Source organism: Lutjanus erythropterus, chromosome 13 (assembly GCF_056507025.1).
Source record: "Lutjanus erythropterus isolate fLutEry1 chromosome 13, fLutEry1.hap2, whole genome shotgun sequence".
NCBI lineage: Eukaryota > Metazoa > Chordata > Actinopteri > Lutjaniformes > Lutjanidae > Lutjanus > Lutjanus erythropterus.
This window is the reverse complement of record NC_139329.1, coordinates 27289476-27522264: the sequence shown is the minus strand read 5'-3', so window position 1 is coordinate 27522264 and position 232789 is coordinate 27289476. Positions and strand designations below refer to the sequence as shown.

The 232789-nt window shown below is 38.4% G+C and overlaps 1 protein-coding gene and 2 long non-coding RNA genes across 4 annotated transcripts; 2 read left to right on the top strand and 1 right to left on the bottom strand.

Annotated features, from left to right (window-relative positions):
- The first annotated feature begins 66469 nt into the window (after positions 1–66469).
- LOC146316748 (uncharacterized) lies at positions 66470–190528 on the top strand. The gene is made up of 7 exons (XR_014771754.1): positions 66470–67038; positions 69443–69523; positions 72838–72886; positions 153898–154004; positions 169892–170021; positions 172039–172084; positions 189191–190528. It is a non-coding gene; the product is annotated as an uncharacterized LOC146316748 (long non-coding RNA).
- Positions 190529–216784: 26256 nt separating this feature from the next.
- nr2f2 (nuclear receptor subfamily 2, group F, member 2) lies at positions 216785–224197 on the bottom strand. Of its 2 annotated transcripts, none has more exons than XM_084735154.1 (3): positions 222939–224197; positions 221389–221934; positions 216785–219292 (listed from the first exon to the last, which is right to left on the bottom strand). In XM_084735154.1, exons 1-3 carry the CDS (start codon positions 223387–223389, stop codon positions 219018–219020), a joined length of 1272 nt encoding a protein of 423 aa, XP_084591280.1. In that variant the 5' UTR covers positions 223390–224197; the 3' UTR covers positions 216785–219017. The 2 variants fall into 2 exon arrangements, with proteins under 2 accessions (XP_084591280.1, XP_084591281.1); XM_084735155.1 differs by having other exon boundaries at positions 221389–221916; positions 222939–224193.
- A 1302-nt stretch (positions 224198–225499) lies between these two features.
- On the top strand, positions 225500–230278 carry LOC146316746 (uncharacterized). The gene is made up of 3 exons (XR_014771804.1): positions 225500–225857; positions 225945–226025; positions 229674–230278. It is a non-coding gene; the product is annotated as an uncharacterized LOC146316746 (long non-coding RNA).
- Positions 230279–232789: the final 2511 nt, after the last annotated feature.

Below are 232789 nucleotides of genomic sequence, written 5' to 3'. Positions count from 1 at the left end.
TACTTGTATATTTGATTAAGTTTAATAAGTTTGATAGAAATAAAAAGGGAGGCAAAGATGAAAAGTACAGTATGAGGATGCGGAAATATATTTCAGAATACATTATATGCAAATATTAAATGATTTTGAATTTTAAGGAATATTAGGTTATAAAATACAACATTTTCCCAATTTGACATGACTTCTGGTATAAACGATGCCTACATCTGGTCTGCCATCAGAATACAGATATAGAGACATAATTTTGTTGGATGAATAGATACAAATAATGATGTCTGTGCAACTCTATTCATTATATTTTATGACTTATTATCTGCTTGAGCTTTTTACCACTGTACGATGTTCAGGTTATCCACCACATCACTCAGAATCAAACAAATCAATATACTCATCCAAATCAAAGGTTGTACTCCATGTGGCAGTGGGGTAGGCTAACATCATGTGTGCTAACATACATGACGAATGCCAGCAGAGGAACAAAGCATGAAAAAAAACGAGGGGGTTTAATTGAATCAGAGGGAGAAAGCGGCGGTGCTGGTGACAGCGGGGGGACGAGGAGCTGGAAGAACAATATATAGACCAATGGTAGTGGAAAAAGTGTCTTGGCCTACCACTAACCTTCACATCCATATTAAAAGCAAGGTGTCACTGCATGCAAATTAGAAGTAGCCGGGTAAAGCACTGTTAATGAACCCCAGCCATTGAACTCCATACAACAGGCTTGTCGTCAGATAGGTGCACCATAAATAGTCCATTTGGCCGAGAGCCAGAGGGAGAGGCTAAGGCAGAGTTACCAGCAGTAGGATAGGGCCTTTATTGTGTTATGACAGACAGAGGGGACGATCAGACAGGATAGAGATATGGGCTTTCCTTTCCAGATTAATTAAAGAAAGGATCAATTAACAGTGATGAAAACCATGGCGGCATACTGACTAGCTGATAGGCCAATCAAGCCTTGAAATGCAGAGTAGTTGGCATGTTTTATCTCTCCAAACTTAATTGCAATTTTCCAGAGGGAATGACGTGATCAAAATGGCGGGGTGAAATTAGCTCCACATGAATAAAGTATTTATTTGAGGCATTTGTTCTATGATTTCACCACTAAGTCTGTATTTTTTGTTATATAGGAGACATTTTTTTTCTTTTTTGCCGTGCACACAGAAGTTCCTAATTTCACAATTTATTCTTCCCCCGCTCACCTTTATCATGGTAATTGTGAACACGGTTCCACTCCTCAACATTAGCTTTTGCTGAGTAGCAAAATGCCTTGGCTGAGGACAATTTGTCCCACACTGCCCAATCATGCCAGATGCATGCGGTTATACAATATGGAGCGTTCATGAATTCATTTGCATATTAGGACATGAATTTCATACCCCCTCACTGCTGCTGCTGCTTTACGGCAGATTCCAGGCAATAATGACCTTACAACAGATGAAAAGAACAAAGATTTGACGGCTCACTTGTGGGGCTAAAATGAACACAGTATGTGCAAAGAATTAAAGACGTGCACACAGGAATTTGATGAGGAAGTTTTCTAGAGGAGCAGGAGTTTGTATAAGTGTTGTAGCAATGACCTTACACCCAAGAAAGCAGAGGTTATCAGTAACTTAGTAAAAATTACATTGCAATATTTATTATTAGTTATGTAATCCATAAGTTAACCAAAAATATGATCTAATGACAAAATTCAAAATCTAACACTGAAAATATTGCACCTTATACCAAAAATGAGTTGCTCAAATATTATTTTTCTCTTTAAACATCTCAAAATATTCTCAGTGCAGTATTATGCAGTAGTTTTGTATATTAACAATTACAGTTGGTCGTATCAAGTAACCCGTAGAATAACAGTGCTGCCAGAAACTACGGGTGAGGGCCACTGTATGTATCCTAAAACATGTGGGTTTGTTTTGTGTAAGTTTTCATTGCTGCTGTTTAGACCAAGGACTCTGCTCTTGTAATAGAAGAGGAGCACTATCCATCATGAAAAAATCATCATCAAAAATCAAAGGAAATGTTAATTAATAATATATAATAATAATTATTATTATTGTTAAGTCAACACGAAAAAAACTGGTAACTGGAGAGCAGTGACTTGCTTTGAAATGCAGTAGAACATATTCAGGGTCAAATCAAATTACACTTACAAAAACATGCTTCATAATTGTCAGCTTTCTAAAGAAGTAATCCACAATGTAATTAAGTAATCCTTGACAGTGTAACTACAATCTAATTACACATTTTAAAAATGTAATCTGGGCTGATGACAGGGTTTTTTGTAATCTGATTACATAATCCTGATTCCATGTAACCCAACCCTGGTGTTGTCATCCATCTCATTCCCCCAACACAAGGCTCACATTTGGGCAACATTTAACATAAATGAACCAAATCGATCCAAGATCCCACAATGCTTTACAAAGAAACTCTACTGCACTGTTTAAAAGTTGTAAAACAGTGCAACAAATTCAAGTTGCAGCTGGTGGTCTTTAGGATGTTACCATTTGCTTGTTTTTAATAATTTATCCAGTTATTATAACAATATTAGCTAAGATTAAACACACACACATTGCTCATTACCTTGGGAACACAGCCCACCAAAAGCTCATTTCCTGTCGAGGAAGACTGCCTAACCCCGATTGACCCTCAGATATTCCCATTACCATGGGCCAATGTTTAAGGGAAAGCTTATTGAGCTACCTCAGCTGGAACACCCACCACTGATTTATGAGACTACTCTGCTTTTAATGATTATCTGTTTATTTATTCCCCCACAAATCATATCAGAAAACAAGGAAACAGGAAATATTATTCAAATGTGCCAAAAAAAAAAAAAGGAATCAAAGGAATCTCAGTATTGGAGTCCTCTGTTTGTTGAGAAAAATCTGAAGTGTAAAAATAAAATGCAAGAAAAGAGAACTTGTTCTGAAATTCCCTAAGGGGAAAAAAGAAGTTATTTGGTTTAATTTCTAGTGTTTTTATGTGCAATGAGTCAGTAAAAAAGAGATGTCTCCCTATACAGTCTATGACTAATTAATCTAATTCCTGTCAGTCTTTAAGCAACATCCCAGAGGGATAAATTCAGTCCACCTACGTTCCTTGGACACCTTTCATTACGAGAACAAGGTCTACACTATGGACGCTGTAACCTCTGCTTTTTCCGGCGGTGTACGACCATTATGCACAACAAGAATCCTGAGATCTCTCCATGTCAGTAATACTGCTGGATGGAGGAGAAGCTTAAGTGAGTCTGTCATGGTAATTATGGCGGATAGTTGAGGACTATCAGGTCCTCAGCCTGCTCACTGCCAGTCTGATCTATCCCGAACATAAAGAGTCTCCTGTGAGCTTGGGGGGGGAATTGAAAAGATGCACTTATCTACCTAATGGCAACAGCTGAGGCAAATCACATGCATTTTATGGCGAGGAATAACTGTATTTGAGGCGTAGTGTATCAGTGTGTGCCCTGTGGCCATATTCCGCTGCTGCGTTTGATTATCCATCAGGCTGTGTCAGAATGTGAGTGAATGCTACTGTACCCAGCTGACTGGTTAAGGCAAATGCAGTGTCACAGGATTGTCATTCATTTTATAATTTGCTTACCGTCAATCCAGTCAGTCTTTGACAGGAGGAGTGTGTGAAAGCTCCCAGCACCCATATGAAGCAGGTATGCCTGTTTTTTTCTCGTTTCTGCACGTCTGGTGACAGCTTTCAGAGCTGTGAGATGCCCTCTAAACAGTAAACATTGAAAATTTACTTACAGTTGGAAAGGGATTGACGCATTCTGCATCTTAATTTTAAATGATCAAAAAATGCCTGCTTCCCTGCCACTGCTGTATGTAGTTAAAGGGATAGTTCAGATTATTTGAAGTGGGTTTGTATGAGTTACTTACTGATGGTCAGTGTAGTACCTACAGTAGGTGGTGGCTGACATGCCCACAGCATCGAAACTAAGCAATTAACTGTTGCAGCAAAATGTATTTTAGCAACTTAAAAAGGTCAGCCTAAAAAATTAAAATCATTTTAAGTAGAAGCTATATTTAGAATTACTTTTCCATCAAGCAGACATACCTTTTTTGCAGACTCTGTCCACAGCAATACATTGCTTAAAGTCCATGCTTTTGTCCCTCTCTGCTTCTACAAACTGGGAGCGTGCCGACTGCTGCCTACTGTAGGTAATACAATAAATACCTCATACAAGTCTGCATCAAATAATCCGAACTATCCCTTTAAGAGCTGTTTTTTAATCTGCAGTGATGGTATTGTGGCACATTATCTCAAGTATATGAGTTACTTAAATGAGACAGTGGGACTGTATGAAACCAGAGTAAGCCAGTAAATGTAATGTGTTTGTGCATGGACATCAATGGTGAGGCAGAGCCGTTTTACAGTCATTTATCTGAAAATGGCAACATAATGTAATAACATTTGGGAAGCGACTGTTTTGATTGGGATGGGATAGTCTGCTGAGCTGAAGTTACATGCTGAAAACACAATATTAGCGCCCATCATTTGAGGTAACTAACAGGGTTTCGGTTTCAGGGTTTTTGGGAAATCAAATTAGTCTGCCAGACATCCAATTTGCGTTTTGGTTTAGTCAAATGTAGCTGCTGCATAATATGCTGAAGGCCACAAGACGAGAGGAAAGTGGCTCATTTGTGTTACATAACACAAAAATGTGCTGCTCTCGATGCGAAATGGAAACTTTTATTTTGCAAAGCAAGGAAATGACCTACACTTGATGTACTGAAGACCTTGTAATCAAAAGGTTCACTCACACACAGAGCAAGCTGCACAGAAAATCCAATGTGAATAATACATTTCCATTAAAAAGGCTCATTAAAATAATTGTTGGTCAATAAACTAGCGAGAGTAGAAGTTAGCCTCCACACAGTCGGCGGGATTGTCAAGCTTCTGTGGTGAGCACATAGTTCTTCCACAGCTAAATCATATCAGATGGACTATTGACAGCATCCTGTCAATAGCTGAGCCCTTGGAGGGTTAGCTATTTGCACATTGACTGATTGACTGTTTCTTAATAGACACATAATTGGTGACAAAGACCTTCCAATGAAGTGTCATTTGCCAGAGCATTTGTGATAATTCACAGCCTGTCCCATTTTCTGTTGGACACAGTCCCAAAGTAGGGGCTGTGATGAGAAGCATGAACCACTAGACAGTGTCACACTGACAGGAGAACATGTACAGTATTTGTAGCATGGTGAAAAAGCTCAGCAGTAATCACAATGAATACAAGACAAACAAACCAGAGAGCTGGTATGGAATCCATAGATGGAAACATGGCGGATGCAATATGGAGCATCTCAAACTTTGACCTGATATAACATTATTCATTGGCAGTAATATTACACGCTATTTCCTCTCATTCCAGACTGTGGACAATGTTGATGGATAGTAATTTTCACATGGCACTTTTGTTTACCTTATTTATCTGCACCCCCTGTCTGACATAACCATCATTGGCTTCATCAGGGAGACAAAGCATTTACAGCCGGGCTGCTGTGATTGCATGTAGTGCAGGCATTTAAAGAGGGAGACGAAGAAAGAGAAGAAAAAAAAAAAAAGAAAAAAGAAAAACGCCCCCGTGATCCTGCAGCATTTCATGAAGGCACTGCTTTTCAAACCAGCTGCTTGGAGGATTTTTAACATCTATTAATGCAGAATTACTCCAATTACAAGCCTTCTTTGCACCAAGGCCCCCTTCCGCTGCCTGCGTTAGATAGTGCACACCTCTGGGAGCCAATCACAGCCTTCACAGCCACTGGCAGCAGATGTAAGCAATTTACTTCTGATTTCTTCATATTCAGTGTGAGACAAGCTCCTGGTGACCCGCGACCCTGGAGCCTGCAGGATTCTAACCCTATCAAATTAAAGCTCTCTGCTCACTTATTCCCTAGCGCTCCTCTGGTGCTAAGCAGCCATCTCGCTGCATAGCAACGCCGGTCGGGCGTGCTCGCTCATACGCCCTGCCTCATCAGCTGCTATTAGGGAAAATATACAGTGCTCTAATTGGATGAGATTCAGCTAAGGAAGTGCAGTTAAAGGTCATTTTCCACCGTGTGCCTCCTGCTCTTCAGAATAATTTCTGTGTCCTACGTCTTTGGGAGCTGTTAAACAATAGGGCCAAAGTTACAATCCTTTCTCTCTTTTCCTGACAGAGTGCCACAGGCCGTGATGAGCAGCGAGTCCCGTGAATCATGTAAACAACATGGCCAGGCCCTGACTGATGTGCTCTGTGTCAACTGCACATCTCCTCCACTGTCTCCCTTCAAAGTGTCCTGGTGCCTATGTCGTAACCTTGTCGTTAGCCAATTTTATAAATTTGCAAAAGGTTAGAGAAGACCAGCTACTATTCTAATTAGCAGTCATTCTGCTGTGTTTTCTCTCTTCGTGGTGTCACTTTTAAAGGCTGCTTTGCTGCGTGTTTTCTCTAACAATGCATAACGGAATAGTAAAAGAGATGAACAAACACATAAGGTGTGTTTTTTCAGAGTTAATATGATGCTTTGAGATGGTCAGTTATAGCAGTGGGTTGCAATTGTCACAGATGATGCTGGTATTCACCTGTAGAAGCCATGAACCATTACTAGAGCTGAAACCATCATTCATCATCAAAAACAATGAAACTGTTAAACAATACTTGATATAATTTGTCTTCAAAATATGCAATTAGAACCATCAGAAATCTTGACATTTAGACATCAAAGCGTAAAGGTCTTATTTGTTGTTTAAATGATTAGCGTTAGGCTTCCAATGTCATTCTTGCTTAAAGGCTGAATTAACTTTTCATCTCTATTTTAAAGACATGTTAAAGTCTCAAATGATGTTGAAGGCAGGCTTTGGGAGTGACAGATTTATGGGAATGAATCTGGCTGCTTCACTACGTGAAAATTTCACCATTACTTTGTCTTTAAATGAGAAAAGGGAAAAAATATCACAGTACAGTGCAAGCTATTTAAAGAATGAGTTACAGGTAAGACCAACCATTAACCGTTAACATTAAGCTACACAGAAATCCAGCAAGCTAGCTAAGCTATCAATACTGCAAATACTGCTGCACAATACTGCACTACTGCTAGTACTACTGCTGCTAAAAATGTTTTAGGACTGTAGGTGGTGATGCTGGTGACTGGGATGGGGTGTGGGTAAAAACAGAAGCCCCACAATAAGTAAATGGCAATTTTCTTTAAGTTTGAGAGTGAAGTGTGAATAGCATACCCAATAAAGTGCATTTAAAAGTGCTATGTTGGGTTTGCTATTTCATTTGCACATGGCCAAGGAAGGGATAGCTGGACAAACAATTAATAAACCTAACTAAAACATATTAGGCTAAACAATTTAAGCGTATACAGAAAGTAATGAAGTTACATTACTGTAATATTGTGATACTTGTAATAAGATGACTACATTTTTTAACAGATAATTAGTAACTGTGTCAAATAATATTTTTAAAGTAACCGTCAACCAACCAACATTGGTTAAAGATTGCTGATGCTGGCTTTAAGTTAGTGGTACTTCCTATCACATGGGTTTCACGGGATCTCATGGGATTCCTGAAGCTGTCATAAACAGCTTTATAATGATGACCTCTTACTTTGTTTAAATGCACATCAGTTGTTTTATGTTACAGTGTGTGTAGAAAACCCCTCATAAGATCCATGATCCTCTTAAGTCACGCGCCACTTCATAAATAAATGATAGTCTCCACTGAGGGGCTTTAGTTCAGTTCACTAGCTTGTGATGCAATAATGATGAAGACCTCCAGGTTCACTTAGTGCTCTAATGCATAGAGACTTACAACATGAGGATCACTATACTGGTCATGCAGCAAATGGTGCATGGGCACAATCTGTAATAAACAGAAAGGGATTTTCGCCAAATATTGTTGAGAATCATTTCAAAAAACATAGATTTTTGTGATATTTTGTAGTGTGTGATATGATGATATAAAGCAGAATATTTCAATAAAAACTAACCAAGAAATACTTAAAGCTATGAATGGTTGAACAGTTGTAAAAATCATCCCACTAATCAATGATTAAAGTAATATATATATTTATATATTATATATTATTATTTATGGAAAATAGTCCTCTATAACATTTAGGGCCACAGCTAATGATTATTTTCATTACAGATTAATCTGTCAGTGATTTTCTTGATTAATTCATTTGTTGTTTGGTCCATAAATTGTCAGAAAATAGAGAAAAATTCTGATCCCTGTCTCCCAAAACCTAAGACAACATCCTTAAGTCTTGTTTTGTCCACAACCCAAAGATATTCAGTTTACTGTCATAGAGGGAGAAAAGAAACCAGAAAATATTCACATTTAAGAAGCAGCAATCAGAATTTTTGAATTTTTACTTAAAAAATAATCACAATCCCAATCAATTAGTTGATTATCAAAATAGTTAATCATTAATTTAATAGTTGACACCTACCTTATTTGTGCGAAAATACCTCCTCAAAGATATTTTCACCAATGATAATTCATTTCTTCCCCCATACAGTTTTAACAATAACATCTTCTCTCACAGGTCAGGGTAAAAACCCATTCAGCATAAATATAACTGATGTTGCTGTTACATGGGTGTGGCCATTTTTATTTAAATTTGGCTCATTTCTTTCATGGCTAACAATTATTGCATTATTCAATATTATGGAAACACAGCACAATACACACAACACCATGTACACATGTACCGCACTTGTGCTACTCTCACTCTCAATAACAGCATGGAAAACATGTTGTTTTCAGTCCCTATATGGTCTGACATGGGCTGAGCTAAAGCCTGGTTAGCTCCTTCACAGTAAATGCTGCAGTTTTGTGTGGACTCTCAGTAGTAGGGGATTTTAGAGGCTCCCCGTCTGCCAATTTTACAGCTGGAAGGGCAAAGGCCTTTTGAGCTCCACTGGAAAACTGAGAGACATTCAGCGAAGGAGAGGCCTGGGCCCTGAGTCCCACAGCTTCTCCCACCTTTTGTCCTGCCTGAAAGGCCTCGCTGCCTGAAACGCATCACTTGACGCCCAGTGTTTGCTGTTGGGAAACCTGATTAAAGGAGGCGAGACGTACACATACACAGCCTAAGCCTATCAATGACTCTCACAACCCCCCAAGATACTGTATTTGTCCTTGCAGCTTGGGTGCTCAGAGTGAATGCTGCCGTCCATTGATCTTTGTCTGATAAAGCCGCTGGCGTGGTGTGCATGGTGCCTTATGGGTTTCATTCCACTCAGGCGAGTCCATTTCAGTGAGCTGTGGTTGAGCTAATGTGGGACACGCTGCGCCAGTCACGGCCTTTGGGATTTGGCCTAAGTGCTGTGCGTTGTGATGCTTTGCTCTGAAATTCTCCAGCACAGGCAGCCTTCAAAGTCTTTTACACTTCTTTAACAATTCCATCGAGTTTCTCCCAGACATGCACGTGAGTGAAAACAAGCCTAGTCAATAGATTGATTAGAGGATGTATTATTTTTAACAGCTATTTTATTACTTTGCTCAAATTAAACATTCTTTTAGTTATTGCACAGTATCAAATGGCATTAAATATCTTTCCCTCCACAAAAGTACTTGTGTCTCTTTAAAAGAATGCCGTCTAATTGCTGAGCAAACACTCCTGTCGAAGACATCTGACAGATGCTCTTTGAGTTCTATTGGCTTAGATCCTGCTGCCTGTCACCTTTCACATCTCAATGGGCCCAGAGGTGACCTCTCTGTTGCCTCAGAGCTCCATACGTTATTGGCCCTAACACAATCAAATGCACGTTCAGCATTTGGGGGTCGAAGCAGTGGCAGCCACTAAGGTGCCCTCACGCACAGAGAGGGCCAACTCCTGTGACCTCTAGCACCTGAACTATGACCCTCATTTACAAGCAGGTCACCTCCGCAACAACTGCATTTACGCAGGGTCAGCTAAGATCTCTGTACACCCAAAAAAACTCTAAAAAGCAAGACAGATCTTAATCACGTAGTGTTCCCTGAGAGTGGAGACATGACTGCACATCAGCAGCGTACAAGAAAAGGGTCACAGCTGGGCCCGGTGTCGGCAGAAACACAGCGCTGCAAGTGGAGAGACATCGACACCTTTCCTCTTAGAAAAACAAATTCATACACACCACATGCACACACGTATACATAGGCCTCAGGTCAACTGTCATCACAGGTGTTGAAGTGAATGCTGTTATATTTTAGGTCAGAGGTGTTGCTGTAAACAGAAGCTCAATACTGATTCCTATATAGATTTAAAAAAAAAAAAAAACAAACATTTTAACTCTGATGAAAAGCACAGGAAAAAAGGGGAATGATAATATATGTTTATGTTACAACCAAGACTCTGGGGTGAAAACTTGCACTTTATTTTACAGTAAATAAATAATAATAAGACATATAAGCCATACTTTCTATGAAATTAGATCAAAACAAGAAATAACATGTTCTTTATTAGACAGTGTTAGACCCTTACAAGAATTTATAAGAAGGTAATTAGGGACACATTACATCAGAACTGTCCTGTAAACTTAAGTGAGATCACATATCTGCTATTTCTCCACTAAAAAAAAACAATATGTAAACCAGATATACCAAGTAAAGGCACAGACTTATTCTAATATCATAACCAGATAATGTGATGATAATGCAATCAAAGAAGTAGGCATCGGTCTTGACTACTCTGCCAATTGTATGAAACTGTGATTTCACTTTAGTTTAGAGTAAAGTTCTGTTGTAATGTGTCCCTAATTACCCGCTGATAAAGTCTAATAAGCATCAGTATGAGACCATTTAGTCTAATACTGTCTATTAAAGAACATATTATCTATAGTTTTGTCTAATTTAATACAAAGTACAGCTTGTTACACCTTACTGTAAATAACACTACTGCCACCAGTCAAATTATAATATTCACCTGCACACTATGAACAGATTTTGCAAAAGAAAGCATAAATCTGTTTTGTCAGTAACATGAGCTAACTGCTTTTCAGTCATGAACCAAAACCTCATTCTCTTCTGGACACAGTTAAGTCTGAAATGCGATGGCACAGAGACATTCATTGTTGCTGATCGCCCTGTCTTGGCATACAGCTGTGCTGAAACAGTACCCTTATTGCTGAGACATCTCAATAAAAGTAAAAAAAGGGGTCCTTTAGCGCTGACCTCCTGGCAGCTCTAAATGGCATAAATAGGAATGACATAATGCACCGTTTTATGGTTAATCAAATTCCCACAGAAGAGCGAATCAGGAGAGCAGCTTTACAGTTGACAGATGAAGTCAGATATTGTTCGTCTGCCTCACACTGAGTCATTACTGATGGAAATTAAATTCTGTATTTTGGTTAGATTTAAAACTATCCAGTGACAATCATTATCAACGTATATTAAAGTTATACCTTATGGTTCTTTAAATGAAGATTTGCTTCTCCGCTTTGGTAAATCAGTCTGAATAGAGTAGGAATTTCATTTGCTTCATATTCTGCTTAATACTCCACACACAGAAAGATTCACCTGTCATCTGCTACTCTCTCATAACACATTTATTGAGAGGCAGACAAAAGGGAGCGAAAGAAAAGAGGAGGATATGGAGGGAGAGAGAAAGGAAATAAATTGAGGGAGAGGGAGAGGGAGGTCATAGCGACCGTGTGATGGTCGCTGACACAGGAGTTCAGCCTGCGGTCAAGGGAAGCAGTTGAAGATGAAGCAGACACACAGGCAAGGCTCTGTGTGCAGGTGCCCCCTCGCTGCCCCGCTCGCTTTCATCCCCCATCCACTCCCACATTGCCCCGCCAGCCCCGCCTGCTATCCACCAATCAGGGCACAGGGGGGCGGCGGCACAGTGGGGACACATCAAAGCGTTCTCTCGGTGAGAGGCTCAGGGCTGATGCTGGCACAACACAGAGGAGCACAGAAGAAAGCAGGGACGGCCAGTTAGAAAAAAGGAGTCCAAATGGAATGGAAAAAAGGAGTCTAACCAGAACAAAACATTTCATTCTCTTCACAAACCAGCATTATGCCAGCCGTGCATCCAAAAACCCAGACACATTTTTCTCACTGCCTTGAGCCAATGGCCCCCTTGAGTATGTGAACAAGGGGGATAATTTAATTAAGAAAATCCAATCTTCCAGTTTGAGGGAACAAAGTTAGATTTGAATGAGCGCAATATGTTCCCTCCTTTCTTTTTTCAAATTAAAATTTCATAGCTGAAATCAAAGCGTTGCTGAGGTGCCCCCATCTCTATTGAGTGTATGCTTTCAGAACAGACGTGATGATGAGAAAAACTGCTAGTTTTTCTGTGTCCTCGAATCTAATTAAAAATATTTATAACATTTTGCTTCTTGAAAAAGAATGCATTGGTCTGTAGGTGAATAAAATACCAAAAATGTACTCTCGGTACCAGACGGAAAGAATGCAAGGTTATACCTTATATCTTTGAACTTAAAAAATGAATAAACACCGAACATGACGAAAATTTATAGACATGTCCCGTGTAGAATTGTCAGGCTTAAACTACCAAGACATATTAATGTCTTCTCTCTGATGTATGACCCTTCATGTTCGCTCGAAACTTATAATGACTTTCTTTGTGAAAGCTCTCAGAGTGAGGAGAGCTTTCTAAATGAGAAGCACCCCTACAATAGTGCTGAGCCGCCTGCACAGAAGTACGAGCCTCATAATACGAGTGTGTCAAGTCCCTAAGTGAGTATGATGCACAATCCAGCAAGCTTTTGCATATGTTAAGAAGGATAATAGGTTCCTATGGGAGAAGAGGCTAAGGCCCAAAAGTGAGCATGACTAGAAAAGTGCTGTGAAGGGGATGCACACTACATGAAGAAGTGTAGGAGCCACGGTGAACAAACACCACTTTGAATTATGAACTACATGGTGGAAATAAAGCCACACTTGTACATATTACAATAACAGTTTAAAGGTTCAGGATCAGCTTCCCTAAGGCACTGTCGGTAATTTGAACAAAATGTCACTCAAAATACAAAGAAAGGGAAAAAAGAGAATAAAGCATGTGGTACCCTTGCTTAAAACAACATCTTTTGATTTACTAAATGCTCTCTTTACTCATCTTTTCCCCGATGGAGGCAGAACATGAAGCACAACATTAAGATCAATACTTAACAAAAACAACAGCAACAAAACAACACCCCTGTGACTTTGTTGGATCGAGCTGCAAGGGAGCCCCACTGCTGTTAGCATCCCTGCATTGCTCATGTTCTCAGGCCCGTCAATAAGACGAGCAATTCCAAAATGTTTGAATTCAACCTTTCTCTGCTGGACCATAAGGAAAGAAATAAATACATTACAAGGAATCGGGTCATTGGACACGTTACAGCACCTTGATGACTGGAGGCGCAGGATGAAGACAATGCTTTCATCATCTCCTGCCCTGGGAAGAAACTATCATAGTGTATTGACGGATAGCAACCCCTTGTTGATCATTACAGGAGTGAGGACATACAGGTATGGAAACATGAAGTCTTATTGATGGAAATATCAAAGCCACAGACAGGCGCTGTTGACCCTTTCAGCATGTCAGCGCTCAACTCTTGCTGCTGGGCACTGTTAAAGTGATAATATAGACATGGCATCTCAGCATAATGAAAACTTATTGATGCCCTGTGCTGCGGTAATGATGAAATTGACTGAGTGCACCAAGCTATTATTTGTATTATTCAGAGCATTTGACATGTGTCAATGTCCCAGAATAAAAGGGAGCGTTTTATCTGACTGGTGTCAATCACTTTAAAGCACATTATACGCAGTTTAAAGACAGCAGTGGCATACACGTCTGAACAATGAAAAATGTGGCAGTTGGGACAAATCTCAGGATTTATCACTGAACAATAAAACAGAGCTGCTCAGCAGGAAATGGGACACATTGAACACATGTTCCATGGTGTGTGCAATCTCATGTAAAGACCCAGCTGACATTCTGGCAGCGTCCTCCTTTCTGTTTTCACTTGCCGTTCTCTGCTCCTGTGCCAGCTTATCCTGTGTGTGGTCTTTGCTGTGACTTGGCACTGTACCTCCGCAGCTCAGATTACCACATTCACATTCGTTTCATTGAACGGGCTCTGCAGTAGCTTTTTTGGGTGGAGAGAGGGCAAACATGGCGACACGGACGACACGGGCAAGGTCGGATCTGAAAGTGCAGATTTTAGTAAAGTGAGAGGTGTCGCTGCGGTGCCGCGGGCCACGTGGCTCGCCAGCATGTATTTGGGATGACCTTCCCATTGTTCGTGAGCAGAGGCTGCCCTGCCCCTGGTCTGGGCTGGGTCTGTGCCCATGGCCAACCTCATCAGACGCTCCGCTACTACCTATCCATCTTCCCTCATTGTGCACAGAGGTGACAGCTGGCATTCAGCTGTTTGTAAAAGGCCTTTAAAAAACACGCAGGGCCTCCATACTCGGCTACATTAAAGTAATTAGCTGCCAAGCTAGTAGAAAGCACCCCCCACCAAGTGCCAGCAAGACTGCGGATTGAAGTCGGCATCCTGTTTGACACATCTGGGCAAGGGAGAGTAATGAAAACAGCTGCTTCTGCCCATATGGCATCCAAAGGCTGGCAGCGTGGCGGTGTGCTGTGCCAACCTTAGGCAAATTATCCATCATTAATCCCGGGATCTGACCAGCATACGAGTTGCTGCTAATCAAAACATCTGGGGATGGTGGCAGAAGAAGGGGGGAGGTCTCACTTGAAAGGGACGTATTTTGTGAGCAGAGTCAATGCAAGGCGACTGTTCAACAAAGAGCCCTGGGTGGATTACAGGTGTGATATCGGCAGACACACAGTGGACAAATAAAGCACCAGGGATATTAATAATTTGTAACATGTTTCTATGTATGTATATATCTATCCATCTATCAGTCTATTAGAGCCAGACTGATACATCGGTTTGTCGATATTATTGGCCCAATATTGTTATTCTATTAATAATTAATTATTATTTCTAATTATTAAAAATACCTATGATCTGTCTATCTATATATTAAAGCCAGCCTAGATATATAGCAAATATTCTCGGCCCAGTATTTTCTTATCACAGCTATATTGGCTTTTATCTGTATCAGCATATACTGTATGTTGCAATACACTCCAATATGAAAACTTTTTTTTATAAAACAGAACATAATGAAGATTGTTTTTATTTATTTAGCTTTACTCTACTTTGTGTATAAAAAATGTGGGTGATATATTGGTTAGATGATGTTGTTGGCCCAATACTCGTCTATCATAGCTATATTCGTTTATATTGGTATCAGTATTGTCTGATATGCTTTGCCTTGTTTGTCTATCTATCTATCTATCTATCTATCTATCTATCTATCTATCTATCTATCTATCTATCTATCTATCTATCTATCTATTGACCTATTTCATTTCTGACACATTTTCTCTATAAATAATGAAGTGCAACCATCAATCTTTGGGGTTTAACAAGAATCCAACATGACTTTTAAATGTTGTTGTTTTATGAAATCCCTGCACTACAAACATTCAGCCAGAAAAATCAATTCCCGACCATTCTTTGATTAGCTGCAAATTGCCCTCACATTTGTTTCTGCGTTTGTCTATTGTGTGTCCTTTTCGTTCATAGGCTGGCCTGTTCAAAACCAGCCTTCAAATTCCCTCAGAAAGTCAGTGACATTAAAATGTCCTTTGATGTGCCTTCCCCAAGCAGGGAGCACTAACAGTAATAGTGATTCTGTCACTTAATGCTTTTCCGGGGATCAATAGCTCTTAAATGCTAAAGTGGGACAATTAAAAATAAATAGGAGGTTGCTCTAGTCTAAATCAGATTATACATTGCTGCCCCTAGCAGGTCCTCAAAAGCACAGTATGCCTCCTCAGTGAGTCATCTGCACAGCACCCTGGTTTGTGACTGATGCATATGTAAGTGAGGATGAATTGGAAACACACGGCCCGTTTTTTTCTTTTCCTACCAGAGCCTCTTTCAGTCAGTCAATACAATAATTTCAGTGGAAAAGCACTAATCTAAATTATAACGAGTTAAAAAGGGCATACTATTTCTATACTGTATACAAAATACAACCACTATCTAATAGAGATTAATAAAATGCAATTAAAATCAGAGAAAACCCCCAAATGGCATAATAATGACATGGCTGAGATTTATATTGGCTTTTGAGGATCCATCAGGCTGAGCCATGGCGGCGAGGTCGCAGGTTGGCTCCAGCTCCCCTGTGGCTGCTGCTGTAATGTCAACTCTGGCAGTAATACAGCTGTAACTGGAGGCAGAGCGTGATGGGAACCTGCTCCTGACAGACATGACCAAACCCAACACAATTAGCCAGTGACAGCAGGTGCTGCCTAACTCCGTTGCGTTAACACGTCTCAGGTTTCCTTGTAATGGCCACAAAGTGATCCTAACTTTCAATTAACACATCCCCTGCCTCCATCGCCCTGGCCAGCCACTCATTTCCACATCCCCGCCATTAGCTGCGTGGGAAGCACTGCTTTGGCACAGGCGGCGAGCTCTGTGCATGCTGACTGTGAGAGGCAACAGTTTTCACAAACAAAGACACTCATGTCCTCACAGTTTCTCCCTTTCTCTCTCTCTCTCTCTCACACACACAATGCAAACACACAAATACCACTCCATTCTTCAAAGTTTTAAACAAACACCATTCTTCAGAGTTTTACACCACAGATTTGTAGCTAAGGCTTTAAGAGGGTGTATATCAGTCTCTGTCCAGCACAAAGGGGAAGTACTGATGTTACCACTCCAGACTAAATCAGGATAAATGGCTGGACCCTCTAGGAGAAGATGAGGCGGCGGCACTGCTGAGTGCACAAACACACATAGTGCAGACACCTTCTTCTCAGGCACAGGAAGAGGTTCATCTTCATTGAGCGGTGCACTATCCATCACTTCGTGTGACTCCACAACAAAGGCCCTGAAATCCACACAGCTGTCTGTGAAGCATCTCTGTGACACAGTGCCAGGGGAATTACATGGCACAAATGACTGCTCAGGTAAGGAGCGCTTTGCTGTCGAACAACAGCCTCGTCTTTAACTTGCTCTGCGCTCTCCATCAGAGCTGAATGAAGAAGTGCTCAGCGCTGTCATTTGAGTCTATTGACCTTTAGTGATTCACTGGCAGGCTGTACCTGAAACAACAGACAAGAGGTGAAGGGTTTGGGCCTAACCTACACGCCGGCACACACACATGCAGTCTGATGAGCGACGCAGCTCTATAAAGTGTCATTTACCTTGTCAGGCAGCAGATACACCATCCATATGGATGGACACGCATCCTCTCTAGGTCACACATGCTCTGCCTGCGGACAGAATAGCCAGTGACCATTTGTAATGCAAGTTCACTTTCTGTGATGGATATCCTTGCCTATCATTTTTTCTACAGTATATGTCTTATTTGGAATTAAAGCGGTAATATGCAACATTTCTGCATTAAAATGTCTAAAAATGGTTTTCTATATTCTTTTTATGTTGTTGAGTCATATACTTATGTTATATTAAATGTTTCCACCAACTGTCAAATGCAGAAAAATCTATAAGGTGGCTGCCTGTTCACAATATATCTTGTATTACAGCTAAACAGTACACTAAAATATGTTTGGTGAAAATTAAGCAATGTAGTAAAATAATCTGGATCAGTATTTGATCGGCACTGCCTAGTCTGCCTAGTCACAGTGTCAGGAGTCTCCACTGGCCACCTGGTTGCAATCTTTTTCCTATTGCAGCTCAACTGTGAAGTAAAACATGTCTCCGAAAACATTTTAGGTGAGAAAAAGGCAACACAGTAACAGAATCTTGAACTGTCTTTGATCAACTCTGCCTAGTTTGACAGTTTGACCTGAGATTTGTGAGATTACACTTTTCTCCCCCAACTTTATTGGGTAAATGAAGCGCTTTTGATTTGGTCTGAAATTCCGGTGGTCTACTACAACCTCTAGCGGACAGAAATGTTGCAATGAAAAGTGCTTCACATAATACCTTCAAATCATGTACAGAAGACACCTGTATAGGATAATCTGCCATGCTAATATTGCAAAAAGCATTTTATCTCATACATTAACTGATACACATTTGCCATACACAACAGTGGCGGTATGGTGCACAACACAGTGAGCAAAGCCTGGTCTCAGAGGTACAGTACCCAGTAGCACTTGTCATGCGGGTTCTATCACAGTTTTGACCTTGTTTGAGAGGCAATGAGAGTCGTCGGGAGCTCCCTTAACTTCCCAGGGACTCAGTAAAAATGACAGGTCCCTGCAGAGTCTGAATAAACATGTGCTTTAGTGAAAGTTGTGTGTAATTTGCTCTTTGCCATCTTAACTGTAGTTATTACTATTTTAAATGGATACATCTGTCTATGTGAAGTCTTTCATTACCTCCACTCATTACCAGCACATCACAGTGCTCCCCAAGGACACGCCTTTTACGTGCTCATCCGCCGAAATCCACTTTAATGTTCTGAATGTGACGCTTGTCTCTAAACAAATTTGTCTGAAGCAATTAAAAAGTATCACCTCGCAAACAGCCCCTCCTAAATGGTATGTTTTACATCAGCTTTTCTCCTTCTGTCTGGAAAACATGTGCAGTGCTACATGTTTGACCTCACTTTAAACTGCATATCTGACATGAATAGATTAAAAGTAAAGGCATGCTTTTGATTTCATATGGAAAATGTGTGAAACTCAAAAACATGTGTTGATTAGTATAGATGCATTATTTGTGCATTGCCTTATCTTTTTTATAGTTATATGTGAGCTGTCAGTTTCAACTCTGCAAAAAATACTGTATTTTACAATATACAGCTAGACTCATAAATGGAATATAAAATGATACCAACTTGCATCTTCACAACTTGCAAACTATATGGTATTGAAAACAAAATGACAATGTAAAGATTCCTGGGAATCCTAGGTTTGGGTCCTAGCTTTCATGTTTGCCTTTTTTTTAAACTTTTAAATAAGTGGTTTAAATAAATTAGTGATTTGTTTTTTTTATTTTGAAAAGCTTTGATCAATAAATGTATTATTTGGAAACGATTTTTCTTAAGTTTCTTGAACCTCCGGACACCAGCAACTACTTTCGCCAAGCCAGTGCCGTGTTATATTGTAGGTAAAGATCAGAGGATTTGGAAACACAGACCCGTGAGAACCCAATCTATGAATGTGGATGGACCACATTTAATAGGTTACATTCACAGACACTGAGTAGGTGCAGATCTTAAAGTTCCCCTTTGTGGAGATATCCATACTTTTTGTAATCACAGCTGAAAGTCTTCTAACCTAAGTGCTACACGGCACCATGACATCAGATGTCTAAACAGCGTGCCTCGGACACGCTGCCATGCTCAATAAAATCCAGGTCAACATAATACCAGTTGAAACTAAAAGTAGCGAGAAAGGTCTTGACTTGTGCAAGTGGACAGAAATATGAGCCTCTCAGGAATGTAAGCGTTTCAGAAGTCATGAAAAAATGCAGCTGTTGCTGATGAAATCAGTTGGTTCCAGACCTCATTTAAAGGTCAGAGTTGGCTGAAATGACAATTGCACAGCGTAGTCTTGTGATTCAACATATGCCTGCACTTACCATAATTACATTTTGAAGGTGGCTTTAAGTTTATATTTACTTTTGAGATCATCACCTGAGTACGGTCCAAAGTACCAAATGGCTGCGTTTAAAACTACAGAACGGTGGAAATGATTTAGGTCAGTTGCAAGCAATTCACTCCTTGTATCTTCATCCCCACCTTGCCCTTGATTTTTCTATGAATTACTGGTTTCCTTTTGAAAACATTTTCCCAGTTTGTTTAATATTGTTTGTGCAGCTGTAATAATCAGCTGCACATACCTGCTGGCAGACTGGCTTCCTGTCTCCTCTAATCCAAAGTTTCATGGAAGTCATTGGCTGTGACACAACTTTGATCCACAAAGAAGGTCTGGTAACTGCATCGTTCAGTACTGGGGTTAGTGCAGTACATGGGCGGATGTGTATTGAGTATATACAGTAGCAATTCAGTGGTCGATGTAATTGTTATAGAAAAAGTAAATTCAGAAAATGGTGAGAAGTACAGTCGATGTCTAACTGCAATAGTAATTTACAGTCTAATGAAATACACTCTGATTAGTGCAATGTTGTTGTTTTTTTTATTAAAGGTAATATATACAATATTCAATGACATATAGCAATAGAAACATTCATGATCATGACATCAAAATAGCCAGCTATCACGCCTATGCTAGCTGGTCAAATGAAACAGACATATAATATTATGTGCCCATTAAGTTACTTACGCTTTGAAAAAAAAGCCAGTTCCGAGTCAAGTTGGAAACCTTTAACAGCTCATAGCGCTCATGCACTGACATGCACATGTGGCTGGCCAAGCTACCAAAACAAAGAACAGAGGAGCTCCAATTACAACACACACAGAGGGAGTGTGACAATCTCTGCTCATGGAAGCCTTTATTTAACTATAACTTTACATGGCAAATGGTTGTTTGATGTGCACATGTAGAGCCTTTAAGCTTTTTGTTAAGGTAAATTGTTCTGACAGCAGTGTTGGACAAGAATTAAAAAACATGTTGTCAATTATTTATTGCTTACTACTCATTCAAAAAGTAATTAAATTACTTGTTAGTCACTAATTACTAACAATAGTTATTTAAATTAGTTTTGTTACTCAGCAGAGCGCAACCAAAGAGCCTACCAGACCAGTCTGTCAACTGAATGCAGAAAACCAACTAAAATCAACCCTCCATCAAATACCCAGTAAAACAGTGAGCAAACCAAAGCAGAACATTTAAAAAGACTACATGGTCCCACGCTCCTTCACAACATCATCAAACTATGTCCTCCCAGGACTTACTTACTGCATGTGTACATTTAAGTTATGAGTATACAGTCCACATTGTACGCTTCTTTTCTTTCGTATAAAAAAAGGTATTTAATTTCAAAGATGAACACCAGATGAGGTTTCAGTATGCTGTATCATTTAGACCACAGCAACAATTACAGCACAGATGGACTTAAAAATTTTCCTAATATCTTATTTCCGTACCATTCTTTTGTTTTTTTGGAGTGGTCCACATTTACATTAGAAACACATATTTATGCAGAATGGATATGTGGGTGTTACGACATATCCACCAATAACCTCATGCTGTCAGGCAATTGCACCTCATTGGAAAAAGCCTGATGAAATAAATGCTGGCTGCTGACTCCTCCAATTTCACGGCACTCCTCATTGTCACCCCGAGAGCCTTTCCACAGATTGAGATATTTGCAAACTGTCATCTCTCATAAATAGCTGTCTGCTCTGATGGTGCCGGTGCCCCTCTAACTCTGATTCTGAGGAGCTTTGGTGCACCATTTCCACATCCTCACCGCCGGTTAGTCTATTAAAAGTCAGAACTGCTGCAAAAAAAAAAAGGCAGTGACAGTCGCTGATGAGTGATGAAGCAAAAACCCTTTTAAACAACACACAAGCACTCACATAGCTATGTACATACCCTTCCTCACTTCATACCTAGTGCTGTCACTCACTTCCCATGACTCCTTATCTGACATGCTGCAATCTTTGAACTCCATTAGTGGAAGCAAATCCCTCTCCCTGTCTTTGGGATAAAATGGGCTTTGGCATAGTTCCATGCTGAGATTAAAAGTTGTCATGTCTTGTGTGGCCACAGAGGTAGAGTAAGTTTCCAGGGCTCTGTAGGATGTTATCTGGCAGCTGATTATTCCATGCACATTTCCATCGGCATCAGATATAAAACAGATAAGAATGAACTAATTTTATATTTTCCTGGATTACAATGTCATAAAAACTTGATCATGATAAAATTTGAAAAAGATTTTCACTCCTTATCGCACGTGTCGTTTTGGCTTCCATTCTTCAGATGACAAATGGAAACACAACCCCAATTCTAAAAAAAAAAGTTGGGACATTGTGTAAAATCTAAATGAAAACAGAATGCAGCGATTCACAAATAATCTCGACCTATATTCAACTGACTACAGTAAAAACACCAGATTTTTAATTAAATTTGACGACTAATTGTTGAACTACAGTCCGTTCTCTGTTTTTGTATTTTGTGCTTCATAATACGCCACACGTTTGCAGTCAGAGACAGGTCTGGACTGGCGGGAGGACAGTCTAAGACCTGGATTCTTTTACTACAAAGCCACACTGTTGTATGAAATAAGCAGGAGCGTCCCTGAAATAGATGATGTCTGTATGGAAGCATATGTTGCTCAAAAACCTCTGTGTGCCTTTTTAACGGGGACTTTACAGATGTGACAGTTAGCCGTGCCACAGGCATTAACACACCCCCAAACTATCACGGCTGAACAGCTGAGCCTTTTGAAGATGCTCTTTAAATACCCAATCATGATTAACTTGTTTACCTGGAAATGTTCCAAACAGGTGTTTTTTGAGCATTCCACAACTTTTTTTGCCCCATTTTCTGAAACGTTTTGAAGGCATCACATGAGTGTATATTTACAAAAACACGATGTTGGATTTTGTTGGTTATTTCCTGTTTTATTTTGGTAGTTTCTGTTCCTCCCTCATGTGTTTTAGATTTACTTCCTGTGTTTGTCTGTTTTCCCGCCCCTTGTGATCAGTAATTATTCTCACCTGTCTTTGACTGCCCTCACCTGTGTCTTGCTTTCCTCCCCCCTCCCTAGTGTATTTAATCCTGTGTCTTGTCCTCTTTACTTTGTTGGTTCATTCACTCGTCTGGTCCTGTCTTTGTCAGTGTTTCCTGGAGTTCAGTTTGCTTCTGCCCTTTGATTCCTCCTGTGTATGGATTTTTGTTTTTTTCTCCTTACCTGGATTTTGGATTCCCCTGCACCGTTCATGTAAGCTTTTGTTGGTCTTTAGTTAATTAAATATCCTTTTGAACTCTCCCCTCTGCCTCCTGTTGTCTGCATTTGGGTCCACCTCCTAGTTAAACCGTAACACAAACACAATCACTTTTCTAAGTTTGAACAAATATATCATCTTTGTATTGTATTGAATTGAATACAAGTCAAAAAAGTATGTGCAAATGACGGCATTTTGTTTTCATTTACATTTTCCACAGCATCCCAAGCTAGTTTTTTACTCTACAACATATACACCATTGTTTAACAGCGTGATCTGTAATCATATGCCTGAATAGATGCCATGTTATATTGTACTGTTTATCCTCTGATAGTAACACCTCAGTTTATTGGCAACTGTTCTCTAAACATAATAGCCCGCATGGAGCTAATGAGAAGACCTGGCAAGGTAAATGTACAGCCAATAACAAATGGACTCAATTTGCCAAAGAAGTCTATACGTACAAACAGCGTGAGGCCGATTGAACATTACAAAAGGCTGGAAGAGTGTGAACCCTAAAACATATTTATTTGGCCATGCACTTTTCTGAGGGCCTCATTAGTAATGGCACCATTGAAGCTGAGCAGAAATACAATACTGTATCAAATATGGCAGAGGAAGTTAAAAACAGGGTTAATGAGAGGTTTAACAAAGCACCATAGAGCCATGAAAAATAAACCGTAAAAAGCCGCTTTTGCGACCATTAAAACAGTTGTTCTTTCCTGCTTTTCCAGCCAGTATCTCACTGTTACAACAGGAAATGCAGACAGGCTGTTAGGCAGCAACACAGGGCCTTTATGAGCTTAGTTATTACCACTGCTGGCCCACTTTTAATAGCCATATGATCCACCCAGCACACAATGGGCTGTGCCTGATAATATCATAACCAAGTATTTACCATGGAGCCGTTTAAGATTTCCCAGATAAAACTGAAACACTAGAGCTGCAAATTTGTTAATATCATTAAAAGATGTTACCAGTAACTGAAGCTGAGAGAATATGATCCCTCAAGGCCTCAGTCTGTGGAAATAATTTATAATGTAACAGCTATAAAACATGTACAAGTTATCAGGTTCAAGACCTGTCCCAGTATCTGAAGGCTCCTGTTACACATGGCACTGCCTTTAATACAAGTGGTAAAACAATTAAGGGAAATGGATTTTCCACTGTCTACATGTCAGAAATCGGCCTCCCAAGTCTGTCATAAAAGCTCCAATCAGAGTAAGTAGAGGTGGTCTTAGAGAACAAGTCGTAAAAACTTATTTCACTTTTGTGCGTGTAAGCATTTTTTATACCGTCTGGATCACAGTAGACAAATAATGTTTTATTGTAGATTTGACACGTATTATAAAAAAGTGTACGGCTAAAGGTCATCCATGCAAATGTCATGTAGTGACATTATAAACAACAATAAGAATACGAATTAGATATTATATTTTCTGGGGACATACGGTAATATGTGTTAGATAGGATACACAATTTGTTTGAAACATAAAGACTAGCCATAATAACAATATTTGTCACAATGCAGCAGAAACATGATTGCCTTTGCGACACGTCTAACTAATATGGCTTAAATGGAAAGAAAGATTTCCTCCAATTTTCAATCTATGGATTAGAAAGCTTATGCATCATCTGACCTTAAAACCTTCAGTCCTGAAACAGGTGGAAAAGATGGACGCCTCAGACATTTCATTTAACTATTTCTTTCATTTTACTTTTTCTTTCTTTTTCTCTTTTCTTATATGTGTTCCTTGTGTGCTTTTATAAATCATTAATCATACTGAATTTTATGTTTTGATACATCAACTTAAGCTAAAAATGATTAGAAAAAACAACAACAAAAAAAAATGCAGCATAGTCATTACTGATATGTGGTGAAAAGCAGCATGTTCATTGCAACATTTAACCTATCACACAGTAAGCTAACAGGGAGCTTGTGTCAATAGAAAAAGCTTAAGCCCTGCCATAAATTAACTGACTATCTACACTATCGCCCTATGTATAATACATATCTACTTTGTCTAAGGTGACAGTTGTGTGCAACAAATTAGCTGCAGCAAATGGGGCATAATGGCTCGGTAGAAGAAAGAAGAAATGGACGGTCATTGAAGCTGCCATAGTGTTTAGTATCTCCTTTATTGTATTCACAGTGGTAATGTGATATGTCACACTGTTGCTAATACACTTCTGTACGCTGTCATCTGGCTGTAATGCTTATCAGGCCTGTGTTGATGATTTGCCCTCTTGTCAGGGCCAATTATGCTTGGATGTGTCATGGTGGCAGCAGGCTGTGCGACTGCTATTACTGTTGCAGAGGGATGACGTGAGGCAGTCGCAAACTGCCCGTCCTCTCCGCCCAACCTCAGGTTATAGCAGGTGCTGCACTCGGTCTCCTCTACTGTAGGGCAATGTAGGGCAAGAACCCATTTTCAGGTTAAAGTTAGCATGGGTTGTTGAATAAGAATAAAACTTTTACCTATCATTCATGTCATTCCTCAGTCTCAGACAAGAAAGGTAGACTTGATGGTTCAGATGGCGTTGCACATAAACAGCCAGTAGAAATGTCCTTCAGAGAGGGACTGTGTACTTTTTCAATTTTACTTTGTGAGTAAAGAATGTGCATACATTTGCCACCTGTGCTTAAAAGTAAAAATATGCTATTAAAAAAAACAAATATTTGCATGATAAGAAAACTACTAATAATAATAATTGGTTAATAATTTAGTAATAACAGTGAAATCACATTTGACTTGGCTGAAATATTTTATTTCATGTTTGATTGAAGTTATAGTTACCAGTATGCAATATTTGAAATCACTTGAAACATTTGAAAATATCTAAGTGCATTGCATGTGTTTCAAAAAGCTATTGCACTCTATTAAAATTCTACTGCAAAATGATATTTGCCAGCTCTAATAATTCTTGCCATCAGGGCGAGGATATAGGACATAAGCTGTCAAGCCTGTGTTGGAACTTCGAAGGTGTTGAATTGCCTTTAGACCACGATAGTCAATTCCTGGACCAGGACTTTGTAGTGTTTCCCTTTAAGCTTTGTTTGGTTCAGAAACAAGACAGTTTCCCAAAATAAAACTCCTCTCAGTGACCTTCCCTTTCCACTGAGTAGTGCAAATCCCCATTCTCTCTGCCAACAAGGACTCATTACTCCCTGTTTTAAAGAGAGCTTTCTGGTCCAGGAGGCCTCATTACAGCTGGAAAAGACACCCATGGGACATGCAAGGAAAACAGTGAAGACCCCCCCTTGAGTAATAAGCCGGCAAACTTCTACACAAGATTCAGTGAAGAACTTACAAACTGTAAAGCGAGCAGCCCCCCGCTGTTCCATAGGAAAGGTGTCTTTGAGGTGTGCAGATTGTATGGCTCAGTAGTCAGGAGAAGTTCCAAATGCTCACAAACTGATTAGCGCTGCACAACGGTTCAAGACAGCAAAGCAGATACTTTGACACAACTGATGCCTTCACTGTCAAACACTGCTAAGAAGAACATACTTTGAAGCTTTCTTTTCTGCCAAATGTCACCGTTAATATGCTGTTTCTGTCCTGTGCGATTGTCAGAATAAATTAAGAATCCACTCATTAAATTAGTTTCATTAGTAAAATAATCTCCCTGGTGACGTCTTTGATGACAAAACCTATACGTGAAATAAGCACCGTCTCCGCATCTGAAACTACAACAATTGTTGCAACAAGATATTTTAGAGGCAGTTATTTTTAGTTGGTGTCTATTGAGTGACCCTGTGGGCAGGACTGAAAACACAGCTGCTCATTTCTTTGGACAAAAATGTTATCTGAACTAATAAACTTTGGACGGCAGTTTACTTTAAGAGAAACATTAAGGGACCAAAAAACTCACAATTGAATTTTCCCACAAAGTCTCACAGACGTTTTTGTTTCAATATTGCTGCAAGCTGTGATTCCCACGTGAAAGGCATCAGTGAGCTGCCTCATCCTGTCAGTCACTGCTAAGGACAGAGAGCCTGGTACGTCAGTGTCATGACCCCACGCTGCAGGCAAGTGTATCCACCCACAACCAACTCCGTAGTGTCAGTTACACAGTCTGGACTTGATCACCATACTCAATCCAACTCTTCTACTTTGGGCCACTGAAGAAAATAAACATATAATAAAATCCTCACAGCGTGAGGAAGGAAGTTGACAATTATTCCCATGTTTCTTGCAAATAACTTCATCGTTTCACATGCTGTCACAGAGACATACTGGCAGCATGTTTCACACCTTTTCCATTTGTGTCTACAGAAAAATTAAGATTTCTAAAATTAAAAAAAACAACAAAGGCACTGTCAACCTGTTTAAAAAGCGTAAGTTGGTTAGTCTGCCTCCCAGGATCGGATCAGTTTTGGATGACTTCAGTGTCTGCAGAGGTCAGCATTCCCAGCAGTTAACACAGTGGCAGATGGCATCTCCATAAGATTTAGTAACACATGTCAACTGAGGCTCCCTTAAGGGAGTTACCCGGCCCATTTATAGCATCAACTTCAATCTCTCTTCTCTATAACAACAGAGAGGTGACTAAAGCCTGCGCTCCCCATGCAAATGCAACGTTTCGTTTTTTTTTCTTTAGTCTAATGCAACTGTTATCTTTAGGCTTTTGACATTTTATACTATATTCATTTAGTGATGAATCTTATCTACCATATGGATGGAAATATACATCGTTCATTATATTATACTGTATATCACCATAGCATCATGTTTTGCTTACAGAAGTTAGACGGAGATGAAGTAATGACTTCGGAAATATGTTAGTATGTACCTATGAATGTGTTCTATAACAGCCTTATTGTGAAGCACAGTCCTTTACATGGTGATGTACTGTCGTCTTTGAAATTGTTTAGAGTGAATATATACAGCAGTATTTACATTTCTGGTTATCTGCATCATTCAACAATTTACAGTATATTTAAACAATAGTAAAATGGCTACAAAACACACTTAAAGCTGTTAAAAGGAGTTTTTAACTGCTTGCGAATCCCTCAGCTGGTAGAAAGAAAACATTTCCTACATGAAACTGCTCACAACAAGTTCTGTGGATTGTCTTGTGTAATGATGATGGTCATGATTTTTTGGAAAGACCCATTGCTGTTGAGTTATTCAAAATTTTAGTTTTTATTTTTTGACATTTTAAGGACCACAAGCAGAGTATCATATAGTTCTGATAAATTTGAGAGAAGGCAGACATCTTTACAGGACTCCCTAAAAACTTGGCATTTCACCTGGATGGTGTGGTTTTGCAGGACGTAGCAGTGCGCCCTTCGCAGCAGCCCATGCTCTGAGTACATGCATGCAATATGAGATCACTTTATTTAATGCATGTCAAGTATGAATGTGTACAGAATATACTATTCATGTTTTCTTCTGTAATTTGTGTATTTGTTTGTGTTTGTTTTCACTGGCTAATAATTAGTTGTATTTATGACATTGAGATTCATCGACTGGAGGCAAGTGACTCTGCACATGAGCCAAATCCACACACGTCAACAGGTAGTGTTGAGTCATAGGGGACTGTTTATTGACAGGCCTTTAAATGTTCCAGTCGTTTTAATTGATCAGCCCCGGAGCTCACAGCCTGCTGCTCGTCAGAGGGTGCAGGGGAGCTGTAGGGCAGGGGAACTTAAGAGCCATTAGGCACAAGTGAGTGCACAATCGTTGATGTGAACAGATTATTGTGGCTGGTCAAGCCTTAAAGAACACTGATCGCAGTGATTATCTTTTCACCCGGAGCACTCAAAGTGCACTGACACTGGCAAAACATTTAAGAGATGACCAGGATGAAGTGCAACCGGAGAGGGTTCCTCTCACCAGCGCGGATCAATGTGCCACGGCCTACCAGGGTAAGTGGCTCGCTGTTGACAGGAGGTCATGTTAATTTTGCTAAATTTATTAACCCATGACTTGTGATGCCTACTGTAGGCCAATGGCGTTAGAGCACATGTGCCTAACTACAGCAACAATAATCCTCTGGTTTTATTTCTGCTACCAGGCAAGCCCCAAGAGTTGATAATTCAGTTGCACATTATTTTACAGTACACAAATAAGAGGGTAATTAGGGACACATTAAAACAGAACTTTAAACTAAAGTATGCTATTTGACACACGTCTCCTTTTGCAGTTCTGTTGTAATGTGTCCCTAACTACCCTCTAATAAAGTCAAATAAGGGTCTAATAAATAGTCAAATTCTATAAAATAAATAACATATTATTTCTAGCATTTCCCTAATTTAATATATACAGTACAGCTTGTTAGGTTTTATTAGTGTACTGTAAAATGAATTGTGACCAATAATTCATCCTGTAACTGAAGGTTCACCAGTTCAATCCCTGCAGCATGTATGTCCAATCTGTCATCAGCCTTCAGATATGCTGTATCCTTTATTACAGTAAGATGCCGAATTCATATCTACATTGCAAGGCAGTCTAGATAAGACTGTTACCTAAAGGCAAAAAAAAAAAATTGAGTGAGGATTTCTACAGTTCTTGAAGTGGGATCATTTTTTTAAAGTGTAGGATATCACCACGGTCAAACACACTATTGCAAGACGGATCTTAAATACTATATGTTGATGCATGTTACACATCGCTTTTACTGCACCTATCATTTGAAGTCCCGATGCTGTGATGGAAGACACTGTGAGTTATTTCTGTAATAAAAAGCAGCTTTTTGTTTGCTGTGCTGTCACACTTTTTGTTTATCGATACCCATAGCAAATTCTGTTTGAGTGACAGTACATTGCAAAATGCCAAAGTTGGAGAGAGCTTTCAAGTGGAGGGAAATTGAGTATGCAAGACTGACACTGACTGATTTAGCAAATGTCAAGCAGTTATCTTGAGCAACAAGAGCCACAATCATAATCGGAGAGGCTCACTTTCAAGTAGCTGTTGAAAGAGGAGATATTTTAAAAAAAGATGTTTCATCTACTTTCTCGTTTCTGCTCGCGTCCATAATTCTGAAGATTTCTGCACTTCTGTTTTCATAATGATAGATATAACCTTGATATTCCAGATTCCGTGAATCACATGACTGGGAAAAATATCTGCACAAACTTTGGATGCCACTGAGAAAAATGTGCACAACACCATTCTTAGTGTATTTGAGCTGTCACTGAGTTGTCAGAGTACAGTGATGCTGACAATTGATTCATGTGCAAATGTCTCCGCTCCCCGGATGGCAGTCAGAGTATATAAAACTCACTTTTCCCTCTGTGAGAATGACAGGATGCAGTGAGTCAAGACAACAAAGCTGTCACAAACAGCTGTCTGCGCTGACAATTATCAGATTTATTTATTGACAACGATCGGGCAGAACCACTTCATGAAAAGCATCGTCTGAAGACAGGGACATCCTCTCCTGTTAGACAGGATGGACAACTATGATAATACACCGCACACTTACACTGATAGGATGTTGTCAATCACCTCCGCTTTGAAAGGCTACAGACTGATGGCTGGAAAATTCTTTGAGGCACTCGTTCATTACCTTTCACCATCCTCTTAGAGGAAAAGCCAATGTGAAGCACCACATATTGAACTGGGTCACAGGAAAAATAATGTTCAACTAAGTGAATCCAGTGAAAAACAGCCTCAATAATGAAGATCTACTGTGTTAAGCACATAATGATCAAAAGGCTAACACCATTACACACCCAGACTCACCTCAGTGTCATATCAGCTCTCTGAGGACAGCTATACGTGCATCTCAAGAAACACAGAGTGTAGGCCACCACCCTCGAGTGGCTTATGTACTTCTGGTCACAAATGCAGTGCCCTGCGGTTAATTTAATGATCTCTCTATCCAAAACCCCCTCTGAAAGGTGAGAGTAATAGTACTTGTAACCCTACTTCTTTGGTGGAGAGCAGGGGATGCATGTGACTCGGCTGTGGGAGACATGTTTTAATCCTGGCGGCCCCGATAGCGCTCGCCTCAATCCAGAGGCAATGGCCCTTCATGTCTCATCATTTCTTTGCTGTGCCCCACTGCTACCCATTACATAAAGAGGCTGCACTGTTTGTTCACTGCTGTAAGTGTCAGACCTATCTGAGGAAGTTCATTTGTATTAGTGGATGCACACAGCATGCCCTGGCACTCACTCCTTATGGGATGGATGTATACTGAGGGCCACCAGCTGATTTGGGTAACAAGGTTTTCCAAAGAGCAAATATTTGACTCGAGGTAGCTTCCAAGTGGTGCTGAATAAGAAGTATGTGATGAATAGTATGGTATTGGATTCTGGCTTTGTGTCATGATACTCCTAGTGGCAAATCCTACTTGTCCAGATAATGTCAAACATTGTAATATGTCCGATGATAGCCAGAATATTTGCAGCTAAAGATAGAGGATGTAACTCCTGAATCAAAATATCTGTAAACCATTGCTCCTTATTCTCACTTACTTTCATAATAATAGCTAATATGTTCCTTAATAGACACTATAAGACCCTTTATTAGACACTTGTAAGACGTTAATTGGAGGGTGATTAGGGACACATTACAACATAACTGTACTGTAAACTAAAGTGGACTGTTTCTCACTGTTACACCCTTGTAAGACTTTATTAGTGAGTAATTTGGAGCACATTTCACCAGAACTGTTCAGTAAACCAAAGTGAAATAACGTATCTGCTACTTCCCCATTTAAACACAGTATGTCACCCAGATCTACCAAGTAAAAGACACAATTATAGAGATGCACATAATGTGATTTGATCAAAGAAATATACATTGATCTCAGCTGCTCTGCCAATTGTATGGGACCAGCCAAAAAAAGGTGGGTCTTAAGTAGCAGATGTGTGATGTCACTTTAGTTTGCAGTACAGTAACAGTGTAATAATGGTCTACCCGTGGGAAATAATGCAGTTTAGTTTACATTACACTTATATTGTAATGTGTTCCTAATTACCCTCTAACAACGTATGTCTAGTTTTTGTCCAATTAGTGTAAAATACAGTACGAACCAAATATTTGTAAACTATTGCTCCTTCCTCTTCTTTTATTATAATATATAATAACTGATAATGTGAAGTCTTTTTTTTCTGATCAAGGTATGACTCCTTTGAAAATTTACTCTCATTTGCCATCTGTTCCTTGGAAATGCAGTGCAAATAGTTTCTAAAATTAGAGGTCAAATTATTCAAATTATTATCATCATGTTCTGTCCCTGACTAAACACTAGTCAAACAGTGAGGAACAAAGACAGAGATGTGGGATTTAATTTCGTTATTCAAATCAAAAAGCTGCAGTATGGTTGACATAACCATTCTTCCCCGAAAACTATCTTCTGTCATTATTACTAAGAGAAACACCTGCAGCGTTACAGCCTAAATGCAAAACAACTTTAGTCGGAATATTTCTTCAAAAGCAGAGCAAATTAAGGCATTGAGAGATGTGTCATGACAGACTGAATTGCTCGAGTAAATGTCAAGGATGGATGGTGCTATAATGTAGAACATCTGCCACAGATATGCTGTCTGCCCCATGGATGTCACTTAGCTCTCCAGCCTGTCATACATGCAGTATCTATCTACCAGGTTACATTTTCACTTGTGTCTTGAGGGTGTTATTTTTACTTGGAGTGGCAGATAACTTACCACAGAGCTGATACCGAGAGAAACTTTTGAATGCTATGCTGTATCTCCTGCCCAGCTGAAGTGCGCAAGTAAGGTCTAAATGGCCCGAGAGGATACAGTAATGCTCTGAAGCCCACACAGGAGCAGGAATTACGCCTGTGGTTGGTATATGGGCCATTTTGTGTCTGAATAATCGTGTGTGCTCGGAATGCTAATTTACAGCGTTGAAAGTCTAACTGACATTTTTAATGCATATTCCTAGATCACAAGCAGCTGATCCATCCTTACTGTCAAGCACATATTCATCTCCACACGACTGTTTTGAGTCGTTCTGTTCCGACATTCACATTCTGAGAGGAAAGGAGCTTTTCTTCAACTTTTTAATTTTCATCTCACACATGCATGCTGTCAAGGAAGAATTTGCACTTGTCATTTTCCTTATGACTCTTTAAAAATGTGAGTTTAAAAGAATTAGTATCATAAAATAAATACCACATTTTCTCTCTGAAATCACTTTAAGTACTTCCTGTACAGTAAGAGCCTCAAGGTTGCAGCAATAGCTGGGCACGTAACTACACATTGCACTTTGTCTAGACCTTCTTCTTCTCTTAATGTACTTTTAAAAATAAAAATCTTTTTATGGTGTTCACATCAAACAGGAACATTAAACAGAGGTTTAGTTTTGCTTCTACGATCTTGGTCTTTTAAGATCAGTGTAAAAATGTTTGCTATGTAACTGGTATTACATGAGTCAGACTTTATTTTAGCATGTCACAAATACAGTTTCACAATTTCAGTTTCAAAAGTTTTATCACCAAAGTAATGATAGGATGCAAATGCATTGTACACAGAGAGAGAGAGAGAGCACAATAAAGTCCCACCTACACCGCAGGGTAAAACAATTCAACGCTCGCTATTGACTTTGTATGAAGGTGCCTCCTTGTCACTTTCTGTCTGTTAACAAACAACAGAAATATGTCTAAAAGCTGCTGTGTGGTGGGATGCACCGACATGATAAAGAACCCAGAAATAAGCTTTAATAAATACCAAAACAAAAAATAGAGCCTGAATCCTACAAGCTGTTAGATCCTGATACTCAGTACACCTGATTTACAGTTTCTAATTTTGCCAGAGAAACTGTAGAGGTTAAAGCTAACTGAACTGTGCAGGGGCTGGTTCTGAACTTTGTTATTTATTATTATTATTTATTTATTATTGTAAATTTGAACTAAAAAGAAAATGCAATTTACAATGATGTTTGCTTTTTGACGTGACCACATGATGATTTCTACTGTTCTCTAAAACATTTGCATTTGAGGTTGACTACAGGATGACAGATGAATTGTACAATCTGAAACAACAGTGTTCACTACTTGGATGGAAAATATAACAATAAACACCTCCGGTACATACAGTCTGTATATGGTGCACTTTTTTCACTCCAGACTTTTAATGTCAAACAGCACAGTTGTCCATACACCACTTAAGAAAGTTTGCAGTGGCAGAGAAAGGACTTGGTACATTTAATACATTGCACTTCAGTGACTTTCGTCTACAGCTGTATGGATTGGTAAACAAATCATTCTCAGATTATGCCAGGATGGCTCATTTTCTTATTGAGTCCCAGGTGCCGCTATTTTAATCATTACCTAATTGTCTGGCTACTCGATCGACAGCATAGAGGCCTCCCACTCTGATTCTGCTGACTCTGGCAGGGCCTCCAAGATCTGGGTTAACCTTTCGATGTCCATTGACGCTCCACAGGCTGATGATGATTGATCGAGGTGGCCCTTGCTGTTAGATAATACCTAATCAGCGTTCGGAGTAATTTGTGTAAATGAGACCTCATTATTGATGGTAGGCAACTTTAGGAGCTTTCATGCACGCTGAATCTAAACAGGGATTGGATCAGCAATAAAACTTTGCTTTGTGCCTCCTGCATCTCCTGCTTGAGATTGAGGGCAGGGAGGCTGGTTGAACTGTTGAATGGCAAATAAGTGGGAGAAGATGAGTTGACAGAGTGCACATAGAGAATGACAATAAACCGCATACTATACTGTGCACCTACTACAAGCTATGATATGTTGAATGGGTTATTCTCACTATTTAATTTGGTCAATAAGATTACCATGCAAAACAATAATAGCAATATCCTCATTAGGCAAATAATGCTGCACGGTGCTGCCTGGAGTTTTCTTCCCCATTTACATATTCCTCATAATACGACTTAGATTTGTTCCTTCTTATCTTAATTGAGCTATCTGTGATGAACCAGGGGAAAATAATTTTCCTTTCCATAAGACGACTTACTCTCAGAAACCATTCTGTCAGCACCCTGGTGAAATAAGTCCAAGCAGGGTATTAAAATGATAATAGAGCGTGTGGGTGCTTGACAAGCCGTCCATGGTGGAGATTATGAAAAGTAACTATTATATTCTGCTCTTTACAAATTTTAACTCTGGTGGAAATGACTGCCAAAAGACAGACAAAAGTCAGCATCTGGACAGCGGTGCCCGTGGATAATAAGCCCGGATTGGATATACACCATTATAATCATATACAGTACCAACAATTACCTTTTGATAAAAACATCTGTCCCATCATCTGGCTGATGTAGCTCTAATTTTATCATTAGGTGCCGGTCGTAGCAGTATTTTAAAATCAGAGTGAATGCTTCAGGTGGTGCTGCTGTTTCTGAGATGTTGATGTTGGTGGATGGATGGTTGCCCCAAGGACATGGCCCAGTCCTGGCCCCTATAGATGGAGCTCTGCCCCGCCAGTCACAGCATAAGGCTCGGTGCTCTGACACGACGACACCGGGCCTTGATGATGATTGATCATGTTGTTTTCTTCATTACTTTAAACCCAATCAGTGCTTGCTGTAATTTGAGTAATGATGGCTCATTATTGGCAATTGCAGAGTTTAAGGGCTTCTTTATTTTACCCCACCAGTGGACCCTTTGGGACAGCATTAAAGGATCAATGATTTTCTTCTTTTTTGCATACAAATTGCTGGCTTGGAAATCCTATTTCAACTGTGAAGTTCAAATTAATGGCCTGTAATTCGCCAAGGATGGCTTTGTCATTGCACGACACTTGTAAAAGACAAGTAACTGGTGTTACTGAAAATTAATGAAAATAAAACATCATTTACTGCCTTTAAATGAGAGACCACAGGGCCACCACACTGACTATGATAATCTTCTCCTTGATTTGATCAATACATTATAAATGAAATATAATGGTGCAAACATGCCAGTAGATAAAGATGCATATTTTTAATCTCATTTCAATATAATTAAGGTAAATGGACACTAACTAAATATGAAAATACAAAATTTAAAGTGGTGTGGGGCACTTTATTTCAGAACTCCTAATGAACAACTCATTAAGCATACACCACTTCAATTATACTGATTACTGCAGCAGATTTACTTACTTTTAATAATTCAATTAATTATAGACTTGTGTACTGTCAGATAAAAAAAATCTAATTTCATCATTTTCTTCAAACCTGAGGCAGATGTTCACTGGGTATTTGAACATAAACGTTACATTATTAAAAGCAGGAGTTTTTAAACTTGTTTGTTCAGACACTCATTGTTTTATGCAATTTAGTAAAGACAGACACAATGTATGTCTTATGAATACATACACAAGATATACACATTACAGACAATAATAGTAACTAAAAGTTGAAATATATGTTGCTTTGCTGCAGGCTTGGGCCTCTTCAGTCAGTACTCAGCCATTAAAACATTGTATATAGTAATGCTTGATATTTTAACACTAAAATACAAATTTTTATAGCTGCTGCACTTCACCAAACTATAATACTGTCATCATTATTTCTCATAGTCTGGAGAGAGTCTTTAATATTTGTGCAAAAGCTCAATAACTCCATACTTGGTTTTAGACATGAGAGACACAAGTATAGAGACTATAAATGGATTTATTCAATCACTCTTAAAGAAATAGACATATACGTATGGCCAGGTATTTATATTTTGATAATGAAATAATAAGGCGTAAAAAGTTGTACTTTATCAGACAAAAACTAGATACAATATGTCCTTTTTTAGACATTAAACAAACACAGCTACACCCTAATTAGACAACATACACTTATATCAAATTAGACGAAAATAATATGTTCTTTATTTGACAGTATTAAACCCTTCATTAGACCCTTATTTACTTTATTAGACTGTAATTAAGGACACATTACAACAGAACTGTACAGTAAACAAAACTGAAAAGACAAATCTGCTACTTCCCGATTTAAAAACAATATGTGAACCAGATCTACCAAGTAAAGACCAGAATTATAGAGGTAGAGGAATATTTTCTTTATGGGTGACTGCACAGACTTATTGTCTAATGAAGGCAGATTATGTGATTTCACTTTAGTTTACAGTTCTGATTTAATGTGTCATAAGTACGACTAAGAAAGCCTGCTTAATGTAGTGTCTAATTAGGGTATGGCTGTGTTTGTTTACTGACTAATAAAGAACATTTTATTTCTCTTTTTTGTCTGATTTAATACAAAGAACAGCTTGTGAGTGTACTGTAAAATAAAGACTGACATATAATTATTATATCACTGGATACAGCAAATTAATATAGAATTTTCTGATCAAAGACAAATGTCATACTAATTATATAAATATAAATCTGTGTGTTCTAGCGCAAGGTACACAACTTTCTTATTGTAGGGATTTTCTGAGGGTGGACCGTGGAAATGAAAACGTAATATGTTCACAGAGCTTCATGTGTTTTAAGCTCCAGCTGGATGCTTATAAGCTCTGACACGCATTTTGTGTGGCTGATAATCAGCTATTGATCCCAACCATACAGATGTGGCTGTGAGAGACAAATAATCAAATAGCGCCGTTATTAAAAAGGATATGCAAAATATGAAATATGACAGCTTAATTAAAAGTGTGCTGATTACAAAGGAAAATAACATTGAGCTATGATAGAGACAGACATCTGAACATCACAACAGAAAATAAAAAGATACCAATTCTAAAGCCGCTTGCTGCAGCCGAACACTGTCTATAGTGGCAGTGAAGTATAAAAGTACATCTAAATGAAACTGTTTCTGCGGTAGATTGGGATCATATATTCTTAGATGAGGGAACCAAGGCGATCTGACCTTTGTAATAAATACTGTGCAGGTGTTTAACAAAACAATCACAGCAAAGAGCATTTCCAATTTCACTTGATGCCAACAATCAATCATAGGTCCAAAGATGGGACATAGCAATAAAGGCACCTGCAAAACCATTAATGAGCCTTTCTAGTGCTGAGAGACACAGATGCCGAGAGAGACCCAAGCAAGGGAATTGTAAAGAAAGGTCATGCCACAACTTTACACGGTCTGATCAGAATCAATACAAAATTTGGAGATAGAATATCAGCAGTCCACCAGGAATCAGCGGCACATGGGGTGATTAATCATGCTAACATTTTATTATTACTCCTATTACTCTTAAGGTCACAGCATATGTGCACAGGGCACTTTCACAGCTCTTTGAATAACAAATATTGAAATAAAGTGATGTGTGCATGAAACTATTTTCATATGTTGTTCCTTGAAAGTGTTGCACTTCACTTTGATGCCACCATAATGACCCTACTATCACACACTGTTATGAAATTTACTGCATAAAAGAATGCTGCGAGACACATGAAAGAATCTACAGCAAGTCTATGAAGTCTATAACAATTCTTGTTTGTAGCCTTGACAATGTTGATCCTGTGAGGCACTAATGCCCTGAATTAGAGCAGATGAATGGGCCACTCTCCTGGTCATGACAGGGTTTCACTAGCCATCTAGTCTCTGCCTTTTCATCTTATTCCCTTTGGTGAATCCCTGGTCCAAATGTTGTCCCCTTTCTTCTGGTCTCAATTTCTGTTCATCAAAAGAAAGGTGAACATATGTCCAAATCCTGTGGCCTCAGCCACAACATACTGTATCATTAGAGCTGAAATGGGAGGGTTTTGCTGGAAAAACACACACACATGCACACACATGCACACACACACGCACACGTACTTAGACTCAAACGTATCATAATGGTGGATAAAAACACAAAAATGTACAGCACATATAGAGACACAGGCATCTTTAGACACACCTACACACACACACAGACACACAGAGGTATTTGATGTTCTGCCTGTTTGAAGCCAAATTCTTGTTATCACTGCTAGCTCTGTACAGTGCTCCATTTCCAGGGTTTTTGAGGAGAGTCCAGGGCTTTCATGTGAGAGCCATCGTCTATACACAAGCCAACAGTCTTAGAACCAGTGACATACTGACTGATGGTTAACATTCCCAAACCCTTGCCTTATATTAATACATGACAGGTACAACTGAAATACCAGGTGAGTGGAAGCCACACGCAAGCATGTACATACAGACAGGCTTGGGGAGTAATGGATTACATGTAACAGGAATACTTACAAAAACAAGATGTAATCAGATTACAGGGAGATTATTTGCAGGATTACAATCTTAAAATACATTTTAATCTAATCTAAAATAATCTTACAATCAGGTCATTATTTTGGCCTCTAGTGAAAAAAAAACTTCACTAGTTGGAAATTATTCCATATTTTTTTACAGTGACACTTGTGTTATTATCCAAGAACTCAACATCTGATTTAAGGGCAAGATCAAGCACTAATGTTAGCTACACAGATCAACAGCTACTGCTGGCTACAACGAAAAAACTGCTAACGATAGCTACACAGAAATCCAGTTAGCTAGCTAACCTGTTAAAACTACTAGTGCTGCTGAAAAATGTTTTGTGACTGTTCGTGGTGACTGGGACAGTGTGGGGGAACACAAACCCCAGACCGAATTAAGTTTATGACTACTTCTTGAAGTTTGAGAGTGAGACATGAATGTCACACTTAACAAAGTAGCCATCATTTAAATGAGCGTAATTACCTCTATTAATCTCAATGTGCAATAATGCATAACGAAGAATATCTGAAAAAACAATTAAGAAACGAACAACAAACTTAAACATGATATTAGGCAATATTTAATATCTAATATATTAAACAATTTCACCATATTTCCTATTGAGGTAAACCAAACGTAACATAAAGTAATGATTATTTTGACACTGGGCTTGGGTTACTGACCACATTTTTTAACACTCATAACCTGGATACAGGCACATAAAGACCTGTGCAAATCTGACCACCCTGTCTTCAATTACTAGCTATATTTAGCCTATTCAGCCTTTGGCCTGTCATATATCATCACTTTATTAAGTCTTTCTGCGCCCCACAGCACACCTCAACCAACAGCACCCCTCTCCTTGCTGCACTAACACCCACTCTTTGTAGCTGTGCAAAGAACCACTTACAGACAGAGTAGGTAGACATTAGCCATTAAGCCTTGTTGCAGCCATTTCCTGTCTCATATTAGGAGAAGCTTGGACTTTGAGCAGCAGGGACTTGAAGAGGGCGACGGTTCCACTTGTATAAAACATCTGGGGTGTGGGAGTGGGCTTCACATTCAAGCATGTTCCAGACTCTGAATGTTTTTAATTTTTCACTTCAGTGAGGGGCCCTTTGGAAGTCCTGCATTTAGACAACGTAAAAGGAAAAAAAAAAAAAGAACCACAGAATACTCCAAGAAAGAGTCATTGAGCGAATAAATAAAAATAAAAAAATATATAATGATGTAATCAACAAATGATGTAACGTGACCATTAAATTTTGTTTCCACAGCAAATAAATATAATTACTGTTGTGATAAGAGGACAGATCATATTTTTTAAAGGTCCAGTGTGTAAGATTTATGGGATTATTGGCAGAATTTGAATTTGAATGTAACATTTATTTAAGGGTTATTTATTTAAGTATGTTTTCATCGGTGTGTAATTGTCTGAAAATAAGAACCACTGTGTTTTTGTTACCTTAGAATGAGCTGTTTATATCTACAGAGAGTGCACGTCCTCTTCCATGGAGGCCCCCATGTTTCAGCAGTAGCCCAGTATGTATTAATCTCTAAACATACGGAGACAGAGGGTGAGGCAAGCAGTATTTAGTTGGTTGCAATCTACAACCTCACCATTAGATGCCACTAAATCACACAATGGTTTTGTAAGCTTACAAGCAATTATATGCATTTAGAAAGGCAAAAAACACTTTCAAATACAGCTGATATATTTTGTTTATAACCCTTTTCAGACCGACGGTGAGACTGTTGAGATGTAAGCAGAAATATTTTCTGACACTTAAACTGAATAAAGAATTATATACAAATAAGTGTCTTCTGGTGGCACAGTAAAATTAATTCATCAACTCATGAACAGGCCTCTTTTTGTGGGGCAGTTCGACTCTCGCAGAGGTTTATGTAAAACTGGGTGGTGAGAAACAGCTAACATGATAGCCACCCCCATTTTGGACTCTCTGGCTCTCCATTCCCTTAAATAAGCTCAAATAGCTGTCAAGACGCTGCGCAATTAGTAAACACTGTGAATTTGTGTGAAAAGTTGAACCCTATGCAAATTGACTTCATTTTGGCAAGCTAAACCACTGATTGCAACAATTGTATTGAAATAGATTATTGGTGCGAAATTCTGACAGACCCTAAAGCTAAAGCCAGCAGTTTACACCTCTCAATTTTTTGGCTGTTTGAATTCGGAGAGGCCCATGCCCTCCCTTGAAACCTTTCTAAACACGGTCTCTGCTGTCTTCTGAATGACCTAGTTTACATTAATCCAGTGGGCAGTAGGATTGGGGTCAGATTCATGTTGAAAATCAGCAAAGAGGTGCTTCAAACACCCCTGCTGACCGGTGAACATTATGTGAAGGAAAGAATACAAAGCAAAGAGGTGGCAAGACCCTGAACTGTTCTCAACATTTCTTAATATTCTGCAATAACAGCTATTAATATGGTGCATTTGCATCCTCAACACATAAATTACTCCTACCATTTGTATTCAGCCTATCGATGTGTGTATGAAAGAATGAGAAAATGGCAGAGACAGAAAAATGTGTGGTAAAGGCAAAGCGAGTGAGAGCTACAGAGGACAGGGTGGGGGTTGAGGGTGTACTTAACTCTATTGTTCTAAAAATGTTCACTTCCTTTTTGAACACATATTTGATTTACTATTTGGCAGGATTTCAATGCACTTTTACCCTCCATTTTCAGCAGAGGAGGAGTTAGTTGACACTCTCAATTCAGAACTCCACCAAAAGCTGAGGGGATCCCTGGAGAATCGCTCATTCATTCAGCATTCCCATCAGCCCATTAGACTGGCCATCAGCCAACATAACTGCTTCCTGTTTCTGTAAGACACCTTTTTCATCCTCAGTGTAATTCAGTTGTTTGAGAAACTTCCACCGGGGAAGAGGTAGTAGATTACTTTAGCCCGAGGATTCTCATACATTTAACAAACTGAAACGAAACCAAGTATCAGGAGAACGGTGGTGCATTCATACCCGCAATTCATCGCCTACTCAAAAGCTCCGAAAAAGGATTGGACTGAGATTTGAATCCGTGGCATGAGCCACGCTGGAGTTGTAAAAGTGCCTCAATACGCAGTGTAAGTGAAAAAGTAAAGGGTCAACACGTGTAATTGGATTTCACAGATGCAACCATTTCCACTGACTGTCTCTTTGAAAACCGAACATGGTGTGAGAGCATCACTGACTGAAAGTAGACACCTTCTTTATGATTCCTACAGGAATATTAGTAATTCTCAACTATTTCTGGTGCCTGTGTGTAAAATATCACACATATTAAAATTGTTAGCAAGTCTGATAAACAGGAAAAGTTTTAATTATTTGCATTTGCAAAATAAGAAATGTTGTATTTTTGTTAACCTTAGAATGAGCCATATCTACAGACCACTGTCTTGCAACACCATGTTTCTACTGGAGCCCAGAATGGACAAACCAAACACTGGCTCTAGATGCGGCATGTCACATTTTTTATGAGTCTCACAGCCACCATACTTTCTTGTACACCCTTGGAAGGGGAGAGTGAAAGAAGGTGTTTGCAAGCTCACTACTAGATGCCACTAAATCCTTCTAGAGCCTGACCAATATATCTGCCGACTGATGTTATTGGCTTAATATTGTCCTATCACAGCTATATCGGTCTATGTTGGTATTGGCATATATGTTGTCTAATATCTGTGGATATGAAAGGTTTCTTTTTTTATAGAACGTACCTGAGATTTATTTTTTAGCTTCATAGGCAGATTTTTAATGTATAGTTGATCCTGTTTTCCTATTTACAGTTATTTATTATTATTAAAAAACACAAGCGAAAGTTTTGTGTTTCTACGTCATTTTGTGCAATTAAGTTTGTTGTTCTTCTATTACATATTTTTGTCACAATTGATAACCACATTTGAGGGACCATTGCAAAAAATGTGTGTTTATGTATATATTCTATATTCTGTATAAACAATATCGGACAATTTATTGGTTTTACTCTCCAATACCATTATCAGAATAGGATCCAAAAATCCAGTATCAGTCAGGACATTGATTTTGCAGTAGTGTTACACATCACACACACATTGCTTACATCATATGGAAACCAATAGATGATTGCTATTACATGCATACATGCAGCACATTAGCCAAATTGAAGTACAGAGGGTGAAAACAGAGAAACAAAATAGTGTTTTTTATACATGTAGGGCATAAATTATGTCCGATCGTGCAAGCTTGATGCCACCGTCGAACAGCTAGTCAATGGAGAGGGCAGGGAGAAGCAATGGAGCGAAGTAATGTGTAATCTTACTACTCAATGGGCTGTGCCCAGCAACGGGCCTCTGAATGCTGGAAGTGTCAGAGAGATAAATAGCAGAGTGTCCCCCTCGAAAAACATGATTAATACCCCGCCTGGTGACGCTGCTGAAGATGAAGTGGGAGCAGCTGGCTCAGGCAGCGTAGGCACGCAGGGAGAGGTGGGAGGGGGGACGGGAGCGAGCGCAGCGGAGCAGAGAGGGCAAAGAGTAGGACACACTGGCAGCTAGGGGAAAGGAAGGCAAGGCAAGGGCAATCCGGGCCACCACAGGCACAGGAACCCCTACCTCCCCTCATCTCCACGTGTACGCAGCTTTATTTCCTTTTTTTTCCTCCTTTTTTCGTCATGGTTGAGCACTTAAATAATCTTCAGCTACTCACTTACTGTACATGTTGTTTATATAGGTAAACACATCCACACATGCACCACTTCAGTAACGCCACTTAGAGTAGAAGCCTCTGTCTGTGACAAATAGTTTGTGATGAAGAGTAATTCGTAACTAATTCGTAATTTCATTCTTTTATTATTACAGTTATTACAGTATTCTAGTAGAGTATAGTAGAGTATCGAGTGTATCAGTGTAGGTCACTGTTTAAACATCATGTTTCAGCAGTCAATGATACAAAAGAGAAACAGTCAACAGACACAGATCCTTGCCTGTGTAGGTTGATTATTCGGCAATCTGTTGGCAGTGCCTCTGGGCTCCTGTAGGGGTACTGTGCTCCTCTCTCAGACCCAATACAGATAAGTGAAGGCAATAGCTGCGAGTGGTTGTCTTCTCCCTTACTATTCTCCTTTATTTAAGGTCATTACCGTACACCAAGCACTTTGAAATTATTAACACATTAGTAAGAGTTTCTGCTGTGTTACTGGTTTTACATGGACAAAAAATAGTGTTTTTGCACTGCTGTTGAACTGTTGTTGAAAGAGTTTTTTCCTACTTTTGGATGCCAAGTAAACTAGCTGCCTGGAGACGGAGCCATTTAACCATGGAAATTAGTAAAAAATACATTTCATAATATGATGAATTAAGTTAAAAAGATAAATTATATAACTTAGGAGATGTTAAAAAAAATACCTGTTGGTAACTGTGCTCCTGAAATTATTTTTTGCATTTTTTTGTTTGCATTTTAATGTGACTCAATACAGAGGAGTGAAGGCCCTTTAATCACACAAATCTTACAGGAAATCAAGGCTACTAGGAAATTCATCTCAATTCAATTAAACCGTCCAACAGTTCATAACCTTGCCATTTATGACATCCGGAATATAACGAAATGTCCCACTAATATATGGCACTCAGCCGTTTTCACGAGTGTTATTAACATGAGTGTGCACAGGGGGTGAGAGCTGCATGTGAGCCTGCTGCACTTTCTTAATGCAAATTTCCCCCCAAAAAAGTGCATTTTGCATTGTTAAACACCAAATGTCAGCTTTTTATAGCCACTCATGTGTCAGCCTACACCTCTCAATTGTTATTCAACAGACAAAGTTTTGTCAGTCAGTGAAAATTCCAGTTACTGTTAGAGTACAGTGTCCCCCTGCTGAGTGGGGCCTGTTTCTGTGGAAACAGTTGAAACTCTGAGAACATAGTACAGAACACATGGAGTTATTGGGTCTGTTCTGTTGTGTAAGTAAACATGTCGAGGGGTGGGCTACTTTTTCATGGTTCAGGGGCCCCAACCCTCCCCTCACACAATTAACTTTTCCAGTGTAATGAGATGATTGATATGCTGGAAGTGTGTGCTTTAAGGAGATATTAATCATTCCCTCTGGTAATTTTAATCATGCGTTCCATCATCCCCAGCTGCTGAGGATCACCTTCCTAGCAAACAAAGGGCGGCCACGCCACTTGCATAGTCATTCTGTTCTAGTTTAACTTTATTTTATGCTGGTTCCTCCCATCTGTTCGCACAAGCCTCCACAGCCCACGTTGCACGTTGACAAGCTGGGGAAGCAGTGTGTGGGTGGGTGATTGTATGAGTGTGTGTGTGTGCGCATGTATGTGTGTAAACTTTAGAAACACAGGCATCTTTGAAATGGTAAATCTAATCCTCCAGGTCCGTGACTAGTTGGTACACCGCCACCAGCCACCTCCACTAACACGTACAGTAATGCATACAAACAGTGGGCACGCATACACACATGCACAGCCTCAAACACACACCATCATTGTGACACACATACACGAGCGCATATACAAACACACACATACACCACATGGTGTGGGCAATATGTCAGAGCAAAGCATAATTTGGCATTTGAACCAGTCACTATTATTGGAAGTATGAAGAAATGCTACAGGGAAGATTTGTTTAGATGACAAACAACTTGGAAACTCTTTCTCTCCCCCGACTGCCTTGAAAGTCAAAGAGACTTACATTATTCCCAAAACACTGATTAGTTCATGTTGAGCGCCTCCATTGTGCTGCACTGTACCTCTGCGTTGTTGTTCCGTGTTTTTACCTAAGGCAATGCAAGATTTGGAAGGGTATTCCACAATCAAAGGCGTTTCTCCTATGACTTTTATTCAGCTGCTGTTCTGTCACAGTCAAGGCCAGGGGGAAGCTAGTGGTGACCCAGCGGTGCATTCAAACGCAAAACAGTAGCACTCTGAAAATACAAAAGCAAAAAAATGTGTCTTCTCAGTGGTAAATACAGAATCCATGCATTTCCAGGAGGTGAAATATAAACCATACAGAAAACAAGATGATGTAGTGCAGTTAGCCCACTGTTAAATGATAGCAAATAATACTGAATGTAAGAGTTATCTATGAAAAATCATGCAACGTCTGTCATGTTATTACACTGTAAAACAAACAAACAAACAAACAAACAAACAAACAAACAAACAATTGGGACACCTTAAAAGGCAACTTAAAAAATGAATAAACTTTTAAAAAAGGTTTTGCTGACCTTTAATCTTTATTTGAGATCATTTACTTTTCTCCTTTAGATAAACTTCAATCTTTGAGTTTTAGAAACTCAAAAACATTTGTATTTCAAAGATGGTTCACAGTGAGCTGTGAATGTTATTTGTCATAATTTTGGTTCCTGAAAATTAAATGCCTTTATTTGAAGATATTAAGATATTAACCGTTATTCACTTTCACCTCAACGAGTTTACTCAATAATTTTTTAAATACATTTTTGAGGGATTCTAAAACCAAAGATTCAAGTTTATTTAAAGAAGAACAGTAAATTATCTTAACTAAAGATCAGTAGTTAAAAAATAAATTCTAAACTTAAGAGTTTGAGTTGGGCTCAGAACTCAAAAATCTATTGCAGTAAGTAGCCTTGAACTTTTAAGATTTTTAGGATCTCAAGCTTTTAGTTTTTACAAAGCGTTCCACTGAGGAGCCTCTGTTTTCACTGGAATAAAATCATACAGGAATTAAGGGACATTAACTACCTTTTCTCATTAACTTAATGTAATTATACAAGCTTTTATTATCTGAACACTTCAGAACTTATAAACATAATTTCTCCTAACTTTATGTCTTTTGACTTGAAATGATAAATGCACCAGAGTTCAATCAGCTCTTAAAATTAAGTTTCTGAAAAAAACATTATCAGCATATTATCAGACTTCCCAACATAGGAAGGGCTAAAACTCTCCAGACACCCTTCGTTTTTATAGTCTGAAGAAAACATACAGTATAAGTATTATATATGTATGAGAATAAGTATGTATAAGTATATATCTCAAGTACATCTGAATCATTATCAAGTTTGTTTTCAGTCATTCCAAAATTACCCCAACATGTCCTTTCAAATTAAGTGAATTTAATATTTAGGCAGCTTGGACAAGTTATGACGAAAACGTAGAGGCTAAACAAGGCTGCACAAAAAAAATCTGCCTGTTCTCAAACCAGCGACAGCCCAAAACTTCCACTTGACAAGTGTCGTAAATGCACACTTAATCATGGACAAAATTAATGACAACCAGCTGACAGATATTCCATCATCAATGCAGAAGTTTTTGAAAGTTATTGAAGGGGGCTTGTCTGGTTGTGCACAGATTAGCATTGCTTGCATGCAGTCAGAGGCCAATGCAAAGTAGATAGGTTAATCCCCAGGACGAATTGATAGGACACATCCCTAAATGCTCTGAGCTTCGCTGCTTCTAAAACCCATTAATTGTGCCCAATATGAAAAAAGTAATTTAATTTTACATAAAGTCCAGCCTCATCTGTTATCTGTGGCACACTTCTGCAGAGTACATAAAGGTAATAGAGGTTTTCAGGGGCTATTCCCCACTTATTATCTAATAATGATGAATGAATATGCCGGGAAGTGACAGGTGTTGAGACGCTTTGTCGGTAGAGAGGCATCTATTTGCAACTTTCCTGAAAATCAGTTCTTGTTCACTTTGAGGACGTGCAGCAACTTTAGTGCTCTGGCTGTTTCAGTGAAAATGCAGGTGATGCTGCAGCTTTATATCTACAAGAAAAGCAACCCAAGCATGAAAGCATAAAAAACATCACAAATGGGAAGTAACTATGTACAAATACTTCATTACAGATTTTTCAGATACCTGTACCTCATGTGAGTATTTATTTTTTAGACAACTTTTTATTTTTACTCCCTAAATTATAACACAAACTGTTGCTTGTTCCATTATTTTTTTAATGCATTTGTGGGGAATAATTGATTATTTTTATGTGTACCATTGCTAGCTCTTTTCCCAGCAACAAGACAGATGGACAAGACAATAACACATAGAAAAGACAGTTCTTTGGTGTGTCCATCAGTGCATATCACGCCTGACAAACAAAACAAGATGAAAATGACAAAAACAATGTAACAAGACATAACAAGATGTAAAGAGACAAAACAGACAAAGCAAACAGTTCTGTTCTTTTATTTTTGGTACTTGAATCAGTACCTCTACTTCAGTATAAAATGTGTGCACTTTTGTCCCTTCAGTGATGGTATTCTGAACAAATAGTCACTATTTGCTCACAACATACCAAAGTCTTACTTACAAGTGTCTTTATATAACCACTTTGTCAGGACTAAAAATGCTTCAGGGGCTTAAACTTGGCAAAAATGTACTACTTTTCATGTGTAGATACAAAGTAATTCGAAAGTGTTTTTAGTAAAGCTCATTAACTACAGGCTCACTGGGGAAGTTAACTTGTGTGAAGATCAATTGTGGAGATTTATTGGGCCAAAATGAACAAGAAGCAAATTATGTAACCTAGCAGGTGTGTTTTCATAAGCCACACAGCACCAGTATTATTACCAATGCAGCGTTTTATTTAAAACAAGTGAACGGTTTGTCAGTGCATTTCATAAACTATCCATTCAAAAGCATTTCGCATGTTATTATGACTTCACGCTTATCACTGATCTAAATAGTGTTGATAGAGTGAAGCTCCTTATAGCAACTGTTTTGTGAAGGATGCTTATAAAGAAAAGCGCCCCTCATTATTTCCACCTTGCTTTACCCTGGCACTCCTGCTCCGCTGCATGACTAAAAGACAATTAATCCTAATAATCAGGGCCTTAGCCATCATTCCTCATTCTGGCAGGCCTCTTTTTCCATAGGGGCACAGAGGGAGTGCCCGAGCCATGGATCTCTGCTGCACAGATGAACCTCTTACAGATGTTGAGTGAGCAGCGCGGTTAATCGCTTAGCCATCTTATGGCCTTCACATACGTACAAAAATGGAAAACTGAAGGTGGCATTTTATCATGTCATGTCTGCCACTGAATGCGAGACAGGCTGGACCTGGTTTATATTTAGCCTGGTATTCTAAGCAATGTCATACTTACTAGAAAATAAGAAACTTAATAAAAGAAAGACAGGAATGTGGGCGCCTGTTAAAGCTTGTCGTAAGGCATTGGTCCAACATGTTGGCACTGGTTATTTTAGCCTCAGTTAACAAGATATAAATATATACATGTATATATACTTTATGGAAACATTAACCTTACTGCTGAGGCAACAACTCTTAAAATAAGAAGGATTGCATGCTGGCGCACATCCTTTTGTCAGCAGTGCCAGAGCATAGTGACACCCTTTCGTATCACAGCAGAAAGGCTGTGATGCAATGTTTGACTTATCAGCATGGGGACCTAATCTTCTCAAATTAGAGCCCAAATGTTTGGTGAGTGCTACAGGCCCAGTGTGCGGAAGCAGAGGGAGTGCTATGACCGCCGCAGACAGGAGGCCCAGGCAAACAAGCAGATGCTAAGGGGCTGCTTTAGATGCGGAAGAAGAAAATCACCATCACAATGCAGCAATTATGGCAGTCTCAAATTCACTAGACTGGAGCACAGTGTGTTCTCGCAGCGTCTCAGCAGCACTCACAGCATCCCACACAACAAGCTCATTAGGCCAGCACATCCTCCCTCTGATTTAGGGTGGAGGAATTAATGCAACAGCACCTGGTCTCTTGGAGCCATCCATCCTGCCATGTACAGCCGGCCACGCTCAGGTTATGCATTATCTTCTTTAAAAGCGTGAAATGTGGCCACCCCTGTTCAGTTTTAAGCTACACCTCTCTTTTTCCAGAGTGCTATGTGAGGGGCAGGCATATTAATCACACTCACAGCCACTAATGCTAACAATCAGTCAACACAGTTGGCCAGGCTCTCCATCTCTGGTGACAGGGAGGTTTGTCCTGAGGCCTGCTGATTCGTCCTGCTATGTCTGCCTCTAGGACAAAATACACAGCACAGACAGGGTTTTCCTCCAGCAATACCCAAACATCCTATCATTTTTTAAAAGAGTGAGATGCTGACAGTGTACATTAAACATGATTTTCCACAATGAATGAGAGCGGAGCATCTTATTACACGGGTAAGATGTCATGCTGGTTATATCTCCGATACCAGAGGGTGCTATCAAGAAAAAAATCTAACAGTTGAATGTGCAGTCATTTAGCTCTTGACATGCAATATACTGTACGTCATAGTAATCTGAGTTGAGAGCAAATTTCATATTTTTCAACCATAAAAGTAAAAAACAAAACTAAACTACACTATAAAACTTTGAAGCAACTATGCTCATTTTGATTATTTTTGCACAAAAGAGAGGAAAGAAAAGATGGATTTATGTAAACCAGTGTCCTGTACTCAAACTAAAAGCCAAAAGACGTATTTTGAATATCTTGTCATTGAAAAGAAGTCCCTTGAGGAGCCGGAACAAAAGGGTTCATCTTTTTTGTCTGTCCTCTGAACATCCTGTGTTGACATCTGCGTTAGTGTTATGACTAATTAAGTGCATAAAACTCTCTTGCACTCTCCGTCTATCAACAATAAATATGTTGTTAATAAATTACACCTTTTATTGGCTTGTTATTTGTTGTTGTTATTTATTATCACAAATAAAAAAATATCTTCAATCACAGGTTGATTTCCTTGGTTGATGTCCACAGACATCCAAAAAAAATCCCCTGACCAAACTTGTAAATATTGCACTCCTCGTCAACATCTAACGGAGGTCTTAATCAGATGTCCTGGACCAACTGACACAGTGTGGACACGAGCTGCACATCTGGTAGGCGTCTCATGTTTGCTGGGAAATGCACACGTGTCACTCTGGGACAACTTGTCACAGTGACAATGCAGCCCTGCAGAAGTCGACTTTGCTAGCTGCTAAAGTTGATGGTTACTATGCAACATGTAAACAACAGTGATTGTGTGTGTTGATATACTGCTTCGCACAGTATTAGTAGTGGTAATTAAATTTTTAAAGATGATGTGGCCGCAAAATGGCTGAATACACAGGAAGGTGCATTTTAAGCCCTTAATTAGAACAATGCATAATGATCAATTCTCTTTTTGCAGAAAAAAGCAAAAAGAAATAAAACAATAAAAGACAAAAGAAGAATGAGGGGACGCCTGCTAAAGTTTTCAGCAATAAAAACATCTGTCAAAATACCTGAGACCCAAAAATTATATGGAAAGCCTCTACTGTTATACATGTTCCTATTTGTTGAAAAATATAATATGATAGTAGTGTGACAGCCTACCTGGTGATGAGGCAGCTTGTCACAAATGACACTGACCATTTATAAATTAAGTAAAAATACAAAGATTATATATTAGAATTTCTTACTTAATTTGATATATAATATTAGTCACTGCGATATTCTGAGGCCAAGAAAAAAAAAAAAAGAAGAAAAAAGTGTGACAATATGCCCAGTCTCCCCTAGTCCTAACTGGAGACTAAATTAATTCCAAATAATAATAATAATCCTTTTTAATACTAAAAAGATTTATGAACAAATGAAACACAGCACATTCCAAAGGCTGATACAGTTTGGGGGAAACTAATTTGTTATTGGAGTGATTTTCTACAACATGGATACAACATATGTCAAACAGTCAAGTTTTGATAAACTAACAGCTGGCTAGTTCAACTGAGAGGAAACTGCCTACTGAGCAAGAATGATCTCTCCCTGAGTGTCATCCGCCAGCAGCATGAGGCAGAACCAGCATGTTTGGATTCCTACTGTACAACAAGAATATGGCTCCTCTTGTCAACTTCAAGCTGACAAGTGTAACATTGACACAAATTAATACAAAACCTGCACAATTAATTTCATCCTGAGCTCCAGCTTACAAAAAAACAAAACAAAAACAAAAACAAAAAAAAAGCAAATTAACAGGAAATTCTGAATGTGAATGTGCTGAGTGCAGTTAACTGTGTGTGCATGGCGCGTCCGTGTGTGCGTGTGTGCACAGTTGCTTACGCAAGTCTGGGAGTGCATGTTCTGTTTGATATTTCTCTCCATTGCTCAAAAAGAAATGCTAATTATTGGGCTTCAGGTAGCGTAAAATGTACAGCTGTGGTGACTGTCAGTGCTCGGTGGACTATTGAGCTGGTGTACAACTTGACAGTGGGTGGTGTCTCTCGCTCTCATCCCAAGAATCACCCAGTGGCATTGGCATCTTCTGCCAACGTCAATCATCAGGTTGATTTTAAAGCATATGCGAATCGAGCTATACCTGCCGTCCTGCACTTAAACCCTTTGCTGCTCAGCTAAAATGTCACTTTAACTCTGCCAGTGTCTGTCTCTGTCCCCCAGAAAATGAGAATATTCAGTGTCAAGAATTGGTCAGGCAGTAGTTAGAATCGGTTTGATCCTTAACTTGTTCAAACATTAAGGTTGAGCCTTAATGTTTGCATTTTAGATCGCCTCACCTTCACTGGTAATAGCCAGATGGCAGCGACAGTCCGTGCACAACACTTATAAGTGGGGTCTGCTGGCAACAGCTGCGTGCTATGTTCCGCTGCTCCACATACCACAAGTCACTGCTATTTGTTAATAAAAATGTTTCTTTACACTTCATACTGATGTTGAGCCAGATTGTTGGATCTTTGGGAACAAACTTTATAGACCAGCTTGACGTCAACTTTGATTACTTCATTTCTGAAGAATTCCAGATGTTTGAGACTTCACTCAAGGGGATTGCTGGTACCTGCACTGACAGCATTTAGACCCATGTGCTGTCACAAGGAAGAGTAAATATACACTTAGGGTAACATTAGAAAGATGCTGGTACATGTGTATTTTATCAATTAGTTGCAATGTCATAATAATCACTTGTAAATTTCTTCTTGAGAAAGAAAAATCTGGCTTCCAGTGATTGATGTTTGCCAGGGAATTGTCTTAAAATTCTTCACAGTGAGAGTGTGATCACTGTTAACTGGACTGATTAATATTTCAGAGCCCTAAAGTATTATTTACAAAAACAGAGTCCCTTAAAAAATGGATTGTGATAATAAGATCATAGAATGTGGTAGGCAAAATGACTGTTAATGCTAAATTGCATTTTGTATTCAGAATAGACTGGCACTGTGAAAAGGCAGGGAGAGACAGAGAAAAGCTTGCACATTTATGTGTGTTTAAACATGGTGTCACCAACATTTAAAGGTGGGATAGACAGTTTAGGTCATTAGGCAAAAGTTCCATAATAGCCTTTTAGACTCCTCCTTTTGTTTTCAGGCTTAAGAAAATCTAGCCTGTGACAGGAGTTTTGGCAGGTTGATAAGTTTTTTTTTTTTCTTTCCTGGAGTCTCATTTCCAAAACAGAAGTATTTGGCATCGTGGTAACCTGGTAATGAGACTCAACAATCAACAATCAACCTTCTGGTCTCTATAATCAATCACTGCACATTTCAAACAAATTAGCCACTAAAGATAAAAGTTGTATTCATCACTTTGGAGGAGTTCTACAGGTCACTACACAACTACACATGAACTTGACTGATGATTTCGGTAGCATTGGTTTGGTCACCTGTGCATGCACCATGTACGTGATTCAAGTGCTTTGGTGCAGAGTGAGCTGCTGCTGACATAGAAGGCAAGTGGAAGTGCATCCTGCATGAGACCTTTCACTGTTTTTTTATGATACACATTTGATGCTGTTTGATAGAACTGAAGTCAAGCTGTTTCTTTCACTGCTGAAAAATGTCTTTTTGGCCTCGTCTTTTGAAAAAGGATTTCCTACATGGTGTAGTTTGCCATTGGCCTAGTGTCTGTGCCATTATGTCTCCTGGAGGGATTTCATAAACTGCATACTGTGTAAATTTTCACATCTATTGCCCCTCAGCATTTTTGCAGACATTTTTAGGGGAAAGAGTGATGTGGTGCACCATTTTATTCCCAACGTCAAGCGTCCATTGGCTCAACATTTTGTTCCTGACTTTGCTGGCTAGGGAATCAGCATTATAACAGGGTGGATGAACAAACTTTCTAAGGGAATAACAGTGTCCCAAGGCTATGTCATGCGTCTAGCCACAGTAGGAGTCAGGAGTGTTTGGCTACATGACCACCTGCGAGCGTAGGGACAGGGACAATCTCCTGGGTGCTCTACTGTCTCTAGAGGGAAGCATCAGTGTCGGCAGCACAGTGAATCTCAAGTCCTCAGGACAAGGGAGCTCAGCTGACACATATCTTCCTCTGCTGTTTAGGCTCTTTGCTAGTTTGGCTGAGACTCTTAACTTGCAGCAAACCCTCATCTCAGCCACTGAGGTCTGAAGACTCCAGTCACCGGCTCGCCTGTCTCAGGGGATTATCCCAGGGACGACTTTCAGACATTTAAGTGAATGCCTGGCTCTCGTTGCGCAGTGGTGTGTTAGCACTGATGTGAGATAGATGAGCACAACTATAAGAAGTTGTGTGAAATCTGCTATCAGGTGCAAGCAAAGTAAAGTGGCTGAGATCAGCATCCAAGCTCATAACTTGCTGTGTGTTCCAAAAAAAGACTGCTGCTATGACTTAGAGGTGGTGAGGCTTGCTCTCTGGCTAACCTTTGTGGCTAATGGGTGAGGTGGGAGTTCATTGCGGGGCTATACCACCACCCACCTCATTATGAGGTGGCCCCACCGTTATAGTTGTACTTGATTCAATACTGTACCTGGTTGCAAAGGCTGTGATAGAGGCTGTGGCAACCCAAAAATGCTACTTGTTACCATTGTAAATTACCAATGAGGAACCTGAACCCCTCAAAACCTGATAGTCAGAACCATCATTGAGCAAGTTATTGAAATTACCTGACCATATAATGTATATAAAAGTAATTAGTTACTGGGGAAAGTGTTTTGTGTTACTTTTAAATGTCTGCTTTAATTGTCTAATGAATGCAAACTGTAAATTTTTAATCCATAGCCATTATCGCTGCTAAGTTTTAAATACTCCCAACCACCAGAAGGCATTAGATAATGGATGAGGAATAGGCTGTGTTGTCTGCCACGTCTGCTATCCACCGCAGTTGTTTCCTATTTTCAGGTAAGAAAAGTAACCGGTAATAAGCCCATTTAAATCTCAGTGACTGTAATTGTGTTATTAATTGAAAAAGTAATCAGTGCCATGTCAAGTTACTGCCAAACATTGTCGAATTACAGTAATGTGTTACTCTATAACTTTGCATTACTTTGTAACATGTTACTCCCACTGGGCAGAACTCCATTTGTAGACATTAAGCTACTAACCTCCCAGCTCTGAGATCACTATGAGTTGCACTGCCTTTCCACCCTGAATACTTAGTGGATAAAAAGTTGAACAGGGTTGAAAAGGTTCATCCTGACAGTTAGAGCATGAACATTTTAATATGATATGATGCAAGAGGAGTAAGTCTGTAGAGCCCCATTAGTGGTTTCAGCCAATAATCATAAAAGTACAGTTACAATAGATAACTGTTGTTTCACAACATTAGAATGCATTTGGCCTTCACATAATGTCAGTCAGTCGTCTTATAAATACAGTCAGGTCTTCAATCCTCTCTTTAGCGGTGAGGCTGGAAAGTTCATTCTCTGAATGCTCTCAGCATTATGTCATGGTATTACTGTAAGATGCATTAAGTATTGTGTCACAGTTTTTTTTAACGTTTAGATAGTTCACAGTCCACTGCAGACATTCATGCCATCGATCATGTATAGCTGAGTTACGCTGAGTCACACTTGTAGAGTCAAAGTGCACAACAGGGAGATGTTAGGGGGAAAAATAAGCAGAAAAAAGGGAAAATGGAAAATGTAGCATATGTAGTAGCGGTGTAGCAGGATTGAAACTCAGTTGGCTGATTTCGTCGCCCCAGGGAGAGCTAACACTAAAATGCTCTTTGACCATGAAATGGCCCTGCCCGGTAATGGTGGTTAATGGCTGTATGGTGCAGTGGTGCCGTGGCTAGGCAGGAGGGAGACCTAACAGGGGCATCCTGCCTGCTCCAGTAGGCCCTATCCAATGAAGGAATAGGAGAAGGGATACAGTGGTGATGTTTTGCTTGAAATTATAAATGTCAATGTGCTTCTCTGGAGACCAATGAGCAAATTTAGAACTTCACTAAAACCAAGGGATATTTGTTGGGTTCAAAAGTGCGAAACAAGAAATAGTACTGTATATATTTTTTTTCCATATTTAAAGACTAACAAAAGCATGGAGGAATTGATTCATATAATGGACAAATATTAATTATCTAGAATGCTAATCAGCATGTGAAATTGACAGTGTGCTTTAAAGCACTGGTATAGAATAAAATTTTGCTAAATGACTATTTCTGTGTCAGTGACATTAACAACACAATACCAGATTAACTTAAAGTTTTAAGATTTAAGATTTTTAAGATTAAATAAAGACACATTAGTTATAGTTAAATATTTGTCTGAAACTTGAAAAAAGGAATTATTATTTTTCAACTAAGAGTGACTCTGTGTACCCTTGTATCAGATTGTATTTGATTTAGTTGACCTTCATATTAGAGCATATATTTTACCCTTTGACTGAACTAGAGTTGATGCAACTCATTGCTTGTCTCCAGCAACAGTATGCCATGACTTGAAGTGCCTCTGACTGCTGACATATTGCCCTCATCACTGCAAGGTTTCTCCAATGTGTCCTCCAGCTGAAATCCTGAAAGAGCAAAACCCAGGGGCAAGATGTGGGTATCAAGACCTCAACAAAGAAATGGCATATCATGGGCCAACCAAGGCCAGAAGAGGTTACTATTTCAAAAGCCACCTGGCAATATAGCATGCGACAATGCAGAGGTAATGCATGTAACGTAGCCTAAAATTGTCTGTCTCTAAAGGTCATTAGCAAGAGACAAGACATTACACTACCAGATCTTGTAGGTACCTTTGCCTTTGATAGATGGATGTTTTTCCAAGAACTTAATATTATTACTTAATATTATTATTTTTAATAATTTTAACAAATGTATGGTTGAGGAAAAAGAAACAATGATTTGACTTATTATTGTGATTTTTCAGTAATGACATGATGGGGCCATAAAAAGATATAAACATCTAACATTTATACATTAAAATGTTTAGACATTTGTTGTGTGTTTTTGAGTTGTGCACTTAAATGATTCCAACAATGTTCAAACCCTTAGAAATCCTGCTAGCCATTGTGGCTAGTTGCTGTAACTTTTGGGAAAACACGGGATACGTCAGGTAGATCAGAGAGCAAGTAAGAAGTTGGTGCATGTGGTTAAATGTAACACAAATAAAACTTTAATATTAGCTCCTCCATGAACATGATTTCTGCCTGAGTCATGTCAGATAGATGTTTTTATATCAGCTATGGTGGTTGTTTAAAAGTGAAGATAGCAACTCTCATGATCCTACATCACTTCACAACATCATCAAACTACGTCTTTTGTTATTGTGACAGATACTGTAGTGGCGGAATTTACATATTGTGCATTTAAAAACCTGTATAGACTAATTTTAAGTCTAACATTTACTCTCCTTTACGCTCTTTGTTTGGTCTCCACCATCCTGTCGGGAATGTGCATTTAACAATTAGCTGCTAAATGCTTGAATATGTTCACCTGCATTTTAGTGCAAGGCAAGTGGTCATGGTAGTCTGCGGCTGGAAACGACACCATGAGAGCGTTGAGGAGTTGACTGTTAAAGCTGTGGGTTGTTTAACCAGAACAATGATCTAAAAGACACTGCCGAGGGAGAAAGCAGAGTTGTTGATTTACAGTGGGTGCCTCACACCCTTTCATTTCATATATATATATATATATATATATGTATAAATCAAACATTGCTGAAAAACACTGGTTGCAGCTTTAAAATACAACACTGCAGTTATGCCTTATGAAATGAAAATATCTTATTTTATCCATGGATGTATTTTAATTTTATGTGTAAATTTTAAATGTATTCACGGTGGCTAAATAAAGTATGGATCTATTGATGTCAATGACTTCACTGTAGTATGTGAAGCATCCTCAGATTTGTCCTTGAAACAGTGAGTACTGGAATAGTTGGACTCCTGTCTTAAAGGTTTTTTTTTTTAACTTACATTTAGTGTTGCTGCAAATGTTTACATAATGAAGGATGAAGCATTAAAATGGTCATTGACTGGCCTTCAGTGCTGAACTTGCAATCAGTATTTGCCTTGTTGTTGAATTGCCAAACATGCACATATGTACATACACATACACAGACTTGTTGTTTGTTATAAACAGACACATTTATAAATAGTAATATGAGTACACATACACACATATGTCCTAAATTAAGACGCTGAGTTTATGAGCACTGATTGCAGAGCAAATCCGGCTTTAATCAGATTTGACGATGAGTCGTCATAAGGAACTGAGTCATCCGCCGTGGTGGAGACAGTGAGGAAAAGACGGAGACAACTGAGGGTTAAGCTGCAAACCTCTTCTGACAAACCTTGTCTGAGAAAGCTTTAGTGGACAAAGTGACAAGTGAAATACGGGGTCAACTATCAGTCATTCATCAATGAACTCATCCTGTCATCATTTGAATTTTGAGCACTAGGCAATATTAACCTTCATAACCCCGAGTCGCATAGGACAGCTTGGCAATGCCTAAGACTGACAGGCACAGTATCAAAGTAACTGTTGGGTGTCACTGTAATAAATGCTTTCAGTCACATAAAGCCATGGATGAAATGGTACCAGCATGATGATAGGCACTTGAAGAGCTCTTCATAAAAGTCTTATCCTAACTGCTTTACACTGAGGCTTTGGCAACTCCGTGTGGACTCTACAAACATAAAATTTAAGTGCTATTTTTGTGAGGATATTTTAAAACAATTACTAACTTTTGTCTCATATACTGCTCTGCCCTTTGTGCACTATTGGACAGTTCTGCCGAGTAAAGCTGCCAAGGGCCACGCTAAGGCTCAAGGCTATTTTAATCTGATCGTTATGATGCATATGAGTGGACAGAGCAATGTGGCCTCAATGTATAGAGGCTACTGCTGTGACCTCTGCTGACCTAAAAGTTCACTGGTCCTAAGTAAGTCTGAGATAAAGTTACGTCCAGAGGGAGCTGGGTGGTATCTACTTATTGCCATCGCCTTGTGGGAAATGACTGTGGTTGACATGAGGAAGCATGACTTTTTACACTATACAATATTAACAATGATGCATGACCAGTAGGCTTTAACTTGGTCACATTTTATTTTACAGCACACTAAAAAGACATAACTAGCAGTACTTTGTATCAAATTAGACGAATGCAAACATATGTTCTTTATTAGGCAGTATTAGACTAGTGTAATTTGGGACACATTACAACAGAACTGTACTGTAAACTAAAGTGTATTATTTTCACTTATAGTTTTATACTTCAGTTTACAGTACAGTTCTGTTGTATTTTATCCCTTATTACCCTCTAAGAACATCTAATAAGGGTCTAACAGTTGGGAATGGTACACTTTAGTTTACAGTACAGTTTTGTTATAATGTGTCCCTAATTACCCTCGAATGAAGTCCAAAATAGGCCTAATAAAGGATTTATTATTGTTAAATGAAGAACATATTATTTCTAATTTTTTGTCTACTTCCATGTTCCATGTTTTATTACTGTACTGTAAAATAAAGTGCAAGTGATAACTTTGTGTTTGGTATCATTGTAAAATAAGAACTGGAGATAAGTCACGCCATGCTTAAGTTTAAAATGGCTGCTCTCCTTTCTGCATTTAGCTGGATTATATTCTCTGTTGGTAAATTACTCCCTTTGGAGAGGGAAATTAACCCAGATTTCCATATCAAAGCATTATGAATTGAGCCATTTTCCCTGCCCTCCCGTTCTGCTGAAAAGAGGGAGAGGAAGCAAGGAGTCTGTAGAAGTAGCCTGCAGTGATATGCAGGCCGTACAGGGCTCCTTTCTTACAGGAGCAACACTCTAACAGAGAGAATCAGCAGCTTTCTACTGAAGCGAAGAATGAGATCACTGGGCTTTTTGTGCAAGGTCAACGTCGAGGCAAGACACATCGTGTTTAAAATTCAGTCCTATCCTCACCGAGCACTTGAAACACACTGTGCCAGCCGGGGAACCTGCTTGCCATTATGCAAAGAGGCGGCGGGCTTAAAGTAAATACGTAATCTTAATGAATGCTGAGATCTGTGGAGGTGGGAGTGAGGGGAGCCCAAGTCAAGTAGAGAAGGGTCAGAAACACAGGGTGAATAATCCTGTGTGTCAACAAGACCCAACCAGCTCTCGCTCTATCCCAATCTGTAGCCATGTTTACAGTAAACAGAATTCAAAAGTTTTCTGACATCTGACATCGTTGTTCTCTGCAGGAAATATCTCACAATTTACTTTTTTTTCATGTGCAAAAGTGTTGCTGAATGCCTCGTCTTCTGTAGAGGTTGGACAAATAAAATTTAATTAGTGATGGAGATAAGGGAGGTTTATGATAAATCAACAGATGCTAATGGATACTAATAAGGGAAGGTAATTATGCCTCTAGCTCGTAACAATAGCAACTTGTGATTTTAGACTATCGCATCACTATCGTTGTTTCTCCCCATCCCCTCCTCTCCAAACTTGAGGAAGCTCAGGCAGGCTGCAGGAACACTGCAGGAGTGCGAGATGAGCACAACACTGTAACAAGGCATCCTACACTGTAAGTTGATCAGCTGTTTAACTGTCAGTTGTTTGTCAGTGTAAAGCTCAAACACCCACTGCTCTGTAACTATACACTCTGGAGTTCAGTGGCTGCCTGCCTCACTGCCTACCAGACACCATTAACATATTGCTCAATTTAACAGTTATAGACATCTACTTCTATTATTGATCATTGATGATTTGTTACGACCCAGAGACTCAGTCGGCATTAATTTGAACTCTCAAACAACAACACAAATTTCAGGCTGGAATTGAAATTTCAAAGGAGGACATTTTGTCTGTAGCTTTGTTGTTGGTGAAACCAGTGTTTCAGCTTAATCTCTGGTGACATATCATGGTCATTTTGTGATGTAGTGCACTAAATATCTCCATTAAAACAATTAAATATTATGTTCATTTCTGATAATAAGGAAGCTCCTTACATTTGCTTATTTGTCTTATACATTGTGACCTGTGTCATTGGCCCCAACTTGTCTCAGATGCATAAATTTAAAACAAAAGGACAGCCATTAGATGACATGTCACACAATATAGGGGTCTTGTTCTGGCTCCGTGCCTGCTGGCTGTGTCCTTTGCTTTGCCCACTTTGCTCTGCGAGACTGCCAGGACATTGAGCCTGACACATCAGAACTGCTGCTCTCTTGGTGCCCTCTTTCATTCGCACTATCACAGAGTCAAAGCCTGCAGAGACGAAGCTGTCCAGAGACTGAGCCCTGCTGGGTTTGACTGGGCCAAGATCCGATCAAGCCTCGAGGAGAGGGTCATCCTCTTCCCTGACTTCTACTTGCTATGATCTCTGAACCGATTCTAAAAAGGCCTCTGACTTGATTTGAGCAGACAGTCCCCCTTGAAAGCTGCCTTTGGTTTGGCTTCTGTAGCATGGAACGGGAAGAGCAGGGTCAGGCTACACACAGGCAGGAGAAAGCTCAAGCAAAGGCAGTGTGAGCGGGGGAAAAAAAACAGAGCTGATAGCCATGCTCCAGGTGCAGATGGCACACTGTTTTATGTGTGGCCTCAATGGATTATGTCAGCCAAGCTACTGGAGGCATATAATATGGAGAGATCACACAAAAACATTGTCAACCAAAATTCAAAGATTCATTAACAAAGGTCATTTCCATGACAGCAAATGCCTAATAGATGGCCAAGACTCTTGAAGTCACCAAGAGGATAAAAGCCGGCTGGATAAAGAGGCTTTGAAATTAAGATTTAAATTTTAACATCTCGCAGAAAAGTTTGCACTAGGGCTCGGCAACATATCGATATTATATTGATATCGTCGTATGAGACTAGTCATCATCTTTGTTTTTCTGTATTGTTATATCATGATATGGCCTAAGTGTTGTCTTCTCGTGGTTTTAAAGGCTGCATTACAGTAAACTGTTGTAATTTTCTGAATTTACCAGACTGTTACAGCTGTTCTATCATTGGCCAAACCACAAATCACTTAGTCATTATATCCACATCACCGATCATTATCAAAAATCTCACTGTGTTAATATTTTGTGAAATCACCAGTGGTCATCCCTACAATGTTCTTGCAATATTGATAAATACGCACCTTTAAAAAAATCATACAGGAATACAGTTTTCAGAAAGCATATATGATGAAAAGAAATTTGTTTGTAATGTTTGTCACTGGGGAGAGTTGTTGGTTCAAATTAATATCTTAAGCTTAATAAACATGTTTTTGCGAGTACAACTGAATTAATATCAAATTTATTTGACCAGAAAAGTTTATTTGTTTGAATCATTACAAAATAACCGCAACTTGAACTTTTAAGACAAGTTCAAACAGTTGGTAGCATACTATTGTGTGTAGAGATCTGTGTTTTGGTTGAAAATATTGTGATATTTGATTTTATTTTTAGAGAAAATGTGTATACAGAGATATATATCGTATATTGTGGAATAGCCTAAAAATATCAAGATATTATTGATAAGCCATATTGTCGAGTTTGTACAGTAAATTAGAAAACATGACTTAGTTGACAGCATCTCATTTATGAGATTCAAAGAATTTACTTTAATAACAAATTTAATACGCTTTACCCAAAGCTTCACATAACATTTAGTATTCATTACACATGTAAACCCTCTAAACAAAAGAAATACAAGATAAAATAGCACTTACAGTCTGAAATGAGTCAGAATATTTTATTCAAGGATCCAATTATTAGCTAAGTAATACTCCTATTCCTGCACGTTGTGATGATATGATCAAGGCAGACACTGCCCCTAAGGAGCCAGAGCTGCAGCAACCCCGAAAACCAATAATGGTCAGAGGTCAGAAGAGGGGACGCAAAGATCCAAGTCCCATCCTATTGTGTGACATGTTTCCTTCGCCTGCTCGCCCCAAAGGCTTAGTGTCAGTGTTAACACTTCAAACACTCAATATCTTCACAAAACACAAAGGACACAACTGCTTGCCATCCACATCATTTCTTCCAGGAACAGAGATATGGATCCTTCCCAAAGGTCACTGCCAGCTGAAGTTTCAATGATTAAGCAAAGCTTTGTTGTTTGACTTTTTTCCTGAAGCAAAATCTACTTTTAGGTGCAAATTGAGCAGTTTGTTCAATATTATGGAATAAAATTGAACCACATTTCATAATGTCAACTTTAAATTGTAATGGGCGGTCATATTTTGTTTGATAATCATAAAATAATCTAAATCAAATGTCAATGACGAAAAAAATACATTCTGTCAGATGAAATACCGCATCATCATCTGCACAGAGAATGCCTTTTTGACCATTATGCATACACGTAAAGGTCAGGGGTCTAAAACCCAACTTGGCTTGGGGCCACTGATGGTATTGTCATCTCATATGAGGGGCATTTCAACATTTAAGTACTGCAAGAAAACATAATATCGCTGAAAATGTACTGTTTCCATTTTAACATATTTTTATCACTCTTAAGAAAAAATACATTTTATTAGTTTGCCATGCATTGGACACAAAGTCAGAAACTCCGCTGTCACTTAAAATTAGTCATTAATACCCGTGATGAAAATGGCTTGCTGATCATTGTCAGTATCTGGTGAAAACTCAAGGATAAATTTCACTTGATAACTTTCTAATCCACTCTGCCAGCTGTATTTGCCAGTACAGAAAAAAATAGACTTTAAACTTGTTTCATACCAATTCAAACTTAGAGTAGTTTAAATTGGTATGAAACAGCTAGAAAAAAAAATCAAATTGTACTATAGTTTTGACATGTCATTGACCACAGGGAATGGAGGAGGGGGCCAGAAATGGTCCCCAGACCAACAAGTTTGAGAGCTCTGGTATAGGTAGTATTATTGTTGCTTGCCAATTCAAACAGTAATTATGTATAAATATGTAGAGGGCAGTTTGAGTGGGAGACTTTAACACATCTACATATATTCTTTACTGTAAGTTCATTTCTTCTAGTCTAAGGGGGATAACTTTCCTTGTCCTGTCACTCTTGAACCCATGACTGCTGTGCCTGCGAGCGTTTCAGAGAGCCACGCTGCCACTGAAGCTACTTCAACAGCACAGCGCTCCTGAATCAGTCAAAAGACAGCATTGTTACCAGACAACTGAGTCCGGCGTCTACTCTGTTACACATTTATGGAATCATGCACCAGAACACAGACAATGTCGTTGGCTAATCTCACAAGACCAGGATCCAATTTCAAGCAGGCACGGGTGATTCAAGAATCAATCTGGTTAGCTTTCTGTTTTTAGCCTGCTGCTGTTTTACTCTGGGTGTAACTCAAAGGGATCTCCAGTTTCCCTGGAATGTGTTCCTGCTCCTAAGGTGGTGATAAAACACCTTATTTTATGGGTCGCTGATTACTCACTGTACCCTGATGTGTGTGTGCGCTGATACAATCTTAGCAAGCACGAAACTCGAGGACTCTCTGTATTTACAGTATCCTTCAATTTTGCATTTCTTTTCCCCATTTTCCCGTACAACCACACACTCACTTGAAAAAATAAAGAAAAATCTCACAAGTGTGGCAGATAAATATATAATTGTTTGTTCGAGTGTGTTTTGCACAGTATGAGACCTTCCGATTGCTGCACCAAGTAGAATGCACTGCAGGCAGTCTCTTGAGGGAAGGTCTCATTTTCTGCCTCCTGCCGTGAAATATTCAGTCCGGCCTGAAATAATATGGGACTCGTTTCAAGGCTTAGCACTTTTCAAATACGCTGGCAATAATGGACAGGGCATCAAATGAAGCACAGCCTCTCATAGAAAGGGGAGCAGAGGTTTTGAATCCACAGCCAGGGTTTCACATAACACCATAGACAGTTGAAGTGCTGTCTACATATATAGTGGAGTGATTAGTTGTTGGTAGGATGAGCTTATGAATTCTAGCAAACAATTGAAATTCAGTCTATTTTGTTTGGGGACATATATATATATAATAGAAATTTATATCACATCATTTCTACATACCTAAGTTTGGATGCTGTAGAGTGTCAAATTATTTCCATATTTCTCTCCTGGTTTTTGCATATCATCAGGGAATCTGAATTTCATTCAGCCTTACAAAGAAAAGAGAAGAAAATCAAGGGTGCACCATAAACGCACAGAGATGGAGTGCAGAAGAATGTTATGGGGGGGGGGGGGCTTTGGTGAAAGGATTCAAGGATTTAACAATCCCACATCCTCTCAGCCTGTCCTTCATCTCTAATAATCAAGCTTGGCCACAGAATATCCCTCTGGATGGGAAAAAAACATGTTGCCTGTCCGCCTCTCACTCATCTTTAGACTGCCAGTCTTGGGTCTTCCTCTTGAAGTCTTCTGTCACATTTATGGCTTCAAACACTAAGCACAGCCTTTTTTTTTAACTGACTGCCATGTCTTTAAAGCAAGATATCTTTTTTGTACTACATTAGCATGAGATGAAGGGCAGTGCGTCTGATGCAAAAAGGAAGCCCTGAGAAGGCTGGACCACAGACGCCATGAACTTGTTTGTTGCTGTACACCAAAGGCCACCGAAACAAGCTAAACACTTTCAGCTCAGGTGAAGCACATTTTTTTTGTAGGTCTATATTATTCCTTCATATCCATCGACACACTGGGCAGTAGTGCTTTAATTTGATGTATATATGGTTCATATCTCATAGACAAAGGTCAAACCTTAGCTTTGCAGAGATGTAGCATGCACATATTACCCTTTATTAACAAAATATGGTGCAATCTGTGAGGACCAAAGTTTTGGACAAACTACAGTGTATTTGTGTGCGACGGTGTGACAGACTGCTCTTCTTTTACAAGTGAGGAGGACAAACAACAGACATAAAACCCTCAAAGTCACTGGAACAACCTCAGTGACATCTCAGCACACATCCTCACTTAGCTATAATTAATTCATCTATCAAAAGCTGGTAAACACAAAACTTTTACCATCACCCCATCTCTCTCTCTCTCGCTCTCTCTCTCTCTCTCTCTCTCTCTCTCTATCTCTCTCTGTGTCTCTCTCTCTCTGTCTCTCTGTCTCTCTGTCTATCTATTAGGGCTGGGCAATATATTGATAGTATATAGATACTGAAATATGAGGCTAGACTGTGGAAATTACTGTATTGTGATATGGCTTAACTTTAGAGCCACAATGATAAATAGATTATTAGTTGACTGCTAAAGTAATGCAAACTATTTTGATGACTGATTAATTGTTCTGAGTACAAAAAAAAAAACATCCAAATTTTCTTAAATAAGAAATATTTTCCGGCTTCTTTAAATCCTCTATGACAGTAAACTGAATATCTTTGGGATGTGGACAAAACAACTCATTCAAGTAATTTTAAAAGGCTATGTTAGAGTAAAGTGATCTAATTGTCTTAACTTTCCAGACAGATCTAGCTGTTCTGTTTATTTGGCTTTACCCACTTGGTCATTATATCTTCATCCTTAAATCTATATATCTATCCATCTATCTATCAAATGATACTTACTTAAAGCAGCGTGGATGAAAAATGTCTCGACTGCGCAGTAAGGACCATTATATACGCTCCAAATACTTTTTAAAAAAAATAATAATATAGCCCACCCCACAAATAACGTTTTCATTTTGGCGCTTTTACAATCAAACTTAAAAAACTTGGAGCCTAAAAAATAATAACTAAAAAAAAAAAAAAAAAAAAGTTAGTAGTTGTAAAACTTTGAAAAACACTTGGTTTATGTCTTGCATGCCCGGGAGGCTGCCTTGACTGAAGAGAAAGTGAAGAAAGCAGCGGCTGAAACCGGAGCGTCCACTGAGCGGCGCCGCAGCCCGCAACTTGCGCAGCTCCGGCAGTCGGCACTTCCTCCTGCCTGCTGCACGCTGCTGCAGGCCAATCCGCTCCCTCACTCACTCCGTGTTGGGTTACAGTGACAAGGGCCCTGTCTGAACCACGACTTTTAGAAAGATAATATTACAGGTAGGTGCAAGCCACGGACCGTGTCACTATCGATAGACAAATTAAGCATTGAAAAACAAGACCGTGACCCAGAAATTCTCGCTTTAATCGGGTCACCGTGCTCGTTTTCAGCACTGAGTGATAATGGCACCTCTCACTGTCCTTAGCATTTGAAGTCCCCTTACCGCAACCTGTAGCTTTTGGGGCACTGAAAATTGTCCAGCTGGACGCCTTGTATTTTCCCCTATTGGTGCCTTTGTATGTGTTTTGAGCCATGTACACCTGCCTGCTGATAGCTTTCAGCGCTTTTTTTGTGTGTCTAGTTGAAGGTCAGTTTACCCCTCTAATGAGCTGCTGTGAGGATTTGTATCAGCAGAGCTACAACCAAGGATGTAGATAAATGTGTACAGCTTTAATTCACTTGCAACTCTAATCTAAGTTAAATGAAGGAGTATTGGCATTTAAGGAAACAAGACTGCACAAATTTTTCTGCAATTATAATCACTTTTTTGTTCGTTGGTGGGTGGTTTCTTTATCAGCCTCACTATATGTTGGTCACGGCTTTCCTTTTTGAGCACAAAGCCGCAGAGCTGACTTGAGTCCGACTGATATATTGGTCAACCAATATTATCGGCCCGATATTAACCTATCACAGCCATATCAGTCTTTACCTGAATCAGCATACAGAGTTCAACGTTAATTTTTTTTTTTCACTTGCTTGGTTGGGCAAGTGAAGAAGACAAGAAGTTGCCCAAAGTCAATGATTACTTGCCCCTGTACAAATCGACTTATTTATTAGCGGTTATCAAATAACAACATAGACTAAAGTTAACTGTCATGTTTAACTTTGGGCTGCAAGGTCTATTAAAGTCAGAAAATAGTGAAAATATCCATAACAGTTTAAGAACCAAATATATCCAGTTCAATATATACATATATTTTGCTCTATTTGCGTGTTGTTGTTGTTTTATTTATAGCTATTTATGCATTACAAAATACAGGTGGAATGTTACAGTTTTAGGCACCTGATATCATTTTGCAAAAACAAAATTTATTGTTATTGTACTGTAAAATACTCTGCCCTATTACATATCTTTGTCACAAGTGTTAAGCACTTTTAAGGAATCAGTGAAAACTATGTGTATGTATATTAGAGGCTGAACAATAAATTGGTTAACCAATATTATCAGCCTGATATTAACCTATTACAGTTATATCTGTCTATCAGTATCTATCTATATATATATATGTATATATGTATGTGTATATATATATATATATATATATATATATATATATATATATATATATATATATATACGTGTGTGTTCTCCAGTATGTGTCTACATGAAAACTTTCTTTTAACAACATAATGCAGTTTGTTTTTAATTTGTTATATACAGAATTGGACATATATTGTATTATTATTATTAAATCAGGTTTAATATATATGCTTTTATATATATATCTAATAACTTATATTTATTAAAAATACCAGTGAATGTTTACTGTTTCAGTGACCTGATGTCATGTTGGAAAGTAAAGTTTATTTTTAAATTGGAAAATAGTCTGGCTCCATTACAAATTGTTGTCACAAGTATTAACTATTGCAAAAAAGTGTGCGTTAAAGTGTATAATGTATATTCTGTATGAAGAATATTGTCCTATATATTGATATTGTAATTTTTTTACTCCTTAATATCAGCATCAGCCCTAAAAATCCAGTATCGGTCTGGCCCTAGAATTGACCACTTTATTCTGACCCTCTTGTTAACTCTGCCATATGCTGCAGGACTGCACTGTTTCAAGTCAAAGTGAAAAGCTGCAGCAAAATAAGGGTAAATCTCAAACACTTGCTGGGGTTTCTTTATTGTTGCACATGGGGGGAAACAAGCCTGAAAAGTCCAAGTCGGCTTGTCGGGTGTGGAGAAAGAAAATGCTGAGATGCAAGCTGAAATTTCTCTGAAATAGGCCGAACAGAGAGTCTTTTGCTCCTACAGGGTTTTGTTCAGGGTTCCACTGAGAAAGCCCAATGCAAAGTGGGCCTACAGCCAACTGGGATGGATTCTAGGGTGGAACCTAAACAGATGGGAAATAGTATAAAGGTGAACACAAGGTCAATCTGAGCTTCAGTAATAAAGCTGTGGGCACTGCTCATAGCAGTGTTTTAAAAGTTGACTTAAGAAAACAGATTGTGTGGTCAGAATAAAACTCTTAAGACCATATTGGAGCATTTTTTTTTCCAGGCTCCTTTTGTCTAGATCGCCACAGGCGGAAGCAGCAGACACCAAATGGTCAAAAAATTGTTATCATTATGTTTGTCTGGAAATCAGCAGAATGGGGGTGTTGATTTCCAGCGGGTGGGTTTTTTTCCTTTGTCCCCCTTTTTTTTTTTTGTTCTAACCCAGATTTTCATGTTTAACAGGCCCACAGCTGATCCATCCCCCAGTACACAATCGAGACAGAGGAGGTTAAAGCACTCTGAACGCATGGGACCATATTGCAGGTAATTAATATGTCAGCTCAATGATGAACTTCGTCAATACATCTATCACCACACTTACTTGTAACTGGAGTAGCTCGTGGGATGCTGCCGAGAGCGCAGACTGAGAGTACATTTGTCCATTAGTAAACACTTCATAGTGTGTGTTGTGATTGGGGAGGTAGCGGGGCTCCTCTCTGTCCAGTTGCAGTCATTTTCGCCCGTCACCTCCTCATTGCTGTAAAAACACTTGCTGTGGTTTGGTAGATTAACAGAGAGCCCCCTAATGGAGTAATTACACCGAGCCAAACATCTATTTTTCACCTGTGCTCTGCCATTATTCTCTGTCCCCTATCCACTCCATTGGAAGTCACTTACTCTCCTTACAATGAGTTATCATTGACTGCCATTTAGACGTTCTGGAGCAATTTGTCTTACTGAGGCCACGCGCTGGCCTCATTGCAAAGAACAATCATTCTCCCTCCAATATATAAAACATTCATGGGGAAAAGGAAGAGAAAATGCCCCACAAACAGATAGTAGAGAGTGGCTAATAGATACTATAAAGGTGACAGACAAGGAAAATAATGTAGGAGATTACTGGAGCAGGAACAAGCCTGCACAACCAGTACAAAAGCTTCAGGGACTGTACCGCTGTACCGCTGGAAGAAAAAAAATCCTTCACCAGACAAATGTGTTAAATGGGTAGTATGGCAGCTATTGCTGGTGGTAATTGCTGTTGTTGCAAACAAACTATAAGTCTCCATTTGAATTTAAAATATGTCTTTAATTCACTGTTCATTTACTAGTTATTTTCCTTCATTTAGTGAATGTTTTGAAATTTATTCTAGTGTACAGTTTTGTATTCATGGTTGAACATTTTTTTTTCTCGTTTCAGTTGATTCTTTTTGACTGTAAGCTTGTTATTGATTGACTCTAAGTCCTTGATTCTCCACCCTTGGTTTTTCAAGCTTAGGATGATTTGTTCCTATGTAGTATGTAAAGAGGAAACCTTTTTCATCTTCTGGCCTGTAGGTCACCGTCATTTTCCAGTCTGAACTATGCACCAATCTAATGGAAACAACATAGGGAATATTACACTGAAGGTTGAAGGGATATGCAAGGTTGAATTTACTTTTTTGTTAGTGTTTTTTTAACCTTTACTGCCTTATTCTATATTCAAAGGACACCACTGCTTAACTATATATATGTACGATACTGGATTTTTCAGACTGATGCCAATAACAATATTAGGGGGTTAAAGATTTGTATTGATATAAATAAGAAAATGGATCAAATATACATAAAATGCTGCCTATAAACCTGAAACTTATAATAATAATAGATATTGTCTATATTATTGTCTATATTGGTATCTGCAAATATGTTGTCCAGTATGTGTCTATATGAAAGTTTTATTTTAACAGAACATAATGGAGATTGTTTTTATTTGTTAGCTTTATACGCAGCATTTTATGTATGTTTATGTACATATATTTTGCTTTATTTGTGTTTTTTTTATTTAAGGTTACTGATAATTATTAAAAATAGCAGTCAAAGTTTACTGTTTCAGTGCCCTGTTGTCCTTTTGTTGAACTGTCAAATGTCCTGCCTCTATGAGATATCTTTGTCACAAGTGTTGACTACTTTTAAGGGATTATTACAAAAAATGTGTAAAGTATATGTATTTATTAGATTTTATATTAAAAAATATCATCCAATATATCAATATCAAAATTTGTATCCAACTTTTAATCCATTGTCCATTGTCTATAATTAAGATATATATATAATATATATAATGCACGATTTGCATTATGTTCTCCTAAAAAAGTTATCATATAGGCACATACAGATATATATGTTTGATCCTTTACTTTAATAATATCAGTAGTGGATTTTTTTTACTCTGTCATATTGGTATTGGCATCAGTCCAAAAACTCGACCGTACCTTGCAGACTGATGCATCTGTCTGTCTGTTGTTTTATTTTAAACACAGTATTACAGCTTCTGACAGGTTATTCAACTATGAATCAGTTTGACTCAGCTCTCCTGAATGCAAGCCTTCATTTCAGACAGTGGCTTCACTGTTGTGCTCAGTCCCAACAGACCCGCATTTCACTCCTGTTCTCACCAGAAAGGGTTAATCACGTCCTTAACTGAGTGTTTTGTTAGATTAGTCTCTCTCACAGCCTAACACAATGGCAAATAAACCATTATTCTTTTTCTTGCACTGATAATCGGGACAACTTAAACATTTCTTACTAGCACAAGTGAAACCATTAATCCTCAGTGATAGTGCTGATAAGTGGTGACTTTGGAGTAATGGCCCTGTCACCTTAAAAAAGGAAGGAAAATTTTAACAATTAAAACAAGCTGGCCATTATATTTTGTGCATCCCATCTCACTGTGTCATCAGGAGGGACCTGCCAGTGGTAATAGACTAAATAATTGAAATTTTATTGGTTATGAATGTTGTGGAATATATATTTCATTAAAAGAATGGTCATTAAAATACCTGACTTGGGATTACTTGGTCAGGAGAGGAAAAATATAGAACATAACTTAATATATATATGTCAATTTTATTGTTACTGTGCTTTTCTGATTTGACTTTATTGGATAAATCAGAGCAGAAAGAGAGACAATGAAGACAAGGTGATTAGAAATGTTAAAGGCTGCTTGACTTGAGCAACATGGTTCAACTTTTTCCCTTTTGCGATTCTACTTTAGGTAAATTTTCTAATGTAATATTTCAATATAATGCCTATTGAGTTATATGATTAGTCTTTCTTTCCAGTAAATTGAATCTCTTTGGGTTTTGGACTTTTGATTGGACCAGAAACTCCTTGTGAAACCATCTTTAGGAAGTTTTAGGTTTTAAGAAGACAAATCATCTTTTTTTATAGAACAAAAGGTTAATCAAGAAAAAATTTAATGAAAACAATCATCATTTGCATCCCTTTTTTTGCCCTCCATGTCCCTATCAGCAACAGTTATTGTATTATATTGCATTTTGGCAAGGCTTGTTCTGATACCAGTACTGGAAATGCCTCTGTTACTGCCTAAAAAGTACCTGAGTCTGTCCACCAGTTCAATAATCATGTCATTTATTGGCCCCAAAATGGGACCCTGCTACTTCACAACAGCATCCTGTATGCCAAAGTTTTATAAGCTGAGCCAGGCCATACAACAGTGATAGCAATCATATCAGATCCATACAAGGTGTGTTCTTTGATGCGCTGGTAGTTACAGGTGATCCTGAATCACTATCGATAAGGAAACATAACATCTCTTTGCCCCATGAAAGTTCTGAAAAGTTGTGTTTTTTTTCCAGCTGAAGATGATTGGTGGCTAAACATGGGCAGCTAAAGACGGCATTAAAGGTAAGACCAGAGCTGACAGGCTCACAGAATAGTGATGCTGCACTGCAGGTACGTACCAAATAGTAATAGGTCTGATACCACATTTAATTCTCTTTAACAAAAGAATGACACTTGATTCTACAGTTCTACAGTGTGCCATAAACTCCACTTTTATGACCTTCAGACGTCCATCTTGACTCTAGTGTGTGGTGTTGCTGCTGTTGTTGTTGTGGTACACCAGCCGCACTATATGACTCATCAGGCACCCTTTGAATACTTTTAATGTGGACTGGCAACATGGTGATAACTGTTTAAATATGAGCTAACCACCAGTGCCATGAGGAAATATTCAAAGACCCCACACAGGCTAATTGAAATTCTCTCAGTTTAATCGTCTTCTCCATCATATGTTCTATTTGTCATTATGGCTGTCTGCAGCACTAATCAGTTGTTGATGTAGCAGCCTAGAGGTGTTTCACTATAACTGACAGGATGATAATAAACACGCATAATTGAGTTTTTTAATGATTATGATTTTAGATTATTTGCCCATTTTCATTCAGCAACTTCAGGTATCTTGACATTAAGGAAAATTAATCGCACTGTACATTTGGTCAGGTTATATTGTTAGCCTTATTGTCAATTTGGTAATAATAACTTTGAACACAGTTGGATTCTCTTAGACTTAATGCATTTATTATTATAATAAGATGAAAACATGCTTACTTAATTGCTCAAGGCTGCTCAAGATGGGAAAATCTGTTCAAGTTTGACTTTGAATCATCTTTTAGTCTCGTGTGCTTCATCAAGGAAAAACAGGACACTCGCTGAGAGTCAAAGTAAAACTAATTAGCCAGTTGAATATTTACAGAATTAGCACGCAACGTCCTTAAAACAGACGCTTTTGCCACCTAATTTAATCTGTATATGTCATTTAAATTGAATTATAAAAGGGATTATCCACACCTTTAGCTGTAATTGACTGAAAATTAAAGCATCTAAACAGCTATAGGATACACTCAGCATCCTTCTGTGTCTTTGTTGTTCTATAATAAAGAGTTGTTGCAACTTACACAGCTCTACTCGACGTAGAAAATATGTTCATAATGTTGGTTTAGGAATGTTATCTAATCTTATCTTATAAAATGTCATACTTCTTAGCTTCTTACTGGAGTATATGATTATTATTTCTGTATTTTCTCATCCTGGATGCCAAACTCACCATTCTTTGGCAGCGACACAGTCCCAGGCACTTGATACTTAGTATTTCTATGGCCGTAGCTCTGTTTTGATCAAAGGGGTTCAGGGGCCTAAGTTTCAAATCCCCCAAAGCCCATTTTGGCTACTCTTTGTTTAGCCCATTGGCATTCTGACCCCATGCTTCTCAGACTTTGAACTCAAAGCTTGGAAAAGCCGTATCGCTTCTTTAAACACATTATCAGTGGGCTAGGTTTTAAGAATATCACTAATCATCTTAAGGTTTTAGTGCAGTGTGGCAGTATCGTTCAAGGCTCGGGGGCCATTTACTGGCATGGGCACTGTAAGAAATGTCCTGTGAAATAGACGATAACTTAATGGCAGCATGGGTTTTGTACGTTAGAGCGGCTTAAATCTGCACTGCTGCAATAATTCGTTGGAAAATTGAAATATTTTTTCAAATTTATTAGATTTACAACCTAATTTTGAAGAGTGGATACGGTTTTGTGGGAATATATGGCACTAGTGATGTTTCTACTATTAGTTGGGGTGTGGGATGACTGCTTGTAGCATCCTCCGTGTTGCTTCTTTATACTTTCATTTAACTTATTTTAGCTCTGAAACTGTGGCTTACTTTGTGTGTTAGATTAGAACTTCATCAGAGGACTTGGCTTTAAGGTTGATGTTAAGTGTTAATGCTACAGTTTAATAAATAATTAATGTATTGCTGTTAAGAAATTGGAATGGACTGCATACGTTTTGAAAGGGTGATACAACACATGCATTTTATACAACGATTATACAAAGTGGAAATATGAACGGATCAGATTTCAATAGAAACTGCTTAATGGAAAGTGATACATAATAAATGCATACCAGCACTTTAAACTGTGTTGATCAGACGAGCTGCTTGAATCATCATCATCAAACAATTTCATAGTTAACTGTTTCTGTCAGTACAGTAATCGTTGGCCACCATACAGTTATATAAAATGTGAGAAGGACATCTTATCACAAATCTTACATATACTGCAAAGTTAGAATGATTCTAAGCACAGTCTAAATCAGGGTTCCAAATTTTCTGCATTTTCCTTATCTAATAGTTCAAAATGGTAACAGTCGATGAATCAATCAGTCATTAATAAGAAACAAAATGCATCGTCTTTTTCTCAGTTTAAGATTTATTTGAACAATTCTAGCGGCTCATTAGTTATGTAATGCAATAATTCGTGAAGCTTAAACTATTAAACAGAATAATAAAACAGTAAGGGCTACTGGTGTCCACCTTATTCAACAAATGGCTCAAGATAATGTCAACTGGGGCACGATTACTGCCATTTCTAGACCGACAGGGTGGACCAAACCAAACCGTGAGGAAACCTGTGAGGTTTGGAGAAATGGTGCACAAAACATGCTTCATCAGTTAATGAATTTTTAATCAATTCAATTCTTAATTATTAATCCCTAACATCCCCAGTCTGAGTTTTGATAAGGTTTTATTTTATCATTTATATCTATTGATGGACATGCACTTTATCTAAACCGAGTTGTTGTAAATTGCATTGAGAATGTTTTTTTAGCTGATAAAAAACTGACCAATCAAATATGTTCCTGAACACATTGAGCACTATCTGGATGAACAATTGTCCATATGTCAGGTGCATCTGCTTCATCCTATTGAACACTATCCCACTATCTGCTGTGCAACTTGTAATAGTCGTTGATGATACTGATGAATACACAATTAAAACTTACAACCTTCTTGACTAAAATGAATAAAAATGTATCATGAACACATAGTGCCATTTCCTTGTGCACTGTCTATGCGTGCCCATATGATTGCATGCAAGTCTGTTCGTGCCCCTTAGCTCCTCTCACACCTCTTCAACCTCATCAGCCCCCGTGCTTACGATTTGGCACCTTGAATCACATTGTCTTCATCTGGAAATATTTCAGCTGCATTTCTGCCACTCTAAAAGGAGATGAAGATAAAGGAAAAGAAGGTAAAAACACACCCTGTTGTGTGAATCCTAGAGAAGGCCTTGAACCCTGCCATTCATCCCTTTCACTTCATCAGCTGAGTCTAATTGCCAGAGAGGACAGGATACCCAGGGCCCAATTGTTCCTTATCCTCTTTGGAGCCTCTGAGGCATGAAAAGCGAAAGGCCTGCTTTTGATCTTTTTTTTTTTGTTAGTTTTTTTTTTTTTTCTGTCATCCCCTACTATCCTTTCCCTTAGAGTGAGACACTCTTTTCACACTGTGCCCCCTTCTTCAACCACGCAAAATAATTATCAAGCTCTGCTTCATCAAATAATGGCAGATATTGGAGGTCATGATGGGGAGGGCCAGAGGTCTGCAGGGGTGGCCCTAAGATGTGGTGGAGCTCCCAACTCATCTTAGAGGCATGCTCCTTAGCTGTGGCTACCTTTATATACCTTGACCCCGGTTTTCGTTTGTCTGTCCTAATGAGACCCTCTCATGCAGCCAACGCAATAGAGGTCTTGCAATGGCAGGGTTGGGAGGCCAAAGTACAATGAGACACAGGGCTGTGCTCAGACAAGGGCGCATCTGTGCTATCTTATTAAGCCTTGGAAAAGAGCTCATGCGTCTCAACGTCCCATAGGCGCTGAGAGCAGATCTATTGACACCTACTTGTCCTTTGCGGTTAACACCTTTCTATGAAGAGGCAGGCGCACCCAAGTTCTTGTTAGAAGTAATTCTTGGCAGAGTATTTAGTGAGGCAAAGTGCTTAACTCGGTCTGGGTGGCCATGTGGCGCGAGGATAAAGAATGCAGTTTTGTAATGATGAAAAATTCCTTGGAACTAAAGAAATGATGAGGGATGTCAAAGACCAATTTGTCAAAAGCAAACAGTGCTCATATTTAATGAAAGGCACCCAAGTCTTTCTTAATGCTTACTTTCACACTTGATTTTTTTTTAGTAAGTTCAAAAGCATGCCTTGGGTTATTGTTAATCATTGTTTTGAGAAAAAAAAATAAGGATTTTTGAACAGTTTCCTTTTTTAGTTTTCTTGCCCCTAGTTATGGACTTGGCCATTGTCCATGCCCATAAATATGTAAAAATATGAATGAGTCAAATCTACCACAAGCAACTTTCATATTTTGCTGATTTTGGAGGCCCCTGTGGACAAAAATGGTAAGAGTCACAAAATATATTGTCAAAAATGAAATGAACTAAATAAAAATCTCCTTCTGCCTCTTTTTAAATGGCTAACATACTACTGACAAAAGTCACAATTTGGCTGAGAAAATGTAAACACAGACTTGTTTTATTTGATTTCAGAGAATCTGATCTGGTAGAAGGCATGAAGAATAACTATTAAGAAATAATCAATCAGACCATTCTCACGGATCATCTGGTTTGCTTATGTAAGTCATATGGAGGCACCAGTTATAAATTGAGAGCTTCATAATCAGTAAAAAAAAATGTCAGTTAAAACCTCTGTTGATTCACTTAAATTTATCACTGCTGTAGAGACAATGAGACTTGAGATAACCAACCTAATCACCTATCTAAGTTCCTAACAAAAGGGACAGGAGGATAGACTGTAAGTAGAGCAAAATGACAAACAAAAACACAAGTAGGCAAACAAAAACCTTTAAGCAATCATGTTAAGCACGCCTAACATCTGAGCACTGTGCGAGAACAAAGCAGGGCTCCTGTCAGTGCATCGATCCACTCCTGAAGGCACACACATCCATAGCTCTCTGATTGCTCCCTGCCTCTCGCGCCTCTCTCCCCCGCGCCTCTAACTCTCTGTGCTCCGGCTCCTTTCTGAGAATGTGCTTATCGATCTGGCCTACTTCGTTGGAGTTAACTCGGTGATAAAACCTGACCAAGGGCTTCCAATGGCCTGGAAGAGTTGGGAGAGCTGGTGAGAGTGCAAGATGATAAGAAAAAAAATAAATAAATAAATAAATAAGACTGGTCGCAAAATCCACAAAAATATTTTGTCATGATATTAAGTTAGTGAAGTCAACTTAAAATATTAACCCTTATCTGATTTGAATCACAGTAGCCTACAGCTTTATGGTTCTTAAGCAGCTAATCGCCTCCTGATTTGGAGAGTGCAGTAAAACTAACTAGACTAGATAAAATGTTGGCAGTTTATTGAATGATCATGGTACTTTGACTCAAAGAAATGAATTAATAAATTTATTTATAGTGATATGATTCAGATTGTGGTTCAAACCATACACAGATCTGATGTGCTACTAGAGTTGGATGACATGTCTTATAAACGATGTCTCAGTGTTTTTAGGCTATTCCAGGACATACAATATATATCTCAATATGCACGTTTTCTATAAAATAACATATGGTACTTTCTCAAAGGCTGGACATAATCAAATATCTTGATATTTTTTGCCACGTCTCTGTCGATAATGTGACAGTATTGTAGGAATGACTATAGGTGCGTTCATCAAATATTAATATAATGAAATTTTTGATAAATAATCATCTGTGGTATGGATAGAATGGCTAAGTGAGTAAAGACAAATAATAGAACAGCGAAAACAGACCGGTTAGTTCAGAAAATCACATTACTTACATCACTGTAATATAGACTTTAAAACCAGGAAAACACAACACTTACCCCATTTCACAATATAAAGATATCCAAAATCTAAAAATAGTCTAGTCGTGTAACACAATAGCAGTATAATAGCGATATCTTTCCCAGTCCTATGTACTACTAATTATTGATCAAATATGTGTATACAAGCTATACGGCTGATATTGCCTGTCACTGCTCTATTGGTCTAATTGGATATCGGAGTATATATTATTAATAAAGATTGGCTATAATAATAATATAAGAATTTAATTTAAATTCTATGACAAGTTTTTTGAAGTACCTTACTAGAGACAATAAATTAACATTTTGAAGAGTCAGAAACTTACATATACATATGACAACAGATTTGTTTCAGTCAGATCTATGGAATATTAAGGCAGCCATCTTTGCTCATTAAATCTTCACTTCTCTTATCCTCAGGTGTGCGTAAACTACAGGTTATATTAACTTCTTTTTAAAATACAAAAGCGTGAACTTATTGTTATTGGCCACGGGAAGCAGGCAGTTGTCAGTTGTCGGCTGAAAAAAACATCCATATTGTGAATTCATAATACAAGCCACTTCATTTTGTTCACTTGTATTTTTGAACACGGTTGTGCTGGTAGATGATTTAATCATTGAGAACGGGTCTAGTTGTGAACATGGCATCTCCATCTACTGTACTGTATGCTGCTGTGCTCAATAGTCTAGAAATCTTTGTGTTATTCAGATTCTTTGGTATATATTTTGGTAGAGTAAATCTGACAGAATCCACTGAGCAACACTCCTTAATGGAATTTCATGACTGTAGCTAATGGCTATTTTCATTATTGATTAATCTGTCAATCATTTTCTCCATTAATCAATTAGTTGTTTTGTCCATAAATGTCAGAAAGTGGTAAAAAATGTTGCTCAACATTTCTCGAAGCCCAAGAGGAAGTCCTCAAATATCTTGTTTTGTTCACAAACCAATGAGGATATTCAGTTTATTGTCAAAGAAGAGTAAAGAAACAAGAAAATATTCACATTTGGGACGCTAAAAACAGGGAATTTTGACATTTTTTCTGTAAACAATTACTCAAAACAGTGACATGATTATTAAAACATTTGGCAGTTAATTTAATAGTTGACAACTAATCAATGAATTAATTCATTATTGCAGCTCTATAATATTGCGAGACAAATTCACCATTGATCCATCTGGTTGAAATCCTGGTTGCATGCGAAGATTTTCATTGTGATCAGTTTTATTCTGCTGTAAACTGTGATAAGATTGAATACAAATAAAAAAAAATGACAGCATTCTCTCTAATGAAGTAGTAAAGAACAGTAACTATTGTAATACCATTGTTGTGCAGTGTATTCAGATCTCAAGCAATCATTTATTCCAAGAAAGCCTACACAAAGATATCAAAAATCAGTGTTTCTTAAAAAAAAGTGACTCATGTTTTTGTGTGTCAGTGTGTGTAATCGCGTCTCCAGAGTGTGATTACATTGTATGTCAGTTTGTGTATATTTTTGCAAGTGTGTTGTGCTGTCATGTTTGTAACATTCCATGTGGGAGGGTCTGTTGATAAGTAAGCCATCTGTAGTGTTCTGCCGAACGACATGTTGTAAAGCGAGATTTGAGAGTGTGGAGAGACTTGACTTGACAAATCTTGGCACATAATGAGACAGAAGGGAGTAAAGGCAGAAGTCTGTCCAGAGATAAACAATTAGATTTGTCCCTGAGGTAAAGGCCAGGCAATGCAAGGACTCTCAGACTAACAAAATCAATATGGCTTCCAGTAAGAACACTCAGGGGGTAGAGTGATGAAGAGGTTATCATTCATTTCTCAGATTAGGACACACGTACACAATGAGGAACAATATCGCTTTAAAAATCAATATGATCGTTTACGTGAAAGCTGCTATATACATTCAGAAGTATGCATCAGATCGTCAACTATCTGTCAAACATCATCGGTCTAATGAGACATGATAACATAGATCAACAGGGAGACTGAACTGAGCCAGTCTCTTCAGCAGCCAATAGTGAGAGGATCTTAAAGGAGACAGCATTTGGGAATGATACTTTCACACCCCCAGATACAAACCATAATGGAGCATGAGCCATAGACAGAGTGGGCAGTCCCCCTGCGTTGCATCCCCTCTTAGGTCCTGCCCAGACTTGAAGGTCTAATCTAACATCTCACCACTGTTCCCAGCAGGCCTCACAGGGGTAGCACTGCCAGGGCAAGGAGGGGTGGACTGTTGGCGGCGTTGTGTGCTCGCGCCGGCTTTAAAGAAGACAACAAAAAGAGGGAGTGAATGGTTTTTGGGGTGCGAGTGGGGGCGATCGCAACTTGTGTGCGACTGCTGTTAGGCACTCCTCGGAGATGGAGAGTCGCTGACCATAAAGGTGTGAGTCTGAGCCGCGGCCAGCCTGTCGCACTCATCTCCATGGAGACAGCGACGTGGCACCCCAGTGGGCTTGTCTCTGCTGTGGCCCGGAGCAGCAAGAGCACTTGGGGATGTGGCCCAGCCATCACCTGGGCTCCAGGGGACCAGGAGGCACTGCTCCGATGACCTTCAACAACCTGCCAGTCTGTCATCTCGGCTCGGGGAATAACAAGAGAAAAATCAGCTAGGGATTTGTGTAGAGACATTGTTTACAGGGCCGTTGTTTCTTTGGAGGAGGCTCTTTGTTCCAGAGGGAATGAACTATAGAGAAGGACGTACTTTTCACAACATTAACTCACTTGATATTCTAAATTTTCCTTTGCCTGTTTTACCCTTTCATGTAAGGACAATGTGAGGGATTTTAGACCATGCTGTACTTTTGGTACTTTTTGTCATTTCCTGACTGGGTAGTCAAATAGAAACATCTGGCTGATGAGTAATGGCTAAAGAGGCTAAATTAACATAATTAGGTTGCAATATTATCATGATTCTCATACTTTAGACTCACTCTTTCCTCAGCAAGTGACAGTACAATGAAATCACTGTTTGGACATGCCCTGCCTCACCACTATAGTCTGCAACATTTTGATTGTAAAAGAAACATGTTGAACTTAAATCTGCTGTACCTGTTGTGATTATTAACAATATAACTCCTCAACGTGAAATGCTGACCAAATATAATAAATACTCAAGCAAAATAGTAACATCTCGATTGTGCAAAATAAATTTTCCTGGCAGACACTATAGTAGAGATAAAGCACTTATCTTCCTGGCCAATTATTAGCCAAGAAATTGTGCATTTTTACAATTAGCGGAATTGCTTAAATAGCTTATAAAGTAAATTATTTGAAAAATGTGTTGCTTTGGCCCTGATGCAGCTCCTCTCTGCTTGTTTTTCGGTGTCCCACCCACAGCACTATCTGTTAATTATGCTACTGTGCTAGTGTTTCTCAAATCTTTTACACCACGTACCAGAAATTACCAAGTACCACCATTATGATAGATATTAATATACAGCAGGATGGACCTATTCATCTACAGACAGTTCATGCAGGAGGCAGGCTTATGCATGAATGTGACTTTGTAGCGGGCTGCTACTAAAACAAAAATATTACGGGAAAGACAAAACTTGTTCTTACTTATATTTCAGCAGTTTCATACTTTCAGTATTTTCATTTGAAATGTTGTTGTACTTTGCTTACGTGTTTTTAAGTTCATTTATTTCATTTTTAAAATTTTAGGAGATTCCTCAGTGTACCAGTAGGGGGACCACAAGTACCACCGGTCGTACTAGTATCAGGGTACAATAGTTTGAGAATCCAGGCTCTATAAAATACATCATAATTGTTTATGAAAGTTTATTCACATTGTGTATTAATAATCTGAATCTGCAAACAAACTAAAGTTATTAAATAAATGTAGCGTAGTGGAGTGAAAAGTACAATGATTGCCTTTAAAATGCAGTGGAGTAGAAGTATAAAGCCGCAGAAAATGGTCTTTCAAAATTTTGACCTTTAGATTTTACTGCAAACACATATCAGTTCCAACTGTAGGTTATCGGTCTCCTTGATTACGAATAATCGGCATCAGTCTCAGCCCTGAAGAAAAACCATAACACCGATGCCTACATTATAGGGTTGCAACTAATCGTTATTTTCATCATCGATCAGTCTTTAAAAAAATGACAAAATAGTGAAAAAATCCCCATCACCATTTTCTTAAGCCCAAGTTGATGTCGTCTCTTCCCAATAATATTCCAACTGATGCTTTCACCAAGTAGTAACAAAATGAGATTTTTGATAAAAGGTCATCAGTAATGTGGATATAATGATTACCTGAAAAAGGCAAATAATAGAAGAGCTAGAACAGTTGGCTGAGTTCAGAAAATTACTTAATTTTACTGTGATGCAGCCTTTACAACTGGGGAAAAAAACAAAATCTCCAAAATCTAGGATGATATCTAGTCTCATATCTCAATTGATATTGATATAATATCGATATATTGCCTAGCCCTAACTCAAGCAGAGGATATTTTTAAGTAGCAGTGTTGCATGTCTTATTATAATGCTAAAATTAAAATATTCAATAAATGTTTGTGTTCACGTCACCAACAGTTAGAAGTATGTGCATTGTTATACTAGAAAACCACATGCTTTCTAGAGAAGGGATTCTTTTTGGCTTATAAGGCAAAAGAAACATGTTAAAAATCTAAAATAAAGAAGCTGTCTTATGTTTCAGAATTGTGGACACTGCGGTAGTAGAGAATTTAGCACGATTAGATACATAATCAGGAACATCAGAGTAATTCCTCTATAGTGTTATAGACTATTGTTGGTATCAGTGTGATAAATTATTGCCAAATGGGATCTCAAATCTCCTGCATTGGAGTGTAAAGCAGCGCCATCCAAACCATTCCCTGGAGACACTTGTGTTGCATTATCTGACAAACCAATACAGGAGATTCTGTGGAAAAATCTGTGCTTTCTTCCTTTCAGCCAAAAAGAAAGAGGATTTTGAATGGAGTGGTGATTCTTTATGCAGAGCTGAGACGCGACACCTTCCAGACGGTGAGAGATGGCGAGCCCTAATAATACAGAGCTGTACAATGGTTCTGACAGGCGAGCAATAAAGCAATCAGGGTCCCAGGCATTCCAAATCTCTTTGCCGCCCACCCTCTAACAGACTGAGAGATGGGCGGCTGACCTGTGAGCTGTCAATCATGGGGGATACCTGCTGGAGCCTGATCAGGGAGAGCTGAGGGCACCAGTCCATCAGATCTGTTTTCACACTCCAGACACTAACATTGCAAGCATAACCACAGACACAAAAAAAACCACCGCCTCGCTCTTAATTAGGAGATGTGTGTGTTGTTTGGGGAGGGGGGGGGTTGGACTTGTTTGGTTTGAATGGGTATGGGAGTGTCTTAGATATAGGGGGGATAGTAAGTGGAATCCCAGTGAGACAGAGAATAACCTTTTCCCTTGATTTAGGAATCAGGCATTGATCTGTCACGCTGTTTTGTACAAGCAAGAGCTCTTTCAGCATTGCTTCTCAGTGTGTGTTGCTCCTCAGTGTGTGTATAAGCAATATGTGTGTGTGTGTGTGTGTGGTGGGTTGAGCGAGAGGGGGGGTAAAGGCTTGTTCATTAGCTGTCTGTAGCCCATTCCAGCAAATAGATCACCATAATACTGTGGTTAGTTAATGGCTTTCTGGTGTTTCCTCTAGAGTCTTCCTGTCTGAGGGCTGACTGCTAAAAACTCCTCCACTGTTTTCTCCTCCTTTCTCCAAGTGGGGAGTCTTCTGTTCCGCTGCCTAACTCAGACAATTGGCTTCAGCCAGCGGCCAAGTCTGTGAGCAGTCTGGCCGCATGGACTCACATTAGAGAACTAACAGCAACATCACAAAAAACATGCTGATCTGACATTCTGTCTCACTGATGACTGGAATCCTGTTCGTTCTCCACAGTTAAAACCCAGTCTGTGACAGGAAATGTCTGCACAATGAGGAGTCATATTTTTGTTTTGCCTCTGGCACATTTTAGAAATAATTTATGATGTTTTTATGTTCAGAGAAATACAAGCTACATTAAAGTGAACGTAAATGGAGACTATCATAATATAAATTTTCTCTAAGTGCATCATTATATCCTTTGTTTTCACATAAAATCTAATAAAAAATGACTTAAACATCACATGAAACACAACAACATAACAAAATGGTAACATGTCAGAAGAGATATCAGAATATCCAACACTGTCATCCAAAGAACAACTACAGGCTAGATTGGTATGAAGTTTGGTATGGATAATTCAGGATAATTCATGATGCCACAGTGTTTTTTTTCCTTCACTGGGTAATAAACTTGTGACAACACCAGATGATGCTCCATACTCTTAAGGTGATTGAATGATTCTATGGTCTTTCCTCTGCACATGACAGTTCTTACATTTTTATACTGAAACTGAATCATCACAGTATTATTGTTCTGTCAGTCAATCATCTCAGCGGTAAATAAGGGCTAAATTTAGTTTATGGTGAAATTAAAGTCATCAGATGGCCAAAATGTTGACTGCGATGCCAATGATGTACTGTGGGGAAAAATAGTTGATTGCGGAGTCTCATTTCTAGATCAAATACTGACATTTTTTGAATGAGACTCAAGAATCAACTATCTTACAAAGCTGTCATTGGCCAAAGTCTCCCTCATGGACTAGATTTATAGATAGAAGTCTGAAAACAGAGCCAAGAGGTAAAGCAGAAGTCTAGTTTTCTCTCAGACAACTTGAATGACATGTTTGAAGATTTTTATGAAATGACGCCAAAAATAAACTGTCTACTCCTGATTTAACCAAGGAAGTTCAGCAAAAACACCATTTTCAGCTGGTGTTTGGTATTAAAACAGGCAGTTGTTTGCTAAGCACTCAGTAAGCCTGATCGACCTGCTGCTGTCGTGACACAAGATGGCTCTTTAACAAATCTAGTAAGAGTCTAGGACTTGGCACCCTAATTTGTGCTCTTGGTTTGTGTTCGTTTATAGATATTATCTCTAGTTTACAAGAGGTGAGGCCACTGGAGGGGAGTGAACCATGTGTGGATTGTGCTTTGGTCTGGCCATATTGTAGATTAAGTACCTAATGCAGGCCGGCCAATTGTCTAGAGAAACCAGGCTAATGTCTTGTCAAGTAATGCAGTAGTTGTACTGTGCTGTTTGCAGTTGTTTTTTCAGCATTATTCAGAAGATAATGCTGAATACCCATTTAGTTGCAGTTTACATCCATGTCTATCCAGACCCATATATATGTATGTAGTGAAAACTTGAAAGGAACTGGCCTGTAACTTTGAAGGGATTTAATAAAAACTGTTAAGTGGAAGTAAGGTGGAAAATAGAAGTAATCACAATACATGTGATTCCAGTGAATAATTCCTAGTTAAAAACATGCTGGTTTCACTTAGTTTGAAGAAATTCCCTTAAGGTATGTTCACAAGAATGGGATGAGCTGAAAACATAATGCCTGTGGCCACACTGTAGCCGACATGGAGGCGTAAAAAAGGTTTTTCAGGGTTTTTTTAAAAAAAATCTGAATCACAGAGGTCCTTCGGCATACAGTCATGAATGTGCACAGTAAAAATTAGGCTGATCGGTCCAGTAATATTTAAGATTAGCCGTGGGCAAGATGCAGGTTCATTGATCATGCACGTACACACTCATGCACTCACTCCCATACACAGAAGCGATTACATGAGGGCATAATGAATAAATCATAAAAAAAAACATATCATATCACTCCAGTATGTCCTCAGTTGTCATAAAATCATAAAAAAGTTTGTTAGTGGGGCTTCACTCTGTTGTCTGTGTGTTGTGCAGTAAAATTGGTAAATTTCCTCTACCAGTAAAGTTCTTTACTAAATTAAAATACCTACCAGTCCTGCACAGTCATTTGCAGATAATAAAAAAGTGGAAATATGTTCTTCCACTACATGCTATATAGGCCACCTCCTCAGTAATGGTCCACTGGGGATTTCATCCGCAGGATGTTTTGGAGAGCTAAAATAATAACTCTCCCTAAAATAATAACTCTCCATTGAGTTGAGTTGCTACTACTAACATGGAGCTACTGAAAGTAAAAATACCCACGGGTGAATGCCAAACCTCAAGCCAGTGTTACAACATGTAAACAAGAGTCTCTTAAAACGTGTATCCAGCTGGAATGTATCTCGATTCAAACTAACTTCAACTCTTAGTTTGATAGGCAGCATTGCCTGTGCTGTTCCACATACAGTAAATTATTCCTAATGCATCCCTCGTTAATTGTGACTTATTGAGCCGTCTGTCTCAGACGTCTCCCAAATGGAAAAAAAAAAAAAAAGATCTCAGAAGGGTGTTTTTTCTCGACAATGGATAATGCTGTTTTGAGGTTTACAGGAAACGTGTGCAAGCTTGATCACTCAGTGGTTCTCGTCTGATGGAATCTCACTTTGTGATCATTGCGTGAATGTGGTTCCTGACTGAGGGTCTAAACAACACCTTCATCCTTAAATGTTCTTTGTTGCATGAACTAGAGAATCATCCCAGAAAATCTGTAGAGAACATTACATCTGTTACTATAGGCTTGGGAGCTATGCATAAACATGTCTGTTGGAGAACCTACGGTGAGGCTTGTTGGGTTTATCCGTTCTGGGCTACTGTAGAAACATGGCGGTGCAGCATGGCGGACATCACAGAAGAGGACCCGTGCTCTCTTATGATATAAACAGCTCAAACAAAGGTAATGCTATTTTTATTTTTAGGTGATTATACCCAATAAAAACATACTCATGAATATTATATTCCATTTCTGCCACATTCTATCGATAAATCTGTATAATTCTAGCACAGTGGACCTTTAAGTTGTTAAACTAGGAGTAAAACTCACCTGTATTTGATTGAGAAACTTAATGTTTTAAATTGTTAGCAACAGTATACAGTATTTTTACTGTATTGTACTGCCTCTGTAAGGAGAATCAGAATAATTGTATGTGACTGAAGGGGATGGCTGTGCGTGTTTTTGTGTGACTGTTGCTGTCTGGTTTTAAAATGAAAACTGAAGTCTTCAAATCTTGCCCCTCCTTTTGCAAGCTTATGGGATAGCTGTTTTATGTGCGGAAAAGTAAACGGTCAATGATAGAAGATGAAAGGATTATGTTTTAGTGTGGATTTTTACCTCGACCATATTTGACAATGAATGATGAGTTTTGCAGAAGTCTTTTCTTAAACTATCCCTCTGTGGGTCTCCCTCCATCCCCCCTGCATCTGGGAAACTAGATCACTTCTAGGGCCAGCAGCCTGAAGTCTCCAGTCCAAAGAAAGGCTTGTCTTGTTCCTTCCAGATCTCTGATGTCATCCTTTACTGAGAACATGTATGTGATCTTCTGCAGCTGGAAGAGAGGCCCATATGCATTTTACATCACCCTTAGTTATTTTTGGGTCGGTGAGAAGCAGGGTTTACTGGACCATTCACAATCTGACATCACACTGAGGTCTGGTTGAAACTGGCTTTTTCTTCCTATGCGTCTGTCCACTGACAGCAATATCCTAAAAACACATCATGTCTTTTAATTTTTTATACCATGCTATAAGACTAAACTTGGATGTCTGCACTTAATGCTTCAACCTGATGTCAAAACTTTTGGTTTGGTTTGCTGCCAACATATAAGTTTCCTTACATAAACATAATTATCACTACTTTTTTAGTTATGGCATAATTACTGTAATTTACAGTTTTAACTTTGTTAAACATCCAGACAGTGGCTGTTCTCTCAGTGACTCTGATTAATGGAAATTATCATTAACAGGTTAAGAGAAATTAGACTTGTGATCATGGTACTATTATCTTAACAAACAAACATTTTAATTCATGTACTTCACATAAAATGACATGTGCTCATACTTTCAGGCATATATTTACTATGCTCTGTAGAAACGAACTACTGGCAGCTGACTTAATATTGGTAACTTAATCTGTTTCTCTGGCTTTAATGCTCCAAACTGAAGAGCTACAGCAAACTCAAAGGGTCAAAACTCATACTCAAAATTCCCAGTGGTTTTAAAAATACTGACTGAAGCTCTATTAATGTTTTATTATTTTGTATTGGCTCTAGTTTGCTCAACAAGGAACAGCTGTAGCAGAAGCCGTTAAACTTGCATGTCATGTGCATTGATTTTTAGAAAGAATTCAATAATGATCTCGAGAAGAATATGATTGAACTTTTGCCCATGCTCTACTGTTTAAAAAGCAAAGAAAAATCTAAATAAATTGAAATATCTAATCGCAATACTTAAGATTCACGGTACACAATAAATCGACACCCAAGATTGACTCAGGAGAGAAAAATATCGTCCAACCTTACTTCTTCAGAAGGTTGGCATTGCAATATTTGCACATATGCAAAAAAATGTTAATTTCCAAGTCTTTCATAATGTTTAAAAGTACGTGTATTTCTCCTTCTGAAGGGAATTGTGAGCTCTTTTCTTGTACATGCATCTCTACCCCAGCTTTGGAAACTGTTGACTGGTTGGATTGTTTACAGCACACAGGGCTGAGAGTAAACAGGCAAGAGGCCATGAGTAGCAGACTACTGTAAAAACCCAAATTAAGATGCACATTCTGAATGTGCTGTATACCAGAGAAAGGGCCTAACACATGAATAACATACCGACATATCCCACATGTCTCAATCAGAAAAGGCTATAGTCACGACCCAATTCAGAATATCCAAACTGAATGTGCTGCATGAAATTCGGAGTATTGTTATATTCTGAATAATAGTGGAACATTTGTATGAATATGAAGGTAGTTTTTGTACTCAACAACTTTTACTAAAGCATCAAGTCAGTTGTAAAGAGGATTTTTCATACTTCACATGTGAGCCGTGGTGACCCCAGTGGAATCATACTGCTTTCCAACTATTATACGTGTTCAGAAATGAGTCTTGTTGGAGAGAAGAAAGAAAGTAGATCATGCTCTAATCCTCCTGGCTGCCATCCTGGTGTCGTCCGCGTGTGAAGTTTTGTTCATTTTCCCATTTCTCAACTTCAGCGTGAACACACGGCAAAACAAACAAACCTGAAAGCCTGCCCCAACAACTTCTCCCCTTTATTGGCAGCTGATACATGAACAAGAGGTTGTCTTGGCTGAAAAAAGCAACTGCTGAGGCGTTGCTGGACCTCCAGACCTTTGTGACCAATGGCGTGTCATCCCTCACTTTGTCATGTTTAACTAAAACCAATCCCCATTTAAAGCAGCATCCATCAGTGTTAGTTGGGAACAATGACAGATTGCCTTTCTGCGGCACTCAAAGCATCTGGATCCTTTCTCTACTCCCCCTCTTTTATTTATGGTAAACAGCCTGAATAACAGCTGGGCAATGGGAATTTACAAGTTAATCAATTGTTTGTTAGGAGCCACCGCGATGCCCTGTACCCAACCATCTGCAAGTTAATGTTCATTTACCATGATAATTTTCCCATAGGCAACAGCATAACTATTGATTTCTTCATGAGACATTTATCCACACACTTACAGCATTATGAAATGCATAATATAGGAAACTGTTGAAAACGTGGAAGAGTTTAATTTAGTCCATGACAAATGTCATGTTAAGCCTCCGGCATAACTGAATTCAATACTGAATTTGTACACATGGTGCCAAAAGAAAAAGAAAACTATATGAGCAGCAACAGTGTGGCTGCATGCACAGTTTTTTCTTCCAGGTGGAAGTCCTGGAAGCCATATTAAGTTTCACACACTGGTGCTTCACCTATATAAGCACTGTTTATCCTTGACACTGTGCTTCCTGTTAAAGTGAAGTTGCCTTTGTCTGTCCTCTCCCCCAAGTATTTGTGCCTGTGGCAGGGTCTGTCTTTTGTTCCCCTCCTGATCCTCCTCTTCGCCACAAGATGACCCGTGTGCACTCACGTCTCAGACAGGTCGGTCACGAATGTCCCTCAACACGCAGTCAGCAGTCCACATGATTGGCTCTTGCACAGTGTCAACACATGTACAAATTGCATCATCAGAAAAAGCTGGCAGAAATATTGTTTTCATTTGTGTTTGAAGTGAAGACTACTTTTTACTTTTTGGGGTAACACTTTATAATAATCAAAAGGTAAATTGATAGGTAATAGTTATTTCACTGTTAATTAAAAAAAATATGTTTGCAAATTATTGGTAATAATGTAATTTGTTATTTTATCATTAGTTTTGTGAAATTAAAAAGTACTTTGCAAACTATCTATTAACACTATTTGGATGGCTATGATAAAGCCACATCTGATGATTATAAAACCAGACTTAGTTACATATGTAACTTGCATACATTAAGTATGTGAACTTGCACTTGCTTATTTTAACCCAAATCGTGTTTTTTTTCCCCTAAATATACATAAGTAGATTTGTTTCTGGTTAATAAATACTGTGTAGTGAATCTATAAACGTTATTTGGATGATCATCATAAAGTTGTAACTGATGATTATAAAACTTTAAAATAGTATAATAAGTGGTTTAGTATTATAGTTAGTTAACTATTAACTGAAGTTTAATCAACTATAAATTACTGTTTATTAACGATGGTTGTTATAAAGTGTTCCCCATTTGGCACTGATGTTAAAAACTAAGTTTTAATTAAAACTTCTGTTCTTTAAATATTTTCACCAAATCAAACAAAAATGATTTAACAAAACAAACACAAGAACATAAATATCAGAATAAGTGTCTACTTCTCTTCACTCATCACCCACTTAACCTGAGAAATAAGATATGTTATTTAATGTCAAGGCAGAGATTAATCATTGCAACTCCAAATCTGACAATAAAATGTTTAGAAAATTCATAAATACACAACGGAGCAGCAAAATCTTTGCACACATGTAGAAATTGGGAAATATTTTTCTCAAATCTACTTTATTTGGCCGTGCTATCTTGGCAGCCTTGAACCAGTGTTAGGATAGGGCACCATTTACAACTGTGCTGTGAGCACTGGTATTCACCTTTTCCTATTTCCCGGCTGCAGCACAGAAACCACACGCTACTTTATTTATAATCCAACCAACCTCAGTGTGTAACTCTTGCCCCGTACTCTTGCTCGCATCACACAGTGAGGTCACTTCCCTCTGCACCTCCACCACTGCTCTTGCATTCCAACATGGCTCTAGGACAGCAGCCCAGCAAAGCTCTATACTCCTCAAATCACAAAGAGGCCCAGATCAGAGCCGAGCTGGACGGGAGCCAGGATCCAGGCCCTCACAGCCCAGGCAGCTGGGGGCAGCCTATAATAAGTGGGAGACAATGAGAACTAGCACACCTCCCACGCTTTGCATGTGGATGTCGATCCAGAATTGAAATTAAATGGTTTCGTAGGTTTTCCATAGGCCACACTAATTATGGAAATGTGAACATGAGGACCACTGTTGGGTTTAGAGTGTATGTATACATTAAAGTTTAACATAAAAGACATCAAATTAAGACAATATGTATTCTGTGTAAAGCTGTAAAGAAAACATGAAGGCATAAAAAGAAGCTTACTGGAACTTTTGATTAACGCCCAACTAATTCTAGATTTTTGGGGCAGGCACCAATACTGATATTAAGGAATTAAAACAGTTCCAATACCAATATATTGGATGATATTCTTTATACACAATATAACATATAAAATATATACATAAATGCACATTTTCTTTGCAATGATCCCTTAAAATGAATTGACACTTGTGACAAAAATATATACTAGAGGCAGAATATTTTATAGTTTAACAATAAACTTTATTGCCAAAAATATTATCAGGATGCTGAAACAGTCAGGTTTCACTGGTATTTTTAATCATCAATTGAATTTGAATTTATTAGCACACAAGAGGTGCTAAAAAGAAATTGATAAAACAAAGATAGCAGGGATTGTGCAAAAAAAAAGTTAGAAACCGCAAGGAGCTTATAGTAAAACCTCCCCTCTAGAATTTACATTTCATTACACTATGGATATTTCTCTCCTTTACATGGCAATATAAGAAAAAAACAAGTAGTAATAATAATCATACAAGCAACAGATGGGCACATAACAAATGAACACACATACTGAGCACAGTAACTATGGCACAGGTGTTTTTTTCATATTAGACTTAAATACGGATAATGATGTACCTCTGTAATAGGAAAGATGAATATCCTTTACTTGTCTGGTTGGATATGAATGGACATCAGAGTTAATTAAAAAGACGTTGACACTGAAAATGATCAAATTGGATCTTTTGACATTCAGGGAATGTTTATTCGTTCTGAAGCACTTTTCAGTACATTATAGCACATCACTGGCTCCTCTGATGAAGAAACCAAAGTTTGCTTATGATATGGCGATGTTGGTATCATCAGTGAAAAGAATGGTCAGTGCAATATCAGACATATAAGCAAAATCCTTGATATAGATGACAAATAAAAGACGCCCAAGAATTCCTCCTTGAGGCACTCCGCAATATAGCTTAATTCTGTTTGAGATGCAACTATTTATAGATACATATATAATTTCTGTTTCTAAGTCACTAATTGATAACAACATCCTGACAGCCGTAATGGTGAAGTTGAGATATGAAAAAATATAGTCGATATATTTGTATTATAGATAACTATAAATGAAAAACACAAATAGAGAAAAAAATATGCATATATTAAACCTGAATTAAGAAAAAGGATCAAATATACATTAAATCCTGGGTATAAACTTTACAAGTAAAAACAATTGCATTATGCCCTGTTTAAAAAAAAAGGTTTTCCTGTAGGTGTATATTGGGCATTATATATGCTGATAACTGATACAGATCAGTTTGTCTGTGATACGCCATTGTCAGTCCAGTATTGCTGGTGGACTGATACATTGGTCAAGCTCTACTTTTGATTTTGCTTTTGTCATTTTATAAATTTTATAGGCCAGGTTGCTTTCTTTATGTTACCTGTTTTAAAATCTGTATTTAATCGCACCAGACAGAGTTTACTGTAAAAACTGGGCAACTGATCCAGTTTTTCGTTTTCCACCAGTCATCAAAAACACGTATGTACAATGTTTTTTTTTTCACATGGGAAACCAGACATATTAAAGGCCTTCTGTTTTAATGAATAATAATGAACAGTTCACTGCGATGTAGAAGGCGGTGGTGCTTTAATGGTCCCTTGTAGCCTCTTAAGCCTCTGGTGATAAATCTCACACAGGCTCACTCGTATAACTAAAACCCAAACCTCATTCAACTTCACATCCATCAGTATTTGGCTGAAAGCGATGACAAAGCACTTTCAATTACACCAGTAACTGACTCTGGAAACAGTTCATAGCAGGGTCCAGGCTCGAAGACCAGGGGAAAAACACAAGGGGGGGGAGGGCAGAATGGCTGGTAGGGCATCCGTTTGACTTGCTCCCAAATAATAAAAAGGGTGGTGTGACTCGGTGACACAAGGGATGCCGCCAGCATCGCGAACCCAAGGACAATTCACCTATTTTGTGTGCTGTCACCCCTGTAGTCTGATTTATGGTTGGGACATCCTTCCTATGACCCGTTCGTCCATCAGCTCGGCGCTATAAGGATACTCTGGTGATTAGAGGCTGAAGTATCAAAGCGTCCTCAGTCAGGGCCCTTGTCTAGCACCAGAGGGCCTTACTGGCGCTGCTGAATGGGGAGTGTGGCAGTTGGGAGGGGAGAGCATTGCAGCAGGAGAAGAGTGCCATTCTTAACCCTGAGCACCAGAGGATAGGAGAGCTTTTTGAGAATCCATCAACTGTAAATGCTTCATTCTATAATGTTGCTGTTTTCTTTTCCATTTTTCAACCCAATTTGTAATTATATTACGTGGAGTGTGTGCTCTCTAAAAGTTAACATGGCAGTGTTTAATTGGAGTGATTTTACTCATAATTGCATGATCCTCTCTACCACTTTTGGCTCCCACTTTGTTTGAATAAGCAGGCTAATTTCGGCATCCATCCTCAAAATTAATCAGTATAGCATACTTAATATTGAAGTCCAAAAATGAAATAATTGAGAAAATGTAAATCCGCTTTGAATATAACAGGAGCCTCAGCCATCAACAAAAACAGCAACAATGACAGCACCGGTCGGGGAAACATCTAATGCAACGGTGGATAAGTGATGCTCATTTTTCTCTCTTTTAAAATGCCTTTATTACATAAATAAAAACAGAGTCTGATCCTCCAGAGTGCCTGATCTTTTAAAGCAGCTCTGACTCCAACCCCCCTGATGAAAGGCCCACACTAACATCAGGAGTCCAGAGCCTTTACTCTCTAACTTCAGGCAATTATGACACAGAGGAGATCTTTGCCTTCTGCACTCAAAAAGAAGAAGAAAAAAGGCATCCCTTTTTTTCCTAGCTTAGTTGTAAAAATAAGCTTGCTCTCCTCAATTGCAGTCACCCCGTGCCCTTTGCAATAGCAGCAAGGATGTATCGGAACAAGCCATGGGGCAAAACAAATCACTTGTGATTTACAGAATTATAAAGATTTTAATAGCTGCAATGTTTCTCTCTCAGATTGGTCTTTATTTCCAGGAGTCAAAGTTTCCTGGGTGCCTCAGGCTTTTTAAAAGCAGTAATTGGCCAACAGAGAGACTTAGGATCTCCCTGAGTGATTGAGTGTATTTGTTGCTATGAACTTGAGGGTATCACTCTAAAGATCACAAGTCCAGGTTGTGAGAGCCTGCAACTTATCAAGCACAATTCAGTGTGCAGCAGTGGAAGTCAGGCTACTTTTCCATACAGTTTTGTTTAAAGTTCTAACCTTTCTCTGGAACTTGTTTTTTTTTTTCTTTTTTTTTTGCTGATTAGTTATGTTTCCAAATAATTCAGCATAAACTAAGGGGCTCTGGTTTGTGAACTAAAGACTGCCCTGTATTAATGCAAAATAATCGTTATGATGAAGGGCACAACTGTTATTCTGGCTTGTGAGAAAAGCAGTGGTAAACAAAGTTCATCCTTGAGAAATTACATTGATTTTTGAAGTGAAAATCATTTCTTATTTTGCTCTTTGTTTCTATGCAGCAGTGAATCAGCACACCTTTTTTATTTTATTTTTTGGCCGTAAGTATTTGTTACATACAGTTTTATTTATTAGACTGCAGACATAGTGACATCAAAAAAACAATTAATTCTTTGCGGAACCGTGTGCAGTGAGTTCAGTGTTACTTTGAGCATCACAAGTGATTTATTTTGCCTCGAATTAAATAATAAATTCACCAGAATTACTAGTACACAAAATGAATAGTTAGAAATGTAATAACATGCACTCACTGCTACTTAACAGCTCTTACTTCTTCTCTTAACTGAAACTAAATACTGTCTCTTAATTAAACAACCTGTCTGGACCTCTCACCTGTTTTTAGAAAATCAGGCAATAAACAGTTCAGCAATGTCAGTATAATTAATGTCCCTTTCACAATAAAACTATTTACATCATGCTGACAATTTATTAAATATACTGAAATTGATTAGCTTAAATTTTTACATTGTACAGTAGACTTATAAATAGCTTGCATTTGCTTGTATTTGTTATATTAATTAATGGGTCAAATATATTTTGTTTGCACTAACTAATTTTTACTTTGCACATCTGCAGTACAACTCTCATAATGCTGAAGCATGTGCTCTCTAACCATTAGAAAAACAAGCCTGGCAGTAGCTAAGCTATATTAAGGAAATCCACCAGGGAGGCATAATCGAGTTTGACTCTCTACCGGTGGTCTCCTTGTTAGTGTTGTGAGTGTCAGAACTGACAGTGCAGGTAGCTCAAATGCCACTTAAGGTTTTAGCTTCAGTGGCTTTTGGAAAGAAATGACCATGACCTGTGTAGCTTGAGCCCACATCCCACACCCTTTCTGCCTGACAGCTGCTCAATGGCAAGTGTCTGCCAGCATGCCGAGGGGAACGCTGCCAAGCAGCCGGAGATAGAGATGATTACCACATCCCTCTCTCCCTCTCAGCCTGCTCGCTGAAAACTGATACCTACTAACAAACTGCTGTCAACATGTTAGCGAGGCACAGAGAGTGAGAGCAATAGTATGTGCTGAGAGAGAAAAAAGGGAGAAAAAGAGATGTGTGGGAGAGTCAACGTGAGGAGTCCAAACAAGTTAGGATTAATGACATTGAGACAAGTTTCTTTCCGCTGTTTTCAGAGGTAACACTGTGGCAGCACACTTGAAGAATGCAATCAACGCTATAAGGAAAAGCCTGGTTAGGCAGGAACTCACCTACGGAGTGATGATCAAATGAGGAATGTCGGAAAATGTAGTCACAAGGTCACTAGTTTTCAGGCTGCTGGAGCTCATCATGCAAAATTATGTACATCCATGTGCAGCCATGAATGCGACTGTAAGAGAAACTATTTCTTGAGTAGAAGTTTCACTTTTTTACTGGAACAATTATAATTTTTGCACAATGAATGCTACATTGTCAAGAGCTTCTACTTTAAAGTTTTTATGGTGTTGTGCAGATATGCAAATCGCTTTAGACCTTTTGCTCCAGTCACTTAAAACTTAGGTTTTCCTGCTGAGCAAAGAATGAATGCAGTTGTTCCAGAGAAGAGTTATAAATGTCATTGTTTTTGAATAAATCCCCCACTGCGCCACTTTAAAGTGAAATAAAAGAAAAATCACAGCTGACATATATTTTTCTAATTGTTGCAGAGGGGGGACAGGAAGCAGCATGGAGTAGCTTGAATTATCGGTAATTAGAATATCGCTGTGCTTAATTACAAAAGATTTTGATTGTCTGATTTTCAGCAGAAGGCCTATTTTAGCTACTGTCTTAATACACATTTGTTTTTGAAGATGGGGAATGACAATTATGATAATGCGCGTCCCAGCATGAAATATTTTTGTCAAAGACGGGAAAACAGGACATGTTAAGTAGAAATAATGCATATGTAGATTCTTTGAAAAATGCTAATTAAAGACATTGTAACAATCTATTTAGTATTTTTTTGTAATTTGAAAATGAAGCTATTTCATTCTAGGATAATTTTCAGGGCATTGCAGCTTTACTGGAGAGTAGTGTGACAGGATACACATTGAGGATATAAAAAACACAAAAATGGATTTTTTTAAACTGTCATCTAAATCAACTATTGTTCAGTTCTGCCAGACTGTGGGTTAAAAATACTCACAATCAGGTCATCGTTTTCCTAGCTTGAGGTTATAGCTAGGGTAAAGGATTTCCTGCTAATATAAACAATTAGTATTAGCATTGCTTTGTATCCAGAGCATCATGTGGTTTAGCTTCACTGTACAAGAGGTTGGTGATTTACTTATTTTCTGCGTTTCAGTCATTAAACGCTACAAATAGTAATAATAACAAACTCAGGGACAGAATAAAACTGTTTGCAGTAATTCACTCTGGAACTTTGTTGAGCAACAAGATAAGTATTTCTCTAAAAATCAATTTTCGAGAAGAGACAATGGAAACAAACCTAAGTGCTAGTTTGAACCAACCCCACAAGGCTTCCAGGGAAACCACCAAGCCTAAGAAGCACTTTATTAGCCAGCAGGGGGGGGTCAGGAGGACCAGCCCTGTCATTGATTGAGGTTGGAGGATGCATCCACAGCTGCACTTTCTCTAAATTTCTAAGAGTAAATATGCACCTTTGAAGTGGGGGGTGCCTAGGAGCACTCCTCTGCACAGATTGTGTGGGTTTCTGTGGGGAGCTGTAGTTACGGGAAAGATCAATGGACAGGGCATTAGGGGGAAGAGTACACTACACTGTCCAGCCCTCCAGCCTACAGAACAACTCAGCAGCTCCGAGATGGCCAGTATTATTGAGCTCAAGGCAGTTTAATTCTCCACGCTGTTTTCTCAGACTGATAAATTTCAACCTTTCCGGCTGCAAAATGTATCGGAGGAAAAAGATGAAATATACTGTGAACTTTATATACAGCTGGAGTTCGGTTCATATTGCTCTGCAGCCACTCTTTTTCTTGACACACATCAACTTCTGCTCTAGTCGTGATCTTGAGAAAATCTTTGCATGTTTAGAGAATAAATACATTTTAAAATTGTCCCTGGCTGAACACTTTGTAACTCCACTGTAGCAGTGATGCGCCCAAATCTGAATACGTTTTTCTTCTATCCAAAGTTGCCCATTATTCATTGTAAAAAGTCAGCTCCATGATCGCATCAGCATAGTTTAAAAAGGTGCATCTGTCTAAATCAGTCACTGAATTAGTATACCAACATCCCTTCAACTAACAACTGTTAGATATTTTTTTTTATAATGCCACTGCAGAGTTTCTATTTCCAATTCAAAACAGAATTTTATTGAAGTGTACAGTATGAGGATGTGGAAATATATTTCAGAGTTAATCATGAAATCTTTTTGATGCTTTGTGAGCACAACAATTACATTGTCAGTGAATATTAAAGCAACTACAAGGAACTTTAATAGTTTGTTGGTAGTGTTTCCACTGTAATAACGTCAAAAATAACATGATCTAAATAAAAATCTCCTACCGACAAATCTACTCACAACCACTTCTGGTCTTCTGTCCGAATATAGATACAGAGACAAATAATTTTGTTGGTTGAACAGATACAGATACAAATAATGATGTTGCTGTGCACCTCTGAACTCTAGAATGGGCATTCTCGTGAGGTCATTTGGTTCTTATTTATATAAGTTGTGGACATTTTCACATCACTTTTAAGCATGTAACTCTCCTAATTCAACAGTTTGAAGATAAACAAACACAGTATCATTTTTAAAGAAAATAATCAAATCATATTTTTGACTGGAATCCTCCTCTCTGCATAATTACTGACTGGAAAACTCCTCCATCCACTTCATGAAAGCATGGAAAAACCCATATCCTGCTCATTGTGTGGCTGGATATGTGTACTTGTGGCAGGCTTTAAGTGCATTATACTAGTGCTGAACACACAGCTTCCATATTGTGGTTTGTAAAGACTATGGAAAAGCCTTTTGGGGTAGCCACACTTCCAGATGAGGCTAATCTGCTCGTGGTTGGTATAGAGTGATAAGTGAGCAAAGATATTTAAGCCTTTTCTCCTCTGCTTATGTCTCATAATATCTGTCTCAGACCCGGTGGTTATTAAATTTAAATATGAGGCAATCACAACAAGGGATAAACTTTCAATGTTTTTTTTTTTAAAACTAGTAATTATATAGTCAATTCATAATTTTACTGACAGTTAATTTTAAGAGTCTGGATTAAAGTAAACCTACTACAAGGAGCTTTCCCATTGTGCTGATTTTGGTTGCCCCTGTGGGCAAAAGCAGTGGTGTTTCTACTGTAATAAGCAGTAAATATAATGCCAAAAATACAAATATCTAAATTAAAATCTCCTCCTGGCCCTTTTTAACTGGCTAACGTACTGCTCACTGTAACTTTGCCTTGGAAAATGTAAACAGGCTTTTTTCATCTGATTTCAAGGAGACACTGACCCAGTGGCAGGCATTAAGAATAACTATACAGAAATATTCAATCTTCTCCCGAATGGTTTTGTTTACTTATGTATGTCATACAGTGGCATCGGTAATAAATTGAGACCGTTCCATAACCAGTTAAAAACTCCTTGTAGTAGCTTTAATTGAGTACAGTAAATGCTGTCTTGTCCCCGAGACGAGGATGAGAGGACAACATGTATCATCTCCACTGAGTGTCAGGGTGTAGCGCCTCCGCACTCCCAGGTGTCGCCGGGGTTTGGCTCCGCCAGGCTCGGAGATGCAGCCAGAGAGAGTTAGCATTTACAACCCCTGTCACACTCCACAAAACACTGTGTCACTCAAGCACAGCCTGTGTGGCAGCTCTGGCATTAATGGAGACGTTGACATCTTCCGACAGAGTGTTTATCTAATACTAATGCTAAGCAACCAGAGCCAGTCGCCCCCACACGGAGCCATCGAACCCCGCCGCAGACCTCGGTGTCTGGCAATCACACTAGTTTTCCCATTCATCCCTCAAGACTTATAGAATTCATAACAATGGCTTTGCTGCTGCTCCGTGTCATGTCTGTTTTTTATCATTCAGCCAGATATTTCTTCCTACCACCATCCGTCCATCCGTCAGCCCAGAGCCCGACTGCACAGGTGCTTGAGACAAAGTTGTGTAAATGTCTGACATATTGCAGGAAGCATCACCTGTGTATACTGGCAGGAATCTGCAGCTCGGGGCCTCCAAGAAAAGTTGTTTACATATTTCTGCTGCAGTGTTATTCTCCGACATTTTTTTCTTGCAGATTCTCTTGACTGTCTACCCTCCTCGCGGAGGCACACAGAGTAGTCCTTAGAAGGGGAGATTCTTGCTTGTGTTGAGAAAATATACCTTGATTCAGTGTCAATATTTTAGCACTGTATCAGCACTTTTTTTTTAACCTTTTCTGAAGATGTCTTCACATGTTTTTTTTTTTTTCTTTATTGAATTCACTCATTTAGATCACATATATAAATATTCTCTGGGCAATATATTGATATTATATCGATGCTGTGATATGAGACTAGATATCGTCTTAGATTTTGGATATCGTTATATGATGATATGGCTTTTTCTTTTCTTTGTTTTAATGGCTGCATTAGTCTAACTTGATGCAATTTTCTGAACTTATCAGACTGTTCTGGTTGTTCTATTATATTTACCACCATCTCATTATATCAACATTATTGATTATTATTCAGGGCTCAACAATAAGGATTGCCCTCTTGCCAGGGGCAAGTAAAATACCAGTATTATCAAGCAATTCACTTGCCTGGGGAAACATTTTTAACTTTTAGCCTATTTTAATAATCAATCAATCATTAAGATTTTTTCATGAAGGAATGGCAGAAAATGCTCTTTTCAGACTCTCAAATATTGAAATTTCTCACTTTTCCCAGTTTATTATCATATTAAACTGAATTATCTTATCTCATCCTGGACTTTGAAAAACTGGGACGGACATTTTTCACTATTTCACTACATTCAACAGTCAACTTTTGTCTTTGTTATTACTTGATAACCGTTAATAAGTAGAAATTGACCCCAGGCAAGTTGATTTCTTAACCACTCGCCCAATTAGGCAAGTGAAGAAAGCATTGACATTAAACCCTGTTATTTATCAAAATTCCTCTCATTGTGTCAACATTTTGTAAAAGCACCAATAGGCATCCCTAATATATTGTCGTAATATGGATTAATATTTTGGTCAAAAATATTTGTCCATCTTGCTTAGGGTAGTTTAATCTACAGAAAGTGACGTTATGCGATTTTAATGAAAATGTCTATACTGAATTATATATGTCATATATTGCCTAAACATATTGACATATTATTTAGCTATATTATTTCCTAAAGCCATGTAGTCCAACCCTATTCTCTCATAATACTACATATTATAAATTCTATTAGATAATTAAGTTGTCAAGAAAAATACATAACAGCAAACAGTGGTTGTTTTGAGGCTGAACATACTGTGCATTATACAATGCACAAAAGGCCGCAAAAATTCCTATATATTACTATATGTATCAGAGACTGATGATGGGTTCATGAAGTGTATGGAGCTATCTTTAGAGGATTGATTTCCCATACTGCCACGCAGTTGGCTGCATTTATATTCCATGCCTGTGGCTCTGTGACCCCTGGTTCTCCTTTGATGTGGCAGGCAGAAGCACAAACCAGGATGAGGCAGAGCGAGAGAAGGCTGAGGGATAGCAAAAGGTGAAACAGTCTACAATGGGAGGGGGGGTGCAGAGATTTTTCTTGTGGTGCAGGTTTCTAGGAGGGATGAGAGGACGGGATGAGGGAGTGTAAAAAAGACCGGTATGAGTTTGCAGGGAGCAGCGCGCACCAATGAAGCCATCATCTGACAGATCTGTGAGAGTTTGCACCGAGGGCGGGTTGGTGGTGGGTGGGCAGAGAGGGAAGCTGGGCCGAGGGAAAGGGATCGGGTGATGGTGGGGGGTTGGGAGAGGGCATGACGGTGGCGCGAGCTGATAGAGACGTCAGCGCCGCTTCAGTAATCTCACGACGGCTGGCCGCAGCGAGGGGCCATCAAGGGGCCCACGAGAGCACAGGCATGATAGAGCAGACCACCCCGACAACACTAGCAGGGGGCCGGGCAGTATGGACAAATCAAAGCGGGAAGAAGTAATTTTTGAGAAATTACAGAAATCTCCATGGAAATTAGCATGAAACACTTTCTAATCTCTTGCTTTTCACCACGGACGATAGGGGTCAGTGCTTCAAGTTCTCCAGCCCTTGCTTTCTCTTTCTCTCGCGCCCCATCCCTAATTTCATTATTCCCTCTTGATTTTTTTTCTTCTTCTCCCTCCTGCTTTTTATGTATACTCATTTTACAGCCTGACACTCCGAAATGGCCCCTCCCTCCGCTCATATTCCTCAACCATTCATTTGCTTGAACCCTTTTCATTGACCACAATTAAACGTTTAGATTTCAAAGGCAAATCAAGGGAGAGCCAAGCCGTGCCCTCTGAGTGACACAGGATCAAGCTGTTGGGTGCTTTGGAGCCTCAGATGGGGTGAATCCCCCAAGATTTGTCCTCTGCACCCTTCCTTTCGTTCTCGTGGTGTCTGTCAGAGCTCAGAACACTGTTCAAATGAATGGGAGGAGCGGGGCACCCCGAGTGGTGACCATGTGGTTACTGGTGATCAACAGCAATACAATGAGGGACCTAAAGCCATAATTCTTCTCCATTTCAACAACGTAGGACAAAACACACCTTAAGAAAATGATTGTGAATTGTTCTGCAGCTTCTTTGGGTCTTTTCATGCTTTTTAACTGCTTTTGATTCACACCGAACCCTTGCATTATAAATTGGATCAATGAGGAATTTTAAGGCTGTCATCTCTTAAAAAAGTGTCCAGGAACCGTGTTTTTATAGCAACAGTCTTTTTTCATATTTGAATACATGAAAAACTCAGTAGTGTAACTGAGTTTGGACCCTAAATCTGAGGATTTACTCATTGCTATTATTTTTTGTTCATTTTCTTATTGTTTTTATTATTATCAAGAGGATAAATGTATTGTTATGGTTGTATCTACCAAATATAGCTTACAGAAAACAAAGTTGTAGCTTTTTCGTTTCATTTTGCATCCATGGCAACACAGAGAGTGTTGTCCTCTTTCATGATCGTGGTCATATCATCAAACATTGTACTAAACAGAGCCGCTCCTGCTTCACTGAAGCATTTACACAGAGAGCGAGACTTTGTTATTGTGCTCCATGTAAATTGTTCCTACTCGTGTGTTCTTTTCAAGGCCACACACAATATTAAACTTATTTGGATAAATTAAAAAGAGGGACATCACATTTTGACAGAAGAAAAAACCCAGTCTGAATAGTGTAACACACTCTACACTAAACCCAGATAATAAATACATGAAATTGTGCAAATCCAGTATAGAGGAGATATAATGTTTTCTGATTAATTATTAGATGAATTATACATTTTAAAATATTTTCCTATCCTTCTGCCTCACTATTGGGAGGCAGCAAAGAGAATGAGTTGCCAGAAAATTCAATCGAGGCATATCCAAAAGAGAGCAGGGTCTCTTGAAGCCTCAGTACAAACAAGAGCCAATGAAAAAAAAATTAAATTGGGTCATCTTTCTGTCCTGTTGTACTACAATATAGAAAAATAATTGCATTCAGGCACCACAGTACCAATTTATCTGAAGTTAGCCAAACGGGTTTTGTAATTTTATCAAGGATTTTAAGTTTTTATACAGTTTTTTTTTTTGTTTAAAATTTATTGAGACATTCAGAAAATATAATTCTGCTCCTCTTGTCATTGCCAGTGTCAAATCACTTCCACACATCTCTGCCTTATTAAATGATGATGCACACAAAATCGCTAACAGGTACAGTAGAAATAATAGGCATTAGGTCTGTCTAAAATAGTGGCATTTGATTAGCATTACATTGTATGTTGATTCATGGAGAATAGCTATAGAGTAACGCTGGTGGGGACTTAATTAGAGTGCTTGCAGACTTGGCACATTGCAGTGACAAGCAGTGGAAATGTGTGTAAGATATAGAAACCTTTCTAACCCCTGGTTAAACCTTCTCTTCCGTTTTAACAGTTTGCCCTCTAATTAAGCTCCAGAGTTGGATTGTCTAGTTTTTTTTTTTTAAACCGTTCACATGCAGTTTTGCTAATTGCAACTGTAGAAAATGACAGTATTGTCCAAAATCACAATCTATGGTATTGTCTAACATATGTCAAAAGAAAATAAGTCTCAGAAATGATCAACTGCGGAAAAAGTTGCACATTTCGTGAAAGTGCACTAAAGGTTATAGGAACATTTTAAAAGTCACAGTAGATTTTTGCCTTTAAAATTAAGATTGATAACAGTTATTTTTAGATAATATACAAGTTAGCTGTGGATGCTATTTTTATGCAAAATGAAATATTACAATATTTCCTGAAGTCTTATCCATTCTGTTTTTTTAGAGTTAGATCTTAAAGCCATGGTGCAAAGTGAATTTAGTCTAATTTCTGTGCTTCTGAAGGAACATAACAAGGATCAACAGATATAAAGCTTGAGACCTCATTTAACCTAGATGGAACAAACATTTGGCAGGGCCTGAGTGTACCTGTTCCTAGTTGCGGTTCTGCCAGTAATAGATAGATGGCACTGCATCCAAGGTAGAGCAAAGGGCCAGAGACTTCTCCCTGCCATCTCTCAGGGTCTTACTCTCATTATCCATCCGAAAATTAACCTGTCAATTTATCAATCAACACCATCTTGAGTTTTCTGCCTCCTGCTTGGCGACTAGCATTGCAACGACGCCGACGCACAGATAACCAGGAGGTATGTGTTTGTTAGTGTAGTGAATGAGTGCATTATCACTTAAATGACTGCTATGAATCACAATTGCTGCCAGTCGGTTGATAAGAGGTAAATACACAAGCAATTTGATTTTAAAGTATATATCTGTTTATGTATTCTTTTATGTGTCGAGAAAATAAGGTCAGGGCCAGGCGGGCTGTATATTTCGGCTTTGTTGCACACTGTTTTCCTTAAAAGTCCCATACACTGTAGGGCCAGGATGTTTTGTCAAGACTGAATTCTCCAGTTTAACACCATTGCCACTGAAAAGGAAAACGTTTAGGCTAAACGGTGAGGCTGTATTTAATTTATGAGTTGTAAGAATTGTAAATATACAGTTTATACTCTATTTCTTTCATAGCCACACTTGATAAAGAAAAACAAAATTAAAATCTAACTGAAATGATATCCATAAAAAGTGTGGTAATATTAATGATGAAAAATTGGAATAAAAGATTATTATACAATTAGTGAATGATTATTGCAAAAGATGATTATTTTTTATGAACAGAATAATTAAGGCCACTTCTTTTACTTTCCTGAATTATTTGAAGAACATTTTTTTTTAAATATATGAATGTTCAGTTCAGTCTTTATCAGTAATTTACAATAACAACATTACTAATTTCTTGATCTTTTCAAGAAATAATGCAGAATTGCAAGTGTAAATATCAATATTATAGTTTAAAAGTGTTTCAAGGACATTGCACACATTGCTTAATTCTTCTCTATTGACTTTGGAGTTAATGTTACATCTGCTCTTAGAAATATCTAAAAAGAGAGGCGGATTGAAATATGTGTTTGCATGCTCAGCATGCTACAGAGTTATAATAAGCACTGGGACATGTCTTTATCTCTAAATGGGTTATAATGTGATAAGCTAAACTAGACCCTCAAAAATCCCCACCAAGTGCAACCACGGGTGGGGGACCTCAATTGCTTCAGTTCATTCTTCTTTTTTTTTTTTTCTTTCCCGGGATTCTCTTCTCCTTCTTCTCTGTTCAGGTTATTAGCCACTACATGACTGGATCAGCCGAAAATGGAAGGACACGAACAGAACCAGATAGGGGTTGTGAATAGCGGGAGGGACTTTTCTTTTTCCAATTGTTGTTATTTGCAAATGGCCTTATTGTGTCGAGGTGTGTGAGAGGAGGGGGCGCTAGTGAGGAAAAATGGCGGAGAGTATTTTTAAATGCTGACAAAAAAGACGAGAGAAAAAGGGAACACAACATCTGGTAATTTGTTTCAGCAAGCTTAGCCTAATGATGTAAGCAGATTACTTTCCAACAGAGTGGGAAAGGGGCATAGGGGGCTTTTTTTCTTTCTTTTTTTGTGCCCCTGATGGGTCTTCCCCCATTAAAGATCGAGACCGGAGCCACCGCCGTATGAACAGTTAGTTCATACTGGTATGCTCTTCCATGCCATTTGATAATTCACATACTCAAGAAGTGGATTTTGATCAGATCAGAAAATTTCTTGGCACACAGTAGGGGCTCGGGGCTTGTTTTGCTGGCTATTTTAACGCCTTAAAAGGGGAAACCTCGCTGACTATCTGAGGTGGGATGTAAGCCACTCGATGCTGTGGGTGCCCCTGGCCCGATTTGCTCCCTCTCCTCAGAGAGCAGAGATCAGTGGTATGCCCAGATTGAAAGGGAGGGCAGGAACCCGGCGTGATGAAGGACACTGGCTGCCTGTCAATGTGTGGAGGAGACTGGAGGATGAAACACACCATTAAGACCAATTTAGAGTGTTGCTCTAAATTTCAGCAGGACTGATCGATCCTGACAGGAGGGCATCGTACCGCCTGCCAGATCACTTAAACCACTGCCCCTTGTCTCACGTTGCTTAATGTCATGTCATTGGCTATCATTCCCAGTCGAACGGCGAGCTGCTGGATTTCGTTTCAATTACTACTTGTGGGATTACCTTTTATTTTTACACATCAGTAATCAATGAGGATTTTGATAATAATGTCATAATGCAATCTCGGTGTTGCATTCTGTGCTTTTTTCCCTCTATTCTTAATCCAAAGTGAAATCCTTGGAGACTAGCTGTCCTGTTGGTTTATTGATTTTCTTCCCTTGCTCTGTGAGCATTGGACAGAAACTTGAGAGCCAAGGTACAGAAAAGAGACTATACCTTACTCAAGGGTTTAACCATCAGACAGGTAGTTTACAAGATAATAACAACAACAGATAACAATACCATTTATTTATAGAGCTCTTTTCATGCATAAATGCAGCTCAAAGTGCTTCACCGAATAAAACAAGACATATTTTCCAAAATCTGACAAAATAATTAAATAAAAAAGCTGAACCAATTTATAACAGTCTCAGTAACAAAGGAGGAATAAACCCCTTTAAGGTTAATGATAAAACATAAAACAATCCAGTCAACATAAATAATAAAGAGAGATAACAAATAACCTCAGAAAAACATCCTTTATTTAGCAGTGTTTATTCCTCCATTGTAAAAAAAAAAAAAAGTTAGTGTCTGGTCTGCCTTACAATTTTAAGTATACTACTGAATTTGAAAAGACAAGTTGACAGAATATTTCTGTGACTCAAAACAAATAAACTTTTCTAGTGAAATAAACTGGATATTAAATCAATTGGCCATGAAAAAAAAAACATTCAATAAGCGTAAGATATTAATTTAAACCAACTGTTCAGTCACACTGACCGACATTTATGATATTTAATAAAAAAGGAGACTCTAGAGAGTTTTAATTCACACAGTGCATGCTGGGAAGTCTCCTAATATGTCAGTCATTTAATGAGTTTATTGAACTCTATACAGTTCATTAATTCAAGTCAGAAGACTTCAAGAACTCATGTTTATACATTCTGAAATGTTCTGAAAATAAATGGTAGACATCTTAAATTTGACTAACTTGAACAAATAAAACTTGTTTATTTATGTTGCATTGATGAAAAAAGATTAATTGAGTCCACTAAATTGCTGTATGATTTTAACAGTGTGTACCAATTGTAATTTAGTACATGTTCTGCTCATATTGAAGGAAATGCAGTGTGTGCTGCTGTATATAAATAGATTGTGTATGTTGTGATATGCAGAGTCCTGGCATACACTGTGTATTATTATTGCAGTGCTTCTATCTGCTGTGGCGCTGACATTTTATATGCCATCTATTTATTAGTTGGGATGTTCATTGAGGCAGCTCAGGTTAAGTATCTTGCTCAGTGTCTGACTGGAGATATTGAACCTGCAGCCCTCTTGTACCAAGTTCAGTTCCCTAACCACAACCAGTTTGCCCCTTTGAAGGATGAGGTCTCAGGAAGAGTGGTGCTATGTATACCGCACAGACAGTGATCTATTCTGTGTCTGATATCATGTTGCTCCATGTCACTGACTGATGTTACCTGCATCCCCCCGTGATGATTAGATCCATGACTGCGCCTACAGTTCCCTTATAAAATCAGTTCCTTTCTTTTAACCCACGAGACGCCGAGTCCTCCATTGCAGAGAAAAAAGAGCGTGCGAGCGGGTGAATGAGTGAGGGAGGAAGAATAAGTGAAGTTATTTTAAAGGATGATATTGCTTCATTGTGCGCTGTCATTCCATCCTTGACAAATGTTCCTCATCTGAGTTGGTGACATGCTCCACTGTATAAATGGGTTACGAGCGAGAATATAAGTTATGTAAGTCACAATGCTTTGAGACATCTGCTAAGCACATTCACATGTAATGAAACATAATGTAATAAAAATAATGGAGGCAACCTAGAAGATTTATCTCACATTATAAGCATCCTTGCTCTGCTTTATTGCAACCTTCCACCTGCGCCCTGACAACATGTTTGAAAAAGGACAGCTGAATTCTTAGCACACCAGCACAAGTCTGCACACTGTAGCCTTAAATACATTTTAAATTATTTCCTGACTTTCCTCATGATGATTTTGATGACTATTGTTTGCAAATATAGTGTGATCTATATATGTAAATACAGTGATTCTCACATGAAATTATTTATATTTTTCTGCTTTTATTTATTCGTTTTTCAAGCAAAAATGTCAAACACTTGCTGATTCCAGCTTCTGAAATGTAAGTATTTGTTGCTTTTCTTTGTCATTTATGATACTTAATGAAAAGTCTTTGGGTGTTGGACTGTTTGCGTAAAAGAAGCAATTTGAAGACATCGCTTTGCACAATTTTCTGACATTTAATAGATTAAACAACTAATCTATTAATTGTGAAAATGTTTAATCAACAGTTAAAATAGGCTTACTTTGAGTTGCAGCCATGGAGTAAAATATTCAAACCCAAGACATGGAGTTCTTATGGCTGCACAATTTTCATTAAATGGGAATATTCTTGATGTCTTGTGCATTATTTTATAGCCTACAAGTTTGTCCAACATCCAGTCTGATCTCAATCAAATTTGGTATATTTAGAAACTTTGAGATCGCCACTAGAATATAAAATAAAGTCTTTGGGCTTTGGACTGTTGGTTGGACAAAAGACGCAATTTGAAGACATCACTCTGGGCTCTGATTAATCGTGAAAATAACCTCCAGATTTTTAGAATCCAAACAAAACTTGAAGTAATTAAAACAAACAAAACAAAAAAACAAAATTATTAATGAAGTGCTTTTTTTGGTGGAAATATTCATATATTGAGCCTGAAATATGACTCCATGATGAGGGAGGTGAACTACTAGCCCATTGTACCTTTAATGATTTGTCTGGTGCGTTTCTTCAGGGGCTGTCTGTGCCACCAGCTGAGGCGTTAATACAAATATAGCAGATAATTTGTGAACTAACCTGTTTTTAAGTGGCTTTCTCCAAAAGTGTGACAGGCAGGTGGGGAAACATGGCAGAAGTAATTAGATATTTGCCATTATTGAACCATCCTGAGAATTCAGATTTTTCAGGTAGCACAACTTTGATTATGTTGGTCTATTTTTTCTTTGTTGGATTATTTATTTTATTTATTTATTTATATACAATCCATCCATCCATCTCTCACAATTGTTATAAAAATAAGACAACAAGTAATTCTACAAAAAGAACATCTCGTTAAATAATCTCATTAGCTTTAGCTGTTTTCCTTTAAAAAGAAATAGTAGGGCAATTGATAAAGTCTAAGCTCCACCTTCGCCGCCTCTCCATTTTGTAATCACAGGCAGTTTGGCAGCACAACGTAATTAGTTTGCACGCCAGATTTCCCATGAGTCCCAACCCAGCTCAAAGCCAATCCCTTCCTCATCAGCAGCCCAGAGACTAAACACCTACTTTATCTGGTTCCCCCAAGGCTGTCCATCCATGGGGAGTCAGGGTGCCCTCAAAAACATTGCCAATGAGGGCTCCAATGCCTCAGGCTGATATGGGTGAAACTTCAGATGGCAGATGGCACAGGGAAGGGAAAAGACCATATCTTTAAGGTAGAACTGCCAAACAAAAGTGGAACATTATATCCTGGAGCCTTACGTCCCAGGGCTGAGATTAAAGCATGAAATATATGTTTAGAGGAGCCACAAATGTCTTCATTTCAAAAAGTGTAAGTGATCAAAGTGTCTGATGTGTGGAGGCATGCTGCAGGGTATTTTTATGTTTGCACCAGTTGACAATAACCAAGGAAATGTTTCACAGCTTGTTCAAATGTCATCATTTATAAACGATGGCTGAAGTTATAAGGTAGTGCTATGCAAGGACAGATATTTCCTTGCCTGTTGTTGCAAAGTTTCAGAGTGATGGAGAGACAGTGTCCCTATAGTAATAGCTGTCAGTCTCTGACGCACGGTGTGAGGGGAGACGGACAGACGCTCTGCTGCTGTCAGTGGAGCGCTGTCTAAGACCACAGCAAGGGAATAAATGACAAAATAATTGATCTGTGTGTATTTCTCACTTTCCCGCTAATGGTCTGAATAACTTGCGAGATTTGTCACTAATCGCTTAATTCATTTATTCAATATTTTGGCAGTAAAAGAAGACTTGTGGCTATAGGTAAGCAGTTGAACAGATCAATGTGAGCTAAAATGATGGGGAGCGCGCAATCTTTCAAAACTTGAAAATATATTGTTTTGTGTCTATAATTGGCACAGGTCACATTATTGAATCTCATTAACTAACATTGTCTAGACACTGACTTACCATAGCAGTTGTATTTTAATTTTTTTTATCAAAATTATTGTTAGGGACAATTCCATGATCCCTGGATATTGATAAGGATGTATTCCTACGGTCCCTACCCAATTCTATAGCCATGTAGCCATGCTGCATGGGCTTTGCTTTATATTATATTTACAGCTTCATCACAAAATGATCTCTCCATCTTATAATCTTTGTAACTGTATTTGAAAGAAGTCCAGTCCATTTTTCTCCATCTTATCCAGTTCACTCTTTTCATTGCAAGTAGTAGTAGTAGTTGTGCATACATCTGAATTACCTCTGCCAGTCAACAGCAAGAAGTGATCAGGCAGTTTTTAATACCACTAGGCCCATCTGGGAGAAGGACCCTTTTCATTCGACATACTTGGCTGCTTGTCGCCTCACCATAATGGGCACGTTGAACGAGCTCTGAAGCAATAGCCAATTAAATGCCTTGAAGGGGATGCCTCGAGGCCCTGCATGAAAGGCTTCAGGTGTGAAATGCTTGTTTTTCAAGAGTGCTGCAAATGTTGGCTGCTTTCAAGTTTGCTATTGCCCTGCTGGCTTCCCCTTCCAGCCCACCCCAACAGCCCTTCTCATGTGGAGGAGGGTAGAGGCTAGAGGTGATGGGCAAGAGAAGACCACTTAAGTACAATTTTCTATTCAGTGTTCCAAACCTGTGCACTCTCATGTTTTTCACCGCTGCCTCGTAACAGCGAACAGAGTTTCAGATGATGCAGACAATAGCTTTTTAGCGCACAATGGAGAGAAGAGGAGAAGCTGAAGGGCAGACGGGGGGAAATATGGATGAGACAGAAAGTCTGTGCGTGTATCCGAACCGGGGACTGCGGTGGTTGGGTGATGGTGGGGTTGGCTGGGAGGGGGCTTAAAAGGAGATGGATTGTTTGCTAATTGTGGTCATTTCTGACCAGAACATGACAGGTTCAATGACTACTTTAATGCGTTATTGAATACAACAGAAACTTGAATTGCAATTGTGAGTAAAGCTTCTGTTTTAGACATTTGTTTTCAGCCCCTCTGCCGGGAGGGAAGAATGTTCATTCATAGTTCAAGTGTAAGAATAGGCTGCCTTGTCTCTCTCTGTGCAATAAATGGTTGTTAGCACCAACATATTTATCTGAAGTGTTACATCCAGCCTGGATTTAAGTATTTATCCAAACTGCTATATTTCTGCTCTCAATTCTTGCAACACAGAACTTGAGAAACAGTCTTAGATCATTGAGGAGTAACATTAAAAGATGCCTGTGGAAGCTAAGAGGGAATAAATCCAGGGGATATTAATCTTATTAGGATCATACATCACCATGGTGTCAGGTGAGGAGACAAATGAATGGGCGCCTGTTTATCTGAGCTAAGCTATGTGGTTTACCTAGCCATCGCTCAGGGCACATATTGCCACTAATAAATTGGTTAAGTCTGAGCAGAGTGATTGTAATGAAGTTAAGGGACTGGCTTGTCTGAGCTCTCGCCACTACAGCCAGCCATTCTTCGCATCCCCCTTTTTATCTGTCCAGATTGGGAGAGCCCCTTTCGATAAGATGAAGAGAGGAGAAATCAAAATAAATGGAGTCCATTAAAAGCAGCAATGCATCAACTGCTTGATAAAGTGATTAATAAACAGGCCAGGATTGTGATTGATTAAAGCATTTAATCAAACTGTTAAAAAGCACTATTGGCAATGGTGCATAAATGCCCTGCATGGTTTAAATGTATAAAACACTACATAACCATTGTTTTTCTCGCTACAATTACAAACCTATGCTGATCTGAAACATTTAAAGTCATGTGTTTTAGGTAAAAAAAAGCAGTGCACTCACATTTACGCACAATTAATCATAAGTGTGACCTGATATGTAGACAGTGTGTCTCTCTCAAATCTTGACATATTTTTTTCCCTTTTAAACAAAAGAGTAATGATTGACTTAAGTGGTAACATGGACTCATTAAAGATGTTTTAAATTTGCCCGGATACACTTGCATTAGACTTCCAAACACTTAGTAATCAATGACTAAAATCACATGCAAATTCTAAGGTGCAGGATGAGTGGGCAGTGACAGGCTGGTAACAACGTCCCTGAGACTTAAATGTCATTCAAATTCGCTAATGCAAAGGGAAATACATAGAGCAGATTGACACGTCAAGCTCGGTAAAGTTCAGCCTTGATGTATAGCACATTAAGATAGGAAATTACAGATGTTGTAATTATCAGCAATGAGTGACCTCATGTGCTAAAGGCTGTTGGGTTAAAGTACTTGTACTTTGCTTTTAAGATGTGTAGCACAAGAAAAGATTGGCATGTATCTGCAAATGGCATGCTTTTATTGAAATGAATGGGGCAAATTGGGAGAAAGTAATGTTAGAATAATTTTCACAGTCAGAGGAAATTTATGTTGTTCATTCACCTTCATGAGCTGCAGAGTTGGGAAGAGGGTGTGTTAATTCTGGTAGCTATTTTCATTGCTGGAATATAATCACATTTACTACATAAATTCACATGAATGCACTGTTTCTGACCAAAGTATGCGTTATACTTTGAAAATGAGAATGCAAATAAACTGAACTTTTATATAACAATTTTCTTATTTATAGTCCTCAAACCTTCATATACTATACCACACCTTTGAGGTTTGTCTGAGCTTTTCCACTAATAGCCTACAAGTATAACAACAATATGAATGAGGTAAAATACCAGAGTTGGATGCAGGATTCTAAGGTAAGAGTGTGCTTTAAGGGACAGCATAGAGCCTATACAGCTGGTGAAAATAATGCACTGCCCTCTCTGTCTGCCTCTCTGTAAAAAAAATTCAGAAAAACACAGTATCAGCAGTGGTGGGCAGTGCATTCACCCAAGTAAAATGTGCTTAAGTAATTTTTGAGGTAGACTTTATTTGAATACCTCCTTTTTATGCCATTATATACCTTCGATCCATTGCATTTCGGAGGGAAACATTCCACTTTTGAATTTTTCTTTTTAAGACTACAATTACGCCTGGTGGGGATCATGCGATCACTTGTGTGTGTGCATGATGGACCTGGTGCTTGTCTGCAGCTCATCTCAAATCCTACTGTATGCATCAGCCTAACTTCTTGTGCACATCCATGACTATATGCTGCAGGACCTCACAGTCATTCACAGTTTTGGAGAACATTTTTTAGACTATTTAGATTATTATGTTTTTGGTCACCCCGTCTTATGAACACAATATCTCAAGAATGCTTTGAAGGAATTTCTTCAAATTTGGCATAAATGGCCATTTGGAATAACGTTAATACTACTACTACTAATAATAATGATAATAAACCTTTCCTACAATTTCATTTGGCCCAAATACAAAGTGGACAGCCTATTTTCCAGCCTACCTAAGCACCTACCTACCTGCACACACACTGCCTGTGCACTCATTGATCAGAGTCATCCACAAGGCAGGGCAGATATATTGCTAAAGCCATAGGGAGCTAGTCGCATAAGAATGTTAGAGAAAGTGCAGTGGTAGTTGGACATGGTTAGCAATTGGTTGTCCAGCAGTGGTCAGACAGTTTGTGTTTCTGTGTTTTTTTGAGGAGTGGGTTTGTATGGAAGCCTGAAGGAGGAGTGGGACTCTTTTGGTTGGACACTTTTCAAATCAGGCTTACTGTTGCTGGTTTGTCCAACGTTATCTACTTAAGCTTTAAGATTTGTCACGCGAAATATATAATGAGCTCATGAATATGATGTATTGCTTTACATATTTAAAATTAGCTGCACTCCAACCAGTTAACTAGTTAACCTAGTGCTTGTATGTTAATGCATCAGGCACAATAATCCAGTATTTTTAACTATGTCCATTCTGTGTCCATAATGAGCATTTATTTTTGACAGCTGAAGTATGTTTTTCTGGCTGTAACATTTTGAATGCAGTCCTTTACAGCAGTGCTACCTAAGAAAATGATCTTCACCACTGGGTACCAGTGGATCAAATTGTCTCTTTCTGCATTGTACTATACTTGGCCAACAATTTCAGTGAACCAAGGAAAGTGCCAGTTCTGCCAGTGGGCATTTTGGAAATCCGCTGTCTGCTATAGTAAAGCCATCATTGTTGAACCAGCATTCCCGTATCTGTGTTAACCTGAAGCATTTCTACAAAAAAAATAACATGTCAGACCCACAATGCGATGTTTTATGTTTATCCTTTGTCTTGAAATAGCAAGATACATACATAATAGACTTTAATTTGTGTTTTTAGTGTAATAATGATTTGACACTCAGTTGAAATTACCAGATACAGTGTGTGCTATTTAATCTGAAGTCTCCTACGTATGAATAGAAGTCAAATGAATGACACATGAATGACTTGTTAATTATGCAAATGGGGTGCTGCAGGAACCTGGTAAGTTGCGGGAACTCTGTCATCTATAAGGGTATGGTGAGTGTGATAATGTAGCGGCTTGGCATGGCTCTCTTGATGTAATGACAGGTCAATTTGACTGGCTTTATGCTCTGCACCCTGCTTCTTTTCTCTGGCTCTGGTGTGGCTGCCCGGCTGCCTCCCCCAGCCCCCTTTCTCGTGTCCCTTGGACTTTGATTTCTCCTTTGTTCCATTGGCTCCTCTACTGACACTTCCCAAGAATAAGAGATGCCACACAACCATGACCCCTTCACACCACACCGATGACCTCTGTCTCTTCCATGCATGACCTCTCACCTAGACTCTGACAGCTTGATTAATTGAAGAATGTTATGATTTATGAGTATCTTCTCAGCATGATTAACAAGGCAACAGGTGGCTCAACCAAACAGCTAGCAAGAACATTTCTTAGAGAGGAGAAAACAATGGAGGAATATATTTAGAAGCCATGTTTTGTCCAACAGTGACTGTCAACTTGGTTAAGCCATATATCATTTTGACTTTTTTGTCCACCACTGCAGTTTGGAAATCTTCACAGAAAGGTTTCTTTTGTGTCTAACTTGTCAGCCCAGTCAGATGCACAGGAAGATGCCATGTCCCAACAATGTGGTGAAGTAAAAAGCCTATCCAGTGTTCTGATTATCAACTCACCACAAGATTTGCTTTGGCCTTTGAAGACTGAAAACCAGGAAACCCAGCAAAAAGGAAAGTAGTTTGGTTCATTTTTCTGCGATCCAAAGACTTTTTCTTTTTTTCCAACTTGATGTCTACACTATATCTATGAATGGCTCTTCCTGCAGGTGATTACAGATGACAGTGTGTTAATGCTTGACTCTACACAGAAACGAGTGTCATTTCGAGAGCAACACATAGGAGGAAACAGTGTCAGTTGTGACATAGGGCCACGTCCAATTGTCTACCCAAAGCTTTGCCGGTTAACTCACCTGACAGCTTCCCAGATAAGTCTGTCTTGTAGTCCAGACACTTAACTGCGTAATGGAAGTTGGTGGTCCAACTCAGGTGACAAGGGGACAGGGGTGTTGAAGAGGTCATATGAGACCTTCTCATCGACTAAGTCAGTCACAGAGAAGGACTATAGAGTTGGATAGCAGTCTCTTGACACAGTGTCACCGGCAGACTGTCCAGCTGAGCGAAAGCGCATGCTAAGATGTGGCCTTTTCTTTTGACATGGATTTGTTCTGACCTTAGCTTCAGGCTCTGACAACTGATGGATGATTGATGGTGCTGTTTCAGCAGTGCACCTCAGAGAAAGCGTTTCTCTGACCCACAGTGACCTGCCTCTAACTTGTGTTGGACAACAAAAAAGATAGTCAACTACAGTTGTGCCTGTCATCATTCACTCAGCTGATTGTTGTCCAAAAAGTGTTTTTGCCCCATTAGGAATATCAAAGCAAACTGAAACAGTGATTGTTTTACATCTCCAAATTCACTTTATTCTTATAAGGACTTGGTATTTTAATTTTTGATACAGACACCGGTACCAGTATCTGTGGCTTTGATAACGGTTCCCAAACAATATATTTTGGATACCGAATCAGTTTTAACAAAAAGAAAATCACGTTACAGTGTAAACCGCTGGAAATGAACTAAAATAAAATAAAAATTGATTGAAATCAAAAGCAATATCAGCAATTCTCTCAGTGTTTTTTTTCTCTGCACACATGCCGCCAACAAAAACAACAAAATTTGAGAGATGACATAGCTTAGCTTTCTGGAAACCTGCAGTTGTACTTTTCTGTCATTTTGAAGAAAAATTTGAATGTGTAAATGACAGCTGTCAGGTCATAAAACCAATGATCTGTTGATTTTTACAAATCATGAGCTATAGTCTAACAATAACAGTATACTACAATGAATTTTTCTCTTGTGTTGATTTTGAAGGCCTCTCTGGAGAAAAGCAGTAGTGTTTTTTTACCACCATAACCACAAAGTCAAAAAAAAATATTTGAATAAAAATCTCCTCCTGTGTCTTTTAAACTGGCTAATGTACAACTCAGTGTAATATTTGCCTTTTAAAATATACACACAGGCTTGTTTCATCTGATTTAAGGAGAATCTGACCTGCCATTAAGGCCTTGAGAATATAGAAAAGCTGATGCTCTGAAGGATGATTTTTTATGTAGGTCAGATGGAGGCATCGATATTAAATTGAGACTGTTTCATTATCAGTTGAAAACTCCTTCTAGTAGCTTTAAAAACTCATTGTAGTAGCTTTAAGTTGAAAATTGAATCAAATTGAATTTTGACCTTAAAAGCAAAAGGCAAATTGAATTTGAACACTAGATAAAACACTTGCACCATGTGAGGTTGCAGCAGCTTGAAGACACTGGCTGGGTAAAGAAATGTTGGGGTGCTGTGTTTACAAAGAATTGTCATCAATGAAAAATTAATTATCTGAGAGTCAGCAGAGGTTAATTTTGGTCAGAAACCTTTCGATCTGGAGGAGCTGACCCCACCTTTGCTGGTCGCTGCACTTGTGCCTAGTCGAGGTGACACATGCAATGACCTGTGACATGGGCAGTGACAGCAGAGTAAACTGAGCTGCGCTCCCCTGCCTTCGCCGCGCCTGGAGAGCTTAGAGGGCTCCCAGCTGAGAGGAGCAGGTTAAAGCACAGCGCTGCTCCCTGTGTCACCAGCCCGGCCCGTCATCAGTAGCTCCGTCCTCGACAAACACTCCCCAGTCCTGCCACCCACCTCTGTTGTCTCCTAGAGACAGTGCTGCCCACCGCTGGTTGCCCCATATGTTTGGGCTGCAAACAAGGTGGTTTCTCGGATACTGTGGTTGCTAATTATAAATTTAATTTGCATTTTAATTAGAATGGTGGAAAATTAAAGCCTGCCAGCTGGAGAATTTCAAAACGCTTTCCCTCCCTCCTTTTTCTCTCTCCCTCTTCTCTCCTAGTTTGAGCATGACTCTGTCCTGTTTCATTTGTATGAGCACCAGCGCCTTCGCAGTGTGGGACAGGGTGCGGTGTCACTTCTCTGAGTTATTCCTTATTTATAGCAGTGTTTGCTAAGTTTCTATATGTGTGGTGAAAACTGCCAACCTCTCCTAATGAAATAAATTATGGCTCATTTGACACCTCACATAATGTAGTTAAACTCATAAAACTCGTCAGTATTTTATGGGAATTCTAATAAGTTATTGAATGTCTTCTTCTTCGGTAGTTTGATTAGTAAAACAAGGTCCAAATCCCTGTCATGGTGCTCAAATTGACGCACGTTACACACGGTGGAAAGTAAGCGATCTGCATGTGTGGGCTGGTAATATCATTCAGTTTTGGTTATTATTTTCCAATCTCCATAATTCGTCCCGTTCCCCATGTTGTTCCCCCATGGTCATTCTCATTCCCTGTCTCACCTCCCACGGGCGTCCTTGCTCAATAATTGTCATTAATTGATTGACAGCTCTGATAGACCCAACTAACCCCAGTCCTGCTCTCATGTCTATGTTTTAAATGAGAGCTTGTACATCCAGTGACCTTGTCTGCCCATCAGCTGTCAGCGAACGTGAAGCCAATCCAGAGAATGTCTCACCTTAGCAAAGTAGACGTCCTAAATGATTGTAATTGGTTTGTGAATCTATCTTGTGCTGCACTGCCTTTTGCATGGTAAAAACTTGTTTAAACTCTTTGTGTTGAATGTATATCTACACAATAGTGCATTTCAGTAGTTAAGCAGCTGAAGTAATGTTATGTTTTAGTTTCATTCTGCTTTCTGCTTCAGTGATGGCAATCCATTTTTGTGGATTATAGCAACTTCAAATGACACTCTGTCCCCTTAACTTGCTAGTCTTATTCCAGTAAAAGCATGGAAGACAAAATTATATTTGTGACCAAATGAAATAATGCATTATGTTAGATATAAAATGGTCCACCTGAACTGGCTGTTGCTAAGTCAAGTTACATTAAGACAGGCTAAAGTTGGCAATTATATTTAACAAACTGAAAGAACACACCATAAAAAACTATTTTTCCTGAAACCATATTATGTTCTGAAGTAGCAGTATTTAACTTTTCTGTAAAACAAATATTTGAATTGGAAAATTTTAAACTTTTAAGTTGACTTGCCTTGAATTTCAGTTGCATTCACTGTTGATGTGAAACATCTGACTGAAAGCAATTGGGTTCATCTAACTCATTAAGTTTTTGAAAAACTTAATACATTTTTGTGTCACGAATTGAAGGAGCTTTATTTTTAAGTTGGTCCAAGTATGCATTTATCATTACAATCCCAGTTACAGCTCTCTCTTTTAATCTAATTTCTATCACACATTTGACCAGTTTGTATTTTTGCATGCTTGAGGAAATATTACCCAAGACTGTGCCATTAAATTGAACAGAATTCAAAGATATGCTTTGAATCCTGGAAACCCATCACAGCAGGGCGTCCTCTCATCGAGTAATTTCTCTAAATTTGTGTCAAATTATGTAAATAAGAATGTAGTTACTTTCCACTAAAAAAAAAAAAAAAAAAGGCAAGCCCTGTTTTCTTTGACGGGAATCCAAAAAATAGCAACACGTCTAGTCATGTGTATTAAAGGCTCCAAACTGAATATTATTACCACATTTAATGATTTTCTTGTGGTATTTAGCCTTAAAAATTAAAGAGCTAAGCATTTTCTGTTAATATAAACATTAACAGTTTTCCAGGAGACAGCTCCACCTTTTTCTGACAGCTGAGTCACCGTTAATATAGGCCGTATAATTTTTTTCTCAACAATAATCCATGCATGTACTGTGTCCCAGGCACATGTAATGTCTGACATTCTTCCAGGTTGTTTTGGTTTGGGAGGCTGCCAGCCCCAGTTTTGCACCTCTTTGCAGGCCCAGTTTGATGTGGTGTGAATAACATTCAGACATACACACACGCCCTCATTAGCATTCATTCAGGGAAGCAATGCAGGACACCCTCTCTGCTCTGAGGGTGGCATTTGGCAAGGGCCAAATACACCTGGCAAAAAGTCTCCATCTTTCTCCAGCCCCATCATGTTCATCACATTTAGTTTTCCATCATGCACACAAAAACAGTCTTTGTTTCATCCAAAACATCTTTTATAGGAGCTGATTACTTGACACAGAGAGAACACATTTATTCATATTATACTACATTAAGCAACAGTTGCATCTTAATACTGTCAAATTGCATGTAAACGCCGCACACAATACAGTTCATATCAAAGTCTTTGGTGTGATGCATTGGGGGAAATTCTCTGTAAAGCAGCGATTAGGCTACTGATTAAATTACAAAAAAAAAAAAAAAAAAAAATGAAAGCACAAGAGAACAGTCCATTCAGTGACCCTCAGCAGTCTGGCATGCAGCAGCTTCTCCCTCTAAGGCATGGATCCATCAGCCTTAGTCTGGAGCAACAGTGGCTATGTGAAAAAGGCTTGGCAAGAGGAAGGCATGCATTCTCCAGATCTGAATCTGTGGACTGCTGTGTCTGTTACTCTGTATAACAATCCCTCTGTCTCACCATGGGAGACATATCCATTCTTCTATCTGCTACTTGATCTTTAATGTTAGTGTGCAGGTATGTTGCAGCACCATAGATGGTAAGACTCCCATGATGGTCTCGACATAAGGTGGCAAGCAACCCAGAGTAGCACTTGCAGCTAAAGTTTTTGAATAGTCAGACACAAACTGAAGACTAATGACAGCAGTTTCTTTATTTTTTTATTTTTCTAGTGAATAATATTCCTTTAGCTGAAAAAAAAAGTCTTAGCAGCTGGCTATTGAAGACCCTTTTTAGATTTATCTTTGTCAATTGTCAAATATTTGAGTGTATGAAGTGGTGTGATGAGGTGCAGAGACAGATATTTGAGGGGATTTTAACTCATTTGAGCAATTACATGCTTAACTGGCCCAAGATAATCTGTCATCCAAAGCTTCTGTCTCGGGCTCTCCCTCTCTTTTCCGATCCTCCACTCTCTCATACCCTCCTACGTGGCACAAGAGAAGCTCAGAATAGTGGGATTTAAAGCACAAAAGCTTACCCTGAATGGAATGAAGGCCTCGGAGAAATTAATTGCTTCTAACAAACAGCATGACTGCTAGCATGTTTTGTGTCCCATTCTTATCAGCCTCCAGAGGTAGAGGGGTGGGCGACAGGTCTGGAAAGGGTGAACCTACAAACAAGCGAAGTGGGCTACAGGAATTTGTGCTTACATATTTTTTATGTTAGTCAAGGATAGGCTTTGTGCAGTGTGTTTGTGTAGGTATGTGTCAAGTAGAGCGTATAATGTCTGCAGTTGTTGCATCTGAAAGGAGAATTAAATTTGAGTGCAGACAAGCAAAACAAGCTATCAGTACAAAGTGTTGGCATTACAGACTTAAATGTATGCATGCTGCTAAATATGAAGTTTATTTACAGTGTGCCTGAAATAAAAAAAAGGCCCATGTGTGGCTATATATTGTTTTATAGGCAAGAAACTGTTATTTTGGCAAGACTGTGTGATTTTCTCGCAGCCTAACGAGGTTTAAACTAACTTTTTTCACTACATCAGTGTAACTTTATTTAAAAGTTAAATGTTGTGTTTGTATTTATGTATTTGTGGCCATGTGGATAATATTCCTCCTACATCTTATGATAGCTAATATTTAGGGATGTACAGTATTAGACTTTCGCTGATCCAATACGCAAATATTTTCCAACTCACTCTGGCCAATTACAGATACCAGTGCACACATATATTTTTTTACACCTAATTGCAGAAAACATCAAGTCTCTCTTACTATGAATTAACATATTATTTTGCTTACTCTTATCACGAAGGCCCACTGACAGATGCAGACATGAAATACAAAACTTTCAAAATAAAATGCAATACTTTTCAAAATAAACTGCAATGCTTTTAAAAAAAACATGTTTTTCAAAATAAAATACAATACATTTCAAAATAAAATACAATGCTTTTCAAATTGGGCACATTCACTAGGCGGAATAAGAAAAATACTGCTTTGTTCTTCACCAGTTTGTCATAATGATCACAATGACAGCTCTTACGATGGACAGTTAAATTGTGGTTGTGGTGAAGGAATCTGGCTGCTTCTCACATGAGTGATGCTGAGCAACCATTGCAAATACCAACTTCTCTGTCTGTTTCAGGTACTTCAAAAACACCTTCATACCGCAGACATACTTTTATCATATGTGCATAAATAAAGCATCATCATATCAGCAGAAATATAATTCTGAGCTGATTCTGATATTTCATGTGTCAGTCTTTATTTGCTGATTAAGTAATATTATTACGCATCCCTACGAACGTTGATGTCTCTCTAATAGGGCAGGGCAGTATGGACATAATTAAATATCCTGTTATTTTTGACTAAATACCTCAATCAATATTATGACAATATTTTAGGGATAGTTTCAAATAATATTAACACAATGAGATTTTTTGATAAATAATCATCATTAATGTAGATAAAATGACCAAGTTGGTGTATTATTGGTCAAATAATAGAACAGTTAGAACAGTCATCAATTTCCTCTAATGCAGCCTTTAAAACCAAGAAAAGACAACTCATATGCCATATCACAGTATAACGATATTCAAAATCTAAGGCAATATCTAGTCTCTTATCACAATCAATATAATATTGATATATTACCCAGCCCCAGTGTGTAGCTATATATTGTTTTATAGGCAAGAAACTTAATATTTTGACAATACTGCATGATTTTTTTCTCAGCCTTATAAAGTTTAAACTTTTGTTTCATTGTTATTGTGATCAAAACTTTGTTTAAAGGTTAAATTATGAAGAATAATTACTTTTCATCAGAAAAAAAACTGTGGTCATAAAGATAATATTCCTCCTGCATCTCATAATGATATCTAATGTTGATATGTTGCTGTAATATCCTTTTATTTCAAAACAGTCATAAGCAGCCCGAAAATATTGTATTTCTGCATTAACTGAAAAAGAATATCTGTAGCAATTAATTAACTGTATAGATTTGGAGTGCATTCAGGGAAGCATTAGCTAAGGCAGTTATGGGATTTACTTTTGTGAGGGTGTGTGGCATATTTGCCCCAGTTCTGTTCCCTGCTTGCTCCCTCTCCCACATGTCACCATTCTGTCTACCACCACCAGCGTGGCATCTATCATCCACCACAGACGCCGCGGTTCCCCACAAAAGGAGGCTGGAGCATGCACAAAGACATTTGCATTTTTGCATCTCATTATGGTTATAATTGCATGCCAGTGTAAGCAGCTCGCTCTCCATTATCTCGCGTAATTTTATCAGTGACGTTTGAAACGTGTGTTTAAATGTCAATTATTGACTACAAAAAAGGGGTGACCTTCTTGGAGTCATCTCTCCCTCTCTCCATCCACAGTTCATTCTTCCTCTTTCTGTCTCTCTGTCCATGGTCTTATCTGTTCCTTATGTCTTTTTGAGTCCCCTTACTGTCAGGCTACCTACATGTTGACAAACTTAGCTTATCACATTTCATGACAACAGTCCGTTGAGATGCGTGCTGTTAATAATGTTCATATACTCACTGTCAACAGCTTTTCTTAAGATTTCATTAAAACAACAGCTATAATAACGCAGGCGTCTGAAAACAATGACACAATTCAAATCATCGTCATTGATAAGTTATGAACTTGGTACCAGCTTGTGTTTGATATATGTGAGAACATTTTAGTAATATAGTGGATCCATGCATCATGGCATCCCTGTCATTAATAAATAAGGGTGATCAATTAAAATGATGGATTAACACACCTAATTTTGTACTGAATATTTACAATATTTTACATTATATGTCATATTTTGCCATCTAGGTAATACACGTGGATTTTCTTTTCATTTTTATAATATAGTGCAACTGTTCACAGACCAGTACTGGATTTTTGGAGCTGATGCCGACAATAAATGAATAAAAAATATAAATATATTGACTTATTCTTTATTCAGAATATAACATACTATACAGAATAAAGAATATATACATACGCACACATTTGTAGTGATTAACACTTGTGATAACGATACAGTATGTAATGGAGCCAGGCTATTTTACAGTTTAACAATGAACATTATTGGCCAAAATTTCATCAGTGCTATGAAACGATGAACTTTCACCAGTGTCTTTATTACTATAAATAACTATAGATAAAAAAAAAAGCACATATAGAGCAAATTTCACTTTTTGGTTTATTTAACAGGGACAATGTACAATACATATATTGTACCAGATATAACTAAAAGCTAATTTTCATCTGTAGTCTATGGGCTGAAGCTGCCATGATGAGCAGTTTACATAGATAACAGATCAATCACAGTGAAACACAACACTATATAAAAAAAACTGCAAACTGAAGCAAACAACCCAACACAAGCAACTGTAGAACTATAGGGCACTAAGGCGCACATCTTCAACAATCCCAGCTCCACTGGAAAAGAAACTCCAGTACGAGAAATTACCAGCCAAACTCTCCAATACTGTACCAATACTGTCTATTATCATATCTTAATGCCTGCAGACCCAATTTCCCTTTAACCTTAGACTCAGACTTTAAAATGTTTAAAAGTGCAGAACTCTCTGATACTCAGTGGTAAAGACTTTCTGCATTATTATCTATTAAAAAAAAGTGTCTTATTGGTGCATATCAGACGACACATATGTCAATACCAATATAGATCAATGTAACTGTGATAGGTCAATATCAGGCTGAAAGTATTGAAAATATAACAACTTTCTTTAATTTTAACAGCAACAATAGCCAGAACCTCTCAGTATCATTACCATCCGTCTCAAATACTTTTTTAGAACCAGAAAAATATCTTGGTGTAATGACAAAATTCTTGTTCTGATAAGAGTAGCAAAAAAGAAAAGAAAAATGTACAAGCAGCGATTCATCACACCGCAACTTTACAGAAATGGATGAGTGTGAGCATTTGAAAGAACTGCTAATGTGTAAATTCCTGTCAGGATAAAAAAAAGCGTAAAATTTAGTTCCCATTTAATGATAGAAAATGCATTTCTATGCAGACGCTATATAATGTGTATTATGTCTACTGCAATTCTTTTGAGAGAGGATTCCTTCTTTATTAGAGCCACTCTGGTTGTGATATTCAGGATGTTGCTTTATTACACACTGGACAGAATGTTCTGTCGTCTGTATAACCTTCAGCCATCAGTGTAATTTCTCAAATCCTGTTCTTTTAACAATAGATGAAATCTCACAAAAATGCATCTTATTATATTGAGAAAGCATACTTGTTAAAGCCAGCAACCCTTCTTACTTTGACGACATACACTTTCTGGTTATAATGAGAGAACTTTTCCCTCATAACGAGATGCCGTGGAAGTTTTCTGTGCGTTTTTTTTTCCCAGCGTGGAAACTGTGTTTCCATGAGCAGGCTTACTGTATACAGCACAGCTTAGCGGGAAGGAAGAGAGGAGTTTCGTATATTAATGAACAATAAAATATTTTTCATTTTAGAGGATGTTGTTTTCCTTGCATAGGTAATGACATGAGAAAATACTGTTTTCCAAACTTCATTTCCATCTAAAATGCGCTAAATACATTTTTTCAGAAGCTTTTGAAGAATGTAATTGATTTTGTTTATTTCCTTCTGTTTAGAACCTCCTTTAATATCCTCATTATATGAAGGGTCAGTCTTTGTTGTTCACCTGAAAAATGAATAATAAATGAATAGAGGATCAACACTCTTCATTACTTTTGAATTCTTATTTGAGTCATAATTGATGAATAAAGACGCTGGCTGCCTTTATATTCTCTACCTGAGAGGATGTTTCTCTTATAATAACTACACACCCCACAGCATTGTTAATACAGTGCAGTATAATATATGGAGAAGCTGCTTTATGCAGCGCATAGCGCTGCAGTAGAATGAGCAGGCATGTAATGAGCTGACAACCAGAGGAACCACAATCTTTAAGAGTTTATCAAACTACTTATTCTAATTAAAGGAAGCACAACCCACCAGGATGCATTTACATTTGATTTGATCTGGAGCAGAAAATCTCCCTATTAGCATCCTCCTCCCCATGAATATGACAGTAATTGCAGTCTCACTCTGTTCCTGTTGTCCTTCTCTAGTTGAACACATTTAGCAAATTTACCTCGTACTGTAGGTTATTATTGTGCCATACAGTCTGGGGAATCAAATAAATCACTTAGGTTATCTTATTAATTAAGTCAAAATAAATGTGCTAGAGCCAATTTATTCCTCTCCAAATACCATGGGATCTCCCACTGCAACTAATGGCATAGTCTGACATTTCATAGTCTTAACAAATAACCTGAAGTAATTCATTTAGATTTTTCCAATTAGACATCATTTCTTGTGGCTGTAACGTAGAATGTATATATACATATGCATTTGCATTGTAAGTTGAGCATCAGACTTTTGTTGTGTTTTATTTTGAAATCCTATGAGCAGTCTTAATTATGAACTTACATAGAAAATATTGCTGCCTGTAGCTGCATCAAAGTATCAGGCAGAAGTAGCAGCTAATTTTTTTTTTAACAAGCTCATAGTTTCACACCACACATTAGCATCAGAGAGAATTTGACACTTTCTTCACTGATAAACACATTAGTAATTTAGTAAGTGTTCTCCCAGCAACAGCCCGAAGCAGGCAATATGACCAACTGTATAACCCAGGCATATGACGGTGCTGAACCTCCGTGCCCCTGCCCTCACCCGCCCCTCAGGCCCTCAGTGGAATAACACTTGATCCATAGCTCTTGAGTCTCTGTCCACGCCTCCCTTTTATGGCCCGTGGGCATGTGAAGACCCCGAGCCAGCCGTGCTTATCTGACCCTAACCTTGGCGTATGGTGACCTTGACCTGCACCTCACCCCTTCCTCATCCTCAGGGCTACATCTGTTCCTTTCCCTAGGACACCCAAGTAGTTAGTGATATTGAAACATCACCTTGGGGCTCCATTTGTTTTCTCTGGAGAGGTCAGTGAGGGGTTGTCATTAGGACTGAACTTGATCCTCCGCTTCCCCATAAATTGGTCCGTCCATGCAAGGAGTAAGCAGCACACTGTAAATAATGAGCATGTAATGCTGAACATGAAACAGAATCTCAAAACCGACACTCTATACTTTTCCTTTTTATATTATATGGATCTATTTGTTCACAGTCAAATGTGTCCCGGTACCAAAAGTAAAACTACAAAGCCACTAACACATTTAGAGCAGAAATCTAGCTTCTTCGGCAGGCAGCATTTTTAAGGCTGGGTTACACCAACATAGATACATTTTAACTTAATTAAACCATGCTTTAACTTAAAATTGTGTCACACCAAACATTTAAAGCTTAAAATTAAGAAAGAAATTGTCTAAACCTCTCTTGAAACCTTAGTTTAAGTTTTTACTCTAAACATAGATTAAATTAAACTCTAATTGCACTAAAAATTCCAACTCTAACTATGTTATCCAGAAACTTCAAACTTATACTTGAGGCGGTAAACCTTGAAAAATAAATTCCTTTTTGAGATGGACTGAGCAAAATAATAAGCTAAGGGGCAGATTCAACCCAGTTGAGTTTTATGATGCATCTTGTTCTGCTTAATTTTAAATCTGGATTTCCTCATTTTAATCCTAGTTTTGATAAACTCTGAACTAATCTTAGATTAAATTGTTTGTTTGTGAAACCCAGTCTTCAAACAAAAGAATCCCACATTTGATCTTACCCAACGACACTTATCCTTTTCTCATGAAGTAATTTTAGCCGCTATAAATGTACCTCACCTGAAATACAGGATACATCGAGTCAGCCTCATAGTTCTTTTCGGCGCTGTCATTTCAACTCATTGGTTTGTCCCAGGATGATATCTTGATTGTGATGCCCTTTATTATTTTGCTTAGTGTTTCAGCAGTTCTGTGAATCGGCTGACCTTTTTGCAATTCTTCCCTTTTATTCTCTCCAGCAGAAACAAGCGTCCTTGCCACTGCACAGCTATACCATGGAAGAGTTGATATTAATATTAATGAACATACACTGACAATGTCAGGTTTTAATGGATAATAAATTAAAGGATTCTCATTGATAGTTAACTATGTGTGGGCAATAAACATCACCCGAGGCAGGAAGCTGTCTTTGTAAGCAATGATATTTTAATAAATCATAAGAGGGATTGAAAATGTTTTATTCTTTCCTGTCGTGCAGATCAAATTCATGCCAGACACCACAAAGGAAAGATGTGTTTGGGAAATTAAGGGGAAAAAAGAAGGCCTCATAGCAGTATCGTGTTCGCTAAGTACGTGAAAATGTATTTGCCATCTCTATCAGTCTCATGGTATCATATCACACAGGAGTCAAGGGGGAGGCTAAAGGTTACAACTCTGAAACATGGCATTGATCCCAACACCTGACAGCATCTCTCTCTGTGTTTCTCACTGTCTCTTTTTGTTCTTTGTAATTATTATGCATGTCATTTGCTGCTCTTGTTATTGTTCTTATCATTGTGATATAAAACAAAAAACAAGAAAGCAAGACAAACTAACAATAACACCATTGTTACCTGCTATAGACACATTATATATCCATTGTGTTATCAAAGACAGCGGTTTAGGACACATTATTCTCTCTTCTCATTCTCTCTCTATTTCATCGGCCCAGACATAAGACTGAAACCAAAGGTGTTGTCGAGCCCGGTGTGCTCTGCATATCATAAATCAGACCTAACTGACATTTTTTTTTAAAGAGAATGAATATCCACCCACTCTCTGTGGAAGGGCCATGGTATTTGTATGGTCAATGTGACCTTTCTCCATACCCTCTCAGATTAGGTGTACGACATAGAAAATTGCGCTCTTGCTGCAGTCCATAAATCATACCAGGCCATTTTTTTCTTTAAAGAGGTATGTAAATACCAGTGTACTAGCTAGGTAAACAACACTAACCCTGATACAAATGGCTTGAAAATTGAAGAAAAGCACCTTATTTTTCAGCTGAAATTGCTTTTGAAACCCAGTTCTGGCACATGGGATGAAGGAGCCATGAAATGATTTGTGCTGGGGGAATAGAAATGGGTTGATGATAACCACACTCGACACAGTTCCTGTGTTGGGGAGTTCTAGCAATGATCAAAGATATCATTGTTGCACATTATTTCCCCCCATGCAGACCCCAAATGCATCTGTATCTGAAGTGACATCCACCCCCATGCACTCAGAGTATATTTCGTTTTAGGGGACAAAGGCCCTCCACCACAGTGCAGCGAGGGCCGAGCTTAACCAGTCAGCCCTGCTGCTGCCATACAAGCCTTCAGAGAACATGCATTAAACATTGGGTGACACAGTGAAAACATTCAGTATGATTCCTTTGCACTATGTAAACAGTAAAACGATTGCATTAAAGCTGCAGTAGGCAATAGTATTTCATCAGTATTTGGGTTGAAATAAGTCTTTTGGGCCATTTCATGACACGAACAATTTTTAATTGAAGGGTTCCTTTAAAGACGTGTGTCTGTAACTGCCTGCCCCACTGTATTTAGTCTTTTAAAACAATCAAAAGACTAATCAGGGTTAGCGAACACATAACTAGCCAAGTATAGTGACTGTAAAAACTATGTGTGACTGTTTCTTACTTTATAGTCAGACATAATTAGCCAAGTAGAGCAGACGTAAGTTAAGGTGTAGGAGACAGGGTTGCAGAGAGAGCAATGCAAGGTCTGGCATTGTGTGTGTTCAAATTGCACTTCTGCAGCTTTAAATGCAGTTGGTATAATTTAAAGTATCACACTATAGTATGATGCATAAAACAGGGAGATCTTGTCTCTAAATGAAATGGAAGCAAACTCCCCAAAGTTTATCTGCTTGGGAAATTCATTTTAATTTCTCACAAAGAAAGACAGAGGCTTTTCTGTGATGTGCAACAACAAATTTATTCACAATAGTAATCAGAGCAGACCAATGAACATATAGTATGCAACAGAAATGTTACATTTATGGGGCTTATTTTCATCATTGCTGTGTGATAGGAATGGAAGTGGAAAATAAAGAGTCCCATTCGTTGTAGACGTTATACACTAGAGTTGCAGCAGATGTTTAGCCTCCTGCTCCTCAGTCTGTCCCCTCAGAGTCCTTATCCATGTGGAGTTCGACTTTTCTTATTATCAAATGTTGACAAAAGGGTATTCATCTGGTCAGCATGTTCACCAAGCATAATGAGCCAGTCTGCATCTTTGGCTACACTGTGGCCAACGAAAAAGCCAAAAACATGGTCAGTGCAGAATCCACTGTTAGTTGTAACAGTGTAGTTACCATTTCTTTCCCTGAGTATGGCCCTTTTTTGGCAACTCATCAACACCTGCAATCCTGCACAGTGAGTCTCAAGGAGAGCTGCAGGGCACAACCTATGACAGCCAGAGGGACAGCTAATTCCCAACATCTGGTACAAGCCGGTGCTGTCCGTAGTTATCACCATGATCGTAGTATCGCCGCGGTGGACGCTGCTTGGCAGCTTGTGGCGTCAGACTGTTGAAGAATCACCCCCATCGTGTTCTAAGCAGAATGGGCGGAGAGCAAACTGTTTCATTTCAGAACGGTGGACCATTGATGCCTGCAGTAGATCCCCTGTTATCTAATCAAACAGCACTGGTCAGTTATGATGCCAACTCCTAAATCCACAGCCGTCTGTAAAGCCGTGGGGGGAGATTAACCACGACAGCGCCAATGTCCTACATTCAAAGACTTCCTCTTAAGATCTCTTTTCCTGGAAAGTACAGTTATCCATACAAGCAAACACAGACAGACATACACAGACATACAGCCTAAAGTAAAAGTCCTTCATGCTGTAATGGGGCTATCACAAAGACCACACAGCTTGCATTTTGGAAGAAGACTTGATGCTTTCTAAACCCTCTTTGTCTGAGACCACTAGAATATCTCAAAGAGACTTGAGCCTGTGCCATCGTGGAGCATTGGAGAATGTGTTGTTTTGCCATGTAGGTGCTGCCTTGTGCCTAAGATCCTCACATAAGTAGAAGAGAATAAGAACTCACAAAGAAAGATGGCCCTAGACATTTATCCTTTCTGTCTTATACCGTCTGCAGGAGACCCTAATAAGAGCACGCTTTCTCCAGTTACCCTTCTATGTGGGTGCACTTCATTATAACCCAAGAAGCAGAAGCTCTCACATAGCAAGCAAAGAGCTCTGGGCACTTTTTTAATATTTATATCACAGTCTGGTGTGGCAGTAATGATATTAGGGAGCTGACGAAATTCTCCACCCAGCTGGACATGTTAATTGAGAAGCCACGATTTAAAGGCAAAGTTCACATTTGTGCAGATGGTGGGACAATGCAAGATGGCAGACCTAGGTCAGTGTCATTTCCAAGCTATACCTTAATGGCAGCATTTTTCTCTCCCTCTCTCCTCTTTTCCTCAAGTTTGACACATACTAGTCCCCTAGGTCCAGAGCAGTCTTTGGGGCTGGTCCCTGTACCTCAGTGCCCTTGACGAGGACTATATTTTATGGTTGACATAATCGCAAAGATTCTTTCCCACCTCCACTTTCAGGGGTACTGAGTGCATTTATGTGGTATGAATATATGACTGTGTGCCACAGAGGAAAACAATAACATAAGAATTAAATGGTATTAATTTAAATGAGAGGAAAATCTGTTTGTCTTTTTTGTTTTCTTTTTCAAATGTAAAAGTATTTGTATATGGACTGCAGTAATCATTTTTGGATACGCAATAGCTAGATATTGCTCTTTTAAGTTTTATCCATGTTATGTTTAGTGATGCTCTTCACTCCCTGAGATGTCCGATGTAGCCTGTGTTTTACCAAAGGTTATAGCAACTAGCAACTATCTATCAATGGCTAGCAGGAAACACACTGTTACCTTGAATAAATTAATGATTTCTCTGTGTTTGATCATTGTTGGAAACATTTGGAATAATGTCAGTACACATTCCAACAAAACATCTCTGGCATTTTTAGACATTTTATTTCAGAAATGTTACATACTGAGCTTTGAGGATTAAATACACAAATGACAAATTAGTTGGCTTTAGCTGCTTTTTTATCAAAACCTGCTAACTGCTGTTATCATACTCAAGAGCCCTGCCCTGCAGAGCTGTACCTGAATGTTATGGCACATTGTACAAATATCACATAAAACAGGACATAATTTCACTGGAGCCAACTGCTGCAGGGTCCACGTTTATCTCCTACAAATACTTGTCCCCTCACTCAAGGACCTGTCCTTAGAAATTATAAGCTGCATTGTGTGGAGATAATGTGGTCATAAATCAATAGTATTTGTATGTTTTCAAATAGTAATGTTTAATTTAAAATTGATTAACAAGGCTAATTAAATTATAAAGTTGTATTACGCCAGTATAAACAGTGACATGATTACGCTGCATGCAGCAGGCATCAGTGAAAGTCATACTGCTGGGAAGCCTAACAGATGGGTTTATCTTTAGCGAGATGGATACTGTCGCAGCACACATCTACATCAAATTAGAGTACCCAGAGTGAGTCCTCCCCCCACTCTGACCATACACCGGAAAGCAGGTGTCTGCTTAATAATTTGGTCAAAGATCAGTGAGTTAAAGGTTGAGGCCAGGGGCAGAGAGGGCCGGGGTCATCCTGGTGGTAGGGAGGTGGTGAGACATGATCTCCTCAAGTCTGGAACAGCCAAACCCCAAGGTCATCCATTAGTGCTCTGGCCCATTGGTGCTGGAAGACCCACAATAAATTTACTGTGCACCCTTAACCCTTTTAATACTCACCATGACCCAGATGAGGAGATCAGCTCCCTTAGGGAGGGGCACATTACATTATTAGCACTGTGCATCCATTGACAGCTATTATATTCTAACAGTGTATTATGGGTGACTTCATACTGTAAATACTTCAACACAAATCTGAGACAATAATGCGCATTACAGTCATTCTTTTAAAGGAGAAATATGTAATATATTTACTGTACTAAATCATAAAATGACAATGATCTGTCATCATGGATTAAGGAAACATACAAAGTTGAAATACTGACTTCTCCGTCAACAACGCTCCGTCAACGAGTTTCCATTCCGGTCCAGAAAGTCTGTTTAATGCCTGTTTCACACTTATCAGAGTTAAAATTAATGCTGAATGCTTGCCAAATGAGTAAGTGTCTATTTATGGGTAGTAAGAAATCATTAATAATCTTTTAGAGGGAGTAGATGTTTATGATTGTGAAATAAAGTAATATGTCAATGGAATCTGGCAGGCAGAAGGCAGGAAGTCACTTAACTCAAACTCCAGAGTGTGTATTTTCAGAGTAGTGGGCTTTTGTTTTCAGGTTAATGGGCTTTACTTTACATTGACAGACAATTGACAGCTATAAACAGCTGACCAACTTACAGTATAGGAGTCTTTGTTGCTTGTTACCGTCAATTTACAATGTTCTGCTCCTGCAGCACTCAGCCTGCCTAAGCTTTCTCCAATCAGGAGAGGAGAGGGTGGGGGCAGTCAACTTTCTTAGATCATATTTTGATAGATTGATTTTAATATTTAGTCTGTGGCTACAACTCCCTATATGGACTGCAGAACACATTTTTGAACACTACAGTCATATATAGTCATATTGCTCTTTTAACATTTTTGTTTAGTTTTGAGTTCAGTATGTGTTAATCAATGAATAAGTCTGCTTCTGAGTTGTGTTAATAATACTGAGAGAGTGAGATTGCATCTTTAATTTAAATTACTGCAAGATATATTAATATCTAGAATCCCTCCCCTGGCCATCTGCGATCAGTTTCAAACGTGCAGATGATAGTGTCAGTGTCTGGCAAAATTTTTAGAGAACATCTGAGTTATGACTGATCATTATCTGGTCTTTCAAACAATGAATAACTTATCCTTTAATGCAATACATTTTTCTATTCTTACAAGAGTAAGGTGAGGCTGCAAGGAAGAAGGAGAGTGAAATGTCAACAGTGTCAACCACTCCCTTTAAATAGGACTCTCCTATGATCCCTTGCTACCATGCTCGGTCAAACCTTTCCAGGTGTCAAGACTGGGCGTCAGAAAAAGAAATTAAAGTGACATAGTGTTGACAGGAAGAAAAGACATTCCAGTTTTCACCCCTCTCAGGACAATGAGGGAGCCATCACCTCGGCTCAGACACAGGCACTAATGAATCAAGCAACACCTTAACTTCTGCAGTGCAGGGGACTTTTGGCCAGGGGGCACCCATATAGTGTCATTGATAATGGGATCCTGTATTGGACTGCTGTTGATTTGATGTCTACCGCAACCTCTCCCATGGCCTGCCATTTTGACACAGCTTAATTTTGCCCCTTTGCTCATAAAGACATCCTGTTAGAAGGTGTTGCACAAGTGTTAGGGCTTCATCTTTCCTGGTTATATGTCCCGTCTCTGAGCTGAAAGACTGAGCAGTGTTTTATTAAGCAAAGATAGCTTACTTAAATATATTTTTCCCACATGGTACATGTGTGATAATGCAGGTGTGGGGGGCAGCAGTGTGCTGGAATACGGCTCAGAGTTTACAATATGGATTACACAGGAATGGAAAAAGTACCAGGATATTTTACTCATCAAGCAAGAGAAATTTCACCCATGTTACAGTAAAATTACCTGCATAGAAATGTACTTGAATAAAAGTAAAAACTAGTTAACATTTTTAATTTAATAAGGATCATGATATTGTAATATGATATAACTATCAAATTAAACTCATTTAGGCTACCAAATAAATTGCATTAAATAGCAAGGTATACACTTGTGCAACATCACGCAAATAGTCCTTATTTACAAACCAACAAAAAACATTTCCTGATTTTGCTGCTTCATAATAAAAGTTTTTAGATAACAAAATAACAGGGGAGTTTTATTGTGAAGGATGTACAGGAAATAAAATGCTTATCCACTGTTTAGTCACTTGACTTAAGATGAGTGTTTCATAAATACACAACTTTAAGTGGGTGCAAACTCTGCTGTGCTGGGGCAACGCACCAAGTCAAACCGAGTCAAACCAAGCTGCAAATGTTCACAAAAAAGGAGTAAATAAGTTGCAGAAGGTACCAGTAGAGCTGACAAGACATCGTTGTCTCTGCTGCAAAGGGACAAAATTAGCGTGTCCACCTGTGTGTGATGTTTATATCACTACTGATCAGAGCTGGAGCCAATAAATACCCATGACTACTCGCGAGTCATTTGACCCAGGACTAATGTTGGTGGGTGTTAGTGGGTTTTCTGTCCAGTGTAAAAGCGGGTCATGCCTTGCTTTCACTTTGCAATATCGTCTGTCACCAGATGCAGTATTTTTTGTTTAATTGTGTCTGTGTGAAGGAAATAAGTATTCACATTGTTATTACCGTGCAATGCATATCGTTACAATACCTTTGCCTGTTCCCAAATTCAAGCATGACCAAGGTAGAAAACTCCTAGAGTTATAGACAATACAGTCCATAACAGCTGCGGCCCACAAACACTCATATTAAGGCGAAGACAGAGCTGATCAGTTTAAACAGTATGTTGCTTGGCAATGCAGAAGTTGCTGACATCCTGCTGGAGTGCACATGAGTGAGTTTGTTGTCTTACTCACCTGTCTGAACCTGCGTTGAGCCTCATGCACCAAGGTCCTCCACAGTCTGTCCCGAGGTCCAACTTCTCATTCAAGAGTTTTCAAACAAGCACTGATACACAATAGTGAAGGTAAAGGTACCCTAACTCAGAAGCCAGTGCTGGAGGATCCACCATGAGCAGTTTCACATTCAGACAGACCCAACCTGAGCCTGTCAGTCACACAGTGTTATTCCGTTTGGATCACTTAACATGCTTGACGATTGTGATTAATTAAGATACATTTGCCTTTAATGTATGCCAAGATACAATTAGGCTAAACATAAACATATTTCATAATGACATCACCCTTAATCTATTACATTGCTGTGAATTTTTTCATCGGTTTCTGTATCATAAATGCTTTTTAGTGGGTTGGAGTTACCATCCCCAAACCCAACCTTCTACCATTTCTGGTTGCTGGTACTTTGTAAACCCTATGTCTCTTAAGGAATATAAAGGCTAACTAGCTTGTTTAACCCATAAGCCAATACTGTAAGCTATTAGCACTGGTGTAGTTACTGTAAGACTTAACAAACAGCACACTGCCAAACCTTTATCTATGTTCTGCATGTTCCAAGATAGGAGGAGATATCTGGACTGTTTTCTACTAATAATGCTGTAATTACTTGGTTTATACCAAACTGAAAGAAAAAAAAAACATTTACTGACAGAACTGTCTGTTCTAAATGACTTGTGATTAATATTTATACCATTACACCCCTAATATTAATCATGTGTTGTGTAATATTTATTGTATAATACAGATTATGTCTTTGCAGGCACTAGTATAAATGATTGGCTGTAAGTGGTAATAGGAAAAAATGGCAAATGGTAATTAGACATTTATTTTAAGAGGTAGGAGAAAAAACCCATAATATTATTAATACATGTTGGTACCCATGACAATGTCAGTTAAAGTGAATTTCAAAAGAAATGTAAATAAATTGTGTGCTCAGGTCATGTGTCTTAGATGAAGAGTTGAATATAAATACTGTGCATGGGCAGCATTATACTCCAAGAGAGAATTGTCTTAATGACTCTCATTCATAGTACATTTTCTGTATGTCTACCTTCCCTTGCATGTCTCCACTTTTCTGTCTTAAGCTGTCGTTCGTTTTCCCCCCAACAGACACACACCACGCACCCCCAACATCCCCCCGCGTGCGAGGCTGGTGGCTCCATTGTGTGACCTGTTCTCACACTGTTCCATCTCCACATCACGTAGCCAGCCTTTCACAGCAGCAATTCAGCAGCAACAATCACACACTCACGCCTCAAAAAAAGACCTCTTGCTCCCTTTGCCAACCAATTAAGAGCCATCTGGGCTTGGATGCAGTAAGAAAGCTATTATAAAATCATAACTATTTTCATATTTTCATGATATGTTTTTGATGTGGGGACTCAAATGTTTTTGAAAAATAGAGCTTTGTTTCCATGATATGTCGTTGCTTCTTTGAAAATAAATAATTCTTAAACAGAGATAGTCCGCTCATCAGTATTTTGATAATTTGCACAGAGCCAGTGGAGGGCACAACACGGTTTAAAAGCACGACAGAGCCAGCCCTTGCTTTTGAAGCTGCCATGCAAGTGTGTGATTCCCGATGAACTTGAGGTCATAGATTCCCAGTGGCTGCGTAGGGCAGGGAATGGAGAGCAGCAGGGTTCAAGCCTTGGGTCACTGGAGCTTCAGAAGTGACCAGCCAGCTTTGTCCCAGGAGGGATGATGGTGACGGATTCACTGGTGTTTTCTCATGGTCCACTGAACCCTACAGCAAAAACTCCAACTTAGAGCCTGCAGAAAGAGGGAGCACTCCTCTCATCTCCAGTTCACAGAACTCCAAAAGCGGGGCCGTCTGGACAGGCTCCAGGATGCCTCGAGATACACGAAATCCAGTCGCAACCTCACGGTGGCACTGCCAAACCTCATTTCATTCTTTTCCTCCACGTATAATCTGCAGTACACAGTAGGCCTCTGACATGCACCGCAATGGTTCATTTCCCCATTGTAGGGAAGTGTTGAACCACTGTGTTCTCAAGTAGGCTTTATAAGGCAAAAAGATATGAATAGAAACTCCACCCTGTCTTTTTTCTGTTCAATCTAACTAAGTTAAAAGGCTTACTTACCCCTAATCAAAATGGCAAGCCCACTGGCATGGTATGTCCCAGCTGTGGCCCTGGCGCAGCATTTCCCCTCTCCCCGTACATTGTTCTGGGCAGCACATCCAAGAGCTCTTGCTGTGTTATGTACTTAACTGAGGTCAGAGTTGTCATTATCTGGGTCTTGTTGGCACTAAGGCCTCCTCTGATGATAGGACTCCCTTTCAGACCTGCAGCTTTTAGCACTCCCTAAGAGCTAACCTCTGTGAAGACCAGGCAATCGACCACCTGCAAATCTAGCCCAGGGCTGCATGGGACAGTGTTTAAAGGAGAATGCTTTATGACATTCTGTCACATGTTTGCCGTTTGCCCTAACCTGGTGTAAGTTTAGCACACATGCTCCAAGATTTACCTCTGATCTTTTTTTTTTTTTTCTCTTGATCTTCAACCTTTGTTGTGGTTGGGGGGGATTAGTAAAGTTTATGTGTGCAGACAGGAGACTTATGTCCAGTTATTTATCAGGTGGCTCCTAATGACCGGAGGCCAGAGCCCTGTCATCCAAAAACAAGTCAAAATCCAGTGCATGGATTCAGGCCACATTGCAGGTGTGCTTCTTTCTTTGCTGTTTTCTATCATATCAACATTTTAAAGCTTGCACAACATTGCTAGATATTGGAAAATTGATCCTTGGAAGCACTTTGGTGCATATTGTGGAAAAAACACCACAGGAAATGAGTGTTTGAGGAGGCTTAGGTTTTATTTCTTGACCTAAGTGCTGTTGTCTCCATTCTAGCAACACTTCCTCATTTATGTCATTTATGTTAGGAATTATTTTTCAGAATATACTGCATTTTGAAAAGATATGTCTCCCATTCTCTCACTCTCTTCTCCTGATCTTCGGGGGAGGGGGGTAGGTTAGTAAAGTTTATATGTACAGATGGGGGACTTATGTTCAGTTATTTATCAGGTTGTTCAAAATGTCCAGAGGCCAGAGCTCTGTCATCCAAAAACAAGTCAGAATCCTGTGCATGGATTCAAGCTCAGTGACAAATGCAGAACACATTGCAGTTGCTGTTTTCTATCATATCAACATTTTAAAGCTTGCACAACATTGCTGCATATTGGAAAATTGATCCTTGGAGGCATTTTGTCGTGTATCAAGGAAAATACACCACAGGAGATGAGTGTTTATGGAGGCTTGGGTTTTATTTCTTGATCTAAGCACTGTCATCTCCATTCTCGCAAAACTTCCTCATTTATGTCAGCCCCATGGTGTTACTCTGTTAGGAATTATTTTTCAGAATATACTGCATTTTGAAAAGATATATCTCCCCCACGCCTCTCTTGTTCTCTCATTCTCTTGCACCCCCTCTCAGTTTCTTACAAACACACACAGATGCACACTGCAACATGCACACAACCAGACATGCACAACCCCTCTTAAAACCGGTTCTCCCCCCTATAGCAATTTTGTCAGAAGTTGACAATGTCTTGATTTAGTTGTCTGGCTGTTCCGGCCAGTTTTCCCTGCTGCGCTAATGTGAACAGGACATCCTGCTGGGCACCAAAGAATACCACTTCACGGCAGCCGCATAGCTGGCAGCTTTTATTTATGGCGCTACCGAAATGAATGGGTATTAGTGTCCAAACATTTCACCATGCTCCTGCAGCCACACACAAAAGCCACTGATTTCCAGCAAATCTGCACTTATTTTATTCAAGAAGACTAAAGCTAGGGAGAGAGACAGACAGAAAGAGATGGGGAGAGAGAGAAAACATTTATAATGACTTAAAAGACCTCAAAAGAAGAATAGGAATTGCGTTTGAAAAGGATTTACGAGACAGAAATCGAAAAGAGAAAAAAATGGCCCCTCCATTTCACTGCATTTTTGTCAGAGTTGAAAATGGAAAATATCTATATTCCTAAAATGACTCAACTTAAGTGCTTATATTCACAAAAATCGCACTTCCTCCACAATCACCCAGTTTTCAGTGGCTCTGTTTTGCCCGACAGTACAAAGCATTGTATTTTATAGGACTGCACCAGGAAGGAAAAAGTATTTTTATCATTGCTAAAATTGTCGATTTAAAGTGTCTCCACAAATCACTCCTGCTACCATTTTGCAATCCAGGCTGCCTACTGTCTTGTTAACCTATGAATTTTAAGTGGCCAGCTCCCATTAGATTGCAGTAGCACTGCTGACTCCTCTTGGCTTTTCTGTAGGGAGCAGGCTGAGGCAGAGTGCTCTCCTGGCCCGCCGCTGCACTTTGCCTGGTCTCTGTGTCCGGGACCTCATCAGCACATAGTCCGCCTGTCCTCGTGTCCCTGCCACTCACCTCCCTGCTCTTCATCTGTCATTCCTGCCCTTCTGCAAACACACTCCACTGACATTTTGAAAAACTCTGGCATTCACCCTCAATATGGATTTTTGTTGATTATAGCTTTCTGTCTGTGAAGATTGCACGTATTATTGACTTTGCAATCCCATGACTATTTGCACAGCTTTTTCCTCCCCTCTGCATCTCAGTGAGGTCCGGCAATAATATTCACCCTGGTTTCTCATAACCTCTTTTCATTATCCTTTCTTTTTTCATATTTTTTCAGTTTTTTCCATATATTTTACTAATCCCCACTGGCCGTGACCCTTTCTTTATGCCACCAGAGATCAGAGTTTCTGCAAAGCTTCGGTCACTGATGTCATTAAGATTGGGATCTGATACACTAGATGTCCATTGGTTAAATGCCCCTGGCCTGAACTCCCTATTGTCCCCTAATTCCAAGCGGCAGCTCTGTTTCACTTGCTGCATAATAGCCCATAGGTTAAAGTTCTGCTGCTTTTGCTTTGAATTTACATCTTTCACAGGCTCCAGCCTCTTGTTCTGAGCTGGCGTTTTCTTTTTTTCCCCCCTTTCATTTCTAGCGAGCCTCATCGCCTGCAGGCAGCGCGGCTGTTTGTGCCGTAGCTTTTCTGACAATCTCCCACATACAGGCATCTTTTGGAGGGTCAGAGGAGAGCAACTTGACTTAACAGGTCAACGTAAGTGGGCTCCGCCCTTCTCCGGAGGGGAAGCCATGGAGCCCTCCATTAGGAGCTGACCTCCACGTTGCACTGGTCTGGCCCCAGCCAGGGTATCACATGGCTCCGTCTGAGACAGTCTGCTCATTAAAGCCTGCTGCCCATAGCAGGATTAGGCCTTTTCATGGTTTATCCTCTACTCTGACAACTGACAATGGGCGAGGATAGCTGCTTCAAATGGAGTGTGCATATGAATCATGGAATTATAATTGCTCTTTCATGATGAGAATATTGGAAAATCTATCCACATGCACAATGCAAAGAATTAATTGGGGTCTGTTTTCAAGGGCACATTGCTACACTATATGAGCCCGAGAAAACGGGAAGGGTGGTAATGAGGCATTTTCAATACAGCACAGCACCTGTACACAGACCACTGTTTGCACACACACATTCTCGGATACCTTCTCCCTGTAACCTTTACCCACCATGGTACTTTTGCTCAAAGTTTCACTGCACTTAATACACAATGGAGTGCCCTGTTTACTTGTGTTGTGATGTTTTCAAAGAGCAACCCCATTAACAGTGGTGGCCCGTACCCAGCGACCCAGTGCTAGCTTCCTAAGGGTGTGCGGGTTATGGAGTGCTGTAGCTCGGGCGCCGAGTAGGAAACTAAGATGACATTGCCTCTTGAGCTGTGTGGGAGGGAGAGAGCTGGTGATAGCAACAGAGCTGCTATCTGCAGCACCAAGCCCCAGTCATGCTTCCTATTTACACCACAACTCTGTCTGTTTTCATTATTCATATTTCATATGGTATCCTGGCATGAAAGAGAGTTATTTCCTTCATGGTGGAGGGCAGGTTACGGCTGGCTCTCGGGTCGCGCGGCTCACAACAAGTTGGGGCGGGGGGCGGCTTTTCTGGATTCAAAGCATCAAAACAGCCTGCACAAATAGAAAAGAAATATTTCCCCTGAGACGTAATGCCCAATCCTCTGTAGTTATCCAGAACACGTAGCTTTACATAAATCTGATGAGTGAAAACCTCAATATAAATAAAAATCTTCAAGGTAAAATTGTCACTTTGACATGGAAAAAAAATCATTACCTAATTTAAAGTGTGAACGACACAATCATCATTTACATATGTAGTGAAGCTTTTTCACACTCACCCTTAATAAACACAATGTGATAAGGACCAGGTATATTTAAAAGGTGTTAATGAACTGCAGATTTAATACTCTCCTTTCTATTTAAAATTATTCCCGCATCAATGAGCACCTGTACTTTTTTCTCAGAAAAACAATGCATGTTTTTATATTTCTGTGTTGTTTCAACTGTGCATCATAGTTTTGGACTTTTCCAACTCTTATGGAGCTTGGAGCCAGGTGATATGTCTTATTCTACAATATATCTCAATATCAGGGCTGGGTAGCAAGGGATTACATGTAATCAGGATTAGGTAATCAGATTACCAAAAAAAAAAGTGACTATAATCATATTATATTATAATTACATTGTAAAGGATTTCTTGATTACATTTTTACCACATCTTTAAAATATGGCAGTTTTAAAGTTAAACTCTTTTTCATGCTAATGCATTCTGTTAACTCATAAAAAAGTGTGTCTGATTTACAGGGTTTCTATCCAAAGAACCCTATTCAAAATTCATTTTATTTGCAATGAAAAAGTTTTGAAAAGTTTAAAAGGGAAAAGAATATTTGTGGAGCCCAAACTTTTGTGGCTGCATCTATTTAAGTATAGTATAAGTAATATTCTATAATCCAAAAGTAATCAGAATAGATTACAGTTTTGTAATCTAATAAATATTATGTTGCTTCTAATTACAAAAATTGTGATTTAATTTGTATTCCCTAACTGATTGCATTTCAAAGTGATCTGACTGCACCCTGCTCAGTATATAGATTTTCTCTCAAACAATATGCCTTAAATTCTCATGTAGTGCAAACATATGATCTATAGAATATGATGCTTTGCTTTTGATTAAATTACCCAACAGATAGAACTGGATGATATGGACAAAATCCATTTCTCCCAGTATTTTTGACCAAATACCTCAATATTGATATTGCAACAATATTGTACAAATAATGTTAGTGCTTTCACAACATACCAACACAATGAGATTTAATAATAATAAATAATAGAACAACCAAAACAGTCTGGTAAGATCAGAAAGTTACATTACTGTAATGCAGCCTTTAAAATCAGGACACTTATGCCATATCACAATATAACAATATCTAGATATTGATATAATATCACCATATTGCCCAACCCTAATAGGGTTGTCACAAAATGTATAAATAAATTAATAGTATTTGCAATTTTAATTTTACTACATTTATCTGATACCTGACTTAATATTCCTCATTCTATTTAAATGACCACATGGTAAACAGGACAAAATGTACAGGAAATTAATTTGGTTTTGTGAGCAACAGAGGAATTCTTTTGGAGAGCTGTCAAAAACAGAAAGAGGCCAGAGAAAAGAAGAACTGAAACTCTGTTAGCAACGCAATTAAACTCTGGTAATGAGGTCAGACATCAGATCCAGTGCAAGTGATATCATTACACAGGCTGAACGGACGGGCCGGCGCTCCAGCTGCCATGCTCTCTCTTGCTGTGGGATTAGACTCGCTGTCCTGAGGGCAGCACTTTTACTAGGCTGACCCCTGCCTGCCACTGGGGCACCAGCCACCCCCTGGGCTCCTTGGGGGCTTTGGCCCACAGTCCTGGTGCCAGTGGCACCAACAGGACTGCGGAGAAGTGAACTGTGCTGCCACGTGGGATGACAGGACTCGCCACTCCATTAGGAGGCACAGAGACAGGCAGGCACCAGCACACAATCCACCCTGTGTTGCCAACTGCGAATTACTGGGGTTCCTCTATTTCAGTCAGCTCATTTGTAAAAACCAACCAACAATGACAAGGTGATAAAAGGACATTGTATCAGTGATTAGAGTGCTGCTGCGTTTGAACCTGTTGATGCTTAAGATATGGCTCGCAAATAAAACTTTTAGTGGAAAACCTTTCTGCTTAGTTAAAAACATGGTTCATACTTGCAAACAAGATTGAAATAATGAAACATACAGATTGGTAGCAGTCTAATTTTCTTTCCCCATTGTCCAAAGCCTCGTTTGCAAAGTCCCTAGCAGGAGTCGGCTTAATTTGTCTTTTCTTATTTGGTCTGCTTGTGTGTTTTGTGCTGTTCTCTTTTTGTCTCCCATGATTACTTTGAGGATATCGTTATGACATTCAGCAGCAACAATAATTCTTCTGTTCTAATTCATATCAATTAGTAGGGGACGGTAATTCAAACTGACGGCACAGTGTATCTTGAAAGGCTTGCGAGGATGTTGTGGCGGCAGCATCACTGCACAGCCAAAAGCCACCCTCCTTTCCCCTTTCTTCCCCCTTTTCTGTCTTTCAGTCCACAACAAGGGGCTCCAAGCAAAGAGGACAATACAAGTCGGAGCCAGTACTTTGATAATTAGTTATTGATTGAGAACAATGGCACGGCGTACACTGTCGTATTAGCTAGACGCCAGTAGGTCGCGACACCGAGAGCAGCCATCAAGAAACGAGGGCCAAAACATGCCTGACTCCCCTAATAAGATATTCCTTCATGTTTTTCTCTTTCATTTCCCTCCTCTTTTTCCTTCCTCAGGCATGTTAGTGTTCAGGCTACACAGGGTCAAAAGTATTAATGCTTGTGCACAAACGAGTGCCTGATGAAGGAGAATTTAATTAGAGAATGCCCACTCAAGCTTCTCATGCCACAGTGCCCTGTTTTTCTTTATTGTTTCTGTGTTTGTTGGACTTTTCAGCACAAGTGTCCCAGAAAAAAAAAAAAAGGAAAAACAGCATATAAAAATATTGTGAATTTTCTGGCACTGCTGCCTTTGTTTTCATGATATACAGAAACGGTGATTGCCAAATGAAACTCGCATAATAATATTATGAAGCAGTGTTACATATCAAAGACTGCCTATTCGAAAAGCGTATGTTTCTATATATGAATCCATCCAATTCTGGCAGCATTTACACAGACAAACCAAACAGTATGTGGTATTATTTTACACACGCGATTGACCTGAGCTGTGTATCACCTTCTTTCTGAGAGAACAGATGCATCCCAGCATATATCGATGCCTGTATGCTTACAGTGGCTGATGCATGTCAGAGATGGTGTCATTTGGTGAAAAGTGTGGCTTCTAACCAAGCTGTGTTTACATATAACAGAATATCCTCAAATAATTGGTAGGTCTCCTTGCTAAAGAGGGACGTGTCAGGTTTGGCGTCGGCGTGAAAGCAGCTCCCTAACTCGCTTCACCTGATCCGTGGCCTGTAAAGATGCACCTGGCATTAAACAGACAGGGCAGGAGCGTCAACTGAACAATGGAGGACTGTCAGGACCGACAGCAGGGCACGGCTCCGCCATCACTGCTCTGACAGCGAGGGCCTCAGAGGGTAAACTGCTTTGCTGGAACTAATTAAACAGATGAAGTTATGACATGAATATGCAGATGTTGTTTACATTTTACCATATGGTATTATTTCAGGTAATAACGCACAGGAGAGCCTTCCCACTCATTAATGTGAAGGGATGGAGTGAAAACACTGTCTATCAAGAGACACTCGGAGCGTGTTCGAGAAATATGATCAGACTGACACTCGGGTGTTGAAATCTATTTCAAGCCACTCAATTAACATACATGTTGGTAGCTATTACAGTTTGATTTTAATTGTTAGCGGGCTCCATGTTGGAAAGGCTACTCCTGGTTGAAAGTTATCCATTTTCCCCAAATCTATCTCAATGTGTCAGATTTCTTCTAATTTAAAGTGTAAAATTCATTATCACAACATTGACGGTGTCTTGTTACCTTGTATGACAATATTTTAGTAAAACTAATCTGCAGCCTAAATTCAATAGACTCATTCATGCAGTTAAATCCCTTTTTCAGAGCTGCTGGAGGTTCCCACTCAGAGATGCCTCAGTTCTGGAGGTGTAAGAAAATATTGATAGATGTTGTGTTTTGTGGTTCTGTATCAAAAAACACTGTGAGGTGATAGCTAGTGCTGCAACTAACAATTATTTTCATTATCGATTATTTTGCACGTTATTTTCATTATGATCGTGTCAAAAAAAAACTGAAAAATGCTCATCACAATTTCTCAGAACCCAAAGTGACGCCGTCAAGTTGTTTCTTATGTCCAACCAACAGTCTAAAACCCAGAGACTCTTCCTTTACCATCATAAAAGACAAAAAAACACAAAATCCTCATATTTCAGGTTTGACATTTTTGCTTGAAAAGTCACTGAAATGATTAATCCATCATTGAAATAGTTGGAAACTAATTTTCTTTTGATCAGCTAATTCATTAATTGACTCATCGTTGCCGCTCTAGTGCTGCATTGTGATACATACAAAGATTTGTGGCAATGGTTCATTTTTTGTTGTTTTTATAGGGACAATATGTAACAGTTGTGTATACAAAAGTTAGCACTGCAGTCCAAATACCAAGTTCAAGCAATAGGCTGTGTATTTAATAGGTTGAGATCCTGTTTAATATACTGTCTGTGGTTGAAGTAAGGTGTTTTTCGCCACGCAGGAATGCTGCAGAAACTCAAGACAAACACAATATTGTAATTTGACAATAACAGGCGACAACGAGTCTTACGCTGTAAAAGTTGTCTGTCAGCTGCCCGTGATCGTAAAGCTAAGCCCATTATCTTGATAACAAAAGCCCACTGCTCTGAAAATATACACTCTGGAGTTGGAGTTCGGTGACTGCCTGACTTCTGCCTGCCGTACTCTCTCTCAGTTTTAACACCTACTCCTTCTAAAATATTCTTAATGATTTCTTAACACACGTTAACAGACACTTATTCATTCGGCGAAACATTCAGTATTAATTTGAACTCTAATTAATGGAAACGGAAACAAAAAGAGTTATTCGGAAATGGAGATTTCAAAGGCAGACACCACGGCTAACGTTGTTGCCGGAGTAGTGAGTATTTCAACGCAGCTTGTTTCTTTAATTCCTGACGATATATCATGGTCATTTTATGATGTATTATAGCAAATATATGATCTATCTTTACTTTATATGATCTGTACATAACAGAAACACAGATTTTATACATATGGTGGTGTGTTCTTTATATAATGTCAGATTTCCTAAAGTTAGATTTAAAAATATAGCCATATATCACCATACTGAGAAAGATAACCCCTGTATCATGATATGTATTACAATGCACAGCCATACTCAGTACACCTGCCACAAACCCAGTTTAATTTTCAATGCACAACCTGCATTTAACTCAGCTTCTCTCTCTTTTTTTTTCTTTTTTTTTTTTGCAAACTGTTAAAAGTAGTAGAACTGTCTGAGTTCTTTTCCCCCAGTTTTGTGTGCAGCCTTACCATTCCCCCGGAGCGGGTGCTGAGAGGTTAAGAGGGAAAGGGCCGATGGAGTCGCGTTTAGTAAGAAGTGTGGGATCACGGGGGCCAGCTGGTGGGGTGATGGGGAGCGTAATTGTGCCCGCTGTGTGGATAGGGTGGGGGGTGAAAGGATGGGGTGAGAAGCCCTGGAAAAAAGGGAGGGGAGGGGACACCTCAATTACCTGTGCTCCCTCTGACCCCTCTCTCCCTCTGTCTCTCCGCGGACAGACCCACTGTCTGAGAGGCGGGGCACGTTTCCACAGGCAGATGCACATCCCCCTCCTTTGTTTGAGATAGCATTCGCTCCTTTTTCCTGAGCTGCACAAACTTAATTGCAACAATCTCCTCTCTAATGCGTTTCTCCTTTATTTGTCACTGTCAAAAAAATTTGAATTTTCTCTAGTTTTTTGAACAAAAAAAATCAAAGCATTTTTCTGATGTGTATTTATGTTTGATCACGGAACTTGGTCAGGCGATATTAGATTAAAGACGTACAACAAAATAAAATGTGAATTTACCTGAACTGAGCAGCTCTCTCAAACATATTCAGCAGGTTACATGCAGCTGTCATAGTTTATTTTGGAGCTCCTGCTTGGGCTAATACAGTAAGTGACAGAGACTGGTGTAAAATCAATACTTCACAGGAGTGTGATGTCTTAATAAACTCTCTGTGTTGTTCAGACAGGAAAGCTAGACATGTACGAGAAGGACTACAGCGCGGGCCATTGTGAAGCTGTCAAGTCTGGCCCTCAAAAGCAGATGAAGCTGTCAGATTATTAATATGTTTATACTGACAGGCCCCAAGTCCACCCCTAAAACCCTCCCCTCTTTCAATGTCTCTCAAAAAATATGCTCAGCTTCAAAGACAGAGGCCACGGGGTTGGATGCAAGGTCAGAGGCCAAATACATTTTGAAAGCAAATTCTCTTCCTTTTGCAACCTGTTTTTATTGCTGTCGCTCCCCTTCTCTGTGGCGACCATTCAGCTGAAACTTAGGCTGAATTGGCAGCAGCTTTCAAAGCGCTTGGCAGCCTGGTGATCCTCAGGAGCTCTCAGCTGACATCTCTCTGGGCTCGTCTATGCTCAGGGGTCAGAGCGAGCCCTGACTCCCAGGACCCACTCACTCAGGCGCTACCATGAGTCAGTCCCGCAGACTGAAATTAAAATGTGAAAAGCTGCGCGACTGAAGGCATTCCTCGCCCCCCATGGCATTCTCCTTTCTCTGTGACAGTTCCTCTGAGACTGCTTTTTCTTTCATGTTTCTTTTCTCCCTTTAGATTATTTAACAACATGCGAACAGAGCTGTCAAGGAGAGACATGCTTGATCGACAGAGCAAGGGAGTGTCTCAGTCAACATGGGGTTAAATTCGATTTTCTGCATGTTCAGTACGCCAGTCTCAAGCCAGTTATTGCCTTGGCTTGATGTTTTTTGATGGATCAATTATCCATTATAACATGTTGCGAAGCCAAACATAACGGCAACTATGACACCTGTCACAATCTTCTATTAGGGTAAGGAAATTGAAATAATTTAATGACAGCTAATTTAGTCTTTGTTTTGAATCTCATTATGGTCGCAGTAATTGTGTTCTATAAAAAAAAAACTGAAAGTGAAATATGACTGCGCACTCAAAGTAAAGTACCCCCGACTAGAGCTATTAATTTGATATCTCTCAATGAAAACACAAGTGAATAAATTGCGCTTTATCAGATTCAGACAAACACAAGTTTGAAAAGACTATGAGATCTTGGAGATTTTTTTTTCTACTTTAAAGTCCAGTTTAGATTAAGTTAAAGTTGGAGATAACACTGTGGAAAACAGAGACAAGGAAAACACAACCAAGTCCCCAATATTAAACACGTATAGCGAGAAGTGACACAGAATGATTTAATTAGAGCTGGGCAATATATTGATAACATATCAATATTGTGATACGGGACGTAGATTTTGGATATTGTTATATTGTGGTATGGCGTAAGTGTTGTTTTAAAGGCTGCATCGCAGTAAACTGATGTAATTTTCTGAACTTCCCAGACTGTTCTAGCTGTTCTATTATTTTCCTTTTTCCGCACTTAGTCATTATATCCACTAGAGCCGACCGATATCTCAGCCAGCCAATATTATCGGCTGATATGGGCCTGATATAGGCCTATCACAGACATATTTGTATAGGTGTGCATCTTTTCTGATATGCACCAATATTAAAACTTTTTTTTAACGGAGCATATGTGGAAAACGATGCTTGGGGTGATTTAGATAATTTATGAGGACAAGAGGAACTCGCTGGCAGGTGTAAATGCTGAGAAGCTGCTTCTTGTTTCACAATCTTCCTGTAATAGACTTGCAGTATTACAATAGTCACCAATAAGCTGGTGATGATGTTTATTTATCTATTTATTTTATTTGTATGTACTACTATTCTATCTATATTTTCTCCATGTTCATGTCTTCAGTTGTTTGACAGTGTATATCCTAAGTTATGTAACATGATAAAGAATATTTTAGGGATACGCAATAAATATTGCGACCAATAAATTATTGGCCAGTATTAGCCAGCTATATCAATCTATATCATTATTATTATCTTTGTAGATAACTATCGGTTATTAATAATATCTGATTTGACAGATTATGTCAAAACTTTTAGTTGGAAGTTGTAGACAAAATGCTCTAAAAAAGCCAAATTTTTTGATGAACTTAGTAGAAAAAATAGTCAGATAATAATAATCAGAGTCAGACCTGGCCTTTGTTTTTGTTGTAATAATGATGTCAGTTAGATTTGGTTCGGTTAGAGCTCTGAGATATTAAATAAATGCATAAACTACAGGTCATATGAACTAAAATACAAATATGTGAAATTATTGCTTATCTTATCGGTATCGGCCATGAGAAAAAAAAATCCACATCATGCATTCCTAGAACATTTAACATAGATATTCTTCAATAAAGTTATTTGTTTAAGAAATAAACCTTTTGAGTACCTTTGCATATTCATATTGGTGCACAATACAGTATCAGAAATAAGTGAATTTTTCCCATCTAAAATCTGTATCGGCATCTTTCTCAAAAATCTCATATTGGTCAGGCTCTAATATCCACATTATTGATGATTATTTATCAAAAATCTTGTGTTAATATTTTGTGAAAGCATGCCCAATATTGTGGCAATATCAGTACTTGTTCAAAAATATTTTGTCCATATTGCACTGCCCTAAATTTAACAATCAAGAGAACAAAAATGTGGAATATATGTTTTATTTTATTTTATTTTAAACATATGTTGTTCTGGGTAACACAGGCCAATCTGTGTGACCCCGTGGTTTTACAACACCCCCCGGCAGCCCGAAATGTTAATGAGAAGTTGCAATTATCACCACATCATATTTAGCATCGCGTCACCTCACAAGTCAAAGATATTACTTCAGATTGGGACAAAAGCGTCCGAGAGCTGAATGGGTGCGATATGCTTGTCAATAACTCGTATGTGAGAAAGCTGCGTGGGAGCGTCTTATCGGTACATGTGTGCATATACTTGAATTTGCAAGTAAAGAGCATTATTGGGATTACCCACGGTACATTCTGGTCGGTATCATAAAGAGAAAGAGGGACTAGATGTGTCTCCCCTCTTTTTTTTCAGGGATTCGGTAAGCTCTCTGTCAATGGTTTGGAGTTGAATTGGCCTGGATAGCTCCCCTCATTCCATGGAATGATCTCAGACCTAATTTACTGGGCAGCTCAGGATCCAAAGCATACAAGGCTCTCCTCCTCTGCATAGAATGTGTGAAATAGATAGAGCAGCCATCCCTCAGATGTGCTGAAGTAATCTTCAGCCAGAGCTGGTCCAGCAGGCCTCACCCCTAAAGGGATTGATGCAGTGTCAGAACCTTTGGCTCAGGGGTCAGCCTCTCTTCTTGCCTCCCCAATCTGACAAAAGCTGAATTTCTTTCCCTCACCATTCGTTTCTCTTTTTTCTTCTATTGAATTCATCAGCGAGGGAGGCATGAGATGTGAGATGTGAATGAAACATTTTCATTAGAAGGGAGGAGAATCCCCGGTCAGAGACAAGGCCGGAGCTGATCTGAGCCAATGACATCCCCACCAATTCTTTCTTTCTTTTTTTTTTTTTTTTTTGTCCTTCTTACTTTCCCCAGCTGTCACTCTCTGCGGTATGTGGCAAGCTGATTGAAATCAGCACTGTGTCAGGGCCGTCATATCTCAGAAAGACATAAAACATGCAGAAACATCAATAAGCAACAGGCCGCTGACAGCTCTCAGGCACCGATGCCGGCGAGGAGAGATGAGGGGAAGGTTAGGACTCTGGGGGGATGCTGTGCAGTTGAAGTGTCTTCTTCAGGCTTCACTGAGACCCCGCAAAGACAAGATAAAGTCTATCAGGTTATCGCCTAGTTCAAGTTGCTTCTCGGACAGCAAGGCCACTGGGACGCTGGATGTCAGAAGATCTGTGCGAGTGTGCGCGAACTGCCGTGCGTGTCTGTGTGTGTGCGCTCATGCAGGTGTGCAGTATTTGGAGAAAGAAACCAGACAGACGTTGCACCTGCTACTAGCTGCAAAGCAAGGTTGATTTTGAATTTGCCTGATTAAAGTCAAGAGAATTTAATACACTACATTTAATTTATGTGCTCAAGCTGTCAAACGAGTATTTTGAATTATATTCCTTGTTTTTATTAAAGCTGCAATGATTAATTAAGTAATCGTCAACTATTTGACAACTGGCTAATAGTTTTGAATAATTTTTAAGGAAAAAACAGACAAAATTCTCTGAATTCAACTTCCTAAATGTGAATATCTCCTGTTTTTTTACTCTTTTGTGTCAGTAAAATGAATATCTTTGGGTTGTGGACTGTCAGATGAGTATTCTGAATTATATTTCTTGGTTTTGTTAAAGTTGCAATGATTAATTGATTAATCGTCAACTATTAAATTAATCACCAACCATTTTGATAATCGATTAATCGTTTTGAGTAAAAAATAAAATTCTTTGATTCCAGCTTCCTAAATGTTTATATTTACTTATTTCTTTACTCCTCTATGGCAGTAAACTGAATATATTTGGGTTTTATGACTTGAGGATGTCATCTTTAGGAAACATCATTTTTAACATTCTATAGACCGATCAACTAATGGATTAAAATAGTCAACAATGAAAATAACCAGTTATTATATTTGTAAAACAGCTGAAAATACTTTCCACTCCGACATTGCAAATAAGCTTTTTTTTTTGTCATATGTGCTTGTAAAAAAAAGATTGATGGTACACTAGTTATACCCAGCAGTGAGGGCCAAGAGATGCTTTGGGATTTTCAGTGTGTATTTAATTGACTAATGGGAGGTAAAGGTGATAGTCTGTTAGATCACAGCCTGACACTAACTCTTACCACTGCTAATTAGGCAACTTTTTAGCCCAGAAAAACTGCTGAATCTCTCGTTTCTCCCACCTGATAATGGTCATCACAGTGCCCTAACCTACCTGTGTAGAATTTATGATACGGGACAAATAATCAGCTCTCCAGCATCCTGACTCTGACGAGGTAAATTCACTAGTAATTAGCATGACACAGACGTGGATGAAGGGAGCGGGAGAGTTTTGGCTGAAGTTGGAAGTTTCCCCAAAGTTGAAGCCTATTATTTTTGTGTGTTGATGGGTTAACGTTGTGGACAGGCGCCCATCTGCATATCAAATGTGACTCCCATTATTTTATGTTTCTCTCTGCTCACAGCGCCTCCCAGCACTCCTCCATGTTCTCCTCCATCTGCCTCCTGTCCATTGATCAGCCTTCCAGGGCATCAGTCTGTTTAACATCTGCTACAAGTTCCAGCAGCTCAGGTAACTATCTAGCTGCTCTCCACCGCCTATTGATCTTCGTGTCCACCTGCAGGAACATCTGTTTCGGCATGTCGTTTGTCAACGCAACCAGCTACCTTGTTTCGCTCCACGTCTTGTCCACTTTCACTCACTCTCACAAAGGGATTTTACTCCTAAACGCTTGTTAAATTGCTGTTTGCGTTGTTCTAATAATGAATAGTAAATTAGTCACTCATTGTTATTGCGTCCTGGCAAATAGTGGGTGTAGTACAAGTTTAATTCATCTTTATCATTAAAGATTTATTTCCCAGCGCAACAACAAGGTTACATTTAATTTAAAAATCTGTATTTAATTTCAAAGTAGTGTATTTACCAAGAATCCGACTGTGCATTTGGAGAAGCTGCACTCAAAACATTTACTCGATCTCTTGATTATTTATACAGCACTCCTGATTAAATATTATGTTATTTTGCATTATAAATCTCAATAATTGCAAATTATTCTATTTGCAGAAAATATAATTCAAACAAGATAGTATACACAGAGCAAACCACATAACAACATCTATTATTTGAATAAAATAGATGATTTATTTCACTCACATCAAGCAAATGTGCTCTAAAATATGCTGTAAATTCTATTTTTAAAATTAGAAAATGTTCAGTGGCTTACATATCAATAGACTTTGAACAGTACACATTTTATTTGTTGTGTTTAATATTATTCTGGGCAGAAAGCACGGGAGAGAGGGAGAGTCACGGCCGAGAAGAGCTCACATCTTCAGATTCGTCTCCTTCACAGGCTTCCAGAGCTCGGAGGAACCGCTGTTGCACAGTTTAATTTGCTCTTTTGTAATGACGGGGCGTAGGTTAGTTAATTTCAATTTTTGATTTCAAAAGCTATCAAATACAGCTCAGATGAGAAATCAATTTTCCCAGCTGCCCTGGCTTTGTGGTGAAAAGAGCTCCCGCCATTGGTGAACAGCCCGTCACATGACCGAGTCAGGGATTAGTTCAGTAGGCCCATGTTGCCACCACCTCAATTACAGGCTGCCTCTTGTCATTTACCTCTATAACATCTCATTCTCCGACACAACTCATATTTAATTCATGAAAGCCCGCACAAGAGTAATTGTAATATAGATTGTTATAGAAAATTTCACCAAATTCACACTGCAACTTTTGTTTTGCATGCCAGCGGCAGTGATTGTGCTATTTGCTGTAATTTGGGATAAACAAAGACAGAAGAGTGAAAGAATAATTTTGCACTGATAAAAAATTGTACTGAGGACTATATAATTTAAAAAACATGCAACATGAGATGAAGATTTTTTTTTTCTTTAACAAAATGATAAATTGTGAAAAATGGGAATGATGATTTTAATTGGAAAGGTAGCATCCTGTGTCATGTTGTAGACAATGACAATCAGTACTGCCATCATTAAGACTGTCATGTGATAAACTGACTGAAAAGGTGACTGTGGGCGGTCCCACTGACAGAAAGCACTCACCTAAATAAACCCCTCTGCGGTTGAGTGTAGACAATATAAGTCTCTTTGATTTATAGTTGATAGGCCTAACTAGTATGTCTCATATCAATATCATATAACCTAATAAATCAAGTATAAAAAGGAGGCTTGTTTAGATTTCACAGTATAAACAGATATCTGTGTTGAATGAGTGCTATAAATATGATTTTCTCTCAAATAATTGTTCGAAATCCCTTTTTGATACACGTGTCTTAATTGTTGACACCACAGAAAGCTCAAAGCATTTCGGACTGTGCGTGTGTGCAAGCGTATTTTACATTCTTATGAAGCTCCGGTTTGGGAAATTGAATCCATTCCAACATTTCTTTCCCTCAAACGAGCCCTCTTTTCCTTTTTTGCACACGACACAAATTGACAATTTGTTCAGTAATCAAAGAATCTCCTTTTCATATGGATCAGTTCGTGGAACAAAAAGTAGGAGTGGAGGCAATTTTTCTGGACATATCATGAGATTATATCCATTTGACAGTTGCGTTATTCTATGTGGTTTCCATGACAACTGGGTGAGGCCTCCAATAAAACCAACCTCAGCTGTCATCTCTTCACCTAAAAGCTTTGTAATTGCTCTCATTTGCATACTACAATTAAGTGTGTTAGCTCACAGCAAGAACAATCAACCTCCACTAAAGACTGGGGATAGTATAATTATTATATCAGTGGATTTGTATAAAACATTACTGACGAGCCTTTGTTTGACGTCGGCATTGTGCTGTCAGGCTAGTTTTACCTCTTATTTTCATAAAATATACATATATCACAGACAGGGATGGGTAATGCATATAGCACTGATTAAAATGCGGTCATTACCATTTTCAATCAGTTTAAATCAAAGTATTTATCCCAGAAATAATCATTTTGATTTCTATCTGCTGGTCAATCCAGTGAAAGATATTTTTATCTGTTTTTGATAGGAGGCTTTTTGACTCTGTGGTGCACTTGACTAGCTGGAAAGAGACTGATTTGCAGTAGTGGGAGACAGTTTGAACCGCTGATTGAATGGAAAGGTTATGTGCATCGGGCTCTAAGCATTGTTTCTCTTAGCCTCAGATGCGCAGAGGCTGTAATGAAGAGCTCTTGAACTCGCAGTCAGAGAAGCAGTGACAGGAGTTCAGGAGGATGCCTCTTTGGCTCTGCTGGACCCACGACATACACACACAAAGCTGTACACACTCAAGCACACACACACACACACACACACACACACACACACTAGAGGTGCACAGAGACGTCATTATTTGTATCTGTTCAAGCAGCAATATTATCTGTTTCTGTATTCGGATAGAAGACAAGAAGTGGGCGTGGTTTGAGCTACATACAGCAAATGTTTTACTAAACTAATTTTCATTGGCTGAAAACTGAAAAAAATATTTTATAAATAAAAAGATTTCACTTTTTTTTTCTTTTTCACAGACTTTTAAGGATTGCTGCCTGATTTCACAGCAGTTTTTTTTCTAAAAAAAACAAAAACAACAAATAAGTGATGTATGTTGTAATAGTTTTTTTGCAATTTATTAAAAAAATCAAGAGCAATAAAACTGCACTCTGTTCTGGGTAAGTAACCAGTTATTCTATCAAAATATTCTTTATTTGTAAATGAAGACGTACACCTGGGGCATTTTCCACAAAGAAGAAAAAAGTTTTGGAGCTCAAACTCAGTCAAAATAGCAAGCAATGACAAACCCTTGTGTTTTTTCAGTACCTGTGACTATATTTACTATTATATTACAAATAAATAATAAAACATGTAATCCCTTCATCGAGACATACATGTATGACACCGAGGATTTCGATGATTGATGGAACTCATGGGAAGCTACAATGATTGGTCAAATTTGCGGGAAAGTTGTGGTGATTGGATAAAATTGCACGGTCGTGCAGAATTCATGAGAGTTGGTTGAATTTGTTTCATTGTTGCAATCGCAACTTCCTGGACTGAAAGATAGTAAATAATAATCAAAATATCCTCCAGGTAAATAATCTTTGTGCAGTAAATCAGTGATTCATTAAAGTAAATTCAACCCTTTCTTAACTCTGTCAACATAATCATGGAGCTGACTTTTTCCGGGTAATAATTAGCAACTTTGCATAGAAGAAATATCCATTTCCATCATGTTATTGTGCTTTCCTAATTCAAGTGCATCCCTAACACACTGAGAGACAGCAACAAACAGCTAATACAAAAATCAAAATGAAGCTGTCACTCATACATGGTTTCACAAATCACTAGTTTTTCATTTCCTCTTTCCTCTCTAGTGATATTGGAAAAATTCTGTTCTTTTATTTTCTTTTTTCGATTCAATATATTTATTTTTTGGCACATGAAATTAGAGGTTACAAACTTTATATGAGAAGCGTCTTCATAGAGGCGAAACTCAAATTTGTGAATTATAAAAGCAACAATATTTCCAGCCTTCCGAGCGTTATTATCAAGCCTGTGATACCACAGCACATCTTTCGGCAGGTACATTTGATTTTTTTGAGTTTTTGCCTTCAGGCCCTGAATTGAAATGGAAGACCAAATGGCACAAATGGCAAGTGCACCATTCCTAGCTGTGTGCAAACCTCCCAACACAAACTGGTCAAGCAGAAATGAGACCTGCATCAATTTTAATTTGTATTTATCCTGCTGATGACCCGTTCCTTTCACTCTGCCGTTGGAGGCACAAATTACACCCATCATAACTCTGATTCCAATGGCCCACGGTGTGCTATCAGGAAATTAACATGGTTATATACCACCGGCGGGTTCAAGGTGTCACAACACAATTATACAATCATGCAACCTGACGAGCTCTGACTGGTCGCCGGTGTATGACAACTAAGCTGGAGGGCTACACTGTCTGTCACATCCAGGCGGGTAAGATAAGTTCACTGAAGAGTCGACTCTGCCTCACTGTCTGCTTCTCTCTATCTAAATCAGTTAAATATCACATGGCGGCTGCAGTCGGGGCTGATTTTTCTTTTTTGGAAGAAAAGACCCACATCTGAACTTATCTTTGACTTGTCAGGCTTTTATTCGGCGCGGCAAATTGAGCCTGCAGAATTTGCGAAAACAAAAATCAAAGCCATATAACATGGTGTATCATTAATAGAATTAAGTCATCAGTGAGGGAAAGTTAAATGTAAAACCTTCTACATGCTGCAGTGCTGTGCAGCGGCTGACTGTGACTTTCAATCAGTCCTAATCCTTGTATCTCATAAAACTTAGACCAAAAAAACGAAGGGAAGCTCCCCTGCCTGGATCCCCAGTGTGCTCCCAGTGTCAAGCCATTAGGCTGTGTGAAATGAGGTGCCACTCATGAGTTATAATGCTGCACATCTATAGATGCAATGGTAAAATATAGCCCTTCAATGCTCAGTTCTCTGTTGGAGTTGGGAAAATAATTCTGCTCTGATAGTGGGTCCATCCCGCAATATCCCAATTCAAAGTCACAAAGATATGAAGAGGGCTGTTGGATAAATTCAAAATAATCCACTTCAGGATAGCTGCGAGATTAATGGAAAAAAGAATGTGTGTGTGTGTATGTGTGTTTGCTTGTGTGTATGAGCAAACGTGTATGTGTCTATGTGAGGATGACAACTGATGAATAAAATATATCAAAAAACGCAGCGTAGCGTCAAAAACTTTTACATGCTGTAGGATGATATTACTAATAAGATTATCAACCTTGGAGATGAAAAGAAAAGACGCACAGAGGAATAAGGAAAATGACAGCAAACTATTCCTTAAGAGTCAACAGAAGCGGCGGATATAAGCTTTCAGGAAATCTATTTGTACGTTCATTGTATCCAATTTGAAAGCACGTCAATAGAAGAAACACGTTCCTATAACCGGTTGTTACAGAACTACAATCAATGAAAGTTATCCTGAGTACTGCGATACTTAGAGGCACATAACAAAAGCATGCTAGCAGCAGTCTGCTCCACTGAAATATTTACCCAGAGGTACTGTAGATGTAACAATGATAAGGAAATAAAGCTAATAAGTGTCACTTTGATGTGACAACAAATTATACATGGTTCTATCAGATCTCATTTCCATTCCACAACACAGACACAGAGAATACCCTGAAGCATGGCTGTTAATGGGAGCCTCTATCAGCCATCGTGGAAAGCCTGCCTCATTACTCACTCCAACACAACTGTGCCCAGGGTGGTCGATTTCCCCAACGGACACTGGTTCACAGACCAGAGACGCACTGCGCTGCATAGGACTTGTTTTTCAGTGCAGCAGGGCGCAGATGCCGTCATGCTGCAAATCATTTATATCAAGAAATTCATTTAAGGAAAACATTTTTAAATCGATGAGAATTTAAAAAAAAAAAATTAAATATGGAGTTAGCAGTTTTTTTAAAGGTAGAATCAGTAGGATTTGTCCAAGCTGTTCGTAAGCACACTAGCAAGATAGCAGGAAGTCAAATACCGATGCTCTGGGTTGGTAGTGTCCTGAGCACAGCAAAATAATGAGGAAAACAAGGAAATACAGGCAGAGGCCAGGGTCTCCACCACACACTTTTAGTCAGTCATAAGTGATATATTATGTTTATAGGAGTTTATACATTGTTTTTAAAGAAAATGTTGCATATTATACCTTTAATGCTTTACTTTGAGTCCAGCATAGAATTATTGAGTTGATACATTTATGGCTTCCAGGCTACAGAAAAATTGCCCCGTGTGTCCATGACCAGCTACCACTCATCTTCGTCTTCATTATACGTCTGATTCTATACAGCCTGATTGTTATTCAGAGAGAATTTTCCATTCGGGAGGGCGCCAAATACTCACATAACCTTCTATCCCTTCCAACCTGTGCAATGAATATTTTAAAACCTTAATGTATATTGGCCATCTGAATTTTCAGCCCGAGCCTCTCCTTTGTCCATATAATCTCAGGGAGCTTTTTCCTACTGTTGTGGTTGTAACTGAGTACGCTGGCACTCTACTTATTTTCTTCACAATTTGCAATCACCGATGCTCTCTGGTTTTACTCTCTCTACCCTTGTTTCTAGCTTCCCTGACAAAGTCAATAGGGGGCATCCCTCATCTGTCAAAAACAAACATCAGAATACTTCTCTTCTTTCCTCCCTCCCTCTCTTTGTGCACCCTCTCCCTCTCGCTGCCTGTTAGGCGTGCTGTAGATTCTCAGTTCGTCACTCAGCGCAGATTATGAGATTATTAGTTGGGTTTGCTTGGTGACCCCAATCAAAATGAGCGAGTAAGAGCAGTCAAAACGTATAAAGGGAGAAAGTCCTGAAGAAGTAGCTGACCCTCTGGTGACTCTCGCACCCAGAGGGGTGGCAGCAGCGCTTGCTGTGTGTGTTTCAGTGCAATCTGTGGAGCAGATGGCTGCAGTCCTGGGCAGAGAGCAGCAGGTCTCAGCCTGCATGTCACCAGGATGATGTGAGCTGGCTCCCTCCGAGCTTTAGTTAATACCTTCCTGTATCACAGACTTGTTAAGGGTCCGGGTAAAACTCCACAACTCTTTACAAAAGAACAATACGCCCTCTCCTCTTTCTGTCTGCCGCTCTCTGTTGTGCTCCCTCTCCTGGGTGGTAGTAAATGTTTACTGGTAGGTAATTGCCCTTAACCTCTTTGTGGTTATGATCTCCTGATTGTGTAGTTTTTAGACATACATCTATATTATAGATTTTGCATTGTGACACTATTTATGGCTAACATAACCAGATGTTAATTTTGTTTTTCATCTTAGTTTTTGGATATCGTTATAAGAGCCCAACTGAACTGAATTTTTAGGACTGACGCCAACACCGATATTGGAGAGCAAAAAAAATTCCTATATACATATAATATTTTGTGAAAGCACCAATTGTCATCCCTACAATATTGTCGCAGCAATATTGGGTAGTTTAATCTACAGAAATGCATCATATTTTTTTTCACTTGACATTTGTTTAAGATCATATTTTTCATATCATCATATATCATGTATTGCAAAGTATCCCAAAAATATCAATCTAATATTTATAAGACATGTCACCCAGCCATACCTGATACATGAGGGCATTTCATCACATTAATGCAAAAATTATATAAAAATCTACAGCCAGATATTTTTTATTCTTAGATTCTGCTTTTAGTCTGCTGTGTTTTGAAGCAATTTATAACCATGTTTAAGATGATGCTATAAAAATAAAATGTATACATATATATAAAATCCAAAATGACATCAACTTTCATTGGTATTTTTAATAATAATAAATAAATATAAGTAAACCACAAATACAACATAAAACTAAATACATTTAAAAAAAAAAACCTCTCCATTATGTTCTGTTTAAAAAAAAAATCATATTGAAACATATGGTACAACATATTACAGTGACACCAATACAGACCAGTCAGGCTGTGACAGAAATAGGCTGATAATATCGACCAACCAATATATCAGTCTGGCTCTAATTTGTTAGCTTTATCTGCAGCATTTCATGTATATTTGATCCTTTTTATTAATTTAGGTTTAATATTACACATATGTTTAGCTGTACTTGTGCTTTTCTATTTATAGTTATTAATAAGTCCTTATAACAGCCTAATATATCCAGGCGTAGCAATAGGAAAGTGATTGATTAATATGACACAGAATAAAGATGTAAAGCAATTTGAACTGCCTGAATAGCATACCCTCAAACTGCAGTGTCAAAGAGTAATTATGGACATTAGTGTTTCTCTATTATGAGATAATGTCCCTGACTAAGTGATTTTACATTGACTTTGATGGAGAAGTTTCTGGTTATAAAGTAAAATTGCTTGCTGGGTAAATAAACATTGGCTCGTCTTTTGTTCGTCCAGCTCTCGCTCTGCCACTTACTGTAGGCTTTAATCTTGCTTACTGGCAGGTAGAGCAGGCTAGGCCGTGCCTTCTGAGGTGCAAGTGGTGCTGCCTCTCCTCCTCTCCCTTCGTCTCTCCTCATATTATATAAAGAGTGGCAGCAGGCAGAGTGACAGACTGCCCCAAGAGATGACACCTGTCACTGAGGGGAGTGCTGCTAATCTACAAGCCTCATTTTGTTTGAACTCTTTGTCACCTTGCCGTCAAATCCTCATCTTCTCAGTCACTGCCAGCTTCACTCCCCTCTGCTTCCCTGCTCGCTCTGCTTTGCCCAATCTCTCCACAATACACCTCCACCACCATCACCGCACACAGCACAGCGCGCTCCTCCCGACAACCAATGACATATTCCTGCCTACACGTTTATTTATTGAATGAGTATTGTGGGGGTTTTTTTTTTTGTCATTTGGGATTTATAAATAGAATTGTAGTAAGTACTTTCTGACAAAGTCCAAAAAAAGGAAAACCTTGGCAGCTCAGTGTCTTTTTCAGACGTAAAATTGCTTTATGTGCCCCCCCCCCGAGCGTATGAGAAGATGATGTGTCCTTGTTCAAATGTTTTTATTTTCCGAACAAAGCCCCATTCATTCATATTGAGATTTGTCTAAGTTAAAGTGATCTGAATAGAAATGCAGTCTGGAGTGGCCCAGTCTCTATGGAGCAGCACACTCCACCCCCTGGCCAAATATCTATATTGTCCACTTCTACAGACTGTGCTTTGTAATTATAATATAATTCATTATGTCTATGCTGCATGTGTCACAAAGGAGGAGTCCTCCCCAAAATCCTCCTGCGCTGTTCAGGCTGACCGAACACATTCTTGTTCCCATTTTAAAGCCTGCGGCTTGGAAATACCCTCTCACACCCCCATAAACAATAGATTTTCCTATTTTGCTTAATTGAGATATCACCGCGCAAATCTGACAGCTCACACCAGCCCCTAACTCCGGCTGAGGGAAATCTATATAGAGACAGGAAATGGGAATGAAAAACAGCCAAATAAGATTAAATGGCAAATAATTTAATAATCATAACAATAAAGATTAACAACAATAATAATAAAATTAATAACAATAATAAAAGTCTTGTAAACTCCTCTCAGAATGATGAAAATCTCACTATTTGCTGCATCTATCAAAATGATCTTATTAATATAGAAGCTGTGGTAAACATTCATGTTGATGTTGAGTTTTCCCCCCTTTTTTATAGATAAATTGTGACAGCAGAAAGAAAAAAAAACACGATATAATCCAAGTTGCAGTGGAGGCATCAGCCAACTTCTTTAAATGCCTCCATTAAGTGGAATTATCTTTTCCAGACACATTTTGTATGAATGCGTCCAAAAATCCCCATTCCATTTGGATTGCACGGGGTTTAATTTAATCCTTTTGCTTATTAAAAAAATAAGATGCAGCATCTTTAACAATAGAAGGGCTAGTCTGCATCGAATACAATGGCTAAGGTTAAATTGAAGGTTGTGTGTAGCCTTTGCTGTATTAGAAGAGCATTCATATTCAAATAAAAGCAGGCATCACTGGTTCACGTTGCACAGCAGTGTGTGCAAGTGTGCATTTGTACACACAAAGCAAAACTGCAATGCAGAGTTACAGTTTTCTGATATTAGAAATGAACAACATTCTTCATTTTGCAGAACCTTAAACATTGTGTGAGCAATAATTTATTCCTTTCTAAGTACTTAATGCCTCTCTAAGTCATACTACTTCAGTATCTAGTACTGCGCTAACATACAGGAAAAAAATGTGTGGAAAATATTGTATTAGTCATTATTGTAGACACATTTTCTCACTATCTGATTGTTTGCTGACAACAGAACCACATTACAGCACACAGCTCTGTCAGTGAAGTGGCCAGTCAAGAACAGGCACAGAGAAATCCTCCATCTGACAGACTTTAAGTCAGCTGCCTCACAAAATAAAAACCATGTTAGCAACTGGAATGTACAAACGTGGGTCAAAGACAAGACAACATAGGATCCAGTGAGTTCATTCAAAAATTAGAAATGTTCTGATAACATTTTTTCCGTCCTGATTCTGATTCTGATACCTGAACTTGATGTATCAAAGATATACATATATATATCTACTGACCCTGCATGGATGCGATATGATTATTGTTGTAAGGCCTGTTGTATGGCCTAAAAATTTGGTGTTTGGTAAATTGCAGGGTCCTGTTCTGGGGCTAATAAATCACATGATATTACATTGAAACATAGGCTTGTATACATGTGATACCTCATCCAGCATTTTAGGCTGGATGTCTGTGACAGCTGAGGAAGTGTTAAATTTCAACCAGAGAGCAGAATTTCTAAAACTGTAAACTGAATTTGAGGGCCAAGAATATCTTTACTTGATAGATGCTACTTTAAATAATATTTCCTGTACAGTATACGTATGAAAAGGCTTGGTAGCTGTGCAATACAGTCCTAAAATGTACTAATTTAAGTTCTTAAATTCAATTTAACCAACATTTCTTTCAGTAATTTTTAACACCCATGTTTTCATAGTACTGAAGAAAATATCAGTCAATATTAATCACCGTTGACAAATATAATCCGTGACTATTGGCCATGATAACTCAGAAGCCTCAACAGTTTCAACCATGTTAGCACATCAGACAGCAGAGAGAGGGACGTGTTTGTAGCCAGTGTGCAAAGCAAAACTGATGATCAAACATTTTTCATGTCATGTTTTCATCAGTGTTCTCAGTTAGACAAAAAAAAAATAAAAAGAAAAGACTTCAAAGTTAAAAGAGCATTTTGACATTTGATTGTTGCAAGCAGCATATGTCAATGTGAATTAAAGTGATATTGTAAGACGAGGTATGTAAAGTTGTGTGGGACTCTCATGGACGTCATGTATTCACATGTTGTAGTTTTACAGTGTGATGGAAACAACAGGATCAGGAAACTTTGGGTAACCAGCAGTGTAACTTCACCTTCAAATAAAATGACTGCAACCGTAAACCATTTGGCAGTGACACTGTGACATTGACACAACATTTATGGATCAGCTCAGCTGCCTCCTCGCCCCGTTCAGATATACTGTGTGTCTCCATAAATAGTATAAGAAGTCCTCACATTCTAAAGGTTAAAATCCTCACTCAGTTGGAGACTTAATTGTCACACAATAAAACCCAGCAGAGTAAATTTGAAGGGAAAGCATTGTGAATGGCTTGAACCAGTTTACTCTGCAGTAATGACTTGTGCACTGTGCACAAAGCTTTTATATTATTCCAGAGATAGAAAAAGATATGACACATTTGACGTTAGTAACTCAAAGAAAGTTTTTTTTTACAACCATAGTCATTTGACGTGTCTGTCAAAAAGTTCAGCAGCACTGTATCTACAGAAAGGGTAACATACACGCACAATAATATAGAAAACTTCTATAAAAAACAGTTACTTTAACAGAACAGGAAACTGTTATCTTGAGTAAACAGAATCTAAAATATTTTTGGCACAAAGTGTCTCTAACTAACCTGAATAGAGTTAAATGAAAATGCTCTGATTTGTGTAGCTAATATGATAGGATTTAGTATTTGAAACAGCAAGTAATATTTCGAAAAAACAAAGTTCACAATGTCTTCATGAACTTAATATAAATTGACAGTGTATTATTTTTGTTAAAACACCACGCAAATACAAATTAACAAAATTACTCCAATACCAGTTGTGACACACAGGCATTGATATTTTTAGCATTATAATATTTAGCACGATCGTTTCAGGTGTCAACAACAATCAGCAACTTTGCAGTCATTAATCACAAAGTAGCCAATCTTTTGCCTGGGACTCCAATGAGCCATGCCTTCAAAACAGTATACCATGATAATATACTGTAACCCTTCTTATTATAGTTGATCAACTAATTAACTTTAATATGTTCTAATTACATTCAGCACAATTACATTTATTAATGAACTGATCACAAATTAGCACCTCGCAAACATCTTTGCATGTGCTAACTTAAAAACAAACTTGTGTCCAGGTGTTACAACTCGCTTCATGTAACATGTTTTGTTGTTGATACAGTATACATTAATTGCACACACACACTAAATTGTTAGCAGTCCAAATAACCTCCATGTTAGCCTGGAGAGGCTCTACCTTGTGATGCATTGTCTTTCCCATCCCCCTGTCTTTGTGTCTGGGGAAAGTCACGTGGCTGTTGGGAAACAAATAATTTCACCGGCTATATTCAGAGCATGTCTAAGAAGAGCGCAGCAGCTTGTCTTGGGAGTCAAGAACTTGGTACAATGTCTTCTGCAATGGGATGGCCAACACAAATGGGCTGGCGCACCTATCCAATTAACACCCTGCCTGCCAATCCCTGTCAGGTCACATGCTGACTCCCATGGCATGCTCTACCTGTCTCTGCTGCTCTCAACACATGCCCGGCTCCAATATAGAATTAACGCCACTTTTCACCTGGTCAGGCTGACATGCCATAGATTAGACTGGTGCAGCATGGAGATATGCTAGGCGCTCCAAATGAGGGCGCCTGGGGTTAAGATTTCAAATGCAGTGGGGCTATTGTTTTGCCACTCCTTTAATATTAATTAAACTCTGAGGTGAAAATGTTCTTTACCAAACTAGCGCTTAATTCCTCCACAAGTGAACACCTGATAAGAGATTTTTATTTAATGAATGCCTAGATGTTACAACTTATCACACCAGTTAAGACCTTAATAAGACCAATAAGCAACTGGAGCTGAGTGTTTCTTTTATATTGTATAAGTTTGAGACATATGTATTTTTATATAATGCCGCAGCAGTGTTTTTTTTCCCTTCTGCCTAATCCCTAAACACAGAATAATGTAAATAATTACTATCCCTGTCAAAGATAATGTACTATTTTGTAATATCTTGACAGCACATGACAGCTAGTTTTCACACATTTTTATCTATAGATTTATTTGTGTTTACATAAATAATCCAGCTATGTAGAGTTCAGGAACATGAGTTTAACATAATTGAAGAAGTTAGTTATATTACTGTATCTTATTTCAAAAAGTTAACAGTTTAGTGACCTTATGTGGCAGCGTAGTTTCATATGTGCAGAAGCAGCTGTTGTATATTTTAGCTTACATACCATCTGTTATGTGTGCAGTATTTGCACCCAGAAGATAATGGAAATTGAACTTGGTTATTAGTTAATAAACACAGCTGTCAAACGGCAGTTCTGGGAGCAAAACAAGGCCACGTATGGTTACATGTGTTTTAGTACTCTCTCATGCTGAACTAAACCTTATTCGTGTTCTGATCGTCTGTCCATCAAAACAGAAACTCTGCTGTCTACGAATGATGAGTAGAACAGGCTTTTGTTTCATCACAGCCATGTTACTGTGATCTCAGTTGTTTTCTGTTATTTTCATCGAAAGGTTGTTTTTCCCTCTAATGACGTGCACAAACATGTTCTTGATGGGCAGAGTTCTCGGTCACACGTTCCTAAATATACGTCAGGAAGATTGAACAGAACCATAGAGGACTCCCACGTGTGGTTGTTGACCAGCTGATGACAGTTTTAGTCACTCTCTAGTACAGACTTTCAATCAGCGCTGCAAAAGCAGAACAAGTTAATAATAGTTATAATCACCGTGTGAGCTAGAAGTGTTAGGAAACATTTAACTTTTGCAGACATGGAGCAAGGCTGTCATCCCACCGGGGTCGTGTTTCTGGCCACGCAGGAAGTAAGTCCAATCTATGATCTCCTTGTTGCTCTGTTTTTGTCTCCACCAACTGCCGAGGAAAATATCTGGATCATGTTAGATGATTGTGTGCTGACAATGGCCACCTGCTGCAATGGAGTTCATGAGAGCTCTAAGAAAGGGTGCAGATTTCATCGGGGTTGACGGTGGTGAAGTTCAGCTGTGGACTTATCGACCCGGATGGAACTGCTGTCTCTATTTTGGTAGCAGTTTGTGTATTTGTTTGTGCCACTTATTTACTACGAGTTGAGAGAAGTCAAAAACAGGACAGTTTTAGCTCCAGTTCCTAGTTTACTTCATGCTGTTTACAAGGTTCCTTATTAAACGGTAGCTCAGGTCAATTTCTGTAAATAAATAATGTTAAAATACCCTCTGCTTCCAGCAGTGGACAGACTGTTAAACCAGACTCAACTTTATGTTTTTCAAAAGTTGGGGGCCATGTGTCCTCTCCATCCCCACTGGGATCTGTGCCCAAGGCCGTGGGACTCATCTCTAAATAGCGCTAATTGTCAATTAATACAAAATATAGTCTGTAAATAGAGAACCATGTACCAGACACAGATGATTTAGGTTGCCTCTGGTTGCCAAATGCTCATTTTTTGAGGTGCGCTGTCTACTTTTGGAGAGAAAGATCAACTGAATGTTTGTTCATCCAAATTATATTTCATTAATTCAACCTCTGCCAATATTTACCCTCACATGGGTGGGTGTTTGTTGCTTTCACAACTTAAAAGCGTTTTAATGGATTTATAACTAGAGCAGGAGTCATTTCCACCAATCGCAAGTGACTATGTCACCCCATGCTGTGTGGGCTGTTTGAGAGTGTTGCACAAAGTTTTCAATATACTGCGTTGATGTATCGTGGAACATACCTGTGTTGTTTGTTTAACACTTAACAGAAAGTTAAATAATAATAGAAAATAGGGCAAAACTCGCCCACTCACAAGTTTGTGTTAACAGATTAATAACATTAAATGCCGGTCATCCATAATTGATATCAACAGTAATAAAAATAATAATTTTGTAGTTTTAAGTATCAACAAAAACAGAACAAACAAAAACCGGCCTTTGAAAAAAAAAATCATAAAAATATATGTAAATCATCTAATTATACAAACAATAGACCCGTAGATTAAGATGATTCATACTATAATTAAACACAGATATAACCATTGTTTGTCTCTGTTTCAGTGTAGTAAATACTGACTGGCTGGCAGGTTAAAAAGGTTTCAGGAGTACTGAAGGTAAAATATTTGTCTCATTAACCCAGTCCAACACCTGCAGCTGGCGTAACGCAAAAAGGCTGGTAGAAGTTTGTGAGGTTTGTTCCTGAATTGCCCCTGAATTCCTTCCCCTGTTAGAGGATGTAGAAAGGTGTGCAATGAGTATGTTTCATCTTGGCAACTTACATATGGATGGATTTCCTTGAAAATGTGTACAGACATTAATGTTGTTGTTGTTTTTTTAGATACACAGACATTAATGTTACCCTGTGGATGAATCTTAATGACTTTAGTGATCCTCTGATCCAGGACCACCATCAAGTTACAAGCATTTTTTGTCCAATATGTTGCTTTATCAGCGGTTACCTGCGAAAGTAATGACAGTGCAAAAGTGATTTTAATGGTTTATTTCATATTAGCAGTTTACATAATTTGACATCATTAGGTCGTAGTCCTTTATGTATGCAAGAGCTGCTCTGGTTGATGTGGACAAAATCAAATGTTATTGACCAAATACCTCAATATCGACATTTTTGTCATTTTATTTTGCTAATTTAGTGGGATTCACAAGTGACAGGCGCTGCTCCGTGACACACTTGGCGTACAGTACACATCCACTGAGCTCGGAGGACGAGTGAGAGGAAAACGGCCTGTGGAACCAGACTGCTTTCACATCTAGCACGGCGAAGTAAGTAGCCTGTTTATTGGCCCAAACCAGAGTTAGTAAGTGTTGGAACACTGGAAAGACTGACCAAGATGGTTCAGTCAAATAGGTGTGAGAATATCTCCTTTCTGACATTTTGTGAGTTCATTTTGTTTATTTTCTTGTGGCTCACACACATCTCCCAACTTTCATCTTATTGCATTTAGTCACAGTTGTCTTCTTTTTTTGAGTGGCAGTGGCAGCTGGTATGCAATAAAACTCACATTCTGAGCCATTAATACTTAAATTCTGGCATCCAGCAACACAGCAAGATGACATTTTCCTTTGGTTATTCGGCCTGCTCCTCTGAGGTGATTTGCCTGTGCTTGAGTTCATGACCACAGTACAAACAGGTTGATTCTGCGAGTTTCGACAAACACTCTTGTCCATTTGTACAGGCGGGGAGCTGCTGAGGGATGATGTCTTTGCATTAGCTACTGGATAGTAAGAGTGAGTTCATGGATAGGAATCTTTGTCCACTCTTCAATTCTCCTCTGTTGGATTTATTCCCCCAGAGAAGTATTTCCACATGATCGGCCTTACTTGACTACAGAAGAGCATTATGCACAGGCTGGTAGTTAACAGTTTAAAGTCTAGTTATATACAAATTTTTGTAAAAGTTTATGAGAATATGAGATATAACATTTTATTACTGCTTCCCACATGAAATGGTATTTTTAATTTTAAAGTCAAGATGAATCAAATCCAGTCACAATCCAGAAGCGAGATCCTCTTCAAATGATATATCAGCTGAACTTAAATAAGTTTATGTCTTTTGCGCTGACACACACACACTACCCAAAACAGAAACTTCTGTTTATAAGTGTTCATCACGATTAATGTTGTATCAGTAAAGTATAGCAATGATCACAGATTGAATAAAATCACAAAAAAACAAGTTGTTGCTCTGAGCAAACAGTAAATAATATGTTTGAAAATATTATCTCAGTTGAAAAAGTATTGGGAAAAGAATTTGTGATCCTTATTTCCTTCCAAAAATACAAACCTTTCCACCTTCAACTAAAACATCTTTTGAAGAAGCTGTGATGGGAAATAAAAATGGTGCCTTTCTAAGAAACTGACATTAAAGACCATATTGTCTCATGTCTAACTTTTAGGACAGATGCCAAAAATGCACTTTGAGACTCCCTCTTGATGAAAAAAAGCTATATTTCTATCTGCAGTATAGGGTCAGAAGTTTCAAAACGAGTGTCCACTACAATTTGAACAAGTATCTCAGAGCGTTCTGTGATCGCCACATTAAAAGCCAGATGAATGAGTTTGCAGAGTTTGATTTTGCAGCAACAGGCAGCATTCAGCTGAATGGATAGAAGTAAACTGAATCAATACACCCTGCAGATGACTCGACTGCCAGATTCTACTGCCAGGACATTTTCTGTGGGGAAACTCACAACATGTTGGTTGCAAAGATCATTTTTACACAACCCACTCACCAGACAGACCGCTGATATTGGACAATATCTCAAAAACCCAGATTACGTTCTGTGACAACATTTTGGAGCGTTCCCTGCCAGCGTTTTTCCAAATGATTATTCCTACAATGTCTGCTCATTACAAATACAGTATGGTTAAGGTTTGGTTAGGTTTAGGAAACTAAAGTTACTTGGTTTAGGTTATGGAAAGATATTGATCATGGTAAGCAAACCATATGTTTAACAACAACACATAGTTATGGTCGTAATTTAAAATCTTTTTTTTCTCATAATCCTACATTTGTACCATGTTTTTTTTTTTTTTTATGCAGAATCATCATTTTTTCCATTGTTTCCCATATAAACCCCTTTTATGTTTTTTGTGGGTGGAGCTTAGGTGGAGGCAAAACAATTTCTTGAACATATTAGCTAAAACTAGCCAGCATATTTTGTTGGCTTGTTTCTTAGTAATCGCTGAGGAAAATACGAGCTCTGCTGAATATTTACAGTCAGTCACTCTCAAGGACTACAATGCATCAAACACTCAATGCATCTTTCTACAGTTGCAGATTGTTCGATTGGATGAATGAACCAAGATCAATCAAGGCGGTTTTGGTGAGTTTTATTTTGTTTTCTGAACAAAATCTGTTTTACAGAGGTAACAGGGCAGTTAAAGCTGGTCTTAAATCGATTACAGAGAGAAACTTAGATAGTTGATCACTTGTATTTTTCTGTTTAATAGGGAAAATTGGTGTGAGAATATTGCCTTTCTTGACCTTTTGTGGCTTCGTTTTGTTTATTTTGTTGTGGCTCTCACACACCTTCCAGCTTTCATTTCATTTTTTTGCAATAGAAATAATTTACTACTTTGATTCTGGCACACAACAGATGACACTTTTGCTTGGTTATGTGGTTTAGTACTCTGGGGTGATTTGTGTTTGGCTCCAGTTTTTCCTGCGCTTTGCCTCCAGCTAACACCATGACGTAATTGTGATATCGGCACTAAAAGTGTCTATACAGCATTATCTAGCATTATCTAGCACCAAGTCATAATAGAAGTTATGTCAGGCTACTTTTCATGTAGAGCAGGTTTAGACTGTACTCAACAGTTCCCACCATGAGCAAGCACTGGGCGACAGTGGCAAGGAAAAACTTCCTTTTAACAGGAATATATAAAAGAGCCTACAGATTTGAATGAGATAAGCCTCAAAATCTGTTCTCTCCTTCTTTAAAACCCCTCATGGTTTAAAAGACCAGTGTGTAAGATTTATGGATATCTGTTGGCAGAATATGAGAGAAATTGAGAATAATATTCATAAATATGTTTTCATAAGAGTATAATCATTTGAAAATAAGAATCATTGTGTTTTTCTTCTTCTATGGAGGATGCCATTTTCACCGCCATGTTTCTGCAGTAGCCCATGATGGACAAACCAAACACTGACTTATTCGGCCTGTTGTCTCTGTTGGTTTTCCTACACGCTACAAGGCGAGGGTGAGGTGATGTGTTTTAAATCTACAAGATCACCATTAGATGCTACTAAATCCTGCACACTGGTCATTTAAGCGGGAAAATAAATCCAACACCCAAACAAATCCAACAGCTGCTGCTTGTATATGATACACTGCTACTGTATATGAATATAATGTTGTAGAATTTACACATAAGCTACATAAGCTTTAAAGATGTCTTAAACCAACTAGTTTATGAAAATTATTTAAACTGTTCAAGGTATGAAGCCAGTACATGCAATGGTAAACAAATCAGGAATGAAATGACCACCAATAGTTTTGGTTAATCATTGAGCAGGACATTTGTATTTACAAGTAAATTTATGGTTTATTATTTATAGATTTGAAAACTTTCTATTTTCATTCATGTTATTTTAAAACCCTTTCCACTCACTGGAAAGCAGGTAAAGCAAGTAATCCCCACCTCAAACCCCATCCCCCCCCTAAAAAAAAAAAAAAAAAGCCTCAGGTGGTCCTCCGTGAAGATAAGAGTTTGATACATGACTCCCTGTATGCATGTGTAAAAATTCAATAATACTTTAACCATGGCTTTTCTCTCTGTCAACTTGAGCAAGGGAAATATCATTAGTGCCAAGTTTGCCAGAGATAAATTTTGCTATCTTGGGATGTTACAGACCATTAACATCAAGCAAAGGCGTATCACTTTCCAGGCCTGCGTTTTGTATGTGAAAGGCTACACTCACCTCAGTGGATCCCAGTGGATATTAAGCTAACAGTTCTGGATTCCAGTGGGCATCTTAGCAAAGAGATCCTCTTTATTACACTGTAAGTCAATGGCACAAATATGATCTGGGTGATGGGAAGCTTTTTAGAGCAGCTTTGTGTAGGAAGGGGTGCAGCTTGTCTTACACTGCATGTCATTTGCAGATTCTTTACATTGCATTGTGCACGCTGACAGGTTTGTGATTTGTTTGCACTTCATGGGTGTCTAATTGATTAAGATTAAAGGAGGACGGTTTGTCTGGCTGTGGAAGAAAATTCCTGGCTGATTTGTATTTGCTATGCCCCTCCTTTTTTAAGTGCGAGTAGACCCTCTAACTACACACCTAACATGAGCCAACACAGGCCACATGCTGGTCTGCATGCTGGTTCACATGCACCGCATGACACAGCAGCTGAATAAAGCCATCACTTACCCACTAAACAACTGCGCTTGTGGCGCTGATGTCTGTTCCAGGAAGCTTTAACTTTTCCATGTAAACTCAGAATTCAATTAAATAGAAAAAATATCATCTGTATGTATGGAATGTTTAATATAATAATCTTCTTGAACATAATCCCTGTATTTAGATGGTATTTCATCTCTTTGTATAACTGAAGCAGAAATTAAATAATCTGTAGGTGGTGCATAAGAATGAAATGAAATACCTGTTTTTTATCATTAAAAAGTAAAAATAATTGTATTTCTTGACAATATTCACATTTTCAGTTAGCACTCTGATGTAATTATACTTGAATGGACAAAATCCCTGCAACTGTTACTTGTTTTAATTAAACCATAAATTTGAAAGGTAGAAATGAAGTGGGTTGAATAACAAAGGGAAATATTATGTCAAAGTCAGAGAAGTGGTTTTATTTTCTGCTGCAAGCTAACGCTAAAACTACAAAGTACAAGAACTGAATCCTGTCCTACTTCACTTGCTTTGATAGTGGACCACCATGTTATAAATAATGTATTAAAGGATTTACAATGCGGAGAAAAGAGAGCTGCTTTCAGAAGAATGAAAGTTCCTTTACTAGTGCATGAAAAAAACATGTTAACTCTTTGCAGCCCAAGCCCAATCTGAGTTATAAAAGACTTCATATATTTTCTTTTGTATTGTCCAGGTTAAGAGAGTGTTTGGTTTCCTTTTTACAGTTTGTGGTAGCTTATTTTTTCTGCCAAAAGGTGTTTGAGGCCTACTGGGACCACTTAAAAGTTTATGCAGAGCACTAGCCAAGTTGGACAAAAAAGCCTTGAAGTATACACACACTGGCCCCTTTCTCAGAACCTCTCAGCTCTGGCTAGGGGGAGTGTTGTTGGTTTATGAGAGGGAAAATAGCCCCAGCCTTCTGCAAAAGTGAAATGGGATTAAGGCCTTTGTTCAGCCCACAATGGCGAGGGGAATTAGCAATAGTTGTAGGCACTTAGAAGAGCTCTCACACAGAAGCTTATCCCAGATTTTGCACAATAATCATTTGAATATCAACAGTGTTTTGCAACTACAGCGCTAATGTATAAACCTCTCTCTTTTAGATATCGAAATCCCCAGAAGGATTTTTTACCAATGGCCACATCACAAATATTCACGCTCTTTATAAAGAATCATAATTTTGAGTATCAGTGCGCTTCATGTAGCAGAAAAGCACATTTTAAAAGTTGTGCAGATAAGTTGAAGTTTGGGACAGAAGTTTTTTAACATTTGTATCACTTGTCATGTAATCTAAAAGCAAATATAGAAATACTTGTTTTTACTTGAAATGTTTAATCATTTGTGATTTAATGAAAATGTAATGTCGTGTCAAAAAGGTCTAATGCAGCACCATTTTTTTTTCAATATTTCACTGTATATTTCCAGCATTACTGCACTTCTTTTGCAACATTTATTACAAAATTCAGCATAAGGAACACTAGTATGTAAACTCTATTTGTTGAGCTTATTGCACCATAGAAAATTAACATCTGAAGAATTAGATTAAACATCTAAAGCTGAGTTGCTCCAACAAGGATTAATTTTTTCTCCTGATGAAATCATGGCTTAACTTTAAATTATTCTGTGCCAAATGTTAAAACTTTTTTTAAGATTTAGAAAGATTAAATTTTAAACCTCTCTTTAACCTCAATTTTAAGTGAGTAGGTTAACTAGGCTAACCAACTTTTTAGTTAGCTAGCAAACTGTAAAATTTTGTTGACTTTTTTAAACTAGTAAACAATGTAATGATTTTTCTTTTTTAGCTAGATAGCCAACAATGTAACTTTTTAAAACTTTGTAGCTAACTAGCAAACAATTTAACTTATATTGTTTTTAGCTAACTAGTAAACAATTGCCTTTTTAAAAACTTTTTAGCTAGCTATCAAACGATGTAACGTTTACAGAGCAGGATAAATTTAAAAGTTTCCATTCTCTGTCAGCACTCAAATTTATTTACTTATTTATTTGAATATAAGCAAATATCTCCACATACATAAAACTTTTTTACATACTTTTAAACATTTTTTTGTGCAATAAAGCTCTGCTTGATTTGAATCTGGATTTACTCATTTTGAACCTAGTTTTGCTAAACACTCATTCAGAACTAATCTTAGGTTAAATTAATCTTGGTTGGTGCAGCCCAGTGTAAGTCATCAAGATTTAAAAGGAGCTAGTGTGAGTTTTAAGACAAACCATTTTTATGTGCATTCACACAACTTTTCCTAAGTATGAACTTGTTATAAAATAGTGTTCTTGGTCATATTAGTATAGAAACACGGGAGCCCACTCTCTGTCTGACTGCAGCATTGGACTTATGTGGGATCAGGCGGATCCACTGACGAGCATAACTCTCACAGAGCAGGAATAATTCAGAGCTTCTGCCTCAGTTGAGTCTCACAAGACTGGCCTCAAGAAGTGTGATGGCCTCAGCATTTTTGCCCACACAGTGAAAACGTATTGTCCAAATCACAAAACATTGAGTGAGATCAGCAGACTTGTCAAGAGGCCCTGGCTTGAATATGAATGATGAGAGAAGAGCAGGGTGGTCCTAGCGCTGTTTTGGTGTTAGGCAGGTGAAAATAAGCTCAACTGTCCCCGCCAGCTGCCCATCGCTAAATCAGAAATAGGAGAGCAGAGAGTTTACCGAATTTAAAAAAAGGGGGGGAAATAGCTGTTTAGCACTTTCATGTAAATTAACACCAGTAACACACACAAATCATCTACAGACAATGGTGTAATTGTCAAAATATATTGAAATTTCTGCCATGATTACAATGTTTTAAGCCCCAACATGTAATCATAGCACTGTCTTCCTGAAATTTGATACTTCAGGTAAACTGCAAGTACTCATACAGCAATGAAAAGGCTGGAGGTGGTTTTCCAAAGTGAAGCCACGCATGCATTTTCTGTCAAAACGAAGAAATTAAGACATAACACCTCCCCTTCTTTCCTGTCCCTTAACACATGCACGCACGCTAGTTCAATTCACTCAAGTGTCTGCATAGTTTCTGCATTCAACTGGATACAATGATGCACAAGATGAATAAAGTTATCTCTGTGGCTGAATGGGATGTTGCTGGTGGGAGGGAACAGGGAGGGTCCCTATACGCCCAAGCTGAAAAGAGCTCGGCTTTGAGGGCCAGTGCTGCAAGGGTCAGGGCCCAGCTGCTTTTAGGGGTGAAAGGGACACCAGCGGGCTGGACTGACTCAAGAAACCTAACAAAACCAATCGTGTCAAATAAAGACATCCCAGATTGGACGTTGACAGATCCCTTCCCGAAGTTGCTGAACACACTTCACACATTCAAACTTTGCTCTGGTTTGTATCATGTGTCACAGTCAGAGTCCCATTTCACTTGTTAAGAGTCTAAAATATAAATCTTTATTTGTTTTTTTCTGTTTTATTTTGTTTTTTGGGTCTGAAATCAACATTTCTACACAGGTAGGATACATTTTTTAATCATTTCATGGTGCCAGAATTTTATGTTAAACTTAAAAATCATATTTATTGTCATAATAAGGAAACTTCAAAACCAACTTATAGTCAAGGTCACGTTTGTTTTTAACTTGTTTAGTTAGTCTTAGTCACTTTCACTCACTTTAAGATTTATTTGGCCTTGCTCAACATGAGCATTATTATCACATAGATAGGATGGTTCCTCATATATTGGACATTGTAGGCCTGAAAATCAACAGTGTTGATCTGTCGACCATTTTTTCAATTAATCAATTAGTTGTTTGATCCGTAAATTGTCAGAAAATGGTTTAAAATCGCTGATCGCTGTTTCCTGATGCCCAAAATGTTGTTTTATCTACAACCCAAAGATATTCAGCTTACTGTCACAGAGGACTGAAGAAACCAGAAAATATTTGCATTTCCGAAAAAAAAACAAATTAAAAAATGAGTCAAAATGATTAATTGATTATCAAATAGTTGGCGATTCATTTAAAAGTCGATTAATAATCGATTTATCATTGCAGGTCTAGTGTGATGTGTTAAATTTTGTTGGTAAAGCCACTATGCACTGCTCTGAAGTGGTTTGTGTTATTTACTTTGGAATAGCTGTATTTGTGGAGCATCTTTTTGACAGTCATTTGAAAATATAGATATGTGTCTATATATATATATATATATATATGTGTGTGTGTGTGTATATGTTCAGATTTCAAAGGGTGCAGAAATTGGCTAAGCTTGAATTTGTGGGGGGTAAGTAGGATAATAATCAGGCCATATTATAAGGAATTGCTGGTTCATTTTCCCTGTCAGCAGTAGCAGAGCTTTGCCCAAAGATGTGCCGACCTGTGCAGATGGGGTTCAAAGCCAATTTCCATGTTAAAAACTCCACACGGCTCAGAAATCCCTCTGACTGACTCTTGTTGATCAGAGTGTGTGACAAGCCTGTCTTTTCAAACAGCTCTGCTCGTGTAAGTAGATGGAAGTGTACAAACGTACAACAAACAGTGTGGCCAGGTTTGAGTGTAGTAATAGTGTTGTTTTCATGCATGCCCAGAGGCAATGACATAAAGACAAAAGATGGCTCTGGAGAGTGCTGTCAAAATGGAAAATATGGCCCATTATAGTATGTGTCATACAGTAATTACACAAACTGTAAAAAGTAGTCATTTTCTTTTCTTTTTTCTTCTTTTTTTTTTTAGTTTTACTTTCCCTTTCATCAAATGTGTGTCAAGTGTCGTTACAAAGCTTTAATTCTTGCCAGAAAATCAGTTCAACCATTCATCATCAACTCACATTTAAATTCATTTTCCTTCAGGCTGCTTTTTTTTTTTTTTTCTGCCTCCTATGTGCCGAGTTTACTCAGAGACAGAAAATCTGTGAGAAGAATAAAGAGATCACTGGGATGGCTGGAATTTGTTTGATGAGTTATGAGATGAACCAATTTTTAAAAAAAAGGAGAAAAATACATCTGCCAAGTATCATCCTCGGTATCCTGAGGACCGCGGATTTACGTCACTCTTTATCTGCCTGTCGGCTGGTGCCTGAATGCTGCTGTCGTGTGTTTGCACACATGCACAGACGCATACTTGTAGCGTGCAACATGCAGCAGGGAGGGACAGTTTTACTTGTAAGTTCTGCACATAATTAACATGTCTCAGAGTTGGGCTTTTTTTATTTTTTTGGTAAAGCCATCTATCTTAATTGCAATCACATATACTTCAAGAAGAGAGGCAACTGGAGAACAGTCTCATTTTTTAGACTTTGTTCTTGGTTCAGCGTTATCACACAACTCTGTGTAATGGTGTCTGTGCTATAAGCTGCTATGCTGCTCCGCACTGTGCTGGATATATTATATCCATTGAAATGCCTGCTGGCTGCAGAGTATTAAGCATGGTGAAAACACAATCTTGGTGGGCTCTGTGCGACTAACAATAGATAGAGGCATGATGACTTATTAAACACAGCCAACCGGCAGCATGGCTTTTCTCATTACCTTTTTCAATTCCCAGCCTATAAAGCCTATGGGTCTGGTGACAAAACTCTTGCCATGTAATTCTCTCTCAGGCTGCTTTCATCAGCCGATTTCGTGGAGAAATATGAAGCAGATTTTATCGTACTCTATAAATTCACAAAAGGCCCTCAAGTTGCCCCCATGGAAGACATACCTCATCTCAGTGATGTGCCACCACTATTGCTGATCCCGAGCATTTGATAACAGTACCTCTCCTTTTTAATGATTTGACAGGCGTCAGACATGAGCCCTATAGACACAGCATTTTTAATACACCTTTCTTTGCTTGTTTACACCAACCTACTCAGATGAAAGAACGTATCTCTCATCTCCTTCTCCCTCTTGATAAGTGATATATATTAAAACCTACAGCAGCTTTCCGATTAGATCAATTGTGCACCACTGTTGCACACAAAAAGGTTTTCAGTCGTCAAAATAGTGAATGGTTTAAATTCTATGGCTTCTTGTGCATTTATTTTTATAGAGATTTTTTTTTAAAAATTGATCCCCATCCACAAACGTGGGCTGTATCTACAATATGTTAATTAATTTTAATTTTCATCTTGGCCATCATGGGTGATTCATTTCATCAGCTGTCCTATAAATCTCACCCAAAACTCTTTGTTCCTGCGGAAATGGTTCCATTAATACACAAAACAAGTAAATAATAGCAACCCACAGCCATCAAGTCCAGTTGTAAATAACAAAACGACATATTAGACAAACTACAAATTAGTTTTGGGGGAACCAGAAGAAAATAAGCACTAATAAGACAGTTACTGTCATATATTGTTAGATTTTATGTGTTTGAATTTGCTTCTGTTTTTAACCAGTTGTATTCACTCCCCTCTTATCTAATTCTCTCATGTGGTTTCTGGCACATTTGCAGTATCCTGGCATACAGCAGGGATTGTTTCCTTTGAAATGTTTTGACTATGGTGTCATTTTTAAAAACTTTCATCATGCATGGGTACCTAATCAATTGAAATTCAGCTGCCTTAGCCCCAAGCCTGGGTGTAACTTAGACCAGCTTTCATCAGCCTCAGCCTTTTAAAAATAGAAATCCTGCTATGATGAAATTTTCAGTTTGAAATGGATATTCAGCCACTCCACTGAGCTGTAACTGTATTTATTTAAAGAGAAAGCCAATCAGGCAGATTATTGTAAACAAAACTTTAGCTTTATACATAGTTTTATATGCATAATTTACACAATTAGTACTATGGTGACTTAATTGTAATGATGGCTAAAATTAGTGGTTATTAATATAATATAAAGCTTCATGTGTCAATCGTAGCAGTTGTCTGGTTTTGATCAGTGCATCTTGCAGTAACACCCACCCCCCCCCCAGTCCTAATTAGATTTCCTACATTATAATGTTTGATAATGCCTCAAGGTTTGGTCCCTACTATCAAAACATTTCTGCAAATACCCCCCCACCCCGCGTTAACTCTTTGTGGGCCCACGTTACATAATTATTTCATATTTGCTATCTTCACCTCCATAGGGAAAATATTATCTGCAATAATCATTGTCATCATCATGATTCTCTTCTTGGTCTGTTGGCTCCAAATAAGTAATTTAGTTGTAAAGCAGCTTCATTTATTTTGCCTATTCATTTTTCTCCCTATCATATATCTAAATACAAATCTTCATTTTATAACTGACAGCTTATTACCTCTGAGCACATGCTGATAAATTTAATTCCAATGAGTTAGCTTCCATTTTCGGATCCCATTATCCACTAATGTGGCAGCAGCGTGTGGGAGGAGAAAACTTACAGGACAAGAAGTCAGAAAATAAAATATATGTCTCTTTACATATAGATGTAAATCTTTATTATTATTATTATTATTATTATTATTATTATTATTATTATTATTATTATTATTATTATTATATGTATTTGTTATTTATTTCTTAAGATAATTAACAGGATCTTTTCTGGATATATTTTATACAATAAAGTTAATTAATTTCTATACAGAGGTGAGAAAAAAATTTGATTTTAATTTAAGAATATTAATTTTAAAAGTGTACACATTTTTAAACATGAAAAAAATCTGTTAGTTTAAAAGGTTCTTGCTGTTTTTTTCTTTTTTTTTCTTTTTTAGGGAGATAGAAGTTTTTCGTTCCACCAAGCAGTTCAGTTCTTCAAATCCTCCCAAACTGCAGCAGATCTGTGAGCGTGTGAAAAGTGTGAAGTGAGACTTTCAGTGAGCAGAGTGTTGTCTGGTTTGCATTTCAGTTCTTTCAGAAACATGGGTCCCTTTATAAAACATATACCTCGTAAGAGAGCAGCATTATGCCACAGTTGGGGCTATTTTGGCGAAGTAAGGAAGTAAGTAAACAATTATTATTAGCTTTGATGTTGGCCTGAATAGCACTCAATTAACAATGTGGCTAATGAGCCCATTAAGGATGAAAGTGTTCTCAACAGGTATGAGAGGATACTGCTGTTTTTGGAGTCTCAGTTCTCAGCATTGAATGCAGCATGAATAACGGTGCTCTTTCTCAATCGCTTCAAAGGCCAAACCTCTACAGCTCAGAGAGCAGAGTTAAATAAAGGTTTGCTTCCAATTGAAAAAAATAGATAGATAAATATTTGAAGTATTTTAAAAAAAATCAGAACAACAACAAATGTTTTGGAATAGTAGCAGAAGAGTAAGTTAAGTCATGCTAATATTGTGACTAAATAAATTCTCCACACATCTCTCCTGATTTTTCTGCAGCATTAAAAATTAAATCTTCTTCAAAATGCCTCATGAAACACAAGAAAAGCCCAAAATCAATTTGTGTATTTTTTAAAATTTCAACAAATCTTGCTTTAATTACATTTTAGTTAAAGTAAATACAAGCTTGCCTCAGTCTAATAGTAATTACTCGGCAGTACAAATAGGGCTTGTCTGTCGCAAAGAAAGAAAAGTGAAAGAAAGAGAGACTGTGAGGCTTTCTGCAGCCCCAGCGTTTCCTCTGAAGGACTTCCCACTGAAACACACTGAAAGCCTCACGCGTGGATTATTTCCACATTATTTGCTGCTGGATTCCTAAACTTCTTGTTAACTAGCAACAACAAATCTTTTATACTGATTGTCTTGTTTGACTGTTTATTTTAGACCCAGGGAACTTCATATTTTTTTTTCAATCTTATTTTAAAAAACAGAAAATAAAATAAAAAAGAATGAAAAAATAGATAAAAGTTATCGTTTCCTTTCTTCAACAGTAAAAAATGTGACCTTGCAAAAATTATCATCCATGTTGTGGCGACATTGCGAGATGTTATTTAATGTGAGTGTGATGAGGGCAGAAATTTTAGTGTGACTTTTTATTCTCTGCTGTCGAGCAATAAACAAACTCCTTCAGCTAAATATTAAAATCCGCTCATATTTATATGCAGGTTGAAAGCAAAATAATTTCTAAAAGGAAAAAAAAAAAAACAAATACTGCAGAAAAAGGGCAAAAATGGTATTTAAAACCAGTCACTGTGCAACAAAAAATGACAATAAGTAAAGAAAAATGATATAACAGTGTGTTGAATGAATTTATCTATTTGTAAAACCTGCTTGTCTGCAGAAGTTTCCGAATGTTATCAGTAGTTTCAGCTCAAGAATAGCTTGAGGTGTTTTGAGTGTAAATCCGTCTAAAGCTGCCAGCACTGACATACACAGCATATGCTAAATACAGATAAGAGTATTTTTAATAGATCTGCAAAAAGTCTCCCCACATAGCTCAATGGATGTGCTTTGAATGTAGTTGATAAGTTGGCTTAAGCTGAATGCTGTATCCCACTGCAACATTGTGCTACTGGGTGAGCCCATCACAAACTAGCCTTCCAATAAAGACCACTTCCAGGGGAGGGATTATAGAAAAGCCTTCGAGATCAGCTTCATGTCTTACTAGAGTTTCTGATTATAAATAGTGCTATGTTACAGAAAAAACTAGCCATTGCCAAGGATCATATGAAAAAAAAAATATCTTTATTTACCTACAATGTCAAACTGAAAAGAAGGAGTGGTGTTGGGGACATTTGTTTTTTTTTTCTAAAATTCCTTTAAAAAATAATTTTATTCTCTTTTATTCAAAATTCTTCTTGTTTTAATTATTTACGATATGTTTTTCCATATTTAAATGTATTTATAAAGTGCAAAAATAATGTGATCTCAGAAAGAAAACTTTATTTTTAATGGAAAAAATGCAGCATGAAACTGAGAAAAAGAACCCAGCATAAAGTTCCATAATGCCGCCATTATACTCACAAAGTTACTCTGTGGTCAGACTCCTCTGTATTAATTTATGTCGGCGCTCCAAGTTAGCTGAACTCAGGTCGTGAACTTTGCCTCTTATTATTTTAAATGTGAGAAGGGAATTCTGGTCATTCCAGTTGGATTTCTTTACAACAATTTGTCTCTTCGAAGTCAAACACAAATTAAAATAAAGTTAAAGTCTATGACATGATGAAATTATTTTGTTTTACCATGAAATCAACAGAGAAACTAAATAAAAAAGATAGATAGATAGATAGATAGATAGATAGATAGATAGATAGATAGATAGATAGATAGATAGATAGATAGATAGATAGATAGATAGATGAGTTAGAGTTGACTGTCTTTGTTTCTCTTTAGCTCTCTTCAGGTCATCTGATTATGTGGCTGAAGAAATGAGAGGGGCAGATAAGCCTCTTTTATGCCTCCAAGCCACTTAAAGAGCTGAAGCACCAGCTTCTGTTGCTACACTGCAAGGGAAGAAAACAAGTCATTTGTGTAACGACAAAATGGCTTCTCTGGAAAAATGTGTTCCTTCAGATCCTAAATATACTGTGATCTGTGACAGTTTATTTGTCTAAATGTATTTTAGGAAGTGAGATTCACTGCGGTGTCAAAAATTCTAAATAATCGCAGCATACAGTATTAGAGCTGCGATGATAAACCAGTTATGATCGTTAAATTAATCAGGAACTAGTTTCCCTTTTTAGTTTTAGTTAGTTTATAAGAAAAAAAAAAAGTCAAAGTTCTCTGATTCCAGCCTCTTACATCTGAATATTTTTAGGTGTCTTTACCCTTCTGTGACAGTAAACTGAATATCTTTGGGTTGTGGACAAAACAAGACATCTGAGGACGTCATCTTGGGAAACACTGTTGACTTTTCACCATTTTCTGACATTTTATAGACAAAACAACTAACTGAATAATGGAGAAATTAATGAACAGATTAAATGATGATGAAAATAATCATTGATTGCAGCATAGTATGCTTGATTTAATTTCTTTTCACGTGGACTCTTATTTTGATGTTTCAAACTGTTTTCATTAATAATATTTGGATAATTTTCTTTTCTAAATTACGAACCACAGAGCAAATGTTTGTACATGCAAATTTTTATAGGCTTGACTTTTGGTGTGCAGCAAATAAAATAGAATCTCAGATTGTATTTTATTCAGTAATATGGAAATGTCCTCAGTGCCTGCTATATGTCACGAGGGCATCTCTTCTCTGCCTTCTTAATAAGGTAGTTCTGCAGGCCTCTACTGTAATATATTTCACCAATAAAGCAATTCCAAAGCTAGCCTGGCCTTTTGACCAGCACTGAGAGTGTGGAAAGCAGCAGGCCGCCTTTGCTAACTAGGCTTTACTCTCTAATATTAGATACCTGTCCCCTGGCTTTTCAGAGGGGGGCTTAGCAGTTGATATTTTCATTTGGTCCTGCCAAGATGCGACACCCCCGCTTTAATCTTGTGTTTGACGTTAAGCGCTCTGTTCATGAAAAGTCTCGGTGAACTTCAACCTTAGGGTGGTGCTGTCATACAAAAATGATGTGGTGGGGGAGTGAGACTAGCTGGTCTATCCTTGACCTCTCCCATTGGCCTGCCAAAGTCTTTCCCCTGCCCTTCTTAATCAGGTGGGACCCTTCCCTTTTAGAGAGGAAGATAGTATATTCTCTGCATCCAGCTGCGTCTTTTAGACGAACTGGCACAGATGTCCACGGATAAAGACGCAGCATAGAAATCTCTGTGCTTTTTATCGGTGGAAAAAAAGAAAATCCTCAAAGAAAACTGTGCATTTAAAAATCAATAATAACAGTTCAATATCAAGCAGTAATTTAGAAAAATAAGGCATGTTTCTCTTTGATATTTTAAGCCCTTGTTAATGAAATCTCTGTGATATCATTCATTAGCAAGGATAGCTAAATCCGTAGTTGTATTATTTGGAAAAATATTGTTTTATGCGAGATTACTGGTCTGAAGTTCACTCCATCTTTGAGAGGCAATTACTTTTTTACTGTTTCATCAGAGCCGGAGGACATCAGTGTACATTTGCAGGTATTAGACATGTTTGAAAATATCAGAAGGAGCAGACTAATGAATTTCTTATGATGGGTAACTACCCCTTCACTCAGCCGCAGGTATTGTGCTGCTGCTGCTGCTGCTGCCATGTTAGCATTTATCGTGATGTTGAGGACAAACAAGGCACTTCTCGGCAATCGTTAAGATGAGTTTCCCTACTGATTGATGTGTGGAATCAATTGCTCCCCATAGCATCCATGTCAGTCTATTACCACACTGCCTGGTAATGATAGGCTGTTCTGCACAAGATTATAGAGCTCTGTCACAAAGCAACAAAGACTTGCTTCCCTGTGTCTGACCTAGTCTGCTATAATTGAGAATAGCTTCATTTTTACTCTGTAGGTAAACAAGGAAAAAAAATTACAATGTTGATGGAAGGACGTCTTTATTATATTTAAAATAGTGAATTTTTATGCTGTAATGTGATGAATTATTGATGATTGAATTACTGAATAAAAATTGATTTTTTTTATCGCTGTCTGTCTGGAAAAAAAAAATACCTTCAAGAGTTTTGCTGGAAACTTGTTCAACTCCTACATTTTTTTTTTTTATGTTAAAGAAACTATTTCAGCAGCCAGGATCACATTCAAAGCATCTCTCTGATCATAATTTAAGTCCACGCTTTCCAATGCAAACATATTTGAAGTCATCAAAACAACAGGTGTTTTCTCCTCGAAATACCCCTCTGTGTAACTGTCCTTTTTTTTGTCATGTGAATACACCACAGCTCTCTTACTGCCAAGCTGACTAGCATCCAACCCGGCAAGTGCCAGCAGCATTGCAACTCATTTAGTTTGTGGCCCAGAGATGCAGCACACAGCCCTGATCCTGATTACACATGATCAAAGATGAGTTCTTCAACAATTTGATTATATATTTGAGTAAAATCCACACGCCTGTGTTCCTCTGAAATGACTAATTGAGTAGACTTTAGAGTTTTATAATGTTTAATACAACAATTGGCATTTTTCTTCAGGTTGACCTCAATCACTGGAGCAGGACTACAGTATGTGCTGCATTTAATTACCTACAGTGAAATTTGATTATCAGAAAATATGGCACATATCAAGTGATTCCCTGCCCTTAAGTAATATTATTCTGTAGAGTTAGAGTTGGAAAAAGATGACATGGGAACTTCAGTCAAGACAAAAGGCACAAGCTAATGAGACTGGTTAGTGATTCAAATTTATGGAAATTTTATTAATTACAGACACCTATCTTTCATCTGTACCATTTGGTGGTGGAGTAATTAAAACCAACAATGACGGTCCCAGCAGTGGAAAAAGCAAACAAGATCAAAGAAAAGCTGAGCAGTCAGGAGAAAGTCCCGTATATACTGAACTGGGCCTGGCCGTGGGCAACAGGGCCTCATTAAAGTCACACTGTGTTGATCAGCAATTAACCTGCTTTGTTTTGCTTCTGATTTTAAACTTGCGTAACACCACTTTTCCTCTGCTCTTCAGTGATTGAGGGTTTGTGCATAATGTCTGGCTGGAGGTGACCAAGACACATCAGACGTGCTGCCTAGTGTCAACTTTTGATGGGTTTATTGGAAAGGACAATTGACCCAGCAGAGTTTACTGGCCTTGGTGCATGATAAATAATGCAGTTTTTGCCTAAAACATCAAGACCATCTGCTGTATGGCTGTAACTAACAATTATTTTCATTGCTGATTATCTGTCAGTTATTTTCTTGATTAATTGATTAGTCATTTGGTCATTAACAGGATGAAAAATCTCAATCAGTGTTTCCTAGAGTCCGAGATGATGTCTTATTTTGTCCACAAACCAAATATATTCAGTTAACTATCATAGAGAAGGAAATAAACCAGAAAACAGTCACATTTGAGAAGCTGGAATCAGAGAATTTAGACTTTTTCATTCTTGAAAAACATACTTAAACCAATTAATTGATTATCCAAATAACTGGCAATTAATTTAATAGTTGACAATTAATCAATTAATCATTGCAGCTGTAATCGGCTGTTGACCCAATTATTCTCTGAAATCTAAAAAAAAAAAAAAAAAGGTTCAAAAAAATTTAATTTCTTTTTTTCCCTTCCTATTTAGCTGATTTTGCTCATCTCTACTCCAATAAACTAAAAATAAAAAGGATGTTTGAGACAAATTAAATTGTTACAACAATTTATGCATTGCCTTTGTGAATTGGGCGCTGAAAGAATAAAAACGCAAAGATGCTACATTTATGATAGTTGATTAAATTTGTTTCTAATTTGATTTCAGATCTAATTTTGCTTGTAACGGTGGAGCGTGGTTTCAAACTTCTCATCCTGAATGTTTCAGGAAACCTTTAATTTGTCTAATGTGATCTAATTTTCTGCCTTGTTTTTATATTAGATGCATTAACTGCTTGTTGCAACAGCAAACTGTGCAAAAGTTGACAAATCCACATTTTCTTTTTGCGTCCTTGTTTCGTTGCGACTTGTTTTGATGCTCCCTCTGTGTTAAAGTACATGTAAAAATAAGATTTCTATTAACTTAGAAATGATGACTGTTTAAATCCAGATATTTAAGTTGTTTAATTGACTCAGACTCTGAAGTGAAGATTACCTCTCACAGCAGACGAATGGATCACTAAATCTCACAAAGACTCACCAGAGACCCTGCAGCATGTGGACAACAAATGGACGGCCAGTCTTAACTTTTATTATGAGCAGTGGAGGTCATATTTAAAATGAGAGATTAGCCGCTCATCACAATATTGGTGGATTATCAACTACCTGCAATGAAAGCAACCCCTGGCTGTGGGTCGATAAGAGTTTGACTGCATTTCGAATTAATTTTCCTCAGCTTAGAGAGCCGGACTCCTATCTTGTTATTGATCACAGCGTTAATCCATAACCAAGCTCATCCTTTCCCCGTGGAACGAGCAGGAAAATATAAAACGATCACTGTGGAGGACTCTTGACTCCATATAAAAAAACTGGGACAGACTTAGAAGTGATTAGAGTTCATTATTTAAAAATACGTTCCCAGACTATTGTTTCACATGTCAGTTCATTTTTTATTGATTTTTCTGGTTATTATTCTTCACTTTTTTTTCTTTTTTTTTTCTTACCAGCGTTTATTCTGCTCTGTATTCTTTTGGTCTGGGTTGTGTTTATACATGACGATTGATTGATTTCCCCGACAGCAGGAACACTTCACACCTCAGCTGCTTTCTCTGTTTGTCTTCTCCAACAGAGGGGACCTCAACTGTGGATGAAATTTAGCCCCAACCCCTGACCTTTGGGTTCAGCATTTGTCTCCAGTCCAGTGACCACAAACAACTCCTGGATTGCTGTAAATGTCAGTGCAGCGGCGTCTCCGCCCTCTCCCCTGTGAACCATAGGGCTGCACTCAACCTGCACTAATAAGACACTTTCATGAGAGCTCCATTATCAGTTTTGCTGTATTTGATATCTTAGATTTCCTCCTCATGATGTCTCTATAAACTGAACAACGGTCATCAAACAAATAGTCTGCTGGAGACCCCTGGAGAACCCAGCAGTGTTGTTTCCTATCAACTTTTATGATTAAGTTGTCATTTATTGACATACGTGATGAGACTAAGGTTGGTTGTTAAGAGTTGCATGTTGAGTAGTTAGCATAATGAGCCAATTAATTGCCAAAAAACTGGAAATTACTGTAATTTTGCTTGACTTAAAAAGATCTAAAAGTCTAAAAGTCCATATTTATGATGTCCCCAAATGTTTTAGAACATGTTGTAAAAAAAAAAAAAAAAAGAAGATTTTATGACGAGGATTGAATCTGCAAGCATAAGGATAGTTTTTGCTTGTTTTTTTTAAAAAAAATTTCACTAATACCATGCCAGTAAAAAACATCTCAAATATTTTTTTAATCATTAAATATGGTTTTGTTATGATTATTCTGTTAATAAGAGTGTGGCAGAATTACATACATACAGTTCACTAACATTAAAATAAACATACTCTGTAACAAATTTTTGTTTTTCTTCTTTATCTTACAAATTGCCCAACATGTCACTCTTAGCAAACAAGTTGTATTGCATTCAGTAGGCCTAGTCTACCCCTATATGGCCTGTATGAAATGCAGCAGTGTTGTTTCCTATCAACTTTTATGATTAAAATGTAATTCATAGGTTTCATAGATGAGATTAAAGTTGGGTGTTGAGTAGTTAGCATAAAGAGCCACTTGATTGCCAAAAAACTGGAGCGTACTATAATATTGGTTTTAGTTAACTGAAAAAGGTGATTGAAAAGTCTAAAAGTTCATGTCTGTGATGTTCAGAAAGCCTGAAGCACCATTTTTCATAACATGTTTAAAAAAGCATAATTTAAACTCCTTGATGGAAGGATAACCTCATGTATGTTTTTATGACTATTTTTTTTTATTTTGTTTTATTAATAACATACTAGTGAAAAAAACATCAGATAAATATTTTAAATACGGTGTAGTTATTAATGATTAATATGCTAATAATGGAAAGTCAACAGGGACAGAAATGCTTTCTTATACACTATACTGTTGACTAACATTAAAATAAACTTACTCTGGGAAGTCTGTGGTGATTTATTTGATTTTCTTCTTTATCTTGACTGATAATGAGCTAATTATGCTAATTAGACTAATTGCCGAGCATGCAACTCTTTCAGCCAAGTTGAAATTCATCCAATAGGCCTATATGTGACATTTCAATCATAAAAGTTCACAGGAAACAACATTACCAGGTCCAAGACATTTCCAGTAGACCAGAAGCGAAATGAGGGTCTGTCTTTTACGCTTAAACTTTATTTTTCTCAGCTCTTAAAACCTTAAATATAGTCACACCCAGCATAATATGCTTAATGCAATACAAAAAATATTAATTTTACTTTTTATTTTGAAAATATAAGATTATAGAGGTAGAGTTTTAAGACAAAATGTTACCTAAAGAGTGCAGGATGAGCTACTGGAAGTGACCCATTTAGCACACAACACAGCTGGTACCATCTATCATAAGGCTCAGTTATAATAGATTGTAATTCATGTTCTGAAGACATTGGTTGTAATGCATCCCATTTTGAAGCACTTTGGCTCGCCCTTCCCCCACCCATAAACACACACGCTCCCTTTTTCTCCTCTGCGGGCCTCCCGAGGTTGGTGTCTCTGCGTTAGGACTCTATTGTTGCCTACTGCTGGATAATGCCCTTATTAATTGTACCTCTTTGTAAGGTGTCAGCTGTAGCCTCAGATTGAGATGGATGGATCTCTGGAGTCTGCTCCCTGGCCCTCCACAGACGCTCTATCTCTGCACAACACACAGATACAGCAACAGTGAGTGCTGCCACACTAGGACTAAAAGCTGAGATAAAAACAGGCATTTTTAATTATTCTACCTCAAAAAAAGAAACATGTTTCCAACCTGAAAAGCCTGTTTCTGTCACTGCTAAGGTGAGCTAGCATGTGATGTGTTTTTTAATTATCTGAATAATATCTGAGCGCACAGAGCATAGCAGTGATGAAATATCTTTTTTTATTGATTATTTTAGTGTGTTGCAGGAATACTGGTTAATTAGGTGGATTGAAGCCTCCGTGAGATCAACAGCATTAACATCAAATCCTTTCCCTCTCATTAAAGGAAACAGAGTCAATTTAATTAATGCATATTAATCCCCACTGATGCTCATTTTAGCTTTAAAAAAAAAAAAGCACGGCAGTGTGGACTTCAGATTCGTCCATTTCAAAAAATTCAGGTTTGATCACTTTCTGAATCAAAATATACAAATTTGAACAGTAGTTTTCATCATCTTTAGATTCATTAACCAGATTACAGGTAAGGGCATTACCTGCAGATATGATGACAGTTCGGGGGTGTTTATTTATTTATTAATTGTAGTCTGTTTTAATTAGGGCCAGACAGTAATTTTCACTGTATGATTGTGTGTCTAAAAATGTATAAGTAAAATTATTGTATAATTAAAAACACAGAGTATGTTTTTCAAAATTATAGATTTTTTGTTAATGGAAAATGTGATTTTAAATATTTTAGTAAAAAAAAAAAACATGAGCATGTCAACATAATGCTGTGACAATAATCTTAATATTAATTTTCTCCATATCCTCCTTCTAGCGTCTGATACTGAGCAGCATAATTTCTTGTTTGCATGTTCCCTGCTGTTAGCTCTCTTAACATGGCTTCATGGATGTCAGTGGATGCCACTTTAACTGACCCAATCATCACGATCAGACAGTTAACCGGGGCTGTTGAAGTTATAATAATGAGTTGATCTGAAGCCCCTCTGACAGCATATATTGTAATGATTTCCCAGAGCACGCCGGCTAATAGCAACATTTTCACAGAAAATAGGTATTTCTGATCATTTTTACTCAGCGATCATTTTTAAAAGAAAAGAAAATTAATTGCCTTGATCCAATTTTCCACTTTGTATAACTTCACTAGAGCTTCAACGATTTGTTTATTAATCAATCGAAAGAAAATTTGTCTAAAACTATTTTGATAATGAAATAATCTTTCAATCAGAAATGTCAAACATTTGCTGGTTCAACCTTCTGAAATGAAAGGATTTGCTGCTTTTCTTTGTCATTTGTGACAGTAAATGAAGAGTCTTTGGGTTTTGGACTGTTGGTCAGACAAAAGAAACAATTAGAGGGTGTCACATTGAGCTCTGGGACATTGTGATAAGCATTTTTCACAATTTATTTTATATTTTATAGACTAAGTGATTAATCGATTAATCATGAAAACAATTTTTAGTCCCTAAATCTGACAGAAACCTAGTGCTTACTCTGGTTTCCATTAGAGCTGGATACCAAACTTCAATACTTTTTTAGTACCAATTGAATTCCTTTCGATAACTAAGCAGTTTTGACAGTTATTTATATTTATATAGTCCAATAGTGTGCAGATCCTCCAGTTATCCAGGTTGAGTGAAAATGTTTTTTTCAGGTCTTTGAACAACTTTGAACAGCTTGAAGCCTCCTTGAGATGTGAGCAATGGCACAGTGATGTGTACATTTTCTTTTCTTTCTCTTAAAATGATTTTTAAAATTGGTATCGAAAAAAAGCACAGTTCAGGAACCGGTATCTAAAAATTTTGAACGATACCCAGCCCTGGTTTCAATCTAGTGATTGCTCTTAAAGTTTCAAAGAGTCTTATTTCAGCAAGACAAAGCAAGACGTCTTCCTTTGCTGCAACAACTGTTATCTGTTCTTGAGCAAGGCAATGCATGCCTACACAGCTCCAAAAAAGCTTGTGTTTATGTTGTCCTACTCCTGAGCAACTCTTCACTATTAATGTTCCAAAATTGCAGTGGAAAACCTGAAGAATGATTTGCTTTTTAAAGTCGAATATTTGAGAAGTTAACAGAAGAAAATGCTGTAAAACAAATCATACAAATCATTTTCATTTCCTTCTGAGAATAGTTCCTTAGCATACAATTCTTTTAAATCACTTTATCCACAGTGAAACGACACAGTAACTGCACAGGCAGCAGACTGAAGTAGGAGACATGCAGGAGGGGAGAGGAGGAAAAAAAAAAAAAAAGCACAGAGCAGAAAATGGAGATCCATTCCCTTCAGATCCCATTTAGAGAGGCCCTGCACATTTTTAAAGTGTCAATTGTTTTTGTCTCTTGAAGTGTAGATGGAATGTTTGAATTCCAGTATTAACTGTAGTGCCTGCTGAGTTAAATTATGGTCCCTGGGCTGTGGGGTGGGAGTAATCAATAAGAATACACGAGGCAGTGTGTAATGTGTCTGCTCCTAGCAGCAGGGACACTGTCCCCCTTACCCTGTCCCCCAGCAGGTTAGATAAATATGATACTGAAACAGGGCACACTGGATTATATGATATCAATGTAGAATCAGGGAAGTGCTATTACACTCCCCTAGCCCACTGTGAGTACTATTGACAAGGTTGGCTTTGAACACGGTAGTGTATTGCTCTCTCTGCCTCTCTGTTTCCTCTCTTTTTTCCTTCCTCTCTCCATCTCTGTCTGCATAATGTGAAGAACCACAGGAGGAAAGGGATCCATATTTCACTTAGCTTTGATTAAAATGCCTATTTTATGCCTAAGCCTTGAAGTTCTGCTTATTGCACCCACAAGTTAATCTGTGAAGGGCATGCTGTGATCATAATTTCTAAAATTCCTTTTTTTTTTTTTTTTTTTGCATAAAGAGCCAATAACATAATATGCAATCAATGTGCAGGGTTCCCACGCATCCTGGAAAACCTTTTTCAAAATTTTTCAGTCATGGAAGACACACAGAAAATGAGCAAATGTCATGGAAAATCTTGTGTTGTCCTATAGAATTACTTTGACATTACTTTGTCTAAACATCGCCATGGAGCTGCAACAATTAATTGATTAATTGATTATGAATCACCAACAACTTTAATAATCGATTAATCAGGTGGAGTCATTCTTTAAGAAACAAAGTTCAATCAATTAATTGATTATCAAAATAGTTGGCAACTAATTTTCTTTCAATCAATTAATCAACTAATTGTTGCAGCTTTAGTAATACTGTGATACATGCAAAGATTCGTGGAAGTGGTTCATTTTGTGTCGACTGGTACATAGCAGTGTTGTTACCAATCTTCACTGTTCCAATTGCATATAAAAGTTAACTTTTTTAAAACTCAGATGTTATGCATCTGGTGGTGCATTCTTTATATAATGACAGTTTTCCTAAAACTTTATTTTAAAAAAGCAACATATCACCTTACTGACAGTATTGCAGTATATTGCAATCATAATCCCTGTATCGTGATATGTATTGTATCACCAGATTCTTACCAATACACAACCCTGATATTTTCTTGTTTCTTTACAACTTCATGATAGAAAACCGAATATTTCTGAGTTGTGGCCAAAACAGTGGGTGTCAGCATGGGCTTTGAGAAACACTGATTGACATTTTTCCACATTTTACTGATTAATCAAGAAAATAATCAACAGATTGATCAACAGTTAAAATAATCTTAAATTGCATCCCTACTTTGCTAGCATCATGTCTCAATACACATTGCTGCATTTAAATGGACCATAGCACGATATGAAATGTTTGACTTTTTGAAGTGGTGTAGCTCACATAGGTGTGATTAACGTTGAATATTTCCCACTAAATGTTACTAATAAAGAGACGAAAGGTGTTATGGTGTGATAAGCAGTTAATAAGTCTTGCAAACTCAACTCTATCTTTGAATTGTACATTTTGGCATGAAAAAATCCGTCTTGATTTGTCAGCAGGCAAAATTGCAGGCTACCATTCAGTTATTGGTGAACAGGCAGCAATGGTTAATTCAGTTCAATTTTATTTGTATAGTGTTAAATCATAACAAAGTTATTTCAGGGCACTTTTCAAATAGAACAAGTCTAGATTGTAACTTTATGAGCCAGACTTTTCCCACCAAGAGCAAGCACTGAGGTGACTGTGGTGAGGAAGAACTTCCTCTAAACAGGCAGAAACCTGGAGCTTGGCTCTGAGTCGGAGCCATCCACCAGCACATTAAAAATCAGTTCAGTTTATTAATTAATAATAGTGATAATGGTAAATTTTATTTGCCAAGCACAGAGCACAAAGGGCTTTCCAAAACAAACAAAATAAGATACAATGATGGAGTACTTTAAAAAATAATGATATAATAACAACATTTAAACAGAGCAAGGCTGCAACTTTCATTGTTGATTAATCTGTCAATTATTTTCTTGATTAATTGATTAGTTGTTTGGTCTATTAAATGTCAGAAAATCTTTAATAACTGCTTCTCAAAGCCTAAGATGACGTCCTCAAATGTCTTGGTTTTGTCCTCAATATTATATTCAGTTTACGGTGACAGAACACTAAAGAAACAGAAAATATTCACATCTGAGAGGCTGAGATCAGATTTTTTTTTTCTTTAAAACAATGACCCCAACAATCAATTATCACAATAGTTGAGTAAGGACTGATCAATCGCTGCAGCTCTGAAACAGAGCAGAGCATTAAAACAAGGCAAGAAGTGAAAGAACGTCAGTAAGAAGAGGTAGTTGTAAAGATAGGGACATTAAAACATCGTAAGTTTGCTGATTTTTTTTCTAAGTGTAAAGACGTTCATTTTAAATCAGACTTCCAGAGAAGGGAATGTGTTAGAGTATGGCATGATCTCTGTCTTTCATACCAGCTTGATCATCACTGGAAAAGTCCTGGAAAAGTCCTGGAAAATAATCTCCCTGATATACAATTGATTTGATTTTCAGTGCTCTGCTTGTATTATTTTCCTTTTCATAGCTGCATCTTTTCTCTGTCTCATGCTGACCCTGTCAAACATCCAGCCAATTAACCAGTGCGCCCGTGTTGTTGTTGTTTGGCTGCATGCTAGTTGCTCATACAGTAACCTCATATCACTGATCTGCTCAGACTATTGATTAACTCTCCCCCCTCAGTGGTGAAAGGATCAAACCTGGCAAGTCTAAAAGGCCATTATCAGCGTCCACTTCAGATAACCTGCTACAACCTGATACAGCCCTTCACTCAGGTCGCAACCTCTCTGCCCTCTGCAGCCATCGAACTTCCCCACCCTGCCTCCCCCTCCTACTCCTCCTCCTCCAGCCATCATTATCATTCTTATGTTAAATGACACACAGGTCAAGAAAACTGCGCCGTGTTGATGTCTCACATGTGAATAATCCATGTTACTGCCAGAGATCTCCTGCAAAATGTCAAGCTGCTGCTCTTTTGAGTCGATTTTAGCATAAATGACAATTTAAGATGCACTTTCTACAAATTTGTGTCAAAAAACCTTTAAGATGTCCTCATTAATACCACTGAGACTATTCTGGGGTTTAATTGCTAATTTCGTTGATTGTAATTGTAATTACTTTTACACTTCATAATTGCTTTTATTATTTAGTTATTTATCTCACTCCCAATTTCTGCACCTTTACCTACATACACACAAAGGAAAATTATTGGACAACTTAAAAAATACTTTACTTGGTATTTGCTTTACCCAACAGTAGAATACTGCTTCTTAACAACGTAATAGTATGGTTTCAGGAACCTTAGTTAATAATTTGAATTTGTTAAATATATTTAATATAATTGCTAGTGTTAGCATGGCTTAACATTAGCCTGACTAAATGGCTTTTTTTCGTTAAGGAAGTTTACGAAAACTTAAGCAACACAATTTAACCAATTCAGGTGGACCATTTTATTGAACATAATATATTATTTGATCACAAAATATCATTTTGTCTTGCATTAGACTCAGCAAGAGAAAATTCTGGCACAACTGCAGGGGGGAAAATCTGGAAAAGACGTGGACATCATGATGTCAGACGTACAAAACTAAGAGAAATTTAACTGACAAACTTTCAGTGAAACAAGAATTGCAGGTTGAGGCTACAGGATGTAATTTCAAGCTATTGTGATAAAAAAATAGACTGTCATCACTAAGGCAGAAAGCTTGATTCATTCAAAAAAAAAAAAAAAAAATACATTATTTCAACTCTTAACATTTTTTACCTTGTTATAGACATGTTTTCTTCCTTTAGTGTGACTTCTAAACATACTTGATGGGTTTAATTGTGTTTTCTTTTTGTATGTCTGTACCTTGGCTCCATTGTTAATGAGGGTTCTCCCTCAATGTGTTTTCCAAAGATTTAAATAAATAAATGTTTGGAATTGAAATATACTTGAATTTTTGTACACAGGGCAATGTCAGTTTCTAAATATGACTAAAGTTTTCAGAGTATAGGAAAAAAACTCTTTCATAGTCGACAGGCAAATTCAATTAAAGCTTTATAGCAGCAGTCATTCTTTTATTTCAATTAAAACCCCAACAAGTGTGCTGGGGTCTTGTTGGTCTGTTGTTACACTTTCCAAAGTGCATTTTTTTGCATTCTGAGGAGGAATCCAGATATTAAAGCATTTTTTGGGGGCCAGGTATTAGTGACATCGCGGTTGCTTTTCGCACAAAAGATTTGGCAGAAGCTAATTTGCATAAGGTCAGAGTCAAGCTCCTGATGGAAGTTGTGCAGCATCCCTGTCTCTTAGCAACACTCTTTCTCTCTTGGTGTCTGTGCTGAATTGACTGGTCCTTGGCACTCATCTTTCACCAAGAAAATTCATAATGAAATGCCACCCGGCAACCTGCATCTATCACCAAGAGACACTCCTCACTTCCCTCTTGGGTTTGCAATACTTTTACAGTGAAATTAATAAATGGGAGCATTGTTTTAATGGCACGGCAGAGGAGGAGGAGGATGTGACTGCTGTGCGCTCAGATTTTCAGAGACTTTGGTTTTAGGGGGGGGATAAACATGTTTATTAAGAATTGTGCCAAGATTAGAGGCAAATTAGCAGGTAATTGGAGACACCTGCAAAACAAAGGGGAGGATGGAGAGGTGGTAGTGTGGAGAGTGATAAAGGAAGAGATTGGGCTTCTGGGCTGGCCTCCACCCATTTATTGGTGGGGGAGGCGTTTAAAAAGAGGGGATTTGGTATGTTGAGAAAATGACTTTTGTCCTCTGCCATGGTGACAGGATCCAGATGCTGCCAAGAGATGTTAATAGAGGGTCAAATTTTGGACAATAGTATCCATCATTGCTTTCACAACTGCCGCCATCCTCCGAGCTGAACGCCTTCTCTGGTTAAAAGAAGAGATGTGCTCCAATTACTGTTTTTGGCAAAGGCAGCCAGCCATAAACTATACTGTAATTACCGCTCTGCTGATGATTTCTATCATCTTGGTCACATGTGGTCTTTGCCCGGCACATTTAAACTTTCCGTGAAAAGGTCAAATCCATACACGGTTATCGCCCACTCCTTTACATCCTGCTCGTCCCGCGGCGTCGCACAGGTTGTCATATTCTTCTTCTTCTTCTTCTGTGGTGGTCGTCAACAACATCCAAGTCATGACAGGTGCCGGGCGGACATTAAACCTGCTGTTTTCTGATTCCAAGTAGCTCCGCCGCGTTTCACGACTCATTTCCAGGCAGGCAGAGTCTGTCTGGCTCTGAGGAAACTCTGCCTGAGGAAATGTGGGAATTATTTCAGCTCTCCCTGCTGCTGCACCCAGATACACAGACACCCTTCAACTGGCCCATGGCACTGCAGTACTGAAGATACAGCAATTAATAATACTGTCTATAATAATAATAATAATAATGATAATAATTGCTATTATTATCATTATTGTTATTATTATTATTATTATTATTATTATTATTATTATTATTATTATTTATCTTTTAGTGATATACAACCAAAGTAAAAAGCAAAAAATGGAATTAATACAAAAACGGATAATAAAACAAACATCAACATATTTATAGAGACATTAAAATATTTGGAATATAAATAGTCAGTTGTGACAGACAACTAATTATAGTTAGTTAAATAAATGGATAATAAATAAATACTTCCACTTGCGCTGGCTCGTCACATCTCTGAACTGTGTCACCTTCGGATTTTTAACTTATTTAAATTGACAATTAACTCAGGGAGTGGTGAAAACAGAGAGGTACTCTTTTTCCAAAATGATTTTCTTTTTCCCCTTCGTGTAGCTCAAATTATATATATATTTTTTTCATTTAAAAAACGTTGGGATGGGAGAGCTTCCTGGACTTTAAATGCATTTGTGTGAGGTGTACAAAGAGTAAAAAAAAAAGACTCCAGGGTATTCTCTTTTAAAACAACTGAAATGCCTTCATTGTCACGGCATGGTCATGTTAGACCTTGAAACAGACACAGGGTCTGACACGACCATGCCTCCACAATAAAGTCATTTTAATTGGTTTAAAATCGAATAGTATTTTTTGTGATTTTTATTTCTTTATTTTTATTAATTTATTTATTTATTTTCATGTTTTGTTGTAAGTGCCTGCTTCAATTACTTCAGGATCCAGTGCGACGAAAAACCGACGGAATGTCCTTTAAACATTGTCTCAATTAATTAATTGTTTATTGTTTTCTTTTCTTTTTTCTTCTTTTTAAACTATTTTCATTTTATTATATATATTTCTAACTATTTCGGTGGAAGGCTGTTACACATCAGACACGGAACTTTTCCACACCCTGCTATTCTCCATGCTGTGCCGCTGTGTGTCCGACACCATCAGTATCCCAAGTGAACAAGGAGGTTTTTTTTTTTTCCCTCCTCTCTTTATTTCCCTCTCCGCTGTTTTCCGCTGCCAGAGGTCGTCCACTCCTGTCGCACGGCTGCAGTGACTTCAACACAACCAAACCACTAATTGTCACCCTTTAATAGCGACTTAATTTGGCCCCTCAGGCTCGTGCAAAGCTGTGTAAAATTATACCAACACGAACTATTATGAAAAAAAAAAAAAAAAACCTTTTGTGGCGTTTATTGATTGATGCATATGTGTGTGTGTGTGTGTGAGAGAGAGAGTGAAGGAAAGCACCTGCTCTATCTGTCCATCTCGGGATCATGGACACACCAAGTAGGTCTAATTTCTGAGACATTCAGTTGGGATATGTCTCAATTGGGACTGAGATCAGAGGCTGTGATTGTCTATTGGTTTAGATTGGGTTGCTCGGTGCAATTCTAGGAACTTTTATTGCAATCCACAGATTGTAATGATGGAGAGCCCTCGATGTGGCAGCGCTGATTACATCAGCCGGTCTCTGTGTCTACCTTTCATCTCAGGTATTTATTCGTTCAGTGCAGAGCCGCAAATAGCTACAGCTTCTATACGTCTTTGTCGTTGTTCATATAGGGTCGGATTCCCCATTACAGACGGTGAGATTAACAGTGGGACAGTTTCATTTCATCCATTTATTCATTCATTTATTGATCTGAGTGCTTAATTACAAGGCAAAGTTGTGGTTTAAACATATCCAGATGTTTGTGTTATGCATTAAAATGCATTTCTCATTTCCCATTGGCTGCTTTGTCATTAAGAGCAGGAGGCTCCTCCTTAAGCGATGCTAAATGACGTTTCCACGCAAAGTTATCAGAAGTACTCAGATCCAGTGAAAATGTCAGTTAAGAAAGTACATGTTAGAAATGTACTCAAAGTAGGCTGTCAAAAGTAAAAGTCATAATTCAAATAAAATACCCTTGTAGCCATTTTTATAGGCAATATTTGAATACTATATTATTAAAAATCACAGGAATTAGTGGAATATTTTTATTAACTTAATGTAAATATACCCCTTTCGTTTATTCAAGTTAATTAAACTTAACAATTGTAATATTTATTTTCATAACACTTCATAACTTGATATCTTAAGCTTATTGAGCATGTTTTTCAACCAGAGAAGTTTCTTTGTTTTTTCCAAGTCAGTCAACTTAAAATTTTAAAGCAGCCTTAACACAAACTTTTGTTAAGTTAAAACAAATAGTTTTTACAGTTTTTATGTTTTTTAGTGTAGCTAGTAAGGAGAGCTGTCAAATAAATAAATAAATTCAATTAAGTAAAAAGAACATTATTTCCTTCTGAGATGTAGAGAAGAAGTAAAAAGCAGAACTGTTCTAAAGTACAGAACTCTGACTTTAGGTCACAGTGTTGGTTTACATAAGATCTAATTCATTTCGTTCTTTTTTTTTACTGTTCACATCAGTATTTTTTAGATAAAAAGACAGATTCCTGCTGACAGACTTCCAGAGAAACTTACCAGTGATGGGTAATGTATTCACTTCCTTTACTTAAGAAAAGTAGCAACACAACAATGTAAAAATATAATTTCAAGTTAAAGTCCTGCACCCATAATTTTACTTGCGTAAAAGTATTATCAGCAAAATGTACAGGAAGTATTAAAAGTAGAAGTACTCACTTCATTATTGCTTAATCTGTCAATTACTTCCTCGATTAATCGATTAGTTGTCAGAAAATGGTGAAAAATGTTGACCGCTGTTTCTGAAAGCCCAAGATGACGTCCTCAAATGTCTTATTTTCTCCACAAGACAAAGATATTCTGTTTACTGTAATAGTGGAGTAAAGAAAACATGAAATATTCACATTTGAGAAGCAGAAACCAGAGACTTTGGATGTTTTTTCTTAAAAAAAAAAAAGACTAAACGAATAAGCCAATCAGACTGTACACTGTAGGGTAGTTTAATCTATAACAATACAGCACATTAGACACTTATATGTTTTATGTGCAAAATCTTTGTGGTAAAGTAACTATAGCTGTAAAATAAATGCAATTGTATGAAAGTATAAAGTAGGGTTGGGCAATATATTGATTTGATCTTGCATTATGAGATGAGACAACATCGATATCGAGGCAATCGGTCTAAAAATATTGTGATATTTGATTTTGTCCATATCGCCATCCATATTAAAGTAGCATAATGCTATCAACTCCTCAAGTACCTCTAAAATAGCCCTCACATGCAGTACCTGAGTAAATGTACTTAGTTACTTTCCACCTCTGCAGCTGACAATAAATCACACTCGTGTGTCTGCCGGTTGTGATGGCTATCAGCATGTGATTTCCAGCATGTTCTTATGAGAACCATCTCTGTGACATATGGAGAAGCTTCCTCCCACAGCCACACCTGACTGATCCTCTCCCCTCTCTCTCTCTCTCTCTCTCTCTCTCTCTCTCTCTCTGCACAGATGATATCACACGGCTAACTGCGACAAGATTCCCAAATGGCTCTCCTTTACAGTGAAACATGTCATCTGACCATGTCACCCAGCTAAACCCAAATATTGTGCATTGTTGGTAAAGAGAGGTCAGGAAACCGGCGAGTCGGGTATTTCAGGCTGTGTTCTCTAATTAAGTATTCATGAAGCAAAGTATAGGTTTACACGACACTGGTGGTTCCGACCACCACCGCCCCCCCACCGCCACCTCCCCATGTGTAATGCTCTGCTTTCCCCCCACCGGCAGACAGGCCATCATTCCTAGTGTACTTCCAGCAATGATATCAAAAAGGTTTTTTGGTCAAGCCAAAGAAAGGTCACTCTAATAATACCCAAGGTCAGTGGTGGGAGCCAGCGAGTCTCCCAGTCATTATTCATTTGTTCACAGAGTTAATGACAGTTGCAGGGGGACGAGAACTTGGAGCCAGTAGCCATGTGATGTCACCAACACATGCCAAGGGATTATGAGGGCAGGCAGGGGACAAGAAGTGTGGATTATACAGGAAAAAAAAACACAAAACAACCTTTACTGCTCCATCACCCAACTATCCATGTTTGCTGCTGGAGTTTTGACAAATACATGCTGATATCCCTGAATTATGACAAGAGCCTGCTACTGAAGGAGACAACGTTGCCAAATAGAAGGATAAAAGATTAATAATAGTGTTTTTTATTTATTCGTGTCCCTCATGTCTGACTTGAATGTTCTTTTGGGAGATTTTTAACATGTTTAATGCCCCCAGTTTGATGAGCGAACATGTTTTTATTTCAAACACCATCGTTCACTTGCAGTCATTTGGGAAATGACTGTCATATTGTGGATGTTTTCATGGTGGAGGTGATCCAGCAATTTCACTTTCTTTCATTTACTTCCCCTTTTACAAATTACAGTATTTCACAGTCGCCACATAATATATACGATGGCGTAGTTAAGCACAACACTGGCGGAAAAACTGGAGCCCGTGGCTCTCTCACACACACACAGGGAGAGAATGAACAATGAACACACCTTATTCAGTCATTGGGCAGGCAGTGCACAGTGAACAATGAACCCCTCCCTCCTGTCTAGCACCATGTCTGATAATGACCACATCCACCACCGCTGATAGCGCTCTTCTTTTATGACCTACATGAGCAGAAATGCGGCTCAGATGAAACATTTCAGGGGGGTTATTGAGAATATGATCAGCTGAGCGCATGCGGCGACAGAATCTGTGTTTTCATGTCTTTTTGCTTTCAGTTTATATGAAAATAGCCACATGTTGCATACGTACAGTACCTGCTGGTCACTTGATCCATGAAGTGAAATGATGTAGTTTTGCTTTCTGCACCAAAAAAAGCTCCATATGTTGTTTTGTCTAAACAACATTTAGTCAAACTCTTTGTTGTTAAAGGAGTGCACGCTCTCTTGTTCTTTCAGTCACATCTGCTGAATAATTAGGAAGAAAATAATCTGCATTTTTGATAAATTATGCTGTAGGAATCCACCATGTTGGCATTTGTCTCAGTACCTAACATGTAGATACAGTAGATTCCCTGTTTGAGCATAAGGTCAGAGTAAAAATATGAACTGCATTTTGCATTACTTTCAGATGAGTGAAGCTGTCAGACCAATAATATGAGCTTTCAGTCCTACTTTCTGCCACTTATCCCCCATTCTAGGACCAAGGGGTCATGTGAAAATTGAAAGTGACAGTCAAACCAGCATGTTGAACAGGCTGATTGGACTAAGCTGTCATGGCCCAGATCAGAGCTCTTTAACACCAGGCCTATCAGAGGTCTTTCTGTTGAAGATCACAAATACAGGCCAGTTTGCAGGGAAAATAAAATCCTGACAAAGAAAAGAAAATATTATTGTGTTAGAGTGTGAACAAAAAAACTGGATTATATAAGAGATTGATGCAGTGATCGACAAATGTAATCAACAAGAAAAAATAAAGTTTGAGTAAGTTGTCTAAAAACTTGTGGAATGCTATTAACAGAAAAAAACAAAAGCTTGAGAGTTCACTGAAGGGCTTTTCTCTCAGACAGGATTCAGCTCTCATTTCCAGTTTCAGATGAATGAAGTCCAGCGGTTTCTCCTTTGTGGTCGTTTGAATGAAAATGTTTGTATCACCTGTTTTGCGGATGATTTAATGAGCATGTGACGCTGTCACATGAAAGATTCTTTACTTCCCTGTCAATTTATATTTTGTTTCATATGCAGCATTGCATGAAGCTCCGTCAAAAGCAATCAGCTCGCCGTCATCCATTCAGATGATAATAAATCACGTCATTATCACTTTTACTTGGGTCCATCTTTGAAACAGAGGCAGAATGAAATATTTTTGTCAGGTGGAAGAATAACTTATGATCCTTTTATGTCCTGCTGAGAACCCTTGAAAATAATAATACACCACAGCAGAAGCACATGAACAACTGAAAGGCACTGAGTGTTATAAATCTGATGGGATTTGCATATTTTGCCTCCCTAGCAAGAAGCAGGCAAAAGAAATCACATGACATATGAAACAAGAAGCGGATACAAAACACACTCAGAAGTTAAGGTTCACATTAAGAAAGATATGTTTCTCCAGAACTCACTTGTGATTGAAAACGTGAGGATTTTAAAGGCATCGTGAAGAAAAGTTGTTTTTTTCTTGTGTCTAAAAGACTCAAAGTCAGTCAGATTATTAATCAAATAATCTGTCATAATATGCTCATTTGACCTTTGTCTCTTTGCTGTTTGAGACTAACAGATAGTCTTTAGTTAACTTCTCTCTCTTATTTCAACAGATTTCTTTTATTACATTGTTAAAAATGCTTCAAGGGCCTCTAAATACACGGAAACCTTGGCTGTCAGATAATGTTAGTCCTTGCTCAGGGAGCACTGTCTGACAACTCTGCAATCAGAGTGTTAAATCTTGTCTCTCCTGCTGGTGGGAGAATTGAGATTTAAGTTAAGGATTGGGTTGAAAAAGCTTTGTCTTAAATTTTAACTTTAAAATATTAACATTTTATTGATATAAGTCATTCTGTAGATTTTTTTAAAAAAAGTTTTAACTTTAAAAAGTTATTGTCCGGGCTGCCTTAAAATTTTAAGTTGACTGAATTTGAAAGGACAAGTTGAGGTTATTTTGTAAAGATCCAAAACATATGAACTGTTCTAATTTAAAAAAGATATTAATTCAGTTGTACTTGAGAAAACGTGCTGAATAAGCTTAAGATATTAAGTTGAACCAACAACTCTTCAGTCACACTGACAAACATCACAAACAAATTTAATTTCCTTTTACATTTTCTTCATTGCAGCTCTTTTTTTATTGGAGCTACTCAATACTAACTGTCATTATGGATCACTTTTTTAAATTATTATTATTGTGAAAACAAGCAACTTATCTTTAAGTGTATTAGAGATGCACAGACAGTTTTCATCATAGGTTTTCTTCAAGCTAAAAGAAGAGTTTTAACTCTCAAACAATGCATGCTGGGAAGTCTGCTAATATACTGATCATGTTTCTTAAGAAACTTAATTTAATGAGTTTATTGAACTCTGTACAGTACATTCATCCAAAATCAAAGGTTTATAAGTTCTGAAACATTTTGAAAATAAATACAAGAACTTAAAATAACTTCAACAAAAAAAAATTATATTTTTATGTTAAGTTAATGAGAAAGGATTAGTTGAGTTCACTAAATTCCTGTATGATTTTTAAAATGCATGCTGAGAGTAAGAGAGTAAGTATATTATTATTATTATATATTATTATTATCATATATCAGGTAGAGGAAGAAGCCAGAAGACCTTAAAAGATTGACTAAAATCATATTAGTTTAGGATTTGACAGAATTTGCCATGAAAGCAACAAAGTTTTACTGATGGATCTTGTGGAAAAATAAAAGTTTCCTCCTTATTTATTGATCTAAAAAAAATTATTCCAAACAGCCATAACATGCAACAATCCAAACTGAAGGGACTTTATCAGACTCCTCTCTGCGTCATCCTACATGTTTTATGTGTTTGAGAGGAAGAGAGATGTTGAGGTGTGTGTATACCAGTGTTCTGTGAAAAGATAAATTTCTGTTTTTTTAGGTCAGGGATTCTCAAACTTGTTAATGTCAAGGACCCCCACAATAGATGCATATTTAGACCCTGGGCCCCCAGTTTGAGAGGATTTTTTTCTTCATTAATCAGTAATGAAAGTATGATCATAATGAATTAAAATCAATTAAAACAACCAATCCTATTTCTCCCATTGTTCCAACTTCCCAAAGGTTGTGACAAAAGTTCAAATATTCCTCCCTTTGCTGGGGACCCTCTACAACTCACCAAAGGACCCCCGTTAGACCCCAGACCCTACTTTGAAAACCAACTCATTGAGGTTACAATATCCTTTTCCATATATTTTTCCATTTAATTTAATTTGCAACATGGAGCTCACAAACTTTGTCCAGTGTGATCCTGGAATTAAATTTTGTATAATGGATTTCCTTGGTTTCACAGTTAAAATTCTCGGTCACTGTCAGACACTGCGGTGTCTCCACCACTTCCTTCAGACATCAACAAATAAATATAAAACACTCCTATTCAGATGGTTAATGACTGAGTGAGAACTTGCCCACTCATGTCCTCTCCTCCGTTGCTTAACTCCAACACTTGAAACATGTTCTTCAACTTCACACTCGTCTGAAAACCTTGCAGAGAAATATAATAGTTTGATCAGGCAGATAAGAAGCAGAATTAGCACAAAATATCAACCTAGCTGCAGCAAGACATCCTGTTTGGCTCAGACATCAGAAAAAAAAAGTTGCTCAAAACCGCAGCAAAGAAAACGTTAAAATGGTGAGTTATAGCCTGAAAATAATTAATAATGAAAGGTATAACAGCCTCAGTTTAATCCCTTATTTCTGTTGCCTTGTGCCCAAACAGTGCCAGAATAATTAACACGTGCTCTACGTTGAAAAGGGGTTCCACATTTTAACTATAAAGGTTCTCCTGAATCCATGAGAGAGTCATGAAACACTTCAGACTTGTTTTCCTTCGCTCCTTTCTGTCGACACACACCCAGCAAATTGGAGGAGAGTGTAGAGCAGGTTTTGTACATTAAATTTCCTCACTCTCTCTCTCTCTCTCTCTCTCTCTCTCACACACACACACACACACACACACACACACACACACACACGCACACATTAGAGACACTGTTGCTTTAATTGTGCGATACGTGTTTTAATGTAAGAACAAAAAACTTGGGCTCGCCTCCTTCCTCTAAAGGATCAGGTAAAAGGCTCCTGCCTTCCAAAAAGCACTCGTCCCTCCCGTGTCCATCCCAACATCAGAATTCTCCAACCCATGTTCTCCCTTTTTTTTTCTGATTCCACTGATCTGAGCTTGAAATGCGAAGACAGCAAAGCACTAAGCCTTCAAACGTGTGATTTTTTCAAAAGATCTCTAGAAGCAATCTCTGCCTGACTGACCCCTGACAGCTGCAGATCTCTTTATTTCTCTCTCTGCTGGCACTTCATTTGGTAGAAAAGCTCTCAGATTCACACCTCTATCAGGCAGCACAAGTGTTTATTATGTGCATACACACAGAATATCCCATATACTGCACATCTCAAAGGCATGCAGGCTGCAGTCCTCTAACAAACATCCTGCAAATTCTGAGAAAAAACGTACATATTGCAGTCATTTATGTACTGTCCCCCCTTATATTTATTGCAAAAAAAATCAATTTCTTGCTGATTAAATATTGTCAAGGAAACATGCTTCATGTCCATATTCTTTCCAGAGCCATGGCGTTAAGAAACCCAATGTGATCCATGAAATATGTTCCCTTAATACCAACGATGAACCTGAACTGAAATAAAATGGTTTGACTTTCCCTTCATGTTTAAATTTCCTCTTTTTTCACACACAAAACTACAAAATTTTACACTTAAATTCGCTACAACTCCAGAATAAAGCCTGATTTGTCCAAAGAGGGAAAAAAAAATCTAAATTTGCATCATTGTGTGATAACATGGTTGAAAATAAATACATACATACTGTAAGTAGCAGTTAAATTTAAATATACTCTCCCATTTGGTTCGATTATAAATATCCACACCACAACAAAATTACCTGAACAATAGCATGTGTTCTTATGTGCAGTTTGTCTTGGTTTTATTATGGCAGCTTTTCCTCCGTCACTCGGAGTGCAGGGTTTGCTGGGTGCCTCCCTCTGTGGAAATGAGACTGCAGGCTCTATCATTAGATCGGATGGCAAGTCTTTATGCAAAGTGTTTTGCATAATTACATACCAAAGCCAGAATAGCCACCCTCAAATTTTATGGGTCACAAAGCATCAACAATTGCCGCATTATTGTCCACCAAAGTCCAGCCCCACCAATGACAAGGAACGAGAAAAAAAGAAGAAGAAGAGAGAGAAAAACTCGTCTGCCTAATCTAAGCTTGGGAGATTGAATTTTCATTCCAATAAAAAAGTAAAGAAGATTATTGCCAAACTGACAACTTGTTTACATAAAGTTGTAAAGTTCAGAGGACTGGCCAAGGCTTCAGGGAGTCCACAACATGTGAGCTTCATGAAATGGCTCCAGTTAAGTCCTTCATATTCCCAAACCTCTGTGTGCAGAAGTTTTATTGAAAAAAAAGGAAACTTTTTAAAGTTCATCACGTGATTTTGTTTATTTTATTTAATTTCAACATGTATTAATGCAGTGGAAAAATACCCAATTTATTGTACTAATATTATAGTAGGAAGTGTGTGTTTGCAATACAGTAGCTATAATTATACCTAATATTGTTAATTACTATAAAGATCAGTTTTACAAAATACATACAGCCTGCAGGGGAGATTCGTTTTAGCATCAGAAACGCTATCATCAGAACGGGTAGTTGAAGCAGTTTAGGGGAGTTTGAAGCTTTAATTTACAATAAATTTGACTGCAGTGAAAATTAAAATAGTAATCCGCTCAATCCGATTATAATAATTACATTACAACTTCTGAGGTTTGCAAAAGAGTTAAATAAGCAAATAAAAAGCGAATTAAAAACGAAAAACATATCAGAATTATCTTATTTATTTTCGGTAATCAGGATTAAAATTATTGTAAAATATTGATTACTATCAGCATCAGGAATTAATAATTACATTGTACTGATTTTACATTTTGTTTTATCAGCGCGTCTTTAACAGGCCGTTGGCATTATCACCTCCAACGGAGAGAAGAAGGTGCCAGATGGAAACAGAAACAAGATTTCCCTATTAAATAAAATTAGTGAATTAAAAGTGTTTTTGAAATTGCTGACAGCAGAGCATGAATTTAGTTGTACAAGGTGTGAAAAATGTGCTAATACGGATACCCTCCGTTGGGGGGAAAAAAGCTCTGATTTTTCAATAGTTTTGAGAAATACTAATTTCAGTGAACACGATACCTTAAAAAACGGATTTTATTTGACGTGTAAAAAAATCATTCGATACATGAGACACATCTATAAGAGACACACCAGACCGTTAACACAAAATATTTGTCAAGAACATCGAAATAAAAACTTAAAAATCGAAATATCAGCAGTAATGACGGCTGCACCTGTGAGCTCTTTGGAGCTTATTATAAACATAAACTAAATGAGCTTTATTTTTATTGTTTGTGCTCATCTATTTTTGTTCCTATGAAAACATAGAAATTGGTTTAATTTTACGTTAAATAGGGGTATGCAATATTTTTCTTCAAGTGTCTAAACGAAGCATAAATTAAACATTTGTCAATAAAATACGTGAAATTTCCATCTCAAAATGCCTCAGAGCAGTTACCGCAATGCATTTGCATGTGTCTAATTTTTTCCTGCATTTTTAATTGAGCAATTTCGCAGTAAAAATAGAAATAAAACTATTTATTAGACATGTAACAGATAATAGAGGCAGCCGGAGCACCGGAGCACAGCTCAGGTTAAACGTGCAGAATAGCGCCATCTCGCTGTTGCGGCAAGAAGCACATTTTTTCTCTCTCTCTGCTGAGACCCTCCGTGAAGATTTGTCCTCTCATAAGGTTGACCGATTTCAGTGTGCATAGCCAGCTATGACAACAGCCTGCATGCTGCTGTCTTTTGGCGGCCACCAGTTATATGTGTTATCGCTGTTCATTAGTGCAGGGGGTCCCGGAGCGGGTCCCGGGACCTGCGGGGGTCAGTGAGGAGGGGAGGAGGAGGAGGGTGGGGAGGGGGTGAAGCGCGTCCTCAGTGACTTCAGAAGTACTGTCATTTCACTGTAATCTAATTCAACGAAATTATCACAGTCGAACATATACACTACTTCCCCCAATCTGAGGTCCCGGGACACTGCGAGGGTCAGCGAGGGAGATAAACAGGGTCTCCGGAAATCAGAGGAATAATTTAATTTCTCTGGTGGGTCAGGATTGGTTTGCAGTTGCACATTTACAGGATGTTTAAATTCGGTGATGTTCACCCTGGATTTCAGCTGCTCGGCTGCTATCTGTAGTTTATGGACAGTGTGTACAAAATCCCATCAAGCCGCAGAAAATGTCAGATGTGGGTGACAAAAATCTTATCAAGCGGGGATCCAGCGGCTGTAACGCGTCTCAGCTGCGCGGGGTGTTCTTGACATGAAAAGGTGTGGGGAGCGCATGAATTGGGAGCGAAAAGAGCCCGAATCTTGTGGCAAGAGACGAGCTGTTCACACATGTATTGTCTTCATAATACATTGTTAGGGTTGGTTTGAGATGAGAGGAAAAAAAAACAGCATTATGGGCCGCGGTTTCCACAAAAATCGAAATATTTGAGATATTTTGAGGGGGGAAATACACAAAGGAGTGAGAAAATTCAGTGTCACAGGAGCTGTGGAGATTCCCTGTACACTAGAAGCGAGTGGCGGTTGGATGTAAGGTCAATAATAAAGTTTTTATATATTTATTTTACCGTTTTAAACATGTTCTGTGGCATTATGAGTATTACTTTCAAGCAAGAGCTGATCAAGAAAGCAAATATCCAACTTCTTCTGCAATTAAGGCCTGTGGGTCAAATAAACGCAACTAAATAGTGCGTAAAATGCGGTCAAAGAAACACACAAGCAAAGGTTTAACTTCAACTACACAGTATGTAGCAGGCCTTTGTGTTTTTCCGTGTTTTCATACGCCTGGTGTTACCAGTCAGATGCCCAATAAGATCCGTTCTGCAGAAATGTCAGGCGCACCCTCAGTGCCATTTAAATGAACGGTGTTGAGGAGCGGAACATGTAGAACCACCTACACAAGAAAAAATAAATAAAAATTTCACCAGACTGTTTTTGATGGAAATATTTCTTGGTAAGACTAAGGTAAGTTTTTCTTTGATAGTGGAAAAAAAAAAATCAGCATGAAATTGCACATTCACAGTTTCCTATTAATTTACAGAAAAAGTTCGAATTATTTTTATATTCTTTCTTTTTTTTTCACCTGTGGAATATGTGAACGTGTGGGCTGTTGTTCATTGTGTTGGTTGGAGGTGGAAATGATGATGAGGATAACAGTGATAATGATGATGACGGTGATGAAGACTGGACGCGAAATAACGCTCAGGGTGTGAGGTGTTTTTTTCCTTTTTTTTTTTTTTTTTTGTTAACGCACCTTCAGTCTACCACCAGCATCGACCAGAATTACGCCAAATTAATTTCACAGTTTGAGGGAGCTTTGCCAACTGTGTGTTTTTTGAAGTTTCGGCAAACGCACACACCCGCGCGCACAGATACATAAAGGCGCACACACACAGGGTTTTCTCTATAAAGAGCATTTACAGAGAAGAAAACAGAAAACATCTCCATGAGCGGCGGGTGAGGGCAGAGCCGAAGCATGGCAGGCCTGCCCGCCTAATTAATGCAAAATTGATTAAACATTTAGCACTTATTTGAGCAATTTATGCCGCATTTTACATCCGCATAAGCTCATGTCCAAAGTCTTCAATATTATCATCACACAGAGGCGAGCATCACCATCCTCATCATCATGGGGGCTTGAGTTGGACACACGCACACCTCTGCACGCACATGTATGCGCACAGGAAGGGAAAGTTGAGCAAACAGACCTGCGCAACTGACATTGTCAATTAACTTGACTTAATCAGCCATTTCTCAGTAACCACACACACACACTCACACTGAGGGGCCTCAAAACCGCGCACATGATCTCTAACTCAATGTCTGTGTGTGTAAAAGCAGAGTTGTAGTCCTTCTCCAAACTCCTCCAGAGTGACGAGGCTGCAACATTAATACTGCGACCCCAGGAAGACTGACAACCACTGCGGTGCACCTAATGGGGATCTTAATAAAGTATCTATGTACCCCAAGTAACAAATCAATACAAGATGTAGGCCTATATCGATCAATACCTATGAAGTAGTCCTGATGAAATAATGCGTTAGGGTTTTGGGAGGCTGAGGGGGGCTGTCTAATATCCAGGAGAGTGTTTGCGGTCTCTTCAAATCATCCCTCTGGCTCACCGCTCGTCTTGGTCCTCCCCTGTGTGTGTGTGTGTGTGTGATCGTATGTATTAAGACAAATCAAACTGCAGTGCTTTTTTTTTTTTTTTTTTTTTTTTAAAGTGCCGTCTGTCCGCTTTAAAGCATCTGATTCCCACTTCTCCATGAAAGTTTTGTCCCTTTTCAGCTATAAATACTTCATTTTTATTATTTTCTTAAAATATAATAGACTGTAAGCGCCAGCCATGCTTTCTCAGTGTCCAAACAGTAGCTTGCGATTGGATTTATTTGGCATGCAATATTCAAGCTATCATAGGAAATACTGGCTGCTCCACTGGCATTGAGATAGGCTCAGTGAGTGCGCTTTTATGGGTTAAAAGAAAACTGAAATAGCCTTCTGAAAATGGGGGGAAATTCAACATGGGGTATATTCACACTCTTGCTCTACATCAGCTGCAGTTGTCTTTATCTCCCCCTATTTATATCACCACAAAGCGCTGCGCCCCTTTTGAAAGTCTGGCACTGTTTTTTCTTTTTCTTTTTTTCTTTTTTTTTTTAAATGAACTTTGCCATGTTGGTGTTGATTGGCCCTTATTCTTTCTGCATTTTTTTCTCCATTTCTCTTTTCTTTGCACACCATAAATGAAAACTCCGCGAAGAGGAGAGGTTTGGATAAACAGGACAACTTCAGTCCTATAATATTCTTGTTTAAAAGGGCTGTAATGATCACTAGTGCTCATATGCGGACCGTGTGGTTCAGATAAGTCTGAATACACTGCCTGAACTCAGAGGGTCGAAACCCTTTAATAAGTTTTCTACAACTACAGCGTCCAAACCGCTTATATCCAATATCAAGGGACAAAAAAACGCTGATGTTGTCAACAACAAGATATGTTTTTGCTCAGCCTTATAAATCATAGCCGTGGGTCACATATGGTGTACAACAATTTAGAATAAAAATCCACTGTTATCCTTAATGTTATTTTATTTTAATACAAGGCTCCAAAATAAGATTCCTGACTTTTTGTATGTGTTTAAATCCCTGCTCCTTCTGATCATGTTCAAACCTTCTCCTCTGTGGTGGCCACTGGCCGTATATATACTACCTTCTCCATTCACACAGACAGACGCAGTGGGATACAGAGTGGATGACAGGTGCTTAAAACACACATTACTTGTAAAGTTACAGCCTAATAGCAGTCGGCAGCTGCTGTCGTGGTTTGTGTGAGGAGGCGCCTGCGTGTGAGTGTGCAGCGCTGGTCGCCTTTTCCCTTTGTGTTAAAGTGAGCTGAGGTCTCCGAGGTCTTTGGAGCTACAGTTCCAGGGATAGCGGGTAGATGGCACAATTTTCTTACATTTATGGGCAGAACGCATGCAGGGAAGCCTTGTGCATTATAAGTAGAAGTGAAAGGAAATGTGTGTTAAAGGCAAAAAATAAAAAAAATAAAAAAAAGTGAAAGAATGTTTAGAAAATTAAGAAATAATGATACATTTAAGATAAAGGAAATGTTAAAGATAAAAGAAAAACATTCGCTGTTTATTTGGGCTTTATCACAATTTTATTGCCAATTTGTTAAAGAAGAAACAATGCAGCAATAATAATAATAATAATAATAATAATAATAATAATAATAATAATAATAATAATAATAATTCTTTAAAGCCAGTGTACTAACATAAGGAACAGGTGTCCCATCTTGCCAAGCGTTTGACTTATGGCTACATTGTAAATGAGCTGCGGTGCCTCAGCCTATATATGCAATAAAGCGCATGCTGTATGGGCTAATTTGTCAGAGTGATAGTGCCAAGGTGCAAATAATGTGCATATTTGTCGCTTAACTGTGCGAGCGTGCGTGTGTGTGTGTGTGCATGTAGGGTATGCGTGTGAAAGAGACAGAGGACGAGCTACAGAGGAAGACTGCAAACCATATTCTTATCTTATTAAACAAATAGCCCCACTAACAGCCTGTGAGCCCTAAATAAGTTCTCAGCTTCAGTGTGTAAACCCCAACAAACGCACAGACTCTACTGCGCACACATACACACGCCTCGGCCCCGCAGCATCCTCCCGCAGCCTGTAGGATTTTTTTTTTAAGGGGTGAGGGGGTGATGAAGGTGGAGAAGGGGGTGGGGGGGTGGTGGTGTATGGGCTAGGGCTACCAGCTCCTGTGTCAAGAAGTTCTCACGTCACAAAGACGTAAATAAAAGTGACGTCGCAGCGAGTTACACCTCATTAGTTTTTTTGTACAATGCTAATAAATGAGCAGAAGTACAAATTATAGAGTCCAGTATTATACATCACGCTCTGTCAAGTAAAATCAGCCTGGTCAGCGTCGAGATCCGACCCGTCCAAACCGATTCTGAAGCTCTGCGCATGATTTCTGAGTGAATTTTAGAGGTTTCAGCTCCCTCAGTGTGCTCTTACTTTGAAGGTTTTTTTTTTTTTTTTTTTTTTTTTTGCTTTTATGGTTGTACTGTAAATACATGGTGCAATGAAATCATATTGGCTCACTGGTGGTGGTGTTGTGTGGTGTGATGTCCACCCTTAATTATCAATGTGGGGCCACAGTGTGATATACCTCAGAGACAGTTTGGTTGGACAAGCAGTGAAAGCATCACTGTATGGATAAATAGCGCTTTCAGCACGAAGCCGAGGATGAAAGACCATCAGCATCACATCATAATCATCATTTTCATCATTATCAACAGCAACAAAACCACACACTCACTCACACACAAACACACACACCAGCAGCAGCAGCAACAGCAGCAGCAGGAGCAGAAACTGTGGTGAAGTTGGCTTCCAAACCCATCCTGATTAAGCCTCTATACAACAAGGCTAATTCTATTTCAGGCCTAACTCTCAACTAAGCCAATACTACTAATAATTACTGATAGGCCAAAGGTTTATAGCAGCACAATAACACGCGTGAATAATTGGCATTTAAACCCAACACATCCACTTCTTGGATAGTCACACATTTATTAAAAAAAAAGATAAAAAGTTAAAATGTACCGTGCAGAAACCTCCAGTAGCGATAATAAAGCCCAGAGATGCAGTTGGAAATAAAAAAATAGTGCATAATAACGCAAAAAACAGCCAATTATATCAATATAGACAGTAACTGCAAGTGAAAAAAATATTTAAACTTTTTTTTTCCATTTTAATATAGCTGTATTATTATTTAGAATATTTGAATGCTATATTTATTATGTATACTGTATGAATTCATCCCATTAATATTTATGTGAGCGTCCAAAGGTGAAACTCTTCCGCAAATAAAGCGGTGGAGAAGCTGAGTTGGGTATTTCTCCACTATACGGTCCATGTTCCGCGTATAAAAGGGGGGTCTGCTGTTATAAAATGTTTAAAATCCCTTAATATAACTGTCGTATCCTATTTCTCAAGTTTAACAGACACCAACCTCCAATCCATTATTTTCCAAACAGTGCAGTAAAAATACTGATCGGCACTTTTATATAAAAAAATAAATAAATAAAAATCTTAACCTTGTAGCAAAAAAAGTGAAGGCGTTGAGCCGGCCTGTTGGCTGATTGATTAATTATTTTGTAATTCATTAATCACTTTCATGGGGCAAAAGGGCAACATCCTGCCACAGCAAATTGACTCCAGTACCCCCCTCCACCCCCTTCCTCACCCCTCCAACCGACCACACACACCACACGCGCGCACACACACACACACGCACAAAGTTCACACGTATGTATGTGTGGGAAGTAAAAAAAAAACATGGAAAAACTTGTGTTTTCAAATTCATAAATTATAATTTAATACCAAGAACAAATTTACAGCAGAATGCTTGTTTACAATAAGCTAACACAAACAAACAAGAATTGTGTTCAACTATAAACTTTCACACACACTCACATATATCACTTGCAATTAATAATAATAATAATCATAAAAAAAGTATCTATACGTTATCAATACCCTGCAGTCATATATTTTTATATATTTATATAAAAACGTGGGTCAGTTTAAACTGTTCATAATTACAATCATGTATCATTCTCTGGTCCATATGTGGCTACGAACAGCCAAAGATCAGTGTTCAATCAGTGATCCCTTTTAATTCAACCACAACATGGTGTTTTTGTGTGTGTTGAAGAAAAGCCTCAAAACAAGGACAAAATTGCTAGCTTCCAAATACACACACGCGCGCACACACACACACGTTCCCACACACGCGCACACGCTCACACACACACGCACACCCACGGCACCTGTCAAAGACCAAAAAGGAGCAATAACACTAAAGTTAAAATATCAACTCCTTTTCCAAACCTGCTCACCCTGTTTAAGTCTGTAGCCTAATAATGAACGTCGTTTCTTTTCTTTTTCTTTTTTGTTTCTTTAAATACAAGGGCTAGTGTACTGAATGCACAGATTATATCTATACAGTCAAAAAAGAGAGAGAGAAAACATTTACATTTATATATCAAAGGTAAAATAGGTTAGCGACCTGTGGCCATGCATTCACAGTCTAAATATACATGAAAAAGAAAACATTTTGTAGTAATATGTATATACATTAAAAACATAACTTTCAGTGCTACTAGCTAAGTCTGCCACTCAATTTTGAAGACGTTGTATTACCGAGAAAAAAAATGGCAACCACAGATTTTTCTTAATCACATATACTTTGTATAAAGGAAAAACTCGTTGAAATGAATTGACCTATATTTACAAGAATACTGCCTCTAATCTGTGTTTTTCAAGTGAAACACACGACTGAAGTTTCAAATTGTGTTCCCCCAAAATGCTGTAGGCCTACTTTAACAACGTTTTGATAAGAAATCACATCATGCTTGTCAGGCACTTAATGCTTGAAGTGAATAAAGGGTGACATTTCAGGGACGCTTTAATAATACTGCTATTAAACACTACTCTGGCTAGGCTTCAAACTTTAATGACCCTTGACCTCTCCCAAAAAATTTTTAACAAGTCAGTTATGCTTTCAGTGCAGTTTGAGCCACTGCGAACGCCCTTAAATGCACATATTACGCATTTAGAGCGACCTGCCTCAAATACAACAGCAGGTTCAGGCAACTTGTAGGATTTCTTTTTTTTTTTCTTTCTTTCTTTCTTTCTTTTTTAAAATTGTGTCCAATTGGGGGAACTGGTGCCAAATATTCATTCAGAGGTGGATGAAATGGGGAAGACTTTTCGGCAAATAATTTGGAAAAAACAACGTGGATCCCGTAACTTCATAATAATAACGAGCAAAAATGTTTGCGCTGGGTCATAAAGTTGAACATGAACTCTTAAAAACCTCCCTTTTTCCCCAGATGGTATTGGTCATCCTAAAGAATATAAGTGCGCTTGCAGCATTAAGCCTAAATTATAAGCCTATACTCCTATTGCTGTGGTTTTAATTCTTTTTAGAACTTTTTTTTAAACATTATTTCACCTTTTTCAAAATAAATCATTGTCTTAGAAAATAACACCACCTGTACTACAGAAATCACATAGGCCGGTTTGGAACCAGAAAGGAGGAACAAAGAAAGTACAAAACACAGCTATACATGGACACAGGACAAGTCATTTGAGAAAAAAGAAAATTCACGTTTCGTATTTTCCCTTTCTCCAGTTTTTTTTTCTTTTTACCCAAATTATCATTTTTAAATGCACTTAATACTTAAATTTTCCTCATAAGGATCAACAGAAATCCCCTTTCCTTTTTTTTCCTCATTTTCTTCTTTCATTAAAAAAAATGAATCGAAGCAGGTTGTTCTGCATGAACACTGGGAGCTTGTATCTGCCATTTTGAAAGTTCAGTGGATGTCTCAATTTTTTTTGGAGTAGTGGGGAGGGGGGGGATTCACAGTCATTTACGTCAATGTCTTTCTTCATGAAAGCCAGCCCCGTGTAACAGCCGGTTGGTTTTTTATTCCTTCCACAAAAGCAGCTATAATCATTGTAGTCTCGCAGCCCCCCAACCCCACCTTTTGTTTGTTCGTCTCCTTCTTGGTTTACTGAATTGACATGTAAGGCCAGTTAAAACTGCTCCCCGAAAGCAACATATCCCTGATGAGAGTTTCAATTGGGGTTTTACCTACCAATCGGACGAAAAATAACTGTTCTATGACCGAGGAAGAGACTGTGCGGAGGGAAGGCAAGCGGAGTAACAACTTCCCAAACCGTGTTGGCTGGTTGGGATACTGGCTCCGGACATATTCCTCCAGGGCGCACTGGGACTTCTCCTGCAAACTTTCCACATGGGCCACATCTGAGAGGCCACAAGCATCTGAGAGGGGAGGGAAAGCAAATAAACATTAATAAAGTGTAACCTAAAGTGCTTCTCTCACTAGGAGTTTTTTTTTTCTCCCCACTGTGGTGATATATATACTGGCGAAAATTGATAGCCTGTCATATTTAGAAAAAATCCATTATTTTAGGAAATTATTCTTATCCCATTATATATAAAAGTGGGGTTTATTTGTCTTGAGGCTTGTTTTCATAAATAACTGGTACATATATTTTTCAGTGTATGATAATTATTTAATAATAATAACATTACGCTATAGGCGAATAATTACCAAACCACGGATAAAAAAATATATAGCTCTACACTGTAATTTCAACTTCTATTTCTTTAACATGTAAATTATAATTTATTACCAAAAATACATGAATATAAAAAAATAAAATAAAATAAACACTTGAACTCTTTAATTTGCCACAATCAACAAGCATGAAAATCATAATTCTGTGTTCCTCATTTTTTATCGCTGTTGTAACTCGGTTATTTCCCTCGATAAAGCCACTTAAAAGTGAGCTGAATAATTAAGCATATTCATAGCTAAAGACTGTGTTTTAGATGGGCCTGTCTTTCACAGTCAGAGGCAGAGAGGCGAGGAAGAGAGGAGGAGGGGGAGGGCGAGAGAGGGAAAGACAGGGAGACCTACTGACCTTTAGTGAGCAGAGATTTAGCTCGGAAAAAAGGGCCCATAGCCTACGGAGTTGCCGTCATACTATACTACCAGAGACGCATAATCACTATCTATGCTGCTGCATGTGGGCGGCAGCTGATTATGTGCCAAAAACGCTTGTACGCGCATTGGTTAAGTTTGTAAAGTTTATGCATGACAACAACTAAACCACCAAAGTAGCAAAGGCGTGTCATTCAAGCTAAAACACACAGCTCATGTTCGAGCCTCCAGGACACAGGTATGGAGAGGACAAATTAAGCCATCGTGGTTCCATAAAGGCTTAATAATAAAATTCAATGACCTGAAATATGATTTCTTTTTTATATATATAATAGGCTAACAAGGCACCACGAAAACAATAGTGGGCTAGTCGAGCTAAATGAAATACAGAGGCTGATGGCTCGCAGGTATGATATCATATCAAAGACATGCATTAACTCTACAGTGAAACCTTGTAATTTTCTTCAACGCGTAATATTTTTATTATTATTTTCCCTTCTAATGGTGTAGCTAATGTAACAAAATAGCAGGGAGGTTTGGGTCATGACCTAGTTCTGGAGCAGGTCCAGAGACGCCTTGAGTCCTACCAGGCGCACAGAATATTTCTGCAAATAAAAACTAAAGCCGCCACTCCTGTCACTGCTCAATACACACAATACTGTTAGGTACTGACATATTTTCTATTACAGGGTGTGTATGGCTTCTGCATGCTTTTTCCTCGGACGTGTCTGTCCCCCAAAATGACAAGCGAGCGCTGAAACCTGCGCTTTGCTTTTACTGTGTGCAAATGGGACATTAGGCTTGTCTTTCTTTTTCTATTCCCCTCCCCCTCGGAGCCTGACATCATTTATATCTGTCATCCCCTACAAACAAGACGTGGGGTATACACACATTGATAAATGGCGGAAACAGGAAAAAAAAAAAAAAATCAAAGTGTAGCAATTCATCTGCAAGCTATTGGATTCTCCAAAAGTGTATTAACAGCTAGATCTTATGACGCTTAAGACAATTATTGTTAAGTTATCAGTAATATTTAACTCGAGATTATGTTGTGATGTTTCAGTTAGCTAGGCTGCACTTTCCTCTGTTTTGTCAATTTAATTAAAAAAAAATCACTCGCGTGGTCATGCCACGATTTCCAGTTTAGCCTTGTGTGTGTGTGTGTGTCTGATAAATCACTTCATTAACCAAGTGGGTTTTTATAATTTAGGAGCCTAAAGCCTACCAAAAAAAACCTTTGACCATGAAGGCAGCACAGGTGAACATTTAAGCAGTGTGTTAATCTAAGACAAGCAACAACCTCTAGCCAGTGTGGATATATTTAGGTCAGCGTTGATTTAGCTGATGTCAGTGTGCATGTTAGTGACATTCACACAGGCTGAACTTGGAGTATGCCCGTCTATTGTCTTACCTGTGGTGAAGAGCACAATTGCCTTTAAGCAGCTATATTCAGCAGAGTCAACGTGCAAAGCTTTGAGCTTTTCCACTTGTTCTTGGAAGATCCTAATGTGGTCCATAAAGGCCACCACTCTGTCCGCAGACATGGGGGAGGCGTGAAGGCCAGCCGCCGCCAGGAGAGGAGCCACATGCAGGGGCATGGAGCACTGCGCGGCGTTGAGCACAAATAACTCACTCCACGTCAACCTCAGCAGAGCCACCTGGTCGGTGATTTGAAGGTCTGGAAAGAAGGGAATATTCCTGGCCCACTCCACGGCGCTGAAGAGCATCCTGGCTGCTAGTTCACAAATGTTCTCGATGCCCATTATGTTGTTGGGCTGCATGCATTGACTGCCATACCGGGACGTCGGGTAGGGCTCCGCTCTCAACAGAAGAGAGATATATCCGGATAAGTAGGAATGGCAGTGCAGTGGGTCTCCATTTGTCAAGGCGAACTGACCGTGGTGTGGCTGTGTGGGTGGCACCCGTCCCCTTTGCACGGCTGCAGTAAAAAGAGAAACTACAGATATTGAAGCCTGAATTCTACAAACCTTCATATAACCACAACACAGACAATCTGAGCAGGGAGACAGCTGTCAAATATTAGACATTAAAAACTGACTGCTCAATCCAAAGGTTACACTGTAAGATAATAAATGACACACAGCATGTTTGCTATATCAAAACACACACACATACACACTCAGAAACACACACAGGAATTGTGTTATTACATGGGAGTTCAAATAAGACAGGTTGCATTGTTAATAATGAGGCTGTAGTCAGTGTAAACCGTGTACTGAAACACAAGAGGAGCATTTTAAACACGTTTTACACACGACATGCATATGTCTAGCTTTAAAATGATGTTGTTCTGCAACAGCAACATGAGCTGGCTGTGAAGGAACACAAAGAGGGCAAGGGAGACCTTGCATGTTTAACCCTTAACCTACTTAGCAATTCATCTCGCTTTACCATACATGCAGGCCTATTTTTTCGATTAATATTCAAATAAATTCTCGCGCTTATACGTAGGCTTTGTGTGCACAATTCAAGCTGATGTCCAGGTTTAGAGACACTGAGCAAGACATTGCATGGCTGGATGTGGAGATGTAGCCTGAATACGCTATCTCTTAATTCGATACTCGCCATAATAGCGCAGAAGGCTATATTGTATCATCTATTCAATACAGATGTATCTCTACGCTCGTGGCTTCATCTAAATATAAATTCGATAGCCCCAGCCTGGCCAGGGCTCGGATCTTATTTGTGAAATGCACAGCTATTATTACAGCGCCGGAGCTGGAGAGTATAATGCATCGCTAAAAGGAAGATCCAGCGAGCCCCGTCTCTACAGCCACAGCAGAGAGCGGCTCCATGGCGTGCTCCAGCCGCACAGCCTTGGAGGGAACAGTCGGGAGGAGAGAACAGGCTACATGGGGGCGACATAACAGGGTTTCATGTCTGGAAAGCCTCTAAACGCACAAACACATACATGGATAAGAAAACAAAAAGTCCCAATACCTTCCCGTCTCATGCCGACTTTAAGGCATTTTTTGAGGCGGCAGTACTGACACTGATTGCGGTGGTGCTGGTCGATTGGACAATTCCTGTTGGCACGGCATGTGTAAGTGAGGTTCCGTCGTACGCTCCGTTTGAAGAAGCTTTTGCACCCCTCGCAAGTAAACTGGCCATAGTGTTTGCCACTAGATTTATCCCCACAGACCACACATTCAATGTGCTGTGGCTGTTTCTCCGACTGCTGCGTCGTCTGGTTCGTCGGCGTGGACTGTGTGTTGTTCGGGGGTCCTTGGACCGGAGTCTGAGGGGTCGGAGGGGCGACCTGAGAGGCTGTCAGATTCAACTGGCCTGGTTGAGGGGTGGGAAGAGATAGTCCTCCTTGGGTTTGCGAGGAAAGGGTGCCTTGGGTGTCAGCCACATCGTCCTGGGAGCCTCTCCACACTACCATTGCCATATCTATCAGTCAACGTAAAGAAACTTTTTGTCTGCCGTTTTGGTGTCGCGGTGAAGAATGTCTCAAGGAAACGCGGTAAACTGTGCTTAACAGCCGGACACACAAAATGTCAAATCTAGCCTACGTTGAATCCACTCTGGATCTCCCGAAAAACTGTCGATTTATTGCTGTTGGAGACGTTGCGAAGCACGTTTTCAAAACTGATGCGATGGCGAGCTGAGTCGCTGCCTTGCGCTTAAAGGCCAAGTCCAGGGGCGCTTACAGTCAGCCATCCAGTACACCCATCAATGGGAAAGGTAGTCTAAATATTAAAATAAACAACCGAGGTAGCATGGACTAGTCAGTGAATGATGGAGCAGGTTTGGTGAGACCGAGCCTGCAGCAGCATAAAACAATTGGTGAGAGCACACTGTAGCAGCTACTATCAAGTTCCAGCACAAGTCTTGAAGAAAATCACCAACTGGGTAAAAAAAAATGCGTCTTCTTCCTTTTCTTCCTATGAGGTAGCGCCAGCAAGCGCGCAGCTGAAGCCAATGTTTTGAGAGAGCCTGGAATATGAAGACAACTCTCCCCCCAAAAAAGCGAAAGCACTAAAACAAAAAACAAAAAAACAAAGATCACAACCTACAAACCTCCTCCGTGGACTGAAAAATAATAGGAAAAAGGAGTAGAGAATCAAAGTGATCAAATATGTTAAAAAGGCGGAGGTTAGGAAGTGATTTGCGATTGGTAGGAGCCGGGCTGGCAGAATGCTTTCTCTCTGATCAGCTCACTGAGCTCTCTATATAGTGAACTTTGACACGACTGCTGCAACTTAGCACACGTTACCATGGAGATCAGCTGCCATATAAGGAAGGAGAGTGTGTTTGACTGGTCAGAGCTCAGGGACCTCCCCCTGAACCCCATTGGCTAGTCGGCACTTGTGCTACTTGGTACCTTGCCAGAGCCAGCATGGAGGTCGAGAGGGCCGCTTGGTCCTAAAAGGAGACGATTTTCGGGAAAAAAGAGGAATCATTTCTAGTCACTCTATTTTGCCCAGACTATAGGCTATTCTCATCATGCACGCCCGGTAAAGCCTTAGCAATTTCACGAAGAAGAAAAAGCAAAAATCTCAATTCTTTGCGTCATATCGCCTTGCAGTTGTATCTGTATCCGACAGCCCTACAACAAGATGAAATATTCAGAGATTTCTGTCCCCGACACAAAAGGTGCACCTTCTGGACATGATGTGAGCTCATTACAATAAAACTGTCCATCCATTGTGCCCTTATCTTAATCCTTTAGGTATGTGGACGTAAAGACACATTTGAGCAACACACACAAGAAACAAATGAGAGAAAATACGCCATTCTGACTGTCAGATATCTAAAATAAGATTGCCGTCTTTATTCATGAAAACTGTAAATAAAACAGCATGAGAAGACTTATTTGGTCCTTGCATATGTACACAGGGTCACCCACCAGGTGAACAAGACAATAATAAAGTCACCTCATTTGAATTTACACATTTTCTCCACATAAAGTCCAACTTCCTATATTTACACAGACTAATGCACCTATTAGTGCTTCTCATCACACCAGGTACCATTCATCACAATCCACACCTCTTATAAAAATGTTATGATAGGCTACTGACATCATCTGGGCACCCGCTGTAGCCCGCTAATCCCCCTGGCCACAAAGGTAGATATTTGGCCCAGGAAAGGCCAAATATCGGTCTCAAAAGTCAAGAGTGTTGCCTTGATGTGGTCAAAAAAAGTGAACTGGCTACAGCTTTAAAAAGGGACTACATTTAAAAATGTCACTTGAGGTTAAAGGCCATGCCCTTCACATTAAGGTTAGGATGAAAGTTAAGCCGCTTCCTGATAAACAACGCTATAAAAAGCGTGTTTGTGGTTATTTAGATACTTCATAATGTCTGTCAGATGTTGCCCTATAATAAAGATAATCTACAGTTTGTGATAATGACAAACAGAGTGAAGGATGCCGTGCATGTAAAACGGGGTCAGTGGTTATTCAGAGCTGCTGCCTACATGGTTAATCATTTTTTAGGCTTGTATTTAAACAGCGGTAAAGACTGATTCACTTCATGCCCGGAGGCTATCAAACTTGAACTGCAGGTAGAAACTTCACGGAGCCATACAGATGAACCTAAAGCCTTCAGAGCTGTGTGTTAGTCTAAAGAGAGCAGCAGCAGCAGCAGTAGCATGCATTGTCCCAGGATGTATTACAGTATATGGGTGCCCCCTAGCGTATGAAGTTTTTGCTTCAAATAAGATTCAATTTAGAGGAGCCATCCGACACGGAAACTGCTTCAGTCTCGTCTCCCGCATCGACCAAACTAACGAGCACCATTTTAAACTGATGACTGTTTGTTTAAATTCTGTTTTACATGACTTGGACGGCAAAGCTTTGAGAGTTGCCAAAGTTGGATTTACTTTTTGCCACTTCAGACAGTCCCAGCGGTGGTATTTAGACCAATTATGTCTTTATTCTAAAACAAATTAGCCAATTATATTTTGTCTGCATGACTATTTTGTCGGTTTTATTTACAGATCCCGCGAACATGGAGAGTCTGTAAATAAAAATACACCGCAAGGTATCCACTTAACGAGGATCCAGCTTTGCTTCAAATGGTAAGTATACATTTTGCACACTTTATTAGGATAAATCGGCAAAGTAGCAACGCTTTATTCTTCTGCTCTAGATTAAATATTATCTAAATAAGCGGACAGGCTTATCTGCTGTAATAAAATACATGTACTGCTGCAGACAGGGCACATACTAACGTATACGATATTTCTAGTGCGCATTCAATACGCGACTCTGTCAGTCATATTCGCTTATTATCCAAGTGCTAATTTATATGATGACCACAATAAGTAGTTTGCAAATACCCATTCATAAAGTGATTTGATAGAGAGAGTGAGGCAGGAGGTTGTATTCTTGTAGTAACAAACCTACCAAATGCATATGCTGCTGATTCGTCCGTAGCGGGATGCATCTTCTCTCTTATTCAGAATATATTTAGTCTTCTCTCTTTTTCGACACAGTGCTCAGATTGAAACTGGCAAAGAGTCCTCTCCAACAGACGGGATCAAACACAAAAAAAAGCAGCAGCACGCTGTTTATTGGAAAATTGCAATGTCTGATCATGCAAAAACTTTGGAGAGCCGAAGCAAGCAAACAAACTGATACACGTTATGTGTTGTTGAGCGAGAAATTTGGAAATATAAGTTGACGTTGTCGTCCGAGCAGAATGATCATTTGACTGCCTGTGGAAACGATAAGGAGGCTTTACAGCAAGCAGAGAGATCCTGTGCGCCTTTTCTCTCCTACAGTAATATGGCCAAAACGCGCTTGTACGCCGCTGCTTTGTGTGGGCTATTGAGGAGAGAGGGAGGGGGCGAAGTCAGAACAGACACCTGTCTTTCAGTATGGCGAGCATGCATTATGAGTTTCTGCATATTACAAATTATATAGAGACATGAAGTAAAGACGTAATATGACCTGTGACTAGAGCTGTAATTAATTAAAAATGCCAAAATTGTATTTTTATTGCAAACATCCAGTATGATTAACTGGATCCTATAAAACAACAATCCTTATTGAGATTATTATTATTATTATTATTATTATTATTATTATTATTACTACTGTCATTAATAATGTATTAATATTACAATTAATATTAATATTAATATAGTAATAATTACAATATGAATTTATAATTCTATAATATAATAAAGATGTGAGAGTCTAAATAAACAATAATATAAATATATATATATTATTTTTCAGCAACACCTCTATTAATTATACATTATGCTGTGAATAAAAAGGTCTATATAAGGAATGATAATAGCCTCAATTAACCTTGCGTAAATCTATACTGGCTCGAGAAATTGAGCACCTTTTTTCCACGCATAAACATTTCCACACCAACATAATTGATTTGCTATTAAACCCCCCGAAAGTCTTGTGCTGCAGTTTTTATTTCGCGGGTTTAAAAGTTTCCTCTGTGTGATTAGTACTTGTTCTCCCTTCAAGCAGAGGATAAAAGCACTATATGCTCAGCAAGCCTGCATGCACACAACAATAGCGCTGCCCAACGGGACCAGTATCGATTAAGACGAGACAGAGGATGTCGCCTGCACTAAATATTTACTGATCACACACAAATAGCTGGATCTTTAACGATTTCCCATGCTCCGGCTGGGAGAAAGGACTAAATCACTTTATTATTGTTAGTAAAACAAAGCACACGCCTCTGGAACACAGGAGTGGAGATGTGCTGATTGGGATAAGTGCAGTTAAATTAATCGATAGTGAGTAGATAATAGTTGAGATTTACGGGCGTGCAAAGAAAACGCTCTCACTCATGTATCAGGTTAAACTAACACGTTCACTGCGACTGGTAATTCTTCTTATATGCTAACAGGCGCGCATTGCTCAGAACAGGGTAAATTCAACAGATTGTAGAATAAAACTAACCATCTATCAGCGTGAATTAGGTTAAATATTTCTTGCATATTAATCTGACTTTTTTTATTAAATTCTTTGAGATAGATCATCTTTAAAAAGGTCTCACGGCACACACACACAAAAAAAACCCTGTCACACTTGTGTAAAGAGTCAAAACTGGAATAAAAGTCGACTTTCATCTTATCTCTCCCTTCACCAAGTCCTTCATGCAGATAGAGGGGATACTGACCCGGAGGTCTCCAAGTTCCCGGCCAGATTAACCCTTCAAGACCCGCGCAGGAGCAAATGTTAACCAGGCTAATGAACTTCAAGAGTCTGATTGAATTAGATGACTGTGAGATCAGGACAGAAACTAAATTGTCCCACTTAAAAAAATACACCACAAAGAGAAACTTTTTGACAACTGACTTCATTTAAATTAACATAAAATATGAAAAATAGGTAAATTAATTAAAGATCACAGAACACTTGTTAATAGGCAACAGGTTCCAACTGATTATTGTATGAAATGAATCATTTTCAGCATACTTTAAATATTCTAAACTCTCTTCAAAAAAATCATAAATTGTTTTTTCCTGTTTGATAGAGAACACTTGATTGATGGTGTTCATGCCCCTCATGTCATCCATTTTTATCTGCATTGCATAATATTAATCAGTACCCTCCAGTAAAGGTTTTATCTCTTATATCTTTTTAGCTTGTGCTGTTGAGATGTTGCTATATGTGCAAAGATGAAAAAAGTGAAGAAAAAAAAAAAATAGACCAATTAGTCAAACGTCTGCATGTACATTTGGCTTCATTAAGGTAAAGAATATATGCTGACAAAACATAATTAAAGTTTCAAGTTACCGTAGACTCAAAGATAATCACAGAGAGATATAAGCAAAACATAATAATCAAAATCTCCTTTTATGAGGATATTTTAATATTTAAATTTTTATGATATAAAAGATTTTATAATTGTGTGGACATAAAATGATTTTTTTCTACATAAGGCTTTCATCTGTGTGCATATTCTATATAGTTTCTTTTCATTTGCCTCACTTTCTTCGTGATTCACTATTAAGCACGGTTTTTACAGACTTTAATGATAAAAGTATGACTCGTCCTTTAAATTACATTTCTGTCTTTTTGGCTTCTTAATAATATGTGATTACACAAAAAATGAACACTGCTGTATGATAAATATGGGGTAAATGTGTAAGCAACTTGATTGTATGCATGCAAATACAGGCATGTATCGACTATACATAGTGAGAGGAAGGTGTATAATAATCACCTTTTTTTTTGGGAATGTGTGCTTTCATGTAAGCAGACATACGTGTCCTGGTTGAGACCATTTTATAAAGAGTTCATTCAGCGGTGTAGATCACTTTCTCTCTGTCTGCGTGCCCCAAGGGCCGCTATCTAAAAAGGCAATAGATCCCAGATAGCTCACTGTGTTCAATTTGCCAATGATAGATTATAGTGCCAATTTAAACAGATAGGGATCAATTTGTCTCAATGATCACTCTTTAGGCTGACTGCCAGCATGCTCTTAATGTATTTGTAAATGCTGGTTGTTTGAATCACGGCTGTTAAAGTGATCAAAACTGTAGAAAGGAGAGATGATATGAGAAATGAGAAATGATGTGTTGTTTTGGCTGCTAAACGCTGCATAGATGGATCATATACGTGACAGTTGCTCGAGGCAGCAGCATTGTAGCAGCAGTGACCAGAAGGTCAATGGTTTAACTCTAAGGACTCGCTGGGAAAGTCTGGGTAGGGGAATTGTGTGATAAGTGCTCTCTAACCCTCAGGAACTACTGCTGAAGTACCCTTCGGCAAAGCAGCTTAAACCCCATCTGTCCCAGTGGAGCTGCACAGCGACCGGCAATACAAGACTGCGGTTGTACCGGGCCACTTGTGAGATGTGTCTCTTTGAGTGTGACCTACCCTCCCTTTTCTTTTTAAAGAGGGAGAGTGGGCAGTCCGCTCGCCTCACACTTTTTTTTTCCCTTCATGTACTCAGACAGTGAAAAAGTTTGGGAGAAGAAGACACAAGAGAGAAAGCTGTGGCAGCACTCAGTCCTGAGCCCAGACATGGTTCATATGTGGCCCCAAAGGCAGCAGACAGTGTATTGAATTACTGTAACTGAAGGTGTAATGTGGTAGCAGTGTGGGAGATGGATAAATTACACAAGCGGATGTAGAAGAGGCTTACTTCAGCTTTCTATTACAGCTATTTAATGTCGAAGTGTATGGTTTATTCTCTCAAATTTCAGCTATAACCATTTATTAGTTAAAATGGCAGCCGTACGTCCTACAGTGATCATTAATGTCTCGTTATCATTAGATTTACCAATTATGTCAAACTGATATTGTCATGTGAAAACCTTCTCTTCTCTCTAGGTTTTGTGATTTTCATGTAAGGAGAACACACTTGCAGCCACTGCAGAGTTTCTTCTTGAAGATTTGGACATTTTAGAAACAATTTTCTTGGGTTCAATGTTCAATTATGAGACGACCAATAAAGAATTACTGTTTGAAGTGTTACTATTCAAAATAAATAGTGCTGTGTATAATTGCAATTTGCATTGTTACACCTGCGACATCTATGACAAATAAAGTTTTAAGATATCATACGAGCTGTGTTTTAACTGATTTTCTTTACACACTACCTGATGCTGTGCAGCTTAACCATGACATTTATACAGAAAATGTGAAAATAAAGCTTGCTTTTTTCTACTTTTCCCATTGTTTTAACTGTATGAGACATGATTTTAAAGTCTATAATGATGGGTTGAAAACAGTGAAACTGCAGCTTCCTGTGTCTTGTTCAATAAAGCTAAATCACGCTTCACTGCTTCTGCGGGATATATGTAAAACATTCAGTGGACGAAAAGCAAACGTACATGGGCACTGCAAGTCTTACAACAGTCTCTAAATTGTATAATGATAGCATTTTTCTGTGGTGTAATTTTCACAATTTACAAGTACAGTCCTCATGTTTCCTGAAATTAAAGTAAAACTGTATTTGAGACTAAAATAAACAACAGTAACGCATCACATGAGGCACTTTTACCAATTCCAAGCCTAAAGACGCAGGATGAGAAATAAGCACTGTTTTTAACATGAGAAAGCCTTTCTCTGTGAAAGCGCTGCAGACATAAATTTTATAACTATGAACAAAACCAGCAGCCCATGAATATTGACGATGTTAACTACATCTCTACTTCCACAGGTACTGATTCAACATTTGTGAATGGAACATATTGCATTGTAGCAAATACTGCCATTTGAGGTTTTTCAATCACACAAATCCGCATGTGATCAATGGTCCTTGTGAACTGATGGAGGGAATAAAAAGCAAATGGGATGTGAATGGGATTTGGTAAGACCCTCAGAGCAATGAAGACTCTGAATGAGAAAGAGAAGATTTTCTTGGTGTGACAATGACCCCAAGGTGAAAAGCTATTAAAAAAAACAACAACAAAAAAAAAAAAGTAATTTATTCACATGATCCTGGTTACGTTATCTTTTATATCATCATATGAGGACATGCAGAAGCAGCGTCTACAGCTCACAACATGAGAGCCAATACTCCCTGGATGATGTCATCAGAGTCAAATCTTAGACTTGCTCCACTGACAATAAATGGAGGGGGGATTTGTGGACATGTGATAGTGCCCAGAGGTTACAGACAGACATGACTTATTGTGCTCTGAAAAACAAAGGAGTGAACACTATTTGTTTGTACTACCATGTAACTGCCATGGTCAGTAAGTCAATCATTATAAAACTTTTGTCAGTGTGGTGTGTCATATTTCACTGGGGTTTCGTTTATAAGTTTAGCTTAAGTTTACTTAGTTTTTTTAAGTTAAGTGACATTACTTGCTTTATAAGCTCTAATGGACAACTTAAATGGTAGATCTTATTAGAAGTGCACAGAGACGTTATTATTTATATCTTTATCTGTTCAGCCAACAAAATTAGGTCTTTGTATTTGTGTTTGGATAGGAGACCAGATGTGGAAGTGGTTTATACCAGAACCAGGTTAAATTGGACAAATGTTTTATTTTCATCAAAATTATTTGATACTGGTTAAGTTTTATGAACTGTCTGAACCCTGCCACCACCTTCCCTTCAGCTGGGGGATAACGAAAAAATTTTGCATGATAAATAGAAACTGTACAAATATACAAGAGTATAAAATACAATTCATTTCAATAATCTTGGTCCATTAAATTGGTGACTGATTAAGGTAGATGCAACCTTTTTTTAAATTATGCTGAACTAATCATGGAATGACTTTTTCCAAATAAGGATGACCAACTTCAGATAAAAGGATTTCCATCGCATTATTTGTGCTTTCTCGAATAACCTATTCAGATTCAGATGCATCCCTAGTTCTTATATCATTTAACCTCACTTTGTAAACACTACAGTATTTGAGGAGGACAAAAAATAAAATATAAAAAAAAAACAACTCACTTTAATCATATTCTAATATTATTATAATTACATAATATTATATATTATAATATTATATTCTTATATAATTATAAGATTTCTAAACTGTATTTAGACATGAAACAATAAATATCTCACTATTCTGCCAGAATAATACCAAATTTCAGTACCTGAAAATATTATTAATGTGTGTTAGGACAAATCAGGACAGTTCGATGGGCTCACTCCTTATGGTGTCATGAAGTTGCAGACATATGTATTTTCTGTACAGTAGCACAATGGTTGCCTACAGATAAATGTGTATTTTCTGAATGTAAACTGTCAAAATAAAAGCTGCACCACTGTAATGTGACAAAGACTGAAAAGCACAGATCCAGGTAAATGTTTTCTGTTGCGTCCACAAAGTGAAACTCTAATTAATTATCTCTGACGCTCTACTTCACAGCCTGGTGACATCACCGCT

Excerpts from the sequence above, each read along its gene's own strand:
- nr2f2 (XM_084735154.1), bottom strand. The coding sequence starts at position 223,389 with ATGGCAATGGTAGTGTGGAGAGGCTCCCAGGACGATGTGGCTGACACC. Across the intron at positions 221,935-222,938 it reads AGTCGGCATGAGACGGGAAG|TTTCTCTTTTTACTGCAGCC; the intron begins GTATTGGGACTT and ends CAATATCTGTAG. Across the intron at positions 219,293-221,388 it reads AATTGTGCTCTTCACCACAG|ATGCTTGTGGCCTCTCAGAT; the intron begins GTAAGACAATAG and ends CTCCCCTCTCAG.